This window comes from Dermatophagoides pteronyssinus, unplaced genomic scaffold (assembly GCF_027571235.1).
Source record: "Dermatophagoides pteronyssinus isolate colony J.1.1.1.1 unplaced genomic scaffold, Derpt_VIB-CSIC_2022.12 sq0008, whole genome shotgun sequence".
Lineage (NCBI taxonomy): Eukaryota > Metazoa > Arthropoda > Arachnida > Sarcoptiformes > Pyroglyphidae > Dermatophagoides > Dermatophagoides pteronyssinus.
The window spans coordinates 1-264,978 of record NW_027461532.1 but is presented as its reverse complement, the minus strand read 5'-3'; the positions used below and the strand labels follow the sequence as shown (position 1 = coordinate 264,978).

Sequence of the window (264,978 nt, the reverse complement as noted above, 5' to 3'; positions counted from 1 at the left end):
ATTTGGGAATTTGTTTCGCCGTATCCAGAAAATTATTGCCAAAAAAAAACAATATTTTTTTTTGCTGTTTTTGTTTTGATAACGAAAAACAGCAAAAACAATAATTTTACAGTGCAAAAGTGAAAATGAATGTCGGAATTTTTCAAAATTGATTTTCAATTTTAAAATTTCGTTTTTTTCGAAAGAAAATTCTGATCTTTTGAACAAGAAGAAGGGAAGGTAAGGGGGAAGTTGCCGGGAATTTATTTTCTGAAAAATTTTTTTCGAAACGAATTTTTTTCCTTTTTCTGGAAAGATCTTATATTACACTCTTTTCTCATATATTTTTGCTCGTCGAGACATTGATGATGACAATATAGGCAATCTATCATTTTCTTTTCTCTTTTTTCGCAATGACATTGCATAATGTATTAATTATTACGAAAAGCAAGAGAGAAAAGAGAAATTATTATTCAGAATTTAATTGAAAAACATCTTCTTTTCTTCTTCGTCTTTCTTGAAGACAATTATCAACCATTGTGCCGATGATGAAATGGAATATTCTTTATTTTTTTCCTCTGAAAAAAAATTCCTAGAATGTCATCAAGAATTTTTACTTGTTTCTAAGAATGATAATTGATTCATTCAAATGATGATTGATTATTTGATTGTAATTAAATCTTTTGATTCAGTAATGTTGATATATCCTTGTTTGTGTTGAAATAGCTGCGTAAAAAAACATCTTTATCCGCGAATCTTCTGGGTTTTTTATTTACTTTTCATTATTTTTTCGCTGTTGTCGTCGTTGTCGTCATCATGTTCGGATTCAAACAGAATTTTGAATTTTGAAACAACGATAATGATGATGCAATGATGAAAAATAATGTTCACCATCCTTATCATCAACATGGTTTAATGGTGGTGTTTTTAATGATAATGGTTTATATGATATTATTTATATGGAATATGGATCCAGGCTATGGATTCGATCATCGATTTGTTTCATTAAAATATTTAAAACAAAATTCTTTTCCCTATTTTTTTTCATATGAAAATAATCAATTAATTTTCTTCTTTTGTCTCATTTAGAACCAGAATTACCATCATCATCATATCATTTGTTTGAATTTTTTACCAAAAAAAAAATCAGTGTTGTTGGTGTTTAACACATCATCATTGAATTTGTGAATTTTGTTTTTATTTTCTCTCTCTATGTGTATGTGAGTTATACATGTGTTTTGTGTTTGTATTAGCCACGCTAATCAACCTAAAGAATTTCCGAAATTAATTTCACCGTTTGTTCATCATCAACATCCGTAAAGCCGACAAGGAAACATCTTAAAAAATGTAAATTTCGAGAATTTAAAAAAAGGCTTAAAAAATCTTCCCGGGAAAAAACCGAACAAAAATCACACCCACAAAAACGAACGAACAAACAAAACAAACGCAAAATGTTGGATACAATTAAAGTGCTCTTCATATTGACTGGTGCCAGTACTTATCTGGGTATGTTTCATTTTTTTTTTTGTGTCACTATTTCTACCCAAACTGAAATGAATTTATTCTTTTCTTTTTTAATTTGATTGATTGATTGATTGGATAATTTACGAGGCAAACAATATTTGAAGATTTTTTTTTCAAATTCTTTCATATGACATGGCACTTTGTGTGTGTATGTGTTTGCATTTTTGCTTATTCTTTATTCTTTGAAATTCTTTAATTCTTTTTTTTATTATTGACATTTCAAAATTCTTTAAGCTTATTTTTCAAAGAAAGAATTATTATTTGATTATGATGCGAACTAAATAAAAGAATCTGATTCTATTCTTTGATGATCTTTTCGCTCAAAAGCGCACACACATGGAGAAATTTTCCGGAAAGAATTTCTAGCCAAAAAAAATTGGTTGTCATCATTAGCATCATCATTATGAAAATTGAATTTTTTTGTTTGGAATTCCATAAACCAAATAATCAAACCAAAAGAAATGTTCAATTTGAATGAAAAACAATTTTGAAATTTCAATTTTTTTGAATGAAAAAAATCCTGAAATGAAGGAATTCTGTGGAAAATATGTTGTCGTCGTTTTTAGTTTCTCAATTTTGCTCCCTATTCTTTGTTCGAAGAAACATTTGGAACGTTTTATTCTGGAATGATTCTGGAACAACAATATTGTCTGTTTTTGTTTTTTTTCGTAAAATTTTTTGTTGTTGTTGTCATTGAATTCAAGAAATGATTTCTTTATTTAGTTACAAAAATATGTTTTCGAGTGTGTGTTTGCCAGTGTGTGCATTGTACTGTGATAATGATGATGCAGATGATGATTGAAAATTAACATCACTTTTGAAAAATTCTTGAATTCTGTTTTAAAGAATTTCAGAATTCTCTTCTTCCTTTGTTAATCATCATTAACAACTTTCTTTTCTTTTCTCTTTCTGGCAGTTGAAAAATTCATTCATAAAAAGTTTTTTGTTTTTTTTAATTTTTAATTTTGATGCCGGTCTTTTGAATCTTGAAAATTGTCAAAAATTTTGACAACCATAAAAATTGAATGAATGAATGAATGAAAACGAGACAATTGTGAAATCAAGAAGTTTATATTTTCTGTTTTTGTTTTGTTTTTCTTCAAAATTGAAAGAAATTGAAAGTGAGAATCTTTGCTGACACTTAGAATCCATTGAAAAAAAACAGGAAACAAATTGGCCGAAGAGCGAGAAACTTTTTTTGTCTTGCTTTGTTTTGTTGTTTTCGGGAAAAGTTTCGGAAACATTTATCATTTAAAAAAAAAGAAAGAAATGAAATACATCATTTTGAGAAATGTTTCAAAACTTGAAAAAGTCAAACTTTTCTTTCATTTTTTTTCGTTTGTTCAAAAAAAGGAAAGCAATGCAATTGGTCATTTTTGAAAGAAAGAATAAAAAATTTTCTGGGGAAATTTCCAAGAAAGTTTTTCTCGATGAATCCTTAAAAAATCAAAAAAACCCCTTTTCTTGATTCATACAAATAATACGAACATTACGAAAGTTCGAGGGGTGGTGATGGGTGGATTTTCGGTTGCTACTTGATGATGATAAAATGAGAAAAGTGGCAATTATTATTATATTTTTTCTCGTAAAGTTTCTCAAGAAAAAAAAGAAAAATACATTATTATTATACATTGAATATGGATAATGATGATGATGATGATAAAATAAAAAGTTTTTTTTTGTTGAAAGGATTCTATATATACAGTAGTTTGCATCTTATCATCAATTCTTGTATTCCCTGAATGAAAATATTGGACAGTAATTCTTTACGGCTATTTCTACTGCTGCTGTTGCTGCTGCTCACTTTTTAATTCATGATGATAATGATGATGATGAAAATCTAGAACCAAAGAATAACTTTTTTTTAAAAAGTTTTCAAGAATTTTATGACTACTAACTCTGAATGGAATAACACACACACAAATCATCCGTTTTTTTGAGGGGGGAATTCTTTTCGAGATTCATAAAGGATTCTGGATATTCTGTATATTCTGGATTCTGAATATTTTTGGCAAACACCAATTATTTTTTTCTGTTTCTTTTTTTATTCTGTGCGTTGTTTTGTGTAGTCTGGAGATAATTTTTTGTTTCAGTTGAAAAATGTTGTTGTTTTTTTTCTTGCATTTTTTTCTGAAAAGAAATTTTTCAGTAAAAAAAAAAGTTTTTTTTTGTTTTTGTTTTTTTCTGTCTGTATTTGACATGAATTTTTCCGGAAAATTTTCCGGCAATTTTTTTTTGCTTGAAATATTTACATCCATGACGATGATATCGATATTTTCTTTTGAATTTTTTTTCATCAATTTGTTGTTGTTGTTGTTCTATTTTCATCCAATCTATACGAAAATATCTTTTTTGTTTGTTTGTTTGTTTACTGTGTGTAAATAGTCAATCTAGATTCTAGAATCCATAGATTTTTTTGTTATTATTGTTGATGTTGTGAATATGGCAAAACAGAAAAAAGAGAAAAAAATCGATACAATATTCATTCTGATTTAATGTATTTTATTTATTTATTTTGTTTTTTTTTTTGGAAACCCGAATCGAAATGAAACAAATAAAATAAACCTGTCCATTATTTTCTTGTTTTGTTTTGCTGGAACAATTTTCCGGAACAACAATAACATTACGTAAATTTTTCTTGAATTGGAAATTCTTCTCTCTCTCTCTCTCCACTTGTTTTTTTTGCATCCATTATCCAACCGATAAAGGTCCGAGTGGCTTATTTTATTCATTCATTTTTATATGAAAAACATGTTTTTTGTTTTTTGTTTTCCATCATCATCATGATGGTAATAATAATGAATTATTGATTTTGGATCAATTTTGCATCCAGTATGGATTTTTTCTTCTTCTTCAAGCATCCCTTTTCCTTCTCCGCATCCATTTCGTTATTTCTCAAGAATAATGATTATCATTATTGATTATTTATCGACAAAAAATGGAAAAATTCAATAATTTTAAAAGCAAAAAAATTAAATTTGAAATTTTAAAATTTGAAATTTTTTCCCCCGTTATATATAACATTAATAATAGATTAAAAATGTTTCGGAAAAATTTCTTTTCCAGAAATTTTAATTTTTATTGCTTTCTTTTCTTTTCTTTTCAAAGTGAATATTGACAAATTGAAAATAAAACTAATGAAATTTAATATTGGTTATCCCCCAATTTTCTTAATAGGATTTTGCATTCATTTCTTGGAGACAAAATTCCTTGGAAATTTTCTTATTTTACCTGGAAAGTTTCTTTTTTTTTTTTTTTTTTTTTGATCAAGAAAAATCAAACAATTTTTCTTGATTTGTATCGTTTTTCTTGATTTACTCGACTTTGTTTTCTTATAAGATCATCATCATTTTCGATTTGTCGTTGTTGTTGTTGACCACAAATTTATCTTTATTTATCGATCTGTAAGCGGGGGTGGAGAAACAACTGTATTTCTCCCCTCCCACCAGCCAAACAAAAAAAACAGTTTTGAATATCAAAAGCAGAAAAAAATACCTATGAAATTTGTCTCACACACAAAGAAATATTCTACAGTAATATTATCATCATGTAATTTATCATCATCATCATCATTTTTCGAAGCCATTTTGAGTAGAAATAGTCCAGTTATTCGGTAATTTGAAAATAGTTTTTTTTGGCTACCAGAAACACCAGATGATGATGATGATGATGATAGTCATCATTATTATCATTTTACCTGGATAAATATCTTTTTTTTTCTCGAAATGTTTTGCTGTTGTTGTTGTTTGGTTATTTATTTCGTGCGACAACAACAATTTATGGAACAACAACAACCAAACAACAACAACAACAACATTGTTGATGATGATTATGATGGTTATTTTTTGGATCGGTTTTCATAATAATAACCGTACTGCCGTTAACAACAAAAATCGGTTATGTTATCTCTCTCTCTATGTTTGGTAATGTAGTAAGTTCATTTTGATGATGATGATCATCTGAATTAAAGATGAATTTTTCTTTCACTACTACTATTATCCCCATGTGAAATAGAATAAGTGAGATTTATGTTCGTACAGAATCTACCATATAAAATAAAAGATAAACTAACCAATCAATCGACTAGTGGGTGTATTTTGGTGAGGTGGGTCGTAACTTAACGATTATATTATCTTAATATTACTGAAGAAAATGAAAAATGAAAATCATTAATGATTATTGTCCAGTGTAAAAAGGTGTCCATTTCCAAATTAATAATCATGATCATGATCATTAGGTTTTTGTATGACCCAAAAAAGAATATTCTTTTCTGGTCATTTTTATTAATAAAAAAAACAAAACAAAAACTTTTTATCGCAGTTTATCGACATAATCGTTGTTACAGAATTTGACATTTCTAAACAAAATAATAACTGTTTCTTCTTCTTTTCTCTTCGAAATTCTTTCTTTTTTTTGGATAGTTATTTTTCATTTTACTTCTTTGTAGACCACACACACAACAACAACAACATCATTTCTTTTGATTATTGCTTATGATTCTTTATGAAAGACAAACGTTAAAGAATCGAGTATGAGAATTTAATCAGGTCTATATTTTTTTCGTTCTGTTACTTCTTTTGAATGAAAATTATTATCATTATTATTATTATTATTTAATAACATAATCTAGATTCTTCTCATAGATTCTTTTGGATTGTAAATTCTTCTTTCTCATCGACAATGAATCGTTTTTCTCTAGCTTGATTCTTTCTCTCTCTTATTTTATAAATCCATTTTGAACAACAAAAAAAGCAATTCTAAATCTCACTTTTTTTCTCACTTGCTTAATATGATGTTGGTGGGTGATTCATAATGATCATCATGATTATTATTATTATTATTATTATTATTAGCATATAATTAACTCATGATAGTTTTTCTTTTAGTTTTTAGTTGCTAGTTACTATAGTGACGATAAGTATTAGTTAGTAATAATGAACGAAATAAATAACGAATATTTATTTCGTTAAATTCTACTACTATTTCGATTGCGATTACAGAATTTTGTTTTTTCATAAATTTTATCCCGAAAAAAAAGTATGTCTGACACACACACACACAAACGTTGTAATTTAAGCATTTAGTTATGATGATGATAATGATGATGATTATAGTAATTCAAAGTTATTTGAAGAAATAAATTGTCTCTCTCTCTCTCTCTCTCTCTCTACTTTCAAATTCTGTGTTTGTGTGGGGGGAGGAATGGCGAATATATGGGGAGGGAGGATGTATTGGGTTTTTTTCTGGTTGTTGTTGTTTTTTTAATAGGCTAAGCACGAACCAAAAAACAAAAAACAACCAAAAAAAATTCTGGTTGTTCAATTTAGTTGTTGTTGTTTTTTTTATGTCTTTATCAATGTTTTTTTATTCAATTGTTGTTTGCAATTTTTTTTAATACATAATATCATTTTGATCTAGATTTTTTTTTATTCAGTAGTCGAAATAGTCGCCGAGAAGAAAAAAAGAAAAGAAAAAAGAAATAAATATGGTTGTAAATAAATCTGAATTTGTTTTGTTTTTTTAATGTGTGATATTGAAAGATTGTAATTATTCGGATATAGTCAGCAGTAGTGGGTGGAAATAGTCATCCAAAGGACCAGAATCTTCTCTCTTTCTGCTGACCAGAATTAATTGAACAGAATTTTTGTTTCTCTTCCGTTTGATATTAATGATGATTACTTTCATCGTATAAATTTTTTTGCTTGTTTTTTTTTTGATCTGGAGAAAAAGTTTTTCAACAACCAAAAATGATATTTATCTATATTGAGATAATGATGATTTTTGTTTTCATTCCGGGTAATGTTTACTGGGAACACTTTTCTATGTTTTCAAGTTTTTTTTCGGTTTTGATTTTGATTTTATTTGTTGTTAAATGATGCTAATAATAATAATAATAATGTTTTTAGGATGAAACTGAAAAAGTTTTTCTGTTTGGACGGTGTGTCGTTCATTTCATTTCAACAGCAAAAAAAACTTGACTTAATTCTTTCATTAAATAGATAGCAACTATTACTAAATCGTTAAATGATGATGATGATGATTGTCAATTACTTAATCAGTTTTTTGTTTTTGTTTTGAGATTTTCAAATGATAATTATCATCATTATTTTGCAATCACTTTTTTTGGCGATGATTTGGACATTACATTTTAGTATAATTTAATCCAATTCTGCGATTTTGATTGCGAAAAAAGGAATTTAATTTTTCTTTCTTTAGAATAAATAACCAGCGATAGTAACAAAATTAAGAAACTCAACGATAACAGCAACAGCAATGAATGTCCACTTTTGTTATGTAATATAATTCAGAATCATTTTAACAACAACAAAATTATTCAAATTATTTTGTTCAATTCTCATTCATATTTTTTCATAGGAATCATCATCATCATTATTATGGATTATTATTATTATTATTATTATTAACTGAAAAAGAATATTCTCTCTCTCTCTCTCTCTCTCTCTCTCTCTCTCTCTCTCTCTCTCTCTCTCTCTCTCTCTCTCTCTCTCTCTCTCTCTCTCATTCTGAAAAGTTCTGGAAATTTTCGTTTTTTTATGGAAATTTTTTTTTTTGAAAACAAAATATTTAAATTTCTTTCTGCTTGCTTTGTTTTGGTTTTGCGAATTGAATTCAGAAAAAAGAAAAATTAATTTACATACAAATATGCATATGGTTAAGGAAAGCAAGCAAGAAAAAAATGAATTTTTCTTAACCCTTTTTTGTATTAATTTGTATTTTGTTTTTGTTTTTTTTTGGATTTAATTTGAATCTAAATGAAAATTGTACGGACTAGTCATTACGGACAATTCGTGCTTGTGTGTGTGCGTGGATATGACAACTAAACTGTGGTGCGGAAGACGGAGGGGAGAGAAACCGATTATCAAAGAAGTGGGGAAAGATTAATTTTCTATAGATTTTCTGGAAAGTTTTTTTGTTTTGTTTTTTCCGAAACATTGTCGTTTTTTTCTCCCAAACACCCGATTCGGTATCTTTTGATTGTCGAAACAAAATTTTTCAACCAAAAAAAGATGTGAATTTGTATAATGTTTTTGCTGATGTTGCTGCTTGCTGTAAATAACCAAATAAAAATAGCGACGAGACGAGAAACTTTCCCAGAAATACAGAATATATAATCGAAAACAAAATGATAACATTTATCTTTTTTTTTTAGATTTTCGATTTTTTTTCTATTCTTTGTAAAATATTTATCGACGAAAAAAGAAACGAACATTATCGTTGTTGTTGTTGTTGTTGATTTTGGAACTATCATCATCAACAACAACAACAACAACAACATCATCATTGAATAAAAGCATCATTTTGTTGTTGTTGTTGTTTATCATTGGCAATTTCATGATGATGATGATAATGGTAACAGCATGCTCTATTCATGATTTCCTAATGATTAGTGTTTCTATCATCATCATCATCATTGAATTCTTTGCAGGAAAAATAAAATTCTTTTCGATTCTGTTAATGTCTGTGATGTGGAAGAGAATCGAGAATTTCATGAATTCTGTATACACCATATTCCTTTTGGCATCCCCAAATAACTATTTGCTGGTGATTTGTTGTTTGTCTATGGCGGTGGTGGTGGTGGTGGAAGGTTTTTGAATGATTTTTTCTCTCTTCCCACATTTTTCATTTAACACCAAACTAGCACTAAACTAAATCATCATCATCATCATTTCCTATATTCAGTATTTTTTTGCTGAAAATCTAACCGAAATAATATTCATAATGTGCGAATAAAAAAAAGTGAGATAAAAAAAACGAAGAAAATTTTCAAAAAAAAATAATGTGTGTTCCAGGAGATGCGGTTTTGGTTTTTTATTCTCGAGGATAGGGGTAGAGAGAGAGAGAGAGAGAGAGAGAGAGAGAGAGAGAGAGAGAGAGAGAGAGAGAGAGAGAGAGAGAGAGACATTGAACGATTCAATTCAAATTTACAATTTTCGAAAAATTTCAATCGCGTGATAAACAACGATGATGAAGATGTTTTTTTAAAGGTTGACATGAATTGAATGAATATCTTCATTATGTAAAGTAAGAAAAAAACTTTTTCTTCAATTTCCGAAAAATATTTTCTTTTTTTCGGGAAAAAAACGAATATTTTTCCCATAAATGTTTCTTTGCAATGAAAAGAAAGGATGGGAAAAAAAGATGAGAAAAGATTTTCCTTTAAACTTTCTTTCGTTGATTTCGAAAAAACTTTCTCTAAAATTTTCATAATTTTTTTTTCTTGTAAAACAACAACAACAACAAGAATATTCTGTTATTTCCTTTTCTGTTATTTCCTAGTTTTTATTAACCTTATCCGAAGAATTTCTTTTTCTTCTTCTTCAGACAGCCAGATAGAATGAATGAATCAAATCAAATCATCATATAGATTCTGTTCAATTCTGTTTGATTCCGGATTTTTTTCCAATTGAATTTTCAATAGAATTCCGATAGAATCTTTTATTCAATTTGTTCTACAATCCTATACGATTCTCTTTACAAACAAAAACAAACAGAAAATACTTCATTAACGTATCACGAGGAAAGAATATTCTTCACTCTATCTGCGTGATTCTTGTTTTGTTTTGTTGCTCAAAACTTCCTTTCTTTTTTTCGATTCAATTATCATCATCATCATGGTAGATTTCGTGATTTTATTTCATTTTGATTTGAACTTTCTTCTCTCCGATCACTCAAGTGATGATGATGACCAATATCGACAAAGAATTTCAACAAACAAACAAACATAAAGGCCAAACAATTTGAAAAAAATTCCATTTCCCACGAGATTCCTCAGAAAAAAAAGAATCAAATTTCAATGTCAGCCAGTCAGTCAATCGTTTGGTTTCAATTTCAATTTGGCGGCAATTACCCAGCGCAATGTGAACATTGTGAAAATTTTGTTTTCAAAACTGGATTTATTTTTCCTTAATCTTTTTTCCCTCTTTCTTTTGTTTTGTCTTGTTTTTTGTATTTACGGAAGCAAATCAGACTAAACTTATAGTTAATTCTTCTCTCATTTCTTCTATTTGTTTCGATTACAAATCTACCGAAATGTAATTTTGTTTTTTTTTTTTGTTTTCAGATAATTCCATAAGATTTTTTATTTATTTCTTTCGCCCCGTCTATCAGTAATATCGTTTTATTTTGCCGGTTCTTAAATGTTTTTTATCCCTAAAAACAAAAAAAAAAGATAATAATAAAAAACAACAGCAGAAGCAGAAAAAAAACATACGAAAAACGAATGGAAAACATTCAAAGAAATACGAATGGGAAACATCCAAATGAAAATACAGAAACACACAGAATACAGAATAATAATAAAATAAAGGAGAATTACGTAAATCCATTTACAAAATGGTTATTAGTTTCATATTTTTTTTCTAGTTTTGTTTTAATTCTTTTCGTTTTGAGTCCAATTTTGATCCAAAAGAATCGACAAAACATGATGTTTTTTCCGGGATGTTTGAATGATAATAATAATAATAATAATAATGATTCCAATCCATTTATATTGATTTTTTTTCTTGTTTTCTGAATCCATATATTTATTATGATTATGATTTTCCGCTTGTTTTCTTTCTGGAAAGATTTTTTCTTCTTCTTCAGCAAAGTTTCCAACTTGATTCAAATCTTTATCATTAATTTCTGGTTCAAGTTTCATTATCATTAATTTGACTAATTGGAATGAAAGAAAAAGGAAAAATTATTCATTTGCAAGAAAGATTTCCTGTAATTTGACATTTCATCTTTTCTTGGAAAGTTTCCTTCTTTTACTCAATCCAGTTCTAAAAAAAGTTCCTGATGTGATGGATTTATTTCCTTCATCATCATCAAATGAATCTGGGAATTTTTTTTCTTTCACTTGCCTGCAAAAAAAAACTAATTAGAATCTTAAATACTCATCGTCACTGTCAATTCACACGACGACAACGACAAGGAAGAAAAGTTTCCGAAACGAAAAAAAATGGATAAGAAACTCGACAAAAATCAAAAATCAAAATGAAAAACGATGTTAGTCGGCTGCTGTTGTTTGATGATGAAATGAATTGTTGTTGACAATCTTCAAGATTTTTTTTTTTTCGTTGTTGTTGATCCTTTTTTTTATGGAGTTTATTCATATCATATTAAGATGTTGGTTGAGTGAAAAATAAAGTATGTGTCTCTGTGTGTGTGTCAATTAATCTTTTTATTCACAATTTTCTTTTTTGTTTCTTGAAAAATTTCCCTTATGTCATTGCAGGGTTAATCCTTTCGTTATTTTATTTTTTTTTTTTTGAGTGATAAATGAAAAGTACGAAAAAAGAAATTGAGAAAATAAGTAATCTGATCTTTATCATTATCATCACCAATTTTTTTTTTTTTTTTTTGTTTATTGTGAAATATGATTCATAGTTCAGTGAGGTTAGGTTGATGACAATGACTATGACTATGACTATGATTCATAGTTGAGTGAGGTTAGGTTGATGACAACGACTATGGCTATGACTGTGATTCATAGTTCAGTGAGGTTAGGTTGATAACAATGACTATGGCTATGACTGTGATTCATAGTTCAGTGAGGTTAGGTTGATGACAATGACTATGGCTATGGCTGTGATTCAATGTTCAGTGAGGTTAGGTTGATGACTAAAAGACAAATTTTGATAATGAAAATTTTTTTTCCATTATTAGTATTAACAAAATTTCCAACAATAAATACTGATAGATTTATTTATTCTATTTATATTTCAAACAATCTTGGCCAATAAAAATGATGACAAAAATTCAATTGTAGTTACACAAATAAAAAAAACAAAATCAAGTCATTTGGAAAACACAAAATAAAACATGAAAAAACCCAAAATAACTTTCCATAATGATCATCATCATCATCAGTTAGATTCGAAAACCAGAAATGAAAATCTCGATCAATTGAAATGTTGATGATGATGATGATAATGATGGTCGATTGTGGTGGCAGTAGTAGTCATCATCATTATTATCATCATTTCTATTTCTATTTTAGTTTGTTTGCTTGCTTGCTTCTATGATTGTGATTTTAATTACATTTATTGATTAATCAATAAAATTGACAAATTTTACTATTTCATTATTATTCTCTTGGTAAAGAATCCGAAAAAACCCAAACCAAACTAAAGCAGTCAGCCATAAGATTCTGTTGATGATGATGCCGAATAAAAGAATTTATTCTGTGGTGTTTTCTGGTACTGATGAGAAATCTTCCCGGAAAAACAACAACAATTTGAATTTTTTGAAAATTTTAAATAAAATTCCTACTATATCCACTTTGTTTGTTTCAATTCATTACATTTTTTTGATTATGACTTTCTCTCTCTCTCTTCTTTTTGCATAATAATGTCATATTGACCAAAATCATCTTCTTCTTGTTCGGTTGGTCAGGGTTTTGTTGTTTGTCATCATTATCATCAGTCATTTGATGAAATTGACCATATGGAAATTCCATTTATTCATTCCATACTTGTCAACAGTCATCATCATTATTTGCCCAAACTTGATTTGCTTCGTGAATATTTGATTTTTGCATTTGTTTTCCGGTCGTCTTGTTTTATTTTTTCTTTTCAGTATCGCTGAATATGCTTTACAAGAAGATTTTTATTTTATTTTCAGGAATTAAATTCTAGAATCAAGAATTTTACCACAGAATATTTTGTTGTTGTTATTCGTTAAAAAAAACAAAACAGCCAGATTTATGTCATGCATAATGTGGGTGCATAATGTGGGTGGTTTATCAGTGTGTTTTTAAGTACTTTTTTTCTTCTTTTTGTTGTAAAAACAATTCTTATTTTGTCTTTGCCGTTTTTGTTTTGTTTTGTTTTTGTTTCTGGAATCAACAAAACCAATTTCGATGTTCTGTGTTTGTTGTTTGTCGATAAAAATAGTTGTACAAAACAACAACAACAACAAAAACATTTCTAGAGAAAAAAAATTTGTTGTTGTTTTTTTTGGAAAATAATGATAAAGAATTTAAGAATATTCTTGCCAACTTTCTTTCTCGATTCATTTCGATTCACTGTTATTTGACTAATCAACTAATTAATTGCCAAAATATCACAACAACAACAACAACAAAAAGTCTATATCGATCTTCATTGATGAAAAATAAATTTTTTTGAAAAACCCAAAAGTTCATTTATTAAATTAGATTATGGAATTGTAATGATGAAAACCGGTTTTTGTTGTTGTTGTTTTCAACCCCTTTTGTTGTTTCGAGTGATTATTGATCGATCGTGATTTTTTCCAGATTCTGACTGATGATGATGATAATTTTATTTCTGGCAAATTTCTTTAAGATTTTGATTTTCCGTGTGACTAATCACATTGATTAAGCACACATCATATTCATGGCTATTCATCGATGTTTTCGAAAAAATATTCTTTCGAATCTGATTCAATTATCATCCAATGATTCTCTGTATTCAAGGGAATTTTTCTATTCAAAATGTTTCCGAAAATTTTCCAATATAATAATGTCAGAAAAAAGGCCAAAAAAAAAAGAAAAAATTAACGGTTCACATCCCAGATGGGTGAAAATAGTAATGAAAAAAATCGAAATAAATTTTAATTAATGATGATCATCATCATAGTAAAAAACAAAAACAAAATGGAAAAAAGTAATGAAAAAAAAGACTGAAAATTAACTAAACATTTTTATTATTATTATCATTTTCGTCTGGATTTTCTTGCTTTTTCTTGCTTCAATAATCCTATAGGATCAAAGTGAAAATGAAAATCTTAATTTGAAAAATAAAATTTCAACAGAAGAATTATGTTCAGAAGAAGAAATTAAATTATATAATCATTTTCGTTATTTAACAAAGAAAAAAATTTCTTAAATAAAATTTTAACTAACTGAACTAAATTAGCACTGGAAATCTGAAAACAAAACATTCTCTAAAATGTCATATCCAAACTATGTTAATGTTTCACGTTCATAGAATCGATTCATGTTTCATAGAATATTCTTTTGTTTGTTTGTTTGTTAGTTTGATATTATTCAACCCAAAATTTTGATCAATAACGAATAGAATTTCATTGAAACATTGAGAAAAACAGGATAAACAACAACAACAAAAAAAAGGATAAACATAACGAACGAGAGAAAATGAAACAAAATAACCGAATTTCATTTTGAAAATTCCACAGAATATTCTAATGATGATGATGATGATGATGATAAATAAAATCATAATATAATGATGGTAATATCGTTATATGAATATATCATTATGTTGTGAATAATTTATCATTATAATAATTTTATCTCCCCTGTTTGTTTGTTGTTGTTGTTCGTTTGTTGTTGTTGTTGTTCATATATCATCAACAACAACAACAACAACAAAATGATGCAGAATAGGAGGAAAATATTTTCATATACAAAAAAAAACCTAAATCCATTTTTTATCTCTTTTTGTTTACTTGATGTTTTTGTTGTTGTTGTTTCATTGAAAAATAATAAACCCTAGTTTATCTCTCTTTTTATCATTATTAGACACAAAATGATCATTCTAATCCGATGATCATTTTTTGGTTATTTCATTTCATTTCATTTTGTTGTTGTTGTTTATCATTTTTTAGAAATCAGTTTTTTTATAAAACAAAAACAGCAACAAAAACGATGATGATAAATCGATTGATATTTTTCTTTTTGTTTGTTGATCCATTCATAATGATGATGTTTATTTTGTTTTTGTTTTGCTTTCTCTATTCTGTACAAAACTGAATAAAATTATAGAATATTCATTGTTTGATTCGAAGTTAAATTTCAATAATAATAAAAGAGTTATCTTGATTTTTTTTCGGAAAATGATTAATTATTTTTCTCGTATTTTTTTCCCGGAAAATTTCCCAAAAACCACAAATATAGTGACCAAAAATGGAACAACAAATCTTACCGAAAACATTAACAGCAGCAATGAAAGCCAAATAAATGATTTAAATCTACAAAAAATATTAAATTTTTCATCGCAAAATCATCAAGATGATAATAAATTGAATAGGATAAATTCAATTATCGATCATCATCATAATCATCATTATCATCAATCGATTGATAAAAAAAGAACTATTAAATTATATCGATCATCATTATCGACGATGAATCAACAACAACAACAACAACAATCATCATTATCATCAAAACTGAATTCAAATGTGATATTACCTAATAATCAAACAACAACAACAATGAGAAATTTTTCAGAAACCAAAGGTATTTATCCTGATTCATTTGTTGTTATTTTCAAAGAATTATTTTCGGGAAAAAAATATTCCCATTATCATTTGGTTTCCCGGAAAATTTCCTCCCCCCACTATTTAAATATCATTTGTAAAATAGATTAGATGAATAGAAAAAAAATCCATTAGAGGTGTAAAAAAATTCCTGTTATTTTGTATAAAAAAATATCATTATTTCCCGGAAAATTTCCATCAAATAATATATGATTTTGTTTGGTTTTCAGGTAAAAAATCTACCTTAATATAATCATTTTTCTATGTTTTTTTAATGGTCATTTTTCATTCTACTAATGTATGTGTTGAAATAGTCGATAACATTGTATCCAATTGTTTTTTTTTTGTTTATCTTCCGGAAATGTAAAAAAATGTTCCCGGAAAATGGTCATAAGAATTTTCTGTTTATTTCATTGAATGTCGTTCGTTTATTATTTGTTTTCATTTTGTTGATTAATTCATTTTGATTAAGTTTTATGATGATGGTGTATTATGAAATTAAATAAAAAAAACAAAACAGAAAACTTACTTTCAAAGAATTTTTTCTTTCTTTTTTTTTTATTGCGCCAAATTCTTGTTCAGTTTTTTTTTCATTACTCTTTTATTCTTTTGATGTGCGTGAATGGGTGTAAATAGAACAAGTTTTTTTTAATTATAACGACGTTGTTGTTGCTGTCGAAATAGTTCTCATGAATTGAGATGAATCTGATAAAATCCGAAAGTTTCTTTTTTAATCCTTTTGTTTCATCACCACCACCCCCACCATGTTACATAATCTATAGATTAGTTTTATTTGCACGTATTTTCGACAACAAACAACAACAGCAAAAACAACAACTAGCAAAACTGCAACAAAATTGATTCAATGCAATTATCAATGAAATTCTTCAATAATAATAATGATGTAAATGGAATCGAAAAAATAATGTCATTTTTCTAGTTCTGGTCTCAATCGTGATAAACAACGATGATGATAAATTCTTTTTCTTAACGTTTTTTTGAAAAATTTAAGAAAGAAGAAAAAAACTAAAGAAAAACTATGATTAACACACTTTCGATTTTTTTCATACTTTTTTTTGTTCATTTTTTATTATTATTATCTTCAAATCAAATGGAAAATATATTAGTGATCCAAAAATGAAGAAGAATTATTACTATTTTCTTCGAATGCGATTCTTTTCCTTTGTTCCACGATAATAATAACGCTACAAACCATTATTATTATTATTATAACCGAAAGACCATCCAAAATAATAAAACCGAACGAATCATAAAATCGAAATAAAAAACAAAACAAACGAACGAAAAAAAAAACTTTCCATTATTGTCCAGTTTCCGTTTTGTTGTTGTTACAGTTATTACATTGTATTTTTCTCTAAGTAAGTGGATTGATGATGGAATCGATGGTGGATAAATAAATAAATAAACTAATAGATCGATGGATGATCGATGTTTATTTTTGGATATTTTTCTTTTTTTTCAAATCAAGATGGATTTTCTTCATTTTTGTTTTCGTTTGTTGTGAAAAAAATAAATGACATTTTTTGTTTTGTTTCAACCAGCAAATACTTTATTGCAGTAATGCAGTAGCATTCATTGATCATCCTTGAACATCATCAGAGAATTTTTTTTTCTTGTTGATCCTGTAAAACTAGATTAGAATCTCTTTAACTTTAATGACAACAACAACAACAAACCGTAAAGATGGAAATGAATGAATGAAAACTTTTTTTTCAACAACAACAATCCATTTTTGTTTGCTGTTTTTGGACGTTACATAACAATGATGATGATGATTCTTACTTACTTACTTAATATTATTGACTTATTGACAATTTTAAGATTCTCTCTCTCTCTCTTCAGAATCGGAATCAAATTCTTTCGTTCGATTGAACACACTCAAACACACACACACACACCGATTGACTATTTTGGACTTGAATGAAATTAAACAGAAGAATCTTGACTAGAAAAAAAGTGATAGAATCGATACTTCAAAATCTTTCTGGGAAACTTTTTTTCTCAGTTTTCCAATGACAATTTGATTTTCAAATGTTGATTTTGAATTCCATTTTGATTGATTGATTGGGAATTTTGTTTCAGAATCAAAGTTTTTAGTTTTGTTTCCGAGAATGAAACCAAAAAAATATTCATTCTCTTTTCGTATTTGAAATTCATAAATCAAAAACTGAAACTGAAACAAAAAAAAAACGATTAAATAATGATTATAATGGTTTTTGTTTCTTTGGTTTTTAATGGAAAACAAAATCCCAAATAATAATGATAATGATGATACCAGAGTGTAGAATACTGGCAGCAAATCCTATGAATCGCCTTGAAGGAAAATGATAATGATAATGATTCTTATGATGATCGTTCGTTTTCTTCGTTTCACTTTTCTATATGGATATTTTTCGCTTATTGTCCGGCTACTTTGTTGATTCTTTTCTTTGTTTGATCTGGTTTTGATTCATTAACATTGCCTGAAAGAAACTGATTTATTTCGTAATTGAATTGAATTGATTAATTGATGATGTTTAAAAGCTAAAATATCAATATTTAATTATTTATCATTTGGTTTTGGTGATGGCACAGAAAAGTATTCCTTTTTTTCAAAACCAAAAACCAAGCAAACAAAAATTATGATTTTCAATAATTTATTTTTTTGGTTTTTCTTACCCGGTTATTCGCTTTTCTCCATACACAAACACATTAAATAATCTCACATTCAACCATTTCTAAATGAATTAATGGATAAAATGAATAAAAATTTTCATTCCCATATCAATATATTTCGAATAGGAATTACATTGATTACGAAACGATACTTTTACTCAATAAAAAGCAGAAAAAAACAACAAAATAAATGATTTATGGATGATGGTTTTTTCTTCTAATTGAAAATCTATTATTATCCAATTCAATTCAATATCATTTCTCGACCGTTCAAACCGAACCAAACGCCCATCATTGAAAGAAGAAGAAAGAAAGAAACAGAATTGCCAATTGAAAAGAAATCGATACATTCGGTTATTGTTTTCACCGGCTTTTCTTATATATTTCGTTGTTTGCAAAGATGATATTTATCATTTCAAATGTCTCAAGTTTTTTTCTGGTTTTTTTCTTGTTTTTTTCTCACTGATTCTTTTTTCCATCCTTCTGATTTTGTCATTTGTCATATTTTTTTATTGTTTCTTCTTGAATGAATGAATGGATGAATGAATGGACTTATGGCCGATATTCTCTTTATTCTTTTTTGTTTTTGCACTTACTTACTTACACAGAATAAATTCATTGAAAATGGAAAAAAAGAATCTTTGTTGTTGTTGTTATTGTTGTTCATCTCTTTTCCCCTTTTCTCCGCCCATTTTTTTACGCGATTCTGGATTCCGGATTCACATCCCTATGTTTTTTTCATCAATAACAATTGAATGAGTGCAAACATTTGATATTTTTACCTCTGTACAGAATATTCTTTATTCAGTCACTTTTTCCTCCCCTCCCCAAAGAAATGAATGAATTCAATTCAGTGTTTTCTTTTGAACAATATGATTCTGTTTTTGTTTGATTTGAAATCACCGTCGATTCCATCACACACACACACTGTAATGTAAACACACACAAACCATTGATGCACGTGTCAAACATTCAGAAAATTGAATCAAAAAGAATTCGATTCTTTTCTTTGCAATTCTTTGGTGCAAACAGAAAGAAAGAAAAACACCATTTCAAAAAATTTATGCTTGAATAAATTTTTCCAGAAAAAAATTGAATGAAATGAATCTTATATAACCAACAACAATGGACAAATATCGATGATGCAATCAAAAAGATGATGATGATGATTGTGGTTTGTAATTTTACCACTTTCAACACTTTTTTTTCTTCTTTTTCTTCCGTATCTTATGTTTTCTACTTCTGGGTTCAAGGTAGTATTTCGTTTTGTGTGTGTGTGTGTATTGAATTTCAATCAATATTCATTTCATTGTGTTTTTCCACAATGTTTTTCACTTTTTTCTATAATGATCAAATTCGATAATGAATGAGCAAACATCTGATCCTGATCTTCTTGATTTTTTCATCATTGCTATTCTCGATTTCAATTCCTGGGAAATTTCTTTTTTTCTTCTTTTTTTTTGTTTCGTTTCTTGGTTTTTCGTTTTTATTTTGTCTGCAAATGAAAAAGAGAAAGAAAAATATCAAAAACGTTTCATCGTGAAAAAGAAAGAAATTCCACAATTCTTTTCTTTTTGGGTATTTTTTTTGCAAACAATGAATTGAATCAACCAACCAACAACAGAAGAATCCACAACAACAACAACAAAAACAAAAATCGATTCCAGCAGAATTCTGGAAAAGAAATTCTATAGTGACAATTGAATTGAATTGAATTTTATGGATCCCGATCCAGATCATCATCATTAGTGAAAGAAGCAAAATGTTCATCATCATCAACCGCATCATCATTATTATTATTTCAAAGAATATTAGTGGGACGATGGATGGAGGAAGGGGGGAAAATGTATTCTATTTCTACCAAAATTTCCTCCCCCCAGAATCTAATTATATAATTAATTTCAATTCTGTCAAAACAAACCACTGCACACACGTGCGAGCAAAGAAAAATTGGGTGCGAAAAAAATCAATATCCTATACTTTTTCGACTGATGTTTTTCACATCTCTAAGCATCCATGAATCGATTGTTTGTGGTTAGGATTTTCGTAAAATTAATAATTTTTTTCTTTTCTTCAAAAAGAACCCATAATGAATTGGAATCATAAGCATTATTCCAATAACAGGATTCAGGATTCAGAAAATTTTCGTTTCTTGCGTTTCTTTTTCGTTCCTCATTTGATTTTCAAGTTTGATTTTGTTTTCTTTCTTCGATATGTCACCATATTGTTTGTTTGTTGTTGTTGTTAAACACAACACACATTCGGTAATCAACAAAAAATGTTTTTGTTTTTTGTTCGGGTAATACAATATGTTGCTGTTGTTTTTCTTAACAAACTTCAAATTAATCGATTACATAATTCCTGTGTGTGTGTGTAGCATTTATATTTACAATATTTACAAACATGTTTTATAACAAAGACCGCGTAAACATCCTTCGATAATGTTGATGATATTTTCTCTTTGTTAATAAGGCAATGAATAATGAAATAAGGTCAGAAAAGATGTTTTTTATTATTCATATTGGTGTTTGTGTGTGTATGTTTTTCCTGAAAAACTTCTAAGCATCTTTTCTCTCTCTCTCTCTCTCCCTGAATTGATTTTTTTTTTTGATTCTTCACTTGGTTCACACAAATGTTGTTTCGGGTTTTTTCTTTCTTTGCTTGTTTAGATTCCGAATAAGATCAATTTGATTCTTGTTTTTTTTCTCTTGTCGTACGACGATTATTAATAATCGATAAATTTGGCAATTTTTTTTTTCGTTCGTTTTTCGATTCTGTACGAATAATGTTGTTATTATAATAATAATGGTATACCATCACAGAAATTTTACAAGGAAAACAAGATGCTAGAGAAAATTTCCCTATAATTTGTATATGGAACACAAAAGCAAAACGATCCAAAATTTTGTTGGAAATTAGCCATCATCATCATCATGTTGTACAAACGAGAAAAATTCTGGGAAAATTTTCCGAAATTTTTTCAAGCCAAATTCAATGAATGAAAATTTAAATTTAAAATTTTAATTAAATTTTTTTCCGTATACAAATATAAATGCAAGTTAACGAATTTGTTTCCTCAATTCAATTCCCTCATTGATAATTATGATGTTTTTTTTTATTATTCAAAAAATGACCATTGTTGTTTGACCATTTCTACCTTGAGATTTCAATTTTAAAGTGAACATGTTTATCATTTTTGGTTTGTTGTTGTTGTTGTAATAATCATAACAAACGCTATTTATTTGGTGATTTAACCCTTCGGCTATTTATTCTGGGAAATTTTTGCATTGAAAAAAACTGAAATAATTAAATAAATTCTCGTCGAATACGATTAACCCTCCCCCACCACAAAAAAAAAATCAAGATAAAACGTGTAATGAATAATATTCGGTTTGGTTTTTCTCTTGATTCATTTTAAAATTCTAGAAAAATATTTTTTTCTAATTTTATTAGGAATTTTCCTTGTTGTTGTCGTTGTTGTTATTGTCAAACAACATAATCATGAAATTTTCAACAACAACAACAGAGAAAATTCCCGAAAACAAAAATTATAATCAAATTTTTTCAAGTATGAAAACATTCCGCAAACACCAAAATCATCAAAATTACCGAAAATTCAAAGATATTTCTTCCAATTTTGTTTGATTAAAAAATTGTGTAAATATTTTCATTTTTTTTCAATAATCATCATTATTATGGCGTGGGTGGATTCTGTTTGAAATTATTATCATCTTCATTTTCGATCTATCCTCACACACACACCAAATTCCGGCTCGAATATAATTCCGGTTCATTCAATCATTCCATTTATTCATTCATTTCATTTCATTCATATTCTGTTTGTAAACGAAATCGAAATAATAATATGAAACATATGAGTAAAACGATGATGATGATATTTACTTAATTTAATAATATTAGTAGCAGAAAGAAAAATGTAATAAATTCTATTTAATCACAATCATCATGATAGAATCATCATCAACAACAATGGGCCAAAACAAACAGAATATTTTTTTTGTTTTGTTTTCAATCATTTTTTTTGCCTATCCACATCCCATCGACATCCACATTCTATGATATACCGTTGCATATTATGCAAGAGTTTAGGTGAAAATTCATTTTTCTACTTTCTCTCTCATATTGTCGTTTATAAATGGTAGAATGGAAATTAATATTTGGGAATAGTTTCGGGAATTTTCGTTTTTGTTTCGTTTGGAGATATGATTTATTTCATTTTATTTCTATATTTAGATTCTACAGTTTACAATTCTGTGATTCTGTGTGTGTGTGTGTGACCAAATTGTATGAATCATATCAACGATGATGATGAAATGATGCTAATAAATAATAATGTCACTTTTCTATTTACGGAATTCATCATCATTGTGATTTGCGGCAATCGCCACCGATTTATGCATGAATCGGTCGAAATAGAAAGAAACCGACCAAACCGAAACATACCGAGAATATTATTCATTATTGTTAATTAATTAATGTTTTTCAAATATTCATTTTGGTTTTTTTTTTTGATTTTTGGTTTTTCATCACCATCATAATTAGTTTACATTCAGAATCCAGAATTTAAAACACAAAAAACAAATTCCATGGACAATGTTTAATTCAGAATTCGGTCATTACAATCAGAATAAACAGAATTTTTGTGTTTTGTCTCGCATCTCTTGAAATACCTTTTTTGTTTTGCAAAATCCGTTCAACAAAACAGAATCAACGATTAATGATGATGTTAACAAATGGTTAAACACACACACACCGCACTGCAAATGAATGAATGAAAATTTGGTTTTTTTTTCTTTTGAAAAAATAAATTCATTTTCAAGATAAAATCATAAATTATCATTTATCATTTTTTTTTGTTTCAGAAAAAATTTTTCATTTTGTTTCAATTTTGGTTTGTTGGAAAAACTTTTCAGAAAATTTCTCATTTTTTTTACTGGAAAACTTTCCAAGAAGAAAAAAATTCGGAAACATTTCTGTGTCTGATTTTTTCTTCTTTTTTTAGGTCATCATCAAAATCAAATGAAATATGGTTAGTCGTAAGAGAAAAAAAACCGGAATCTCATGATGATGATGATGAATGATGACCAGAAAAAAAAGATTCCGATGTTTTAGTTCTTAGCAAAAAAAAAAAACAAAACAAAACAAAACACCCACTTGCATATAACTAAATATATGGATGATGTAATGAAATTAATTAGTAATTAATCATTTTCTGGTTTTGTTTTTGTTTTTGGTAATGATAGTAGTAGTTGTAGTAAATGACATGTCATCATCAGTACCAAACAACAACAAGGAAAATTTCCAAGAAATATTTCCAGAACGAAAAATGGATCATCATCATCATCATTCAGTTTAGGTTTCGTGTTTGGTAAAAATGCTGATGATCATGATATTCAATCATATCATTCGGAAAAAAATACAGGATACATTTGGTTGGTTGGTTGGCTAGTTGATCATTCAGGAAATAATCGATTGTCGTGACTTGTATTTGATCGTTTGTTGCTTGTTGTAAACGTGAATGAATTTTTATTCAGAAATTCTATTACAAAAATAAACCTGTAACTTTTTTTGTTGAAGAAAAAAATTAATTAATCAGCTTTAAATGGTAAAAAAAGGTGAAAATGCTAATTAGAAAAAGAGAAAATTTTCCTGAAAATCATAATCCTTGGGAATATTCCTTCTTTTTTTTGCTTGAATTTCAATTAGTAACAATTTCTATTTTATTTTAAATTCTGTAAATAATTTTTTTTCTTGTAAAAAACAATTTTTCCAGAATAAATCTCCGAAAAAATGACCAAGAAATCCAATGATAAATTGTAAAAAAACTTTACCAAAAGTTTCCGTGAAAGTTTATTGAAACAGAACACACAGAAAAATGAAACGTAAAATAGTTCGATTTTTTGCCAAAAAACCATAACATTTTTGGGTTTTAACGTCATCCACAAAATGTTATGGTTTTTTTCCTCAATATTTTATGGAAAACTGAAATCGTGAAATATTAGGATTTTTTTCCAGAATATTTCATGATTTTTGGCCAATCTTATACTCAGCCCAAACATTTCATGGATTTTTTGTTTTGCCCAAACATTTCATGGATTTTTTGTTTTGTCCCAATATTTCATGATTTTTTTTGCTAGCCTCAATATTTCATGGATTTTTTTGTTAGCCTCAATATTTCATGAAAAATTTCTGGACTTAGAAAATTTTTTTTCATTTTTTGGATTAATCAAAATTTCATAATAAAATATGTACAATTTGACACTCGGCCAAACATATCGCGTTTGCAATGAATTTGCGAAGTTGGATCTACAAAAAAATGATTGATTTGAAACCACGTTTCAATGAGAATGGAATCCTATCCTATCCTATCTTCCGGACAGAATAATCATACAGACAAAATGGATGTTTCCTAAGCAAATTTTTTTCAATAGGGCTAAAGAAGAAGGTATTGGATTGGATCTTCCTTCATTTGTCTAAGATGAGTTCCTAATATCTAATTTGGTTAAAAAAATATGAAGGGGTCAGATGTGGCAATTTGATCATGAAGCCAAAACTAGTGGCTGTTGTCCACGCTGGCTTCGTAAACAACTTATAACCTAAAATTGCTTTTGAATATCAGATTGGATTCATGATCGATTCATGAAAAGATTTGGTAAATCGATGTTTGTTCGATTGAGCCATAACAATTGAACTTGAAATTTGAAACAATTCGCTAACATTCGAAACATTGTTAATAATTCAATTAAACAATTGAAATAATTCGAATCCAGCATTTTTGTTTTTAAACGAAGTTTTTGTTTTTCGTTTGCCATTTGACTATTTTTCGAATCAGAAAATATTATTTTGTGTAACGGCTCAAAACATGGAAAAAACAATAGAAAGCGTTGTGGCTGGATAAGGAAATCTCCAACGGTCGAACGAGAAATCGGAAGCGATATGGAACTCAAGCAAGCATCAGTGGTGAACTGAGGGCAACCAAGGAAGATTCATCCATTCATGATAAATTATTAGAAATCACATAGCCATGATTTGAGCGATAATCTGGAAAATAAAGCAAACAAATCGGAGAATTTCAATCTATCCTTGGCCAATAATCTTAATTTTTTATCATTTAATTCACTGATTAACTTGTTTACTTTTTGTTTATGAATTTAAAAAATGATCTTTATGCCACCTTAGTCGGCTAAATTTATCTTTCTTTTCTCTTTTATTTCGCATTTTTTTTGTAAATAAAAATATTTTTAACCAGAATATTTCATGATTTTTTTGCCCAAAAATATTCAGTCTTTTTCCAGAATATTTCATGGATTTTTCCAAGAAATATTAGGTCTTTTCCAGAATATTTCATGATTTTTTGGCCACAAATATTTGAGTTTTTTGCCTCAATATTTCATGGATTTTGCCCAGAAATACAAAAAAAGAAAGAAAAACCATAACATTTTGTGGATGACGTTAAAACCCAAAAATGTTATGAATTTTGCCGTATATTTTACGACTTTATTTTTCTGTGTGAAGAAAAAAAATCCAATGAATAATAATTATATTATGTAATCTAATAGCCAACATTACCTTGATTGATAATATTGAATTTCTAAATTTTTCTTTTCTTCGTTTTATCACAAATTTTAACCGGAAAAAAGACTGATAAACTTTTTTTTTTGTTGTTGAAATCTTTCCGGAAAGATTCCAACAAAAAAAACTTTTGCGGTATATTTTCATCAACTCTTTTCTTTTTCCTACAACAGTGTAGGTGTAATCATTCTCTTTGTTTTGTAAATTATCACCATTATAATCAACGGTTACATAATTAATCATTTTTACAGAAAAAAAAGAAAAAGAAAAGAATGCAAACAACAACAAAAAAACATTATCATTGAATCTTGCTTGCTCTCTCTTGGTTAATAACATCTGAAATGATAATAAAAAAAAAACAAAAAACTTTACTTTTGTTTTCGGAAAGTTTTTTGTTTTTGTTTCAAACAATGTTTTATGTTACTGGATGATGTTTTATGAAGACAGAGAGAGAAATTCTTGCTTTGGTTTTGATAATTAAAATGGCTTTTCATTTTCAGCCATTTTTTTCCTGGTTTTGTTTTGAATTCTTATCGTTGATTTTGTTAAGAATGATCTTTTATTATTGTTGTTTTATCACCACCATTATCATTAACATCATCATTAATTGATGACAGAACATTTTAGTTGGAAATTTTCCACAAAAAAAAGAACTAAAAGAATTTTTTTCGCAAATGTTTACGGAAATTTTTTCTAAATTTTTTTTCTATTTTCTTTAGAGCCTTCCATTTCATGGCTATCTTCATCATCCAAATTATCAACCATTTCGACAGCAATAGCCCCGAAACATATTTCAAATGAAAATATTTTCAATAATAATCAAAGTGATTTTTATCAGATGCCTTTCAATGATCAACAACAACAAGAGAAAATCAAATCATCATCAACATCAACAACAACATTGAATAAATTATGGTATGTGTACAAAAAATAATCAATTTGAATAAATTGTCAATCAATTTCTTATATTTCTATATTTACTTTCCAAAAAAAAAAACTTCCGGGAAAAAAATCATTCTGGGAAAACTTTCTGGGAAAAACATTCGAAATTAAATATATACTTTCTGTCTGTCTGTCTGTCTGTCAAAAGGAATGATGACAGGATACAATCCAATTGGAACAACCATCAAAACATTATCATTGATAATGATGATTATAATGATGTTGAACAACAACAAATATCAAATTATTCATCAAAAATAAATTATCATTTCAATAGTAATAATAATAATAATGATGACAGTAACCGTGGTAATAACAATTATAGTGATAATGAGATGAAGAATTCAAATAAAAATAATAATAAAATCAAATTTGTTCAATCAAAATCATTACCATTAACATCATCGGAATCGATGATAATTTCGAATGATGATAAAATGACAGCATCAGCAACAATATCCGATATCAACCAATATCAAAATGATCAAATTTTTTCAAATAATAATAATCATCATTTGATTATGAAAAGAAAATTTCGAAGAAAATTTCCATCAAAATTGGTATGTGTGTTTTTAAAATTTTTTCCGGGAAAATTTCTCATTTTTTCTCCTCTCCTGCTATCAATTTAGCTTCAATCATCGACTGTGATTAAATCAAAAATCAACGATCAATCATCATCATTAAAATCAATGAAAAATAATAAAACTGTAATTAACGATAACGATGATGAAGATTCGGATGATGAAAGTGATGAATATTCATCATCATCATCATCGATACAACCAGAGCAACAACAACAGCAAATTAAACAACAGCCAATCTATGAAGTAATAATCAATGAAGAGGAAAAAGATTTACCAAAAAAATTATTTCAGGTTTGTTTCATTTTTTTAGTTCTTTCAAAATATTGCCGGGAAATTTCCCAGAAACAAAACAAAAAAATTCCCTTCATCATTCGATTAATTGATTCAAATTTTTCATTTCAAAAGAAATGAAATGAATTTTTTATAAGAAAATCTTTCCAATAAAATATCCATTACTCTTTCGCTTCTCATTTCTCGTTTTTGCTTCTGGTTGTCAAGAACCCAGAATTGGAATTCAATTTTTTGTTTCCTTTGACAATTCTGTGTGTGTGTGTCGATTCAATTCATTTTCCCCCTTCCTAAAAACAAATTTTCAATTTGTTTTGATCGACACAGAACGAAAAAAAGAAAATCATGTCCCGAATAAAATCATAATAAGGGTGGTGGTGGTGGTGGTGGGTGTTTTTTTCCATCGTCTTTGGTTTTCTTGAAGAAAAAAACCCAAGCACTATTTCTGAAACCGAGTGGAAAGAAATATTTCCGAAATTCTGTCGCCCGTATGTCTGTGTGTGTGTGTGGTGACAACATGACAAATGAATTTTTTCGTTTTTTTCTGTTACTTTTTTCCATTTCTTTTTTTCACATCATCATCATCATCATCATCATCAACTAGCTTAGTTGAAATAGAAAAATTGTTTTGGATCTCGGTTGATAAACGATGGCAAATCATCGCCATCCACACATCACACACGCACACACCTCCCCCTTGATGTATGACCACCACCACCACTATGGAATTATTATCATCATCATCATCATCATGGTCGATTCGAGAAATGTTTCCGAAAATACTACACAAAGAGAATGGAATATAATTCAAAGAATAAAAAAGAATCTAAAGAAAGAAAATGAATGAATTCAAGCGGCAAACAAACGAAAAACAGTTTTCAAGTGTCAATAATTTTTTTCAGCAACAACAACAGCTTTTCGGCAGCATCTTTTCTTTTCTTTGGTTGTCATCATTTGATTGTCGTGTTTTGATGATGATGATGATGATGATAACGATTATCATCAAAGAAAATAGAAAAGAATCTTTGATGATCATCATCATCAAAGACCAAAGACGAAATGAAACAAACAAATGGAAAACATTTTAACAATTTATCAATCTTTTTTGTTGTTGTTTAACATCATTTTCAAAACAAAATGAAATGAATCGAATCGAAATGTTTGTTTGTTTGTTTGAAAATGAGTTTTTTTCAGTCAGTTTGGTCAGTCAGTTAGTAAATCATTCTGCAGAATGATCAATTCAATTCAAAAATGTTTGAAATTAAATTAAACAATTTTCATTTCGGTCGAGTCGACAAAATGGTCATCATTTTTGATGATGACCATAAAGTGATCGGCCAATGAATCAAGAGAGAGAGAGAGAGAGAAATGCCCATCATTATGATTCTCTATTCAGTTTTGAATAATGTTTTTTGTTTGTTTGTTGTAAAAAGAATTTCCATTTTATTTATTTAATCAACTCGACTTGTTGTATGCAGAATATGACAAATGTCAAACATTTACAACAACAAAAAAATTTAAAATGTTGATTTTGTCTATTTGAATTTTCTATTTTTCGTTTGATTGTTTTTCAGTTTTTCTGCTGGCTGGAAATTATTTAATTTTGGTTTGATTTTTTTTTTTGGCACTGGCATATTTTTGTGTAAATAATCATCATCATTGACTGGGCTAACGGCTATGAATTTTTTTCCAGTTTTGAATCGGAAAAAAATTCTTTATCGGGAAATTTCCCTGAGAACAAAGAAGAATAAAAAAAACATGTAAATATTATTTGAATAGGAATTTAAATAAATAAAAAAAAAGCAAACGGCAGCATAATTTTTTGAAAAAAAACATTTATCGATGTTGTACGGTTTATTCACATTATTGATTACCACGAAAGAATCAAGAGAATCGACATTTGTTGTGAGAAGGGAAAGATTTCTTTCCCCAAAAAGTTTCTTAAAAGAATCACACACACGCACAGTTACAGCCTGCGGCCAAAAGAATCTCGATGGAAAAAAATGAAAATCAAAACAAATGAGGTGCCTGAATTTTGTTTTGTTTTGTTTAGTTTGGAATTTTTTTTGTTCAAAAATTCCGTTTTCACTTTGTTCAAAGAAAAGAATTTCCTGAATTTAAACCAAAAATCAAAAGAATCCGTCACCGCAAAAGCCAATTCTTTTAAAGAATCAACCGTTTATCTTTGAAACGAAAATAAAACACACAGAATATTCTGCTGCCAAAACAAAACAAATAAACCATTCAAGCATAAATATTCTGAACAACAAGCAAAAAATACTTTTAAAATGATGAAATTTTGCATTGAATCCAGAAATAAAAAACACTGACATTTTCGGTTCAAAACTTTGAACTTTTTGTTTTGTTTGGTGGCAAATAAAAATGATAATGATGATGATTATGGAAAGAGAGAAAAAAGGTCATCATCATACATCACATTGGTATTGTGTTAACCAGAAGTTTTTCGAAAGTTTTTGTAAAGTTTTTTTTGTTCTGCTTGTGTCATATAAATGAGAGGATAATTCTTGTGAATTTTTTCTTTTTTAAAAAAATGAATGAATTATGTAGTTATTCTGGTGGTTGGTTGGAATTTTTCATTTCGGTAACAAAAGTTTCTAGATTCGTTTTTTGTCTTGAAATCCAGAAAAAAATGAGAAAAGATTTTTCATTTTTTGGTTCTTGGAAAATTTCTCTCTCTCGAAAAATGAATGATGGTGGTGGTTGGTTTTTCTTTGGAAATTTTTTCAAAACCAAAAAAAAATTTAAAGTTTCCGTTTCTTTGCTGGTAAAGTTTCTAGTCTCTATATTTTCTTTTTTGCCCGGAAGGAAGTGTTTTCTTGTTGTTGTTGTTAGTTTCCCGCGAACTACTTCATGGCTACAATGTATCCAAAATAAGTGATTAATTTCATTTTTGTTTCAATTTTTTTTTGTTTTGTTTCAAATCCAAGGTTAAAGCATTGATGATCAATGATTCAAATGGTACAATATCAACATCGACGATTAATCAAAGAAAATCTGGTCAAAATATCGATGGTGGTGGTGGTGGTGGTGGTGGATTAATGTTCATTCTAAGTGGTAAGTCGATTAATCGATTGTATCGTCCTTTACTATTTGTTCATTTTTTTTGTTTTGTTTTTCATTTTCACAAAAGGCAATGGTGTTGATTATGAACATCCGGAAAAAAGTAAATTTGCAATCAATACATTTACTGGTGAATTGTTTTTAATTTCACCATTAAATCGTGATCCACCTGATGGTCGTGAACAATATCGTTTACAAATACAAGCTGAAGATGAACATTCGGAAAAAATTAATGGTTCAGTAACAATTTTGATACGTGTACGTGATATTAATGATAATCAACCATATTTTGAACAAAATGAATATCGGGCACAAGTAAAAGAGAATCTTGCCGCCGGTATTGATATAATACGTTTGACGGCTATTGATTTAGATCCGGATTCAATCCTACGTTATTCAATCGAAGTTAATCGTGTTAATTCAGATGGTGATCTAATTTTTGATATTGATGAATTAAGTGGTCTAATATCGACAGCTGTTTGTTGTTTAGATCGTGAATCAATTGCACAATATACAATTAAAATATGTGCAACTGATCGTTCCATTAATGGTGGTGATCATCATCAACAACAACAATCACCATCGATACAATCGATTATACAGCAACAACAATCGATGATAAATCAATCATCATGTACAAATGTTAAAATCAATATAACCGATGATAATGATGAACCACCACAATTTTTACGTAATCATTTTTATCTATCATTTATGGGTGATGATAATGATGATGATCAAAAAATTGATGGCAACATCGATGATCATAATCACCATCACCATCATCATCATCATCATCATCATTATCATCAGAATCAACAAAAACATTTGAATGGTATTAATCAATTATATGCTCAACGTATATTGCTCAATACGACGATTATTGATAGAGATTTACCTGAAACGAATCGTTTTGTTTGTCGTTTAGATCTGAATTTTTTAAAATTTTCAATTCAAGTGCCATTATCATCATCATCATCATTATCGTTATCAGCAATAACCAAACAACAGCAGAATAATTCATCCAATCAAACAACATTAACAAATATTGAAACATTATTCTGGATGTTTATTAAAAATGAAACCGATAATATAAATAATATCGATAGTATCGATAAATTATCGTTGAATCGTTCATCGAATCATAATAATAATTATCATCATTATAATCATCATCATCATTATACAAATATGAATAAATATTTTCAATGTTTTATATCACGTTTAGGTTCGATGCGTATACAATTATCGGAAACATTTTCACCAAAATATTTTCGTCAAACCATACAACAAGAATTTGATTATTATCGTCAATCATTATGGAATCGTTTTTATCAACAATATGGTGGCAGTGGTTTTTCATCAAAAAATTTATTACATTTAAAAGATTTAATCGGTTTCCCGGATTATGTTGATTTATTATTGAAAATATCGGTTAGTGATTTAGGTTATTTTGAAATTCCCTTATCATCATCATCATCATCATCATCGATACAATCGATACCATCATCATCATCATCATTACAACAGCGTCAACAACAGCTACATTTTAATGATATTACCGGTTTATTAGATACACATGTTATACATGCTGAACTTTTAATTAAATTATCATTAAAAACATCGAATGATTCGGATGATAATAATGATAATGGTAATGTTGATGATAATATTGATAATAATGGCAATAATGATGGTGATAATCAAATTATCAATAAACAACGTATATCACCTTATAATGATAATGATGATGATGATTCGATTCTTAAACATCGTTCTACAACAACAACAAATAATAATAATAATAATAATGATCGAATAATCGATAGTATCGATAGTAACATAGATAATGATAAAAATGATGGACGAATGAATAAATTTTTTCAAACATTTTATTATTCAATACGTTTTGGTGAACGACAAAATTGGTTGAAAACATTATCATTAATATTTGGTCTGATTTTATTGATTATAACGATATTGTTTTTGATTTCAAAACCAAAATTTATAATCCGTTTGATAAACAGAAGAAGAACAAGACTGAGAAGATCAAAACGTCATAAATTTTTAAATAATAATCATCATCAAGATGATAATGGTAATAATGGTAATTTAGGTAATGATAGTATGATGCCAATTCTATTGACAACATCTACTACAAAACTTCGAACAATAATGGATAATAATGATAATCAGATTAATAATTTGAATGATGATGATGATAATCATCATACACCATCACCATTAATAAAATCACCAATCGATTGTCAATCAATTTATGATTATCATCATCATTATAATAATCAACAACATGATCATCTACAACAACAACAACAACAATTATCGAATCTACAACAACAACATTTATATTATAGTCATCAAATTAATAATAATAATAATAATAATAATGATCATGAAACAATGTCAACAACATTATCAACAACATCAACATTGAATGGTGTTAATGGTTATGGTGGTCTACAGAATAATATACAGATTTTTTCCGATCATCATCAATTGCCAAAATCAATATCACCATTTAGTTTGACGAATTATCATCCACAACAACAACAACAACAAGGTGATTATGGTGAATTAATGTTAACATTACCACATTCACAAGATTCATCATCAACAACCGGAACAACATCGACAACAGCCGGTACAAATCATAATCATCAATCATATGCATTATATGATTTAGCTCAAATCGCTAATACAGCACAATCATCATCATCATCATTACCGCAAACGCAATCAGCGACAACCGGAATAATTTCAGATGAAGAATTAATCGAAATGAAATCATTAATGATTACGGCAAATGAATTACATAATCCGCATCAACAATATTATTCTGGACATACATCATTGATGAATAATAATGATCAGAATTTACCAACAATAACTGGTTCCGGTACAAATCTTTTACTTATTCAACAACAACAAACATCGATGAAATAATTGTGTGTGGGAGAAAAAGAATCTTTCCAGAAATAAAATTTCGAAAAATTTCTCGAAATAAAAAAAAAGTCGAACGTGTTCAACATGATCATCGAATGGATGAAATTCAATGAAAAAAAATTATTCTAAATCAGATAACCATTATATCGTTTACGTTTACGCATCAATCTCGTTTGAGAGTGTTTGTGTCGAACATCCATTAGATCATCTTTGTTTTGTTTGTTCTTTTTTCTCAATATCCATGCATACGGAACAATGAACACGATTCTTTCGATTCTTGAATTCTCCATTCAATCGAATCAACAACAACAACAAAAAGGAACGAGTGTCGAGAAAAAAACAACATTAACATTATTTTTGTTGTTGAAAAAGATAAAAAAAAGTGCTTCCACTCCCCAGCCATCACGCCCCCAACCCACCACCCACCACACAAACACTTTTTTGGAAAATAACAAACAAACAAAAAACAAAAAATAACAAAAAATTAAAATACTTCTTTCAATGTTGAGTAATAAATTATCACGATGGGGAAACAAAAAAAAAATTCCGAAATTTTTTTAAAAATATTTTTCACATCCCTTTCCCCTCGCCTCCTAGCTCCTCCCACCATCACACCCACATACGTGCACACACCTCCATTGTTTGTACAATAACAATGTATATAATAAATGTTATGTAAAAACATTCGAAAATTGTAATAATAAAAATGAATCTTTTTTTTGGAAAATCCATAAATAAAAAAGAATTTTTATCAGAATCTCTGGATCAACAACAAGAATTTTTTTCGATTCTGGAAAAAACAAAATCACAGAATCTTCAAAAAGGTTCGATTCTTACGTTACGATTATGATCAGATTCCAAATACAGTTGGATTTTAGAAAATTTATATCAGCTTTTTAAAAGAAAATATCAATTTTCACCATTGTCATTGCTGCCTGCCTGGTTGGTTGGTTGAATGAGATTGTATTCAAATCAAACATTCAACTTGGTTGAAAACTTACTCGACTTGAAAACTTACTTATCGACTTGAAATGATCAGCAAAATATTTTTGAATAAAATTTTTAAAATGTTTGGCGTGTGTCGATTGTCGACAAGAATTGAACATTTTCTAGTTTTCATTTCATTGTTGTTATCGGTCATGTTCGGTTGTTGTTGTTGTTACTGACAAGTTTTTTTTATATTCGGAAAAGATTCTTTTTTTCGGTTCAATTCAATTCAAAACATTGTCAGTCGTTGGCATATAATGGAAGATTGGATTTTCAATTTATCAACAACAGAAAACTGGAAAATCTTGAAAATAAGGGAAAAAATCACAGCAATCCTAAAAGGAAAAGATGGATGCAAACGGTGGATTCCATTAGACATCAGAATTCAACTATTTTAACCTTGTTCGGCTTGTGTATGCTTCTATTTCGACTATTGTGTATAAATGTTGAATATTTAGATTTTGTTTTGCGATTAGAAAGTGAAATATATCGATTTCTTTTTCTTGTCGACGATCATCATCATTGATGTTGTTGTTGTTGTTGTTTTTGTCTGTTTAACATTTTAAGATATGATGATGATGATGGTTGGTTGAATTGTTCAATGTACCATAAGTGGCTATTTCAACTGTTACTGATACTATATATACTCAAAAACAAAAAGCAACAAAAACAAAAGAAGTTTCTTCTTAATAAGCTAACCGGAATGAATGTTTTTCTCTTTGGAAGAAGGGATGAAATCAATTTCATTTTGATTCAATCGATTTGTTGTTGTACAATTCAATAATTTTGGGTCATTCAAAGCAAAAAAGCAAAAAACAAAAACAAAGAATCAACAACAAAAACAATAAACAGAATATTCCACTTTATTCACTTCAATCAACCATCCGTATGCATCATATATATGATTTTCAAAAAAGTATTCCATTCAGTTTTTTGTTTGTTTGTTTTTGTGATAAGAATTTGTTGTTGTTGTTGTTGAATTTCCGTTTCGATTATTATTATTATTATTATTATTTTAACTTGAATTTGTAATGGATTTAAAATATATTTTGAAGAAAAAAATATTATTATTATTATTGTTGTTGTAGATTTGATTGAACAACAACAACAACAAAAACGTCGACAACAACAACAAGAATCTTCTTAGTTTTTTGTTTCCATATGTGTGGGCGTAATTTTCATGTTTTGTTTTGTTTTTTCTGCGAGTTTGATATTGATCTTCGATTTCATCATCATAATCATTCGATACGATACTGATCCTGATCAGATCGATCAATCACATCCAAAAAAAAAAAACAACTAAACTAACCAAGCAATCAGGAAAAAATAGATCAATTTTCTTTCCTTGATTCTGTTCTTTTTGTTTCACTTTTTTTCACATTTTTGATGCCATGTTGTGTTGTTGGTGGTGGTTTTCATCTTTGATGATGATGATACAGATGCAATTGATGATGAATCGATATCTATCGCTCATTATTATCATGTCATTCGTTTTTTTGTTGTTGTTGTTGTTTCATCTGGATCTGGATTTCTTTTTTTTTTTGGAAAAAACGATAAAAAACTTGGTTAACAAGAAAATCAGCAAGTGAAAAAAACTTCATCGATCTTTGTTTTCGATCAATCAAAACAGTAGAAATAAGTAAGGTCATCCGGTCAATGAAGAAAAAGTTTCCCGGAAATTAAATTTAACTAGGAAAAATAAACTTTTTTTTTCTTTCTTGCAACAAATCAAATTCAAATTCAAAAAAAAAGATATAGAATTTTGTTTGTTTGTTTACTTTTAACACACTTACCGAATTTCGTTGTTGTCATTTTGAATGATTTCAAACAAACAAACAGCCGAAATAAAAAAACACTTAAAAAATTGTTGTTGTTCAGTTAATCAAATTGTAATTCTTTTTCTTTCGCTATTCAAACATGTCAACTTTTGTTGGAGAAAATTTTCAAGTTACGCGTAATTGACTGATCGGTCAATATAGAAACGGGAGAACTGGAAATCCAATGATGACAACCGAAAATCGAATAAAAATAGGGACAATAAAATGAAATAAAAAATAAACTTTGTTTGATTAACTTATCTCTCTCTCTCTCTCTCTCTCTCTCTCTTGCCATCCAAATCCATCCTTATCATATGATTAGCTTCTTCTTTTTCTTCGTTTTTCGTTTTTGAAAAAGGCAATAAAAAATGAAATAAAGTTTGAAAAATGATAAAAAAAATGGAACAAGATTTGAGAATCTTTTTTCCCAAAAAACTTTTCGAAATATGAGATTTTTTTTTCTTGTTTTGTTGAACAAAACGAATTTGTTGACCTTTTTTTTCGGTAGTTCTCAGGTTTACAATTATTTTTTCTCCCCAAAAAAAAAAGAAATTCTGATTTTCAAAATCGTTCTATTCAGAATCGATTCAGAATAATAATTCAAATCAATTTATGTTTCCGGGAAACTTTTCTTTTGTTTTGAAAAGTATTCTCCATAAAAACGATAATGATAATGATGATGAATAACAATCAAAGCAATTCGAAAAAAAACTTTGTAATTCATTGCACCCTTCTCACCAGATCGAAAGAGTTGAACGAATAAACAACACATACACATTCATTCAGAACTTGAAAAACTTATTTTCAAAAAAAAAAGCAGGAAAGAAAAATTTTTAATAATTTGTTTGTTGCACGCGTATCCATTATTATTATCATCAAATGCCATTATCATTATGACGATAAAACACACGAATCTCCTTTTGGTGCACACACGGATATCACAGCACACACTTTTTTTTATATTTCTAGAAAACAAAAATTTTATTTAGAATCAGTTTTGTTTGTTGAGAAATCTCATTTGGGTTATGTATGTAATGTAATAAACATCTTTTCTGTGCAAAAGAGTTGTTAGAGAGAGGGAGAGAGAGAGAGATAGATAGTGGGGAAAGAATCCCATAAAATTCTTTTGTTTCACAACCAACCATACAACAACAACAATAAATTTTGTTTATATGGTGTGTGTGTGTGTGCTGCATCACCATCAGTTTTTGTTTTTTCTGGATCGATATTTTTGGCACTTTTTCTTCACTCTCTGAAACTCTGTCTCTCTCTCTCTATCTTCAGCTAGCCAGCCATTTTTCTATCTATCAACAAAAGATAGACAATCAAAAAATCAATTTTTTTCTTTCGCTGAATGGATGGATGGATGGTTGGATGAAAATAGACAAAAAAGAAATTGAAAGAGAAATTTCCCGGGAAATGTAGAAATAGTAATGATGGTGATTCAATTTCCTTTGAAGATAAAGCCAATTACATTACATAATCATGGCCATCATCATTAAGATAAAAAAATTTTTGTTATGTAATGTAATGATACCGGTAATTTCCATTGAAATTCTTGTATCCAATGAATCAGTCAGGAATCTTTCTTTCATCATCAAAATCAATTAGTTTTTTTCTGTTACGTTAAAAAAAACGGTAATTCAATGCGATGAGTACCCGGAATTTTTTCGTTTGTTTGCGTTTCGACCAAAACAAACAAAAAAGTTCAACTAAAACTCCATGGTGTTTGGCCTAGTGTGTGATTTGATATTGTTTGTTGTTGATAAAGTCAATGATGATGATGATGATTATAATGTTGAAGAAAATTTTCTTCAAGAAAATGGGCGTTTTATTTGATATATTTTCTTTCGGAAAAATTTCTTTAAAACAATCACATACAATTCGGAAAAAGACAAACCATACAATTATTGTGATTTTGGATTTTATCCGAAAACAAACATCAAGTTTTGCTCTTTATTTCAACGAACTTTTTTCTGGTATAATCATTGCTTGTGAATCGGAAACATTTCTCGACTACGAAAAAAAAATTTCTCGGAAACTTTCCACCTACCCCTAAAAAATAGTGTGAGAAAAAAAACCAGAAAAAAAACTTTTTGGTATCGATTGAAACTCACATTATTATTGAGGATCACAAGTAAAAAAAAAGCGAATCAAAAAATGAAACGAAATAAATATTGAAAAAATCAATGTATGAACATTCTCGACACATTTGCGATGTTTGATATTAATATTATAAACATCGATGGTGGTGAGAGAGTGATGAGAATCCATAACCGTAATATAACCGAATACATATTGTGTGGATTTGGAAATTTTCTATTTCTACTGATGCTGACATTTGAATGAAAATTTGCCAATTGTATTAACGGATCTCCGCTTGTAATTCATTCTTGATTCTTTTTCGTTTTTCGTTTTTAAAAAAAAGTGAATTGAATTTCATTTTTTTTTTTTTTTTTTTTTTTAGATATTCTTTGTTTGGTTGAATATCGTTGTCGTTTTGGGTTGGTGAATGGCCGAATCTTATGAATTTCATTTTGCATCATTTTCACTGAAATTGAAAAACGAAAAAAAAACGAACCAACGGGAGTTCATTTAGAAAATTGGATTTCTTCTTTTGATCCAAAAGTCAGAATTCATTGGAAACCTTTTATTCTTCTCTTTATTTATCTAATAAAAATAGAATCCAAAAAAGAATCAAACTTTCATTTGATTAAATTCAATTTTTTTTTCTATTCAACTTTTTAAAACGAAACCAAACCGATAAAGTCAACAACAACAACAACAATGACAATGAATGAATTTAAAATGAAGCTTATGAAAATTGAAAACATAAACATTCTCGATTCTGTTTTGTTCTGTTGTCCAAAGAATATTCTGGGACATTCATTGGTCAAGACAACTAAATTAAAAGCCATATGATGATGATAATGGACACGATGGAATTTTTTTGGAAAAAAATTGATTTTTTTTTCTTGAAATTTTTTTTTCAGAACCAACTGGATCGAAATAGCGTGTGAAAAGCAACGAAAATTTTGCCTTTTTCTCATTTGATCCTGGAATTTTTCCAAAAAAATTCTGATAAATTTTTTTGTTTTTTAAAACAAAAAAATCGAAACCAATGAATTCCAGTCAGGAACAAAAAAACTGAAAACAAAAATTCCAGACCAATAATCAAGGAAATACCGTTAAAGAAAAGAAAAATAATCGTTTTTTTTGTCCAGTTTCAGTTTCAGCAAAACTGAAAAACGGGTTTTTGTTGGTCAAATGAAAAATCAATCGTCAAATTGCCGACCAAAACATTTATTGGGTTAGAATAGCCAAACATTCGTAAACAATTTTTTTTTCGTAATGTTTTTTTTGCTGTTCCTGGTTTTCCAGTGAAAAAACAAAATCGACCAACGAAAAACGATTAAATCACAAAACGAAAAAGCAATAAAAATTTATTTCAATTTAATTTCTAATCGATCGATCGATTTTTTTGTTAAAATTCTTCTTTAAATCTACTATTGCTACCACTATCGATTATATCGATTGTCGCATCATCATCATCATCATCATCATCATCAGCATAATCATTTGATAAACGAAAACTTTGTAAAATATTAAAACGTAATTGTAATTGTTGACGTTTTTGATCATCAATTTTATTATCATCATTCCATAATATTGATGTTAAACGTTTATGTTGTTGTTCGTAAACATTTAAAGTTTTGAATTTTTGTCCATATTTCATCCATTTTAAATATTCCATTGTTTGTTTTCGTTTATCTTGGTCACTTAATCCGTTCAATATGGATTCCATTTGTACGATAATTTTGTTTTGTTGTTCATTCAAATATGACGTATCATTCGAATCGAATGTTTGAATAAATTCTCTAGCAAATTGATCCAAATATTCCGTACAATTTGATAATGGTAATTGAATTTGAGTGAATTTTTTCAAAAATAAACGTAATCTTGTTGAATCTATTAGGATTTTTTGTTGTTGTCGTCGTTGTATAGGATAACGAATTGGTTTGATTGATTTAAAGTGTTCGATATTTTCCCTCTTCTTCCAATCCGAATTTGGATTTTGATTGATGAATAACCGGATTGCTGGAAATTGATCTTTCCCGATGGAATATCTTTCAGCTAATTCAAAACATTGTTTATCATCAAAATCTTTTATCTCAAGATTTACGAATAAAATATCTTGACCATCTTGATTCGCTTGAAGCATTCGCATTGTATCCAATGCTAATTGATTGAAAACATTTTGATTCGGTCCATATGAATAAAGATGATCAAATTTTGTTAAAACATAACGGAAACGTGATGCAATCTAGTGTTGTAAAATCAAAACAAAACAGAAAATCAGAAACAAAAAAGTGGAAATCAATCAAATCAAATACCGAATCGAATGTATATTGATCCAATTCAACAACACCTAAATAATGTTGACATGAATATTGATCCATCATCAGGATTATCATCATCATGACCATCATCATAATTGATTGTGGTAACATCATCAATGAATCGAATGAAGCGATGACAAACAAGGACGACGACCCGAACTGAATGGAATTCAAAATGAAAATGACCATCATCATCATCATTGAATGAATGAATGAATCAGGGTAAAGAATCAAATAGCCATTTGCGTTTATATAGCCGAATAATAAATAGATAATTGGCTATTTTTATCCAGGTTTGTTTGTTTTAGTTAATTAGATTAGGATAAACCGATAAACAAACAATGAAGGTGAATGAATTTTTTGTTGATCAAAAATTAAAAAGGTAGAAGCTAATTAGGTACCTGGATCTATTTAAGTTTTTTGTTTGTTTGTTTGTTTTGGTTTGGTTTTATCTATCTAACTATTTAACTGATAGGATTCTTGGTTTAAGTTCAAACAAACAATAAATGTACGCATTTAAATTTTTTTTTCAAAAATTTAAAAAAAATTGAACCAAATGTAAACGTTGTACAAACGGACAAAAACATTGTGCGATAATGATGATGATCTTGAAATTGAATCCTTTAAATTTTTTTTTTTTTCAAGAGAAAATTGTCGTTGCCTATGGTGATTCTCACTTGATTTATTTATATTTTCAAGTGTGTCTTTTTTCTCTATTGCTGAGAGAATAGAATGATGTAACAATGAAATTGCGATTGACAAAGGAAAAAAAACCATCTGGTGAATCAGTGATATATGGAAATGTTATTTTCATTGTAAATTTGATCAAACAATTGATTGATTGATTTGGTTAATAGTTTGATTTGATTGATTTTTTGGGGGGTTTGACCAAATCACACGACCCCCTTTGTCGATTATGTCTAATCAAAACTGATTAAAAACTGATGATCATCATTTTTATTCTTTTCAATAATACTTGAGTGATTACATGAGAAAAAAATTAAATTTTCATTGATTTAATTACTGATTAATTGATTAATTATCATATAAATATGGTTCAATTTTTTAAAAAACAAAGATTTTATTACAAGTTTTCATTGCTAATTTTAAAATTTTTTGTAAAAGATTTTTTCCATTTGATTTTTTCGGGAAAGAATTATGAAATTTTTCCCATTATTATTATCCATCATTGTCGCTTCATCAGCATTTGCTGTGGTTGCTAGCAATAATGATGATGGAAATGATTTAATGACAACAATCGATTATCGTGAATATATTCATTGTCCAGAAAATCCAGATTCTTCACGTTATATACGTAATCCATATGATTGTAGAAGTTTTTATCGTTGTTATAAAGAAGGTTTTGTACGATTAGCTATCTGGAATTGTCCAGATGGTCAATATTTTGATGATGATTTGGTTGTACATACCTGTATACGTATTGATGATTATTTGGCTAAATATGGTCAATGTAAAACTATACCATTGCCAACGATTAAACCACCCACTGAAAAACCAACAACACGCCCAAGTACAAAGCAAACTACCCGTCCAACAACACGCTCAACTACTGAGAAAACTTCCCGTCCAACAACACGCCCAACTACCGAGAAAACTACCCGTCCAACAACACGCCCAACTACCGAGAAAACTACCCGTCCAACAACACGCTCAACTACCGAGAAACCGACTCGTCCATCAACACGCCCAACTACCGAGAAAACTACCCGTCCAACAACACGCCCAACTACCGAGAAAACTACCCGTCCAACAACACGCCCAACTACCGAGAAAACTACCCGTCCAACAACACGCTCAACTACTGAGAAACCGACCCGCCCATCAACACGCTCAACTACTGAGAAACCGACCCGCCCATCAACACGCCCAACTACCGAGAAACCGACCCGTCCATCAACACGCTCAACTACTGAGAAACCGACCCGCCCATCAACACGCCCAACTACCGAGAAACCGACCCGTCCATCAACACGCCCAACAATGCGTCCAACTACAAAACGACCACATCATAATGACTATGATATATGGCGCAAAATTTTCGATGATATAATTCATAACATTTTCAATCATCATCATAATTATGACCATGATAATCATGACCACCACCAAGATGACCATCATCACAAAGATCATGATAAAGATCACGATAAACATCATGATGATCATCATCACAAAGATGACAAACATCATCATCATCATGAAGAATTTCCATTGGAACTTATTAGTGATGAAGAAAAAGAATCTTTATTGCGATATCCATTTGAAAATGTTTTGCGTATGATTATCGAACATAGACAAATCGAATCCACCATCGATGAAAAACAAATTGATTATCGTAAATTAATTCAATGCCCAACAAATCCTGATGGTCAACGTCATCGTAATCCATTCGATTGTAATCGATTTTATCTTTGTTATAAACAAAATGATCAAACACAATTAGCATTATATAATTGCCCTGATGGTGCATATTTTGATGATACAGTAACCGTACAGACTTGTATTTTACGTAGTGATTTTGAAAAGAAATATGGCCATTGTAAAACACGTCCATTACCACATGACGATGATAATGATGATGATAAGAATTTGGTCAGAATTTTTGAAAAAATTCTCAAAAAAATTGAAGATTTTCTTGAACGTAAACATCGTGAATATGAAGATTATGAAAAACAACATCGAAATCATCATTGAAAATTATCATTATTTTTAATAGCGCATGCGTATTAATGCTTTTTGAAGTAAAAAAATAATAAAATTCAAAAAAAAAAAATTGTTGTTTCTTCTTTTGGAGATGATGGGATTCGAACCCATGACCTTCTGCAAAATCGGATTCATTTTCCATTGGCCAGAGAAAATTCAATAAATGAATAATTCTGGTTGTAACCATATGGAACATTATCTGAAATTGCGAAGCAGACTTTCTACCACTGAAATACATCCCCAAGCAAACAAACAAAATATTTTCCTTAAGAATTCTGGTATTTTAGGTTCACCAAATTTTACCTTGTTGAACCAAATACGCCCATAGATTATTAACGAATGCTGTAGTTTTTTATTTAAAATAACACTTCATTGTCATTGAAGTATAGTGTGGCTCCCTGATCACTACATGGTCGATGATAATCGATTTTTTTAACCCTTAATTATTCTACATTCTTCATTTATTTATTTATTGAATTTATTCATTAAAATAATTACAAAAAAAAATGAAATGAAATGGATGACAAAGAATTGGAAACGAAAATACAATTAAATTATCAATTAAATTAATTAGTCGAAATCAATCAATTAATCGATCGATCGATCATAGAGGGGAAGGATGGACTAATACATTCATTGAACTAATTTTTATTTTTTGAGACTGATTTAAAAGCAGGAAAACAAAGGGTTAAAATCAATCCATAAATCCTGGGCGGGAAGATTGCAATTTTTCTCGAAATTGCACGTGTTTTGATTGATTGGATTTTTTATTTAAATTCAAATAAGGCAGATTTTTCACAAAAGTTTTTTTTTGTGGAGAATTTTCATTGTTTTTCAGTTCAATAAATTCCGTTAATAGATGGCACTGATTGTTTATTGCAAGTTTTTTTGAATTTCGTTCATCGATCGATGAATGATGTAATGTGTAATGTATGATGTGTTTGATGATGGTCGAATCAATCGATTCGAATTGATTGATTTTCAGTAATGGTGATTGATTGATGATTTATCGATGGATGATTCTGATTACGATGATGAAAGATGTGTATGCTTACGATGTTTTTGATGGATTAATGATGATGATGATGGCCAAACAAGAATCATACGAATAAAAATTCTTCAGGTAATATTGCTATGACAGGTTCATTGCCAAATAATAACACTTCATTCCCATCATAGGATCAAGAATCATCATCATTATTATCATCATTCGTAATGGTGATATTATTCAATTGATTATCTGTATCATTGGTTATTGTTTCGGATTTATTTAATGAATTTTTATCAATTACAGGTGGTGGCGTTGTTGTTGTTGGTGATGATAATTCTACTAATTCCGAATCTAAAACAAATTTAGTAAAATCTGATATATCATGATTTTGATATGTTTTTAAAAAATCCATTTCTAATAATTGTTCATAATTTGGCCTTTCTTGATGTTCTTTTTTTAAACATTCACCAATTAGATAATGAAATTCTTGTGAATATTTTCCTTCAGGTAATTTTGGTGGATCATCTTCATAAACAGATTTTATCTGTTTAAATAAATCATTTGTTGGATATGGAAATTTTCCCGTTGCTATTTCCAATAATGTTAATCCTTTGAAAATGAAAAACAAAAATTAATCAAAAATCAATCAAAATTTGACAGAAAAACAAACCTAAACTCCATACATCCGAACGTATATTATAACCTTTTTGATTGGGAACCAAACGTTCAGGTGCCATATATGCTTTACAACCGGCTTCAAATGTTTTAGCAACAGAATCAACCAGATAACCTGATATACCAAAATCACATAATTTTATCTGTCCAGAACGGTTGATGAGAATGTTTGATGGTTTAACATCACGATGTATAATTTTCATATCATATAAAAAATTTAATGCCGATACAACTGAATATGCAATACGTCCTAATACTGGTTCGGGTATTGCTAAATTATTCGGGGAATTTTCCGGTAATAATTTATATGCTAATTTATAGAATTTATCTAATGATGCATCCAATATTTCCATGAATAAACAAAGATTATTTTCCCAATAAATTGCACCATAAAATTCGCTAAAAAAATTATTAAAAAATTAGAGAAAATTTCCCGGAAATCATTACTACTTACACTATATGTGGACAGCCCTGTGATTTAACCAATATATCCATATCACGAAATAAACGATCTTGATCGGATACTTTTGATGCACATATCCGCTATTATTGCAAAAAAATTGATGAGAAAGTTTCCAGAAACAAATCAAAACAAAACCAACCTTAACAGCCAATTGTATACCTGATGGTTCATGTTCGATTAATTCAACAAAACCATATGCACCATGACCTAATTGTTTAACTGGTTTAGTATTTTCTGGATCAATTTCAATTGTAGTACCATTGATACGAATTTTTGTTGAACGATTTAGATTTGGTGGTGGTAATCCTTGTTGTACTAATGGTGGATCATCTGAAGGTAGAATTAGATTCATATTGGCTATTTTGATCCAAAACAAAGAGGGAAAAAACAGAATTAATCCGGAAACTTTACGGGAAAACATTTGTCAAAAAAAACTTACGAAATTTTCGATTAACTTTCGGCATTTTTTATTATTATTATTTGGTGATGGTGGCTGCTTAAATGATTATCTGCTCAGGTAAATAATTATCAGGTGTAGATGTTGTTATTGTTGTTGTTTGATGGATGTTTTTAATCGTTTTTCTGATTATTTATTATCGACACAAATAAATCGGTCATAAAATTATTAATTTTTGAACGTTTCGATAAAACCCGATGAAAAATCAAAACAAAATTATTAAAAAAAATGGATAAACAAAACAAAACAAAAAGTTCATTACACTGAGCACCGTATTTTCAAAAAACATAGATAAAACAAACTTCTCTCTTGCATTTATTTTGTGTGGTTATTGTCATAGAGAGAGAAAGATTAGCGAAAAAACATATTGGGAAATATTAACAAGGAAAAAAATGTTAAATGAAACTGAAATAAACAAGAAAAACCTGTGTTTTTTTTTAAAAATGCTTGAAATCTGAATGAGAAAATCAAAATATCGATTGTATTTTCATTTTTCTTTCTTCTTTGAATTTAAATCAATTCGTTCATCACCATTAATGATGAACATTAGAATTTCAAGAATTTTCTTTTTGTTTGTAAATAATACAGACTATGAAATTCCATTCAACCTATGAAGCTTATGATCATCAATTTTTTTTCTAAATAAATAAAAAATGAAAATAAAAATAACGATTCTATAAATAGAATTTTTTTTTATTTAGCATCATCATCGTTGTCGTTGTCGAAGTAAAGAATATATAGAGCACATGTATGAAAAACAACAACCGTAATCATAACCAGCAAAAAGAATCACCTGGCATTTGTAATTCAATAAAAAGAATCAATCAACAGAGAAAGAATTATCAAATTAATTTCAGTTGCTCGTTATTTGATAGCCGAATGCAATAATAAATATTTTCATTCGGAGAAACAAAACAAAAGAATCGAGAGAACCACTAAAGAATATTTGGAACTTTTCCTTTTTCGGAAAAGAATTCAAAATACACATAGAATATTCAATTGTGAAGGGGATATAGCGGTGAAATTTTGTCACTTGTCATATACCGTACCATAATAAACAATGATAATGATGATAGATAAATATTATTATTATGTGGCATTTTCTTCTTAATTCAATGCAGAATTCACCAGTAAAAAAAAACAGAATCGGCTATATTGAGAAAAATAACCAGTGAAAAATGAAGAAAAGAAAAGAATAACCGAACCGATCACCAACAGAAAAAAAACACCGATATATGGAATAGGTAGTAGTGGTAGTAGTGGTAACCAAGAACAGATAAATCTCTTTTTTTAGGTTAAATTCAATGTATGGACATCATCATCATATTTTGACATCAAATATTAACCATATACCATTTCGTTGAAATCAAGAAGATTCTTTTGATCATTGGTTGAAACAAAATTTCAAAAAAAATCATCAAAAAAAACAACAACACGAGATATCACTAAAATATCACTTGAATGTTTCGGTTTCTTTATCTTTGATATAGTCAAAATTTCTTCTTGCTGCCGATGATGATCGAATCGATGATGAACAAATTGATGATGATCAAACCCGAAACAAACTGGAGAAAAAACAAAAACAAAACCAAAACCAAAATACACACACGGAGAGAGAAGATCTTAAATCTGTTCTGGTTTTCTTCTTCTTCTTTCGTTCTTTATTATTATTTTCATTTAATTTTATCCTTGTTTTTTTGTCGATGTTGTTTGTTTGTTTGATGATAATAATCGTCAGTGTCGTAGTGGTAAATGATGATTTTTCTTAACCAAGGATACAGCTGCATATATGAATGTGGTGTGTGTGTGTGTATGTTTTCGATGTCCTCGAGATGAATATATAGTGTGTGTCTGTGTATATGGGGAAGGATTCTCACTCGATTGTATGGCGCCATCGTTTTTCTGACTAGTTTCTGGTTTGTCGTCATCAACAACAACAACAACAACAACCATGGTTATCATCATTAGAGTTGACAGTTTTTCTTTTTTTTCTGGAATTACTGTTTTGACTGATGATAAATCAAGAGAGAGAGAGGGGAAAAAATTTTCGATTTGATAGTTAGATTGGTCGTTGATAGATGGCGACACATGGTCTATATTTGAAAATTGAATTTTGAAAAAATTTACAAAATTCGATTCAATCTAATCAATCAATCAAACAAACATTGATTATATTTAAATCCAAATTTAGACGCAAAAAATTCTTTTGTGGATTGAAAAAATGTCAACAAAATTAGTCGATAATCAAAACAAACAACAACAACAACCAAATGATCAACAGCAATCATCACAAAAATCATTAAAATCATCAACAAAATCAATATCATCAGCATCGACATTAACATCATCATCAAGAACATCCAATATAGCCGTTATGACAAGTGGTGGTGATTGTCAAGGGATGAATAGTGTTCTATATGGTTTATTATGTCGTCATCTTGATCAGATAACTAAATCGATGAATAATAATAATAAAAAATTAGATAAAAATAACGGTAACAATAACCTAGAATTATATTTTATTTATAATGGATTTCAAGGCCTAATTGATGGAACCAGTAAAACAATTGTAAAAGCAAATCGTAAAATATTACAACAATTTATTTATCAAGCTGGTACGATTATCAATTCATCAAGATGTCGTGAATTTTATCAACAAGATGGCCGTCAAAAAGCGGCTTTTAATCTATTGCGTTTCAATATTGAAAATTTGATTGTTATTGGTGGTGATGGTAGTTTAACAGGTGCAAATTATCTACGTCGTGAATGGTCACAATTCGTTAGAGAATTTATTGTTCAAAATCAAAATAATGAACATATTGATACGGCAAAAATATCATTGAATAGTCAATTAAATTTGATCGGAATTATTGGATCGATTGATAATGATTTCTTAGGGTCGGAGATGACCATTGGAACTGATTCAGCATTAGGACGTGTTATTGAAGCGGTTGATTTGTTGAAAACAACAGCAAAAAGTCATAGTCGTGCTATGGTTGTTGAAGTTATGGGACGGAATTGTGGTTATCTGGCTATATCAGCAGCATTATGTTGTTGTGCATCATATGTTTTCATTCCGGAATATCCACATCGTTCAACTGAAGAATGGCAACGAAAATTATCAACACGTATTACATATGAACGTAATAATGGACAATATTATCATATAGTAATCATATCAGAAGGTGCATGTGATAATCAAGGACAACCAATACGTTCAATACAGGTAAAAGATTACCTTAATAAACAATGTGATATTGAAACAAGATTAATAATTCTTGGTCATTTACAACGTGGTGGTTTTACTTCGGCATTTGATCATTTAATGTCAATGGCAACTGGTTTTAAAGCTTATGATATGATTATTGAGGAAAAAGATAATGTTAATGGTGAACTAACCAAAACAGCTATGATATTAACATTAGAAAATGGTCAACTTAATCAACGACCATTACCTGGTTGTATTGAAGAAATGGTTCGCTTGAATCGTACAGTACGTGAACATAATTGGCCAAAAGTTATGGAATTTCGTGGCCCGAATTTTATAAATACATGGGAAAATTATCGTAATCTTATGTCACCACCATCATCATCATCATTGAAAATATCGATCAATTCAAAACCACCACCAACGACTGCACCGGAAACTTCCTGGGCAATCATAATTTGTTCCAAAAATTTCCCATTACCATCAGGTATAAATGGTATAATATTTGCATTAGTACGTTATGGTTATGCACAAGATATTCAAGTTTTTGGTTATAAAAATGGTTTGGAAGGACTTTTACAAAATAATGTTTATCAATTTAAATGGATGGATGTTTCCGGAATAGTTTCATTGAGTGGTACACAAATTTTAGGTTCACAAATTCGATCACCTTCATATCAATCGATAAAAATTAATGATAAAAATATTGAAAAAATTATTGAAAATTTACAAAAAAATCGAATAAAATCCCTATGTTTTATTGGTGATCATCAAGCATATCAACATGTTCGAACATTGAATAATTATCGAAAACGTTTCGGCTATCTTCAAGATTTGAAATTTGGTTATATTCCAGTTTCATCGGTTGATTTTAACGATGATCCAAATCAGAATCAGAATTGCAATGATAATGAAATTGTTTGGTCAAAATTGGGTCGGGATTCAATGATGAACAAAGTGATACGGCTAATATCTGATCTTATCTATTCAACTGAAGGAACATTTAATCAATTATTTCTGCTGAGAATTAATTTAGATATGATATCATCCGCTACATTTGTATCACCGGAATTATTTGCAATCGCTACAGGTGCTATAACTGTTCATCATCCACATCCATCATTGACAAATGAAAAATCAAAAACATTGATTAAAAATCAAAAATCAGATACCAATAAATCAGATGATCAATCAATACGATCCAAAGCAATCGAAATAAGAGATTCAATATTGAATACAAATGAAAATAAATTTGTTATCATGTAAGTACCTCATTGGTTAATGAAGGGTTAGATTTTTTTTTAAACAACCTTTCGTTTTTTCAACACAGACATTATCCGTTATGGTCGAAAATTCAATCAATTTATCAAACAATCATACAACCATTTCAAGATCGTATTCGATTAAATTCAATCGATATGCATTTGATACAAACACCAACACAACCATCACCATTTGATAGAAAATTAGGTGTTAAATTAGGTATGGAATGTGCAAGATATTTTACCAATAATAATCATGATGATACGACGAAGACGACAACAACGAATAATATATCAACATCATTAGCATTAATGATTAGTACACCATTTTTGAATGATGCCAAAGTGCTAAAATAAAATTACAAAACAAAAATTAATAAAAAAAATTAACGAGAAAAAATTATATTTTAATTTTTAAATTCAATTTTTTTTTGTATTTTGCGCAAAAATTAATTATTTTAGTCATTTATAAATCAAATATAATTATCCAGATTTACCTGCCATCCTAATGTTTCATTAACGATTTGTTGATCTAACCATTGAAATAATGGTTGAAAATATTCAATTAATGGTGCGGCTGACATTCGTTCCGAACCGGTCATCAATTTCATTGCTTCTGGCCAACGTACCGAAGATCCTAATCGTAACATTTTGGCTAAATGTTCACCAGCCTGATGATTACCATCAATATCACATTGATATAATGGCCGACCAGGTTGTGCAATATTACAAAGTGTTTGATGAAATTGAAATTGTATAATAAACGAAACAAAATACCGGATATATTCAACACCAGCTGGTATATGATATTTTGCAGCCGGATCAAAATCTGATTCATTACGTCGAACTGGTGGTGAAATACCTTGATATTGCAAACGATACCACCACCAATGTTTGTTCATTTCGTTCAATGAAACTTTACCGCTAAACAGATCCCAACGATAAGCATCCATTAGATAACCAAATGGCAGGAATGCTAATTTATCTAATGCCATTTTTAATTGATAATTCAAAAGGATTTCTTGATCAACCGTTTCATTCGGTGATAAAAGATTAATTTTTTTCAAATGTTCTGGTGTTGATACTGATAATGCCAATAAATCGCCAACAGCTTCATGAAAACCAGGATTTGCACCTTCACGAAATGCAACTGGTTGATCTTTATATTGCAAATAATATTGTATATGACCCATTTCATGATGAACAGTAATCAAATCTTTCATTGTTACCGATGTACACATTTTTACACGAAAATCCTGGCGGTTATAAAAATCCCATGCAGTTGCATGACATGCAACTTTACGATCCAATGGTTTTGTAAACATTGAATATTTCCAAAAAGTTTCAGGCATTGGTATTAGACTTAAATCTTTGAAAAATTTTTCCGCCAAATGAAACATATTCATTGCTGTATAATTTTGTTCACGCATTTCTTCCGTAACATCTAATGATTTACGTCCAGGATATGGTACAACCAAATCATAAATATTTCCCCATGTTTGTGACCACATATTTCCCAATAAATGTGCTGGAATTGTACCATCATTTGGCCAATTTATCGTTGTTGTTTCATTTTGACGATCTTCAACATAGAATCGTCGTAAACGCATTCGAACATATGAATGAATTTTTTGATAATATGGTTTTAATTCTTCCCATAGCTGAGCAACTTGTTGTTTAAAATCTTCAGTTTCCCATGGAAATAACCAAAGATCATCTAATGTTTTGAAACCATTTGCAATTGCAGCTTTATTGCCAAGATGGATATATTCAATATAACGTTGACGATTTGGACTACCAGCTTGATTACGCCATTCAATCCATACATGTTTTAATTTTTCTGGATCACGTGATTTGGCCATAATTTGATATAAATCTGGATCTAAATCCAGTCCACATTTTCCATCTAAACATATTGATGCCTGATCATATGTGCGTGTTAATTCGGTTGATATTTTTGTAAATTTTTCCGAATCCTGTTCTTCTAATGCTGGTATACCAAGTACGGATATTTTTTCAAATAATCGTCGTAAAATTGGATCCGAAAATTGTTGATAATCATAACGTTTTGATTTTTTCCATATTTCTTTTTGTTGACGATTTAATTTTTTTGTTACTTCAAGCTGGTAAAAGAAAAAGATGGGAAAATTACCAGAAAATTTGGATTTAGATTAGATTACCAAGGAAATTTCTCTAACAAGAAACTTACCAAATGTGCTTGATTTTCAGCAGTTAAATTTGTATGAAAATTAAAACTTGCTTCAACAATTTCATAATTTAATTGTTCCATTAGTTTATCAAATTCAAGCATAAATTCACGGCCTTTATTTTCATCCCGGATTAACCCCCCTTCATCATTATCATTTTCATTAAGTTTTTCGGTTGTAGAATTTTCTTGTTTCGTCGTCGTTGTCGGTGTTGATTGTTCATCAGTTGCGTTTGACACCGATGATGGAACAGCAGTAGTGGTGGTGGAATTCGAAGTGGTCAAAGTCGAAGCGGTGGTCGATGATATCGGTATTTCATCTTCACCATTTACAAATTGATTGATTGAACAGAAAAAAATCAATAATAACGACAGCAGCAGCAGCAATTTGGATCGATAATAATTGATTGATGACATTATTGATGATGTCAACCAAAGTTATTTTCACTGAATTTTCTTTTTTTTCGGTTGGATTAAAGCAAACAAACAAACAAACATACACCAGCCAAAATGAATTTGTTTGTAATGGTGGAGCCTGTTTTAAAACGAAAATTGAAAAAATTAAAAACGAAAACGAAATTAGAATTTTTCAGCAACAACAGTTCTAGCAGCAGCAACAACAACAACAACAAAAATCAATTCATTTCATTTTTGATCGATTTGATTTTTATCGCCAAGTTACATTTCATTTCAATCTTCAATCTTTCAGTGGTGGTTGTTGTGGAGAAAGTAGCTAAAGTAGATATCTTCAGCTGATAAAAAAAAACATTATGTGAAAGCGAAAAAAAAATTCCTGTTTCTGCATTAAAAACGCGATTAAAATGGAAAGGAATTTTGATTTTTTCGTTAACCTTCAAGATTTGTGAAAAAAATGTGTGATTATTCAACTTGAATTTCTGCTGTAATACACAAGAAAATCACCTTTTTTCTAATCTTATCTCATTTACCAAACCAAGGGAGAAGATATATTACTTTTTCAAATGACCACCGACAAAATGTAACAAAAAAAAAATTCAATGACCTTTATTGGATTTCAATTTCAAAAAAACCAAAATCAATAGATTCAGGTAGTTTGTCAAGGTTGTTAAAATAAAGGTCTTTTTGCTAATCGTTCTTGTTCTGTTGCTTTTCATCGATGATCATCATCAATATAAGGCCAGTGACCACCAGCCAAATAAATGTATGTATTTAACACTTGCCTGAATGATAATCGTAGTGATGGTCAATTACCTTGATTTTGGTGTTGAAATAACGTTTTTTTCATTTCATTTAATTTCATTCTATCAATGACCAATGAACTCTTTATTTACACATCACATACACACACTTATGATGTTGAAATAGAAACTTTGATTGTTGTCAAAAAGTTAATTTGATTTGAATCGTGTGAAAAAGTGATTGAATGAATGAATGGATCACGAAGTTATGTTTTTTCAATCAACTTTTAAATTATAAAAGTGTTTCGCTTTGACCTTTTTTGAATGATTTTTCAGAAAAAAATCGTCTGTTTTTTTTCTAAGAAATTTTCTCGGAAACCGGATGAATCTGGTTTCTTCGGGGAAAATTTTCCAAAATGATTCGGCCAAAAAACTGATGATGATGATAATCCTTGATTGATTGATTGGTTGCAGATTTTCAATCATTTAACAGGGACATTTGAAATTATTTTAAGTTTTTCAATCAACCAAAAATAATCGATTCGAACTTGAAACATTTGTGCGAAAAAAATGAGAAATTTTCCATCAATCTCGAAAAAAAAATCGATTGAATTTGAATTCCAATTGACCATGATGATGATGATGATGGATTTTATTCAAATTGTTATTGTTGTTTTTCAACAAAAAAAAAACAAAAACAACAACAAATTTTATACCAAAAACAAAAGTAAAGCTGATTAAATATTGTTGGGAAAGGGGAAATGTTTCCGAAAACACAACCAAAAAAAAAGAGAGAAGAAACAAATTGAAAATCCAATTGAATCATAAACCTAATTATAAAAAAACATCACAAGCATCATCAAACAAACAGCCAATTTCCAATTCAAAAAAATTAATTAATTAATAACTAACTTGAAAAAAACAGCCAAAAAACAAAACAAAAATAGCCAAAAAAAAAATTTTTGAACAAGAATCTTGCTTTTTAAGTGCGTGGGCGTATATGTTTGTGTGAGTGGGAGTATTCAAGTGTGTGTGTGTGTGGGCGTATTTAAGTGCGTGTTATGTTTGAATGATAATTAGCTGAATATATGGGAAAAAAACATTGATGGAAAATTCATTAATGATGATGATCATCATCATTAATAACATATATTTGTCATTAAGATTTGTTTTTTTTTCAGTTCGTTCGTCTATTTTTGGTCTTTTTTTTTGAATCATTCGAAATTAATTAATTAATTTCGTTTTCGTTTTTTGGGCAATTGAAAACATATCCACCTGGGTACATATACCGGATGTTACATTTAAATCACACACACACAGCATAATGATGATGATGATGCTAAAAATAGCACCGAACAAAAAAAAGTTTCCAGTAAAAATTATATGTAAATTTTTTGGAAATATTATTTCTGAAAAACTTTTTTTCATTCTTTAATTGATTTTCTTTGAATTTTTGGTTTGTTTTCTGTCAATGTCAATACTATTCATCTCTCTAATCCTTATTTAAGATGGATTAATTAAGTCAGTTTCGTTAATTTCGAGGTCATTTTCTTTTTTGACAGCAAAATAAACTTAGCATCACAGGTTAATTTGAAATTATCTGATTCTGATGATGATGATTAGATCATCATCCATTGTTGATTATATAATCGTATTTGCTGTCGTTGTAGTTGTTGAATGAAAAATGTCATCAAGAGAGAAAATTTATTTTTACCCAAAAAAACCAAAAACATTTTGGAAGAGAAAAAACATTCCAAATTTAAACCAAACAAAAAAAAAAATCCAAATAAAGTTTGTTCAACTGGACGCCAAACATCAACAAGAAACCAACGCAGAAAATCGTTATTTTTTTCACTTGTGAATGGACCATATTTCATGGCCATTTGTTGTTGTTGTTGAGGAAAAAAAAGAGAAATAACAACAAAATATCATCTGTGTCATAGTGTTTTCCATTTGAATGTTTTTTTTGTTTTTTTTTCTGCTTGTTCCAATGTTAAATGAACAACAACAACAAAAATAGAAAAATTTTTTCGTAAAAAATAAGGGTTTCGCCATTTCGACATTCATTTTTGTTGTTATTGCTGTTCGATGGCTGTTATTTTTTTAAAGTTGATTCATTTTGATGATTCTGGATCAACAATTACAGTGTTTGTCCAGTGTGTGTCTTGTTTGCATTGATTGATCGATGATCGATGATTTTGTTGATTTTTCTGTGTTATTTCATCGAGGACACATCAAAAACAACAAGTTGGTGGTGGTGGTGGAAAAACTCGAATATCGAATTGACGATGACCACTTGATGATGATTATGAAAAAGAATTTGTTTAGCTGTTGTGTTTAATGTGAATAACCCGTTCAAAACTGATTGAATCTGTTTGATGGTTTAATAAACTTTTGATGTTCATCATCAATCCAGACAACAACAACAACAACAACAACAAGTTCATCGATCAAACAATGAATTTTCGTTGAACTTTTTGCTTTGTTTGACGAAATTTTGTTGTTTTTTTTCTTTTCTTCACTTTCTTTGATTTGTCTCGACAGATTCAAGTGTGATGATGATGTAAGTAAGGTGAGGTAAGGTGTGTGATCATTATCTTAAGGTGTGCAATCAGGGAATTTTTCAAAAATTTCATAGTGGTGAAATAATTGATGATGATGACTTTCTGACAAAAGAATCTTGATTCTTGATTCAAACAGTGATGCGTAACAACCTTCGCCACTACTGCGCATGATTGATTCGAATCGAAAAAAATTCATATTTTTTTACAATATTTTTTCTTCAAAGATCTTCTTCATCTGTGTTTTTTTGATCAACATTTCACAACAAAACAAACATTTTTCGACGAAAAAAAGGTGAAAAAAGAGACGACGAAATTATCATTTCTATTGTAGGTGTGTGGTGTTTGTCAATTTTTCTCACATTGCAATCATATGATAATCACACAATCATCATATTGATGATATTCATCATCAACCAACCAACCAACTACAAGATTGACAAAAAAAAAACATTTCTTTTCATGGTGGTGACAATTGAATTTCCCCTTTTTTTTGAGATCTCATCATTCATTCATTCATTCATTCATCGAATGAGGAAATCAAACGAAGAAAAAAGAAAAAAGAAAATTCCAAATTGGAAAAAATAATAATGAGAAAAATTCAATTATCATCATAGCGAAGAAGGAAATAAACATTTCATCATCATCGATTACAAAGAACGAATATTGCATAAAAAAACAATCGATTAATCAAATCAGATATCGATTGTTTATTCGATTGTTTGTCTGTGTTTGTGTGTGTGTGTGATAAAAATCGTTTTTCTTCTTCCATCATCGTCTAAAGATATTATCTAATCTTGTTAATCTAATCTTGTCAACCGGTAAATTAATTTTGTTTTTTGATTGAAAAGTGAAGATTTTGTTTTGTTTTTCACTTTTACTCTTTTTTTTTTCATTTGAATGGAAAATTAATTACCTTTTTGTTTATTTATGGATCCACAAGATTTCGTTTATATCTCTCTTCGTTATCTTCTTCTTTTGTTGGATAATCATCATCAGATTAAGATAAAAATCTTATTTTTGTTTTCTTCGAAATACTAATTTTAGGTGCCAAACTTATCATCATCATCGCCATATTGTTGAGTGAGAAGATTTGCAAAAACAACAAAAACAAACAAACAAAAAAACGTTCCAAAATCGGAACAAACAAACAACCGACAAAGATTAAACAAAAACAAATCTTGTTTGATTTACAGCCAAAACATGATTTCATAACCAAACAACAAAAATCAAAGATCAATCGATCGATCAGGTAAACATATTTCAAAACATTCGATTCGAACAATAGAATCAATGGTTTCTTCCCTCTTCGAACGATTTTTTCTGCCTTCCTCCCTCCTCGAATGTTTTTTGTTTTCTTCCGTCCTCCCTCCTCTTCATTCTTTATTCCTCCCCCTTTATTTTTGTCTGGGTAAATATAATTAAAACATATTTATGGTACTTATAAATTCTTTGTTTGTTTTGTTTTCCATACAGATTTGAAACCAAAACAAATCAAAAATCAAGAAAAATGTCACCAATAACATCAGAACAATCGATAATTTTTGATTGAAAAAAAAAACGAAAAAATTCGTTGTTTCAAGTTCCATTCGGCAAAACGTTCGAATTTTTCGTTTTTGTTTTGTGTAAAATTCAACAAGTTTTACCAATCAATCAATCAACCAAATTTGGTTGATTTTCTGTCAACACGATGATCAAATTATCATCGTTGTCATCATCATCGATGATAATTTTAACCATCAATTTAATAATAATGATGAGGATGGTTTCAACACAACAACATCCTAATCTTCATCGAAATCGTCAAAATCATCATTATCGACAAGAATGGGATGTTAAAGAATGGTGGAATGAAAATATTTTGGAAGATTTATCCATTTATAATAAATCAAATCCAAAATCATTATCATTATCATCGATTGGAAAATTTGTACAATTAACTAATCAACAAAAATCATTGATAAAATTACCCGAATATCGTATGAATCATCAAAAATCCAATTTTGTTCAACTTCGTCGTCGTAATGATAATTTGGATTTGGATCAAGCTGAAAGTAATGAAGAAGATAATGTTGCCATTATGTCACCGACAACAATGTCACGTGAGTAAAATTTGATTTGATTTGATTTGACATTTGACTTTTTGTGTTTTAAATTGAAAATAGCATTCAAACAACAACAACAACAAAATTCGAAAAGAAATAGATTTTCCGAACAATCAAAACAAAAATTTCTAAGAAATTTTCAAAAATTAAATTCACGAAGAAAATCCAAATATCGTCCAAATACGAAAGCAAAAATGATTCGATGGCAAAATTCAAATCGTTTTCATTTTAAAACAAAATCATTAGTATCCGATCAACCAATACGGCGGCCACCGAAAAATCAATCGCATCGGCCATCATCATCGAAGAATCGTCAATCACATAGGCCATCACCATCGAAAAATAATCGAAGATTTTTATCCGAAACTTTTGTGCCAACCGCATCAAAAATATCGATAAAATCATTATTTTATGATTATTTTAATCAAATACGAACAAATCTTTATGATAAACAAGTATTTAATAATCTTAAAAATATTTTATATTTAAAATTTTTAGAATTTGGATTAGAAACAGCTATGCAACAATTTTATAGTCAGGTAAGTTGATTGATTCGATTGATTGAAAATTTGACATTTTTTTACGTTTTTCACTTAGAAACGTTCGGATAATGGTCATAATCTGATCGGTATCTACCCAGGTATTTATCGTAATACAACCGAACAACATTTGGATAGTATCCTGGTAATTGGTGCACATTATGATACTGTTGCACGATCACCTGGTGTTGAAGATAATGGTTCTGGTTGTGTTGTTGTTATGGAATTAGCTCGTCTGCTTCAACAACATCGTTGTCGTTTAAATACAACCATAATATTTGTTTTATTCGATATGGAAGAAGATGGTTTAGTTGGATCGAAATTTTTTGTTAAAAAATATCTGTTACCAATTACACAACAAGGAGAAAATCCATTACCAATTAAAGGTGCAATTATTGTTGATATGTTATTAGAATATGATACAACTAGTGGATCACAATTAGATACAGGTGTCGGGGTATGTGTTAATCGATTGATCAATCAATCAAGTTAATTTGATTTCTTTCTCTCAAAAAAAAAAAATTAGGATGCATTACCAAAATGGATAGAACGCATGCAACAAAATGAATTCCGCGCTGATTTTGCTGCCGTTTGGTCAAGAGAAAATATTGATTCAAAATTATTTCAAACATTACAATCAAATTGGTTAAATGAAGATAAATATAAATTAATTGAAATGGATATACCATTACCGAAACTTGGTCATGAATTAACTGAAGGATTCAAATCACATGTTCTATTACCATATCAAACATTTTTACGTTCCGATCATTCATCATTTTGGTATCCAAATTCAATTGATAATCAAACTATCAATGCAATTTTGTTAACCGATTTGGGACCATGGCGACGAAAAGTTTCACATAAATATCATAGCTCAATGGATAATAGTAAATTATTAAGTCGTGCTAATTTATTATTTTTAAAAAATGGTATCGATTCCGTTATGAAAACAATATTAGATATCGGTAATGGTGTTTGTGAAGAAAATCCTTGATATTATAATCAATCGAATATGAATATTGGGCCAAAAACGAAATGAATTATCGCAACAAATGTGATTTTTTAACCATTGATTGATTCATAGGGATTTTTTTTTGTTTGTAAATAATTTTTCATCATCATCATCAATGATCATCATTAATAACCAACTTTTGTTTCTCTACTTAAACATGCCACCACCAAACACACACGCAAAAATCTAATTTGATTTGATCGATTATCGCTTTCAAATCAGAAACACCTTATTCAATAATATAAAAACCAAAGGAAAAAGGGTTAAATAATTTTCATTTCCAATTTTCTGCAAAATTTGTAAAATCAAACACCTCCCTAATTTCTAAAATGATGTTAGATTTTTTTTTATTGTGATTTTCTTGTTTCGGTGCCAATCTCTGTGTATTGTATACAATGTGTAATATTGATTGAAAAAAAATTGAAAGTTTTCAACAATGGAAAAAAATTGACAAATTTTTTGAAGAAAAAAAAACTTTGAAAATATTACAATAATAATGGTGATCAGATTGATGGCCGGTCACTATCGGTCATCAATATCAATCAATCATTGCATTGATAATCGTTGTCTGTGTCTGTGTCTGTGGTTCACAATTGAGTTATTGTGAAAAAAGGATTTTTTCATTTTCATATTTTGACCATTGATGATGATGTGACTTTTTGTTTTGTTTATTTTTGTTCGATCGATCAATCGATAATCGATTGTTTTGAATTTTTTTCCATCATATTTCATCATTGAAATCATTCAGTAATGATAATAATTTCCGAAATGAATCGAGTATAGACAAAAATTTTCGATAATGATGATGATGATGACAATCGATTGTTATCGATTACATAATCGATATTGTAATTCGAACGATTAATTTTGTCCTTTTTTTCTTGACAAAATTATTTTTGGTTTTCGTTTGAAATTGAAAATAAAAATTTTCAAGATAAAATCTTTTTGAAAACAAAAAAAAAAAAAAAAATAAGGAAAATCAACGTTCAATTAATTTAGATTTGATTTGGAACTTTTTATCGAAATGTCGTCTGGAAAATTAAATTGAAATTTTGAAATTTCAAAATTTTAAAATTTTTTGAAAAAAATTAAGGAAGGAAAACAGGAGTGCAAAAATTTCGTCTGTTTTTGTTGTTGTTGTCAATGACCAAATACGTCATTTTTGAATGAGAACAACAAATGATGATGATGATGATGATGGAACATTCAGGAAGTACGACCAATTTTTTCATTGAAATTTCATGGCATCATCCAAAACACACACACATTTAAATTATATCAGAATGATAAAACGGCGACGAAGACGACGACGATAAAGATAACGTTGAAATTTTCAATTTAAAATCTTAAATTGAATTGAAAATTTTGGCAAAAATTCAAACCATAACAACGGGATATTTATCTATGATCGTCATCTATGGATGATGAGAAAAGATTACATATCCCGATTCGTATATCCCATCACAGCTCTATCATCCATCAATCATTTTATCTATTTATTTTCGTTTTTTTTTCGTTTGATCAATTTGCCCATTTTGATTTGTACAGCTTTTGTTCTGTTTTGATGATGGATGAATATTATTTATTTCTCACACCTGGTTTCCAACAAGAGATGTTTAAAGGGGATTCTCAACAGAAAAGCCCATAAAAGGCTTGTATCCATTTTGTTTTTTGTTTTTTCGTGTGTGAAAGAAAGAAATCGTTGAGGTTAATTTTGTTTTGTTCCGTAACATGGGGAAAAAAACACTTATGAGATTAATGACTTTATTATTCACATTCACTATTCATATATGGCGTAATATCAGTTTAATCAGTTTTTTCTGCTTTTCATAAAATTCGTAATCAAATCTGTATTTTTTTTGCCAAATCTAAACGGATCTGGGACATTATTCAAAAAACGAAAACATTTCGAGCATCATTTCGGACAAAAATCATTCATTTTTTTCGCATAGCCCATTTTTTCAATGTTTTTCAAAGATTTTTCTTCGTCTTCTCCTCGATCAGTTTAAGTTCAAATTGGTGATAAAGGAGGAAAAATGAAATGTTTGAAAATCACATTTTTTTTCGTCCAAAATTGAATGGAACATTTTAAAATGAATTTAAAAATCTTTTTTCATTGCTAACACCAAAATTTTTTTCAATCAAAAAAATGAACTTGGATTCAACTCAAAATCTAAATGTTGAAAAATGATGCTAATGATGATGATAATGACAATGATAATGGATAAACAACAACAACAACAACAACCACAAACAATTACGAACGAAAACGAACAATCAATGAATGTGTGATCAGGTCAAAAACTTTTTCGGGAACATTTTTTCAAATAATCATTGTGATGATGATAATCGAAAATGGTGTGAATTGTTTTTTATTTTCTGGAAAATTTCTTTTGCACCAAACAACAACAATAACAAAAAAAATTGATTATTAAATTCAACCATTAACCTTTTTTTTCAGTGTCAAATTTGTCATTTATTCTTTTCTGAAAAACAAAAAATTTGATACGAAAAAAAGATCAATTTTAGCGGCCACCATCACCATTATCATTTTGGGATGGGACAATCCATAAACGACGTATGATTATCATTGTAATAATGGCCATTATTATTATGTAACACAAGGGAAAAAGTGGGAAAGAAATTTTATTTCTTTTCTTTTTCTGTTCAGTTCAAAAAAAATCGCACCATGAAAAATTTTCATTTGCGATTCAATGTGTGTGGGTGTGAAAAAATAATTTTTCCGTGTTCCAAAGTTCCAACAACAACAGCAAATATTTAAATGACCCGAACTTGCTAATGATCAAATTGTGTGTGTGATTGACACATGTTGCTTTTGTTTTGGATCGTTGAGACATCGATCATCATGAGAAAATGTGATGGTGATGGTGGGCGATAATCGATGATTTTTTTTCCTGAAAAATTTTTTCCAAATTAAACTTTCATATATTAGATCAGTCAATAAATAAATGTTTCTGGGGAAATTTCTCAATCAGTCGGTCCGTCCGTCCGTTTGTTTGTTTGTTTATTTGTTTGAAATGTAGGCCGAATTTTTTAAATTTACATTTCCGTATTGTTTGTGAGTTAGAGAGAGATAAACAATTGAACATTTTGAAAATCAAATCAAATAATTAGATTAAGATTTTAGATTAATCAAAAAACAAATCGATTGATTAATCGATTATTGATTGATTTTTCTTTCTCTCTATCTCTTTTCACTGATATCATTTTGTTTGTATATTTTGTTAATTAAATTTCCCACGTCCAATTCCTATCCATATCTTGTTATCATTAATGATGCCATTGACATTCCAGAAAAAGCTAAACTAATTTACATTTCTTGCTTCCATCCATGTGAACCAAAAAAATCAACAACAAAAAAGTTCAAATTTAAATTAATCTTAATTTTCTGGATCGATTATCAATCAATCAAATCAAATCATGAAGCAAACAGGTTTTGTTTGCTTGTTTATTTGATTGACTGATTGTTTAAATATAAAATTTTCTTGTATACCTGTTGAATGAAAAATGTCCGTTTCCAACGAATGATGCGGAAATTTTGTTTTTTCATCATCGTTGTTAACCCTTTTTTTTGTATTGGATACTGGAAAAAAATATCGATTGTTCACCATCGATGTCTAAGTATCGATTGTTCATTGTGTGTGTGTGTTCAAATTTTCGAAATAAATGTCATTCATTCGATTCAATGATGATGATTATTATTATTATTATTATTAAGATGATTATGATGGTCAATGGCCCTTGTAAATATATTTACATTTACATTTTTCAAATTTTTAATATAATATGATTATGTAAGTCTTGTGTCTTGTCTATTAATCGTTTTTTTTCTTGTTCACTGATTAAGAGTGCATATAGTCGTCGGATTAATCACATTCAATGAACAATTGAACATCGAATGGAAAACAATCGAAAACAACAACAAAATCCATTAAAAAATGATTACAACAACAACAACGACGACAAGGAAAAAAAAGAAATCTATTTGAATCCAGAATTCAAAAAACAAACATTTGATGATTGACCAATATTGTAATTGGTTTTTTTTTCAATTCAATGTTGGTCAAGAGAGATGATGATTGTTGTTGAAATAAAATCCTATATTTAATCCGGTTATCATTTTTTTTTCATTCGATTTGATTTTTGTTATTAGGAAATATCGATTATATCGCGATTGTTGATTACATTTCATTTTTATTTTCTACACAGCATATTTACATAATTTTCATTGATGATTATCATTGGAACAAGCCAACAAGCAAACAATCAAACGGATGATGATGATTGTCACCAATTGGAAAATGGGCAACATTATTATTATATTCAATCGAGGACATTCAATATATAAGTTCATTTTGGTCTATTTTTTCAAAAACATTACGAAACAATTTTTCTTTCGACAAATTACATGGTCCACCGTTGTTGTTGATGATCAACATTGAAAAAAATGTTCTCATCATTAGTTTTTTTAAGCAGAAAGAAAAATCAAATTCGAATCGAATCAATTTTTTGTTGTTGTCGTTGTTGTCAAATTGTTTTTTCTTTTGTTCGGATTGTTACGCAACAAATGAATGACTGAAAAAGACATTGCAAAACATGGCTTATTTTAGACATGTATCTTAGACATTCAACTCTTTTTTGTTTCAATCAATCAATCAAATCTAATCTTGAAACATCTTCAAAACAACAACCATGTAATGGTTTTGGAATTCAATCGATTGATTTGATTCGATCACAAACAAAAATGGAATGATAAAGGATTAACAAACAAACAAACAAAAAAAACATTGTAAATCTCGTTGGTCAAGTGGTGATTATTATTTTCAAAAAAATGAAAATTCATTAATCATCATCATTCAAATTGCATAATAATAAAAGAAAATCTGTCGACTATTTCGATTCAAATGGTCATTTTTTTGTATTTTCTTCGGAAAACAAAACTTCTTTTCTTATCTTATCTAATCTAATTCATCATCATCGTTCAAAAAGCAACGATCATAAAAATTTTCCCCTTTTTTTCTACCTTTCCCTTATTCCATCCAATTTCATTTCCCCGATTTTTTCATGTTAAACAAAATTCATCCAGAAAAAATCCCTCTGCATGTTGGGCGTATCGGAAGCAATTTTTTCCATTTTTCCAAAAACGAATTTAAATCAATGAATAGATCTAGAGATAAAACTGTTTTCTTCGTTCATCTTTTATTTTATCATCACCATCATCATTATGACCAGTCAGGATATCTAAAATCATTATTTCAACGAAAACGAAAAAAAAATTCCTGCCAAGCCAAAGATCCAAACAATTTCATTAATTCTAAATAATCTTTTTATGTGTGTGTGTCTAATGATAATCATATGATCTAGATGTGAAAATAAAGGAGTATTTCGTGCTATGGATGGATATTTTTAGCACATAACATATGGAAATTGCAATATTTTCTTTTACCAATCCAAATGTGGATGATTAAAGCAGATGAAAAAGAAGGGAAAAATTGTTTCCATTTTCGATTTGATTCACGTTCAACATTTTTTTTATATTCATCCGATTAGATTTGAAAAAAGAGATAACAAAAGATTTTGTTGAAATCAAAATAAAGTGAAAAAAGAAACTTGGAAACAACTGGTGTTTGTGTGAACCAGTTTTTGCTTTTTTTGTTTTTGTTTGTTTGAATCAACCTGTTGCTTGTTGCTATGGTAAGAAATTTTCGTTGGAACATCACGACAATGATGATCTACGCACACCTGATCTGATGATCTAAATGTTTTCTGTTCGGGTGGAGAACAAAAAATCAAATCAAATGGAAAAATTTTCCCGTTACACCCGTGTGTGATCATCACCCACACACACAATGATTTACTTTTCCTTGTTACAAAAATACAAGATAAGAAAAATGATTACCGAACTGGAACTTTTTTTTCACCTTATATGATCAAATCGATCGATCGATGGATTGATTGATTGATTAATCAAATTAAATTACATAGGTTACTATAATTAGTTTTTGTTTGTTGATTGTTTGTTATTTTTTTCACTTTCAAATTAATTCAATCGATTTAGAATCTCGAAGAAAAAAAAATCTGGACTAAAATTTTCAAAATTTCAATGTAATCAATGTTTTTTCTCTCATAATAAATCAGGTTCTCACATCCAAAAATCATCATCATTACATAATCGCTTTCTTTTTTTTTGAAAACTTTCTCTTTCCTGTTTTCGGTAACTTTTTTCTTTTTGTTTTTGACTCTTTGCATTTTTTCCCTTTCCCCTTTTCATTTGATTCTCTCTCTCTCCCTCATCCAAAATCATCATCATCAAAAAAAGACATCACCACACACCACACACTATATAAATCGGACAATCAATGAATCAAAATTTCGGATCATCAGTGTTGTGTGAATTTTGTGTGTGTGTTTTTTTATTTTTTGTTTTGTTTGGTGTGTTTCATTCATTCATTTTTTGCGAAATCGTCCAAAAAAACACACACTCACATTGATTTCATTTTATTTTGTTCATTGTAAATTTTTTATAATCTTGTGGCCATTTTGTATTCAGTGGTCAACCGATCAAATCTATTCACCTCATCATCGATTATTATCGAAAGAATAATTGTGATTCTCATCTCGTCTGTGTGATCAACAAATTTTTTTTCATCTCTTTTTTCAAATCAATAATAAATCATGCGTTTTGCAGTGGCCTGCCTTTGTTTGGTAGCTGCCGCACACACTAGTCTCGCTTCCGGTGGTGGTGGCGGCGGTGGCTATGGTGGTGGTGGCTCAAGCGGTGGTGGTGGTGGCTATGGAGGTATTTCACATCTTCTAAATGATTTTTCTACAAAAATAAGTTTAATATCGTCTATTTGAATAGGTGGTGGTATGAGTGGTGGTGGCGGTGGATATGGCGGTGGTGGCTCCGGTGGTGGAGGATATGGTGGAGGTGGCTCCAGCGGCGGCGGTGGTGGTTATGGAGGTATTTCGCATCTTTCTTTGATTTTTCTTCAATATTTTCTGAAAATCTCATCTGTTTAAATAGGAGGTGGAATGGGTGGCGGCGGCGGTGGATATGGCGGTGGTAGCTCTGGTGGAGGTGGATATGGCGGTGGTGGATCTAGTGGCGGCGGAGGTGGTTATGGAGGTAATTTTTCACATTTTCCATAATCCTTCGAAGTTTCCTGAAATGTTTCTCATTTAAACAGGAGGTGGAATGAGTGGTGGTGGCGGTGGATATGGAGGAGGTGGTTCAAGCGGTGGAGGTGGTGGATATGGGGGCTCCAGCGGCGGTGGTGGTGGTTATGGAGGTATATTTCACGTTTTTTCAATGATATTTATAAGAAATTTTCTAAAATAATGCTAATTTTTAAAATAGGCGGAGGAATGAGTGGTGGCGGCGGTGGATACGGCGGAGGTGGTTCAGGCGGTGGCGGTGGAGGCTATGGTGGTGGTAGCTCTGGCGGCGGCGGTGGTGGATATGGTGGAGGTATTTTTCAGCGTTTAAAACGATTTTTCTTTGAAATTTTCTAAAATAATGCTTATTTTTAAAATAGGAGGAATGAGCGGTGGAGGAGGTGGATACGGCGGTGGTGGTTCTAGTGGTGGAGGCTATGGTGGTGGTGGCTCTGGCGGCGGCGGTGGTGGATATGGTGGAGGTATATTTCACGTTTTTCCGTGATATTTCTTTAAAATTTTCTAAAATAATGCCTATTTTAAAAATAGGAGGTGGAATGGGTGGCGGCGGCGGTGGATATGGCGGTGGTAGCTCTGGTGGAGGTGGATATGGTGGTGGTGGATCTAGTGGCGGCGGAGGTGGTTATGGAGGTAATTTTTCATATTTTCAGTGATTTTCCTTCGAAGTTTTCTGAAATGTTTTTCATTCAAACAGGTGGTGGAATGGGTGGTGGTGGCGGTGGATACGGCGGAGGTGGTTCAAGCGGTGGTGGTGGAGGATATGGTGGCTCCAGCGGCGGTGGTGGTGGCTATGGAGGTAATTCAAATCTTTCAAAGACATTTCTTTCGAAAATTTTCTAAAATATCATCTGTTTAAATAGGTGGTGGAATGGGTGGTGGTGGCGGTGGATATGGCGGTGGTGGTGGCGGTGGATATGGCGGTGGTGGTGGCGGTGGATATGGTGGTGGTGGTGGCGGTAAAATGGGCGGCGGTGGAGGTATGATGATGATGAAAGATCAATAAAATGTTGATTATAAAATGCATGATAATTATAGAAATTGAGATTAGATTACAATCAGTTACTTACTAAATATATTTAACTCAGGAATATCTAATCCATTAATTAATCAAAACTAACTAACAAAAACATTACTAACACCCTCACCAACGTTTTTTCGTTTTGATTTTGGTTAGACAAAATACAATATTCATCATCAACAACAATTCTAGATAATCTACAATATTATTCAGGTATTATCAATAACAAACTAATTATCATTTCTAATCAATCAACCAACCAACCAACTACTTGTTAGAAAGAGAAACATTCTTCAGATCACATGTTTTTATTATTTACTAATCCATTTGATTTGATTTTCGCATTTTCCATTTGAAATTCAATAATGTGCTTATCTTTTCTTTAGGTTATGGCGGTGGTGGCTCCGGCGGTGGCGGTTATGGAGGCGGCGGCGGTGGCCGCGGAGGTGGTGGTGGTGGCTATGGAGGTGGCGGTGGCGGAAAAGGCAAAGGAGGCGGTGGTGGAGGTAAATAATTGAAAATAATTTCCTTGGAAACATAGTAAAAACTAAAAATCATCATTTTCAATCGAAAATTAGGTTATGGCGGTGGAGGAAAAGGTGGCGGTGGAATGTCCGGTGGATATTAATCACAAAAAAAAACCTTTGTTACCTTAAATAATCAAACCAAAACAGCCAAACTCCAATAAACACCAAAATCCGAACATCTTTCTTGTATCTTAATCACAAACACAAGAAGAAATTGTAATCGTTAATCACAAAAAGTCATCATCATTATCATCGATTGCCATCATCATCACCATCATCAAGTGATCAAATTAAGATTAAAAAAAAAAAAATGATCAAATTCATTTCGAATGTCACCAGCTACGTTGATCAATCAACCACCATCAGTAATGATCGATTTAAATACAGAATCTCATCACCATCCATCCATCAATGATGATGATGATCATCAACCTCAAAAACCATCATCATCATCATCATCATCATTTTTTGTTCACCACATAAATTTACCACACACACACGCATCAGATAATTATTGTTATTGGTTGAGTTTTTACCGAAAGCTTGAAGCTTATTGGTAAAATCAATCAATCAAATACCACAAAATATTTATTCAGATTATAAAATAAAAATAAAAAATCAGATAACACCATCATCATCATTATCACCATCATTATCATTATAATAATCATCACCATTATAAATTAAGAAGAAAGCAAAAATATTTATTATAAATTATAACTATAAATTAATTTAATTATAATCATCACCACCATTACCATCAAATGATTTAAATAATAATAATAATAATTCCATCACAATCAAAAAAAATTACGAAAATTTTTCACCACAAAAAATCATCTATCTAAACAAACAGAATGTCATTTTTTGTTTAACAAAATTTTATTTCAATGAAAAACAAGAGAAAAATAAATGAAATTTTCATTTTAAAAAAATGAATAACGTTTGATAAATGTTTTAGTGCGATCGTTGAGCGTTCCAATCTGCAGATATAACGATGTAGTATTTTTATAGCAATTTGAATGCAGATATAACGATGTAGTATTTTTATAGCAGTTTGAATACAGCATTTCAATAGGCAAATACACATCTCCTTCGCAATATTTGCTTGAAATATCATCCATATATGAAATTGATTGGTAATTGAATCAAGTTTTCGTCAGTGAGTATACTTTGATCAATATTTTTCTAACTGTATTCAGGCTTGAAAAATTGAATGTTTTCCATTCTTATTTTTTTTTCAATTGAAAAGTAGTGATTATGTTTGATTTGTATTTCTCATTGTTGATCAGATTGGCGAAAGAACAAAAAAATTGGTACCAATTCGATCCGATTTTGAAATAACCACTTCAATAGATTCTCCTTCATTTTGTAAACAATCAGATCACAGAATCATATAGTGGAATTCTATAACCATTAATTGCTTTGATGAACTTAATCTGTTTCTTTTCATCATTAAATTAGACAGATCTCTGTTGTTCCTGTTCTCTTGTTAATATATTTTTTCTTGGTGCTTTCGCTCCCATCTGAAGGTCTGATGATAAAAAGCTGGCAATGAATACCATACGTACGCCATCAGATCCAGTTGCAACGATGTTTCCTTTGTTCAAATATTTTGTTCCAGAATAAAGATTAGGAATAACGACAGAATTCGATTAGTAACTGTTGATAACAAAAACGAAATCATCTCTTTCGAATCTCATTTTCTGCCACCAAGTAACAAATGATTATTATACGGATAGTCGAATAAGCAAAACGTTCTTACAAAACACAATCAAAATGAATAAACAATTCGAAATGGTGACTTTATATAACCCCTGAATTCTACGTCATCACATTACACACGAGTGGTTACGGTTACATTAACTGCGTTTGTTATTCGAAATGAAATTCGAAAAACGAACGAGCATGTTTTCGAACAACATCTACATTGTTTACAATTCGGTTTTGTGTTAAAAAAATAGAATTTTCGAACTTGAAAAAGAAAAAAAAATCGATCATTATCTTTTTCTTGTTAGTCGCTGTGATATAAAAAGCATTGTATCTTCTGTGTTCTATAGCTCATAATCTTTTTACTATCACTCAACATGAGATGGGAATTTTGGAAAAATTAATTTCTATTGTGACATAAATACATTAACAAATGTACATTACAATTACCTATGGAAAAGCGACTAAGTGATGAAGTTATCGCCAAGCAAACGTTGTACATTAAAAAATCTTTCTAATAGCCGTAACCCATAGACAGCTCAACTAATATCTGATGGTATTGATCACCGACTATCTAGCATCATTTAGTGTGTTTGTCATCCAATCTACTCACTTCGTTTTACAATTTCTTTCTGGTTAATCTTCGATTACAATCCAATCCAATTTGAATTACCGACTATCTAGTGCAAAATAGAAACGAAGAGTTAAAAAGAACTTGTATTCTGAAAATCATTTCTATAACAACTTTTACAACTTTAATTCAAACTCCCGTGAATTACTTCGCAGAACATTCAAAAAAATATTTAAAAAATACCCTTGGAACTTCCAGTCCATCTGATAAGCTGACTCCATCTTGAATGAATGCAAATATTGCTGGACCCCAATTAGAAGAATTCCCTTTCGATTTTCCGATTATCTCAAAATTACATCAGAACGAATGCATACTCAAAGTGATTTCTAATATGTAGTGCAAGAGGCGATTCGAAGATTTCAAACAAATTTCGAAAATGTAGATAACAAAAGAAATTCATTCCAATCATCGTCATTTGAAAAACTGTTTTTTTTTCAAAAAAAATTTGCATAATTTCCTATTGTTGTGAATCATTTTGCCACAAATATGATTTTAATAAAAAAATTTTCGAAGAGTTTATTTCGACAAAAACAAACTAAAAAAGGATAATCATCCGCTGAACAAATCCAAATACCTGATCAATATTGGCAATTGAATTCATGGCAATTCAAAATCTATTTCCAAATTAAATCAGTTCCGAGTCAAAAACCAAGTCACTGATTTTTTTCTTAGATCCATTTGTGAAAGAAATGATTCGACAAAAATGTTTGAAAAATATAAACATCTATCTTCATTTATTAAATTAAACGCTTCGAACATTTATTGTACCATTTCCTATAATCTGTTATGAAATTTTTATAAATTTTTCGTACTTTTTATTTTTATTTAAATTATTTTTTTCCCAGTTTTTTTCCAATGTTGGCGCCATACTTTATTATTATTTTCATGTAATTTTTATCATTTTTTCATTGTTATATCCATAATAAAAAAATATTTAACACTTAATTTGATTGGATTTATATCAATTCAATATGATTATCCTGATTGTTGCTATTTGTTTTCTGCTTTTTGGTTGTTAAATAAAATAAAAAAGTTTTTATTTGGAAAAAAAAGTCAAGTTTTTAACAAGAAAAACTGAAAAAATTAGTGATAACGCACAAACACACATGATCAATGGGTTACCAAGTTACCAGGAAAAGAAAACCTTTTCTGGTATATAAAGACAACCAAAAAAGTATTGATTTTTTGGGTTAAAAATTTATTTGCTACAACGACACCCCACAAACATCATCTTATCGTTGTGATTTTTATTTCTCATTTTACCTGGCGCCTTCTTATAACGCCCATCAATTTTTCTCAACTGAACCATTGACGAGAATGGAAACGATGATGAAGAAAGTTTCACCGCTATTCACCTAATTTCACCAGATTTTTCCAGTATGAAGATTACGTGTTAATTATTTATCTGAAGAGTTTGTTTGATATTGAACCTTTTTACGGAACCTAATTAGAAAAGTTCCACTCCCGTACGAATTTCAATAATGAATAAGAGTTGTTATTTTAGAGTTAGTTTTTTTTAAGAGAGTTAAATAGTGTTAATACGGCCATTATGTAACATACGCATTATATGCGTAATATGCATCATAACTATATGCACAACTAATGGCCAATTATTATTTACCTTAATTATTTTCCAACCAATCTCCTGATATAATTTATTTAGTAAATTTATAATTACTAAATTATTTAAGGTTCCATTCATTCGATTAATGTAAAGAGTTTTTTATTGTGACTCATTTTATTGTGTGTGTAACAAACGCACGAAGATTTAATTTCGTTATGATATTTGAGTATAATAAACATCATAACTATAATCATTGATGATCACACTATATATTGATTAGTTACTTTTACCTGATTATTACCTGGTTTCAGTGTACAAACGTGTTAAGAGTTTTTAAAACGCAACAAGATTATTATTTATATGGATATGGCCCTTGTGTAACATACGTACGAAGATATAACCATCATTTCAGGATCGCAAAGCAAAGTAAAGCTCTGTCTTTCCAACCCAAACCAACGTGGAAACGGAAAAACCAAAAAAAGAAGAAAAAATAGCATGCGCAAGCGCAAACTTTTGTAAAATCATTTTCCTTTTGTAAACATTGTATAATAAATAAAAATTGCTTTTTAATACAACAAAAAAAAAGATAATAACAATAAGTGTTTTTCAAATAAATTTCAATTCTTGATAACTTGGTAATGGTGGTAACGATGATGATGATAATGTTTTAATCTCTACTTTAGCATTATCAACAATTTTTTCGTTAGATTTTTGTTGATTCAATTGTTGATCATTATCATCATCAACAAGCACCACTTCTGAATAGGATGGTGGTGGTTGTTGTTGTTGTCGATGTAAATTATCATCCACATCATCAATAATCAATGATGGATGATTATTTGTTGCTGTGGATTGATTAAATCTTGTCATCGAAAATGGTCGATATGATGAAAATGATGCTAATCGTTGTTGTTGTTGTGGTGGTGGTGTAAATAAATTAAATATAGTTGCTGATGATGGTGAACAATATAATGTCGAGGTTGTTGTTGTCGATGGATTAATATCTGATGATAATGATGATAATGGTGATGATGATAATGGATATAAACTTAATCGTTGACTATTTCGACTATAATAATGACGGTGATATGGATTTAGATAATGATGATCATTATTATTATGATTATCTGTTGATGGATATTGTTGATGAATACCTGGATTACGTTGAAATAATTTCGATGATTGTAACCAAACATTACGACGAATTAACATTGCAAAACTAATCAATATTATTAACATTAATATTATCATCGATAATATTAATATTAATTGTAAATTTCCTGAAAATTTTTTAAATAAAATTAATTAAAATTGATTAGAAAAAGCATTTGATTTATAATTATACCATTCATCAAATGTACAGCTTGAGAATTTTGATGAGTTTCATTTAGATTTTGATGATTTCGATCGAAAAAAGACATTTTTTTCAATTTTTTTCAAATTAGTTTCCAATTGCTAAATGATGCTTTAATATACTAAATGAAAAATTGATGCGGATACCTTATGATGTTTGTTAATCGTTCATTTTGTTTTTGTTACTTTTAAAATAGGATTTACTAAGATTAACAAACAACAACAAACAAATATTTTTATTGTTGTTTTTGTCCAAACAGAAACAAAAAAATGTCTTTAATAATCGGATAATAGTATGGCCAATGTACGATAATGATATCAACAACATTTTTCATTAATTAATTTGTAATTTGTAATTTAAAAAAACAACAGTTATTTTCTTTTAAATTACAAATTATCATTCGGTCGGCACAAACATCAATCAAATGATCGGATTTGACTTCAATAAAAAAACAAAATACCATCATCCTGACATTGCAATCAAACCAATCAACCTGCAACAACAAAAAACACCTGTCGAAATCATTGGATTTTACGGATATATAAAAAAAATTACATTTCATTTTTGAAATATTTTTGACGTGTTGTATCTATGTAAAATGCCGGATTTTTTTCAAAATTTCACCTGTAAAAATGTTTGATATGAAAATAAAAATAGGTAACATTTTTTTATTTATTGAAATCTTTGATATTTAAAATGATGATTTTTATCGTTATTCAAAATTGTTGTTGATTGTTGTTGTTGTTGTTGGTGTTTTTGTTTCATTATTTTAGCTAAATTTTCAATATTTTTATAATAAGTTAAATGTTTTTCCCTAGCGATTTTTTCATTAAATCTATGAATGTTTGCCGTAGGAAAATATTGATTTGGCCGATGATTGATTGATTGAAATGATGTTGAACGTTGTAAACGACGAAAATTTGAGAAAAAACAATAAATAAATACAACCGGTACAATTAAAATGGTCATTAAAAATATTCGATGAACACCGGTATCGAATCGATAACGATATAATCGATACCAATAAATTGTACATCTACCGAATTCATCTTGATCATAATTACAATGACATTCGCCCATTTGACATTGACGATCAATTAGATCATCCCAACGATAACATTGTTCATCATATTTACATTCAAATCGTTCACAACTACCATTACTACTACGATGATAATTTAATGGACATTCACATAATGATTCGATTCGGGAACATTTACTACCCGAATCTATTCGTTGACAATCTTGATCTGTTTGACATTTATAACGACATGCTCCGGTTTGATCTTCTTGTTGATCATCAGGACATTGACAATCATATTTGATTGGATTGCTTGGCAAAATATTCAACCATGATGATGATGATGATGATAATGAACGACATTCACGTCCAACTGATTGACATACGCTGGGATCATTAAAACAATTTTTATATTCACATTGACCATTGATGGGATTCCATCTATATAGAGGAAATTGGATGATTTTTTTTTCGTTTTATTTAAAAGAAAACTTACTTATATGATGGTTGACAATGACATCGACCTTCAAAACAAAATTGTTTCATTCGGGTACAATTTCGATTCGTATCACATGATTTCCATTGTGGATTATTGGTTACATTGTTTACGTTGGTAAAATTATCATCCAAAACATCGATTGTTTTACCATAATCAAATTGAATGATTAAAATGAATAATAAAATGACCAAAAATGAATGAAAAAAGTTTTCAAACATTTTTTTTTTTCGGTTTCCGGGAATTTTCCTCCGAAAAAAATGAATTTGATTTTTTTTCCAAATTTCGAAACAAAAAAAGAAAATTTTGTTTGCAAAAAAAATCTCTCAGAGAAAAAAGGAGCAAACAAAAAAAGAAAAAAATCAAAGTCAAACTGAAACAACACAATAAAAATAATTACAACCAAAATGTGTAACAACAACAACAACACAACACAACAGGTACTTTGATAAGATTGTCAAGGCAACCGGAACAACCTTGTTGAAAACACAAAGATTTATTTTTTTGAATACAGGATATCTCTGTCTGTCTGTGTGTGTAAAATAAGGCGAATATTTTTATTTCATTTATACGATGTAGATGTGTGTGTGTGTGTGTGTGTTATCTTTTCAAAAATCATTCATTGATTTTTGTTGTTATAAATAGAAACACAGGTATGTTGTGCGTGTGTTACGTAAGGATATTATAGATAGATTCTTTTGGGGACAAGAAATGGACTTTGATTCATTCGATGATGAGATGATGAGGATTTGAAAATTAAATAAAACAAAACAAACAATGAAAAGAAAAAAAACAGCAGAAATGGCAAAAATGAAATTCTCAAAAATCCATAGTTTAAGTAGTCGATGGTGATGTTACATTTGTAGATGATAATGTCATCAACGGTTCAGTGCCATTATCGTTATTATCATCATAGTTATGGTGAACATCAGCCGTAACCGAACATTTCCATTCGAATAATTTTGAATGATGTTGTCGAATCCATTGTAGATTCCATTCATTCGTTACATTATTGATGATGATTATTTCATCATCATTATCAAATGAATATTGATTATAAGGTTCTGGACATGGTACAACAAATATCAATACAATTAATGATATACATGATAATAATAATAATAATAATAGTATTAATGCTAAATAGAATGCAATCGAATGATAATTACAACATTCGAAACGATAATAATCGATATTTTGTCGATGTCGACGATTATTTTGATTATTATTGGATAATTTCATTTTTGTTAATGATTTTTCTTTCAGAATTATCGTTGCTTGTTATGGTCGATGTTTACGTTTTGATCATGGACAACCTAAATGTGGAATAAATAAAATGATATTTTTAGAAAAATTTCCGAACAAAGAATGATTATGCAGAATTGAATTTGCTAAAAATATCCGCAATCAAAATGATAATGAGATATGATGATCATCATCCTCGAATGATGATAATTTATAAATACATTGTATTTCCTTGATTCTATTCGATTTCGATATGGAGAAAAACTGTGGCAAAAAATATGACACATACCCGTGATTGATTCGTGAGTTTTTCGATTCGAAATTTTACATTTCAAAATCGAATCAAAATTTTGATTCGTAAATAAGTAAATAAGGCCACATAAATATGGAAAAACGAAGAATATTCATCTATTGATTCGGATGAAGAAAATCATCACATTTTTTGACATTGATTTAGATGTCCAGATGATTGACAAAAATAATAAACATTTGCCAATAAAAAAGATGCTGTTTTTTCTCTAATTGATTGGAATTTTTGCTCAAAGATGGCGTTACATGATCAACAACATCAACAATTTCAAAATCAGCTGTAAATCAACAAGAAGAGGTGTTTTCTGTCTTTTCTTGGTCATTTTAATCAATTTTGTTTGAAATTGAATTTTTCGAGAATCAAAGAAAATGGCATCGATCCTAGATCAATATGGTGGTGGCAAGCAAACCGGTGGTATTATTAATCTGCGATCCGATCAAATGGAACCAATTTTTATGAAAAATAAAATTGATTTTCGTCCAAATTATCCGATAACCAATATGGTTGTATCGAATAATCAACTTTTATTGTCGATGGAAAATTTTCATTTACTCAAGATTGATCTGATGAATCCCAACAAACCAATCGAATTGGATTTAAATCCATATCTAGTATCGATTAAATCACCAAATCGTCCAGTAATTCTGGGTATATTTATCGATCCAACTGGTCAACATTGTTTAATAACTGTTGGACAACGTTTAAAACATGATTTACCATTCAATGATAATCCAATAATACCGTTTGAAAATTTTTATTATTATCGTAAATTATCACAATTGAATAAAATGAAAGGTCATATTATAACTGCAGTTGGATGGATTGATCAACAACAACCAACTGGACAATGTGGAAATTTATTAATCGGTACGAATGAAGGAAAACTGTATGAAACACATCTACAATCAGATGATCGTTTTCTTCAATCACGTGAATTATCATTTTGGAAATTTATCTGTGATTTATCACCACAATCATCAACAACAAATCATCAAAATCCCGATTCATTATCATTATCATCAGCATCTAATTCATATGATCCAAACAAATCAACAACCGCAGCAGCAAACATTTCTTCTTCTAATCATCAAATTCCGACAACAACAATCAAGCATGAACCAATCTGTTCAATACGAATATTTCGATTGAAAAATTCTTTTGATTTAGAATATTGTATATTGATTGCAACCCGCAATTTTATCTATCAATATATTGGACGACTAACTTCATCTATACAGGTTGCCGGTGGTAGTGGAAATAGTGGTGGAGGTGGTCAAACTTCTAATATCGATTTCGTTGCTGTTAATAATAATCCGGCTGGCCAATCGACAATAATCGATGGACAACCATATCTTTATCAGATAATACAATCAACAACAATAAACAATCAAAAAACATTTAAGGAAATGCCTGGTTATATTCCGGTAACTAAATTAGATTTATATCAGCCATCATTATCATCATCATCTATATCGACAAATCAAGATCAATCGAATAGAAATAGTAATTATCCATTATCGTTTGGTTGGTTAACTGAACCGGGTATATTTTATGGTGAAATACCGGAAAATCTTGCTTATAATAATAATGAACGAAAAATTTTCGATAATGCACAAGTAATTTTATATTCAGATTTAAATCCATCAATGTCATCGTCGAAAACATCAAAAGACAGATCATCTGCAGCAACAAATCGTCATCGATCAATACCAAAATCATTAATATTAACTCGATTTCATTTAATGTTGTTATATTCACAAAAACTGCAAGTTTATTGTTTATTAAATCGTGAATTAATATGGGAAGATCGTTTTATTGGTGGTGAAATTGTTGAAGATTTAATTAAAGATCCACAACGTAATACAATATGGTTATATACAAAAAATTCTGTTTATCGTTATCGTATTGATCGTGAAGATCGTAATATTTGGGAAATTTACCTTCAACGAAAAGATTTTGATTTAGCTAAACGTTATGCACGAAATGATCTGATAAAAATGGATCGAATTGTTTGTGAAGAAGCATTGTATAATTTTGCTAATAAAAAGTAAGTAAAAAATTTGATTCTTGATTCTTGGTTTTTGATTTTTCTCCCATTGAAATTTTCACAGTTATAAAAAAAGTGCACAACTTTTTACCGAAACACAGGCAATTTCATTCGAAGAAATTACATTGAAATTTATTGAATTACGTAATAATAATGGTAATAGTAATGATCAACAACAAGATGCATTGAAAGAATTTTTATTGAATAAATTGAAAAAATTATCCGTGGAAAAACAACAAACACAGATAATCATTTTATTATTATGGTTATTTGAATTGATGCTTAATCAATTGGCCAGATTGAAATCATCGTTATCATCCATAATCATTGGTGATGATGATGGTGATGATAAGTTGAAAAATAAACAGCATCAACAACAACAGGAAATTGAAAATGGATTAAAACAATTAATTTCCAATCCAAATTATCGAAAATCATTACAAAATAATCGAAAAATTTTCTACAATATTATTTTGAATCATGATAATCAACAAATTTATGAATATTTTGCTGAAAAAATTGGTGATTTTGATTGTTTACTTGAACATTATTATCGTCAAAATGATTATCAACAAATGCTTGGTTTAATGAGACGTGAAGAATGTTTGGAATTTTATTATAAATATTCACCTATTTTGATACAAAATCTGCCGAAAGAATTGATTGATTGTCTAATACCGTTGGCATCGGAATTAGATATGACCAGATTGATACCATCGTTGGTACATTTTGATCATTTTACTGATGATAATAATGATTCTCGAAGTGACAATCAAGAAGAACGTCGTGAACATCAATGTAAAGAAATTTTACGTTTTTTGGAATTTTGTGTTTACGATCTGAACATTCGTGATGAAATTGTACATAATTATTTTCTAACATTAATGATACAATATAAACCGGATAAATTACTTTTATATTTGAATAATATTCAACAACAACAACAACAAACTGGTGGTACTGCTGGCGATCTGTTTGGATCGAATGCTACTGATAATCAATCGTCGACAACATGGAAATTTCCATTTGATCCAAGTTATGCTGTTAGAATTTGTCTACAACAGCAACAAAATCCGAATCAAAAGAATAATTTGGTACCACCAAGTGCATTAGTACAGCTATTATCAACAATGGGTGCATATGAAGAAGCAATTGAACAAGCATTACATGTTAATGATGTACAGCTAGCAAAACAAATGGCAAATCAAGTACAACAACAATCGATTATTAATGATCATCATTCCAATTATCATCATCATTCGAATCAAGATCTAGCAAAACGTTTATGGTTAAAAATTGCTAAACATGTTATTAAAAATATCTATTCGGATGACCATCATGGTGGTCAAGATGATCAACAAGATGGACAGACGAAAAATTTCGACATAACAATGGCAACAAGCATACTTTCGGAATGTTCATTATTAAAAATTGAAGATATTCTACCATATTTCCCGGAATATCTTACCATTGATCATTTTAAATCAGCCATATGTCAATCATTAGAAAATTATAATGAAAATATTGAATCATTACGTGATGATATGAAATTAGCAACCGAATCAGCGGAACAAATTCGTGATGAAATTGCTCGTTTACGTAATCGTTTTCAAATAATAAATTCATCCGATTCATGTTCAATATGTTTGTTTCCTGCGATAAATGAACATTTTTTTTCCTTTCCATCATGTGGACATTTATTTCATTATAAATGTTTGCTTAAAGAAATTGTTGAATATCTGGATCCTGATAATCGTATTCGTTTGGAGGCAATTTTATCCGAAATAAAATCCATTCAAAATCAATTGCAAACACTGATGTCACCTGGTTCGCTCAAGCCAAATCAAAGTTCATCAACGTTTGAACAACAGCAACAATCAACGACAACAGAATCATCATCCATAACATTAACAAATCGTTTGGAAAAATTGAATGAAAATTTAGAAGATTTAATCGGTAATGAATGTTTGCTTTGTGGTAATTTGATGATTGAAACAATCGATAAATCATTTATCGATAATGATCGTGATCGTGATCAGATTCGTGGTTGGAATTGAAAATCAATTTTTTTCCAATCAATTTTTTTACCGAAAAATATTTTTTCAATAAAAAAATTCAAATCAAAGTTTCATCTTGGTTATTTTATCCCAGTGAAAGTAATTTACAAGAAAAAAATGTTTTTTTTAATGATCAAAATTTCGATCATCATCATTGTTGTTGAAATAGTCGACCGTTATGGTCGATCATCATTCACCATCATGCATGCATGATGATCATCGTCATTGGATTTGTGAATTTTTCAATCTTGACAGAATATGAAAATTGAATGAATGAATGGAAAATGGAAAAAGGTTAAGGTCATCATCAACAACATAATATCGTCCGTTGTTTGTTTGTTTGTTTGTTGACTAAAAATGAATAAATAAAGTAAATATGATTGATGATTTGATGACCTTTATTTTTTTTTGTTAAATTAGAAATTTATGATTTTTTTTTCAGAATGATGATGATGATTGAATCACTGATCACTGACTTGACTGATGATTTTTATTATGAAATTAGATTTTGTCATCATCATCATTGTTGTTGTTGTTGAATGATAATTACAACAACAACAACAAATAGTGTCATCATCATCAATCAATCAAAATGATGATGATGATGTGTCAAAAAAAAACAAAATTAACCCTTTTTGTTTGTTTTTTTGCAAACAAAAAAATCAAAAATCTAAATTTGGTGGCAGTTGAAATGAATAAAATTAGGTGAAGAAACAAGCCTTTGGATTGTCCTTGGCCTTCTTTTCTTCAGTTCTTTTTTAATCAATCGATCGATCGATCGTGTTCTATATCGAAACCATGTTATACCGGGTACCGTGATTGTATTCGTAAAGGGCAAAAGAATAAAACTTTTCAGCTTTTGCTTCCAAGATTTATCCAGGAAGTTTTTGCATGAAAATCACTTGCAATGTGATGACCATTTTGTTTTCGATTTCTTGGATTTTTTTTTTTAAATTTGAAGAATTTTCTGTTTTCCAAATCGAAATTGATTTTCATCTGACCTTGACGTATGACATTTGATGATGATGATGATGTTCGATGTTTGTTCAAAAATCAAATCATGATTGATTGATTTGATTTGAATATCGATCAAAACAACAAAATAGCAAAAAAAAAAGAAAAAAATCGATTATCGATCGATCGATCGGATTGATTGATTGAATTATGTAATCAAAAAAAAAATCCCATCTTCTGAGCATGTTCAAATCGAATCGTTTTTTTTGCGAAAACATTCGAAAAATGATGATGATGATATTTTGATGAAACATTTCTTTTGTTTGTTTCGGCATTTAATTTTCTTTATCCTGTCATCATTGTTACCATTGTTATCATCCAATTAATTCAATTGGTGGTTATAAATTAGATTAATTTTTTTCACATGTTTTCGCCAAACACGAACTTGATTAGCATTTTGTTTGTTTAAGGTTTTTGATCATTCTCTCATCCTTATCCACCTTAATCATCTTCAAACATCCATTATCTTCATTATCATTATCATTATATGATGATTAATGTCCGAATCTTTTTTCTTTTTTCCTTTTCCATCCGACAAAGCAAAACGAAAAGGAAAATCTCACCGACTGACATAGAAATTGAATTTTTTCTTTTTCAAACAAAAAAAAAAGGAAAAGGATTTTGTTGATAATGGAAAGTGATACAGAAAAAAAATATATCCAATTTCCATTTGAATGGAATTCAAAACAACAAAATCTTTGTTTTTTTTTTCGTTTTTGTTACTTTTTCGTGAGATGGACAAACAAAACGATAATGATAATCATTATCACTTTTTACATTTCGTCAAATACAAAAAAATCATTCATTGTGTCCAGTTTAGTTTGGTTTTTGTTCATCTTCAATGATGATGATGATGATGGGAAAAATGTTTTTTTTCATATCGCATCACCAAATGACGATTATGAATGATAATTTCTTGTTTCCTTTGTGGTCATTTATTTCTGTTGATTAGTTTGGTGATTATGATTATGATAATGATCCATGTTTTCTCGTTCGATGTTATCATCATCATCGTGAACATTATCGGAATTCTGATCCTGAAAGGAAACTTTGTAAAAAAACAAACAAACAAATCTATGTTCGCGCACGAACGAAAATGCAAATGAAAAAATCATCAAGTGCGCGAATGGAAAAATTAAAAAAACAAAGTTTTTGCTGCTTTTCGTTGTCAGTATTCACCACCATACATCACCATCACCATATTTAAATGAATAATTTTCCATATTACCATAACAATGATAATGATAATGAACTTCGAAATGAGCAAACAAAAAAACAAAACAAGATCAGCAGACGGCGATGAATTTGAAATTTGGAAATTGAAAAAAAATTGTTTCAATCAATTGGTGATCAACTGACTGACAGACACACACAGAGAGAGCAATCATCATCATTTTCAACGAAAAAAAAATTACCATAAAAAGGATTCGGAACAACAACAACAACAACAAACTATCGATGATCGATTATCGATGATGAGATTTGACCTTGTCCATATTTCGGATATTTATATGATACACAAATATGTTCAGGGCGAACAGCAAAAAAACAAATTGATATTCCCTGATACAAAAGAAGAAGAAGACGAAAAAAACCCAATAATAATGATAATGATGATGATCAGAATGACATTGATATCCATTTTTTTTGTTGTTGTTGTTCTGTCTGTTGTTTTTGTTGATTGACATTTGTCGAAAAACGAAACAAATTTTTAAGCGAATGATGATGATGATGATAATTACATGTTGATGATGATGGTCGATCATTATCAAAACTGGGTGAAAATCTTTCACCTTATTTGAAAAAAATGAAAAATCAATTTTGTTTCAAGTTCGACGACAATCACAATATTTCGAATGATTCGAATCGATTTTTTCGTTCATCCAATTCGAATTCGAATCATTTTCGTTCGAATATTCGACCTTTCGTTCGAATTTTTTTTTCCAATCATCATCGTTGTTGTTTTTTTTGTTTATTTTGATTTTTTTGCATCAAAAAACGAACGAGCAAAAATCCATGACAATGAAAATTGACATTTTGGGCTGTTGATGATTATCAAGGAAGAAATTATTATGCAAAAAACAACAAAAACAGCAATGATCATGATCATGGCCATCATCAGCACCAATCGCCATTGACAATCACCATTATCATCAACATGGCCAACGTAAAACAGCTGGATGGACACAAACGCTGTCGGATGATGAAAACATCATCATCAACATCGAATCAGAATGAAACAAAAAAAAAGTTCAATAAAATAAACAACGAAGACGAAATCAAATTTTTTTTCTTTTTGATTGAAATTTCGATTTTTCGAAAATCATCATTATCGATTGATCGATTTTGTTTATTGATTTATTACTTTCAATCAAATCGAAATTATCAAATATTTTTTTTTAACAAAAAATTACAATTTTATTATTTATCAATGATATGAATTTTTATTTTAAAATTTAAACAACAAAAAATGTGTCAATTACAATAATACAATGTTCAATTTACATGGCAGTTATATTTATAATACTATATTTTGTCTTCATCGACATCTTGAGTACCTTGGATTTTTGCTGCTTTTCGTAGAATATTTGGGTAATCAAACATCATCCACACGTAGACATCGGTGAAAATACTAAAAATTCTTGATGAGCAGTATGATTCTTCTATGAACTCAGCTCAACCGTGAGGTCATCGCCTTTGATTAACATTCGAGAAAAAGTCGCACAAAAAACCATCTATGATGTTAATAACTTTGCTTGTTAGTAATATGCCACTGTCCATGTGTATTGAGCTAAGCCTTTGATTCCGCCCGATTGGTCGTTCCATAAATAAATAAAAAGCTTCATTATTATGACAATTGCATCTGCAGTATTTTTCACAACATCGATTTGATTCATCGAAAGAAATCTTGTAAAAAAAACAAATTCGAAAAGCAATTATCTGATTTTCCGAACTTTGAAACTTTTTCAATTAGTATTGCATGATATTGATAAAAAAAGAATCAACATCTTCACTATGTAAACATCAAAATTCCAATGATTTTATTTTCGAACATTTTTTCAACTATAGAATTTAGAAAAAAAAATGTTCGAAAATTCGAACACATTTTTTTATCTATTTCAACACAATCATCTTCAACTTGTCTATTTACAATTATCTTATTCGATAACAATGCGCATTTAGAAGCTTTTTACTTTTTCCGTTTTTTTCAATGAATTTTTATTTTATTTTAGAAAATTTTTTGAAAAAATACAAGATTTAAAAAAATTACAAGTGATAATATCTGGTCTTGTTTTTCAGGGCAGGTATCATACCACATGGTAACATTGATTTGCGTTTTAAGAGATACCATGGCGCCAATAGGTATCGTTGTGTTGACAGCGTATGTATCGGTCAAAAGTTTTCGAAATGACGCAATTCTTTACAAACTTTCAAATTCTTACAAATTCTTGAATATTGTTGATTGTAAAGAAATCTTCCCATTGATAACACCAAGATTTATGATGTATGAATTTTATGCTGACGACTTCGTGTGTATGAACAATAACTGCCATCCAAAGACCATCACCTTGTTACGTAATATCAAAATCACATCTTCACTTGGTGAACACCAAAATGAAAATGATTTTATTTTCTTCTCGATTTCTTCGAACACACATTTTTTTCCGATTTAGAAAACAAAATGTGTTCGAAAATTCGAACATTTTTATCCATTTCATAACACAACCATCCACGCACCCTCATTATTTATTTCTTCCGCTATCTCAATTCGAATGTAATACGCTTGCGCAAATCGAATCAAAAAAATTTCCCGCATTCGATCCTCTCTCTCTATCGATACAATCATCGATACAATCGATAAAGTAAACAATCGATATTATCATCATCATCATTATCTCAAGATTAATCCTAAAGAAAAAAGAAGAAGAAAAAAATCCCCAAAAAATTTGAATCGAATGATGATCGATCACAAAATCAATCAATCACAATTGAAAATGTTTTTTTCAATTGAATTTTCAATTCAAAAAAAAAATGTAAATCTTAAATCAATGACTTAATCAACAACGAAATTGAAATTTCTTTTCATTCATTCAATTCAATTTCAGAATCAATCGATGAATGCAATGAATGAAAATTATTATTTTTTTGAATAACTTTCACTCATCATCATCATCGAAATAATCTTTTGTTGATTTGACCAAAAAAAAATCGTCCGGATCACTGAACAGCATGTTGTTGAAGATTTTGATCCATTCATGATGATGATGATTATCTTCAATGAAAAAATGTTTCACAAATTGAAAAATATCCACTAAACAACAACAACATTTGGAGAAAATGGCCAAGGTCATGATTATTTTGTTCAATTTTTTTTGTCAAAAAAATGATTTTCATTTTCAAGTTCAAGTTTTTCAATCGAATCAAAACCAATATGGTGATGATATACCACACCAAATAATGCGAAAAGATTAATCGGATTTTCATTCTACTTTCGATTCAATTTTTCGATGATGATCATCATCCAAGATAATGATTTGAATTTGAATATGAATTCATATTTAGATTTAGATTCGTCCATTCATTTTTTTTCAATCGAAAGACATTTCATTGAAAAGGGAAAAAACTGATTTTTTTCTGTTTTTCCAAGAATTTGTTTTCATTACGGATTTCATTGATCGTCCAAAGTTTATTTTTCTGATGATTTTCGGTAGATGAAATGAAGATTTTTTCCAACGATAAATCACAGAAAAAATGTTACTCAACAGCATCTTATCTCGGATTTTTCTTTCTCAAATTGAGCAATTTTCATGTGAAATATTGATCCAAAAACAAAACAAACGAATAACGAAAAACGAAATTGTCATTATCAATAAGAAGATATTTTCGATTAATTTGAATTTATTTAAATTTTCTTTTTTTCTTTTTTGAAATTTTATTATTATCATTTCGCATTCGATTAGATAAACACACTTTCTTTTTTTTTTTGAAAAGATCATCATCATCATCATTATCAAAATCGAATGTTTTGATTAGAAAACGAAAACGAAAAACAATTTTCACATTTCGAAACAATCAAAGTCGAAATGGCCAACTTTGTTTATTGTTGTTGTTGTTGATGGTGATGATGATGACCATTTTTTGATTTGTTTTTCGTCGAATTGAATTAAAATTTTTTGATGTTTTTTTTTCACTTTTGAATAAATTTTCCAATTTTCACTTTTGTTTATTTTATTTTAATTTTTTTTTTATTTGTTTGATGAAACAAATAAAAAAAAAACACGAAAGGTGTAAGAAAAGAAAAGAATTGATTGGCTCGTTCGAATAAATTCGAATTGAGCATCATCAATTCGAAAATGATCAATTCGAAATTCATTCATAAATGAAATGACGACATTGTTTGTCGATCGATGTTGTTTGTTAACATTATTTTTTTTTATGACCTAATGTCAAGATTTTGCTTTCATCGTTTTTGCTTCTTTAAACACGCACACACAGAGAGGAAAAAAATGATGCTAATTTGCACTGTTGATGATGACCTGGATAGTGAAAATCGATTGTTGTCTTTTTCCAATCAAATATTCTGTAAATATCGATTGATTTTTTCTTCGATTATGTCATCATTATCATTCGAATCATTCGAAATTGAACGTCCTATATGAACAGGATGATATATTTGCATAAACAACTACCGGTTAGAACGAAAATTCTGATACAAAAATCCTTTTTCGAATAAACAAAAAAAACAAACAGCGAAAATCCAAAAATCTTTTTATTTCCGTTTTTTGTGTTTGTTTACCGAAATATTTCGTTAAAACTTATATCGATGTTCAACTATCGATTATATCGGAAAGAAGAACACCCAGCTAGAGCTAATGTCGGGCAAAATGTTTGAAAAATCAAATCCCGATCAAACATGGTCAATAACGACCGGGCAAGAAAAAAGTGCGAAAAAAATAAAATTTGCACATCCGAAAGCCATTTTTCGTAGTGAAAAAAGAAACAAACATTCTTTTATTAAATCCGGAACAAATTTTTTCGTTTTGTTTGTCCGGACAAAAATTGAATGAATGCAAAAATCAAACAAAAAACGATAATTTACACGATGATGATGATGATCATCATCAAGATGAACCTGAAAACAAAACATTTTTCTTTGATTTGATTTATGAAAATGAATTGCCCATTCACAAAAATTTACGAAGATACGTATGTTGTGAATTATTTTTTTTTGAAAAAAATGTAAAGAAAAGAAATTCTTCTTTTTTTTTGCTATGAAATTCAATGATGAATGTGATTGTTTTGTGTAACAACAAAGTGTTCCTAGAAACATTAATTTATCCACACCAAAAAACGAATGATGATTTTTTGGATCCCAAATGGACAATGCTGAATGATAATAATGGTTATTCAATTCCCAAATGTCCGTGTTCATCATATGATGGTGATGGTCAATGCAGCATCCCGTATTTTGTTGTTTTCGGCTGATGGACAAACAACAACAATGATGATGTCCGATGATGATCTTTGATCTGTTATCCCTTTTCGTCGTGTTTCGTTTCTCTTCTCTATTTCTCTCTCTCTCTCTCTCAATCTCTCTCTTTGATTTTTCTCTCGCACTTTCACTTCTTCTTCTCGATCATGATTTGAATTTTCGTTTGGAACAACAACAATGGAACAATTCCCGAAACAAATATGGAGAAACCCTTGTTTTTTTCGTATTTGCTGTTTTTTTTTGTTATAAAAATTTACAAGATTCTAGGTTATAATTTTCTTTTCGCTTTTTTCTCCTTCTCTGGAAGGAATGGATTTGGATAAATCATCATTGTTGTTGTTGTTGTTGTTGTTTTTCCTTTTTTGTTGTTGTTCCAGAAGTTAGAACTTTAAACCTCGACTAGTATATAAGTATGATACAAATGTTTCATTTTCAACAACAATCCGAAACGAACGTATTTCGTGTTGTGTGTGTGTGCATTTTTCTTTTTTTGAACAAAACAAAAAAACGATATTGAAATTCAAGTGTTTGTTTTCTGATTGTTTGATGTTTGTTTTTTGATTTGGTTCATATTATTAATATTTGTGATATTCAGTGTATATTGATTGATCAAAATCATCATCATCAGTGTAATCATCTGTGATTTACCGAACGAATCATCATTCATTCATCATTATCATCAATAATCATCCAGAATGGCACGATTCTTCACTCGAATGTCGACCATTTCGACAACAACCATATTAATATTTTTATCAATCAATGTTGGACAAAGTTTACAACAAGGTGGTACAAAAAATCGTCCCACTTCATCATCATCATCAAGTGGTGGTTCTAGCCGTGGTGGTGGTGGCGGTAGTGGATTAGCTTCACCTGTTGCAATGATGAATGGTGGTGGCAGTGGTGGTTTTGGTACAAGAACCGGATATAGTGGTGGATCACTTAGTGGTCCAATGGGTAGCTGGTCACCAATGACATCATCATCAACGTCAGGATCACGTGGTGGCGCTAGTAGTGGTGGATTTAAATCTACCGGTGGTGGTGGAGGTGGAGCGCCCAGCACTGGCGGAAGTGGTTCCAGTTTTGGCGGTTCTTCAAGCTATGGTGCATCCGGCGGTGGTAGCCGAGGTGGTAGTAGCATGTCCGGTGGTGGTGGCAGCAGTTTTGGCGGTGGATCAAGCTTTGGTGGAAGCCGTGGTGGTTCCACTGGTGGATCTACTGGCGGTACTGCAACTGGAAGCTATGGTGGATCAACTGGCGGCAGCCTTGGCTCTGGATCCGGTTTCAGTTCTGGGGGCTCTGGCTCGTTCGGTGGATCTATGGGAACTACTTCAATGGGTTCATATGGTGGATCATCATCAGGTGGAACGGGTGGAACTGGCTCATTCGGTGGATCCAGTGGAACCTTTTCGATGGGTTCATTTGGCGGATCTATGGGAGGTGGTTTTGGAACAGGCGGTGGTGGCTCAACAGGTGGATCCTCATTTGGTGGTGGTTCATCCTTTGGCGGAAGTGATTCTGGAGCAGCTGAAGGTGCTTCTGCGGGTGGAGCTATTGGAGGCAGTAGCGGCGGAGGTGGTGGTGGTGGCTTTAGTGATGGTGATAGTCAATTCAAAATGGGTGGTTCAGGTGGTGAACGTATACCTGCAGCTGTTATCACTAAACATACCGTGGATTTTAAACAAGTTGATATACCATTCGAAGATATTGAACCACAAATCATCGAAGTTGAAGGTGGTGCCTTACCATTAGAAATTCATTTCAAATCAAGTTCCTCGAGAATTCGTGTACATCAAACACATGAATCAGCTGGTGCCGGTGAAGTTGAACAAACATCATCGGAAGAAGAACCACATCGTCTTATTCATGAAGTTAAAAAACCAATTATTCAGGTTTGTAATCGAAAATCGATCACTAATTTGAATCAAAATTAATGATTTTCTTTCGTTTTTTGTTTTCATTGAAAATAACAGGAAGTCAGAGAAATCATCACACCATATCGACGTGTTATTCAAGAAATTCAACCAGTTATGGAAGAAATTCATACTATTGTTGCCAAAGGTGAACCAAGACGATCATTCGATCGAAATCAATCAAAATCACGCGGTGGTGGCGGCAGTAGCAGCGGTGGTGGTGGTGGTGGAAGTTCCGCTGGCTCGGGTCTTCAATCACCAAGTAGAAATGGTGCTGCTGCTATGGGCGGTGGTGCTTCATCTGGTGGTGGTAGTTATGGTGGAGGCTCAAGTCCTTCAACTGGTGGTTTTGGTGCTCCTTCATCCGGTATGGGATCATCGGGTGGTTTTAGTGGCGGTAGCAGTGGAAGCTTTGGTGGCAGCGGAAGTTATGGCGGACCTTCAAGAGGTAGTGGTCCAAGTTCAGGTCCTTCAACTGGTGGCTTTGGTGCACCTTCTTCATCCGGTATGGGATCAACTGGCGGTGGCTTTGGTGGAAGCTTTATGGGCAGTATGGGTGGAAATTATGGCGGCAATAGTGGATCAACAGGTGGCAATCGTGGATTCGGCGGTACCTCATTCGGTGGTGGATCTTCCGGTGGTGGTGGTGGTGGTGGCAGTAGTGGTAGCGGCAGTAGCGGTTTTAATGGCTTCTCACAAACATTCGAATCCGGTACATCGCAAACATTCGAAACTGGAACCGAACAAAAAGCATATTAAATTCAAAAAATGTTTTTTTTCCACCCCATCAAATCATCATCATCATCCACATCATCCGCATCATTATCATTAGCATCTTGTTAACAATCATCATCATCATTACTTTTTTTTATGAATTTTTTTTCGGGGGAGGATGAGGAAGGTAATAGTATTCTATATTTGCCAATTTTCTTATTCAGTTTACATTCTCTCCCCTCCTTCTCTGCTTATTATTTTCATTTCGCATCAATCAATCATTCAGAATAATGACACATTCAGTTCGTTTACATAGATTTCGAATTACAAAACAAAAAAACAAAGATTCCTTATTCATTATGTAACTTATTCTATTTATCCACAATAACATAAAAAAGTAAAACACTGACTGGCTGGCTGGCTGAGACGAAACACTTTTTTCAATTTCAATGCGCATGCTCGAAAAATGGATGGCTTGCATTTTGAATTTATAAGGGTCTTTTGATTTTTACATAAAAAAATGGCTGGCTTGCATTGGACTTGGCCTTCGTCTACTGGAGTAGACGAAGCAAATGGCCAATGGCTTGCAATGCTAGTTTATCATAATTGTCATTCATTTTTTCTCATTGTTTTTATTATTATGATGTTTTTTTTCGTTGTTGTTGTTGTTATTATATTTTTTTTTTTGTTGTTGTCGTCCATCACCCGTTATAAACAAAGATTTGTAAAGAAATTTTTCTCCTTTCCTTTCCTTTTTTATTGATTGTGCTATAATAGGACAAAACAAAACAATAAATAACATTATCCTCTATATTGGGGAAATATTTCAGAAAAGAAAAATTAATAACAATCGATACTTTATCAATATCGATATCATCATCATTTTCATTTTTTTCGGAAAGCATCTTTCCTATTCCAAAATGATTATTATGGTTGTTTGTAATGAAAACATTTTCCATTGTCATTCATCATTCATTCAAACCACAACAGTTATCATAAACAACAAAAACATTATCATGATCAAATGTCTATCATCATCATCATACGTGATTTTGTTGTTTTCGGGAATATAAATCTTCATTTTTGGTTACCTGAACACACACACACACATAACACGTGCTTGTCATATTTTTATTCGCATCAATTTCCATTTCATCTGATCATCTATTCACCATCAACGACAAAACAATCATATAGTAAGATAATAAATAAAGAAAAATGAAAGCGAAGATGAAAATTTATATAAATGAATCAGGAAGTCAAACTATTCAATGAGGGAAAAATTTTTTTCCATAAAAAACTATTGTTGTTTGGTGGTTTGGAAAAACTATGAAACTTTGAAAAAATCAATCAATAACCAAATCAATTTTAGGATGATAATGATGTAATTTATAAACACGATACAATGTTTCATTCATTAATTAATTTCATAATTTCATTACGTCATTATTAATTAACTTATTGATTGTGTTTCCCACAATCATCATCATCATTGTTTGTTTGTAACATCCACCTACACAGATGAATGAAGAAATAAATTGTTTGATCATCTGTCATCTTCTAGTGTGTTACTATAAATAAACTGAATTTTGCATTACACTGTGATTAGGGGAAAACAATCAATTTGTCACCAAAAAGAAATGACAGAAAAAATTTCTCAACCAATTCAAATCTTCTGCAGGACAATAATTTTCTCACACACAGGATAGATATTGCCAAATTGACCATATTGGTTTGTAAAATCAGAAGCCTTCATTATTGGTAAACAAATATTATATTGCATCTATATCGACACCTGTCTGTCATACATTTTGGTCAAAATGGCCATTGACACCAAAAAAAAGCTGAAATAAACATTACCTCATTGAATTGAAAAATGAAATTTCCAAATATCTTTGGAGAGTCTTCTCATCATCGATATCGATCACTTAGTCTGCAATCGATCAATTTGATTATTGACCAATTTGTTTGTTTGACCAAAATCTTCACCAATTATTGTTGTTTGTCTTTTTACATAATTTTTTGTCTGAATGGGAACTTATTAAATATTATTCTTTCCCAAAAAAATCGTCGAAAAATATTGTGAAAGAGTTCGATGTTGTTGGAATATATAAAAAGATTCGAAAAATTACAAATTTTCAATATTGATCATCTGTTTCCAGAAACAACAACAAAAATATCATCAAATTTTCAAAAACCCGATCGATTACATTTTGTTTTGTTGCTGTTTTTGTCCCTATCGATATATCGATTGTTCATATCTGTAATTCGTTCATCACAATTCAACCAAAAATGTTCAAATCATTCATTTTAACGATTTTCGTCGTGTTATCATCCATTGTATCATTATCGATTGCAGCAACAAAATCTGATGGAATCAAAACAACTGCGTCAAAATTATCGCAACAGCAACAACGATTATCATCATCACCGTCAACATCACCAACAACTATTGCTGATAATAATAATAATAATTTTCGTGATTCATTACGATTTAAAATGAAATTAGTCAATGATGCTATGCTTTATGGTGGTAGTAATTATGGTGGTTTGTCGACAACAACAGGTATATCAACAACTGCATCACCACGATTAACGCCTGATCTTTTGGATGAAGCACTTTCCATTTCAAGTGCTGAACTTGGTTCTAGTAAAGAGATTAATGTTGAAGATACAATGCGATCAATTCTTGATGCTGATATTGGACCGCAACCACCATTAGAACCGGGTCATCGTCGTTTTCAATCACAACGAACCAATGGTATTAAAAATCGTAATAATGCAGCCATTGCGGATGATCAACGACGATTTAAAGCTGCTGTCCGTACTAAACATACATTTGAATATCGACCGGTAAAAATTGAACAATTACAAGAACAATCTGAACCGAAAATTATTGAAGTCGAAGCCCGATCATTACCATTAGAAATTCATTTTAAATCAGCATCATCCCGAATAAAAATGGTACAAGAACATCAAAAAGGTGAACTGCAACAAGAACAACGTACACAATCGGTGGAAGAACCACAACGTATGTTTCATTTGGTTCGTAAACCAATCATCCAAGAAGTACGAGAAATTATTTCTCCATATAGACGTATTGTACAGGAAATTCAACCAGTTCTGGAAGAAATTCATACAGTTATTGCACATAGTGGTCAACAACATCGTCATGAAGATGAACAACAATTACTGGGTACGGATGTTACATTAAATTCACGACCAACAAGTGTCGAAATAGAAGATGATGATGCAATGGTAGTGGATGATAAATTTCAACGACAAACATTAAAACCATCAACGACAGCAGCATCAGCAGCTATTTCTACTTCTTTGTCTAAAAATACTGCACCGGTAGTGACTACTGCACGACCAAAAATTGTCGAATCATCATCATCATCATCGAATATAATGAGAAATCTGGAAAGTTTTGTTCGGGCACAACAACAACAACGACAACAACAATCTCAATCCACATTACCAAAAAGACTGATGCAAGCACCAATTTCATATGATTCATCATCATATGATACATCTGAATTTGAACGAATCAATAAAAATGATTTGGACAATCAACAGATAACACCAGCAAGACAACAACAAATATTTCAACAACAACAGATTCAACGTCGTCATGCACCATTATTATCATCATTTCGTCATGCTGTAGCTGCATCGAATCAAAATTATCATTCCATAAGACCACAACAACAACAACAACAATGGCAACCAAATCATGATAATAATTGGAACACAAATTGGAACAACAACAATAATCATCAAAATAATAATAATAATTACAATCCAAATTGGAATGGTAATTGGAATAATCATCATTATAACAACAATAATCGATATTAATCGATAGTGTGTGATGAACGAATTCATTTTTTAACCGGACGATGAAACTTTTGCTCAATCGCGATAAAATATACCCTGAGATAAATGAGGAGAAAAAAATCGATTTGATTCACTTTTTTCCTTCTTTCTTTTTTGCTGAATAATCACCTGGTTTACCTGGTGTTTGATTTGTTTTTTGTTTTTTTTTGTTATTTATGAAATTTTGTTTTTTTTTTCAAATTATTTTTTCTTGTTTTTCTTGCATCATTTCAATTGAATAAAATAAAGAAAATTCTGATTGAAAAATTTTTTGTTTTCTGTATGGCACTTGTTAGGTCACATCTGAAGCATCTGAATTTTGAAGATTTTTTTTCAAAATTCACTTTCGTTTTCCAAATTCAAAATTATTTGTTGAAAAAAATCAACACAGACAGTTTCTAATCAAATAAAATTGAATATGAATAATGGCACTTGTTGAGTGATATTTATACAACAAAACAAAAAAAAATTGAAAATTTTTGAATTCCACTTGAATTTTTTTTTTCCTTTTGAAACTTCTTGAAAAATGCAAACCTAAATTTTCCCATTGATCTAATTTCGATTCAAACAAAAATCGAAATTGAATTTCCTTGAACTGAATTTTGTTTTGAGTGGCCAAAGATTTGCATTCGATTACCTACCTACGCACAACCCGGCAAAGATGCACTTCAAATAAGAAAAAAAACTGGACCTACTGGTCATTTTTTCTGAATATCAATAAACCAATGGAAAAAATTGATTAAAAATGAGAGAAATTGGTCAGCAAAAAACGATTGGATGAGATTTTTTCCAAAAGGTATAAAAATTCGATCAAATTTCGATCAAATCAAAAAAATAATCAATCAACAACGACGATAAATCCGATTATCTTTGGTCAGATAATTTTTTTAAAAAAAAGTTTTTTCTCTGGTTCGATCAAATCGATAATTGACTGATAATGGTAATTACTCAAAAAACAATCGATAATCGATTATTATAATTTCTTCTCTTAATAGGATTTAATTATTCGATTATTATTGATAATAACAATGATTATATCATCTGATTTTGGTGGTGTTTATGGCGGTGGTGGTCGCCATCAACATCTTAATCATTTCTCATCCACTTCGACTGGAAATCCGATAACAATAACACCAACAACAACAGCGACACCTGCATTATCATCTACAACAGAATCATTACCATCATCATTATCATCACGACAACAACAGAATCTAAATTCATTCATCAAAAATTTCAATCCATTCAATTATTCGAATAGTGGTAGCAAAATGAAATTATTATCAATGAATTTGATTCGACCATCGATTCAATCGATACCACAACAATCGATATTGCAACAACAAAAATTAGAACAAGAAACTGATAATAATCATCCTTCGATTGTACAACAATTCGATACCATTGATGACATTGATAATTGTTTGGCTGGTTCATTATCATCATCAATATCGACAACACCTACACCACCTGAACAACAATTAGAACAATTTATTCAATCATTAAAACCACAAAATATGGATGCTATTGTCGATGATAATAATGGTCAGCATGATCATCAAGATGGTAAAAATGCTGATATAATGAATACTGGTGATGATGATTTGCAACAACAACACCAACAAGATTTTGATCTTATCGATCCGATTAAACATGAAAAATTGATTGATAATGATCATTTCATTGAACAACAACAACAACAAAATCTATCCACCGAATCTACAAAGACAGACAACAACAAAAATGGTCATCGTCGTGGTCAACAACCAAAACGTTTTAAAGCTGCTGTACTTACCCGTTATTCAATGGAATATCGTCCAATCGATTCGAATCTATTGACAGAACATGAATTAGAAGGTATCGATGATAGCGGCGATGAACGAATTATCGATATTATACCACAAAGTCGCCCATTACAATTACATTTTAAATCACCTTCAAATCGTATTAGAGTTATACAATCATCGATTGAAGATCATGAAAAACAAACCGAAAAACAAGAAATAGAACGAACCGAAGAAGAACCTCGGCTTTATTATCAACAAATTCGTAAACCAATTCTGCAACAAGTTCATGAAATAATAATGCCATATCGTAAAGTTATACAGGAAATTAAACCGGTTGTTGAACAAATTCATACGGTTGTATCGTCGAAACGTCGATCATCACAATCACCATCATCATCGGGAAAATTTCATAAATCCAATCCGATTATCGATCAATCATCAATGAATAAATTTAATCGTTCACCAATTGCACGTTTTAAACAGATTCAGCAACAGCAACAACAACAACCGGAACGATTATCATCATCATCGACAATCAATGATGATTCATCATTATCATCCACTCTTAGTCCATTATTGATTGGTGTTGAACAAGTGGTCGATCCAAATATTGATCAACAACAACAACAACATAATCAACTAATGATGCAAGAATTGCTGAAAATTTTACCAACAAATCATCATCATCATCAAGGATCTACATCACCATTATCTCATTCATCATTGATCGATGGCCAATCGTTTAATCATCATCAAGGTGGTCATTATGGATCACGACAATCATCATCGATGAATAAAATCGGTGGCATTAAATCTGTTTGAATTTAATTTCATGTTTGTTTTTTCTCTCTCTCACATAATCATCAATTTATGAATTTTTTGTTGTTGTTGTTACTGTTTTTTTTTTTCTTTTTTTTAATGAAAATTAAAAATTTTAAAAAATTTTAATTTAATTTTGAAATTTTGCAACAAACAAACAAACAAACATTTCCTGCTCATTCACAAATTTGATGACCGTTCATCAATGACGTGTTGCTGTTGTTGTTGTTGATGATGCGGATGATTAGGATGATGTAGATTCGATTGTTGTTGTTGTTGTTGTTCATCTTCTTCTTGACCATGATGTACGGGTGATGATTTTTCTGATAACAATGGTTGTTGTTTTGAATGTTGATGATGACCACCATGATGGTCATTATTTGCTGTTGGAACAATGGTTTTAATAATCTGTTTTAATGGAAGTATTTCCTGTAAAATTGTTTTAGTCGGTATGATTATTTCATGTATATCTTGATGAATGGGTTTTTTTATCACTTGTTTTAATCGTATTGGTTGTTCGTAAATTTCTTGTTGTTCATATTGATGATGATGATGATAATGTTTTGGTTGCGTTATCAATTGTTCCAAATGTATTGAACTTGATTGTGATAAGAATTTTAATTTTAATTCATTATCATTTGATTTGATTACAATATTTGTTGTTGGCGATGGTGAATGATGATCATCATGAATTGGTTGTAATTTTAAATGTTTTTCCGTCATTACAGCTAACGAGATTTGTTCATTTTTTTGATTACAATCTGGATGATTTGTTGACGATAAAGGTGGAAATAGTTGATCTGTTGCATTAATATGATGAAAAATTGATTGAAAAATGATAAAAATCCATATCCAATTCATGTTTGAAATGTAATCAACGTGGATCGACGACAAAACTAAATGAAAAAAAAACCCGAAACCCAAAAACCGAAACGTATTTTTATTCAGAAAAATGATCTAAGCAAAAAATTCAATCATCATCACTATATGATCGAGATAAATCTAGATCATCATCGTTATTTGTGAATTAATTAATCAGGAACAAAAAAACAAACAAACAAAACATTTTTCATGTCGAACATTTTTTTTTGTTCCGTCATTTATGTAAGGAACATTTTGTTTGTATTTCCCATTATTTCAAGATAACAACACAATGGTACGATATTTGTGTTTAATGGCATCAAGATAAGGTCGTTTTTTTGTTTGTTTTGTTATGATAATCAATCGAACGAACGATCGATTAATTGAATATTGTGTTTGTGTGTGTTTGGTTCAACACACAGGTGATAATGTCTTTATCTTTAAAAAACAACGATGGCCAATGCCATTCAAATTAATAAACAAAAAAACAATTATCCCGGATGATTATTTTCTTTGAAAGTTCATTTTGTTTTGGCTGCAAAAAAGAAATTTTCAAATTGAATTGAATGGAAGAACAAAAGCAGAAAACTTCTTTGAAATCATCAATTATCACTTGATCCATCCATTATCATAATGAGATAATGAGATCGCTGATTTTGTTTTTGTTTCATTGGGTGCGGATCTCTCAATTCATTCATCAATATGGCAATTGTCTTCAAATCAAATGATGACGATGATGGAACATTATTTTTTTTTGTTTCTGAATCAATTTACATTACAAAAGTGCACGCACGTGTTTGCGATGCACGCGCGCGTGCGGTCAATCATCAAATCACACACACACACAAACAAAAAATTGACCCGAAAATAATGAAAAAACCGAATTTCATTAAAATTGTTATCTTCGTTTGTTTCTATCGAATGAATTCGATTGATGATTTGAATTTGATGATTTATTTTCTTGTTTTATTTTTCCCCATATATCAATCGATCGATTGATTGATTGATTGATTCACTTTTTCAATTCATCGTTTTGATCATCATTTTTGTTTCCGAAAAAAATCAATTCGATTCACAATTTTGTTTTCGATTCGAATATTCGATTGATTGAGTCTTTCAGTGAGGAGGGAGGAGGGGGAAGAAAAATTTCTTCCACTCCCTCCTCCCGCAGAAAAAGATGTATCTTTCCAAATTGTTCAATGATGATTATTATGATTAAGATGATGATGATGGTAATAAATAAAAATGAAACGGAAGCGATAACAAGCGAAAAACAACTTTGATAAAGTTTTTTTTTTCCGTAAAACGAATATTTTTTCTGTCAAAAAAACAAACGAAATGAATGGGAAAAAATGCCACCATCATTCTTGTCGAAATAGAAATGATTGATTGATGTAAATCTTCCACATCATCATCATCATGATCAATCAATCAATCAGAAAAAAAAATTTTCTAAAAATATTAATTTTTTGTTTCTCGAAAAAAACAACAAAAATTCATTTCACAATCGATAGGATCGATAGTTTGTTTGTTTGTTTTTCATTTTCATTTTCGAATGAACTTCCCGAATCGATTTTTCGATTGTTCGATTGATGATGATTTTTTTTGCTGCTGCTGCCCTTATCTCATTACGTTTTTTTGTTGATTGTTTTCCAATCATCATTTCAAGTGTGATTCGACAGAAATATTTTCGTCGAGGAGAAGAAATGACGACAAAAAAATTTATCGATGACGAATCGATTTTCTGCTGAATATAGATCAACAGGTTGACACCCAGAGTGGTGGTGATAATGATTTTTGTGTGGTAAATTCAATAAAAAAAAATTTCAAATTTTAATTTTTTTGTTCTTAGTAAAACAAAATCGAATCAAGGAATTTCTTGCAGCAAATCAGACATCTCGATTCGTATTGCTTCAACCCAATGTTTCTTTAATTTTTAATAATTCTTGTCGAATCAATTCATCGGATTTATTTGAACATTGTTGTCGTAAACCTTGTTCAATAATAGATTTTGCATCGGAAATTTTTCTTTCTTTTATCAATAAATATGCTAATGTAATATAATTATCAATAAAATCGGGTGCCAATTCAATTGAACGACGTAATTTCTGTTCACCATCCAAAAGATTTAATTTTGGTAATGCAATTGTTGTTGTTGATAAACGTTGTTGAAAACTTTTCAGTTCATCTTCGGCCAACATTGACAATGCTAATTGAAAACGACCTTGCATAAATAAAACCAAATAATCATTATTAATTTGTTGATTATTTGGCTGTTGTTGTTGTTGTTGTAGACATTTGTTTAAATATTTAAGAAAATTAGTTGTATGTAAAATTTTTTGTTCAACATCATTCATTTCGAATAATGCTAAACGGCCATGTGCCATTGCTGACCATTTCAATGCATAAAATATATTATCGTTTGCAGCAGTTTTAGTTTTTGATGTATTTTTTTCAAACAATTCCAATGATTTTTCCGCATAACGCATTGATTCGAGTGATTTTAATTTAATTTCTTCATCATTTTGTAGATTTAAACTTTTATAATAAATTAATGATGATAAACGCCATGCCAGTTCAGGATCTTGATTATTTTTTGCTTGCCATTCATTTAATAATTCTTTTTCCAATTGATTATAATCACAATTTTTTTTCTTAATTTCATTATCAAATTTTTGATAAATGGTTGTCATTTTTTCTTTTTTTAAGCTTTTTGTTGTTTGATTCACTGGTTTTAAAGTTTCGGGTCGTCAATCAGTCACAATATAAACAATAGAAAAGTCAAAAATCAAATTTCAAATTTTTTATTTTTGGCCAATATTAATTCTGTCCATTGATCCCGTTTGATTATATTTATATTTCTATGCGAATATTGTTGGAGAAAAACTTTTTTTCGAATGAAAATTTAATTTAATCTTTGGACGGAAACGAAAAAATCGAATCGAATTCAAGGCTAATGGTTTTTTTAAAGTTTTTTTCAAGCACTTTTTTTGGTTGTTATCGTTCATTTTTTTTTTTTTTTTTTTTTTTTTTGATGGGGAGAACAAGGAGAAGTTAATTTTGTACATTGGGGAATGGGGTGGGAAAATACGAAACCAAACCAAACCAAAATGTCAGGTAATGTTGATGATGTTTCGACAGAAAAAAAAGTTTGGCATGATTTGATTGATTGATAACGAATCAAAAACTTTAATGAATTTTTTTTTGATCAAATTCGATTGATAATTTTTCTGGTTTCGAAATATTTGATAATTTCCACTGTCTAAATGTGATTATCATGTTGCTAATGCGGTTACCATGTGACAACGACGAAGACGACAACGATGATGACAATTCAATGAATCGCCTGATTGGTCACATTTGTGAGCGAACGATAGAGAGAAATCATCATTCGCCAATTTTATCGATACAAATCAATCAATCCAAATCAATTAAGATATAATATGATTTGATAATATAAACATTGATTTTTTTTTCTATTTCCCATACATAATTTTGATTGATTGATTGGTTATTTGATTACTCATCAAATCAAATGAATGAAAGCAATGAATAGAGGGGAATTTTTTTTTCATTGGAAGCTTTTCATTGAAAATTGCGATTGATTCGATTCAATTCGATGATGACGATGTAAATTTGTATTGAATTTCTCTTTTCAATTTTCAATTTCTTTCTTTTCTATTTTTTTTAATTGATTCTTTATAAATTTTTAAATTAAGCAACAAAAACAAACGATAGATATTCATATATGAATGAATGAAAATGACAAGTGTTTAAAAATGTTGTGTAAAAATTGATCGATAGTGCAACAAATAATATAATTAACGTCTAATATAGTAAAAAATAATATTTAAAAGGACCTTTATATTGAAAGGTCGAAATAGCCAAAGTGTGAATGAGTGTTACGTAATTGATAATTTTAAAAAATGACGTCGTTACTAATAATCCAACCATAAATGATATGATGATGAAATGAATATGAATATGAATGATTTATATGGTGATAAATTAGGTTAGGTTAACCAAAGATGTTTGTTTTACCAGCTAACCAAACCAGGTATATATTTATCAATTAATGATTGATAATATGGAATTAATTTTGGTATATCAGGAATTTCAGGTGTTTTTGAATATAGATCAAATTTGTTAAATTCACGAATCCATGGTAGCATATGTAAATCATGTTTTGAACAAAGATGATAATAATCACCACCAGTATGCCATGGATAAAATGAATGAAAACGTATTATATAAAATGCTTGTTCAGGTAATGAACAATCCGGATGATTTTTCAATATTTGATACATATATTCATCATGTCCCCATGACATAACAACTTGTTTTAGTCCACAATTCGGTTCATAAATACCGTATTCAGTATTATAATCAGGATTTGATGTATCCGGATTATCTTGGAAAGTTTGATCAGCATAAACAACCGAACTGGCAATACGACAACCTAATGGAAATGTATCACCAACAACTGACCATTGTGGTTCACCATATACGGCCATCAGTTTACCCAAATCATGTATCAATCCGGTTAGGTGAAACCAATCTAAATCTGGATGAGCTTCACGTATACGTTCGGCTGTTTGAAATGCATGTATTATATTCGGTAGATCAACATCCGGATCAGATTCATCAACCAAACAATTTAATTTTTCCAATGCATCCATTATGGTCATTTTTAATTTATCAAAACGTGTCCAATAATTAAGACGTTCTCGGGCAAATTCTAATGTTTGATTTGTATGCATTAAACGATATGTTTCGAAAACACGTTTCTGAATATAATCATCCTATATATTAGGTAAATTTTTAAAAAAAAAGAAATTAATTAATTAATCAATGAAATTAATTGAGGATAACCGTACCTGATTAGTAGTATAGATGCGATATTCTTCAGCTGTTTTATGTTCTGGACGAAAATGTTCGGATGGATCCAGATAATAAATTGATTCAGTTCCTAATGAATCATTGGAAATTTTACGTAAATTTGATGATGATGATGATTCTTTACGTTGAACATGATGTGTTGTTGATGCTTCTTGTGCTATGGCTAAATCCATTTTTTTTTGTTTCCAAAGATTTTTTTTGAGAAAAGTTTGTCGAATTGATGTTTAGTGGCAGTAGAAAAATAAATCAAGTCGAAGAAAATTCAAAGTTGATTGAAAAAGTAAAGTATCGTTTTGCTTTCAATAAGTGATTTGCTTTCAATAAGTGATTTGATTTCGTTTTTCGATCCGCCATCGATTTATATATGAATTGGACCAAATCAAACCAGACGAATCAAAATGATACAAATTCATATCACATTTGTACAGTGAAAAAAAATTCGTCATATCAAAAAGTGTGTGTGCGATATTAGTGAAATCACACACATAGTGAAAAGCACATCATTTTTTGAACAAAAAATGATAAGATTTGAATGAAAAGCTAAAGTGAAAATGTTGCAATATGATGCTAGTTTATGTCCCCCTTTTTGTACCATATGATAACCAGATATGATATGACCAGAATGGTGAAATAACACATAATTCATATGATCATCATTGATTAGTATTATCTATCTTTGATTTGATTGAATTTTTGTACGTACGAATAAAAATTCAATTGAACTTTGATTTTTTTCCGGGCTTCAGAATTAAAAACAAAAAAATACATTTCTGTTCATGTTCAAAAGAATATTTTTTCTTTATTTAGTCTGAATTGACAGAAATTTTCAAGGAAAATTTTTTTAAAAAAGGATTTTGTTTCGCCATTATTTTTTTGCAAATTGATACAAACAAAATAGATCAATACAATACAATCAGTCACAAGATTTGAATTTGTTTATATTTCAAAAATCATCATCATTTTGATAAAAATTCATCATTCAATGCTTAATCGAATCATTCGAATCAATCGATTTGTCATTGGGAAATGTCCATGTGTATCACACACAAAAATACTGATAATCTTTGTAATCTTTGATCTGAATCTATCCAAGCAATTGATCATTTGATTTTTTCATTTAGATTTCCTCATTTTCCTATATTCCAAAAAAAAAACTTTTTAATGAGAATTCAAAATGGAGAATTTTTTCTTTTTGTTTTCAATCATTGCTGGGCACACTTGTTGCACAGATCCTGAAATCATCAATGGTGGATAATTCGAATGAATGTACGTACGAAAAATTGTTTGTTTTTAGGATTTACTTTTTTTTGTTACTCTGTGTGCCTCTGATAAATGACGACAATCAATCAATCAATCAATTGATTTGATTTGATTAAAATTAATAAGAAACAAAAGTGATGATGAATCAATGTTACATAAAGATAATAAAAGCATTTTTCTATGTTTCACAAACATCTTTAAATCGGACAAAACAAAAAAATAAATAAATCGATAATGTATCGAGCACACGAACTTTGATCAAATTCTTTGCGGCTAAACATTGAAACATTTTTTCTTGGATTCGATGTACATTTTTTTGTTTGTTTGTTTTGATTTTGATTTTTCAAGCTTTCTAAAAAAAAATTTTCAAAAATCATCATTATCGTCAAGAGACCCAGTTAGAACCGGTGATTTTTAATAATAATAATTTTCGATAACAAAAATAATAATTCATTGCAAACATTAAACAACATGAACATAAGACATTTTTTTTATTTGATTTTGAATAAATCAAATAAAATCGATAAATAATCGATAATCAATCAAAATGGCCAATATCGTTTCGTTTCTGTGTGGATCAGGCGATTGGAATAAAATATGTTGTGTGTTAATGTTTGGTTTTCTTTCTTTTTGTGATTATCATCGAATGAATACAGAAATTGTTTCGCTTCTTTTTTCTTCGTTGTCGCCAAATAAAAATAATCAAAACAAAAAAAAACTTAGAAATTTGAAAATTTTCCATTCAAACAAATATTTTTGATTGATTTCTCTTTCGTTTTGGTTTTCATTTTGTCAAATTCGAATCGATGGATGAACGAAAGCGGAAAAAAAATCCAATCGATGTAATCGATAGTATCGTTCATCACCGACCGCGATATATCAAAATGTTTTGATTATTATTGTGAAATTATCGCCTGATCAAATTTGAATCAATTTTTTTTTCCTCTTGATGATTATTATCCATTTTTTATATATGACTGATGTGTGAAAATAGCTTTTTAAAACAAACAAAAATCAGTAATTATAAAATGTCATCAATTTCAAAAAGAAACATATCATACTTCATCAATGAGATTAAATGCTGACAATGTTATTTCAAACAAAAAATGTCAACGATGATAATCATCAAAAGATGGCGCAACTATTGTGTGATCAATATTATGATGATGTGTTATTTGTGCATGACAAAAACCCGGTATCATCATCAACATTCGACAAGTTTCAATTGAATTTGATTCAAATTTGATTCGTTATCCATTTTCATCATCAATTATGTCATCATCTGAAACAATGGAAAAAGAATTTTCCCGTACACTTGTTCTATTTGATATTGATGGAACATTAACCCAATCTCGTATGTCAATTACAATGGAAATGGAACAATTTCTCGAAAAACTTAAACAAAAAGTTGTAGTCGGTTTAGTTGGTGGTTCTGATATTGCTAAAATCGCCGAACAAATGACATCGATTGATTGTGGTGAATCATTTACACCGGGAAATTCCGAAGCACAAATTTCCAAATTAATTAAAAAATATGATTATATTTTTGCTGAAAATGGTTTAATTGCATATCACCATGGTGAATCAATCGGTAAACAAAATATTCTTGATGAATTAGGTGAAGAACGTTTACAAAGATTTATTAATTATGCACTTGGTTATTTATCTCAACTAACAATACCGGTAAAGCGTGGAAATTTTATTGAATTTCGTAATGGCCTTATAAATGTATCACCAATTGGTCGAAGTTGTTCACGTCAAGAACGTAATGATTTCTATCAATATGATCAACAACAGCAAATTCGATCGAAAATGATTGATGCATTTCGCAAACAATTTGATGGTACCGATATCGATATGGATTATGTAATTGGTGGACAAATATCGATTGATTGTTTTCCAAAAGGTTGGGATAAAAGATATTGTCTACGTTATATACCGGTGGATTGTTATGATAAAATTTATTTTTTTGGTGATCGTTGTCAACCAAATGGTAATGATTATGCATTATGGTCGCATGAACGTACGATTGGTTATTCGGTTCAAGGTCCGGATGAAACCAGACAATTGATTGAAAAATTATTTTTTTCGGAAAAAAATTGATATTTTTATTTTTAAAAATTTAATTAAATTCTTTATTTTTTTTCTCAATTAACAAATTTGATTCATTCGTTTGTGTGTAGGTGTGTTTGAGGTGAGGTTAGATGTGGTATGGTGGTCGAAGTGCAAATGAAACGATATCAAAGTATAAAAATTTTGTTTAAGTAATTTCAGAAGATATTTTTTAGGTTAAAAAGATAACAAATGAAAGGCAACAATGTATTTTTAAAATGATAATTATGATGATGGTTAAAATTGGAATTATATCCACTTATCTTCCCCTGTTCACCGAGATTGTGATAATGATGATAATAATGAAGATGATTATTATGACACTTGCTGTTGATCACTATAGTAAAAATAAATGATAAGATTATAGAGATGATGATGAGCATATTTGATGTGAAGATTTTTTTGGTATGATATATTGTTTTAAGATTCTTCAAGATTCAAGAATGAAATTCATTCATTCATTCGTAATGGACGGATGTATACCATGTACACGGAAACGATATAAACAAGTATAATCAGGATGACCATGATTAGATTTAACATTCAATTCAATCATATCGAATGTATGTTTGGCTGCTTCAGTATTCTGTACGATGAATCGTTGCAATGGACGAATAGAATTTTCTCCATCATCACCATTATCATCAGGAATTTGATAATAATATTCACCCAATTGTATTGGATCTAAATCCATTTCATGTCGCAGACCATAAACAATAAGATGATTTGGTGCCGATTTTATATGACCATCACGTGATAATTTCGATGGTATATGTTCATAACTAAAAGCTGTTGGCATTATACGTGCGGAAAGATGTATACCTAAACGTCCTTCCGAACCGGCAAAACACCAACATTCTCCAGGTACAACACCTGATTGTATAACAACACGTGGACTATTGATTGAACGCCAAATTGTCATTCCAAATAGTTTATATGTTCCCCATGATAATTCATATGATTCGGAACATCGTGTTTTCATAATCCAGCCACCTTTTCAAATTAGAATTTAAAATAAAATAAAATAAATTTTTTCAAAATTCAAAATCTTTAAATTAATAACTCACCGGAAGATTCCAAAGCAAAATCAGCTTCACCGGTTTTATCTGCATCATATTTTGCCAATGCTTTTTCAATCAATCGTTCTACATCGGCTGTAGTGGTTATTGGTGTTAAATTCGAATGCTGCTGCTGCTGCTGTCGTTGTTTCAACTGATTTTGATGATTGGCAATTAATTCCGAACGAATCTGATCAATAACAGAAGAAAGATTCATATCCATACGATTACGATATTCATCGAATAATCGAATAGTATTCACACGAATATTTTCCATTTGTGATTTCAATTCTTCATCATAATGTTGCTGCATCTTGGACAGTTTCGTATCGAAATTTTTTGCCAAATGATTTTCAATTTCATGACGAATTTGATCCCAAGAAATATTCGAACGACTGCAACAAGTTGTTAATTGTGATTCCAATTCATGAATACGACGATTGACAAGTTGTGGATCAATTGCTGTTGGCACGGAAGCAGAATCCAATTGACGTTGTTGTTGATTCATTTCTTTCAATGATAAAAGTTCTTTTCGTAAGGCAGAAATTTCGGCATCAAAAATACGACGATCAAAAAGATAGGATTCACCAGCCGGCGGTGAATACGATGACGATGATGATGGAGATGATGAAAACAATGACCATTTTGGTAATGAATTTAAAGATAAAAAACTTGGCCATATTAAAAATGATGAAAAATGATCAAAAAATGATAAGGATGATGAGGGCGATGAACGTAAATCAATAGCATTCGTAGTCCATTGTAACATATTATAATAGGATGATCCAGATCCCAACAAATAACTTATCAATAATGGTAATAAAAATAAAATTAAAAATAGGCCAAGTGAAAATCGAAGACAAAAACTTGGTGACCAAAATCCTAATTTAGATGAATCTTGCATCACTCTACCATTATCACCATCATCAATATTTTGATAATAATTTTGATTAGAAAATTGTCGACGAAACCATCGACTACTACTGCTGTTTTGTGGGAAAAATCTTGAATTATAAGCGTTTGTTGTTGTTGGTGGTGATGGTAATGATGATGATGATATATAAGTTTCATTTAAATCATGATTATTTGATATTGATGATAATGGTGGTTGAACATTATCGTTAACCACTGAATTAACAAATGGTATATGACGAACAGTTGTAATAAAAAATCTATGTATTCGTCGAATAATTGTTAATTCTTCATCTTCATCTTCATTATCATCTTCAAATCCATTATCATCTTCCGAATATTGACCAAGATAATGATCATTGATTCGTGTATTTGTTGATGATCTTTTCAATAAACGTTGTTTTGGTAATGATTTCATTTTACCATTATTTTCTTCAATTGGTTTCGAACGTAATGTCATTGTATGACGAACAGTTTGATTTAAATCTTCGCTACCACCATCACCACCATCTTTATCAACATTAGCTTCATTATTTATAAGTCGACCATCATCTTCATCATCAGAAAATTCAATATTAGATGATCCTTTTACTGTTGTTATTGTTTTATTAATAATCGATTGTTGTTGTTGCGATGATAATGATGATGATCCCGAATCAAATTGTATAGGTTTCAATGGTGTTGAATGTAATGGTTGATCATTAAGATTTTGATGTTGATGATATTCAATAATACGTGGCCTAACAAAATGTGTTTCATTACCAACATTTTGCTTTATCATTTTTAAAAAGAAAAATAAAAGAATTTCGATTCAAATTAAACAAAATCTATCCAAATGAAAACTCACCTGATAAGTAGTAGATGATGATATAATCCTACGTGTTGTCAATGATGATTGTGTATTAGTTGTTGGTTGAATTGTTGAAATTGGTATATTATCCACAAACCGTCGTTTAATCATATCTGATTGTAATAATTCAGGTATTTTATTCGGTGATGATCGATGTTGTTGATGATTATTATGTCTAATTGATTGTCTTGACATGTTTGGCACTGTCCAATTATACCAATAACGTTGTGAAACTAATGGTGAATAACTATAACTATGTGCATATGTATAATCAGTTTTATTTTGATCTCTGTTTGTGTTGAGTGAAAAAGAAAATTCAATTAAATTTTTTCTTAATTCCAAAACAAAACATACTTTAAATCAGTTTCTAATTGCAGATAATGTTTATAACGTTGATGAATTTCTTCATCAATTGAACGTCGTCGTTTGGATTTTTTGTTTTTTAATAATGAAAATTTTTGATCATCAAAACAATCGATTGATGATGGTGATGATCGATTCTGATTCGATTCATCAATTTTATCAATCGATATAGATTGTTGTTGCTGATCACTTTTATCATCCAAAATTAAATGATGACCATGACGAACAATTATTTGTTGTTGATTATCCGGATGAGTTTTTGTTGCTGCTGCTGCTATTGACGACGACAATGCTGCTGCATCAGTTATTGCTGCATCTGGTTGTTGCAATTGAAGTTGAAATGGCGACAAATTTTGTTTTTGCTTTCGATGTTGTTGTTGCTTTAAGATATTTTTATTTTGATTTTTGTTACTGATAATCTGGTTATTGTCAATTAATTTAATTGTTTTTTTAGAAGATTTTCGGCTGCTGCTGATGTTTTGGCTATGAAAAATATTCGAACGTTTAGATTTTTTCGAACTAAATTCTTCTCGTTGTTGTTGTTCGATCAACTTAGAATCGAATTTAATTTTTTTGAATTGTTTTTTTGGTGTTGATGATCGATTATTATTATCGATAAAATCATCATTATCAGTATCAAATTCGGATAAATGTATTGTTGATATTGATGTTGATGCTAATGAATCATCACCGGTATCTGTATCATCATCATCCGTAATGGCTATTCTTTTCGATTTTTTACGTCTATCATGGTCGAAAAAAAATGTTCAGAATTAAATTAAATTGAAAATGATTTCTGATGGAAATCAAAGAGGAGGGGTGAGGGGAAAAGAATTTTATTTTTTTACAAAAATTTTCTTACAATCTTTTCAGACGATTTTGATTACTATCAACAACAACACTTTTATCCAAGAAAATCAATTCAATTTGTTGTTTATCAGTTTGATGTTTAACTTTGTTTTCTTCATTAATAAAAATTGATTCCATCTGGAATTATTTTTTGTTGATTGGAGTTACCTTAAATAGGTATTATTTTAATACGAAATTCATTTTGAATATACATTTTTTTCATTGAAAAATGGTAAGCGAATGATAATCAATTGAAATTGATTGAAAATTGATTAAATTCAATCAAAATTCATTAAAAATTTTGGACAAAAAAAATGACTTTCACACACACACTCCTCAATATCAATTTCGAATGTAAAACAAAACAAAAAGAATAATAAATTCTTCAATCCTATACTCTATGAACGGCTAGCTGTGGTTGTTTCGGAATATTATCATCAACAAATACCACTACTACAAAGTGGAACACGTTGCTGTGAGCGAAAAGCGAGAACAAAAAAAAACTATTTCCTTTCGTTCTTTTTCAGGCTCACGCTTCTTTCAACGTGTTCTGTGTTTTTCCAAGTCTTTTTTTGAATTTTTTTTGAAATTTTTTGAAATTTTAACAACCAAAACAATGCCCGAAACGTATGTTAATTGTTCGATTTGATTTGATTAATTGATTGATTTTTGTTTTGTTTGATTGTTTGCATCTTTGCAGAAAAGATCCAACTTATTCGGTTCAAGTATTTGGCCGTAAAAAAACAGCAACAGCCGTTGCTTATTGTAAAACTGGTCGTGGTTTGATTCATGTTAATGGCCGTCCATTAGATATGATTCAACCACAAATGTTGAAATATAAACTTTTGGAACCGATTCTTTTGTTAGGACAAGATAAGTAAGTTGTTTATACCTGGTTGTTTACGGGTGTAATACCTGATTACAATTATAAACGAAACTAATTTCGGCTATCAGATTTGCACAGGTTGATATTCGTGTTCGTGTACGTGGTGGTGGTCATATTGCACAAATCTACGCTATCCGTCAAGCCATTTCACGTGCATTAGTTGCCTATTATCAAAAATATGTTGATGAATCATCAAAAAAAGAAATCAAAGATATTCTTATTCAACATGATCGATCATTATTGGTAAGCGATCCACGTCGTATGGAACCGAAGAAATTTGGTGGTCCTGGTGCACGTGCACGTTATCAAAAATCTTATCGTTAATCTCAACATTCACAAAAAATTTTTCAAACAAAAAAACAACAACAATATTCATTAAAGTTTGTCAATGATTTTTCCCAATGATAAACGAATGAATAAAAAACGATAAAAATGCAACTTACTTTTGATTTTTTCTATGTTGTCGATGATGATCAGATAAAAGTATTCCAGCCTTACAACAATTATTTGAACAACATTTACTTCGTAGATAGTATCCAGATGATTGATCATTCGATGATAATTGTTCAATATTTAATGTCGATGTTGATGATGATGATGATTGCTCAATACCTTCATCTATGAAATCATCAACATCGATAACATTGGTTGGTAATGTTTCGGGAATTTTAAATTCGAAATTTTTATCATCAAAAATATTTTCGGTAATTTTCATAATATTATTATTATTATCCAATTTGGTTATCCAAGAAGCCTTTTTTGTTGTTGTTGTTGTTTTCGTTCCATTATCGTGGATAATATTCATTTTTTTTGCATCTGTCTTACGTTTAGCTTACGTTTGCTATCCAGCTTGTTGCGAAAAATTTTTCAAGGATAATGATTTCTGTGTTTAGTTACTTTGTAACTTAGTTTTTTCGGCTGTAAAACATACCACCAAACAACGTAGTGATGGATCAGATGTTTTTTCTGTTTGTTTGTTTGCTAAACAAAAAGGATACAGGCAAAAGAAAGCAAAAAGTACAGAGGATTTATGTTTTTTTCAACCGAAAATGAAAAGAATTTTAATATTTTTGTTTGATTGTAAACATCGACATAGAGAGAGAGAAAGGAAAAGAAAAATTTGGCGAATGCGCGATGATCATTATCATTATCGTCTAATTTTTTTTACAATGTTTATATGAAAATTTCATTGATATTAATGTTGTCGTCTACCAAACATCAAGGACAAAAATATAAATGATTTTTTTATTATTATTGTTTCTATCAATCATGACATGACATGGATGTTTTCGTAGTCATCTCGTTTTCACTTTTGATTTGAATCAAAAACGATCAATTCGTTTTCAATTGGTAATTGATAAACGTTAGGGTTACCTTTTTTTTCATTTAAATTTTTTTTAATTACAAAAGAAGGAATTAACAGCGACATCTGGTGCTAAGAATTGGAAATAAATCCATTTTCATTTCATTTTGTCGTTGTTTATTGAACTGATAAAAAATTATGTTGCTGCTGCTATAGCAATCATCGATGATTAGCTTTATCGATGATGATTACGATGATTTAGAAAGCGATTAAGAAAAACAAAATGCAGAAGACGAATCTTAGAAAAATGAAATCAATTTTCGATCCAGGATTGTTTTGCCAATTGTCTCATCACTCTTACTTTCTGTCTATCGAAATTCTATATACACCTCAAAAGTTTCAATAATAATAGTGTCTATATAGTCGAATGTTTCGTTTTCAATCAATTATTCGATTCGATTCCATGCATGTGCCATGACTGGTTGTTTCGAATGTTTAAAAATTCGAATTCTGGAATCTGTATTCAAAAAGAAAAACATTTTGAAAATCTAAAATAATTTCCTCAATCTCAATCAATTTTCTTTTGATAAATTCCCCCAACGTTTTCTTTCGAGATTTAAATTCAGCAAAAAAAATATATTCATCATAGCAGACCAAATCTACGGATGCTATATAAATAGCTATATAGCGGACAATCATCATCGTTTTTTTTTGTTAAGAAAAATTTTAAATTCTTAATTTGAATTTCTTTCATTCGGTATGTATTCGATTTTCTGTTATTTTTTTTTTTTGTTGTAATTGATTGATCGATTATGATTGATTTTCTTTTTAAAAATCAATTTCTTTCTCTCAATTTTCTTTAATTCATTCAATATTGTCATCATTAAACAATTTTTCACTTTTGCATGACCATTTTTTCAAGTTATTTTAAATGATTTTTGTTTGTTTGTCTTGGTTGTTTGCGAAACAAACCCAAAAATACCTATATGTCTACAATACACATATAGAGATAATGAACATCTCTCTTTTGCTAAAATCTATTAAATCAAACACCGAAGAATATAGCGCGCGCATCCTCTCCATCATCATCATTATCATCATTATGATTATTATTGAAAAATTCTTCAGGAATTATCCCAAACAGATTCTATTGCTTCTGCCTATTCTGTGTCTGTCTTTCTGTGTTTAGTTTGAAATTGAATTCTGGAACAATTCTGGAACCCACCTCCCCCCTCAAAAATAATATATGGCGTTTGACGATGGATGTATGAATGAGAGAGGAGGGTTCACAAACCAAAAACAACTCTTTTTTTCCCGTGTTTTTTTTTCTTAGCTGTGTTTTTTCCACCCCCATCATCACCCCTCCTCATTCTTTCCCCCACCGTCATCATTACTGAGCATCATTTTTTTCAGTGTTTTTTATCACTAAAAAAAACATTCAACCGTCCAATTTTTGATTCGATCATAAACTTTTTTAATTTAATTTTAATTTTCTCCAGAAAAATATATTTGATTTGCAAACAAATTCCTTCAAAATGCCATCAGTCAGTCAATGTGTTTTGTTGTTGTGTTTATTGATGAAATGAATGATGATAGTGTGCAGAACACAATGTTTTGTTTGTAATTCTTGTTTTCTCTCAAATTTTTTCCCATTGCTTCACTCTTTTTTGTTTGAAATAAGGTTGGCTGGTGTGTGTTTTGTGAATATTTTTTTTTTTTTTGAATTTTTGATTTCATCCAAAAAAATAATAATTTTCTGTTCTGTTTTTTTAACTTTCCCCGAACTGCAGATGATTTTCTTTGATCACAAAGTTATTCAATATTGAAAAAAATGCCAAAAAATAATAAAATATCAAATAAACAACAACAGCAAACACCTGCATTTGAAAATGCAGCCCTTGCATTTGTTTATAAATCTTTGAGTAAGTAATTTTGATTTTTCCCTGAATTTTCAAATGAATTTTTTAAAAATTTTAAATTTCTAGTTAATCGTGATCCAAATAAACGTAAAATTAAACCAGTTGAAAGTATTCTATCGATGGATGCCGATCTTGATGATGATAGTGAAAGTGATGATAGTGATTATAATCCACCTGATAATGTTGATGTTAATGATGATTTAGATTTGGATATTGAAATCGATTCTGATGGTGATGTTGATCAATCACAACAACAAGAAAAAATGAATTCAACAAATAAAAAGACAACCAAGAAAAAGAATCAGAATGATAAGAAATTTGATAAAACAAAGTTACAACAAAATAATGAAGAATCGTCATCATCGAATGAAACTGATTCTGATGATGATGAAGATGATGAAGAATCTTCTTCAGATGAAGAAGTTGTTTCAAAGTCGAAATCAAAAACTAACAAATTGCTCAATCAATCATCATTACAAAAATCTAGTCAAAGTGATCATCATCAAAATTCTCAATCAATATCAAATGATAACGAAGAAATATTGAAAAATTATCGTAAAATATTAATCTGTTCTGTTTGTTTAGGTGAACAATCACATAGTGATGATGAATTAGTTGAATGTGATGCATGTGGTATTACTGTACATGAATTATGTTATGGTATACAATCAGATGATACTGAATCGATTCATTCCAATGCATCATCAGCATCAACTGAACCATGGTTTTGTGATCCATGTAAAGCTGGTATAAGGCAACCATTTTGTGAATTATGTCCAACTGAATCCGGTATTTTTAAACTTACCGATAATGGAAGGTATGGTGTTATTTTTTTCCAATGAAATTTACTAATTTTTATTTGTTACTTACACTAGATGGGTTCATATGGTTTGTGCATTATATACACAAGGTGTTACATTTGTTGATCCCGAAAAATTACGTGGACCAAATTTATCACAAATTCAATTTAATCAATGGGGTTCAAAGATCTGTATGCTTTGTGATGATGAAAATTTTGCCCAAACTGGTGTTTGTATACGTTGTGATGCTGGATTTTGTAAAACAAATTTTCATGCAACATGTGCACAACGTCAAGGTCTATTAACTGAACTTCGTCATCAAGAAACGGAAGAATTATTAGATCCATTTATTGCTTATTGTCGTTTACATTCCGACCGGCAATCAGCTAAAAAGAAAAGAAAAAATTATCTAACATTATTAGCAAGGTATCGAATTCTATCCAAACAACAACAATCAAATGGTACATCATCACCAATCAAACGAATTGAAGATTCAATTACAAATCATCGAACATTGAATAAGCTAACGATTCAACGTGAAAAATTTCAACGAAATTTTCAATCAATCGGAAATTCAAATAATAATGGTATGTAATTATGAATGATGCTGGTGATGATGAAATTTCATTATTTTTTTTCCTATTTTTCCATAGTTTTAACTAAACGAACACCTCGTTTATTGGATGCATCGCCATCAGCAATGCGTCGTTTAATGAATCGTTGTGAATTAGCTGGTTATTCCAATGGCCGTGATGCATTTTTAATTCAAGAAGAAATGAATGATATACGTCGTAAATGGTATATACCGCCTGCATTTTCAATCGAATTTGTTAGCTATTATCTTGGTAAGTGTTTTATTCGCCATTGATTCAAACAGAAAATTTATTTTTTTTCTATTTTAAAGATCGTAATCGAAGAATTTGTCAAATGCAACAACAATCACATGAATTGATTGAAGAAAATAAACGTTTAAATGAAATTGAATCAAAATCATTTGCTAAATATAATAAGGTAACATTAATATTTGATGTTGATATTTTTTATACTAATTTTTGATTTTTATAGTTATTAAAAAAACATGAACAACTTAAATCATCAAATGAATTATTACGACAAAAAATTTATAAATATTTAAAAGCATTAAGCTGGTTTCAACAACAACAACAACAATCATCATCAAAAATAACAAATTTTATTAACGAAAATGATGAAATAAGACGAATCAAATTGATGAAAATTGGTGAACGAATAATGTCATTACCTGAAATGATGATTAATAATTCGAATGATCAACAACAACAACAATATTCGACAAATGGAACGACAACAACAACCTCAGTGACCAATAAATCTAATAATCAAAATGATTTATTACCAACAACAAAATCGTCAATCGATGAATTTCAATTGAAAAAATGTTCAACATGTAAAAAATCTAAAGAACCACATATGATGGCATTATGTGATTCATGTAATCTCTATTATCATTTGCATTGTTTGGATCCACCATTACGTCGGATGCCGAAAAAAACACGTTTTGGTGGTTGGCAATGTTCAAATTGTACAGAAAATGAAGAACAAACTAATGATGATGAGATGGTGATTGATTTGGATAATGATAATGATGAACAATCGAATAATAAATGTAATGGAACATTATCGAATGATGATTCAAATACGGATCCTTTACAACAATCATCAACAATCAAAACACGTAGACGTTTACGTGAAAATCCAAAAATGGTTACAAAATATGCTGATTATGATGAATCATCGAATCCAACATTATCATCATCATCGGCGACGAATCGTCGACGACAACAACAGAATAAAAATCGCTCAAAATTATCACCGCCTTCACAATCTGCATCATCTGCATCGACACCGCCGCCATCATCATCATCAACATTAGCTGTAGAAAATTCTTTATCATCTTCAAATCTAGCCAATATTCGTCGTGGACGTCAAAAATTAACAAAAACCGCCGCCACCTCTACAAAATCTACTTCAGAATCATTACCATCATCAATTATAACAACAACAATCATTCCTTCTGTTGCAGCAACGACAATAACGCCAAACAATGCCAAATGTTCGTCAAGTCATCAGCAACAACATTCGAATTCATCTTCATCGACAAAATCATTATTATCATCGACATCAGCAGCAGCTATTCCATCATCAATAACCCCAACAACAACAGCAACTGTTGTTACGGTTAGCCGAAAACGTAAACTAACTGACGGAACATCATCATCATCTATTTTATTAAATAACAACAACAACAATAATAATATCGTCGATAATCAATCACTATCGATTATTGAGAATGGTGGAGAAAATAGTGATGATTTATCACCAATCAATAAATCACAGGTGAAACGTTTAGCACATCATCATCATCATTGTTTATCAAAATGTTTTGTTTGTAAACAAGAAATACCATCATCTATGAAACAAAATGTTCGGTGTGTTTGTTTGTTTGTGTATTCAAATTTTTTGTTTCTGGTTAATCCATTCATTTTTTATCATTTTTCGTTTGTTTGTTAGATGCGATAATTGTAGTAATCATTATCATTTTGGTTGTTTACAGCCACCTTGTACAAAAAATCCAAAACGTCGTGGTTATACATGGTGTTGTTTTGTTTGTGAAAAGGTAAAAATATATTAAGCTAATTATCTTTTTTGATTAATAACTCTATACATTTTCATTTTCATTGCTCAGAAGAATGAACAAAAACGATCAGAATCACATTCAACGAATGTTAACAATGTTCAAACATCATCTGAAACATCTTTATTGCTCAATAATGATCCAAAAGAATCAATATCGATCGATAATGAATCAGAAATCAATGATAATAATCGTTTAGGTTGTAATGATACTGTTGTTGAAACTATAGAAAATGATAATAATAATGATCAAACGGAAAAAGAATCAAAATCCAATTTGAATAAGAAAGTTAAAGAAAAGTGCAATAAAAATGTATCCACCATCAATCAGAAAATCCAATCGGAAAATTTCAAACAACAAGTGACTGTAAAAAAAGAAATTATCGACATAAACGATACAACAGCGGCAGATCGATCATCATCATCATCGGATGAACAATCAGCATTAACAATTGATGATAATCCTCGAAGAAATTCTTCAAATGAAACATTGGCTGTTAACAACAACAACATAACTACAACAACACCCGATGATATTAATACCGTATTGAATGATATAATAATGTTGGAAGAAGAAGCACAAAATCATCAACAACAGAAAGGGCTAGAACAACCAAAAATTAAACAAGAAATAACCGAAACAGTTAAAAATGAAATAGAAGATGATGATGATAATAATAAACAAGAAGAAAAAGAAGATGAAGATTTAGATCTTGATTAATGATTAATGTTCATTTTGCATGTTTCATTTTTATTTCATTACCGATAACAGTCCATTTTTGTTTTCCTCATAATCATATCTGGCTATATTTTTTTTTGTCGGGCAAAATTTGCCTTTACACTTACCAGATTTGGCCAATCCATTTTTTTCAATAAAAAAAATCTCACCTTTTATTCTTTCAATCATCATAATTTCCCTTCTTCTCTCTGTTAACAAAATTTCTTCAATTTTTTGAATAAAAATTTTAAAAATGATCATTTTTTGTTTTAGTTTAAAAAAAATTCCGAAAAATAGATGGCAGCACTGGTTTCGTATTTAAACAAATAAAAAATATTCTAAAATTCTGATTATGTAATCAAATAAATTTTGTTTGTTGTCAGGATATTGAAATAAGCGAGAAAAAAATTCCAAACAAAAATTGAAAATACATAATTTCATAAAAATATGATACAAATAATAATAATATTACTGGCATTAGTTCTTAATCCAACACAACAGCAAACATCACGAGAATTTTTATGGGATTTATCAACATCATCATCGAGAACAACAAATAAACAACATGAATCAATGAATAAAGATCCTGATGATATTGGCTGGTCAATAATGATTGGTATATTTATATTGATTGGCGTTTTGATACCGATGTCATTATTAATTTTTGGTTTTATATCATACAATAATAATAAACGAATATTTGGCAAAATTAAATCAATAACATTAATGCCCGATTCATCCGATACAATCAAATCATTTAGTTATTTACCAACATTATCATCATCATCATCATCATTATCATCATCAAAAATGGCAAAACAGATGAATAAAATAACAAAAATGAAGATGACAACCACGATAAGAAAAACAAAAAAGAATCGATCAATAAAATTAATAAATTATCCATTTCAACAGGAAAATTATCGAAAATCATTGAAATCATTAAAACTTAGATCGAAAAATAAATCATCAAAATCACCTAAAAAGTCACCTTTAAAATCACCAAAATCACCGGTAAAATCACCAATAATGATGAAAATGATATCAAAAAAAAGAAAACCATCATCATTATCATTGAAAAAACAGGAATTATTATCATCACCAGAAATGAAACGAATAATAATTTTATAACCAAAATAATAATAAATAATAAAAATTACAAAATCAAGTCTGTCACATCAATCAATTAAATTATTAGAACACACAGCAATAAACACCCACACGCGCACTGACAGGTACGATGTTGTAATAATTTATCAAAATAGGAAAATATTGCAACAAAAGATGATGTTTGGTGATAAAAAACATTTGTTGTTCATTTTTTGCTGTTGTTTCGATTGATTTATTGATTATGGAATTGAATTTGATCGAATTGATTGGCTAGACAAAGATTTGCACCAGAGAAAAATTCGGATTCGAAATTTTTCTGAATCTAAAAATAACTTTTTTGATTTTTACAATTCTCATCTCTCTATCTAGCCGATCAAACATTCATAGAGCGAAAGAGATCAATGACCAAAATTTTTTTTGTTTTGATGAAAAACAAAAATTCTTTACAAATTCAATTTATCAAATCAGAAAAGAGAGGGTATATGGGTGATGGGGGTATGAATTTTTTTTTCTCTGTTTCGGCATTCGATCGATATATCGATGTAATAATCGTGAAGGCGGAGGAGGAGGAGGATGAAACAAAAAACAGAAGACGATTATGAATGGAAAGCAACAAGCAACACCCACCCACCTCGACACAAAAACATTCGAACCATATGGCTGTTGTTGCTGTTGCTGTTGTGTGTTCACACAAAAAAAAGTAGGCTCTTCAAAATTGGAGAATACCCTCCAAATCTGGGAGCATGCAAAAATTTTCAATTTTGGAGAGCATTCTCCAAAATTGAAAACCAACAATCGCATGCAGCGAATAATCGATTGTTGCAGGTTCTCCCCCTTTTATTGCAATGGCCCCCATATTAATTTAATTACACATAAATTTAAATTTAATTATAATTTTATTGATAATTAAAAAATTTGAATCATAAAAATCATTAATATTTAACATCCCACGTTGATCCATTCTTGTCCAGTTCCAAATCGATCCAAAATTGAATATTCGATGTCCAGCGATCCGATTCATGTTTCAAAACTCAATGTCCATATTTGATCCATGAATTTGAATATTTGAATCCCATCATTCTCAGCGGTGATCTTGAATTTAAAAGAATATTAGTTGATAGTTTCGATCATTGGATTCAACAACTTACCATCATTAACTGCAAGTATCCATTCCAGTTTGAAAATATTCGAATGATATCATAATTTTCGATCGTTTTTTGGTTCTAAAGTCTCATCAGGCATCGAATTCAATAGGAAATAGCTCAGACCATGTTTCCTAATTCTAATCTAACCTAGCCTAGCCTATTGTTTAACATTGTCAAACTATTCTTGAATCAGATGCCGATGAACAATGGAATCGCCAAATCGATCGGGAACATGATAATCATTCGAATATTGTTTCGACATTCATTAGCAAAATTTTGAACTAAAGTGGAAGAATTATGGATTAGATTGTAAAGTTACTTTGAAGTTACCTTATTTGAAGTCCATCGATCCAATCAGTAGTTTTATTTTGGACCATGTATTTTTCTTACCAATTATCCAGTCTTTTGCCATGTCGAATGATATGCTAAGACGAAGAAAAATTGTCATTTTCATGTTACTCAAAATGGTAATATTACCTTTATTAATTTACTGGAAATGTTAATTAGCACCATAATGAAACTGAAAAAATAAACTGGAAAAGATGTGATTAAATGAAAATTTATTTAAAATGAAATATCATTTGATAATTACAAACTTGAATAAATGACATCGAGAAACTGATCATTTTTCGTCAATTGCATCACAACTCGTCCAAACAATTTTCATCAATTTGGTAGCCAATTTTTAATCTGGAAGCAAATAAAAGCATAAACAAAGATAATCTTTAATCAATACGAGTGGTTGTTCCAAAAATTTGGACCAAAATTAATGATTAAAATGGAAAAAATAACTTATAAAATCAACCTGAAAAAAACGTTCGAAAAAACAACCGTCACCAAGAAAAGTTCGAAATAGAATGACGAGGACAAACGATTTTGACGACCGTTGAATAGAACTTTTGAAACTTGCATTCTGATTGGACGAAAGAAAAATATATAGAAAATAGTTAGCATTTGAATATGCGCAAAAGATCTTTTGTCGAACTTTAGAATTTTTTGAAAAAAAAGAATGCATTATTATTTTCCATAGACTTAACATTGACAAAAATTAATTTAATTATCATTTTTTCCAACTTGTGAATTGATTTTAGAGATGATGAATCCTTTTGAATCGATGGACCACATAATAAAAATATTTTCAATTCCAAAAAGAACCAAGAGTGAATTAGGAGATATGTTTGACAACTTGTTACATATCAAAGATTCCATTCCAATTATCGATTATAACCAAAAAAATTTACATTTTTATCATTAGCATCAATTCTAATTAATTTTCGTGATAAAATCTCATCGGAATCACTGTCGGATACATTTTTTTAGCAGAATTACCGAATTCCATCATTCGATTGTTTTCACTTTTCAATTTTGAATAGTGTTAACCAACGTTGAAGAATGTTATTCAAAATTGGAGAGTATTGATTGGAGAGCACTCTCCAATTTTGAGCAATGCTTACCAACGTTGAACAGTGCTCTCCACAATGCTCTCCAAATTTGGCTAACACTCTTCAAAGTTGGTAAACACTGCGCAAAATTGAAGGAAAAAACCTTCAATTTTGGAGAGTATTCTCCTTACTTTTTTTTTGTGTGTTATGCAAGTTTTGCTGATTTATGAAGTTTGTTTTTTTCAATTAATTTTTTTTTTTTTGATTTCAATTTTTATCATCAATATCGACTGCCAAAAAACAAAAATAAACTAATCGATCTATTGATTAATTGAAATAATCATCATCAAATCAATTTCTTTCGTTTCTCTTTCTCTTCAGTTTTTTTCCAAAATCAAAATTTTGATGATTGACAAAAAAGGAAAGACAAGAAAAAATGAAATGAAACAACAATTATATGGTGTGTTCTGTGCTTTGTGCTGTTGTGTGATTATCAAAACCTTGAACATTTTTTTGAAAAAATGAAAATAATAATTTTAATGATAATGGTTGGTTGTCTGTCATAAGAGGGCATGATAATGTTGATGATTTGATTGAACAAAGATGGTAATATGGGGGCCAAATGAAAATTTCTTCCTCAAAAAACACGAAAATCATTAAATTTTTATGTTATTTCCATTTATGATGTTTTTCTAGATTCGTATTTTTCCCATATCGGCTCGAATGATGATGATTTAGTTTGTTTTGATTGTTACATCATCATCATCATCATTGGCATGAATCAACAGAAAAACAAAACAAAATTCCGACTAAAGTGACAAGACGCAACAACAAAAAACATTGAATTTTTACAAAGAATAGCAAAAAAAAAACGAAAATGATGAATTCAACAGCAGCTTTAGATCAATTATTTCATGGTTTTGGAAGACAAATTACATTTGTACCTTGTATCGATTGGAATGGACCGCATCATATATTTTTACAATTGGCAAATTTTTTCCTCTTTATTGGTTTATTTTTTGGTTCAGCCAAAATTTATTCGATAATATTTTTACGTTCAATGATATTGGTTGGAAATCTACTGACAATATTATGGACATGGTTAGTTTCATGTTCAACTGATCTGTTATTATGGAATTTGATATTTGCCTTCTTGAATTTTATTCATATTATTATTTTATTTTTTAAACTTCATCCATTTATCAGGTAAATATTTCTCATTATTATTATTTCCTGATTTTAAATAAGAAATTTTTATTCGAAAACAGATTTCCACATGAAGTTGAAATGTCATATAGAAATCTATTTCGACCACTTGGTGTATCACGTTATGATTTTCAACGTCTTTATTCATTAACACGTGGTATTCAAACATTGAAACCAAAAGATATTTATTCGGTTGAAAATGAAACATTATTAGATCGATTGTCATTATTATTAACCGGTCGTATTTCCGTAATACATAATGGTTATACATGTTCGATTATTGATTCATATCAATTTTTGGAATCACCTGAATGGTTTGGTATGAATCAAACTGATCGTTATCAAGTATCATTCGTCGCATTGGAAGAATCACAATTATTAGTTTGGAATCGTGATAAACTCAAACTATCAATCAGTTCGGATCGTTATCTGCAAACAATTCTCGATCATATTCTTGGAAAAGATATTGTTAAAAAATTAATGCTATCATTAGATATTGATCTAGTTGGTCAGTTTAATGATCGATTTTCAAATAATAATCATCATCAACAATCGGAAAAAACAAAACTTATGCAACCATCTCCATCAGGTTTTTCACATTCGCATCCACATCTTCGTAATAGTAATCATCAAATTTTACCATTAAATAATATGAAAAGTATGTAGATTTTTTAATGAATTTTTTTAAAATTGAATTTTCGTTGTAGATTCATCACAATGTTTTTGGAATCTATCGACATTGTCACCAACGAATGTTGTTGTTTGTAATAACGAATCTTCCGCTACTGCAAATGAATCAATTTTATCACAATTAGCTGCTAATCATCCAAATAACAATTATCATCATCCACAGGAGACAACTTTATAAACTAAGGAAAAAATTTTTGATTTTATTTCAACAATTTCTATGATAATCACAGATAATATTTAAAAATTGATTCAAACGTTTCGATATGCTGAAATGGAGTAAATCTTGGCAGGCAAATATAATCAACAGGATTAATATTTGGATTTTTTCCATTTTTTTACCTTGTTGGAAAAAATGGAAAAATTAACATCATTCAACGAAAATTCAAAACTTACCTTCATCATAGGCAATAAGTAATTGTCGAATAATCAAATAGAATATAAATATTGCCATAATAATAAACATCAATGAATGAAAACATTGAAAAAATTTTAATTTTTCCATTGGCATTAAATAACATTGTATATAATATTCATTGGAAATTTGAAATAAATTTTTCCATGTAAATATTATTGATATTAATATGAAAAAATTTATCATAAATATTGACCAATAAAATAATGGATTCATATTTAAATGATAATTATCATTATTGAAATCGACAAACAATAAAATATCAATCAATGTTATCATTATCGATATAGTGATCAATATTGATGAACTAATTGCTAATAGGATTAATAATCTGATTAATATTTTCAAACATTTTTCTCTGGACATTTTTTTTGAGCTCCAATTCGAAACAAAAACTTTTCGATAAATTTCTTCTTTTGATTGACTTTCTTTTTTTTAATTAAATTAATTTTATTCAAAATATTCTTCAAAAATCAATTGTTTTTTTTTGAAAAAAACAATTGATTACGTACTTTGTGAATTGAATCTCCCCCCACCAAAAAAAAAAATCGAATTCTTCGAATGAATGAATTTTTTGTTTTTCTAATAACATCGTCTGATGCGTGTGTGTGTGTTGTGTGTTTGGTGTTTATTCTCTCTCTTTTTCCAATTTTTTTTTGTTTGTTTTCCAATTCGAGTTTTTTTCCAATCAATTGATCTGACATCGATCGACAAGTTGTTGTTATGGTTGGCGTTTTTTTTATTTGTTTTTTGATTTTCAAATTCATTCAACTTGATCACCAAAAATATTGACATTCATTCATTCATTTTAATTTGTGTTAATTTCATCGAGAAAAATAATTGATTTAAAACTTTGAAATTTAAAAATTTCGAATTAGAAATCAATTTTGTTGTTGTTGTTGACATAATCAAAATCATTAACCTTTGTAAATAATGATAATAATAATGATAATGAATCAAAATCAAAATTACCATAACAACAGCAACTTGGTAACCCGATAATAATCTAATAAATTTTATCAAATTATTTGATTACGTGTTCATCAAATAATCAATCAACACCAGAAATATAAAATTGAACAGAAATTTATATGCAATGTGATTAACAATAATAAACGAAGAAGACAACAACACTAGCAACAACGATATGGTTTTAAAAATTTAATCATTTCATTTCAATTCCGAACAGCGACACTTCAATTTCGAAAAAAACATTCGAATTCGATTCGAATTATGGCCATAGGCCTTATCCAATCATCAACAACATCAACATCGTTATTACAATCATCATCATCACAACAACAATCAAAAACAACAACAATAATCATGATCAATCCAAGGAATAGTGTTTTAAGGATACGTGAAAAATATTTATTATTGGCTATTATCATTATATTTATGATTATTAGTTTAATTGGTATGGCCTATTTACCTGAGCTTAAAATAACAAGTAAACAAGTTTATTTACAATATTTAAAATCGGCCGATAATTCATTAGGGCCACAATTATTGGGTATAATACCACCACCATCATCGAATGATAATGATATTTATGGTGGTATTATTAATGATGGTCATCAGCAATCACAACAAACAGCAATGTTACCACCACCACCAAGAGGACGTTTTGAAGATGAAAAACGTTTACGTAAAAAAATTGAACAACATTTCAATCTTAGTCAACAAGATGCTGTGATACCTAAACCAAATATACAACAAGCATTGCCATCAAAAATAATCAATTCAAATTCCATGAATGATGATAATGATCAGAATTTTTCTGATCATTATGTTAGAGATCATAATCAAAATGTACATCGATATGACCCAATACGACGACAATCAAATTGGACGATCATACATCTACCGAATGGTGAAGATTCGGATCAAGAAATTCGAAGACGACGTGAAAAAGTTAAACAAATGATGATTATTGCATGGGATAGTTATAAAAAATATGCATGGGGTGAAAATGAGCTGAAACCATTGAGTAAAAAAGGACATGCACCCGGTGTATTTGGTAAAACAAAATTAGGTAAGTGGTAATATGCATTTTTGTGTAATGTTTGTTGGTTCAATCAATTGATCTTTCAGGTGCAACAATTGTGGATGGTATGGATACATTGTATATAATGGGCTTGATGGATCGTTTTGAAGATGGACGTAAATGGATTGCTGAAAATCTAGATTTTACAACCATACGATCAGAATTATCTGTATTCGAAACAATTATACGTTATGTTGGTGGTTTATTAACATGTTATGCATTTACAAAAGATGATATGTTTTTGGAAAAAGCTGTGAACATAACTGATCGTATGTTACCGGCATTTGATACACCTACCGGTTTACCACATGCATTAATTAAACCGGCAATTGGTACTAGTCGTAATTATGTTTGGGCATCACAAAGTAATTCGATTTTATCCGAAGTTGGAACATTATCATTAGAATTCAATTATCTAACCGCTTTAACTGGTAATCATATTTATTATGATAAAGTTGATCGTATACAAACAATTTTGGATTCATTGCCAAAACCAAATGGTCTTTATCCGAATTATATTAATCCAAAAACTGGAAAATTTGGTCAAAGTAAGTAATTTTACAAAGAAAATTGATTTCTGAAATAATTTTTATTTTCATCTCAAACGCGTATAGAACATGTTTCAATCGGTGCATTGGGTGATAGTTTTTATGAATATCTTTTGAAATTATGGTTAATGATGGATAAAAAAGATACAACATCATTACGAATGTATAATGAAGCAGTGGATGCAATACAGAAAAAATTGGTACAAAAATCATCCACCGGTCTTGTTTATGTTGCTGATTTACGTTATGAACGTTTAGAACACAAAATGGGACATTTAGCTTGTTTTGCTGCCGGAATGTTTGCATTAGGAGCAAAAGAAAATGCACATGATGAAAAACGTGCTAAACAATTTCTAAAATTAGGTGCCGATATCGCTGAAACATGTCATGAATCTTATATAAGAACTAAAACAAATATTGGACCTGAAGTTTTTTGGTTTACCGGACAACTTGATGCTCAAATCGGAAAGTATGTTATTTTTGATTTGTTTTTACTTTTTCGAATTGATTTTGAAATTTTTTTCCTTGTGATTCGTAGAAAAAATGAACGTTATTATATACTTAGACCTGAAGTGATTGAAGGTTGGTTTTATTTATGGCGTTTAACTAAAGATCCAAAATATCGACAATGGGCATGGGATGCTGTTGTTGCAATCGATAAATATTGCTCAACACCGGAAAATACTGGTTATTCGGGTATATCGGATGTTGATGATCCAAAAACACGACAAGATGATGTTCAACAAAGTTTTTTCCTCGCCGAAACATTAAAATATCTTTATCTAATATTTTCCGATGATAATCTAATATCATTTGATCAATGGGTATTTAATTCGGAAGGACATCCATTGCCGATAAAAAATCATAATCCAGCTTATCCTCGTTAAACGAAATGATAATTCCACGCTTACCATTGGTGCCTATAAAATAATAATGACAAAGCAAGCAAAAAGCAAATGACCAAAACATCAACAAGAATGTTTCAATTTTTTAATTGTTACTTTTATGGATCGTTGTTATATGTTTTTCTGTTTATTTTTAATTTGGAAATATCGCAACAAAACAACAACAACAATATATACTCTTTATTTTGGATCACTCTATATTGTTCGGGGGTAAATATCATATATATAAAATTTAGCCATGAATTTTTTTCAAATGAAAAATTTGTTCACAAACACACAACCCTCCTCATACATACGGTTTATGTACATAGTGATATATTATCGTTATCTTAATTTTTTTCTCTTAATTCATGAAAAAGTTAACAATTTATTTAAATAAATAAAAAATTATTATACAAAATTCAATTTGACTTGTAGATATCGATATCAAATTATTGATATTGATTATTTTTTCCAGTTAATTTTATTGGGAAATATTCTTGAAGTATTCTTTCAAAACTGTCATGTTTAATATGGATACAAATGAATAAATTGTTAATAATGCCAAAGGGTTGAATTATGCTTAAAAATTGCTCTTTCTCTGATTTCTCTCATTAAGGGGGGGTTACGGCCTTGTTCCTATTCTTTTCGAAGAAAAAGATAAGGTTCCTCCCTTTTATAATCGAAAATTTTTAATTAAAGGTTGCACATTTGAATTTATTTGAAAAAAAATCAATTTGATGGTACTGCCATCTGTGGATTCAGAGAATCCAAGAATTTCAAGCGTAAACATGGGCACATGTGATTTGTTTCGTTTGATTGTTAATTGTTTTTCATATTTTTGAATTTTTTTAAATTTGAAAAAAATACGCAAATACACATTGCAGACACACATTTACAGTGAAGGAGAGAAAGAAAGAGATAGCGGAATACACAAAACCTATGAAATGACCTCAAAATATTAGAACAAAACATAAAAATATCCTTCGACCATCACATACTCATCAATCGCGATTTGATCGATCGATCCAATCAAAGCAACAAAAATTTTTGTTTTGTTTTTACTATGGTTATTGGATTGGAAATTTCGACATCAACAGTAACAACGACAACAATTTGAGAAAAACAAAACAATCTCAATAATGATAATAATGTTGATATAGACATATCAGAGATGTATCCAGATATATCTCTATGAAGTGTGTTTGTGATGTGATGTGTTATTTTGTTTTTCTTATTTAATGGATGCTGATTTGGAAACAAAAATCTTTAGATTAAATTACATCAATATTGATTGGATAATTACATATCGATGTAATTTTGGCATGATAATGTTGATTGATAATAATCGTTGCTGTTAAAACAATTGGTGTTTTTTCTCTTCTTCTTTTTGGGTGATATTAAACCACATTTTTTTGGTTTTATTTGCAAGATGGTTCTCGATGCTTTCGATATCGATCTGATTAATCAATCAAATGAAACATTATATTTTTATCGACAATTTTCAAATTGTTACAAGGTAATTGTTAATTATAATGATTATTAAATGAAATAATTCGTATAATCATCATGATCAAATCCAAATTGAATCCTAGTGTCCTTTGATATTGAAAGCAACCATACATTCGGGTAAACAAATTACCATCCAATTACGTAGCTATTTTGATCAACTATATGCTATTGGACGTGATACAAATGATACATTTTGGCTGCCTGCAAAACAACAAAATGATTCTTGTAATGTTTGTTCAACGGATCCATTGGATTGTCAATCGTTACAAACGATAGATGCTCGTGATAAATCCCATTATCAATTGATGTAAGATGCATTTTCAAATTAATTGCCATTAATCATGATTGATTTATTAAATTAGAATTGATGGCCAACAAAATTGTCATCTTGAAATGTTAGAATCAGGTGAAAATCAATGGCTAGCTGTATCGATTGTTATAATAATTTATCTAATCATTATGATTGGTTTAATATTTGGTCATCGATCATTCATGAAATTATGCAGAAACTATTTCACTAATCGTGGTCATCATTCCTCACCATCTTCATCGTTGGCACGTCATCAAACAGATTCACCAACATTTCCATCAATACAATCGGAATTATCATCACCATCATTACCAAACACATCGATACGACATTCAAATCGTTTTCATTCAATCGATACATTCAGAGGGTAAGACATTCTTTTCTGTTTTTGAAAATCTAATTTTCCAAAAAAAAATTCATCAAAGTATCGCAATAACGTTGATGATATTTGTGAATTATGGTGCTGGACAATATAAATCACTTGAACATGTTGCATGGGATGGTCTACATTTAGCCGATATTGTATTTCCATTTTTTATATTTGCTATGGGAATGTCAATTGCTGTTAGTTTTAAAAATATTCAAAAAATCAATGATAATCGTTATAAAATAATCAAACGTATTGCAAAACGTTCCATTAAATTATTCCTGTTAGGAATCATTGTCAATTCTATTGGTGCCGGTAATTATTGTAATTTAATTTTCATATTGAATTTCTAAAATTAAAATTTTCAATTTTTTCATCAAAAATAGCCGATATTGGAACAATACGAATACCAGGAGTATTACAACGATTTGCATTATCCTATGGAATTGTTGCCATCGTACAATTGTTTACTGTTAATTTGATCAGCAGTACAATAATGCCAAGATGTTTAAATTGTATAAAATTATGGCCCCAATATGCTTTGGCATTGGTTATGATAATCATATATAGTTATTTATCATTTGGTTGGAGATTTGATCCAAATTGTCCGATAGGTTATGTTGGTCCTGGTGGATTATCGAATAATCAATCATATCCATATTGTATTGGTGGTGCTGCACATCGTCTGGATCAATTATTATTCACTGCTAATCATTGTTATCGTGATAATTTTGCTGGTCCTATTTATAATCAAGGTTATTTTCCCAATTTATGGCATGATCCAGAAGGTTTATTAGGTTCAACTAATTCAATAGTATTGACTATTATTGGTTTACAAGTTGGTCATACTGTATTACATAATGTTCAACCATGGGCACGTTTTCGTCGTTTTATCAATATGATTGTTTTGCTTAGTAAGTTTGATGATAGTTAAATATATTTTTTAAATGCTGTATATTTTTTCTCTGGAAATATTAGCTATAACAACAATAGTAACCGTATATGGATTCAAAATACCAATCAATAAAAATTTATGGTCAATCAGTTTTGTTACATTGAATGGTTGTTTAGCTACAATGATATTTGCTTTATTACATTATTTAATCGATTTAAAACGTATATGGCCAATGGGACAACCATTCAATTATCCGGGACAAAATTCAATAGCATTATATCTTGGACATGAAATTGCGAGCAATATGTTTCCATTTAAATTATTCAAGTCATATTCATCACATTGGGGTTATTTATCCGAAAATCTATTGGCTGTTACAATTTGGATATGGATTTCCTATTGGTTGGCTATAAATGATATTTTCATTAAAGTTTGATCTTTAGACAATCCAACTTAATTGTTTACCTTATATTATTATCGAGCTTCTTTTATGATTTTATTCTTTTTTTGTTATGTTGATTTTACAAATGTTATTGATTTTTGATAAATGAAATATACAAATGATTTTTTTCAAAAAAAAGTTATGATTGAGATTCTTGAATCGATTCTTTTTGTTGTTTTGGTTCATCATCAGGCTGTTCCAAAAATTCATCCCATTGACGAATTCGTTTTTGAATTTCTTCATCAGTTTCTTCAATTTTATAACGAGTTTTACCATCCCAATGTTTGGCATCTAATTTACGACCGGCGAAAAATCTTCCATTCATCAATTCAACACATTTATCAGCATCATCGAATTCATTGAATGTGACTGTTGCTACTCCTTCAGGATTGCGATCATAGATATCAACTTTTCGAACTGGACCACATTTTTCTTCACATTCTTCACGAATATCAGTTTTATATTCCAATATTAAACGCGGATCATTTTCAAATGTTTTCACGTCGAACATATTTTTAATAATGATTGTTTTTTCTGATTTTGGTCGTTCACCAGGTAGTTTATCCGGTCGCCAATCAAACAATTTTTCCATTCGTTTTCGTTGTTTTTCACGATCTTTTTTATTCAATTTTTTCTTTTTCGGTTTCAACAGTGGATTATATTCACCTTTTAATGAGAATTTTGCTCGTTCAACTTTAATCGGTTGCTGATCAGTATCACGTAAATGATAACCATCCAATATTTTTAATGCTAAATCAACTGATTCGACTTTTATATAACAACAACGGCCATCACCTTTTGGTTTTCCATTCGAATCGGTATATAATTTTATTTTCAATTGACCCCTATAATCGATAAGAAAAAATAATTTTTTAGAAAAAAACAACAAATATTTTGAAACAAACAACAAACCTATCATCTTTCATGATAAGACCACATTTTTTCATCAATCCAGTAAATTCATCCATAGTAATATCCAATGGTAGATTTGAAACATATACATTTGTATTATGCTCATCATCAATTTCGAACCATTTTGGTGGCTCAGGTGGTTCATCTCGTGGCCGTTTTTTCGTTGATAATTCGGATGTTGTTTGCTGTTGTTCGGATGATGATTTCAATTGATTATCATCAGATTGCATCGGTTTCTGGTCTTCAGCATTTGTCGACTTTTGTTCTGCATCATTATCTTTGATCGATTCAGATTCTTTTGTTTGTTGATCATCTTCAAAATGGCCATATGATGCTTGATATTTTGCAATAAAATCATCATTTATTCGAGGAAACCATGCTTTTTTTACCGGATCCCATTCATATTCCATACCATCAGATGGATCACGAAAAATATTGGAATTTGATTCATTACCACAAGATTGTTGTTGTTTTTTTCGTTCTAATTCTTCTTGTTCTAATTGATAGGCAAAATCATTATCATCATCATCACCAATCGCCGCCATTATCAATCAAATAATTTGATTTTGAAATTAACGAAAAAAATTTCTGTTTTCTGTTTATAATGATGACAACGGCATGAGCTGCTGTTTCAAATGCAGCAGCGCCACACATAAACAATCAATTCAATCAAAAAATTTTATCATGCTTTTTACACATGCCCGTTTTGTGTAAAAAATAACGTTTTGATAATCAATATTTGTTATCGGCTTGAAAATGCATTGACTTTTTTGGTTTTTTTTTGTTGATAATCATTTCGAATATCTTCTATTTTTAGATGTTCATTTTCATTATTTCTTCGATGTGTTGATGAACAACAAAAATCTTTTCTAAATAGTAATTTCTCCGAAAAAAACGATGCCATTATTCGAAAAATTAGTCATTCTTTATGGTACAGAAACCGGTAATTCACAAGATTTATCCAAAATTATTGCCTGGCAATTATCCCGATTACAGAACAATGGCCCGGATTATAATTCACCGATAATGATTCAGGTTATGTCATGTGATGATTATCCGATTCAAAATTTAGCTGATGAACAATTCATATTAATAATCTGTTCAACGAGTGGTCTTGGTGATGCACCATTAAATATGAAATTGTTTTGGCGTTTTTTAATGCGTAAAGATCTACCATCTAATTCACTTGAACATCTTCAATTTGCTGTGATTGGTTTAGGTGATTCATCATATGCTCGTTATAATTTTGTTGCAAAAAAATTATTCAAACGATTTAAATTATTGGGTGCGAAAAATCTTCTGGATCTAGTCCTTGGTGATGAACAACATGAATTTGGTCCATTCTATACAATTGATCCATGGTTACAACAATTTTATCAATTGATTATACCTGAAGTAAACATATCAAAATTATTGGATGATGAAGGATTAATTGAACCAAGTATTGATGTAGTAGAATTACTGGATGTGGGTGTTGAAGGTGATGAAGATTATCATCGATTGAATGACTCAAATTTGATGAAATCATCACCGGATAAATATGATCAATTAAATCCATTTGAAGCTCGTGTAGTCAATAATAAACGAATCACTGCACAGGATCATTTTCAAGATGTTCGTCTTATTGAATTAGAATTAGATTCAACTATTGATTATCATCTCACCGATGTTTGTGTTGTTTATCCAAAAAATCTACCCGAACAAGTTGATATATTTTTGAATTTATTCAATTCGGATGATGATGATAATGGTCGCCAACGATTAGAATCTGATCGTATGATTCGATTAAAATTAAATCCAAAACAATATTGGATACCACAATCATCATATTATCATCATTTACTTCGCCGTCGAAATCCATGTTCTATTCGGGAAATAATACAACGTTATATGGATATAAATTCTATACCAAAGCGGTCATTTTTTGATCTGTTTTATCGATTTAGTCGTGATCAATTGGAACGTGAAAAATTGAAACGTTTTGCATCTGGTACCGATCTAGATGAACTATATGATTATGTTAATCGTCCAAAACGTACGATTTTAGAAGTGATGGCTGATTTTCCAAATACAACGCCATTTGTACCCTTGAAATATTTATTCGACTTGATACCGGCAATGGCATGGCGTTCATATTCAATTGCAAGTTCACCTATTTTGAAACCAAATTCATTGGAAATTCTTTATGCTGTTGTTGAATATCGCACAAGATTAAAAAAGCCAAGATTAGGACAATGTACAACATGGATGGCTAAACAGGAACCAAACCAGATATCTACATTGGATATTTTTCTTCGAAAAAGTACATTTAAATTACCTGATCAAAAAGATCAACCACTGATAATGATTGCAGCCGGTACAGGTGTTGCTCCTTTTCGGGCATTTATTCATGATCGTGTCGAAAAAAATATCGGTGGAAATTATCTCTTTTTTGGCTGTCGTTTTTCGGATAAAGATTATTATTTGCGTGATGAATGGCAGCCAATGACCGATAGAAAATTATTGGAAGTTTTCGCTGCATTTTCACGTGAAAATCCTGATAAAAAAATCTATGTACAACATATTGTTTGGGAACAACGAGATTTAGTTTATCGATTATTTATGGAGCAAAATGGTATCATATTAATTGCTGGTAAATCAAAGCAATATCCTGAATTAGTACGTGAAACGTTGACAAATATATTTCGAGAAAAACTGACTGAACAAAATCATGTTAATGGTGATGATTATTTTGAAAATTTAATCACAAAATTTGAATCACAAAAAAGAATTCAATTCGAATGTTGGTGATTCGAAAAAAAACCGAATCGATAGATGTCGCTCGATGAAATTATTTCAGCTCAACATGCTCATTTTAGGTGCCTTAAGAAATTTTTTTTAACACATGCGATTTATGTTCGAAATTTTTTGATTTAAAAAAATGATAATATTGACCATGTGATATTTATCTAATTGATTTATTTTTGTTTGTTGTTATTATTGTCTTTATAAACTTTATTATAAAAAATAAAATGCGACATTATTTTCAATTATTACGTCATCAACTTTGGTTGAAAAATTTCATTAAATCATCATACCGGCAACAATTAATTTTACCAAAATCATTCAATTCTTCACAACAACAACAACAAATCAATCGAATCGTATTGGCATCTGGTTTTATCGTTACAGCTGTCACTTTATATGGATTGAATGAATGGAAACAACAAATTCGTCAAGCTGAATGTCGTTCGAATCGGAATGATAAGGATCATCATCAACAACAAAAACGTTTGCGACCAAATAGTCAAGAAGAATTGGCATTATTCGATGCAATTCGACAAAATGATGGCAAAAAAATTGATAAATTATTAAAAGAAAATCCTGATTTGTATGTAAATACACGCCATACATTTGGTTGGACACCATTACATTTAGCTGCTATACTTGGCCGATCACAGATTGTTGAACAGCTATTGAAAGCTGGTGCCGACCCGGATTCGATTGATGAATTTTCGAATGCTGGACAAATTGCCCATGAACATCGTCTTCGATATTATGATGTACTAAGGATGCGTGAACAAGAATTTAGTGATATTTTAGCTCAAAATGTATCATTTTTAGGTACAACTGCTTTACATTATGCTTGTCTTGCAAGTTCAATCGAAACGGTTAAAATCCTGATGCGTTATAAAGCCAATCCAAATTTAGAAAATGAATTCGGACATAAACCAATTGATTATTTGGATGATCAAGACCCACAAATAGAATCATTCATAATGATAATGCAACAATATATGAATGAATATAGTGATTATATTGAAAAACTTCGAATTGAAGAACGAAGAAAATTTCCATTGGAACAACGATTAAAAGAAGTTTTAGTTGGACAAGAAGGTGCTATTGCAACTGTTGCTGCGACAATCCGACGTAAAGAAAATGGTTGGGTTGATGCAGAACATCCATTGGTTTTTTTATTTCTTGGTTCATCAGGTTTGGGAAAAACTGAACTGGCCAAACAAATTGCTCGATATTTACATGGTGGTAGTGATCAAAAGAAATCTCAATCGTCGAAAGGATTTATACGTATCGATATGAGTGAATATCAAGAAAAACATGAAGTATCGAAATTTATTGGATCACCGCCTGGTTATATTGGTTATGATGAAGGTGGACAATTAACAAAAGCATTAACGGAATGTCCAAATGCAGTTGTTTTGTTTGATGAAGTTGAAAAAGCACATCCTGATGTTTTAACAATAATGTTACAGTTATTCGATGAAGGACGATTAACCGATGGTAAAGGAAATACAATCGATTGTCGTCAGGCTATTTTCATAATGACATCCAATTTGGCAAGTGATGAAATTGCTGAATATGGTTATCAATTACGTCGTGAGACGGAAGAACTGATGAAGGCACAATCATCCGGGAAAATTATCAATGAAACGGAAATGAAAAATTTGGATAAAGTTGAAGTTAGTCGTTATTTTAAAGATCATGTTATCCGTCCCATACTTAAACGACATTTTCGTCGTGATGAATTTTTAGGTCGTATCAATGAAATGGTAGGTCAAATGGAATTCAGGTTTAAATCTGAATTGTTGCCTTAATGAATTGCTTTGTTTTGCTTGTATGTTTCACATCCAGGTGTATTTCCTTCCATTTTCACGTTCCGAATTACATAAATTAGTGCTGATGGAATTGGAATTATGGAAAAAACGAGCGGAAGAACGACATAAAATACATTTAACATGGGATAGTAATGTTATTGGTGTTTTATCTAATGGATATGATCGTTATTATGGTGCAAGATCAATCAAATATGAAATTGAACGTCGTGTTGTAAATAAATTAGCAAATGCACATGAAAATGGCTTATTACGACCAGGTTCAAAGATTCATATTGTTGTTTCGGATGATGATGATGATGATTATAAATTGGGTAAAGTTGAACAAAATAAATCCGATCAAAGTCCAACAACCGCAACGCAAGAACGTGTCAATAATGGTGATGATGAAAATAAAGATGATAAAAAAATCAATAGGAAAAAAATTGAATCAAAATTGAAATTATTGATTGAAAATCCATCGTCGTCGTCGTCGTCGTCAGCGGCAACAAAATCAAAGTCTAGATTTTTTTGAAAAAACAGCAAGCGTTATCAATCAAGTGATTTTTTTTCATTCGGGTTTTTTTTCTTGTTTTCCCGAATGATTTCATCATTCATGATCATCAATAATTCCGTCTGAAGAAGAAGGCACGCGTTTTGTCATCTAAAATCAAGTTTCATTTCGTTTTTCGATCAATGAAAAAAAACGAAAATTTTCCATTCAGAAATTTTTGTTTTAAAAAAATATCTTGTTGTTGTTTGATGTGAACAAAGTTCACGAAAAATTATTATTATTATTATTAGTTAGATTAATCTATTTATATTTATAAATCAATAAATTAAAATTGGAAAACTTGAAATTGAATTTTGCTTTTTTTTTGAATTTAATTTCGCGTAAGCAGCTTTTTTTCTTGAAATTTTGATAATGGAAAAAATCTTCAATCCAATAGCTTAATTCGCATAATTTGCATAAATTAGCAAAATTTTTAGAGATATTATTTTCAATGTGAATATAGAGAGGGTAAATAGACAATATGACGAAGGGAGGAAAAATTTGGATGTTAACATTGGAAATATGATGAGAAATAATAATAAATTTTTTTGAATGACAAATTCAATCAATCGTCAGTTATCGATTATCATTTACGATAATAATCGATGATTTGTATGGTCGCATGTATATAATTGCTTTGTTCGTGTGTAGAGGTTCAATTAGATATCACTATATTACTACTACTGCTATCGACATCCTGTAGATATTATTATATCATCAAATCCAATCAATCGATCATCATTATTTTCAATGATGATATGGCTTTGCAAATTGTCGATTGACGTCTAAGATGATTTGGGATTTTTCAATTTTCTTTTCCTATATAAACTCAATGTGAAAAACATTTAGTGTTTGGTTTTTTATTTAATTTCGACAAAAAAATTTTCTTGAATGAAACGACCAACACTTGTTGCATCAATCAATCATTCAAATAAAGAACGAGACTGTCTGTGCGTGTGTAAAGCGGAAAAGCTGCAATTTTTCCTGACTGCCAACTTTTTCAATCTCCAGTATTCTTTTCATTGATTTTAGTTTGATTTAGCAGCAAAAAAACGCCTACTATTATTACATCACCTGATTTATTTTGACTTACTTTAAAAAATTAAATTTTAGCAAAAACAAAAACAAAATGGAAATGGCTATTGAAAAATTACAAATGACACTGCCCAATAATGATGATAATGATTATGATGAAATAGAACATGATCATTTGCTCGATTTTCATCATCGCCATCATCAAACATTATCGTCATCAACCACAAGAATAATGACACCAACATCAACTAAACGTAAAACGGAAAATGTATTAAAATTTTCAACAGTTTCATTATTAATCATATTCTATACATATCGATGGTCATCACAAAACCAACAACAACGTTCATCATCAATCGATTCTTTTGCTAGACAACCATCATCTGATCGTAAGTAAAATGAAATTGATCCATTGATTGATTATTGATCTTCTTTTTCTCTCACACTCTCTTAACACAGCTAACATTGTCGAATTGAATAATTATCGTTTATGTTGTGCATTATTAATCACAACGGTAATAATATTATTAATTTTTGAAAAATTATTCGGTATTCATATTGGTGTTATCAGAACGGATTCGAATCGTCGATTATTGTCAGCAAATTCAAGTGGATTATGTTCGAATCGAAATGTCGATAGTGATGGTGGTAATAATCGATATCCAATTCGAATGTCACTCATATGGTTCGTATTACCATGGCGTTCATTATCACGATTATGGGGGTGGTTGAATCAGATTCCATTACCCGAGTTTATGCGCCGACCAATTTTTTTACTTTACGCGCGAATTTTTGGCTGTAATCTTTTGGAAATCGAGAATAAAAATCTTACAGAATTTGAAAATTTAAGTCAATTTTTTCGTCGTTCATTACTTCCTGAAATGCGTCCAATTTCGTATCAAGCTGATTTGGTAAGTTATTGAGTTGATGAACGAATGTGAGGATGAACTAACCCATAAATCTAAACAGGTCAGCCCAGCTGATGGCACTGTTGTACAATTCGCAATGGTACCGACCAATGGTGGTTACATTGGCAATGTTAAAGGAATTCGTTATTCAATTGAATCATTTCTTGGTCCAAATTCGAATTATTATCCCGAGTTCAATCGGGATTGGTCATTGCGTCAATCCGCAACAAGTAGCGGCAAACGTTTATTTGCTTTAGCAATATATTTGGCGCCAGGGGATTATCATCGTTTTCATTCACCCGCAGATTGGATTATCGAACGACGACGACATTTTTCGGGTAATCTTCTTAGTGTTCGACCATCATTTGTTGCCCAAATTTCCAATCTATTTTCAATTAATGAACGTGCCGTTTATTTTGGCCGTTGGAAGCATGGAATGTTCACAATGGCTGCTGTCGGTGCTACAAATGTTGGTTCGATAAATGTTATTCCAGATCCGGTGAGTTTAACTTGATCAATTTGCTTGCCTGATCTCATTAATCATTTGGTTAACCTATGGGGAATAGGAATTACGAACAAATCGTTTTCGAATGGAAACAACAACAACCATTGATTGTAATGAAAAATTATTTCAAAAATCAATACGACAACAAAAAGGACAACTTTTTGGTGAATTCAATCTTGGTTCAACAATTGTGTTGATATTTGAAGCACCAGAATCTTATTTTGATAAACATTCATTGGATTTTCATTCATTGATTAACCGAAAAATTCATTATGGTCAATCAATTTAGGCAGTTTTTTTAGATTTTAAAATAGAAATTATTATTATTTATTTAAATGAATTTTTGTAAATAAATTTTTTGGGTTTTTTTGAAATAAATTATTTTCCATTTGACCGGGTGATCAGAAGATTTTGCCCAACAAACACATGATTCGAATGAAGACGATTTAAAGTCTAAAAGGGAAAATTTTTTTGAAAAGAAATTTTTCCGGAAATAAAAAACGATTATGATACCTTTATCTGTGTAGGTGTTGTTTGAAATTGAGCAGCAATACTTGATAGTGTTTCATTCGAATGTTTAACTAAATAATTGATAAAATTCTTGTTTTGATGATGATGATCATTTCCATTGATCGCTGTTGATGATAATGAACCATTCGATATGATTTTCATTTCATGAAGCATTTTCTTATCATCTTGATTCGATAATTTTCTATTGATTCGATTAAACATTGAATATTGTTCGATACTATCGATATTACCATCGGGTATCATTGATTTATCATTATTTGCCATCATCATCAAAGTTTTTGTTGTCGTTGTTGATGATAATTTTGTTGATGATGATTTTGATGGTAATGGTGGCGGTTCCCGAGAATGATTATCAATTATTTGATTGTCATCATCATCATTGTCATTGTTTTTATCAATCCTTAATGGATTGTCACCATTATCAACAACAACACTTTCCTTATTGTTTTGTTGATTGCAATGATTTTGATTGCTATAAATGGTATGATTTTGATTATTATGAAACAATTTAAATTGTAACAAAAGTTTATTTAATCTAGATTTTTGTACTCGTTTTTCTCGTTGTTGTTGTTCTGCAATTGTTGACGATTCCTCCAATCGAATGAATGATCGATTATCAAACAATACAATCTGATCATCATCATCATCGTTCGATGTTGATTTGTAAGAAATGAAAAATTTAGGCAAAAATTTCTTCTCAATTCGAGACATTTGCAACAACAAAAATCAACTAGTTTTTGCCGGTTAATTTAATCAATCAACAAAATGATGACCTAATCAAAAACAACGACGAACGAAGACAACGAGATGACGATGATGGTTAAGACAATTTTCTTAAATCAAAAAACAAACCGAAAATGAAGAACAAAGAAAAAACGTTTTTTTGTTTCCAAATAGGATGATGATGACGATGCAAATCAAAAATCATTTTCACTTTTACACTTACTTCTCACATATCATTCTAATCATCATCATCATCGAATTTCTTCAATGTCATCGAATCCAAACGAACGAAACTGGAAAAATAATCTCAGATTCCCGATATCGAGAAAAAAATTGAATGAAATTAGAGCAAAAATGAAAAGCTACTTTCGATTGTTTTTTGGTTTGTAATGAAAATTTTATACATCAAAAAATTGACTTGTACATCGATTAGTGGTTAGATTCAAAAAAATGGATGATGAATACAATGTGTTAAGGAAAAAAGAAAAAACTATTTACATTTTTTGAAACATAAAAAACGAAAACGGAACAAAAAAATCCAAAATAATGATAAGATCGACTAAAAATGTAACATGTAAATCAAACATGTGTGGCAATGCTTGTTTTTGAAATGCAATTATCCAATTCTTTGGCCAAAGATGGCGTTGGTGTTGGCATCGGTGTTGATCGTAATCGGTTAGTTGCCGCTGTAACGGTGATTGGCGATTGAGAATATGGTGGATACATATCTGTCGATGTGGATGATGATACGGCGTTATGATTATCAAATCGTTGTTGTTGACAGAATTGTTGTTGTTGTGCTAGATATGGTGAATATGAATTACGATTGGAAGGCATGGATTGTAAATGACGGGTTAATGTTGAATAATTTGATGTCGATGATAATAATGGTGGTGGCATCGAAACAATTTGATGATGATCATCCGATTCGGCTGCATCGTTATTCTATATAAATATTAATAGAAAAATAAACAAACAAATCATTCAATCAATCAAATCAAATAACATTATAATTCATAATGTAAATCAATAAAATATTGATTTATTGATTTCCATTCGAAATAACTAAACTAAACGCTCACTCTAAAGATCGTTTAGTTTGATGATGAATTACATTACATAAACGTTATGTAATAAAATAAATAAACATTACCAAGTGAAAAGGTAAAATGTTTGGTTTGTATAGGAAACCAAACCAAAAAACATAATTGAGTCATTAATTTTCCTTGCAATTTATCAATCAAATCAAACATATAACAACGTTGTGGTGGAAATAGAAAACATGGAAGAAAAAATTGGTCAATCCTATCTTCTTGTAAGCCAAAGTTATTATTAGTTTTTTGGCCATTCAGAAGTTGTTTCGATTTGGGCAAACAAAAAAAAATGTAGCAAAACAGCAACATCAACACAATATCGACATTCAACAAACGAGTTAATCATCTTTCTATGTTTGCTATATGAGGATAACCTAATCTTTCGCTAATCTTGTATGGTGGTTGGATTGATGATGATTGTTGGTTACCATTTTAGCATTATTAACATTCAACAATTATATCATTTTTATCGAAATTTGAAGAATGATCCTTGTCGATAAGATGTTTGTTTGTTTGTTTTCATCGTTTCTGGCCTAAAATTGGCATCAATCTTTCCCACCATCATCATTTGTTTTGTTCTGTTCTGTCACTGGACCGACAGTAGTCCATTTTTCATCCATCATCATCATTGTATTGTATTATGGTGGATGAGAAAAAACCAATTCAATTTTCCAGATTGAAAATATTTGATCAACTTTACAGAATTGATACAGATTATTACGAATAAAGGGAAATGATATCCACATATATTGTGATTAATTATTGAAAATTATTAACTTTTTGTTGGCTATTTCGACAAATACATGATACATGTAACAGGTTAGAGTCAATGTAACATAGTTATCCGCACATCAGGTACATCAGGTGTAATGAGATTGTTGACAAGCAAGACATTAACTATTCATTCATGTAATTATCATTATTGGACAACTGCAAAAACAAAAACAATCATTTCGCATCATTAAACGATCATTTTTGATTGTTTCAATTTCAAATGGAATGTTCGAACTTTGTGTGTGCGACCTATCTGAACTGATCGTATTAATGGATCGGTTTCTTTTAAACTTTTATTTGAATTGAGATCATTTTCACAAAGACACACAGATTATGCAATGTCTTTCGATATATATCGATCTAATCATCACAAACAACAACATAGACGCAAGATACTAATTGATCAATCATCATTATGGTGGTCGTGTGATTTATCTCCATCACAATCAATAACGTTTGCCTGGAATGTGATGGTCACACACAAACATCACAGTGACTAATGGACATTCAGGTCTACTAAAAACAAAAAACGAATGAGAAAATATTCATTATCATTTTGCCTGCTCGGTTGACGTTTTTTATTTTTTATTTGATCGCTACACTTTTATTGATTGCAGATTTTTACCTTGCAGACAAATTAATTCATGTTCACCATTGAATGAATGAATGGACTATCGTTATCTATTATCGACTAATCTCTAGCCTGTCTCTAATGTCAATGATGATGATGAAAAAAACGTAGCCGAAAATGGCTAAATGATGAGATTCGAAATGTCACAAGAAATTGAAATGTCACATTTTTGCTCATTGATTGATCATATCATATCATCCATTGGGAAAATGGAAAATATTCTTGTTGTGTGGCCCTTGATGATGATGACCATTAATTGATGAATACAAATTGATACTGTCACTTTTGATTTGTCAAAAAATGATTCACTTTCCATTTGATCAAAGTCAATTAAGAAAAACAAACAAAACTTACGGATGATGCTGCTGTGTTATCGAACATTGAGTTGGCAAAAAAGGATGGTGGCGGCGATGTTGGCCGATGCTGTTGAAAATGATGATGATAATGTGGAAGATGAGAAACATCATTCGAACTAAACATTGTTTGTTGATGCGGAGAATATCGCCGCTGATGCAAACTATTAATCGTTCGACTTATAATGCCATTTGGTCCAGGCGATAAACTGCTAGCATCATGATGATTTTGTGAATCTAAATGAAACGGAAATGTTGATGATGTCGATGAACGTTTTGATGATCCTTCGGTTATTGTCGATCCAGATCGAGTTATCACTGTACCAGTTTCATTGATTGTTCCATTTTTATCTGGGAAATAATTGGCTAATGATATTTATGAAAGGACCATCAAATTTAAATACCGCACACTGTTTACTTACCGGAAGACGAATTTGTTCGGGCTGTTGTTGTTGAATTTGTTGAATAAATATTATGATGATGTGGATTTTCCGAATCCAAATTAACCATATAATGTTCTTTGCTTACATCTTTTCCTACGTCATTCATCGATTCAGTTTCCGATTGATTATGTTGTGGTTGCTTTTGGTGTTGTTGTTGTTGTTTCATAAGATTTCGATGTTTAATCGATAACAACAACAATATTGTTATCAATACCACAAACATCAATATGGCTATAGCAATAGCAACAACAATAACATAGGTGGAGAAACTTGCTACAAATCCAAGAATAAGGGAAAGAAAAAAAAATCATAAGGGAAATTAAGGGAAATGATGGTTTCGCTTACTTTTTGCTTCCAATGAAACCAGATACCAATCTGAACCATAACTATTGACAACAACGCAATTATAATAGCCAAAATCATTCTAATTTAGATTGGAAAAACAATTTGAGCAAAGAAATCAATGAATGTTGTTCATGTGGGAAAATTTTCATGAGAAAATCTAAAATGGATGATAATCTTTTCTTTACCTCAAAAGTTTGTCGAATATCAAATGATAATCGACGATAAACAGGTTGTTCCTGTATGATTTCTTCACGGATATCAATATTCGTAGGAATATTACCGGGTGATTTTGCAACAAAAATCTGTCCATTATGTATCCATGTAACGGCCAATGGTTCAGGTATCGATTCAATCAAACATTCTAAATGTCCAGGTTCACCTAATACAGCATAGAAACGATTATTCTGCAACAACGGCAACGATGATTGGTGTTGTTGTTGTTGTCGATTGTGACCAACATTATTATCATTGAATGGATATAGCAGACTATGATAGGATGATGGCAATGTTTTCGATGATAATGACGATGCTTTACGGATCTTTGGTGGACCTATGATTGATCAATGAAAGAGAAAAAACGATTAGATTTCGATCGAACGATAATAATCATCTTTAGATGATGATGATATCTTTGTTATGAGATTTCAATTTGGATATATGGATATTATTATTAAGGTGAATCACTATCACTATCCATGATAATTATCATCATCATCTCAACTCAATCACTATCATGATGATGATACCCCGAAACAACAACAACAAAAACAAAGCAATTAGCATTGATTTTCATTGATTCACTTGATGTTTTTTCTTTTCTCAGAAGCAAAATACACACGAGAAAAACTTGATCTGCCCGTTGGCAATGATGCTACCTGTGTCTCTGTCTCTGTCTGTGAATTGATCACGAACCTATGTTGCCTTCGCGCGTAATAATTAACGTTTTTTTTCTGCTGCTGCTTTCCATCGATTTTGATTATGGTTTGGTTGTATTTCGGTAGCTTATTATATAGGCGATTTCGATTTTGATTCGAAAGCAAAACGATTATTGTGAAAATAGTCAAACTAACTAACAATATGAAAATAGTAAGTTCAGTGGCTATTTTCACTCTCAAGATAATCGAATCTTAATGATCGGAACGTGAATCGAAAAAAATCGTGCAAGATTTTCTTCGATTTCGTTTACCATAATGACACTTTTGGCTTTAATTTTAAATCTTGAGTTGGGTGTTTCTTTGGGCAGTTTGGTTCGGCTAATAACTACAATGTTACCATATGGAAAAATTCATCCAAGAAAAAAGGGTCGTGCTGAAAGAACAAAAAAAGCATCATCCGTCATTCGCAAGCAACAAGCCAATAATTTACACCCTTGGTGTTGGCTGCACGAAATCATTATCATCACATAACTAAACCAAAAACCAAACCAACCAAAAGAAACATCATCATTTTGAGTAAAGTGAAAGCATCTTAACATTTTGGCTATTTTTCTGATGGCCATCAAAATCGACCACTGAATTGAATGTTACTTTTCTACAGTAGCTGTTTTCATCCTATTTTGGTTACATTGTATGTATGGTGGTAACCAACCTAAACTAACTAAACGAGAATCGCGCATCCTTGAACAGAAAATTCATTGCATTTGATTTTTATTTGATTGTCATTCCTATTTCTATTCATCTGAATGATGTTTTTTGATTTAAAATTCAAATTTTTTTAAACATAAAAAAGAGAAACGACAACACGAAGGTCGTGAGATTCTTTTATATTCCTTTTTCTTTTATTCTCTTTCAATTCCTAATCGAAAATGCACATTATATTATCAAATGATTAAATGAGCGAAAGAGATGTTTAGCCGAAAAAAATGAAAATTCCTGAATAGACATTTGATGCTACTAGATAATAATTATAGTTTTTTGCATCATTTTTGATTGTTGTCATTCAACCGTTTGGATACAGGTGTGTTACGTGGTTAATGATTATAATAATCATTATGACCATCATTCACACTGTTTTTTTTCCCAATTGACAATTTTAACCAAAAAACTAAACTATTCAGTTCCTGGTTTGCAATTCAAAAAAAAAGAATGGGTTGTGCTCAAACTTACCATTAAATCGAAGATAAATTATAGCAGAAATTTCAGAAAATCCTTTCACTGAAACACGACATAAATATTCACCGATATTTTCTTCACGAATATTACGCAATGTTAATTTTGATCCCGTGCTTATTACTGAACTTGTACCAACTTTAATCCAGGTAATTTCCGGCGAAGGATTCCCATCAGCTGGACACGATAATCGAACTGTATCACTTGGATCGCAACCATAAACATACTGCATTGCTTGGGGAAATGATGGACCATAAGCAATATTTAATTTGACGGATGATTTCCCCGAACCAATTGAATTAGTAACTTTACATTGAATTTCTGCACCATTAAACGATTTATCCACTTGATCGATAATTAATTCATTTGAATAGTCACCAATAATCGGTTCATTATTACGTAACCATTCATATTGCATTGATGTTTCACTACCGCCTGGATTACCATCTGCTTGACAACGAATGCGAATACGATCACCACTACGTCCATGTAGATTTGTGGCGCCGAAAACCGATAATGACTGTAGCGATGGCGGTGATGCGTTACCATCAACTGCAGCAGACGCAATTCGTGTTATGTCCAATTTAACTTCAGGTGCATATTTAACTTCCAACATGATGGATGCCATTGAAGAATTGTCATTGTTATTATTGGCAGCAATAGTTGGATGTATCAAACGACAATATAAACGCTTTTGATGATCATTTTTGGTTGGTTCGAATGTCCATTTTAGCATTGTATTAAATCGTTTGCCATCATTCATTGGCGTTATTTTGGTTTCGATGCCTTTTTTGACAGGGCGATTTTTCGAATTAATCCATACCAGCTATATTCAATGATAAGGACGATGACCAAAAAGAAGCAAAATTTAAATTATATTTTGCATTTGAACATTTTTTGTGATTTGTGGTCATTATCAGGATTGACAACAGGAAAAAATCATCATTATCATTCGAACACAAAAGACACACGCAAGTCGGAATTACAACTATCACATCTGCACGATCATTGATTGATTCTTCCAATGATCAATTGTTTTCTCTATCTCTTTCATGATTTTTGTATTGAAATTTGTTTTCGGTGGAAAACAAATCAATCAGTTCTTATAGCAGCTACCGTGTGTTTTTATGAGAGAGAGGGTATCGATCAATCAATCGATTGATAATGATGATAATGATCAAGACATCGATCATAGGGTAGTTTGGCCATTTTTGATTTAAATTTTAAATTGAATTAAACAAGCCTCACTGTGTGTGTGAATCACTCACTCAGGTCGATAGATCTAATAAAACAAAAGGCAGAGAGATGCCTATATACACCTTGTTTGACCACCAGCAATCAATTTGATTTGATTGTTATCAAATCTAACCAAACTAAAAATGATAATTTCGAGAAATTCCAATGTTGGACGATAATAATGATGATCATCATGGTGATGGCCACCAACCAACCAACCATCAACCATCATGATCATCATAAACATCGTCTAGTTTTTCTCCATTACTGATCAATCTGGTTTTTCGCCGTCAATTTTCTAGTTTTGTTTTCTCGAAAAATTTTCTAATTGAAAATTTGAATAACTTTTTTGTTTATCTGATCATCGTGGCTAATCACTTTTCATTTTTTTCTCCTGCTGCTGCTGTCCTAATCAATAAATGTTTTGGCTCAGTTTTTGAAAAGATGTTCAAAGATTGAATGATTTTTAATTGGAAAGTTTTCAAAACAAAAACAAACCTCAGCAGCCGGACGACCACCATTCGATTCACATGTTAATTCAATTTTGTTTCCCACTGTTGTTGATAATATTGGCACATCTTCTCGATGCTGAAGATTATTTTGTTGTTGTTGCTGAAGATGATGATGGTATGGTGATGGTATTTGTATTTGTCGATTGAAATGATTATCCATAACAATAACAGGATTATCTGGTCGTACACGTACTGTCAGCTGGGCATATTGTGAACGAATACCTGGTATATTAGTTGGTTTGTCCGATGCACCAACTTGACATTGAAATCTTGCATCATCTTCTAATGTTACTGATGATATCTTTAATGAATAATCACCTATGTGATGTGAATCAAAGAAATTATCACAAATGAACAAATTAGATCAGACCATAAACAATGATAAGATAACAATCAAAAATGTTTTCTTGAATTTTTCTTTGAATTTCGACTTGACCTGGCCAGGCAGAAAAGGAGCTGCTGCAATTTAAATTCCTCATCATTGAGCAATTAAATCGGATTACTTTTTTTGACAAAAGAATAGGATTTAATTAATGAATGTTAAGCATTCGGTATATCGATTGTCAAAAAGAGATGAACGAATGAATTTTTTTTGTTGAAAATTAAATGATCAAAAAAAAGTTTGCCGATTTCGTTTTTGTTTGTCCACCTTTATCAATATTGATTTACCTTAATCCACTAATCCAATCAACACGATTCAATCGATAATCAATCGATCGATCGACATTTTATTACAATCACATCCGCAACTTGTTGAAGTTAGTTTTCATTTCACCACCATTCAAACAAAACTAGATCACATCATTAAAGTGGATTTTTTTGATTTTTCTAAGATGTTTTTTCCCTTTGCAATCATCATCATCATTAAATGAAAAAAACTCTTGATTTTGACAAAAATCAAATTTAATTAAGCAAAATTGACTGCACACCTGACGTGTGTTTTGCACCTGTTGCTCATTGATTACATCATTGATGTGGCAGGTCGAAATTGAAATTGAAAATTTGTTTGAAAACTTACCAGTAACATCATTATGCATCATTGAATAGGTAGGAAATCCTTCCAATCGTGGATCAGCGCCCAAACCAAAATCATCTCGCGTCCCTAAAAAAAGTTGAAAAAATCATTAATTTTTTATCAAAAGTGAAAAAGGAATTTGTTTTTCAATCAAATCCGAACAGAAAAAATTATTATCCAATAAAGTGCTGGAGGATATTTCGAGCCGAGCAGAAAAACAAATGTCACCAAATATCTTAAGGTGACACCTTGATGGTGGTGGCCATATCACACATATCAAATTTATTTCTATTTTCGCATCAATAAAGCCGCCTAAAAAATGCTAAGATAAAGATGGTGATAATTTTCAAGGATGAATCCAAAAGAAATCAAAAAGCAATTTACATTTTTTTCAAAATTTCATTTTTCATTTTTCAACCAAAACCAAATCAACATTGAACTGAATTTGAAGGAGAAAATGTTTTGCTTTCGTTCTTCCATCAAATGTTGAAACAGTGGCTATTTACCTGTGGGACTGCTAGCTCAGCATGATGATAATCATCATCAGTAATTACAGGTAATATAAATTAATGCAAAAAATGTGACTTTTCTTGATTCAATTCGTGAGACCTCGTGTTGAGAAAGAGAAAGAAATTTTCTCAAACCTGGATGCCCATTCAAACTTAATCTTCGAAATCTATGTCTAAGAATAATAAAAATCTTTTTTTTGTTGGCTATTTACACCATAAATCAAATAAAGGTTGTTTTTCAATCAAAGGTTAAAATAGCTATTTTCTTATTTGAATTCTACAAATCGCTGTCGTGTGCTGTGTGTTTATCGTATTTCGGTTGCTAAAAAATCACCAACTGAGGCAATGTAATCACCAAAATAATTTTAATCCTTAGTTTAAAGCTCAACTTAAGAATGATTTGTTGTCGTCGATTCTTATGACATTATCATTAATCATGATCTTTAATGATGGTGTCTTTCATCTCTTCATAGTATCGATTACTTACATTGAACAGTACCCACTTTATTGGCAATACGACATGGTAATATTATTGATTCACCAATATCGACGGTTACGTTTTCCGGTTCAATAAGAAATCTTTGTAATTTTATTGTTGATGATGATTGTTGACATTGTGATAATTCTACCGTCATCAACATTATCACCATGATGATGGTAGCCATGATTGAAGAATCTATTGGCATCAATGGGCGTTTTAATCGTTTTCGATTCGATGACCACAAAGCACTGCTGCTAGGCATTATCATGGTGGTAGTACAATTTGAATTGATTGAGACCATAATTTGTTGATTTAGTTGATTATGATGTTTATGAATGACCACACAATCAATGAAATCGAATGATCGAGACTAGATCAAAGTAATGATGATGATTAGAGACACGGAAACGGAATAATAATATGATGATAATAACACTATGATCGATCGATGATTGATTGATTGATCGATGATCGATATTTGTTCAAATATTTGGTTTTTGTTGTTGCGGTTGTTGTAACGGAGATAATCGATTATATCGTTATTATTTACTGGTGATTAGCGTAGGCGATTATTTTTGCAGAAGAGATGAAAACATCCGAAGAATAAACGATTGGTTAATTTCAGCCTAATGTGGGCCATTCATAATGTTGATAACTGTAATCACTGGCCAATCATCATTATTGATTACTTATTTCGGGAATCTTTTTGTGAAATCTGGATATTTTACCATAACATAAAAAAAGGGAAAGTTAGAGAGAGAAATTATTTTAGAAAAAACGAAACAAAAACAAAAAAATCACACATTTGGTAAAGACATTCAAATGATGTGATGATTGATTGATTTGATTAATTTGCCACATTTGAAATGGTGACAAAAACCAAATGTTTGATTTTTTTTTTGTCAAAACAAACACCCAAAAACATAATAAAATATACAGGGTGATTTGTTTCTTGATTATTGATCAGAAAGGGGATAAATAAATAAACTTATCGTGCGTGCGAAAATTGTAATCGCAAATCTTTTTTGCGAATTAATTATCATAATGTGGCAGATAACTGATCAACATCATCATCACTGTCATTCCATCAAATAGTTAACCATTGATTGATCAAAATCTTTTGGGATTCAAATTCATATGAATGTCAGTCATACTGTCAATCACTGGCAACAAGATGATGACAACATTTCCTCTATTTAAGGGTTTGATCTGACCATTTTCAAGTTTTCAGTTTGATGATAATCGTGTGTGTTCTCTGTCTGTGGAAAATGATGTTTGTTTGATTTGATTTGATGCAAAGATCCCTCTCTTTTCTGTCGATCAGTTTCGAAAATCTAGATTTTTTGGCTAATTAAAAAAATTAAAACGGGATCAATTTGTGACCTGGAAAGATTTTTCTATTTTTCCCAAAAACATTTCCCAAACATCGGATGTTTATGTGTGTGAGAAAAAAAGGAAAATATTTTGTTTGTTTCGACTCTCAATGACGACCATGTTTGAATCGACCGATCAATGTTTGCTAAATGAATGGCGAGAATATTTTATGCAGAAACAAACATCAAACTGAAAAACTACGGTGCTTTATAGGACGATGATGATGTTTGACATGAAAAATTTGTTTGGGAGAAATAAAATTTTTTCTTCATCAAAAATCAAATAAAGTTCCAGGTTTGTCACAAAATTCAGATGGGGTGACAAATTTCGTAGTTTTTCATCAAAACAGACAGTCAACCTCCGCAAACCAAACCAAAAAAAAGAAAGATTTTATTGGATTTCTAAGAAGAAAAAACAACAAAAATCTATTTCACACCTATATCATTGATGATGACCATCATCCATTTTATCATCACCATTATTATCATCATAGGTCAAAGACATTTGACTGACTGAATGAAATGACAAAGTGGTCATTTTACAGAATTTTGGCCAAAATGTTGTTGGTGTATTGATTGGCCATTATCATCGTTGTGATACGACAAACTTGGAGAATTTACATTTGATTTTTGGCCGCCCGTTCATTTCAATGTGATTGAATTTGAATGGAAAAATGTTGAAAACCATTTAGATAACATTATCGTTTTGGCCAAAATCATCATTTCGAACCCAAAGAAATAATTAAATGAAAATCATCCACATCCAACACACAACACTAGAGATTTTCCTTGTCCGTTATCATTTCGATTGATCGAATCATCATCAATGTTAATGTTAATGGCTGCTACTTGTTGTTTGAACAAAAAAAAAGTTTTGATAAAATTAAAAATTTTTTTTAAATTTATTCAAATTTCTTATCATTTTTAAAAATAAAATTGTCCATTTTTGGATCCACAAATCAATGATATCATTCACATGATAGTGATGACATTTGACACATCATCATCATCATTTGATGTGTCAATCAAATGACATTTTTCATAATGACTACTGTATAAATGTACATCCACTCAAATCAATCCAATCAAATCAATTAATCAATCAATTAAGCCACCAAAAACATGAAAAACATGCAAATTCAATTGATTTCTTATATTCAATTTGACAATCATCATCCAAATCAGCGAATGGAATTTGTCAAAACTTGTCAAACAATCAACGAATGTAACCAGAAAAAATGGCCATAAAATTTTGAATATGAAAAAATAAAATTTTCGTTGGAAAACATTATATTAAGAGGTCAGGTTGGTCGAACTGAACCGAAAAAGGGTCAACCTTAGGATGATAAAAATTTCCGTATACAGGTAACGTAATTTGTAAAAAATAAAATTTAGAAAAAAACTCGGAAACAAAAGAATTGACGATGATGATGAGGAAGGAAAATCGGAAACTAAATTGGCCATTATTATTTGATGATATCAACCGATTTTGTTGACCGAACAACGATGGTACCCGATCTCGATTCCATTACATAATAATAATAACCGGGGCAACCAATTCGAATCATAATAACCGGAATGGATGTTTTTGTTTTTGTTCATTCGATAAACAAAAAGAAATAAAAACTAAATTTGCACGAGAAAATAACCCTCAACTCAATCATGATGATGATAAGTGACCCTTCGTTCACGAAATGAACGAATCAATCAAGCAAATCTGATTGTGATCGATCGATCGGTTAGTTTGGTTGGTTGGTTGAAAGATAAGAATTGGTTACAAATTGATGGTGTTTTGTAGCGAAATTTGTAACAAAAATAAAATTAAAATTTGTTTACTTTTTTTTCTTAAAAGCGCCCACACTATACTGATGATGATCACGACAACAACTAGGAAACCAAAAGAAAAGAATTCCGTATGTGTATCACCACAATAGAGATGATGATGATAATAATCGATTTACAGTAATCAACTTCCGATATCAAAAAGCAAACAAAACGATTGATTGATCGATCGATTGGGCTGATGCCCGGCCAATCAATCAAATGTAAATGTAATCATACAATGAATTGATAGCATCATTACATCATAACCACCACTATTTCCACAATAAACCATAACAAAACAAACAAACAACAACAGAAAAACATTAAGATGTTTAGATCATGATGATCATCATGTCATGCTTACCCTTTTCTCTCTCTTTCGCTGATAAACTCTTTTTCTTTTGATTTTTTTAATGGCCATAAAAATTGAAAAATATAACGAAAAAAGGATGTGAGAAAAAATGAAAAAAATCATCGATTAAAAGTTCTGTGTAAAATCATTCAATTCGATGATGATGGTGAATGGGTGCTTCGATTTTGAAATTAATTTTTCTGAGTTTCTCAGATTTGATAAGTCAGAATACTTTTTTCCGAAAAATTCTTTTGTTCGGGCGACAATATCGCTCATATTGAACACCAAAACAAAACACCGAGAACGAATGATATTTCCCATGATAATCATGATCAAACGATGTTGGTGTGTGGTGTGTGGCCGCCGGATGGATTTTGGCAAAAAAAATTCCGATTGCAATCAACCAAACCAAATCAAATCAATCTTGGTGGTCGACCGTTTTTTGTTTCGCTTTGAATTTGTTTCTCACCGACAAAAACTTTTTCATTCAGATTTTTCGATTGAATTTTAGAGAGCTAAAAATAAAAAGAATCGATATAATCGATATTCTCTCTTGAAGTTCAATGATCGAATCAAATTAATTCTGAATTAAGAATTTTCACACCATCATTACCATCATTATTATCAACAAATGACAATTGCTGATGATCAAAGAGCAAATTCGTGATAAAGTGATAAATTAACCACAAAAAAACAATGGTTGCTCGGTACGAATCGTGCGAAAAAACTATTTTAACAAGTGTGACACTTGTTGTTGGAAATCAATGTTCACACTTGTTGATCACCATCACCAGTGGTCATTATTAAATGTCAAACAATCCCAACTGTTTGATGGTGGTGACCAAAAAATTAGCGCCCGGATAATCAATCAAGCTTGTTGCTGGTTGACTGGCTGTTTAATAACCGAAAAAGACTTGATCTTTTGCCTGGTGGTTGGCGGCCAGTAGCTGGTGTTTGACCATATCGAATCGATTTTGCATCCAGAAAAAAATGTCATGTCTTTTGTGAATCGATTTTTTTCGTTCCTTCTCTTTAAACAATAATCATTTGGATTTTCGAATGTGCAAATTATCGATTTAAAAAAATCAAAGTCAAAAATTCTTTGATGATAATGATTATGCAACTTACATTTTTTTTGTTATATGGATTATATAATAATGATTATAGCTTGCTGGATGGATGTGTTTTTTATATTTCAAAAATGTTCATAGATAGATAAATAAGGTGACCGAATCGACCAGGTGACAGGTGAAATCACATCTTGTTGTTGATGGTCAGAGAATTATTGGTCTGTTTTATTCGTGGTTGAATCGTTAATTGATAGTTTGGTTAATAATTTACAAATTGTAATCGATAAAACTTATGATCATCATCGTTGATGGTGGTTATAAATTATCACTTGTGACACATACACAAATCAAATGGAAAAAACAAAAATCCAGTTCAATTTCGGATTTTGATGATGAGGATGAGGATTATTTGTTGCAATATTCTCAATTACCACAATATTTCTGATTCTGTTGATGATAATCAATGTCGACATTCAAACAAACAAAAACATTATCGATGAACGTACAACATGAATGATTCCGAACTTACTGAATATACTTGACCTGCAAATGGAACACGATTAACTGTCAATCATTCACTATTCACTATAAAGTATGATGATGATTATGGACAAACAAACATTTCGATTATCATTATTTCAAGTTTTCAAATTATCAAGTTTTCTTTTCGATTACGACGAAACAAACGAACTGTTCACTGAGAATGGCAGATTCCGACTGAATGAATTAGTTGTGCACGGTGTGCGCATACCATGATTCAATCGAAACATCATCATCATCATCAAGCAAGCAACAGTGTGTTTGGAGAATGTTTACATCAAACCACCACCATTGCCATTGGGATTTCAATGGAGAGAAAGAGAGAAAAAAAACTTGTAAATGCTGAATGCTGTGTGATAGTGGTGGTTCAGAAAAAAAACGACCAAGTTTTTTTTTCTGTTTCGTTTCCAAGTTGAAGCCAAGTTTTGTCTGCGAAATGCAATGGAAAGAGAGCTTGAGGCAGTCACGAGCTTAACTTTTTTTCTCTCCCCCTCCCCACACTTTTTTCTAAAAATTGAAAAATCTAGGCAAAAAAATTTTTGAAACTTCATGGGACCTTCTAAGGACCTTTGTTTTTGTAAAGTTTTGTTTGTTTGTTTTGTCATTTTAGAATGCCTGAGAAAATCATCCTCATTTATAATGATTTTATAATCATCATCTTAGCCAGAAAAAAATAAGAATCTTAAAAAAATTTTTGAACCAAAAAAAGTAAAAGGAATTTTTTTTGTTAGAAGAATGATCCTGCGGTGTTTGCGAAACAAAAAATTTTTTTCCAATTGAACAATTCGATGTATCGATGTTTTCGTTCATCACACTTTTTGATGATACCAGTGCAAAGGGCGTTTATATTATGTCATCATCAGTAATGGTTAAAAAATGAAATTCTTTTTGTGATTTGTTTTCACTATTGATTGACCTTCATCGATTGATTGACAACAAGCACCTGTTTGTGCTCAACACATTTGATTATATTGATTTCATTTTTGATGGAATTTATTGCACGCACACAGCCGATCATCAAATATTTTATTGTCATCAATAACCCGATAATTATGATGATCACTATGATCGTTTGGCTAATGGTTTAATGATGCACCATGGTGATGGACGACATTCGATAAATGTTGTTTTTTGTTTGCTGAAAAGAATTTGTCGACAACGACCACCGATCGAGATATGATGATTATCATAAAGAGATCATCATCATAATGAATTGCAGGTTATTTTTTCTGAAAAAACCATCTCTTTTAATCGATGTTTTTCTTGAAATGCTTAATTTCTGTCACTCTTTATCATCATCATTTGCATATTTAGAATGAATAAAGGGTGAAAATGATGGCCATATGATGAAAATGGCCATCATCATCATTAACACCTTCATTAATGATGATGATTGTTGTATCTTTTTGCAATCTAAAAATGGATCATTATCATTTGGTGGTGAATGGATTCATTATTATTCATCACCTGCACGACCATCATCATCAATGATCTTGATCTAATGATTCGGTAACGAAAAACCTGTCCCTAACCATACTTTTTGTGGAAAATATTTTTCTTCGTCAAGTTGTGGACATAATCAACCCAAAACCAAAATGAAAAATTCAAAAGAAACCAAAACCAAAACAAAGAGTGAAAAAACCGCTTCACTTAAATTTATTTTCATTTTTTCTGAACATATTGAAAACATCATTTACTTTGAATGGTGGTGACGAAGACGTTAATGTTGATGATTGGCAGTGTGTTTATTATGGTTGGTTGTTGAAAAAAAATTTAAACATTTTTTGCTCTTAATGAATCGAACCGAGAAAAGAGAAGATTCATTATTCGTATCAATGGAAAATAACTGCAACTTTTTAATGATAATGATCAAGAGAGAGGGAGAGAGAGTGTGTTCTGTTGCTTTTCATCATGATCATAATTGATTCCATCATTTAGTGAATGTCTATGTTTGTTGTTGTTTGATGAATTCACGATGTTAATGTTGTTGACGACACCGTTTTAAATAAATCGATTTTTTTTCTTTCAAAAAATCAAAAATTCTATTTTTACCCAAGCGACTTGGTTTGTTGAGAAAAAATCAGAATCAATTTTTTGTCTTGTTTTCCAAAGCTATTTTCGGACATGTCAAAAATGTTGTTGTTTTTTCAGCAACAACAATCATTTGTAAAAGTGTAAAGTGGAATGAACCTTGTAATTATTTTTGATAGAATCAAGATCGATTCCATTCCCCGTGTGTTTACATTCCGGGACTCTATTTTCACACAAAACCGACCAATAATACACACAACGACCCTATTGTGTTGGAACCAGAATCTCAAATTCGTCAAAAACAAAACAAAATTCAACACTCTGTGCTGTTTTTGTTGAATGTAAACAAAATGTCATGAATGTTGAATGAATGATTTTTCTTTGAAAATTAAATTGAGAAATCAACAATGACGACCATAATCAAAATCGATACATTTGTTGATTACAATACTGGTGTCTGGTTTCTTTTTTGCTGTTTTGGTTTGCTGGATCCAGGCAATAATATCGAATTATATCGATATACAAACCGCGAAAAACAACTTGCGTAGCAATATTGATCTTCGGTTTTTTTTTGGTTTTGTTTTGATTATTTGTTCAATCAAATCGAATCACTATGTAAACTATTTTCTGCTATGAATATTGCCACCAGACAGGGTCATCATCATCAATGATCATTTACAAACTGTCAAACTGTTTTGGTTTGTTACAACAACAAAAAATACAAAATTCTGGATATTCAATGTTTATGTTTTTTTCATTGGAAATGAAGAGTTTTTTGTGGGTTCGATATGGACAATGTAAATATTTAGACATTCGAATTCGAATGTTTTTCACATTCGAATGTTTGATCCATATAGGACATATATCCATTTGACCAACATTAATTACCACCAACAATTCTGGGTAAATTTTAAACAAACGAAAAACTTTCGATTGATTTCGAAAAAAGATACAAATCTAGGCTTCAACATTTTCTAATGAAAACATTTTTCGTTTGTTTGTTTATTCAATGAATTCTTTCATTGTTTTTCAAGCTAAATTCATCAATTCATTGTGTTCCAGTTTTTTTTTGCTTTCAATCTTTCAAACAAAAAAGGTTTTTATTTATGTTTCGATGATATTAGTGTGTTCTTGATTGTTTTTGGTTTAAAAAAATTTTGACATTTTGAAATTCCTATTTTTTTCGAACCCAAAGAAATTGAAAATTTTCGAATAATGATCGATGTGATGATACGTCCTTAATGAACAACGTATACACAGTGTTTGTTTATTTTTATTTTTTTGATTTCACGCGTTCGAAAACAAACTTCGAAATAGTGATATTTTCAATTTTTCACCATGGATCCTGCTAATTTATTTGACACCCATCCATCATCATCACCATCATCATTGTCTTCGCCATCGTTATTCGCTAATATAAAACCGAATCAAATAAAATCACCATTTTTGAATCAATCATCATTACCCGATCAATTAGCTGCCGAATATATTGTTCCTGATTTCGGTGGTGTTGGTGGCACATCGTCAACGATTCATAATCGTGGTCGTTTTGAATTAGCATTCTCACAAATTGGTGGTGCTGTCATGTTGGGTTCTGGTTTTGGTGGTGCAATGGGAACATATCGAGGTTTGAAAGAAATTGCCCAGCTAAAAGAATCATCATCCAAGGAATTTCTCCGCATAAAACGGACTAAATTATTAAATTACATAACCAGAAATGGTGCTCGTATGGCCAATACATTCGGTTCGATTGCCCTGACATATTCGGCTATCGGTGTTGCCGCTACTAGTTTGAATCAACATCAAAAAAATGATGATATTAATACTGCCATATCAGCTATTACAACCGGTGCATTATATGGTGGATTAATAAGCAATGTCCCAAATCAATCGCTGCCAAATGCCGACAAATGGATGTGGAAATTACGAACAAAACGTGCTGGTATTGGTTCATTAATTGGATTTATAGCTGCCGCCACCTATATCTTGTTATTTAATTCGGATAAATATTATTAAATTTTGTTAATTTTTTTTTGTTAATTTCAAAATAAAATTGTTACATTTTTTCTCGCTTTAAATGTTTGTTGTTGTTTAATTTGGTTGATTGAATTGAACGATAAAAATGGAACCAGAAAAAGTGGAAAAATTTTTCCAAATAACCTATCTGTATAAACGACGATATCCAATACGACGAACAAATCATAATGAAGAATATCGTGAACGGAAAATTTATAATTTTTGGCGTGAATTAGATGAAAAATTCTTATGGTTATGGTTGATTATACAACGAATTTATTATTCATTTTTGCGGCCATCATCCCGATCGATGGAAATAACATTCGGTAAGCGTTCTGTTTGCGTATAAATTCATTAGGTAATCGTTGCGTATGTTTAGATCGTATAATATCATTGTTTGCATTCTGCCCACCGCATGATACATATGTTTTTGATTTTGATCATCATTTATCGTCCATCGCAACCACTGCGGCAAATGAACCGAATCAACTGGATATTCAGAATTTGAAAGGAGAAATTCTATTAAGTCATTTCATTGCTAATCCTATGAATCATAAACTTCAAGAAATTTATCAAAGAAAATTCATTCGTATAGCAAAATATCTAGAATGTTTTTATGCATTTAATCGTTATGGTAATCGTGTGGCTTGTATTTTTATCCATCAAAGTCGAAAACGTTTACGTTCCGTACGTGGTACTATTGTTTATAGTCACACAAATGCTGAAGATATTGGCACAATTTTAAGTCATTTATGGAAAATGAAACGCAAATTACCTAGGTATAATATTTTTTCCTATGATTATTCCGGTTATGGTATGAGTAGTGGCCAACCTTCTGAACGTAATATTTATGCTGATATTGAAGCTGCAATCAATGAATTAATGCGTCGTAAATCATTGAATCCAGACGATTTGATTTTATTTGGTGAAAGTATCGGTTCAGTTCCTACAACTTATATGGCTGCTACACGTATGGTTGCTAGTGGTGTTATCCTTCAATCGGCATTCATGTCCGGTATTCGGATTTATTTTCCATATAATCTCACCGGCAGCGGTGGTAATGATCACAATAGTCGAACCTTGCCATTCGATCCATTTGCTAATATTGATCGATGTTCGCTGATTGAAAGTCCAACATTTGTTATACATGGCAGTGAAGATATGTTAGTCGATATCTGCCATGCTATTGCTATTTATGAACGGCTAAAAAATCCTGTCGAACCATTTTGGGCAAACGGAGCATCACATATGAATATTCATAAACATCCGGATTATTATAACCGTTTGAATCATTTTTTACATTCAATTTCACGATAACCACAAAAATCCCTAATAAAATAACTTTATTCCCCTTTCAATTTGATCATTTTAATCGGAAATTAACAAACAAACAAAAATTAATAAAAAACCAAACAATGTCGATGCGAATCGCTGCCATTCCATATGGTTGTTTTGTTTTTTGCTTTGCGTTGCTTTTTTTTAAAATTTGATTGCTGGCTGTGCGTTCTCACTTGGATAATGTTATAAAACATCCATAATCGAAAAGAATTTTCTTTTTGGGTGAAAAATGTCTAAAATTAACTTTTCATTTTAGTTCAAACATCAGTTCAGTTCGAGTGGAGTAAGAACAATAAACATAGACAACAAGAAGAAGAATATACAGTGTACATGTACGTGAATGTAAGAATATTCTTCATATTTGAATTGTTGTTTTTTTTCACCAACAACATTCGTTCTTAGTTTAGGTCACACAGTCACACATTACACAGTACAGTACAATACAGTGCAACAAGGAATTCAACGACAAAATACGAAGAAGAAGAAATTCCAGCGACCGAAAAACCAAATGAACTAAAAATCCATATGGTAATAATAATAATGATGCCGGTAATGTAAAAGTTTACCGATGGAATGAATTTTTCTGATTCTGATCATCAATTTGATTTGATTTACAAGAAAAAAACTGAAATCAAACAGAAAACAAAATTAAATCAACAAACAAATCATCCAACGAATCGATCGATCAATCGATTCGGTAAAAAGAGTGACTGACATCATTTTATTGACAAAAAATTTATTCATTGGTAATGTTTATGGTGATTTGAGTGTAGTGTGGTGTTTTTGTTGTTGTTGGCATCCAATAAACTTTCTTTTGCATAAAAAATGTTTTTCACCCAAAATATCATCTGTCATCATTGCTAGTGAAATAGACAATTTTTCATTGAAAGTGTTTTGATCAAATTCCAAAATTTCAAAATGGCCGACGAAGGTTCCGAACAAGATGATATTTCATTCTTACGAACGGTATTTGTTCATTTGATTTGTTGGTGGTCACATTTTGATGATAATAATAATGACAATTCATTTTATAGGATGATATGGTATGTTTACAACATGGTGCCACAAATAACCGTGTTTGTTTGGCTGCTGAAGGTTTTGGTAATCGTCATTGTTATTTGGAAAATATTGCCGATAAAAACCAACCACCTGAAATATCATCATGTGTTTTTGTCATCGAACAAGCATTGTCAGTTCGTGCATTACAAGAAATGGTTACCGCAGAACAAGCAGAAAATCAAAACAATGATAATGAAGGCAGCGGAAGCGGCAGCAGCAGTGGTAAATCTAATGCTGCAGGTGGCCATCGAACTCTGCTTTATGGTCATGCAGTCCTTTTGCGTCATGGTCATTCAAATATGTATCTGGCATGTTTATCAACAAGTTCATCCAAAGATAAATTATCATTCGATGTTGGCTTGCGAGAAAATTCTCAAGGTGAAGCATGTTGGTGGACAATTCATCCTGCATCGAAACAACGATCCGAAGGTGAAAAAGTTCGTGTTGGTGATGATTTGATTTTGGTTTCCGTTGCAACTGAACGTTATCTGCATACCGCATTGGAAGCTGGAAGTTATGTTGTAAACGCTTCGTTTCATCAAACACATTGGTCTATTGCACCATTCGGAACCGGTACATCACGTGCTAAAAATGTTGGATTTGTCTTCGGCGGTGAAGTCCTACGTTTTTTCCATGGTGGTGATGAATGTCTGACTGTGCCGACAAATTGGTCATCCGATTCTGCTGGTGGTGGTGGCGAACAAAATACCGTTGTTTATGAAGGTGGCGCTGTATTTAACCAGGCACGAAGTTTATGGCGTTTAGATTTAGCCCGTACGAAATGGTCTGGTGGATTTATCAACTGGGGTCATCCATTGCGTATACATCATATTACAACCGGTCGTTATTTGGGTATTAATGATGCCAATGATATTTGTTTACTGTCACGAGAAGAAGCAACCATAGAACGGGCAGCATTCTGTCTAAAACCAAATAAAGAAAAAAATAAAGATGATAAACGTGATTTAGATGAAAAAGATGAAGAAATCATAGGGTTACCATTGATAAAATTTGGTGATACTACCGTATATGTACAACATTGCGAAACTGGCCTATGGTTATCATATAAAACATATGAAACAAAAAAACGAGGTGTTGGTAAAGTCGAGGAAAAGCAGGCAATCATGTCCGAAGAAGGTAAAATGGATGATGGACTGGAATTCTCTCGGTCGCAAGAAGAAGAAGGAAAAACTGCACGGGTCATTCGCAAATGTGAACAACAATTTAACCGGTTTGTTTGGATTCTGAATTCATTACATTCATCACGGACAACACAACGTGGACATCGTCTTTCACGTTCACCATCACCATCGCCTGCGGGAACTGTTCCTTCTACCACTATGGCGCCCGCCGCAGCGTCAAACGCACCCGCAACATCACCATTGTTCACCGATCAAGATCAACAAGGAATGATTATGTGTTTGGAAGATCTGATAAATTATTTTGCACAACCAGATGCCGAATGTGATCATGAAGAACGACAAAATCGCCTGAAAGCACTGCGTAATCGTCAAGATCTTTTCCAAGAGGAAGGAATTCTCAATCTGATCCTGGAAGCAGTTGATAAAATGAATATTATAACAACGCAAGGTTTACTAACCGCTCTGCTTGGTGATGAAAGTAATTCGAATTGGGATACCATTACAAATTATCTTTATCAATTGCTGGCTGCAATCATAAAAGGTAATCACACTAATTGTGCTCATTTTGCGCAATCACATCGTTTAGATTGGCTGTTTGCATCACTTTCATCACAACAAGCAAGTGAAGGAACCGGAATGCTCGATGTTTTACACTGCGTCCTAATTGATTCACCCGAAGCATTGAATATGATGCAAGAAAATCATATCAAAGTTATTATATCGTTATTGGAAAAACATGGTCGTGATCCTAAAGTTCTGGATGTTCTTTGTTCACTATGTGTTGGCAATGGTGTTGCCGTTCGATCATCACAGAATAATATTTGCGATAATTTATTGCCAAGTAAAAATCTTCTTTTACAAACCAAACTGATTGATCGTGTGGCCTCAATGCGACCAAATTTCTATGTTGGCAAGGTGGAAAATTCAGCAATGTATCGTAAATGGTATTTCGAAGTTATAATCGATCATATTGAAATGGTTACACATTTGGAACCACATTTTCGTTGTGGTTGGGCAAACACCCAGGGTTATGTTCCATATCCAAGTGGTGGTTGTAAGTGGGGTGGTAATGGTGTTGGTGATGATCTTTATTCATATGGATTCGATGGCCAATATATTTGGACTTGTGGCCGAGCAAATTTGGTCAGGAATATTCCCACGGGAAATGTTCCCGGAGGAACGATGACTGAGCAATTTCCCGTGCAGAAAAATACAGTTATCGGTTGTATTTTAGACCTGAATATCCCGTTGATAACGTTTACTGTGAATGGGATTCCGATTCGCGGTTGTTTCAAAAATTTCAACACTGATGGCATGTTTTATCCGGTCATAAGTTTCGGTGCGAAATATTCGTGCCGGTTTTTATTCGGTGGTGATCATGGCCGATTGCGATTCGGGCCACCACAAGGACATTCACCAATCATACAGACATTATTGCCTGCACAAGAATTGAACATAGAACCTTGCTTTCAATTTGGAGATTTGGTTAAAGGAATTATTTATGGGCCAAACGTTGAACTATACGATGATGCAGCATTTGTCCCTAGACCAGTGGAAACGAATGAAATAAGTTTGCCTTCATATATTGAATCAGTTCGGGATAAATTGGCGGAAAATACTCATGAAGTATGGTCAATGAATAAAATTGAACAAGGTTGGATTTATTCCGAACAACGTGATGATATTGCTCGCACACATCCATGTTTGACATCATTCGAACGATTGCCATTGAATGAAAAGAAATACGACACAACTTTAGCTTTACAAACATTGAAAACAATCCTAGCAATTGGTTACCGTATTACAGTGGATAAAACACCAGCACGTATTAAATCCATACGTTTGCCTAATGATCCATATTTGCAATCGAATGGTTATAAGCCAGCACCAATGGATCTATCACAAATTGAATTGAATGCAAAAATGATCGAATTGGTTGATCTGTTGGCGGAAAATACACATAACGTATGGGCAAGAGAAAGAATTGCACAAGGTTGGACTTATGGCCGACTAGAAGATCATCTAATGCGTCGTAGTCCGCATTTAGTTCCTTACCGGTTGGTTGATGATGTAATCAAAAAAGCGAATCGTGATACAGCAACTGAAACAGTAAAAACATTACTGGCATATGGTTATAATCTAGAACCGCCAAGTGGTGATTCTGCAGCCGAATCAGTAGCAAATATTTTTGGTCGAAAAGATTCGTCAACGAAAAATCGTCAATATGATTTTCGTTCATATCGAGCAGAGAAAACTTATTCCGTTCATAATGGAAAATGGTATTATGAAGTAGAAATTCTTACCGAAGGTCCAATACGATTGGGTTGGGCACGAACATCATTTTCGCCAAATTTCGAACTTGGTAATGATGATTGTTCATTTGGTTATGATTGTTTGCGTGCCAAAAAATGTTATGCAAATAGTAATGAAACATTTGGAAAACCAGTACAAGTTGGTGATGTTGTTGGTTGTATGCTCGATCTGAATGATCGAATCATATCATTCAGTTTGAATGGGGAACTGTTGTTGGATTCATTAGGCAGTGAAGCTGCATTCAGTTCAGAATTATCATCGACTATTTCCACTGCTGATGGTGGTGGTGGTTTTGTTCCGGCATTTACTCTTGGTGTTCACCAGAAGATTCGTCTGATTTGTGGCCAAGATGTAAATCAACTGAAATTTTTCACTCAATGTGGACTGCAAGAAGGTTATCAACCATTTTGTGTTAATATGAATCGTTCGATGACTTTTTGGTACAATAAAGATGAACCAATATTTGGTGATCTGGATGATAATTCTAATATTGAAGTTATACGAATACCATCAGGTTCAGATTCATCACCTGCATTGAAATTATCACATAAATTATTCGAAACACAAGAAAAAGCAAGTTGGGAATTTTTACGATTATCATTACCTGTCCAGATTAATGATTTTCTTATCGATGATTTGGAAAAATCTTCCAGATGGGATGAAATCCGACGCCGAATTCAACGTAATCGTAGTGCAGAATTTATGCATCCTGCTCGTTTGGAACAACATATGTTGAAATCTGGTTTCTCAATTTCCGATGTTAAAGAGTTGAATCGTGCATATTCGGATACTACAGCTGCTGCGGCTGCTGGCGGAAGCGGAGGTGTCGGTGTTGGAGGAAATGAATCGGATGAAAATGCGATTAATACACCGCAACCACAGCAATCACAAATGTCATGGATGAAACGCAAACAAAGTGCATTGGTTAAAACAAAATCATTTGAAAATGAACTGAAAGTACCAACCGTACATGAAGCACAGGTTATGATGGCAACAATGACAACAAACGCATCGGCTAGATCAAAACGATCAACAAGTGTTGAAGCACTGAATCGTGCTGCGAATAAATCGCAACAACATTCGACGGAAATTGTTGATCCGAAAATTCGTAGTAAATCACCGTTTCGATTTTTACGTTATGGCAATAGGAAACCGGAAGATAAGCAAGAACAAGAACGTCGTCAACAACAACAACAACAACATCAACAACAAAGACGACAAGCTGGACGTGCACAAGAAATCGGTACCGGATTGCTACAAGCAGGCATACCACAAATCGATGTTAGTAATGCATCATTTCGTGGTCTGCAACCACCATTTCCAACAAGCACGATTGGTCGTCGTCGATCTACAATTGCAGCTCCTGCAGGTGCAACTGGAGCTATTTCGGCTCGACGTGGTTCACGAGTTAAAATGGAAACCGAAACATTACCCGATGAAACGAATGATTTGTTGGACAATACAGTTTTGGATTTGATTGATGAATATTTTTACGGTGTCCGTGTATTTCCTGGCCAGGATCCAAATCATGTTTGGATCGGATGGGTCACACCAAATTTCAAGCATTTCGAAACAAAAACATTCGATTCTTCTGGCATTCGTAAAGTAACATTACAGGTTTGGTCTGAAACTGGTCAGCTTTCCGATTATTTTGATCGACAAAATTGCTATATGTTGAATGCCGGCAAAATGTATGCAGAAGTTCATGAAGATGAACAACAACAAGGATCAACTTCACGATCGAATCAAGGAATGTTTATTGGTTGTCATGTTGATACGGCTACTGGTTGCTTAACATTCACAGCTGATGGCCGATCATTACGACATAAATTTCGCATCGAACCGGGTATTAAACTGTTTCCGGCCATTATTTTCGAAGCAACATCAAAAGAATGTCTTCAATTCGAATTGGGTCGTACACCAACAACGTTACCGTTATCATCGGCTATATTGAAAACTAGCCGTAAACATTTGGCACCACAATGTCCACCACGACTTCGTGTACAATATCTTCAATCTTATCAATGGTCACGAGTACCGAATCAATCGCTTCGACCCCATTCATTAAAATTATCCGACATACGTGGTTGGTCAATGTTATGTGAAGATCCTGTATCGCAATTAGTTATTCACGTTCCGGAAGAAGATCGTTGCATTGATATTTTAGAACTGATCGAAAATGAACGATTTCTACAATTTCATTCACATACACTTGCATTATATGGTGCGCTTTGTTTTCAAGGTAATAATCGTGCTGCACATATTATATGCGATCATGTTGATGCCAAGCAACTCATGTTTGCAATCAAATCCGAATATATGTCCGGTCCATTGCGTACTGGTTTTGCTGACCTTTTGATTGATTTACATTTTGAAATCCATGCAAATGCAAGAAATCTTACCCAAAATGAATTCATTCTGCCGGTTAGTGATAATCTTCGACGTTTATACGCAATTGGTGATGATCGTATGATACATTCATTGTCATCATTGAAATCTGTATCGATACGGCCAAAAATGTCAATGAATGAACCGAATCAGAAAAATTATTCAATTCGTGATATGGCCAGTCCGTTTTTCCCCGTAGACGTTCTGAAACAATTTGTAATGGAAGCATTGGATGATGCAGTACGCAAAGGAAATCGACCGAATCGAGATCCAATTGGTGGTTCGAATGAAAATCTCTTCGTTCCGCTAATCAAATTGGCGGATAAACTCCTGCTGATTGGTTGCATTGATGATCAAGATTTAGAACGAATTTTGATCCTAATCGATCCGGAAACATTCGATCCTGATTATGATTTTGAAAGTATTCCACGAATGAAAGGTCTGATCCAAATGAGTTTGGATGAAGGTGTCCAACTACAAATGACATTGATTCTTCATCATCTGATGGATCTACAATTACGTCATCGTGTTGAAGCAATTATTGCATTTAGCTCGACATATGTCAAAGATTTACAAGCAGATCAACTCAGGCGTTATATTGAAATCAAACAAGAAGATATGCCAGCCGCTGTTGCTGCGAAAAAAACCCGTGAATTTCGTTGTCAACCACAAGAACAAATGCGAACAATTCTTGCGTTTAATCATCCGGATAATGAAGAAAACCAGGATTTATGTCCAACACGTGATGAATTGAAAGAAATTCTGACAATTTTTCATGAAAAAATTATCCATAAAATCAATGTTATCCGTCATTGTCAGGATGATGCGGAGACGGAAAATGATTCTGATTCTGGTATCGATGATTCTATGATGGGCCATCATTCATCACGATCCTGGTCAAATAAATTATTCAATTTAGTTGATAATGTTAAATCATCATTCGGCAAAAAACGTGAAAGTAGTGGAGGCCAAAAATCAAAAGAACCACCCGAAGATATCCTTGTTCGGAAAATTGTTACGACAATCATTCATTGGGCTGAAGATACTGAATTGGAGAATAATGAATTGATTAGACAAATGTTTTACTTACTACTTCGTTGTTATAATGGTGTGGGAACGCTAATGGAAGCTCTAAGCAATACTTATGTTATGAGTGATCAATCTAAAGCTGATGTTGAAGATTTATTGCGTCACTTGAATGTTGTTCGTGCATTACTGCCCGTACAAATGGGTCCGGAAGAAGAAGAAGTTATGCGACAATCATTGTGGACTATGGTTAATAACAAGATTTTCTTTCAACATCCAGACTTGATTCGCATATTACGTGTTCATGAAAATGTTATGGATGTTATGATGAATACGCTGAAAAAACAACAAAAATCCGATGATTCACAATCATCGTTATCGGCTGCAGCTATTGCTGCATCAAATCGCTCGGATTCAATATCCGAAATGGTTGTTGCTTGTTGTCGTTTTCTTTGCTTTTTTTGCCGGTCCGGGAGGAAAAATCAGAAAGCCATGTTTGATCATCTGGATTTTCTGTTGGAACATTCAAATATTTTACTTTCACGACCATCACTTCGCGGAACTACACCGTTAGATGTAGCTTATTCATCGTTGATGGAAAATCCTGAACTTGCATTGGCATTGCGTGAAAATTATTTGGAAAAAATTGCAATTTACCTGTCCCGTTGCGGTCTGCAATCAAATCAAGAATTAATTGATAAAGGTTACCCGGATGTGGGATGGGATCCAGTTGAAGGTGAACGTTACCTGGATTTTCTGCGTTTCTGTGTCTGGGTTAATGGAGAATCAGTAGAAGAGAATGCAAATCTTGTCATACGGCTATTGATTCGAAGACCTGAATGTCTTGGGCCAGCATTACGTGGTGAAGGACAAGGTTTGCTAGCTGCCATTAAAGAAGCAATAATAATGTCCGAAAGAATTGCCAAAGAGCGTCAACAACAACGACAAGGGCAACAATCACAAATGAAAGAAATGGAACAACAGGACCAGGATGATGAACAGGATGAAGATTATATCGATATGGGATCAGCTATATTGAATTTTTATTGTACACTGGTCGATGTTCTTGGTCGTTGTGCACCAGAAGCGGCAACAATCGCCCAGGGCAAAAATGAATGTCTTCGTACACGTGCCATTCTACGTTCATTGGTGCCGATTGAAGATTTGGAAGGTGTTTTGTCGTTGAGATTTACGTTGACTGCAAACAGCAACAATGCAGAGGGAAAATCTGATATGCCAAATAGTTTGCTACCATCACATAAACAATCGATTGTTTTGTTCCTTGAACGTGTATACGGTATCGATAGTCAAGAATCATTTTTCCGATTATTAGAAGAAGCTTTTTTGCCGGATCTTCGCGCTGCAACAATGTTTGAAACTGGCAGTGATTCTGCTAGCGGTAATGATAGTGAAATGTCATTAGCATTGAATCGTTATCTTGGTAATGCTGTACTACCATTGCTAATCAAATACCATTATTATTTTGCCGATGCGGATAATTGGTCTAATTTATTGGATGCTTCACTCCACACTGTATATCGTTTGGCAAAAGTAAAAATCCTAACCAAGGGACAACGAGAAATCGTATCAGATTTCTTGGTCGCATTAACCAAAGAAATGATGCCTGCAATGTTGTTACGATTGTTGCGAAAATTATCAATCGATGTTTCAACAATATCTGAATCAACGACAGTCGCTTATCGTCTGCTAACATTACATTTTGAACGTTGCGGCCGTTATTATGGTTCCGGTAGTGGTCAAGCACCGTATGGTTCAGCATCGGAAGAAGAACGCCGCCTGACTATGGTTTTGTTTTCAAACATTTTCGACTCATTAGCTAAAATGGATTATGATCCAGATCTGTTTGGTCAAGCATTACCATGTTTGACAGCTATTGCAAGTGCATTACCACCTGATTATTCAATGCCAGCCAATTCATTGGAGGATTTAAATTTTCATAAACAAATTGGTGCACGGGAATTTCCATATATACCTGAACCGGTTGATATATCCCGGATAAATTTATCAGCAGATTTGATGAATTTAGTGCAAAAATTTTCTGAACATTACCATGATGCATGGGCACAACGCAAATTTGATCATGGTTGGCAATATGGTGAACAATGGTCATATAAAAAATCACATCCACGTTTGAAACCATATCCAATGCTGAATGAACGTGAAAAACAATTATATTGTGAACCGATACGAGATGCATTGAAAACATTGTTAGCATTAGGCTATATTATTGATCGATCAGATTCCGGTGGTAGTGGAACGTTGACCAGCAAATCGCAACCAACGACCATGTCACATCAAGCAACATCCATACAGGATTATAATCCACAACCAGTTGATATGACTAATCTAACGTTGAATCGTGAAATGCAAACAATGGCCGAGCGTTTGGCGGAAAATGCTCATGATATTTGGGCAAAAAACGTCCGCGAACAAAGTCGAATGATGGCTGCCGGTGGTCAAAATGTTGGCCAAAATGTTAATATAATTCATCCACAAATGGTACCATATGATTTGTTAACCGATCGAGAGAAGAAAAAAAATCGTGAACGTTCGCAAGAATTGCTGAAATTTCTCCAATTCGAAGGTTATAAAGTTCATAAAAATATTGAACGCAATCGATTGAATTCAATGACGCCTGGTTCGCCAGCAGCGGCACCGGAATCACCCGGTACAACAGCATCGACAACGCAACAACCGAATCAAGAATGTCGTTTTGCATCATCTTTGCTGGAAAAATTACTACAATACATGGATACGGCATCGATTAATCTTCGTTTGTTGAAACCATCCACTAATTTCAGCCGTCGTTCATCATTTAAACAATCTTCGGGTGATGTTAAATTTTTCAGTAAAGTTGTGCTGCCATTAACGGAAAAATATTTCTCCGCACAAAGAATATTCTTCCTGAATTCAATAGCATCGGTTAATGTTCAAACAGCTGCAACAGTTGCTGCAACAACTGCTACAGCAGGTGTTGCAACTGTTCGTGAAAAAGAATTGGTTGCAAGTTTATTCTGTAAACTTGCATCGTTTGTTCGATCAAAACTTTCCGTAATTGGTTCGGATGTTAAAACCTGTGTTCGATGTTTGCAGGTTTTAGTCGGTGCTATCGATGCCCGTACTATCGTACGATATTCACCGGATTTTGTCAAAACATCAATGCAAACATTCTTCAATCATGCTGCTGATGATCTGGCTAATTGTTTGGTAAATTTACAACAAGCCAAATTCCCATATATTCGTGGTACAGCAATGAAAACCTCATCATCATTGAATTCAATCCAATTAATGTTATTACCCGTTCTAACATCGTTATTTGATCATTTGGCTGCAAATGAATTCGGATCCGATCTATTAGTGAATGATATTCAAGTTGCATGTTATAAAATGCTAAATTCTCTCTATGTTTTGGGCACAAGACATCAACAGCTGAATCTTGGTCGACAATTCATTAAATATGAATTGAATCGTCATCGAACTGCAATTGGTAATTGTTTGGCTGCATTTGCATCAACATTTCCGGTTGCATTTCTGGAACCGCATCTGAATAAACATAACCGTTACTGTATTCATGGTAAATCGGAAGAACATTCGCTAGAAGCATTGGAAGTTTTATCCGAATTGGGTGCATCCATGCCAACATTGGATGAATTGATTGGGCAGATTGAAAAATTTGTGCAAAATGGACGTTATCAACAAGAACCACATATAGTCGATGTTATCATACCGATTGTTTGTGCATATCTGCCATTCTGGTGGTCACAAGGTCCGGATAATGTTAATGTTTCCGGTGATAATTACATAACGATGGTAACCACTGAACATTTGAATGGAATTTTCAAAACAATTTTAAATTTGATTGGAAATAATATCGGCGTCCGCCAGGCAAATTGGATGACAACCATAGCAAGTCATGCTGGCCAAATAATCATTAATTCATCGGATACATTATTAGTGGATCCAATCATGCCATTAACGGAAAAAATTCTTCAACGTGCTGAACAAGCCTATCATAATGAAGATATGATGCGTGGTGGTGGTTTTCTGCTCAAATCGACAACCACCGAAGATACAGCCGATGCTGAATCCCAAATTCAGGAAGAATTTGCCATATTGGTTCGTGATTTATATGCATTTTATCCATTGTTGATCAAATATGTTGATATCCAACGACAACATTGGCTCAAACAAAATAATCGCAATGCAGAACGTTTGTTTTACTGTGGTTCAACAGTGTTCAATATTTGGCTAAAATCACAATTTTTCCGACGAGAAGAACAGAATTTTATTGCTTCAAATGACATTGATAATATGGCATTGATTATGCCATCTTCGGGTCGTGGTGGCCGACTAGTTTCGAATGTTAAAGTGGATAGTGGTCAATCGGGATCATCATCATCACGAAAAGTGAAAAAGAAACGTGATGGTAAACGTGATAAAGATAAGGAATTGGCAGCAAGTTTGATTGTTGCATGTTTGAAACGTTTGCTACCGGTTGGATTGAATTTATTTGCCGGTCGTGAACAAGAACTAGTTCAACATACAAAGGAAAAATTTCTGAAGAAATCGCCCGAAAGTGATATATTTGAATATGTTAAAACACAATTAACATTACCGGATAAAATTGATCCAAGTGATGATATGTCATGGCAGCATTATTTGTACAGTAAACTGGGATCCAAAACACAAACCACTCCATCTACCGGCAGTGGTGATCTGATTCCGTTGAACAAAGCAGCAGCCACAAAAGAATTGCAAATAACCGGTGACCAATTGGTTGATCGAATTATTGAAATGGCTAAAGTTTTGTATGGTCTTCATATGGTAAGTTTTTGATTTTGGAAATGGCATTTTGTGAATGTTTGTTTTGCTTGGCTTTGAATATGACGAATTTTGTTAAATCCTAATTCCCTATTTGTTTGTTTGATTGTTGTGATTTGATTGTTTGTTATGGTGGTTCATTCAGATTGATCATCCATCCAGTAAAGAAAAAGGTGTATGGCGTAGTTGTGTTTCAAGTCAAAGAAAACGAGCTGTTATTGCATGTTTTCGCATGACATCATTGCATTCTTTACCAAGGTAATGTTTTTAATTTCTTTCAAAAAAAATCCTATTCCCATGTGTATGTGTTTGTTGTGTGTGTGTCTGTGTGAATGTATCGATAAAGCATGTTGGTCATTTGATGGAAATTTAAAATTTTTTTCTTCATATTTATTTCCGAATCGAAAAACGACAAGATAAAACCGGCACAGAAAATCGATGGAAATCGATATCGTTATCGATTAAGTGTTGCTAAACGACGTGCAATACAAAATTCAGTGCTAATGAATCAATTGTTGGCTAAAATGCCCAGGTTTGCTACAAACAAAAACCCATTTTGACACACCGACATTGATTTTTACCTGGAAATTTCTCTTGTTTCTGATATAAACCTTTTAAAATTTATTTTTTTCATTGACATAACACAGGCATCGTGCAATAAATATATTTTTGAAAACATATTCCGATCAATGGTTAGAAGTGGAAAATGTTGGTCATGAACAGCTAATCGAAGATACAACCGAATCGTTTGAAGAATTGGAACAAAAAATTTCCGGCGAAGAAGGATCCACTTCGGAAAAACATGATCCGATTGCTCAATTAACAACGGCATTTTCACGTTCGGCCACTACTGAACATGGTGGTGCAATGAAAGAGGATCGACTTTATATGGATTATGCGTTTATTTTTGCACAAAGTTGTGGTGGGTCAGAAGAAAACGATGATGACGATGAAGAAGGTGGTGATGATAATGGTGGTGAAGAAGATGGTAGTTCTATTCATGAACAAGAAATGGAAAAACAAAAATTATTATTTCAACAACAACGATTGGAAAAACGTGGTGTTGCCGAAATGGTCTTGCTTTATATTAGTGCATGTCGTGGACTGCCAAGTCCGATGGCATTGAAAACATTGAAATTGGGTATTTCCATACTGAAAGGTGGCAATGTTGATATTCAAATGCGAATGTTGAAACATTTGAAAGAGAAAAAGGATGTTGGTTTTTTCATATCGATTGCGGGCCTAATGAATTCTTGCTCCGTACTGGATTTGGATGCATTCGAACGAACACAGAAAGCAGAAGGTTTAGGTGTTGGTTCGGAAGGAACGACTGGGGAAAAAAATATGCATGATGCAGAATTCACCTGTGCTTTATTCCGTTTCATACAGTTATTATGTGAAGGTCATAATCTGGAATTTCAAAATTACCTTAGAACACAAGCCGGTAATACAACAACGGTTAATGTTGTTATTGCCACTGTTGATTATCTGCTTCGGCTACAAGAATCGATTATGGATTTTTATTGGCATTATTCCAGTAAAGAAGTTATCGATCAATCTGGTATTGAAAATTTTGGCAAAGCAATCAATGTTGCCAAACAAGTGTTCAGTACGTTGACCGAATCAATTCAAGGCCCGTGCACAATGAATCAACAAGCGCTGGCCCATTCTCGTTTATGGGATGCTGTTGTTGGATTCATGTTTTTGTTTGCACATATGCAAAAAAAACTTTCACAAAATTCATCGCAACTGGAGTTACTGTTGATGCTGTTAGATCTGCAAACCGAAATGGTCATTCTGATGTTATCAATGTTGGAAGGTAATGTTATGAACGGTACGATTGGTAAACAAATGGTCGACACACTGGTTGAATCGGCTGCAAATGTTGAAATGATTTTGAAATTTTTCGATATTTTCTTGAAACTTAAAGATTTTACATCGTCTTCATCGTTTCAGGTGAGTGAATTTGATTGATTATTGACTGATTAATTGATTTTGTTTTATGACAGGACTATGACAAACGAAATACCGGTTGGATTCATGCCAAAGATTTCCGTAAAGCATTACAACAGCAAAAAATTTATAGTGATGAAGATATTGCATTTCTAATGTCATGTTGTGAACCAAATCATGATGGTTATCTGGATTATCGTGAATTTACCGAACGTTTTCATAACCCGGCTAAGGATATTGGTTTCAATTTGGCTGTATTGTTGACCAATTTATCCGAGCATATGACTAATGATCCACGATTACAGCGATTTCTAGAAACAGCAAGTTCATTACTGAGTTATTTTGAAAATTATCTTGGCCGTATTGAAATTATGGGCAGTTCAAAACGTATCGAGAGAGTTTATTTTGAAATTGCTGAAGAAACCATCCGACAGTGGGAAAAACCACAGATTAAAGAATCGAAACGTGCATTTTTCTATTCAATCGTTACCGAAGGTGGTGATAAAGAAAAATTGGAAGCTTTCATTAATTTTTGTGAGGATGCTATATTTGAAATGCAACATGCTTCCAGTATTTCCATGGAAGAAGATGATGAACCGAAAAAAGCAGGTTGGTGATTCAGCTAGCTGATTGTTTGATTTGATTTTGATTTGTTTTTTTTGTCATCATGGAACAGAGGAATATCCACATCCAGGCAGTGAGGAAAAACGAACATCATTTTTCGATCCAATAAAGAATGTTTTTGCAATCGTTTGGTTAAAAATCTGTGGACTGTTTAGTTATTTGAAGCCAAGTTTTCTACGAAAACAATGGCAATCATTGTTGGAAAAAACCTGGTTTGAATTAATATATGGATCGGTGAAATTATTGTTGAAAGGAACCTACCTAAGTTTGTGGTCAATATATTTTGTCAATAAAATTGTATTGAAGATAATTCTTGAATTAATGCTGGGTAAATATGGTCTGGTTGAAGAAGAAGAAGAACCGATCGAAAAACCACCGACCATTCATTATCATCAAGCTTCGATGGTCGTTGAACCACGTATGGCATTGATGAGTGCCAATGATCATCTTATTAGCAGCAATACCATGACGGATGAACATCGACAAACATCCAACCTAGATAATCAACAAGCAATAGACGAAGGAATCGTCGAAGATTTAAGTAAGTTTTGCATTAATTTTGCTCGAAAAATTTGATGAAAATTGCCTTTTTTCGAATGTTTCTTAGAAGACGAACCACGAAACGAATCAAGTGTTCATCAGGAAACATCAATGACGGATGATCATCATGCTACCACTATTATGACAGAAGGTTCCATACCCGATTCAGATCGGTTAATTGATCATTCAGTTGAATTACCCACCACATCAACATCATCTTCGAATAAAGCATCTTCATCATCATCGTCGACCGGTGCATCCGATTCAGGAACATCTGGTTCGGACAGATCGAAAAATGTTTTCAATTTTGGTCATCTAACATCCAGATTTGTTTACGGCTTGGCTCGAAATCTTTATACAATCAAAAAGATTGCCCTGGCCATGGCTTTCGTTATAAATTTGATGTTATTATTCTATAAAGTTAGCAGTTATATTCCTGATGATGATGCCATTGCTTCGGCCATAAGCGGTGAACAAGATATCATCGGATCCGGTGAACAACAAAGCGGTGAAAGTGGTGGCAGTGGAAGTGGCGAAGAAGATGATGTAATAGAATTCATAAAAATTGAAGAAAGCTGGTATTATCTGGAACCGCTGTTGAAAGGATTGGCAATGTTACATTCATTGTTATCGTTTTTTATGCTAATCGCATATTATAATCTCAAAGTTCCATTAATCATATTTAAACGAGAAAAAGAAATCGCCAGAAATTTGGAATTTGAAGGATTGTATATTACCGAACAAGCTGAAGATAATTATCGTGCTTATTGGGATAAATTGGTCATATCGACTGGTTCATTCCCGGTAAACTATTGGGATAAATTTGTTAAAAAACGTGTACTGGCTAAATATGCTGAACAATATGATTATGATGCTCTGAGTAAATTGTTGGGAATATCGAAAAATTCGAATGTGGATGAATCCGGACAAAATGCGGGTAGCGGTTCAGGGTGGATATCCTTCATAACCCATTGTGATTGGCAATATCAAATCTGGAAAGTCGGTGTTACATTTATGGACAATGTAAGTTTCATTCACTCGGTTCAATTTTTCGATTGATTATCGTTGTTTTCACTCAGGTATTCCTGTACAATCTTGGCTATTTTATTCTTTCGTTGATGGGAAATTTTAGTTACTTTTTTTTCGCCGCTCATTTGCTCGATATAGCCGTTGTAATTCCAACATTGAAAACCATTTTGCAATCGGTCACACACAATGGCAAACAATTAGTGTTGACTGTAATGTTGTTGATCATTGTTGTCTACATTTATACGGTTATTGCATTCAATTTTTTCCGTAAATTCTATGTGCAAGAAGAAGACGATCAGGTGGATAGAAAATGCCATAATATGCTCACTTGTTTTGTATTTCACCTGTATAAAGGTGTTCGTGCTGGTGGTGGCATCGGTGATGAAATTGAACCACCTGATGGTGATGAATATGAAGTTTATCGTATTATATTTGATATTACATTCTTCTTTTTTGTTATCGTTATTTTATTGGCCATTCTACAGGGTAAGTTCTCTTTGAATATTGACTGATTGAATATTTACTTACTTACTTACTTCTAGGTCTTATCATCGATGCATTTGGTGAGTTACGTGACCAACTGCAATCAGTTTCCGATGATATGGAATCCAATTGTTTTATCTGTGGTATCGGGAAAGATTATTTTGATTCAGTACCACATGGTTTCGATACGCATGTTGCTAAAGAACATAACCTGGCGAATTATATGTTCTTTTTGATGCATTTGATTAATAAACCGGATACTGATTATACAGGCCAGGAAACTTATGTTTGGGAATTATATCAAAAACGCACATGGGATTTTTTCCCTGTTGGTGAATGTTTCCGAAAACAAGAAGAGGAACTGAGTGCTGCTGGTGGTAATAAAGATAAAGATTAAATCTTTGTTTATGTTTATCTTTCAATGTTTTATGATTGCTTTTTTTGATTTTCGAAATAAAAATAAAATAATTCGAACCATTTTTGAACAAAATTGAATCCAGAACACTAGATGGCGATCGCATTCGATTGATTGATTGTTATGAAAAAAGTGTTCAAAATGATTTATTTTCGCGAAACAACAACATTTGCAGCCAAATTATCCTGATTAATCTCCGTGGAAAAGGTTGACAAAAGAATTCTTTCATCTGTAAAACCAAATTTACTCAGTTTCCATGATAATAACATTGAATATAGTGTTGTGTGGATGGATCTCCCTTTGATAAGTTTTTCCATTAAAATTATTCCAGTAAATTTAATGTCTGTTTGGGATGATGATGCCGAAAGGATCTGAACGACTGAATCGTGAAGCGTATCACCAAGTTTCGAGAAAAATGGTGATGACAATTACAAGGTAAGAAAAAAGGTATATGGAGCGAATTAAAATCAATTATTTTTGCTCTATGTAAGGGATAAGCAGCTGGTTCAACATGGTTGGTATATGTTTTGAAACAAATTCCTGGAACACACTGCTATATTCCTACGCACTGATTTCGGTTGTTGGTTGTGATGCTACTGCTATATTGGCTCAGTAACCCAGTAATGTAACAGATATTTTCTTGCATTAGGAGAAAACATTTTCGGGTCGTCGTCGTCCGACTGAACTCTGATATAAAATTCAAAACAGCAACAGAGAGCAAAGATATTGAATGAAAACACAAGTGTGGAAGTGGAATGCCATTGGAATTCGGATCAATTCTGCCTCTGCTCTTCGCATTTCGTTACAAAAAAAACTTTGTTTCCTCATCATCCACGATTATGATGATTTTCTTTGACAGTTTTGTTTCTTGTCGCATTTCATTGATAAAAATGCTGCTGCTGTCATCATTATTGAGCCATGAAGGCCATTATCATCATCATCAAGCCATGAATGATTGAAATTGAATTTGTGTTGTTGGTTGCAGCAGCAGTCAAACATGCATCCATCAATCAATCAATCATGTTATGTTCTGTGATGTGTTTATTTAGCCATTTTTCACGATCAATTTAACTGAAATCATTTCATTCATTTTTCCATATTTTCAATGTTTTCCGGTCTTTTTTCTATTCGATTTAATCGATTAACATGTGTGTGTCCAACCTAATGCATTCCGGATTCAATCATGACGCCACGATAATGATCTTTTCGCCAGACTGACTCACTAAACTATCAACTTTTTAACCGGAAATTCATAACGATTTTCTCATGGGTCCGTGCTTGCGTGTCATGTTGATCATAACACCATTGATACAATTTTGGTTGGCCAAAATGAATTGATTTTATTTCATTCTAGCTTGGAAGCTAAAAATAAGCGGAAACAATGATAAGCGAAACAGAATGTCTTTCACCCCCTCCCCCATTTTTCTAAGTGGTTGAATCGAGCCAAACCAAAAAAATGTTGATTCAACCGACCAGAACAAAACCATGGTTGATTGATCATGGACAAGCTAGACGCACATATATCAATTGAACACGATGATAACACCATTCTCTTCATATCTGGCTTCAAGTGATTCGTAACTACATGTAGCCCGAAAAAAACTAGTTCTTGGTTACCCCCCGAAATGACCCTAACATTGAATAGTGCCACCACAACTACCACCATCATGATAACCAACAAGTGTTATTGGTCTTTGCAATCATATTCGACGACCCTCTCGATTTATTCGATTCGTTCGATTCTTCATTGTCGTTTGTGTTTGGTCAAACAATGATTTTGATTTGATTTTTCATTGCAAAACAAAACAAAAAACATTGATTTTTGTTTTCATTGTTAATATTGTGCTCAGTTGATTCCAGTGTGTGTGCCTCATCATCATTCATCGTTTGTATGCCTAAAATATTCTTCTTTTCGTCTTTATTCAAAATCAGAATTTGCATCATTACCTGATTGGAAAAATAAAAGGTACCGTTTGCTCAATGATTATTTTAATGATTTTTACCTATTTAACTCAGTCTAATCATAAAACTAAAAAGAATTTTATTCACTTGGTATTCAAAGAATCAAATGTGTTTTGTGTTTGGTTAGTTTATTTATAAGTTTCTTGAAAACATTCTCCAGATTCCATCAGAAAGAAACGAGGTTGGCTGGCTGACTGGCCACTAATCTGTGTTACATTGAGAGAACCATTTGATCAAATTATGCCTTCTCGATTGATTGCAGAACTGGTTGGTTGGTTTTAATGACAATGAACTTTTCTTGCCATCAATCAACCAAGCAAGCAAGTTTTTTAGGTATACCTTTATTTCTCGTCCATAATGAAACTGTATGGCATGGCGTATAAGTCGCACCAAACGTATATGCCGCATCGAGATAGTTCGCACAAAAAAAATCAAATTTTGAACAAATTGGTGTTTTTAGAGATAAAGAGGAAAAATTGTCAACTTTGAATATATCTGTGATTCATAGTTCACTTAGGTTAGGTTGATGACTATGACTAGGCATGTGATTCATGGTTGAGTGAGGTTAGGTTGATGACAATGACTATGACTGTGATTCATGGTTGAGTGAGGTTAGGTTGATGACAATGACTATGACTGTGATTCATAGTTCACTTAGGTTGGGTTAATGACAATGACTATGACTATGATTCATAGTTCAGTGAGGTTAGGTTGATGACAATGACTATGACTGTGATTCATGGTTGAGTGAGGTTAGGTTGATGACAATGACTATGACTGTGATTCATAGTTGAGTGAGGTTAGGTTGATGACAATGACTATGACTATGATTCATAGTTCACTTAGGTTGGGTTAATGACAATGACTATCACTATGATTCATAGTTCACTTAGGTTAGGTTGATGACAATGACTATGATTCATAGTTCACTTAGGTTAGGTTGATGACAATGACTATGACTGTGATTCATAGTTGAGTGAGGTTAGGTTGATGACAATGACAATGACTATGATTCATAGTTCACTTAGGTTAGGTTGATGACTATGACTAGGCATGTGATTCATGGTTGAGTGAGGTTAGGTTGATGACAATGACTATGACTGTGATTCATGGTTGAGTGAGGTTAGGTTGATGACAATGACTATGACTGTGATTCATAGTTCACTTAGGTTGGGTTAATGACAATGACTATGACTATGATTCATAGTTCACTTAGGTTAGGTTGATGACAATGACAATGACTATGATTCATAGTTCACTTAGGTTAGGTTGATGACAATGACTATCACTATGATTCATAGTTCACTTAGGTTAGGTTGATGACAATGACTATGATTCATAGTTCACTTAGGTTAGGTTGATGACAATGACTATGATTCATAGTTCACTTAGGTTAGGTTGATGACAATGACTATGATTCATAGTTCACTTAGGTTAGGTTGATGACAATGACTATGATTCATAGTTCACTTAGGTTAGGTTGATGACAATGACTATGATTCATAGTTCATTTAGGTTAGGTTGATGACAAAATTAGCATAGTATCGATATTCATGAAATAATGTTATCAATTACATTGACATTTATCTTTAAAAAATTTTCTCAATCCACAAAAGATGGTGACACTTGTACTATTCGTCAATTCGAAAAACAAAAATCGATAGGCCTCACTTTTATTTTACCAAAAAAGCAACTAAAAATTGTTTGGCATGTTGAAAACATTGACAAAAATCCAAAAAAGAAACATCTTCATTCATTTCGATCGATAGATCGATCCATTCGTCATTGCTGATATGGTCATCATCATCATTTTCATACAATGATAATAGGTTAGGTTACACCGAATATCGATTTGGCTTTCCATCAAAATGATAAGGATGATGATAGACTAACAAAAATGTTTTTTATGATGTTTTTAGCTTCGTTTCTCGAGAAAATCTGAATTGAATTTTTTTTCAGGAAAAAATGTAGAGATTTTCGTTGATTAAATTACATGGTTTAGTTAGTTGCCATAGCTTTATTTTTACTCGAAAAGGCTTTTTTCCCGAATTTCCATCATTCGTCAACTGGATTCTGAGTTATAATTCACCAAAACAACATTGCATATGATAGAGATTTGGATCCATTTGGGAATATTATTTTTATATTCTGTCGTCGAATCGATGAATAAATCATTATCATCATCATCATCATTACACTGCAATGATGTGCATCCAGCCGATCAATGTTGTATTTCCCCAACCAAATCAAATCAAACCTAACCAAACCACCTTGGCCAATTGAAAATGAAAATTCATTTGAATGTCGTCGTTGTAGTCTTGGTCGTTCAAAATTCATTCACAATTTAAATATGCTTGCCTGGTGTATCATGTTTTCATGAATGAAAATTTCTTTGAAAGTTTTGTTTTGTTTGATATTCCCAAAACGATGCAAGAAAAGAATGAATTTTTTTCTTGGTTGCTTCACTTACTGTAAATGTTGGGAAAAATTCCATGTTTGCATTTGCATTTTCAATTCATTTTTTTCCACTTATTCTCAATTCTCGATTTCGATTCAATTTTTTGTCTGAATTGTGTTGGTCGTTGTTTTGCTTTGTTTTGGATTATTGTTGTGGATGATGACGACATTTAGGCAGACTTTTCTCTCTCTCTCTCTCTCTCCATCGATTTGATTGAATAAATAGATTACTTGTGTGTGTGTGTGCGGGGGAAATCCAATTCGATTGGGATTTAGAAGAATGTTTGGGGCCCAATTCATCAATTCATAAGATTCAATGATGATGATGGAGCCGAGTTTCTCCATTGGTTCGAGGAGCAAACCGAAACATTTTGTTTTGTTTTTTCCACTCAATTCAGTCAGTTAAATAATCCTCAAATGATGATGAATGATGTTTTTTCTTTGGATATTTTTTCTAATTCCACCGCCATCATCATTACATAATTTTCAGCCGCTTTTAAAACAAAAATATGAAACCAAAAACCTAAATTAATGTTGAGAAAAAGGAAATTTTTTTGCCTACTTGAATAATGAATGTTGAATTTCCGGATGTTGTTGAAATTAGAATGGAATGTGTTGTGTGGACAACAACAACAAGATTTGTTTGTTTGGTTTGTAACAAGATTTCCTTTTTGTTTGATTTAATTCAATTATCATCATTGATGATGTTGTTTGTTTAATTTTTATTATTAATTGATGATGTGTGATGTTGTGATTGAATTATGGATAATGATAATTAAATAAAATGTTCAACATCAACATTCTTCACTGCAGTTGATGGCCGTTCATATCATTTAATTTTCAATTTGATGCATTCACTAAACACAATAAGTGATAATGATGAGATAATCAATTGGAATGTTACTCAAAAAACATACTGGAAAAGTATTTTATATTCAAATCGATCGATTTTCCATTTATTCATTTCCATAATCAAGGATTCTTTCATTGAAACTAATGTTGTATAATTGTGCTATAATCATGATAATGTAATGAGGAAATTATTATTCAATGACCAATCTGAAACATCGCAATTCAGGAATCCTTCACAAATAAAGTTCACAAACCTTGAATCATGGACAAGGATTGTGAATCAAGCGAAGCAGCCAAACAGGATATCTGTTTTTGTGTTTTTCCAATGGAACGTCCTTGGTTTTGGAAAATGTTTTCTTTCTTTGTCAATGTCGCCATGCTTTTTATGTTTGTCTCTTTTCTTTTCTTTTTTCCGTATGTCGATTTGTAACCTTGAATCAGGATCAATGTCACCATGTTGTTGTTGATTTCATCGGAACAAGGAACACAATTTTTTTCAAAATAAATTTTTTCATTGCTCCAAGGCGTTAGGGCGTCAATGATGATGATGCTGATATAAAATAATTAGATTTCGACATTGTCGAGAATTGCTCGAACAGATGAAAAAGAGAAGAGAATGTTGTTGCTTGTGGCTTGCTTGTTTTTACGGTTTGGTTTGGTTGAATGGTGAGCAAAATTGTTCTGTTGACTGAGTTGATTCACACCTGAATTAGATTAGTCAGTTTTTTTGTTTGTTTCGAGAACGATGGATCATAGACATGTTGTAGTTTGCAAAAATTGTTCGTTTCGTAATGATTTTCATGCAAATTATGTGCCATCATCATTTTCACCACCAAATGATGATCATCATGGTGGATGTTTCAATGGTTGCGGTTGGCTAAAACGTTGGTTATTTAACAACATTCATCCATTTCAGGTTTGTTGCCCAAGCGAGAGAAATGTTCTCGGGATAAATTTTCCCAAGAGAATTTTTATGATGGAAAAATGAATCCAGGCATTCATTTTCTTATCCATTATTTTTCTGTTTCTTAACTGATGTGATGCAATCCAATAAAATGAAAACCAGTCACTCGTCATTTGACAATTCAAATATTGACATCCTGAATGCAAACAAGATTTGGCCATTATCGTCTGGTTGCATTTTCCCCTTTCCCCACTTTTCTTTATAAATAATTCTGTTGACTAAACATCTGTTGTTATCAAGAAAAATGTTTTTTGGATTTCTTCTGAATTTCATTCTCCCCAAAGATGATGGAGAATTTCGGTAGCCAATTGAGAATTGAATCAATTTTCTTTCTCTGTGTTTTCTGCAATTCAAGGCTTTCATCATATTATTATTATGGTTAGTGGTTAGTTAGTTCCGTTAGTTTCGTTTAGTTAGTTAACAACCGAAACTAACTAAATGAAATGCTTATTATTATTATTATTATAACGATAATAATGATGGCCATCACATCATCATAATGATGAGCATCCTCTCTCTGTGTGTGTGTTATATTCCAGAATTGAGAATGCGAAAAAACCAATTGAAACAAACCGAACCAATTATGAAATTCTTATGAGAAAAACATAATCCTGTTCTTGGTTGATGCACATGCGTCAAGCATATATTTTTTGCTGACAATATTTTTTTCACATTTTCATTTTCAATTTCATTTCATTCTTCGTCGTCGAACCTCCAATAACGGCGCCAGAATCCAGAATTGATTCATTCTCTGCACACATCAGTTTTGTCTCTATATGTGGGTGGATGGTTGTACATTGTTGTTTGTGTTTGAAATACGTCTACCGCTGTCTACGTAAGAATGTTCTGTTTTCGATTCGGTTCCAGTTCCAGAAACTCCTGATAACATTTTCTTATCCAGAAATTTTGTTTGTTTGGTTCAGACTTGAACGAACGACAAAACGAAATGATTCGCATCATCCTCATCCATGAATGAATGACTTTCACTTGTTTCTTGTTATTTGTGTTTGTTATTTGTTTGTTTGTTTGTCGATTTAGTTTATAATATTTAGTTTGTTATTTTGTTTGTTATGGGATTATCTAACAATGTTGTTGTTGTTGTTGAACAAGAATCAGCAATAAAACAAAGTTTACCTGTTTCTGTTTGCTTGCCAGCCTCTTTACTTTCAATTTTCTCTCCGTCTTCACTCTCGGGGATTTATCTTGAAAGTTTTTTTAATTAAAATTTTCTTGTTGTTTGTTGTTCAACTTTGAGTGCGTTATATTCATTGTCAATCATTTGATTTGGTTTTTTCGAGTGTTTTCTTCACCAATGTCTTCAACTTCAAACACCACCACTTGTAGCAACAATGTTGTGGATGATAATTGTCGACCATCATCATCATCTATGACAAACATGATGACCACCGCCAACACCAACAATAATGATCAACAACAACAAAAATGTTTAAATCGGCATTCATTTTCGATTCATATTGAAGATGAAAAAGCTAATCGTACAGCCACAATATTGAATAATGCCGATATTAACTATAGTGATAATGATGGACAACCACAACCGAACGTATGGCTTTATTCCTTATTTTTTCGCTTATTTTCTCCCCAAGCAGAAATTCCGCTTAGTAACCAGATAAAGAAATAACAGTTGTTACATTTGAATTTTGTCTGTGTTCTGATCGGTCGGTTAGTTGGCGTCATCTGGCTAATTAGGATGTTTCAGAAAAGTTTTTGTTGTTTTCGGAACAACAAAAACTTTTCTGTTGTTTGAAAAACCATGATGAACGTGATGATTACCCGATGATAATGATGATCATGTTATCCGTAATTGATGATTCCCTACCAAACAAAACGAACAACATAGTCATGCTAATTACTAAATTAATTGGCCTTGTGTTGTTTTTGGCTGCCCGAAAAAAACAACATCTATCAACATTGTTCGGACATGGCTGCCAATATAATAATAACGTCTAGGTGTGGGAGTGTAGGTGTCATGTTTTTTTCATTGGAATTTTGTTTCTCCATTGATAATCAATCATAATCATGATTAATCCGCAATATTCGAATAGAAAAACATTATTATTTTACAATCAAAATGAAAATTAATGTTTTTGTTGTTGAATATTGCATCCATGTGTTTTATGTTTGATCGTTTTGGCAATGTATGTTTGTTTGTTTTATGATAGTGAAATTCAATAGCCCAATTATGTTGAATGGGGAGACTATGAGGATATTATGAGGATGATCATGGAGAATGTAAACATCTTTTTTGTTTGACATTTAACAATGTAATGAGAGCCAAGAAAGAATAGTAAATTCTGTAAAAGATTGTTTATATTTTTTCGATTTGGATTGAATGTTTACAAATATATCAATCCGATATCGATAAGTGATCGGATCAAATAAATAAGTTAAGTGAGTGGTTGGATTGAAGAGATATATTCTATATGATGGTTGCAGAAACATTCTTTCGTGTGAGAAAAAGACAATCATTGATTCTCTGGGTTCGTATTGGATCGATTACAAAGTAGCAAACATGACAATCATATAGCCATTATTGAACCATGTGGTTTTTTCTTATATTTCAATAAATGATTGCAATTAATAAACGATAATTATCATTATCATTACAATTATCATCATCATGACAGTCATAAGATTCAATCAATCGTAGTGATAATGATTGCCCACTACACACACTAATGATTATATGATTTGTAAAGATAACTTATTGTCATTTTATGTTCGTTTTGGTTTTGTTTGAAATAAAAGTTTTATTATTGAATTGGTTTGTCTTGTCACCATTTTATCTAATTTTATGATGATGCAGTAAAAATCATTTCTCTTCTCAACTCTCTCCCAGTAATAAATAAAGAGATTAGATAAATAAAACAACCCGGGTAACCAAACCAAAAAGCAACATTATCAGGCCATCATTGCTTTACTTTAGTGGTGATAATAATATCTTACCTGGTTTCCAAAATTATGATATCATTTTCATTTTGATCTGTCAATCAAAACACAATCAATCTTGTCAATCTTATCCAAGTGTTTCAAGTTGTTTTTCTCAAAGTCATTGCATACCTTTGCTATTTTCTTAATTCCCAATCAACAAAACTGATGTGATTTGTTTCTGAATTTTTTTGTTTGTTTTTTAATTCGGTGAAATCCAGGCATCATCATCATTATTGAACGATTTTGGTTTGAGTGGTGCAACGCCATCATTATCATCACCTTTATCGTTATCATCAGCGACATTGCCATTGATGAATTACAGCCAACAAAACAAAATGGCAACCGGAACGCAAGAAATCTACATCAATATGCAATCTGGCTTGATAAAAGATTCCATCAAATTAGATCCAACCGAATTGACATTAAAAACATTGAAAGAATATGCATGTAATTTTATTGATCGAAAGGTAAGTTTTGTTATGGTATTGTTATGGTTTGCTTAACCTAACCCAATTGAAAGATATGCAAATAGAATCATGTAAAAGTGAATTTGGTTTGTTTGTCCATGCAAATGATTGTCCATTATGATAATTCATCATGATTACATTATGATTACATAACAGATTCTTTCTATATTCATTTTGTTTGAATATAAAACTTGATTGGCAATACAGTCATTGTCATGGTGTTTCTATTGTTCGAGCAGCAGCAGATCCCAAACAAATTTTGGAAAATGGGCGCCCAAAACTTTGCTACTCTGTCATCATGATGATGATGATAATGAGAATATTCTGAATATGGATGATGATGATGAATTGTGACAACTTTCATTCATTCAACGACCTCAATAACAACAAACAATTCTCTATAATAAAAATTGAATGCAAAATGAATAAATGATGAAAATTTCGACAACAACAACAACAACTAAATAAAGTGAAGTGAAAAAGTTGTTTGCCAACATTCAATACATTTTTTTCTCTTATTATTAGCAAAAATGTTTTTGTGTCGCCCCCAAATTCTCTTGCATGTTTTGTTTGTTTGATCTATCAGGCAAAGTTTGTTGGTGAGGTTTGGTGATGGTGGTGGTTGTTGGTTATGACAACCCGACCAGAACCATTTTCTAGAATCCCTTAAGGTCATTTTAAGCCATTTTTCATTCTTCCAAAAAAAATAATATGGATAATTCCATGAAACTTTGTTTTTTAGCTTATGCTGGACACTTGATTACGTGACTTATATTATATTCAACTCAAGTATTGCTTTAAAACATCATTATCGTCATCATCATTAAGAATCTTATGATGATTTTCATGAATGAATGAGTATATGGCGCCCAATATAGTCTTTTTCTGTGTGCATCCAACTTGAATCGTTACATTGAACAAAAGGAAAATAAAGTGCGTGTGTGCGTGCGTGTTACCCATTCGCCATTTCAATCTTAAATCAAAATCTAATCACCGAAAGAGAAATGGAGAAAAATCTTGACATTTCTTTCGATCTGCGGATGATAAACGAACTTGAAATTCGGCCAAACTAAATTGAATAACCGATTTTTCGTTTTCAAGCCGATTAAACAAAGTTGTAGAAGAAAAGGGTTGGAAAAAAGACAAAAGAATGTTTCGAAAATTTCAGTTGAATAACATTTTAGTCTAGTTAGTTTGAACTGGCATTTACACAGATAATAATAATTACCATAGTCACCATAATTTGCATAGAATTCCATTCGCAGAATTGAATATCATTAATGAATAGATTTTGATGTTACGCCATCCCTATCAATTATTATTTTCTGGGCGTTCCAGGGAATATTCTATAGTAACATTTGTTTGATGGAAAGTTTCTGTGATATGCATCTATCTTGATTTGATCTTTTGAGTTGTATAATAATGATGATGATGATTATATAATAATGAATTTTTCTTCCGTTTTGTTAATTGTGAATGAAGTTTCCCGATCATGGATTAAATCGTCTTACTGAACGTTTACTGTTATTTCGACATGATTATAATTCGAAAAATCTTTTAGTACCAATCAATGTTGTATCGGAAATTACTGAAGGTTCATTGATTGAAATTGTTGTTTCAGGTAAGCTTTTTTTCGCTAACCAACTTATTGAATGTAGATTGAGGCATTACGTAATAATCGTTATACCAATCACTGTAGCTAATCCACCATCCGATACGGTCCAAATACGACGCCATTCACTATCGATACATTCATATAAATCACCAACATTTTGTGATTTTTGTGGTGAAATGTTGCTTGGTCTATTTCATCAAGGTCTCAAATGTGAAGGCTGTGGTCTTAATTATCATAAGCGTTGTGCGTACAAACTGCCAAATAATTGTTCATATGGCCGACGACGTCGTTCATCAACATATTTACCACAACCACAATCGCAAACGCCACAACAACATAGTCCAAATTCGGCAACACCTACCACACCGATATGTCCATCATCACCATCGCTGGGTTATGTATCGCAATTATCATCCATAATGACCATTGCTGACAACCAATCCATCAATGATATTGAACGAACTGCATCCGGATCCGGATCATCATTGTTTGCCAACGATGTCAAGGTTTGTTCGTTTGTTTGTTTGTTATCTGATGCTAACATGACCTAGTCAATCGAATCCAATCAATCAATCGAGATGTTTGTTCTCACAGTGATAACAAACAAAATCCATATTGGCCAATATTGCTTTTTTTCTGTTGTTCAAAAAATTTTCTGAGTGAAAAGCAGTTAGCTAGGAATTCAATAAATCTTCTCATTGTGATTCTGAGTTAGATGATTATTAGATTATTGGATAAACATACACTGATCAACCGAATAATTATTTAGCATCATAATGGTCGAATCGATTGAACGAGTGTAAAGTGAGTGAGTGAGGCATTTTACTATAAATTAACTGCAATAATTATCCATTATGATGATTATTGTTGTTTTGGAAATTGCGCCAATATTAGCCAAATTATCTTTCTCTTTCTCTCAAACAACTTCAAGGTAAATCACTTTTTTCACTTCAGTAAAAGCAAAGGTTTTTTGTTTTGTTTTCTCTCTCCGTTGCTTTTCTCTTTCTTGGAAAGATTTTTCGTTGTGTTTGGGTTTTTACATACATGCTGCCTCACTATACTGCTGATGCTGTGTTCCAAGATTTTTTTCAATGATAATCATTGCCACAAGCAACACGCAACCATCACACACACCAACAGTGTATGACAGAGTGGACATTTGTTTCAATTTGGAGAAAAAAAGACAAATTCAATTTGTGCAACATTCTTTGTTTATTGTTTTGATTGATTATTGATCATGATGTGACCCCATTGATTGATTGACTTTCTCCTGCTGCTAATCTTCGTGGTCAATTTTGGTTTGTTGGGCCGAACAAATGCTGATGATGAGAAACGAACCATCTGACTGACCAAACAATAAATATTCTGATTTGGTTTGTTTGGCTGTCTGTATGTTTTTCTCAATAGTATTTTTCCGAATCAAATAGTGTTCATATAACAACAAAAAATGTTTATCAAAATTGGTCAGGCAAGTTGTCATTCGAGTGATGTTGTCATTCATCTTTTTTTTTGTTATATCCGGACTTGAACCGACCACTTTCTGTCTAATCCGTTATGTTAGATGATGAATGAATGTTTGCTTTATTGCGAAAATTTTGTTAACGGTGTATGAGAGAAACTCGGTGTGTTGACTCAATTCTGGTTTGTTCAATCTGTGAATTGAGCATCGAGAATATTCCGGAAATTTGAATTGCATGAGTCATTCATTATTGAAAATAAATGATCATGATTATGATTGTGAATAATTTTTTTTCATTTCAAAACAGTTTTTATCGGCATCAACATCGCCAATACGTGAACGTTGTCGACAATTATCAAATTCTACTATTTGTTCCAATCAATCAACATCAACCACCGGCATGATTACTACCGGTTCTGCTTTATCATCAAGTCTTGATAGTGGTTCCGGCGGTGGTGGTGGTGGATTGAATGGAACCATTAGTGTTTCGGGAAGACCTGTATGGGTAGATAGAAAATTGGCTGATCGTATCCGTGTACCGCATACATTTGTTGTACATACATATGCAATACCTACTGTTTGTCAGTATTGTCGAAAATTATTAAAAGGAATCTATCGACAAGGCTATCAATGTAAAGATTGTAAATTTAATACACATAAAAAATGTATGGAAAAAGTGGCGGCAGATTGTGCAGGTGAAGCACCAAAAGAATGGGATGATCAAGAACCATCATCAACCGCCACCATGAACAATAATAATAGCCAAAGTAATCATCAAATGGATGATCTTCTATTGGATTCCAATCAATTGGATTCAGATTCGGAAGATCAACAACATTCGACGAAAACAATCGATATATCCAACAATCGCTCGTCCAACAAACCGAACAAATATGATTCGAATGATGATTCAATAAATGTCCATCAGCATAACCATGACAATAAACAACGTAATAACAATGATGATAATGACGATGACGACGATAATAATCATTGCCAACAACAACAGACCAATAGTGGTAGTGATGATGATAATCAAAAAATCAATCGAATTGTCAGGTATGTTTCATTTCTCTCTTTTTTTCACTATTGGTCACTCATTCTCTCTCTCTCTGTTTTGTTCAATCGACACATTTTCATTTATCGATTTATTGAATTTATCGAATCAATTTGAAACACACACTATAAACACAAATTCTTCATCAATTGAATTGAAGCAAATTATATTTGTCAGAACAACATCCAAAAAGAAAAAAGCCTAGCCAAATCGATCGAATTCATTATTATCGTTTACTTAAATCATTAATGTTGAATTTATCTTGAATTTCTTCCAAGAATTCCAATCTTTATCCATTTTTTTCGATGTTTCTCTTTCTCTGTTGTTGATGATAATTATCGTTCAAAGTAATGTTTTTTTTGTTCTAATCAATTTGATGTTGACGATCAGGCCAGGTTGTCACACACAAACACACACTGACAAGACACGCACACAGATTCCAAGAATAAGGCAATGATTAATTTAATTGGTTTACTTTACTTTGTCCTATAGCGAAACAAGCAGCAGTAATATACCATTAATGCGCATTGTACAAAGTGTTAAACATATTAAACGACGTTCATCAAAAGTATTGAAAGAAGGATGGCTGATTCATTTTACCGATAAAGATCGTACGGTATGTGTTTGTTTGTTTGTTTGCTGTATATGTCTTAATTAATTAACCCTTTGATTGATTGAAAATTTTTCTTTTCAAACAGAAACGCAGCCATTATTGGCGTTTAGATACAAAAGGAATTACTATGTTCCAGAATGCAACAAAACCAAATTATTATAAAACAATTCCATTACAAGATATTCTGCATATCGATTCCGGTAAAAATGATTCCTCTACAACATTGGACTATAAATTCGAGCTTAAAACACAAAATGTTACCTATTATGTTTGCGAACCCGAGTCGACCGAAAATGAACGATCGCAATCATCAAGATCATGGGAATTAGCCATACGACAAGGTTTAATGCCTGTATTGTCGCCGCCAAGCGAAACTGGTGGTTCGCGAATTGTGGCCGATGATAGTTCAAAGCAACAACAATCAAGGCATTCGAATCAAACCGTTGCCGTAGCCAGCAGTGATAATGATGATAATGATAATAATTGTGATATATCACAACAATATCAGATTATTATTGATGAAATGTTAGGCGCTGGCCAATTCGGTACCGTTTATGGTGGTGTTCATCGTACTAGTCGACGAGAAGTAGCAATCAAAGTTATTGATAAACGTCGTTTCCCCACCAAACAGGAGGCCCAACTGAAAAATGAAGTTTCAATTTTGCAAACAATTTCACATCCCGGTGTTGTACATCTGGAAAAAATGTTTGAAAACTCTGAACGAATATTCGTTATAATGGAAAAGTTGAATGGTGATATGTTGGAAATGATTCTCGGTGGTGAAAATGGTCGCCTAAATGAGCGTGTCACCAAATTTCTTATCTATCAGGTATTATTCTTTGATTATTTAATTCTACAATGTATTAATCCAACACTTTTTCCATATAGATTCTGGTAGCATTACGTTATCTTCATGCCCAAAATATTTGTCACTGTGATCTTAAACCGGAAAATGTTCTACTTTCGTCCAACAGCAGTTTTCCACAGGTAAGTGATGTTTTTGTTTGTTACAGATGTCAAAATGAATGACAAATTCAATTCGAATCGATAAGGTTAAATTATGCGATTTTGGATTTGCTCGTATTATTGGCGAGAAATCATTTCGTCGTAGTGTAGTCGGTACACCGGCCTATTTAGCACCCGAAGTACTTCGAAACAAAGGCTATAATCGTTCATTGGGTAAGTCGTGGCTGATAATAATTTGTCATTCACTCATCATTCGTTCTTTGATTTTTCCACAGACATGTGGTCAGTCGGTGTCATTATCTACGTAAGTCTTTCCGGCACATTTCCGTTCAATGAAGAAGAAGATATTCAAGATCAGATAACTAATGCTGCTTTCATGTAGTACGTATCGCTTTTTTCTGATTCACAAATCCTCATCATGCTAATTGAATTGTCTTGTTTTTTGTTTTTTATTGTTTGTTTGATAATCCGGCGATCGATCCATTGTGTGTAGCCCTCCAGATATATGGCGTGATATATCACCAAAAGCGATTGATCTTATAGCCAATTTATTACAAGTAAAAAGTCGTAAACGTTATACGGTTGATAAATCATTGGCGCATCAATGGCTAGATGTAAGTATTAATCATTGTCTCATTTTCACATTTACAGTTTTGTTCGATAGGATTATTACGTTTGGTGTGACCTTCGGCGATTAGAAAGTCAAACATCGAAACGATGGTTGACGCATGAATCGGATGAAGAGAGATGGGAACAATATCGTATCAAACATAAATTAGCTGAAAATGATTTCGGTCCAATTATAACCGCACCGAAATATAATGATCACGATCATGATGATGATGTCGATACACCGAACGAAGAGGAAAATCGTGATAAATTCATAACAATCAACAATACTGATTCCTTTCGACGTTGTACCAATTACAACAATAACAACAATGACAATCTTCATCATCCACAGCACAACAACAAATCAAACAATAATGGACATAATGGACATGGTCAATTCAATCATCATCACAATAATGCCATCATTATCAACAACAACAATAACAATGAATCCACAGCCAATTTGCAACAGATTTTCAACAACAAAAATCATAAAAGTCATACCACAAGCCGTTTGTAATTCGATTTGATTTGGTTTGATTTGATTTGGTTTGATTGCTCTTACCCCATATATATAGAGATTTTGTAATCAATTTATTATTATTGAGTCAATTTTTTGTGCCTGAAAATTACTAAATATTCAATTCAATCAATGTGTGTAATTTATTTAATTTAAAGAAAAAACAATCAAAAAAAGCATGAAACAAAGTTGTCAAAGAAGAGGCTCGACACAGATTGAAAATTGTAATGTGCAATATGATGATGATGATTGATGATTAGACATTGATTGACGACGATTATGCTTGGAAGGCTCCAGATAGAAATATTGATTCACCGATGGCTGTTGTAGATAATCCCTCAATGGACATTTGAATATCATCATCGTTTGATTTGACTGCAAATCATTATCATCAGCCATCATTAACGACAAACAGCCTGATTCGGTCAGATCATAATTACCGAAAAAAACAAACGACTCATCGAATGTGGGTAAATTAACCGGGTTATAGTCATCGTTATTACTGGTTTGAAATGGTTGCGATTTTGTTCGGCAATAGATTTGCGGTGTTCGGATTTTCGTTTGCCAAGATGATTTTGGTTTCTGAATTCGATGATGATGGTCATGATGATGTTTGACTTGGAAACATGCCCAAACCAAACCACCGTTTGTCGTACTGCTGCTGCTACTGGTTGTTGTTGTTGTTGCCGCTGTTTTCAGATATTCAATTTGACCAAAATGTATGGCAATACGATAGAGCATTTTGGACGACCATGGATGTTTGTTGTTGAGTGGATTGGTGATGGTGAACCACCATGTCATCATTGTGGTTAGTTCACGATGATCATCCTTGTTTGTTGGTGGTTGATCGAAAAACAAAAGTGAATGTTTTCGTTGGTTAGCTGGTGAAAAATCCATTTGTTTAGACAAGTTTCGTCGTAATTGATCCGAAATAATATCATCGGTCTGCGTGGTTGATGATGATTGCCAAACTGCAATGAATTGAATCGTTTCAACCCGACATAATGACGAAATGATTGTTTGACAGGTTGACAATCGATAGTAAGCGATAATTCGAAGCAAAAATGTTGGCTATCTAAATGAATGAATTTACGATGTAAATCTGTCATCATCATTGATATAGTTCTTGTTTGTTTGTGACAATGATCATGGCAAAACATTTCAGCTAAATCCAGATCGACAAAACCAATAATCATTTCATTCGAATTGTTCTCTTTTGTTGCCAGGGTTGTTAGAATTTTCTGCAACAATAACATTGATGATCGTTGTTGCGATCGTGGTCGTTGACGATTTGAATGAATCAAAGTCAAACGACAAATTCGTCGCCGATTATCAAAGCGAACGATATTCATCGATTGAGGATGATCATAATGGATTGCTGATCGTATACGGATTTCTTGCTGATGAAAATCTATATCGAAATGTTTTCGATTTGCGCATTCGCATTGAATCGTTTCTATTTGATCGGTCATTATGGTCGATGGATTCTCTCGCGGATCATGACCATCATCCTCACTGGATGATGATGATAAAAATGTCGGACGCAAATAAAATTCATCCGCAACATTATCGTCGTTGGATGATCTATTTGAATTCATGGCAACAAATGGATTCCAAGAAATTTTTACCCGATCCACTCGCAATCGAAATATTAATCGCAAACAATTGGCAAGAAAGGCATCATCATTATTTTGTTGGTTGTTTGGCATGATTGCGATCTTATCGATTATTTCATTTCAAATGCCAGTTTCGAACAAAACAAAACAAAAAACAGAGAAAAATGTCCAATACATTTTTTTGCGCGCGCACCATCCTTGCTTCGAATGATCTTGACTTGGATTGTTTTCTGTGTCGCTGCACTCAAATTGCGATCAAACTAACATACGTCACCCGAAAATGAAACAACTTGATGATGAAATAAATCATTGACGCATTTTGTATTAAAAATTTTTGAAAATTTTTAATCATTTTCAAATCATCCTCCCAAACTACAATGAAAAAAAATTCAAAAATTTCAAAATTTAAAAAATCAGAAACCCAATAAAGATCCCACGGGTTTCAGCACCATTCATCATTCATTCATGTCTGCATTGCTACCAACGCCACCACCACCACCACTGTTGGATTTGCTATATGGTAACTGTTGTTGTGTTTGTTGTTGATCCATAGTTGTTGAATTGCGTCTGGTGCTTGCGGCTGCTGCTGATGATTTAGAACTATCAGATTTATTTTCGAAGAAGAAACAATAGCAACACCATGTGACACAAACCAATACCAATAACGCTGATATTACCCATATGATAATGTAAATGGCGACCAATGATACAACATCTGTAATTATATTTCACTTCATCATTATCCTAACAGAGACACACACAGAGACTTACAGTTGTCGATGAAATCCTTAACTAATTGCAACTCAACTGGACATGAATCCAAAGTTTTGCAATCCTTTAGAAAACCAGTTTTAGCATCCAAAATGCCATCGATCCGGTATGTATGATTGACCGTAAATACAAACAATGATTCATGACGGAAAAATCCAGTTATGATATCTTGATTGAGGAATGGCTCTGTTATGGTGGCATTCACATGTTCGTTTTCCGACACAATTCCATATGACTTGGTTGCATTCACTTTATGCCATACAAATTGGTATGTATGGTTCGCAGTGTAGACGAAATTTTTCTTTGAGACATCGTATCCCATCAACATGACATGCATTTTTGCAGCATGTGTGGTGATGAGGCCATATAAATATGGGCGATCAGTCGACATGAATACTGTTTCAGCATTGGCCGATTGAATCGTTATGTTCATATCGACAATAGGAACATTAGCCGCTTCAGCTTCTTTTTCCTTAGGGAATTGGGTACGATTTACCTCCGTAAATATACTCACTTGAAATGTGGGTGGTTTTTCGGGAGTCCAATACATGAGCCAATAATGACCATCATCACCAGTGGCCATTGTTATCACCCGAGCTAAATTGCCTTGTTTGTCCGGATTGTCTTGATTTGTCTTTTGCGATTCAATCAATTTGGACAATTTGGGATAAGAATTGTTTAACATTTCAAAATCCAGAATGATGAAAGTTTCACGTTCAGCTAGATGTGTGTCAAACTCATGATCACTCATTTGAGCTGTGAACATAAGTCCATCATAAGCGATGACCACGAACGACGAATTACCAGTCTTATTCTCTGCTGCGATCGGCTTTGCGCGAACCATATTAATGTTGCCCAATGGAAGCTCAGTGTCGCTGAATGTTAATAATGATTGATGCGAACATTGAACCACCATTGCCATCATCATTGTCGTCATTATAATCATCATGATGGCCATTGCAAAATTACCACTAATAGAACGTTTTGCCATAATAATACCGATTTTTAATTCACAATTTTTTAAGTAGGATCATAACTAGCTTCAAGCTGGGCTTTTTATAAACCCAGCAAAACAATCGAATCGATTAATGCGAACAACAAATCGAATTTTGTTATTGAATTTTGCAACAATGGTTGTTTTTTATACATGTTGAAAATTTTTAATCATTTTCAAATCATCCTCCCAAACTACAATGAAAAAAAATTCAAAAATTTCAAAATTTAAAAAATCAGAAACCCAATGAAGATCCGACGGGTTTCAGCACCATTCATCATTCATTCATGTCTGCATTGCTACCAACGCCACCACCACCACTTTTGGATTTGGTATATGATAACTGTTGTTGCGTTTGCTGTTGTTGCGTTTGCTGTTGATCCATAACTGTTGAATTGCGTCTGGTGCTTGCGGTTGCTGATGATTTAGAACTATCAGCTTTATTTTCGAAGAAGAAACAATAGCAACACCATGCTACACAAGCCAATACCATTAACGCTAATATTACCCATATGGTAACGAAAATGACGAACAATACCACTCTAATATCTGTAATTATATTTCACTTCATCATTATCCTAACAGAGACACACACAGAGAGAGAGAGAGACTTACCGTTGTTGATGAATTCCTTAACTGATTGCAATTCAACTGGACATGAATCCAAAGTTTTGCAATCCTTTAGATGACCAGTTTTATGATCCAAAATGCCATCGATCCGGTATGTATGATTGACCGTAAATACAAACAATGATTCATGACGGAAAAATCCAGTTATGATATCTTGATTGAGGAATGGCTCTGTTATGGTGGCATTCACATGTTCGTTTTCCGACACAATTCCATATGACTTGGTTGCATTCACTTTATGCCATACAAATTGGTATGTATGGTTTGTCGTGTAGGCGAAATTTTTAATTTTCACATCGTATTCCATCAACATGACATGCATTTTTGCAGGATGTGGGCTAGTGGTGATGAGGCCATATAAATATGGGCGATCAGTCGACATGAATACTGTTTCAGCATTGGCCGATGGAATTGTTATGTTCATATCGACAATAGGAACATTAGCCGCTTCAGCTTCTTTTGCCTTAGGGAATTTGGTACGATTTACCTTCGTAAATATACTCACTTGAAATGTGGGCGGTTTTTCGGGAGTCCAATACATGAGCCAATAATGACCATCATCACCAGTGGCCATTGTTATCACCCGAGCTAAATTGCCTTGTTTGTCCGGATTGTCTTGATTTGTCTTTTGTGATTCAATCAATTTGGACAATTTGGGATAAGAATCTGCCAACTTTTCATAATTAACCATTTTGAAAGTTTCACGTTTAGCTAGATGTGTGTCAAACTCATGATCACTCATTTGCGCTGTGAACATAAGTCTATCATAAGTGATGACCACGAACGACGAATTACCAGTCTTATTCGCTGCTGCGATCGGCTTTGCGCGAACCATATTAATGTTGCCCAATGGAAGCATAGTGTTGCTGAATGTTAATATTAAATGATGCGAACATTGAACCACCATTGCCATCATCATTGTCGTCATTATAATCATCATGATGGCCATTGCAAAATTACCACTAATAGAACGTTTTGCCATAATAATACCGATTTTTAATTCACAATTTTTTAAGTAGGATCATAACTAGCTTCAAGCTTGGCTTTTTATAAACCCAGCAAAACAATCGAATCGAATCGATCAATGCGAACAACAAATCGAATTTTGTTATTGAATTTTGCAACAATGGTTGTTTCATTTTCGAAAAGAAATCGAAAGAATTTTATTAATGAAAATGGATTAAAAACTGTATACTTTGAATTGTTTACAAATAAATAAACTAAACATGCATTGATGATGATATCGAGTATTATCAGATTAATCAGGCCAAATATAAACGATGGAAATCATTGGCCGAAAATGATTGATTACATTTGGGACATTTACGCTGCCGTGTCTCGTATCGAGTTTTGAGGCAATCATAACAGAATACGTGAAAACATTTATTCAATACAGCATCCTTGCGTTTTGTTTTACACGATGGACAGGTTAGTTCTTCACGTAATTCTCGAATTTCCTCCTGTTTAAGTGAAAAATCCAGTTCAAATCAAATATGATTAGCCAACAACAACAACATCAACATACCTGAAGTACTTCATCAGCGGTGGCTGCTAATTCAAATTTTTTAGCCCTTTCATATTTACGTTTATACATGATGACCTCTTCATGTAAACGTTTAGTTCTATATGTTTCCTGTTGCCATGCTGAAGTTTTATCGGCAACAATCGATTGTGCATCTTTGATCTGTGCAACATATTTATCCAGATGAAGTTTAAGATCAGCAGCTGATTGTGAGCTTTCTAAAGCTTTTCGTTTCAGAAAATCCATCGCCTGTTGACGTACGGTCAGTTCCTTTTCAGCAGTGGACAAGCTATTCTGTAGGATTCTTTCACGTTCTTCAAGTTTTCGTACAACTTGATTTTGTGCTTCGATTTGTTGCTAGATGCGGAAAAGAACAAACAATCAATAATCATATGGCTTATGGAATAATCAATTCAAACAATACCTGTAATGTAAAAATCTGTTCGGTGAGATGTTCTTTTTCCTCTTTAAGCATTTTATGTATCTGATTAGATTTAATACGATCGGACATAAGTTTGAAATTGGCATCATCTTTTTCTCGAAGTTGCTGTATGAGACGACAATTTTGTTCTTGCATATCTTCGAATGCTTGGCCAGTAACTTCCATTTCGTTCAGTAATGCCTGTTCCTGTTGTTTGTGTGCGGCAACATTTTTCTGCAATTCACGAATGATATCTTCATATTTGGCCATCTTTTTATGTTCTTCATCAGTGGTGACGATAGCAGATTTTGATTGCAAACCACCACCACTGCCAGAAAATCTGCGTTCTTTTTCACTGCGTTTTGATGAAGATGACAAGGATGAGGAACCTGAATCTTCCTGAATTAGTTTTTTATTCTGTTGACGCAGTTCTTCCAATTCGATACGTAGTTTCTTTTCCGAAGCCATAAGCTGTGCTTTTTCCCTTTGAAATTGAAACCTGGGTAAGACAAATTATTTTAGATATAGACAAAACCTACCTTTTTTCTTTATCCACCGATTTAAACATATCGAGTAAAATTTTCAATTCTCGTTGTGCTTCCCATGATTTTTTCAACTGTGCTCTCATATCACGAATTGTATCGGCTTCAGATTTTCGATTTGTCAACGATGAAGACGATGATGGCGGTGGTGGTAGATTTCTTTGCTGTTGGGAATGAGTGGTTGCCACCACTTGATGACTGCTACCTGATGATGACGACGAAGAATGTGGCTGCTGTTGTTGAACATGATGATCCGATTCATTATCCGTATTGGTCGACGCAAATTCCAAACAATCCAATTCGGGAGATTCTTTTTTCACTACCGATGTTGATGAAATTGTCGACGACGATGGTGGTGTATGATTGGCGTTGGTGGATGATTCAGATTTAATAATACAACGTTTGCTTAGATCTTCTGATGAAGAAGATTCGGCTGCCATTGCCATAGTAGATGATAATGGTTCTGATTTGATATCAGTTGATGATGATGAAGAATCAAGTTCAGTTTTTGGCTGCTGCTGTTGGCCAGTTGTGGTCGTTGATTGGCAACAATCCACTGTACACGTAGTCGACCACGAAGCGGAACCGGCATTATCGGCAGATCGATTCGGTGTTGCAGTAGTGGCAGATGATGACGATGTTGTCGATGATGGAAGCAGTATACCGCCACAACATACTTTTAAATTATTCTGTTCGATAATCTGCCGAAGTCGACCAATTTCGACATTCGATTCTTTTAATCGTTTTTTGATTCGAGCATTTTCCCCTTTCAACTGCTGTGTATGATTCTGTAATGATGTGATGAGATGACGCATTTCTCTATTAATTGGCCCGGTTTGTTCATTAGCAGCCAATGTTTGTTCAAATTCTAAGCGCAACATTTCATATTCTTTACGTAATTGATTCAGCGAATCATCCAATTGCATACATTCATTGCGTAGACGTTTTTGCATGGTGAGTTCTTCAGCTTCCATTTGTTCGATTTGACGCATATGGACATTTTTTGCTGCCGATAATTGCTGGCGACATTCTTCCAATTGTGTTTTCAATGTCATCGATTCGTTGAATAGAACGGAAAAATGCGATTGTAGCGATTTAAATTCGGCTGAATCTTTTATCACCGAATCCGGTAAACATTGCAAATCGATTTTATATTTTTCTACCAATTTCAATGTATCCTTATGTTCATTATTCAATTGTTCGAGTTCAACCAGCCGTGATTGTGCTATTTCACGTTGTTCTTCTAATTCACGTTTCAGATCTTCGATTTTGGTCGATGACATTGTTGAACAATGAATGGCAGCGGTGTCCTGTTTATTTGAATCATTGCTAACTATGGCGGCTGTTGATCCTGAACTACCGGGTGCCGTTGATTGACTATTCTGCATATCACGAAGTTTTTCTCGTGCTTCATACAAATGATCTTCCAACCGTTGTTCTCGAGTTCGTGATTTATTCAATTCGAATTCCAATTCATCGATACGATTTTTCAATTCATCCAACTGCATATCTTTTGAATCCAAACGATCTTTTGCTTGTTGATACTTTAAACTAATCGTGCGATTTTTTTCATGCAACGATGTTACCATTAGGTTAAGATTTTTATTCTCCAATGTTAATTCTTCATTCAATTGTCGTACTTGTTCATCAAGGTTCATTTTGGCCCCATGTTTATGTCGATTTGCTTTAGCTTTACTCAATTTGCAATCATCATCGTCGTCAATATCATCATCGTCATCACGATCGGGTGATTTGATTGTATCCGGTTCGTCATGAGCATCGTCATCGGCAAGCAATGAACTTCGATTCAATGCTGCCATAACCTTTTCATTACGTTGAACAATACGATCGAATGCTTGTAATACTTTGGATACGGCACGGGTGGACAGCAACACTCTTTGTTGCATTTGTTCATCCAATTCTTCTTTGTCCAGATTAGCCAATTGTCGAACGAAACTAGTTGTTTCGGCATTTTCATTACGATGACGATGACCACCACCCCTGCCACCAGTATCATCATCATTGGAATCATCTTCATCACCATCCTCATTGGAATCATCATCATCATCAATGTTATCATCGTTTGGTTTGGTTGATGGATTAGCATTCGAATCATTCGATGCATTCGTATCGAAACGTTGCAATAGCAGACGCATATCTTCATTCAATTGATTCCAATATCGATTTATCACATAAAGTTTTGTATCATCATTTAGTTGTTTTTTCTCCATCTGTTCCAATCGGGCACGAAGCTCTGCTTCGATACGTTGTCGATGTTTAATTCTTTCGGTCAGACGACGATTTTGCACACGAAGCAACTAAAACAAGATTGAAACAATCAATCAAACGAAAAAAGATCCAAACAAACTTACCCCAATATCCAAATCATCTTGTGATGATGCAACAAATTTCACATCAAAATCAATATCCATTTTCGAACGTTTTTTGGCCGGTGTTTGATTACCATTACCACCACCACCGGCATTGTTTTGATCGGCCGAATGACAAGAACGTTTCGAACCGATTGTGGCCATTGTTTAGTTTAGCTTACAAATTGATTTGATCAGTGATCAGTTATGCAACATTGGTCAACAATCGTTATGATGAGCGGGTTTGGATTTCCAAAGACAATGGATGCCCAATGGTCGAGGAGCTCAACGCAAACAAAAAAAATCATCCATTATGCATTAATGATCCATTCATAAACGAGGTTTCACGATTTTTTTTTTTGTTGTTCGAATCATATGCATGCCGTTTTTGTCAATCCAGCGTTTTCATTCTTAAGCTGTCATTTTGAGTTGAGGTTGTTCTGAAATATATCATCAGTGTTAGTTTCGTGGCCATGGCTTCAACAATGGCTGATCCAGAATTGACCCGAGCATTTCAAGAGCTACAAATTCAAGTGCTAAACACCCGGGAAAAGGTTCGTCATATTGAAGCTGAAATACAAGCATGCGAACGACAAGCGTTGATTTATGAATTAACTAAAAAAACCGTAGCCGATCTAAAATCCGATCATCAATGTTTCATCGGTCTGGGACGAGCTTTTGCACGCCAAGAACCGTCCCAAGTTCTTGCCCAGCTAGATAGTCGTATCGGAAAAAATCAGGAAAAGATTCGTACGATAAAACAGGCAAAAGATTATCAAGAAGCTAAAGTGAAAGAAACTGAAAATAATATTCGTGAAATGATTCAACAGAAAAAGAATGCCGACAAAAAATGAATGATGGTGGTCAAACACTGCTACTGGTTTGTCAAATTCTATTTTTGTTTTTAAAATTTGTATTTTTCTCTCAACACTAATCTGATTGGAATAAAATCACAATTTTTATCATCATTTTAATAAGATTCGATTCAATGCAAAAAAAAAAAATCAGAATTGATTCGATTTTTCAGTTTTTCGAAAACTTTGTCGAGGTATACCTCACCAGATTTATCCTACACTCAGAAAAATGAAGGGTGGAGAAGAAGCATAGAAAATAGTTATGATGAATCACGGACATAATTTGTACAGTCGAAGTAGCGTTTTTGGAAGCATAGAAATTAGGTACCGAACTGGTTAAATCATCTGTTTTTCAATCACGTGATTGTGACGACGGGCGATTCATCGATTGTTTCGATATTTTTTTGAATTGATCCAGTACCTCGATTGTTTTGGAATTTCACTTAAATTTTATTTAAATTTTATAATTTGAATAAAATAAATTAAAAATATAAATTAAAAATTAAAATCACAAGTTCCAAATTGATAAAACGATCCAATTATGCGCCATGTGATGGAAAAGAGCCGGAGAATTTGCAGCCATTGATGCCAATTAACCAATTTACATCCATTTTGATCATCTTCACTCGATTACCAATGTTCACTTCCATGATAATTGGATGATTTGACAATTTTGATGAATGGACGATAATATTGTCGACAAAGAGAATAAATACGAATTTTGTTGATTGAAACTTGATTGATTGTCATTTGTTCGGGATGATCCATCGATGATCTTCAATGCGGATAATAATTATCATGAGATCAAGATATGAAAATACAAAAAAAAAGAATTAGAATCATTGTTGTTGAAAATATTAAGAAGTAATTTACCGTTTATTCAATTGTCATTGATTGGAAATGATCCATCGATGATCGTCAATGTTGAGTTATCATCAGGTCGGGATATGAAAATGCAAACAAGAATTAGAATCAATGTTATCAAGAATATTTAGGATTCCTTTATCGTTTAATTGAAAATTATCCATGGATGATCGTCAATGTTGAGTTATCATCTAGTCGAGATATGAAAATGCAAAAAAGAATTAGAATCAATGTTGTTGAAAATATTAAGAAGTAATTTACCGTTTATTCAATTGTCATTGATTGGAAATGATCCATCGATGATCGTCAATGTTGAGTTATCATCAGGTCGGGATATGAAAATGCAAACAAGAATTAGAATCAATGTTATGAAGAATATTAAGAATTCATTTACCGTTCAATTGGGAATGATCCATGGATGATCGTCAATGTTCAGTTATCATCAAGTCGAGATATGAAAATGCAAACAAGAATTAGAATCAATGTTGTTGAAAATATTAAGAAGTAATTTACCTTTTATTGAAGATTGATATGAATATTAATCATCGTTGAATGAAACATTTGTTGACAATGATTCTTTTATTTAATTTGAATAGAGTGATAGTATTCATCGTCTTTTTCGTTTGTGACGATTGACGAGTCAATGATTGAACTTGATCATCAGTCGATAATTTTGATTCATTGATCAAACATTTCAAGAGAAAGATAAATATTTAGATGAGTCGAAAAGCAAAAATTAAAAGCAATCAAATGCATCATCGAGTTCATAAGTCAAAAGTGGCCAAGTCAAAGCGAAAGTCAAGAATCAAACATGTCAAAAATGGCCTAGTCGAAATTCTCAAGTCAAGAAAACAGTCAATGAATAAGTCAATTTGAAAGTCAAACAAAATTCGATTCGACTCTTCATAAATAGTTTATCGCATCTTGGAAAGTTAAATCTTTGAATCAAAACGATCAAAAAATGATCAAGTTCAAAACATGCTTTTAAATTTCTTAATGAAAGTTTCATATCTTCAAAGTTCTTGATGTGAATCTAAAAAAAGAGAATCAATTATAAAAAAAATTCAAGAATTTACATAACTGACCTATTGTTTTCATCAATTAGACTTGATTATAAGGAATCATAATTCGTTGGGAAAGAATTTCGATGAAATGAAAATCCTTGATCGGATCGCAAACATTATTGATTTCAAACCAAATGAGTTAAGAATGGTATGAAATTAACATCAAGTTTCTGGAACTCAATTATAAAATGTCAGATTGAAACTTTCAAAGAAATATCATACATACATATGCACTGAAAGCAATGAGGATATCAAAAAATTGCATTTATGAAGATTGATTGATTGGGCCATTATGATAACTTGTTAAATTTTTTCAATCGATAACTTGAAGTCAAGTTTTCTTAATTCTCTTCATGCCATTTGCCATCAAATCTGAAAATCCAAATGTTTGCCAATCAAGTCACAACCTAGCAAAATTGTGAGAACGATTATTTTTTACAAATTTCTTTCAATAAAAAGCGGACTTATCCAATTTAGAAATTCTTGTCCAATGATTGAATATCTATTAGTTTTAATTGAAGGTGATCATATCCAAGATTATAGACGAGTGCCAACTTATGGAAATAGTTTAAAATATGAAAAGGAAACGAATCATACTCCGAATTTAGTTCAGTTCGTAAATCTATTTTAAAAATAAAGTCTGAATTTTCAATAATCCCCAAAATAAAAGGATACTTAATTACAAATGGTTTGGTCAGTTCAACTTTGTCATCGATAATCAATATTCATATGGTGATGCAAGTATTTGACATTAATTTTTCAAAATAATCTTTGTTTTGATGAACTCTCCCAAAATCGACAAAATTTTTACAAATTATCATCTATTATTTGGCCAGTATTTTGAATTGAGTTGAAAAAGATTTCGCCAATACCAATTAATCCAAACAATTTGTTTGAAGAAATTAATCAGATAAAATCTTTAGAAAAGAAAAATTTAACTGAAATTCACATAAATTTTGTTGTTACTTAACTTGAAATCATGAATGTGATCAAAATTTTTGAATCTTTCAATTGCCACAAACGAAAATAAATGAAGATAAATGTCGCCATGAATTACCATTTTATTATAAAAGTTTGGTTGAACATCCAGAAATATATTAATTCTGTTATTGAAACGTCAAAATTCTTGATTTATTTCTTTATTTTTGATTTTAAGATAACTTATTTCAATATTTTCACTCGAAAATCGAAAATCAATGAGCACCGTTTACATTCGCACTTAATCGAACTCAAAGTAACAACGGTCCTTCGAATCCGCCAATTTTTTTAACCCTTCATATAGTCTGTTACATTTTTCAAATGCTGCGATCCAAATGGATACATTTTTAAATTTATTCATTTTTTAAAATAAAGTAATGAAATAATCTTGATAAAACAAATTTTAATCATTAAAATTTGGAAAAGAAATTACATAAGATAATAAACAAAATAATAAAAATATCAAACAGAAACGATGTTAAGACCAGAACGGACATTAGAAAAATCCATTTTCAAATTACGTGATAAAATCGTTAAATTATCGGCTTAATTCGTCAAAGTTGATGATTTTCATTCCTCTTGATAATCCATCCATCGGTTAATATCTATCTTGATATGAAACAAAATATGGGAAATGATTAGCTTCAATTTTATCAAGAAAATTAATAATTACCGAAACGATTTAAGAATCACCAGTAGAATTTTAAAAAATCATGCGTTCATTCTTGTATTCAGGCTGTTAAATGAGCAAGTCTGGCCGAAAACATTGAACCTTTGGATCACCTTTCATTGGTTAATTCGTTGTTTCATCAGATGAATCCAAAGGTCCAACGCATTGACCAGACGACTTCAACAACACAGCCTGGCCAAAGTTTGGACCAAGTTAGGAAAAAAGAGTTAAGAGAATATGTTTTTTTGGTTTTTTTTGGTTTTTTAATTTTTTTTTTGTTTTTTTTTGGTTTTTTATTTTTTTTTTTGTTTTTTTTTGGTTTTTTAATTTTTTTTTGTTTTTTTTTAAATTTTTTTATAATGAAAATTTCAAAAAAATTGAAAATATACTTACGAATAACCCAAGAACATGAAAATAGAGATGTACCCCAAAGTTGAAGACAGAACCCGAATAGAGAAATATACTTACGATATACTTACGAATAACCCAAGAACATGAAAATAGAGATGTACCCCAAAGTTGAAAGAACCCGAATAGAGAAATATACTTACGATATACTTACGAATAACCCAAGAACCTGAAAATAGAGATGTACCCAAAAGCTGAAGAAAGAACCCGAAGAAATAGAGAAATATACTTACAATATACTTACGAATATCCAAAGAACCTGAAAATAGAGATAGATTCAAAAGCTGAAGAAAGAACCAGAAGAAAGAACCAGAAGAAAGATAGAACCCAACAAAACCGAAAACGATGAAGTCAGAAGATGGAAAACAACAAAACCGAAAACGATGGAGCCAGAAGATAGAACCCAACAAAACCGAAAACGATGGAGCCAGAAGATAGAACCCAACAAAACCGAAAACGATGAAGCCAGAAGATAGAACCCAACAAAACCGAAAACGATGGAGCCAGAAGATAGAACTCAACAAAACCGAAAACGATGAAGCCAGAAGATGGAACACAACAAAACCGAAAACGATGGAGCCAGAAGATAGAACCCAACAAAACCGAAAACGATGGAGCCAGAAGATAGAACCCAACAAAACCGAAAACGATGGAGCCAGAAGATAGAACTCAACAAAACCGAAAACGATGAAGCCAGAAGATGGAACACAACAAAACCGAAAACGATGAAGCCAGAAGATAGAACCCAACAAAACCGAAAACGATGGAGCCAGAAGATAGAACCCAACAAAACCGAAAACGATGAAGTCAGAAGATGGAAAACAACAAAACCGAAAACGATGGAGCCAGAAGATAGAACCCAACAAAACCGAAAACGATGAAGCCAGAAGAAAGATAGAAACCAACAAAACCGAAAACGATGAAGCCAGAAGAAAGATAGAAACCAACAAAACCGAAAACCAGGTGGAGAAAAGATGGATCAACAACCGAAAACCAAAGTCAAAACTATTTCATCATCGAATAGTTGACGAAATAGAGTCCCTGGTACTTGAATAAGTAAGAATTCAAGTGAGATAAACCTGATAAAGGTTGTTCGCAAGAATCCGAACTTAAATTTACCTTGTGGACATTTATTTCGCTGTTACGGTCAGTAACAGTCCACAATCTCCCCCTAACAAAAGTTTCCGAATTTCGAACGACAAATTGGCGAGCTTCGATAAAAGAATTATCGTCGGTCAATAAAATTCGTAGAATTCTACGGCCCAATGGAAACGGAAAATCAAGCGACGACAAAGTACCTTCAACAGGAACACTTTGATCGCGATTCCACAAAAATGGCTGTGCCATTTGATTTCGCTTAGAAAGCGAACAAGGCACATTCAAAAAATTTTTCGAAGTGCATAATAATTTTTTGAGATAAGAATGAAAGCGCTCATACTTATCTGTGCTAAAACGCGATAGCGTGCCATAGAATTCAGTCAATTCAGGATAATGACTGATGAAATGGACTTTAGGGGTATTCAGTCTCATTTCATGGCACAAACGAATAAATTCCCTAACTGCTGACCTTAATTCGCTAATGCATGGCGCGGAAGGCGAGAAAACAAAGAATATTACTTTCCTAAGATGAAAGTAAATAGCGTAATCCGATGGATTTTCCGTCATTTCAGGAAATAGTTCCACTAGGCGGACCGCTAACTCAATTCTTTGCCAACCCTTACCTCGAATTTTAATTAACCTATCTTGAAAATTAATACCTATTTTGCCATTTACCCAAATTTTAAATGAACTAAACCTACTCCTAACCCTATCTAACCCTAATTTGGCCTTGAGAATCTCAAAAGATTTACCAATAACTAAAGGAACAACGCCCTCAGCTAGATCATGAAAAATATCAGCTGGAGCAATCTGATAAACATTTATACCTAATTTGTCGAAAGCTGGTCGACAAGTAATTCCAAAAGGACTAATGTATTGCTTGTTGGAAAGGACCAAGTTCAACTCCTTTTGATACGATCCATAAGATCTATGGATCGTATCAAAAGGAATTTTATTATCATCAAGCGAGGACAATTGCGAACGTTGTATCCCACAATGCCGGCAGGCGAAGGCAGGTCCAAACGATCGACGAAGTCCTAGCAATTCTGCGACAGATAGATTATCGCCGAGAATGTGGGATAAACAAACTGGTACCTGTATGCTTTGACCATTCAAATCATACATGATACCTTCCCTAATCAATTTCAGAAGGTCACCCGATAAGGGACTCATGATGTCCAAAAGTGATTGACTTGAAGTTTTCAAGTCGTTTGGACACCAAATCATCAGAAGATGAACATCCCTTTTCTTGGAAGTGAACTTCCTGTTATTGATATCAAGATAAAGTACATACACTTTGTACTTTCTTGATGATTCCCTAAGCGGATTACATATCCCGAATTCATCGCCATAAATCATCAAACGGAGTTTACCATGAAACCCATTGTTTCGAACGTAAGGACTTACGTTATCGGTATTCTCTTGTCTGATGATATGAACTAAATCATCATTCAGGACATATTTAGTTAGAATTTCCCTAATCGGAATATAATAATAAGACTTACCATTATCCAAATAGAAAGCCTTAGGCTGGATATACCTGGCATCCATCATAGCAAACTTTTCTTGAAGAAAAGAAGAATCCGCCATCCGTGTTAAATAATACCGAAGATCAGGATTACTTAACGTTGAAGCATAAGTTGGAATCGAATTATGTAATCCAGGAATAGTAGCGTTAAACAAGACTCGACTCTCAATGAACTTCTGGCACCAAGAATCGAATATCGCGTAATCCGAATCTGACAACTTATTCCTTACCGTGTTCAAAAAGTCGCAGTCGACGCGGTCACTGCTTATAAAATGAACATCATCTCCAGGTTCTTCTTCTGGTTCTACTTCAGGTTCGAATTCAGAATCAAATTCAGGTTCATGTTCGGGATCAAATTCAGGTTCTCCTTCATCGATAATGAGGACATCAGAATCTTCATCTTCTTCATCATCGATGGGATCAAAAAGCATTAAAGATTCGGGTTCTTTAACTTGGGGCTCGACAGAATGAAGCGAAGGCTCTTCTTCATTCAAAATTTCCATGTCAAAGGCTGAAGTAGATGGTTCAACATCCACCGCCGGATGGTCTTGGTCTTGGTCTCGATTTTCATCAACATAAAGTTCAGAATGAACTGATTTCACATGTAGATACATGGACGAATAACTTGAAAAAATTTGTTCACAACATATTACCGTCTTAATTTCTCCCCTTTTCATTGCCGATAAAGATTTAATCACCGGATGATGTTTGTCGAATTGTCGCCTATGTTTCAACTAGAAAAAGACATTAGTGATAAAATACGATTAAAAGTTAAAGTTTACCTTTGGTAAATTCGAAAGAAGACAATTCCCCCGATTGTAATAAGATTCCAACGAGTCTTTATCTTCGGATGAAATATCACTTGAATTTAACAATTTTTCCACTTTGGCTTGTATGGCCCTAAATTGTAAATCGTCGATGTTGTACGATCCATAAGATTCGACAAAGGTTTCCACTTTCCCAATTAAATCCTGGTAGGGAGCAATAAAAAAATTAGGAGCAATAATCTCACCAAATGTCCATCCATAGAGTTTTTCCACCAGACGTCGAAGCTTTGCACTGGATGCTTGTTTTGACATTGTTGAGAAATATATCTGAAAAGAAAAATATAATTGATTAAAATATTGATTATTAATAAAAGTTAGGTGCAAAATGAAAGTCAAGTGGATTCGATTTTGGGAATAATCAATTTTTTCGATGTAAATTATTGAAAAAAAATGTGATTCCGTTCAAGCGCTGAATCCGTTTGGCAACAAATTTCAACGGTTTTCATTAACGCGTTAATAAATCACGAGTACATCAAAACAATCGTTTGATACTTTTAAAGTGTAAATCGCACAATCGAATGCATACAACATCATCATCAGCAGTGGTAGAGGCATCCGAAAATTTTTTGCATGTGCCGCTACTTCGGAAAATGGGGGAAAAAAAGGGGGTCATTTTTCTCAGTGTAATAAACTTTAGAGTCGTACTGTGTTAAAAGGCGTGGCTATTTTTCAATGCATGTGACTTTAAATTGATTGTCACGTGATCATTTCGCATCTAAAACCAAAATGTTTGAATTGAGTGTGCGTGCTTTGGTTGAGTGTTCGATTTCTCCTTCACACATAAACATCGCTGATAGATCGTTTTCTGCATTAAAATTTGTTTAAAGTTTTTTTCAATTTCGGTAAGTGTTATATTGAATTATTTGCCAAACAAAATCAATATTTAAAATGATTATTGATTAATTAGTTAATTCTTCAATCAAAAAATGGGTGGAAAAAAATTCGGCAATCTTGCATTCATTCGTAATGTAATCTACATTCGTTTATCACCATACGAACAAAAGGCATTTCCAAATTATCTTCAAACAACATGGAATGGTTTCCGTCGGGATTTCAACAACATTTTCCCGTATGCTGCCCCACCACTTCTGGCAAGCTATATGCTTTACACATGGGGTAATCAGGAAAATGAACGAGCAAGTCGTAAAAATCCTGCCGATTATGTCAACGATGAATAAATATGAATTTGAGAGTCATGTATAGTCAGTTATCATCATCAAATAGAGATTGTAAGATGAACGAAGGGTAATAAAAATAATAAAATTTATTTACAAAAATTCAATTACGACTAGTGGTCAATGCGTGTAAACGATCATCAATGCGATCGGTGAATAGATCGCTACATTCCACGAAATCGTTTCGTTGCATCAACTGTAATGATTGTTTACAAAAACATAAAAATCTTTCCAATTCTGAATCGGATACAGTTTTTGTAATGTTCAAATTGTTTGCGAACGGATTGATTATATAACAGGCACTCATTTTTGTCGATAACATTGATGATTTGGCCAAATCTGTTTGACCGGTTCGCAAATCAATGGCTCGGGTCCAGAAATCATAATCGATTACGAATTGAAAAAATCTCTGTAAAAGCTGTCGAATTTGGCGATCAACATTATCATGTTGTTGTTTGGCTTGAATGTCATCATGTTTTTGTTGCCATTCATTGATAGTCATGATTAAATGTTCACTTTGCAGAAAAGCTATGGCCAAAATGGTTAGCTGAAAACTGGAAAACCAATCACCAGGATAAGAATGAACAATTCCTGTTGGAAAATTTGATTAAGATTAGATTGATTAATCATCGATACATTACCATGATGTTTGGCCCATGATTTAAGCAACAAAATTAGACCACGAATCGATGGACAACTTTGTGAACAATAATACAGATACCTGGCCATTTGAACACCACTATTCGATTCAGTATCGACTGAAATATCAATGTTTATCGATGGCATCAAACGTGAACGACATTTGATAATCGGTACAAATGCACGAAATATACGTTGTATTTGAGGAAAATCCTTGTTCGCCTTTTTGTTGTTCATTTCCATTGTTGATGAAATCGAACGTAGAATTCTGATCGAACGATTTGTACGAACTTTTTGTTGAGATTGAGTTTGCATTTTGTTGACTAAACATAAGTCTAAATCTGAATCATCGGTACCAAAACCAGATACATCCGAACCGAATGGTATCAATTCCAATTGATTATTATCTTTCGATGATTTCCACGATTGTTCCAATTGATGACAAATCTGAAAACGAATCCGATATTGGTCGTCGGACAACAGATTTTGACCTTGCATTATTTTCGAAATTAAATGTTCGATGCGTTTAGAGTCGAATGATGATCCAGGTTTGTGTCGCTGATGTTTTTGAGCCGATGATTTGATAAGATAATCATCAAAATAACCAATCAAATGTTCGGAATCGGCTGTCATTATGCGATAATGATTAATCAAACCATTCGATAGAATATCTGGTTTGATGAATAGTTTGAGTTTGCCGGCGCTCAATTTGGGCCAGATTTGTTGGCGTCCGTTTCTTACCGTGCAGATATTGTTACGAACGGTTGTATCGTACCGGGATTGTAGATCTGAGATATCATAATCAGCAATAACTCATCAATAAATCAATCCAAATCAAACTTACATCGACAAGCATCAGCATAGTGTTGTTGATCACAGAATTGTATGAGCAAAAATCGTTTTGAATATGATCCACCATTGATCGTACCATTCGAATTCAAACGCCATCTCAATATTGATTGAGCTTTCGAATCAAACAATTCATCATTCAATGTGCAATCATCTTTAAACCATAATTGTCGTAAATTGGTCGTACCATCTTCCAATACTAACGAACGACGTGCCCGACATTTACCCTCGATGATCATCTCATTAAAAGTACCGAATTTCCGGCCGCCATTGGTTTTCAACCATGGTGATTGTCGTGTCCCGTGTCGCAACAATGACCACCAAACAATCATCGAGCTCGACATGGTCATCATCTGCAGGTCATGAACCACACATGTTATCTGTTTGTGTGTAAATATTCAGGCAGAATAGATGGCAGCACTCGCTCCAGCAACAATAATAATAATGAAATTGATCACGTGATTCGTTCGTCTGTTGTCGTTGGCATTATCAAATCTGAGTTTTTGATTCGATTCGATCGATGTGATTCGGACCAAACAATAGATTTGATTTTAATTTTTACTGATTTTAATTGAATAATCATGGAATCGTCTTACCATGTTTGTCGAAAACTTCGATTGTAAGTTTGATTGGTTTGTTTGGAAGCATTTTAACGTTTTGGTTTGTTTTTCACCGCCAGCTATGAAACTCCTGAATATTTTTATCTAATACCAGTTGATCGTTCCAGTGGATCGGATGTCCAAGCGTTGAGCATCAATCGATTGACAAATGAAATCAACGTTTTCTATGGTAAGTTTTGTCTGGTTGTTTGCTTCAGTTTCTAAGCTTAGCTTTTTGCTAAAATGATCTTACCCTTTTTTGCCTGATGACCATTAACCCAAGATACGGAAGCAATTGAACGATCAATTTTTGCCGATATTTGTTATGGGATTTTCGGAATTATACGATTGATTTCGGGTAACCATCTTATACTGATAACCGAAGCTAGTCGTGTTGGTGAAATTTATTCATCCGGCGGTGATTCTATTGTTTATCGAATGAAAAATGTTCGTATCATTCCCTACAGTAACAATCATGAAGCTAGTTTATCAACAAAAACAACGTCGATGGTGTTGAATGATCAACAGAAAGCATACAACGATCGCTACTTGATAATGCTGCAATCAATATTGCGAATGCCTGGATATTACTTTTCCTATTCGTATGATCTTTCATCAACATTACAGCGAACCAGTCGACAATCGGCGCCGAAAAACCAACGGCCGTTGCCGCTTATTGAAGCGGCCAATATGGAATTTGTATGGAATCGTGCATTACTCAGCCAATTAACGAGTGAAACAAAATTTCATTATTTTTGTTTGCCAATCATATGTGGATTTGTTGCCATCCATCCACAGCTTTTGATCAAACAACGTTCATTTCGATGGGTTTTGATTAGTCGTCGAAGTACAAATCGATGTGGTACACGATGGTTTGCACGTGGAATCAATCCGGATGGTTATGTTGCCAATTATATTGAGACTGAACAACTTCTCCTCACTGATCGCAATGATCGTTTTGCATTCGTACAGATTCGTGGATCGATTCCATTGTTTTGGTCACAATTACCGAATCTTCGTTATAAACCAACGTTTGTCGTACCAAAAGCACCCCACATAGAAAGCTATGGTCACCATGTTCGTCGTCTGGCACGCGAACATGGTCGTCTTTGTTTTGTCAATCTGATCGGCAACAAAGGATCGGAAGGTCGCCTAGGTAAAGCATTCACCGATGTTGTGAACGATGGTAATTTCAATCGTGGTAATGATATTCCCTTTGTTAATTTTGAATGGTTCGATTTTCATGGCGAATGTCGCCGGAATGGATGGCAGGCATTGAACAAATTGATGGATCAAATTCGTTCGTTTATCGATGAATATGGTTATTATTGGTGGTGCAGTTCGAACAACAGCATTCAAAAAATACAACAAGGCGTCATTCGAACCAATTGTATTGATTCATTGGATCGAACTAATGTTGTGCAAAGTTTGATTGGCAAGTATGTTCTTCGAAAACAAATGATCCAAGCGGGTATCCTTTCCGAATTCGAAATGATTGAAAGCTATCCCGATCTGAATTCGCTTTTTTCCAATATGTGGGCTGATCACGCTGATGTTTGTTCTATCCAATATGCGGGAACTGGTGCATTAAAATCAGATTTTACTCGAACAGGAAAGCGTCGTCTAACCGGTGTGATAGCCGATGGTATAAATTCCTTAATACGTTATTATAAAAATAATTTCGAAGATGGTTTTCGTCAAGATTCTATCGATTTGATTTTGGGCGCTTATCAAGTCGATGAACGTGAAGGTAAACAAGTGAAGTGTCCACTACAGGAACGAAATTTGGTCAAAATATTTTTCCTACCCATTTTCTTTCTGCTATCGCTGGGAATGTTTGCGTGGATTATAATACTTTATGGTAATGGTTTAAACATCGAACAGGCATTGTATTCGCTATTTTGGTTGGCAATGTCGGCCATTTGTTTGATAATAATGTACTATTTGGGTAATGAATTTGCCGATTATCCAACATTGGTTAAAAGGCGACCATGATGATCAACATGCAATCAACTGAACACAAATCAGTCTGTCAATCATTGAATTACTCTGTGTTTATTTATATAAAAATTGATAATTTCAAAGTTTTACTTTGTTGCCAATCATCATTTGGTTAGACGAATTCAATGTCGGTGAATGTCCTTGCAATGGGAATATCTTTGCAGATTTCCAATGCTTGATCGACAGCTGGACCATGTGTCAACACTAGAATCACATTCAAGCCGGCCTGTTTGGCTACTTTACCCTGTTCGGCTGATTTGGTCAAAAATACAACATCGGCTGGACTTTGTTTAATTTTGGCTGCAACCTTAGTGAATGTGTCCTGATTGAGTAGACTACCGATGGATGTGTCATAGTGATCATCGATGACCATGTTCAAATCGCCATGTGATGTTTTCGACATGAATTTGCGACTTGCTTCTGCCCAACCGTTGGATAAGATGTACAGTTTGATTCCTTTAGTATTTTTCCATCGTTGTACAGTGATGGCTACGTCCGAATAGACTGGCGTTGTCAGTTTATTTCGTTCATAGCCATCGAACCAAACTTGAAAGCGAAAGAAAGCCAATGCCTTGATTTCCCGTTCAGTATCGATCAAGTATTGAACATATTTGGCTACTTGTTCGATTTGTTCTTTTTTCTTATTTCGCGAAGCACTTGTGCTGGCACTTTTCATTGAATTCATCGATGTGTTTGAATTGGATCCATTGAGCTGTATTTTCGGTGCTTTTGAATCTTTTTCCGCTGCTTCGGCCAATTTTTTCACCGCATCTTTACATTCCTGTTTGGCCCAATTATTTTCCAAATAGACCCGATATGCAACTTTGAAATAAGGTATCAATAATTTTTCCACAAATGATTCCCGTGCTACAGTGCCCGCGATATCAAACAAAACGGCATTTGGTTTTTTAATTTTTACTTGAACCATATTTTCTCTTTTCTATTTTGTTTTGTTGATGCTTTTGCCTGCTCACCAAAAAGAAATGATTTCCAGAAGTGATTGGGCTCCATTCCTTTTCATATAAAAATGGATTAATTCAATTATCCAATTATATCAATCAATCTAATTAACATGGTTGGCGCCACGAGAAAACTTTTCCGGCAACAAGCAATCGGACGAAAAACTTTCCAGCAAATATTGTTTACCACACGTGTGTGTGTGTTGTGGTTACATTTTTGTGTTATTCTGCTTAACTTGCCAGGACCATGGCCCGAATTCAGGTAGGATAAATGTTGATTGATTGGAATGAATAAATTATGTTGTTTAATTTATTGGCGAATAAAAGGTTGCAATAAGTACACCAATGTGTTGTTCAATGGACAATGGTGGTGATGATTGTATTGCGGTTTGGGATGTCAGTACTGGCAATATGTTGAGCACATATCGATCGAATGGCCAGAAATCTGCATCCAGTATGATTCCAAGGCATTGTATCGATCGAATTGGTTATCAATATGTGCTGAATGGTTATCAGAATTCTCCATTACTGAATGTTTGGTCATTGGATGGCAAAGATCGTTTACATTTGAAACTGATACTGCCAGGTAATGTTGGAGCATTATGTGTCACACCGGATGGTCATTATTGTTTGACGGCTATCGATACACGTTTGTATATCTGGCAACTTGCATCCGGATATTTATTGGCCCAACTTGATGGTCATTATCAATCGATTGGTGTGATCAAAGTTACTGGTGACCAGTCCTATTTTATCACCGGTGGCGATGATGGCGTCATTCTGATCTGGAATTTCGCCAAAGTTATTGTGCCTGATTCGCGGCCAACATTTTCGGTTATCGATGGTCATTCTGATCGTTTGAAGCCCGAGCAAACAATCACCAATTCATCGACTGCCATCATTGATATTCACGTCGGATCCGTAGGTCGTTTTGTTGTTTGTTCTGAACAATCATGTCAAGTGAAAATGTATCAATTGCCTACCGGCATTCATTTGGCTTCCATATCGTTTCCACAATCAATTGTATCAGTTGTAATGGATCGCATGGAGCGTGCTTTATTTGTTGGATCCATTACCGGTCAAGTTTATGAGGTATTATTCTCACAAATTTGGCAACCAAAACAAAAATCAGATTGTGGTGTACAACATTTTGACTTATCAACCATGATTAATGAGGAAGAAAGTTCGAATCAACGAAACAAACAAGTGATGATTGGTCATACAGGAGCTGTTAATGCAATGGCCATAACTGTTGATGGACAGGCATTATTAACTGGATCGCAAGATCGAACAATTCGTCTATGGCATATCGATAGTCATCAATGTATGCGTACTGTTCAATGTAAAGGACCTATTTCCAATCTGATGGTCGTACCTAGTATGGCTGGTTTATTTCTGTTTGATTCGTTGCAATCATGTAATTATTCCCTCAATAGCACTTTGGATTCAGGAAATCAAATGAGTGATCCATCGCTTTCCAACAATGTTTCGCCATCATCGAGAAAAAGTAGAAAACAACGTAACAAATCAATGCATTCACCACTATTCAACAGCATCTATTCAAGACCGCAATCGATTGAACAGACTTTACGAACATTACCTAATCCCCCGAAACCAATATCACAGGTTTTTCAACGTGATCTATTTCGATTACGATTCAATCCAATTAGCCTGACCCGTTCGCGGGCCAGTCATTCACAACAACAACAACAAATAGAACCAACTGACGATTCCGGTCTGTTGAATGCATTCGAACATGGTGGCTGTTTATGGATACGAAACGATCAAACCTCGGCCCATGATTTCTGGCCTCGATGCTGGTCAAACTTTATGAAACCAGACTTGGCAGCGGATTATTTCAATCAGGTTGGTAGAATGGAAAAAGAATGAATATTTATTTAATGATTATTATTTGTAGCAAATGTTATTCGAAAAACATCATAATAGTGATCATCGAAGAAAAATGGCGACAAATGGTGCTCGATCCATGGTGCCCGACACTGGACCACTGATGATGATGACGAATGATGATGATGATGATGAGGATGAGGCAAAGCAGTCGACGATTTCCCAGTTGCGACAAGCCAATCATCAACTATATCAGTTGGCCATTGAAGCGATATTCGATGATGATAAGTCCATGGCATCGATTGCTGCCCAATCGAATGAAAACGTCGGTATCACCACCACCAACGATAATGGCCCGGTTGAATGCATTGAGCTGGACGAATAACAGAGAAAAGTTATCGATTTGGAAATGAACAAAATGGAGGATTTTTCACTCGATGAATTTGACGGTTTTGCTGTTTGGTGGCGGATTGTCGACGATATCGATGTTTGTTTTGTGCATCGAGTTGCTTGCTGATGTTCGATGATGGTTTGCTTGGTGGATTGGTTGTTCGCTTGGCATGATTTTGAGTTGATTCCATCTGTATGTGTGTGATGTGCATGAAACAAGAATTTTATAGAGTGATATGAGTGAATTATGTAATAAAATTATCAAATGCATTTATAATTCAAATACGGGGCTGCTATCACTGTATATCAAAATCGCTGTATAAATGATGATAGGGTGAATCGTGGTTTGGGTATATTGGCAGCAGTACTATGGTCGTCATCGGTCGGCTTGTTTTCGGTTTGGGTTTGGTGGGTATTGTTGTTGATGAATAGTGCCCAATAGTGACGAAATCTATCGACTAAATATTGGCGGGAAAAGATGGCAGCACCATGTTCAGTATCGGTTTGCAAAGATGATCGTTTTCGATATCTAAATTATTGAAACGAAGTTTTGTTTGGTCATAATTGAGGCACGATTATGATGGATGGATGGGGAAGTTGGTGAATGTCAGATTCAATGTTACCAAATAATAAAAAACATTTCGATTATCTAATGGAATCTCATAAAACTAACTAATCAAATAATTGGCCGAAATCGCCAGAGAATAATTGAATATATTGGTAACATTTTTTTTGAATGTCATTCCAATGAAATGAAATTTTCTAATTGCGTGTCTCTCTCTCTCTCCGGTATTTTGATTGGAATTGAAATGAAAATATGAGAATGGCCATTATTCGAACAATATTGGATTCAGGTAGGGCGTCCCTTTCAGTTAGTTTGATTACCAAAGCCACCATTGTCTTGGCAGACCATCACGGCGAATTAACCTTGACTTTTGGAATCTAATAATATTTGGTTGTTATCGACAGCAATAGAGAGAATGGCATGAGTGAGATGTATGGTTTGGGATGGCAATTTGATTGTTATTATTGGCTATATTTAGCAGTTTGGAATAGCACTATTCTGAATCTAATCAACTATTTGTTATGAGCATTTTTTGATTGGGTTAGTTTTGGATATGGGGTAAAGCAATGGCTTTTTTGGTGATGAATGAATAGATAACTTACGAATAATATGCCAGTGCGGCAACCATAACAAACATTAATGAACCTAGGGCTATTAATGCACCGATCAGACCGACTTGGACGCGTGAAAGTGGCTGCGGTGAACGATGATGAGCGACAGTTGTTGTTGCTGCGGGTGGCTGCGGCGGTAGAAGATCATTCGGTTGATTTGATCGCAACGAAGATGATTGATGTCCTCCTCCTCCTTCGATATGGTTAATGGATGGTTCCTCATCGAACTTAGATGCAGTTGTCAACGGAACAGCAGTGGTCGGAATAACGGTAGTGGTCATGTCACCGTCGAATTTCGAGTTCAATTCATCGGATGGCAAATGATATTGTGGCGGTTTGTTGACAGTTTCGTCATCCTCATCCTGGTCGTGATTTACTTTCAATTCGGTTTGTTTGGCCGGAGAATTCTTTCCATAAGGTTTTGGTCGATAATTTAGCTTGGATGGCGATGCTTTTTTATATTCAATATCTGGTTCGTCGTCTTGGTCATCTGGTTCGGTCAATGAATTGCCTGCCATCATATCAGCCATGAATGCGGAGGACGCATCCGAAACGCATTCAGCAATCCCAACACATTCATCGGTCATCAATGGCTGATTGCAATAGAAATAATTATTGGGATCTGGTCGATAATATCGTATCATGGGTGGGGGCATATCGGTTGTGGTGGAACTTGATGATTGCATTGCATCTAGCATCATGCCCTGATCACGTAGATGAGATTGCCGTTCGAACAGGCGGCACATACGACTGACTCGACCATCGCAATGAATAATGCCATCACCGAAACATTGAAATTGTGATCGACGAACCATACTCATGGTCGGACATATTGTCTCCATACGGAAATGACATTGACGGGGAACGGGTGATGATAGTGGTGGTGGCCCGGCCATCATCAATCCTGGATGACCTGACATTGGCTGTAGCGGTTGGGGTGGTGGTGGCATAAACGGTATGATTGGAGCAGGTCTGGCATGATGATGGTGATATGGGGGCGATGAAGACATCATGGGATGAAACATTGGAATTTGATCGGCCATCAAATCCGGGTGAACATCAGGATGATGATGATGATAATGCGGCGAAAATTGTTCCATCATTGGCTCTAGTGTCATCATCGAAGGAATTTCAGTAGGGCTACTTGTGCTAGTGGAAGTGGTGCTAGTGGTGGTGGTGGTGGTTGGTCGTCGACGTTTGAAATAGCCATCATCACGAGAATCATCATATTGAGGAGGAAGTGTTATGGGAACTGTTTCATAAACATCTTCACGTTTTAAAGTAGTGGTCGGCATTTGAGTGGTGGTGGTGGTTGTGGTCGGAATAAGCGTCTGATCGCCACTGTTATCATCGATTTCCACCTCCTCTCCTATTTCGACTGCATCGGTTTCTTCTTCCGCTTCTTCTTCGGGCACCGTTGTTGTGGAATCATCGTCGGCTGATGATTGGTGATGATGGTCCTGTTTTTTCTTTCTGCTTAGTTCCTTGGTTGTTGTTGTGATGTAGGAGGCAGTAGTGGTGGTAGTGGGAGTTTGTGTAGTCGACGTAGTCGATGTTGTGGATGTTGTGGATGGTTGTTTGGCAGCCGCCGAATGATGATCATAGAGCAAAAGTTGTTCATCCCCATTTTTCACTTTAACCTTGATCAGTGTTTTCTTTTTCTTCTTTTTCTGGCCAAACTGATGATTGGAACGGCCTTGACGCATATCCTCTGTGTTTGGATTGATTGTGGTCGTCGATGTGATGGCAGAAGATGGAAAAGTTTTCACCAAAGTGGTCAATCGAGGCACAACGGTTGTGTGCGAATTAAGATTGCCGCCGCCGCCGAGACGAATGTATTTTTTTCGAATATTACGGATATTGGTCACCGATGATGGGGAATGTGGCGGGGAAATAGTGCTGGTAGTGGTCAGATTAAGTCGACGATTGCGATTGATCAAAATCTGTGTGAAATTGATGAATCTAACCGGGCGAATATTCGAATCGCCGGATGATGATCGTTTCGATGATGTTGGTGGTGCTACGAATAGCGATCGAATTGGCTGCCTCAATAACGATGCACGATCTGGATCATCACTATCGTCGTGTATCATTTCGATATCGTCGGAAACTGTGGACAAATCTTCCAACGATATGACCATTGTGTTGTCCGCTGTATTGTTGTTGTCATTGGCAATGGCTAATTTAGATAATGGTGATGTTATGTGACAAACATGTCATTACAGTGTTTGCAGAGTGCGATATGTGACAAATCACTTACCGTGTTGAATAGTGATGTTCGTGGAAATGATGATCATAATGGTCAACCATATTGATGATAATGATATGGATCGATGATTAGAAATGACCGATAATCGATGCCGTGATCGAAATGTCGCTAATGTTGATTTCATCATTTGAATTGGCCGCCATTTGTTGTTGTTGAGATTATCATCCATTGTTGTTGATAATGGTCATCAGAAGACAATCGATCGGATGATGATGATGAAAAACCTTGCCGAATGAAAACAGAATATTAATGGAAAAAAGGTTGAATGAACCCGAGGTTAAAAAAATGTATTGTGTTGTTGTTGATGAAGTATGTGTTTGAACGAAAATAATGACTGTTTTTGATTTTGGTTGTGATAATTACAGTGGAAAAACAAAACTGATGAACAAACACACGACCGTCCTGTGTCCAGTCAGCTAACGAATGGCGAACGAAATGTTTTTGTTGGCCGAATCGATTGTAAAAAGTATGGAGAATTAATTACCATAATGGTGCAAATAGCGAAAGTGGCGGTAATGGTGGGGCAATCAACAAACCAGGAACCAAGAATCCTAATTAGTAGGCTAATCACACACACACACATAGGCGCCATAGCCGGTAGCCGTAGTGTTAATCACACTGTTTTGCCGTGTATTGTGTGTTGGTTGTAGACGGACCAAAGCAAACACAACATGCAAAATTGATTCTTCAATCCGGGTCATGATGATAAAGCGCTATTATGATTGAGCAAGATCATCATCTTCTTTACATAAGCCTGGAATTTGCATCAATGTTGTTGTTGTGTGTGATCATATGACATTAATCAATCAATCAATGCGAATCAATGTCACAGTTTGGTCGATTGATTGCATTTTGGGTCCATTTGGTGCAAGGATGAATGTGCACTGATTTGAGAAAACGATATGGCTGCTGATGAGGTTATTATACGATGACTGACTGACAAACAGTGCTATGCATTATTTATTAATTAATATAAGATAAGGGCATTGTATACGGTAGTCGATCGGTTGAACGGCAGTAATATTGCTAACAATGTAATCAATTGACAATATAGGTCATGTTATGTAATGAAATTCATGTTTTTGCCCAAATTCTCTAATCACGATGACTATCTACATTGGTTTGTCATATTAGCTATTAGCATGTTTTCTGTGGAAAATTAGTGTTATTAGTTTGTTACCCTACTTACCTTTGATGACAATGGAGAGAGACTATGCACACGAAAACATATGTATGATGAGATGATTACTAACAAACAAACACTGTTCCAGGATTTTGCCGAAATGGCTGAAGATCCTCATTGAATTAAATTGGCCATTCGCTGTGTGGGAGTTTATGCTGTCATTTCTCTCAAAATTTTCAATGCAAATGACGAGTTACACTTCCTAAAAGAGACATAATTCACTGCAGTCGAAAGGAGAGAAGCGCCTTTTATTTGCCCGATTTGTTTGTCATTGTTTGGGAGCAGGGTCCCAAATTAGTGAATGAATAGTGTCTCTAGCGAATTCTGTCATTGTATGATAGCCATGAATTGGAATGAGTCACCAGTGCGTGTGTGATGGCCATAAGTTGATTGGCGACCATCATTACCATAAATGTCAATCACACGTCCATTTGGATGGAGCCATCCATATCTAGCCATATCTAGCCATATGCCAAACAAACAAACAGTGTGTAATGTTAGACAGGTGTGTGATGTTCACATCATGTGCATATTCGATTCATTCATCCATCATTTCGGGTATGATTGACCGATTGGGAGCGAGAGAAAAAGAGGTGGCACACTAGCAATCCGTCACCTGTGTCACATTTGTTTGACTGGTGAAGCCTGAATGGAATGCTTCCTTGATCGAAGTCTCTACCGAAACCCTTATCGAATAATGAAAAATTCATTGATGCGAAAACCACCAACCAAACTAACGAAAACCAACTCTGTCATTTTCCATTCGAACAACCATCATATCAGATGAGATCAATGCCACAAAAACCATGTATTATTTATCATCAGTATGGTGGTTCATTTTATGGACATTGCTTGCTTTGGATGGCCCTGCTGTAGATTGCCAATCAATCATGTCGTACGGAATGCGAAGATTGGCCACTTCGTTGAATCAATTTGGTTTGGATTTGGCTCGTTCCATGCATGACAATACTAACAACAGCAGCAGCAGCAACCAAAACTCATCGTATTCGTTTTGCCCATTCTGCGTGGGCACTTCGTTGGCCATATTGATGGCTGGCCTTGAAGAAAACGCGGCACACACCGTACAACAACAGCAACAAACGGATGAAATGTTCCGAGCATCCGTTGATCAACAACCAAACCGACTTCAACTCTACGAATCATTACGATATGGTTTATATTTGAATTCGATGCAACCACAAGAAATTCATCTGGCATTTTTGGATCTCATGCGTCATCTACAGGTCAATCTGCCCGGTGGTTTTCGAATTCAGCCAACTCAGAATTGGGAACTAGGAGATCATCAGTTTGATCCGGGTGTCATGGCCAATGATAATGATGATGATGTTATGTTCACTGTAAACCAAGTGTACGTTCAACGTCACATTCCTATGGATTATCGATTTCACCGTTTGGTACAGCGATATTATCAAACACCGATACGAAGTTTGGATTTTGTTTATGCTGCCGAAGAATCATGGCATCATATCAATGCGAAAGTTAAACATGAAACACAAGGCAGAATCGATCGAATACTTGATGATTCGAATCTAGAGACCTCTGGTGGTAATGGTCATCATCCATTATCCTCCACACGTTTGTTGTTCCTTTCCGGGTTACATTTTCGAGCTCGATTGGATTTTCGACATTTGGTCAATCCTTTTACCACTCATCATAATGGTGGTCAACGTCGTCGTCGTCGTGGAGCACTGCAACGATTATGGCCATTGCGATCGCCGTTTTTGCCTACAGCGGCTGCTACTCATCCACATCATCATCCGATTTTATTGCCCGGTCTGGTTCATTCGAATCATCATCGACCGCCACCGCTGAATCGACCGCCACCGTTCGGATTGCTTTTCAAACCATGGCTGGTCAACAACAACCAAACATTCACTCCATATCAGACACCATCTATTACGACGACGACTACGACTGCAACAACAACAACAATGTCCACAACAACGTCTAGCACAGCATCGCCTGTCATTGATTCTCGATTATCCTCGACTACCTCGGCAACACCGATAATCGTTTCGAAACCAAATTCCAATCATTTTGAGCATGCAGCATTCAATCCATTCGAACCATATCGACCGTTATTGACACCGAACGACAACAACGATCATCGAATCGCTCACAAGCAAAGAATCCGCCTCCGATATCAACATAATGATTATCTCAACAGTACCGTTATTGAATTACCATTTGTTGGTGGCACAGTGTCGATGCTGATTCTGCTGCCAGACAGTGTCCAGCAGATGTCGCTAATGTTAGCACGATTGAATGGCCAATTGATTATCGATCTATTGCAAACACTGGAAACAAAACGATTGGACATCAGTTTACCACTGTTCACCAATCATAGTCATTCTATTGATCCTGACTGCTTTGATAAACTGCTCACCTCGATCGGTTTTGGCGAACTATTTGCGACAACGACCGCCGATCATTCACCGATTACTAATTCAATGGAACAGAATGCATTCGCCGCATTAGTGCCGCAGATGCGCATCTATCATAAATGTATGATCGACATGGATGTCATCGATGATCATCATGAACTCAACAATTGGATTGGCAGAAGTTCGAGAAGCACACTGCAGGAATATCAAATACAATCATCAGTGTTGCATTTTGTCGACGACCATAATGGTGGCGCTAATGATGATGAACGCAAACAAAAAACGCAACCACCACATCAAGACATGAAACATGTGAGTTTGGAGGAGAAAACTTTTCTCTACCTTATCATAGACAATATTTCTGGCCTGATATTGGTGGTGGGCAAACATGAGGCAACTGTATCAGCAAAGAATATGCAATAATCATTGGCTTGATTGCTTTATTAAATCGTGATGATGATGGTCAAAAATGGAAATAATAATAAAATAGAATGATATTTTTTAGTTTTAGTGATAATCTATCAATGACAATTAATGCTTATTAGGGATGATGTTGCGGATCGACTGGCTCCAGATTGCTCGACAAAATTGACACAACACGATCTTCTTGCGGCAAAAACACTGAACACATCGAACCGGATATACTTCGAATGAAACCATGTTGGCCAATAAGATCTTCGTCCTGATGAATAGATTTGATGCGCACTTCCATATCAGTGGACAACCAATCCGATGCATAACCACCGCTTGGATCGGCTCCAATACCCACACCCGGTGTTTGTGGATTGAGATGAGGAGAATTGACATCCGGCGTCATCGGTGAATAGCCAAACGGAACCGATGGTGATGGTCCAACACTGTGCGGATTATGGTAGGAAGCACTTCCCGTCGAAGCTGGACTTGGTGCCAGATAACCTGGTGAAGGTGCTATGCCATGCAGATAGCCACTGCTTCCACCTGGTGATGGTGATGTGGTAGGATACGGTGAATAGGGCGTTGAATCGGATCCGCAATACATGCCCGGAGTGGCCGGTGTATAGGCTTGAGGCGTTTCAGGATTATTGTAGCTCGGTGTATTTGGCGCAAGGAATGTACCGGGCGACGGAGATGTGTCCAGATAGTCTTCGAATTCGGGTCGTGGTGTGGCGCCCGAGTCCCATGCAGGTGTTCGCGATCCATCGTGCAGCGGTGTTCGACTTGGATCGTGTAACGGCGTTCTTGAGCCGGAATGCATTGGTGTTTGAGAACCATACGATGGTGTACGATTGCCCGAGTACGGATTGGGTGTGCTGGCCGCTGAATCCATTCCGGTGGCAGAACGACCACCGGCTGCTGCATTTGGCAAGATACGTCCATCGGCCGTGACCAAGGCAATACGAGTTTTATCCACAGTGATTGTCTGGCAACTGGTATGCAGTTCGACACGAGCTGTTGCTCCAATCGCATCTTTCACGATACCAATATAGCCTTTATAATGACCTTGTGTGATTTTGATTGTTTTGCCAATCAGATTCAAATCGTTACGATCACGGCCAGAGCGTTGAAAACCTTGTCGCGGTGGCATAGGTGAACCACCACCACCACCACCACCACCAGTGCCCGCTCCACCACCACTAGCGGCATTACCGCCTGATGGATGTGCAGGTGATTGCATAACTCTGGGCGACATATAACCAGCTGACAAACCGGCTGCAGTTGCAGTTTGCGATTTGGAAGCTCCTTGCAACAGCAAATGTCTGGTTTTGCATGCAAATATACCACCATTTTCCAATACCATACGAGAATAGAGAAATGCAATACCACGATATAGATGTTTGATTTCGCCTTGTCGACCAGTGTACGGGCCATCATGCACACGAACCTGATCTTTCACTTGAATTTGGTTCGAATCTGAATCCAATGATACGGCCCGTTTCGAATCTCGTTTACGTAGGATGGCCTGCGGTTTCACCTGAACAACTCGGTCATGCATGTTCAGCACCTGTTCATCACCGGAAAAATCAATCAAAGGAAATCTAGGTAAAGTGAAAAATCAAACTTACATGAAAATTCTCTCGCTCCAGTCGAACAATGACACCGACCGTCTGGGCATCCAGATGTACCAGATCACCCCATTGATATTGGCCCATAGAATCGACACCGGTTGCCATATCGGAACATAGCTGAAGATCTTTGTGCAGCACTCGAAGTTCGTGCATAGTCAAATCGGAAAACAATACAATCTGGTCATCTTCCACACGAATGATCAGGCCGGTATCACCTTCATAACGACCGGCAATCACTTTGACATGATCACCCGGCTTAAAGTATTTACGCAATTCATGCGGTTGAAATGGAAGCGGTGCATCAAGATCTTCATGATTGGCCAACATTTTGATGAGATTACCCTCGATGGTCAATATTTTACCGGTCAGGCCTTTCAATTCACCGCTGATCACTTCGATATTGTCGCCCGGTGAAAAGGAATGACCACGATCTTCGGCCAATGTGGATTCGGTCAACTGAATTTCCATACCTTCCGGATGTTCTTCGAATCGTTCCAATTCTGCGAGCGTAGGCTTAACACCTTCCACTTGGATAGCATTCATGTTGAATGCCTTGTATAGGAAGCCACGACGATAGCGATTCGATTCGAAAATGATGAAATCTCCATCATTCGTTACTTCACCGCCAATCGATCGAATAGCATCCATATCGAACAATTTGGCAGCCGGTTTTTTGAATCGTTTCTTTTTGTCGGCATCATTTTGGGAATCGTTGCCACCGGGCGCACGAAGTGCACCTCGAAGTCGAGTGTAATCGATACGCGGTATCAATTTGAGATGAACCTGGTTCTGAGCAACATCAACATAATCCACTTGGGCTAGATCATCTTTGTACAGGCCACGTTTGAGACGAACCCATTGGCCAACCTTAAGATTGGAAGTATCTTTGGTCACTTTAAGTACTTCGGTCATTTCTGAAATCGGAACCATAGTCTGTTTGTAAAGACCCAGACGTAGATTGCCCACATTCTGAATGGCTTGTTTGACATGTGTTTGTTTGAATGCTTCGATATAGATGTAGCCTTTGATGCCTTCTGGTGCCACTACCGATTTGATTTGCAGCGGGTCATCCGAATTTTGATGGGCAATGAATTTACGCATCAGTTGCAGCACGGTTTGCTTTTCCTCTCCAATACGACATTTGACCATCCAAAGATTCGGATCTTTGACGCCGGGCATCAATGCCTGTTGTGAAATATTGTTTGAAAGCTCAGCATCATTGTCGTAGCCATGTGCTGCCGACGTTGGTTCGGCATATTTCATTCGATAATAATTTTCGAGTTGATCTTCTTCGCTGGTCAGAATCATTTGCAGTCGGCGATGTTGATTGCGATCCGATTGGTCGCTGTTGTCCATTTTGTTGTCGATAATGTCCTGTTGTGCACCTTCTTCCCACTCTTCATCGTCTTCGATTTCACTGTCAACTTCGGCCTCTTCCAGGATGAATCCACCATGGCGTGGTTTTTTTCGTTTCTTTTTGCGAGAATTCTTTTTCGAACGTTTATTACTGCCATGTCGAGCCGGCTCATCCGAATCTTCATCTTCTTCATCCTCGTCTTCGTCGTCATCGTCTTCATCATCATCATTGTTGAGATCTTCGCCTTCTGGTTCTTCTTCATCAACTTCTTCTTCCTCTTCGTCATCATCATGACGACGGTTCTGGGTGATATGATTGATAACGATGAGTTGGATGTAGTTGGAAAATAAACTGAATCGCTTACCTTGTCGAATGAATCGTCAGAATCGGACATTTTAGCGGTAATGCTGATGAAATGTGGTTCAATTAATTCGGCGAAAATGGTGTGCAGCGGTTGAGTGAGACAAAAACCAAACAAAAAGCCCACTCAACATTTCGATACGACCTATATGAAGGGCATCATTTCGTTTGATTCATTCGTTCGATTGAAACATGTCGAATATTATCATCATCAAATTACAAATCAAATTAAAGGATTCATCCAACAATCATAAAACAAACTTTTGAAAAAATGAATGATTTTTATTCAGTTAGATTCAGACAATGATTGTAGAATTTGGGATAAAATTGTATTTGCTTTTGGCAGACAGTTTTGTTGGGTGATGAAACAATCTGATCGACACACGGGACAAACTGGTTTGCTGTTTGTTGGGGAATGTTGTTGAGTTTGAAGATATTGTTCAAGACAAACACCACAAAAATTGTGACCACATTCGGTGGTAATCATCATTTGATTATCACCAGTGTCCATACAACATGCACAGCGAAATGTTTGTCGAACAATGGTAAGGAATTGCTCCCGGTTTGCATATTGTTGAGCCAATATGTTTGCCCAGGCTTGTCGATTAGCGCTGTCGTTATCAATCAATTTGATCAATGATTTCGGTATATCATACTTTTCTGTGATTGGTTGATCGGCCTCAGATTGAATTTGATTCGACAAAATTGTTCGCGATTGCTTGGCCCGTATCCCGGCATCTATAGTCCAGAATCGTTTCTGTGCAATCGAGCGACACCATCCCGGTGGATACTGTAATTGTAGACCAAGTTTTTTCATCCGATAGCGACCAGCATCGGTCCAAGGAGCTGGTTGAGCGTCGTCACGACGAAGCAAAAATCGCCAGATTCGATGTCCATTGGTGGCTGCTTCACACCAATAACTAACTACTTTATAAAGGCCGTCATAACGAACACCGATTTTTGGCAAAAACCGTGAACGACGACCATGTTTTGCCGGGCGACGGCCATTTCCACTTCGTAACACTCGAATCGGTGGGCCTTGTTTCCATAGATTTCGATCAGGACCATTAGCACTGGCGCCATATTGTTCATTCACTGGAACCGGACAATTTCTTGCCAATGCCAATGCGTCACGTTCCAATCGACGATTATCATCAGCCGCAGCAGAAGAATGTCTAATGTTTCGACTGTTGTTGGCAGTATAGTAGATTTCATCGCCTAGATCAACATCTTGCGGATTGATTGCTGCAAACACCAACGAATAAACGCCCAACGATTGACTGCCATGAATACCGGCCACTAATGGTGCATGAACACCAGCCTCGGATGCTTGTACACGAAATCGCCACCATGATCCGACTGGCACGCCCGCAATAGCGCCAAATGTCTGCGATTCGACCCGATTTCGATGTTTGGAACGGGCAGCACAAGCCATTCCATAACCCCATCCTGTTGTTTGATTGTTTTGTTGACGTTGTTGCAAATGTGATTGTTGTTGTTGGAGCAAATCTTCACTGGTTTCATTGCGACATTCATCACAATACCAGTCATCATCGTTATCAGGAATTCGATCTAATGGCTTCGCCAAACACCACATATGTGTTGGACGTTCACATTCATCGCACACCAATTGTTTATCTGGATCAGTTTTCATTCGACAAATGTGACAACCACATTTTGAACATTGCTGGATGGCTGCATCATCAGCACATTGATCACAATCTGGTTCGATATAACCTACAGCAGTGACGGGATTGATAGTGTTATCCAAAGAACATTCAATTGTTACTTACGATCGATCGCCGAACCATTACGGACTATCGAATCTAATTGCGAACATCGTTCTGCGATCGGAACGTTAGATTCAAGATGATAGATGTGGCCATGACGATATCGGATCTGTTGGCGAATGATGGGCATTTCCGATCCATGTGTGACAAGCGCTAACCAGATACGCATACAAAACGCTTGACGGCTATGTTTGATCATTTCGACCGCAGCCGCATACCATTGATGATCATGTTGGATGTATGCCATCACTGTTTGTCCTGGTTGTAATTTGTCTTTTTCGATCATCCGGTATGGTTGTGGTCGAATCTGACTTAATCGACGAATTTGATCACAACCGAGAGATTGTTTTCGAAATGTTACACAATAGTTTACTGTTTGGTCGGTGGTGGATTTTGTCATGCGAACGATTCGAGCTGGAAACCAGGATCCAGTTTCCGGTTCGAATGCATCGACATGATCGCCCACCTTGTAATAGTCATCTTGGTCGATTGGTTGATGATGATGGTCGATGTTGCTGTTGTCATTGGATAGTGATTGAACAGTGGTGGAGGAAGTAGTTGATGGGGATGTTAGCATGACATGAATGACGTCATCTTGGGAAAGGTCATAAGTTTGAATGGAATATTGATCCTCGAGTTGTTGTCCATTGAAGAACAGTCGAATTGAGTCATTATGGCGGGATTTATCTGGCCATAGTTGTTGTAATCGCTCGCGAATCAATTGCCGCAGCAATCGAATCGGATGATGACGAGATGGATACCACCATAGATCGAATTTCGAATCATCACCACCACTGACTAGTTGACATTGAAATCTTATGCCCGGCATGGTGATGTATTGGTTTGGATATCGATCGATCCAATGAATGAATCAAAGTGACTGGGATGCATATTTGTCACATTCAAAATCAATTGCAAATCATCATCAGCAACCAAAGGGTTGAACAAAATACTAAAAGTAATCAACCAAACCAAAATGTGGACCGCCTCGATCAAAGCAAGAACTGCTGCTTGGTGAGAAGGGTTGAAAGTTTGGCACGCGAATCGAACCAACACATCTGTTGCATCTTTGATGGTTTTTTTCGACAATTTTTTTTTGCAATTTTTTTCAACCCGATAAGGGTTTTTTATGCAGCAAAAAAAATTGTATAGGTGATATACGCGTGTCCCGGCCAGATGGTTTGATTTCTTTTTTTTTGATTTTTTATTGTCATTCGAAACCGTTATCAAATTACTGACACACCATTCAAGTTCGTTTGTTTAAAATTTATTTATTATGAAATCAGAAATTGAAAAAAAATTTGAAAATGAATAGAAAATGAAAAAAATTTGAGGATTTCAAAAAACGAAGTTAGATTCGATTGGCGAGAGAGAGCGCGGTTGAAAAGAAAAATCCGATTCGAAGGAAGATGATGAAAAAACAGAGAGAGATGTATGTATGTGTTGTTCATAAATAACGTTACAAAAAATGGATGATTTGGATCGATGATAGAGAATCGCTGAGAAAAAAATCGATTTGGAAAAAATGAATAAATAGAGACATGGGTTAGGTGAGATTAAATAAATAATGTGACGCAGACGAAAGGATTATAGTCTAATGATGCAAACAAAAATTGGCTATCGCTGTTTCGGGTTGATATGCTGGTGTGTGGACGCTTCTAGTTGCCGAATTTCGGTCCAACATAAGTAGGCGATGGTAATGCTGCTGCTGCTGCCGACGACAAAGACGATGATGACAAGGATGAGGATGATGATGATGATGGCACCATTTTGAGCGGAGATGAGATTCGGGATTGGAAAACATTCGATTGGTAGTAACTGGCACCTTCATCACGTGATCCACCATCATTGTAACCATCACGGCCATCAGTGTCATCATGAACATTGGACATCCACGATGAGTAGGCACCGTTGGGCTGTTGAGATGGAACATTATTATTTTGGTTCGATTGCTGACTGCCTCCCTGCGACCAAATAGCATTGTTAGGACCGACAAATGGACGATCCAGGTTGTTGACAGGAACTTGACCCGAATGCAATGGCCGTTGTTCGTTTGATTGTTGCAATGGTGACGACCATTGATTAGCACCACTGTTCGAACCGCCGATAGTGTAGGTGCTGGCTATCGATGGTATCGATTCAGACATGGATGGTCCATATTGTTGGGATTGTTGTGGCTGTTGATGATGGCCGTGTGTTGGTCGATACGGTACTTGATCCATTTGCTGTGGATAATGCGAAGAGGCCATATGCGGATTGTGTGCTTGATGATGGTGGGCATTCGGGTGAGGATGGTGATGAGAGGGGTGGTGATGGTGATAAGTGGTCGAACCATATCCATAGTTTCGACCGTACATCGAACCAGAACCCGGCCCGGCGGATGGACGTTCGATTGGCGATGACCAGGGATTGGCACCAGCAGACATGAATGAGGATGACGATGGCATTGCTACAAACGATGGACGATAGTTGGAGGCCGAGCCATACATCATGTTGGTAGATTTGGGTCCAGTACCATAAAGATAACTGGTTGGATTGTTACCATTACCATAGATGGAACTAAATTCATGCATTTCACTCGGACCAGGACCAACAGAATTGGAGCCAGCAAAACCATAAGGTGCTGGTCGGTATGAATATGAATAGGATGAGCCTGATGTCATCATGGGGGAATTGTTATTGTTTTCATTTCTGTTGAAAATGGCCAAAATTAACCAAACAAATCAGCTTGGGATCAAAGTTGGTGAGGATAAACAAACCTATAGAATATAGCATTCATTATGCTACGTAGACGACTTGTCAACGATGAACGACGACCACCAATCGGCGTTTGCGATGATATTGGCCGCAACATGGACATGAGTGATGATGGGTTAGTCATAATCATTGATGACCAACTTGTTGGCAACGTCATCCATGATGATGATGAAGGTTGGTTGGACGATGACAGCAATGAAGAGAGCAGTGCATTGGCCGATTGTTGTTGACTGGACGATAGTGGCGATGATGCGGAAGCCGCGGCTGATGGTGCTGATGAGCCACTTTGGGCCGCTAATGCTGCCTGAATCAATGCCTGATAAGGTACCATCATATTGGTAGCAGATGATGCCGATGGTTTTGTATTGGACGTGGGCAATGATGATAAAAATGATGATAGGTCATTCGTATAGTACGACGATGAGGATGACGATTGCGGTGAGGATGAATCGGCCACCGATGATGGGTCAGATCTGGCCACTTGATTTCTGGCCGAATTCGAACCATTTTGAGCAACGACGTTCGATGACAAAGATTCGCAACTCACATGCGCAGTCAGCAGCAGTAGAACTGATAAAATGAAAAAATTCTTCTGAAACAAAACGGAATTAGAAAAAAGGACCATCATGGCTGAAGATGGACGAAATACATCCATACATTTGGTCATCATCATCACGTCTTTGGTCAGTTGGTTGTGTGGATGGAGTTTTGGTTGGATGTGATTGATTGACGATGATGATGAGCGAGCGTTGTTGTCTCACAAGTGACCATCACACCAGCAAATGATGATGACCAAATGGCATAGATATCGGTGGCGGTGGCTAGTTGTACCCGTTACCCGTTTGTTTGCTTGCTGCAAAACCGGTCATTGGTTTTTAGCCTCTGGCTAACTAGCTAACTGAATAGCGAACTGAATAACTAACTGAATAACTAACCGACCGACCGACCGATATAATTAATTCACCCTGCCTGGTCAGTCAGTTGGCGAGCAAGAGAGATGGCTTTACTGGCTTGGCTAACTAACTAACTAACCGGATATGTTAGCATCATCAATGTGAATGTTAATGTTGGTATTTAGGTCAATGATGGAAAACATCTTGTGTTGTTGGTTGGCCATCTTTGCATTCGATTTTGACTGAGGACTGTCGAATATCGAATGCAAAGATGTTTTGGGTGAGGAGAAAAAGAAAATGTTTTGCTGAAAAAATAGTAAATATCCAACTTACCATGTTGATAGTTTGTTGATTTGATCGGTCGATCGTAGTGATTGGTGGACTGTGGATTGAAATTTGTTTGTTGTTTGTCAAATGCAATGACTTGGAGATAAGCTTTGAAGATATTAGTTGGCTTGACATTGACACTGGTCAATATGAACCTATCAAGACTCTCACTAAATGACACTAAACGGACAACGACTACGACCACGATTCGACGATGTCTGCTTCATCAAACGATCTGCTCGAGAATGTTGTTCAGATGTTTCCTCGCATGACATTCAAGCCCACGATACCCGATTTCGCCTTTTCTGCTAGGCGTCATACAACCAAACAGCAACTCGTTCTCTCTCTCTCTCTCTCTCTCTCTCTCTCTCTCTCTCTCTCTCTCTTGGCGAAAGATTAGCCAAGTGCTGTGCCTGATGCTGATGTAGGTCAAAACCAAGGGCATCTTAGATAGATGGGATAGATAACCGGCAAGCAAACGAGAGATAAACTGGTAAGTCGACTTGAACAACCAAAAAAAAGAAGGGAAAAACTTGTTTCACTTGTTTTGACGATGTTGCCTGCCTGCCATCATCATTATCAAACGACCAAGATGATGATGATGTTATCGTTGGTGCTCATTATGGAAATCATCTCTGTCGAAAAAAGGCTACCGGAAGAGGTTAATCTGACCTTGATCGCATCATTAAGGAATGTTTGGTTCAAGTGGTGATCCGGTGATTGATTGATTCAAGTGGTGATTGATAAGCCGATTATTATGACTGGTCAAGTATGGAACCAGGAGAAAATCTGGATGAGAGCATGAGAAATGTCCTTGTGTGGAGCGTTAATTGACCTTTGTAGTGTACTAGTTGATTGTCTTGTTGTGTGTTGTGAGTAACATATTTTCCATCAATTTTCATGACAAATGGTTTTGGCCAGAAAGGTGTTAATTAGCAGAGCCTATTGTTGCGAGAAAAGCAGCTGCGCCATTCATTTCAATCAACACTTGTGGTGTATTGTTGTAATTGTTGTTCGAATTTGGCTAGATTGGATTGTTGTTAGTTAGTAGTTAGTCAAGTTCGAGAATTGGAGAGAAGAAGCAAAACCATATTTAAGGCAAGATGATTAGAGTAAGCCAATTGGGAGATGGCTTTTCTGTGCTGGTTAGCGGTGATTAATTGCTGTATTGGCAGTGCATGGATGGAAATGGATGAATGGGCCAACTGGGAAATAGCAATGCGAGAAGCACGATCCACCGTTCAATGTGGCATTCAGTATGAATATCTATCGAAAACAATAGGAATGTCGGTGGTGAAAAGTCGTCTATATCAATTCATAGTGGAGGAGAATAAAGTGAATGTTATCATCTATGAATTGCAAGCAACCAGCTCACACTTTGATCGAATGAATATATCGAATGGGGGCACTTTTGCACTAGAACAAATCGATTCTGATCTCGATGCTGTCATCACCGAGCTTTTAAAGATTATTTCAACAAGCGAATTTCATTTACATTTTGCCATTTGCTATTCGGCAATTCAGGAAAGAAATCTGTACGATGTTTTGATTGTTGATCAAAAAGATGATAAATATTATTCAATTACGGATTTCCCGTCCGGTGAAGCCGATTTGGCTAGCGGTAATTGGGAAAGTGGAATTCACCTGGCTATTATAAGTGGTACGGAAACTATTTATGTTGTCAGTTCACTCATTGGCACAGGACGATTTCAAATCACTGAATTGAAAAGTTCAGATTCGAAAATTAAGCGTTATCTTTGCGTTATCGCTACCACCGGCAATGATTTTGTCGAGTCGTTTGAACTGTACTGTACCAGCAAGCCTTGCCCTACACCGATGGCAACCGAACATGTTTTGACAAACGTTGACTTTGGTTATACAACACAATCCATTACGGTACCCATTTATCTCTATCTGATTTCACGCAGTAGCCGCACAGTATGGATGGTAAGCGAGGATATTCTTTTCGATAACACCGAACGGCATTACCCACTAAAGAAATTTACATTCCAACAATACTTTCGTTGTGCCAAGAATCGTTGGCACGTAGTACCTGTGTTGAATTTAACCGACCAGAATCAAGCAGCCGTCGCTTGGTCAATGGTAGCGCCAATATACCTAGTCATATTAACCACATTGACCATCATTATGTACTGTTTGATACGCTTTTCTCGACCTCCACAATATCGACGACAAAGAATTCTGCTGCCATCATTATCATCTTCCATCAATCCAGCCTCGGAAAGCAAATCCCAATCGCAAGAGGACAACGACGACGACCAAAACAACAAACAGTCAATGTATCCAATGAATACCAATCGACCATTTAACCAAACCTAACTTTGATCGAAAATTTTGATGAAATAAAATTGTTATTCCAATATGATTGCCATCTGTCGACGATCAAACAAAGTTGCAAGGATGGCATCTCACCCGGTTATATAACGGTAAATATACTGTTATAGCGAGTACACTGGCACTGTCACTGTTTACTTGCCAGTTTGAGCATCGCTTTTTGACGCATCAATGAACCAAACCCAGGCCAGTGAGCGAATCACTATTGAGATGTTGTTTTGATTAGTTTGGTTCAATTCTTCTGTGATGTGGTTCTAGTCAAACAGTTGCTGAATTGAATGGCAAACTATTTACGACGAGAAATACGAGGTATTTCGGGTTTGGCTTCGGTAGTCGATTCATCTTCTTCGTCCTCATCATCTGCATCGGTAGCTTGTTCGGGTATCAAATCTCCGTCATCAAGCAAACCGGACCCATGTGGTCAACAACCACCGGCATCGGCGACAAAAGCAATAAATCGCCTAAGTCGAGTGGTCATACATCCGCAACTGCATCAACAACATATGAAAAATCTATGGAAACATTATCGTAAGTGAGATTGATGGACAGTTGTGTTGGTATAATGCCTTTTTCTAGTGTACGAATTGCAGCAACGATCACCGACACCGAAACGTGTGGTTTGCCCCTTCACAATACGATCACGGCCTTCTTATTATGGCCGCGAATTTCATGGAATCATGTCCCGTGATGAGGCGGAACAAATTTTGCTGGATGAAGCCAAACAAACGGCATCTGGCCAACACCAACATGATGGTCGCTATTTGATACGAGAATCTGCCCGACAAAAGTCACAAATGACATTGTCGTTGCGTTTCAATGGTCAGACGAAAAATTTTCGACTTTTTTACGACCATCAAAGTGGTCAGCATTACGTCAACGAACTGAAACGTTTCGATACGGTTCACGATCTGGTCGCCGATGGTTTGATCACCCTGTACGTGGAATTACATGCAGCCGATTATATAGCCAATTTGGCTAGCGAGTGTCGCTACGAAGAATCGCCGTATATGACGCTGCACAAAGATCGACTTGTAATGCGACCGCCGTTACCACCGCCGCAGTCTTCGGCTTGCTCTTCAAACGCTCAACAACAACGACGATCAACGTGCATAGAGTCATCTTCTTCGTCGAATGTCCAGATAAAACCTATTCCAGCGGAAGAATTGTGCCTGCAAAAAGACGATGATGATTGCTGTGATACGCTGCAACGTAAATTTGATGTGCGCCTCTATGAAAAATCGCACAATTTTCGAACCCATACTTTCATTGGGCATCCTTGGTGTGATTTTTGCGGCAATTTCATCTGGGGACTAATTGGACAAGGTGTTCGATGTGAAGGTTTGTATCGCTTTTAACATTCTAAACATTGGACGTTAACACAAAACAAACAAACATAGATTGCGGATTTGGAGCCCATCGCAAATGTTCTGAACGGGTTCCGAACGATTGCTGTCCAGATTTGCGTCACATACGTCGAATGTTCGGCATTGATTTGACAACATTTTGTAAGGCTAGTCAATCGGCACGACCATTCGTGGTAGAGCTATGCGTTGCCGAAATCGAACGTCGTGGTGGACTTCGAGTGGAAGGTCTTTACCGGGCTTGCGGTTCGTCCGACGAGATAGATTTGTGGAAAAATCGATTCGAAACCGATTGGGAACACACTCCCTTGGCTCAAATCGAGGATATTCATGTTGTGACCGGTCTATTGAAGCTTTATTTGCGTTTGCTGCCAATTCCATTGATAACATTCGAATCATATCAGCATTTCATTGAGGCTGCAAGTATGTTCATCTGACCATCTTTATCGATAGTGATTGATTGTTTTTTTGCGCCTGTAGAGAAAAGCTGCCAAGAACAAGCCGTTCAAGGATTGCGCCAAGCAGCGCAACAATTACCACCGGCTCATTATCAGACGTTGAAATTCCTTCTGGCCCATTTGAACAAGTAAGTATTGGGTACTGTAGATGCTATTCTGATACATTTATCGTTCATGTTCGATTAGAGTGTGTGCATACGAAGATTACAATCTGATGTCGGCCAAAAACCTGGGACTAATATTCGGCCAAACATTGATCTATACACCAAACATTCCAATGATGTTTCAAATGATGAATTGTTGGGAATATGAATCGAAAACCATCGAATTGATGATACTGTTTTATGAGAAAATCTTTATTAAATAAAATAACATTCAACCAATCATCATGTCTCTTTTTCTATTTATTTATCAGTTTGGGATGTGGTGTCCCATTTCACTTGCATTGCAAATTGACCCAAGATTTTTCGTTGTGAAATAATTGTTAGTCATGGCCGAATTCTAATTTGTGAACAAACTTAATTGCATTCAATTCAATTGAACTTTTCACTAATTGAAAACAAAACAAACGTAAATATTTATAATGAACGATCGAAATGAATTTTCAAAGTGTGTTTACTTGCCGGTGCCTTTTTTGAGAGCAGTCTGTTGGAAAACGTCATTACCATATGATATTGGATTATATCTTCAATTTGATATTGATGACTATATCGGATATCAAACGGATAATGAAATGACAGCGACTGCAACACAGAAAGATGTAAGTATTATTTATTATGATTATATTCCATATGCTTATTTTAAAACATTTATAACAAAGCAAATCTGTGAAAGTCTCAAGAATACAAATGGCACCGAATGCAACATGGTAGCGATTGGGACAACATCGAAGCGATTATTATTGATAACGATGAATCACTATGTATATGATGTTCCAATCAATTCCTTGGATGGGCCCATGATAAATTACACCTTCCAACCAAATAAATATCCCCTTCCTCATAATAATAAAAACTATTAATAACAACTAACCTAATAAATCTTCAATCAATAATTAAATTCATTTAAATAAAAAATATGTTAACAAACAATCATATTGTGTTTCAAAATATAATATTACAATAGCAATTTTCCTTTGCAACAGCCACTATATCAAACAATAATGCAAACAATTAATGATTATGATTCTGTTGACTAATATTATTACGATTAACTAATTGTTCAATTGGTTCGAGAAAAATTTCAATTAGAGAATAATTCTTGAAAACAATTAATGCTATTATTTGGAAAATTTTCTGAAAAATTAATTCTTTACCTTATTGTTGACTTTATTCTCTGAACAAATCATAATTGATAACAATGTCTAATGGGAAATGGATTTATGTCATTCTTATGATTTTGATGAGTATATCGCACACCCGGGCGGATAATCAAACGACAGGGGATATATTTCCTACATCTACACAATATCAACCGACAAAAGATGTAAGTAGTGAACTGTTTTTTAACAGGAAAAATGAATGAATTTTATTTGCTAATCATAAAACATTAAAAAACAAGGAAATCTGTTATAACGTTATGTATGGATATATAGATTCACAAGGATATTCACATTCGAATGCAGTGGCAATGGGAAGAACAAAAAAAGGGTTATTACTGATAACGAAAGATTTGTATGTATATGATGCTCCAGTTGATTCTTTTGATTCTACCAGAAATACGACACATTTTAAATATATGCCAACACCAATGAAGGATAAATATCCGGTTCTTTATGATAATTCAATTTTTAAAAAAATCAAAAATAATATGATTGCATGGATTATGCATGATAGTGACGGTGATTGGATTTGTATGACTGCTAGTGACGGTAAACAGGGAATCAACTATAATATCGATAAATCAGAAATACATGAAGGATTTGTTTTAAGTGAAAGACCAGAAGCATTGATTGAAACCAATGAACCATGCAAATGCTATTCTTTACAACGAAGAGAAGCTAAGGAAAATGGTAAAAGTCTTACGGGTCTTTGGCTTACTGCTTACAAATGCAAAAATGGTGATCGCATAATCAACTCAGGTGGAATAGAGAAAGTGACAGATTTTAGATTGCTTTGTTATGATGAAAATATCGATTATATTTTGATGATACAAGGGAAAAAGTGTGACAGTATGATGACAGTAGAATGGACAGTAGGGACCGGTTTAGTGATTGATGGAAAATTTGTTTTAATCGGGGATGATATCACCAATATATTTAGTGAGAATGTTTTTACACAAAAAGGAAAAAAAATTTACATAACACAGCTTGATAATGATCATTTCTTCAAATGTGATGGTATTATTCCGCCCAATAAACTAATTTCCAAATCATGTGAGTATCGGTTTGATCGGAACATTTTTTGTTGTTGGAATCAATTAATTTGTCGTTTGCTTTGAAGATTTTTATTGGACAATTGCCGCAATAGTGTTATTAGTGATAATAATAAGCAGTGTATATGTTGCACATCGATCATTGGCAAACAGAAAAAAGACACGTTCTTGTTTGGAGAGATCAAGTAAAATCAGTTTATCCAAATCGTCCATAAAAGTAGCCACTAAGCGAAGTCTCAAAAGTAAAAGCAAAAGTAAGACTTCCAGAATTAAAAGTTCCAGCCCAAAAAATACCAGCAAATCTGGACGGGTTGGTAGTAGGACATCACTATCCGGAAGATCAACAAAAGCAACCTCTCCCGGTAGTAGGACATCACTATCCGGAAGATCAACAAAAGCAACCTCTCCCGGTAGTCGAACATCACTATCCGGTAGATTGAGAAAAGCAACCTCTCCCGGTAGTCGAACATCACTATCCGGTAGATTGAGAAAAGCAACCTCTCCCGGTAGTCGAACATCACTATCCGGTAGATTGAGAAAAGCAACCTCTCCCGGTAGTCGAACATCTCTATCCGGTAGATTGAGAAAAGCAACATCTCCCGGCAGTCGAACATCACTAAAAGGTAGATCAAGAAAGGCAACCTCTCCTGGTAACAAAACATCTCTATCCGGTATATTAAGAAAAGCAACTTCTCCTGGCAGTCGAGCATCACTAAAAGGTCGATCCGCAAGACCAACCTCTCCTATGAGTAAAATGAGCCTGAATCGATTGAAACGTTCAAAATCACGATTAAACAGTATCAGTCGTGGTGGATCAACATCCAAGCTAGCCAGTTTAATTAAACATATTTCATAATCACTTTTATTCGGATTATTGATGATAAATTTCACCATTATGAACCTATTTACCTTACCCAAATTAAAAACGTATTAGAATTGGAAACTTGATTAGATTGCTAGTCGAACAATGTCTAATATGATTGTTAGGAAAATGTAAAACTAAACATTACTAACAAGCAAAGGATTGTTGTGGAAATTCGAATTAGTTATTACAATGTTTAATATGATTGTAGGAAAATGCAGAACGACAACATTGTTAACTGTAGAAAAGCAAAAAACAACTTTAAAATTGTTCATTGAAGATCTGTATATTGATCTCATAATCGAATTATTAAATTACAATGTATTACACAAAAACACGTTTGTTATTCGAATTCATTCGATTCGATTATTCGACCTTGTTTCATGGCAGTTAACAAACAAACGACTATTTTGTTGAAATTCCAATTAATGAACAAATTAAACTGTTCGAATTGGCAACAAATCATCAGAAACAGTTAATAATAGACGCTAGGATCAGAGTTTTGCATAACGAATTTCATTTATTTTTCTATTATTGCTTTGATTTTACTAAAGAAATCTGCTACAAATGTTAATATCAAATATGAGATTCATTTATGTTTTCTATTTGATATTGTTGATTACAACGGAAATCCAAACGGATAATGAAATGATAATAACAGCAACCCAAAAAGATGTAAGTATTATTAATAAATATTATGAATTCATTTGATATGTTATTAATTAAACTTTTCAATTTGACAAAAACAAGATAATCTGTGAAAATCTAAAGCAATATAAAAATGGTAGCAAATTCAACATACTAGCAATTGGAACAACATCGAAGCGATTTTTATTAATAACAAAGGATTCCTTTGTGTATGACGCTCCAATCCATTCCTTGGATCGGGCCCATGATCAATTATATTTACGAACAAAGCCAACACTAATCAAAGATAAATATCCAATTCTGTTCAAGAATCCAGTGCTTACTAATATTCGAGCAAGAAATAAAATTTCTAATGCATTTTTAGTGAATGATGGAAAAAATGATTGGATTTTTTTTAACAAACGGCAAGGAAAAACAATGTTGAAAGTTCATTATAATATCGACACTTCGGAAATGTTTACTGAATCGGTTCAATCTAATGACAAAAACGAAGTGATTGTTTCAAGCAACAAGCCACGCCATTATTATTCAATAGTTAATGTGAATAATAATTTATATATAAATATCGGTCAATATGATAGTGATTTCAAGAACATGTCAATCATACCCTCCGAAGGAGATAAGTATTTGATATGTTTACGAACAAACACGACAATTTGGATGGAAAAAGGGATCAAATGTCGTTCGGCTATTCCGGTTCAATGGCCAATATTGAAAGGATTTGTTACTAATAACAAATTCTATTTATTCGGTCATTCATGCATCTACATTTTCGATGAAGATGCTTACAATAATCAAGGAAAAGAATATCCATTGCAAAAAAATAAGTTATGATTCTTATTTTATATGCAAAGATGATAAAATTAAAACTGAAAAAAATCGAGAGCAAAGAAAACAAATGGACAGTAAGTTTGCTATCAAGTTTGTGATTGAAAATTGAATTTAATTGATATTTATCATCTTCACAGTTATTCAATATGTATACCTTGTAATAATGATCGTGCTCTTTATCTTATCACTAAGTACAACATACGTAATATTGAACAAATGGATTCAAGACGATAAAGAGGCGAAAAGGCTAATAATAAAAAAATCAAACAAACAAACTGGCTCAAAACGTATCATAAGCAAGCAATCATATATCGATCCATCCGTTTTAAAGCAAGCTAGTATCTTTCCATCGACTATGAAGCACGCTAGTAGTAGCATTCCATCGGCTAAAAGTAGTATCATTGAACCGGTTAAAAAGCAAGTTAGTATTAGTATGAGTTCAGCAGTTATGAAAAAAACATTGAAAAAATCGGAATTGTCGAAAAATTGGACAAAGAAAATGAAAATGTCGAAAATGAAAATGGTATAAATGGTTTTTTGGAAAATAATAGAATAAATGATATTTTTTAAATAAATCAATAAATTTCTGAAATATTATTAGCTGTGTTGAATTTGATATAGGCAATATTGCTCAATTCTAACAATTGAAATGCTGAACAAATTGGATTAGATTCAACAATCAATGAATTGACAACGAGTAAGAAAATTTTGTGCTGAAACCTGTGAATTGTTAGTTATTGAAAATTCGAATTTATCAACCAAATTGATTGGCAAATTAAATTTCTCGAACTTGACTTTGGTTGGAAATTCGATGGTGTAGTGATGTTAGAGGCCAACCTAGCTTTCGAACAATTAAATTATAATTGTAAGTTCGGTAATCGAACTGCATAACAGTATTTAAGTTCAAAGAAATGTTTTATTAAAATGCCTTTTGTTTGGAGATTGAAAGGATTTGTGAGTGATAACAAATTCTATTTATTTGGCCATTCATACATCTACATTTTCGATGAAGATGTTTACAATAATCAAGGAAAAGAATATCCAGTGCATAAAATAAGTTACGATTCTTATTTTATATGCCAAGATAAAAAAATTCAAACAGAAAAAAAATCGAGAGCAAAGAAAAGACATAAAGAGTAAGTTTGCTATCAAGTTTGTGATTGAAAATTGAATTTAATAGTGACAATTATTGTTACTTTACATAAATTTAGTTCTAGTTCACGATTGGACTTGAACCTAGTTTGATTATTTATAAAAAGTTTAATTGTTATTGTTCTATTATTTGGTGATATATTCTCAATTTATAACATTTCGTTATATGTGCTGCCAAGAACAAAATGAATGTAAGTTATATGATAAGTTTTGTAATTGATAATTTACTTAATTTAAATTTATCATCTCCACAGTGAACATGCCAATAATTCTTGGTCGTAATGGATTTAGTTTGATGTTGAATTTCGAATGTCCAGTATTCGATTGCAAGCTAAATTCATTTGATATTTTTTTATTTTTAAACTGACAATTTGTTAAAATTTTAATAAACATATTATGTTTCATCAATTTTTTAACAAAAGGCTTTCGAAAATTCTTTTAATCATCCTGTCGTTTATGAACAGCGTCAAAAAGCTCAAACAACTTGCTTGCTTCTCAATTGAAAAGCGCATGTTGAAAAGGAAAGTTGTCAATTGTAAACTTGACTTTGTGATGTGAGCACGTTGTCAGAGTGATGATGAAATGAAACTTGTTGTTTTTGTTGAATATAGAATTCTTTTTTGTGTAATTATTCTGTTGCAAATTAGACTGATTAATTGTGTTACGAATATTTAAATGCTTATTAATTAGAAGTTTTTTGATAAGTTTTTCAATGAAAGTTTTCTTGTGAATTTTCCTTTTGATGTTTATCATTTCATCATCGACTCAGTTTCTATTTGTTTTGAGTAAAATTTTCTAAAAAATGAAAAAGCATTCCCCGAAAAATAAAGACGGTGAAATTATCTTGTTACAAATTCCCCTGGTTAATTGTTATTAGAATAATTGTTTGTTGATGATTGGAATTTCGAAATGAGTTTTCTAAAAAGTTTTTTCTAAATTTTCTCTTTTGTGTTCAGCACGCGCATTTCATCATCGACTCATTTTTTTCGAACATAATTTTTGAAAAGTGCTTAATCATTCCCCAAAAAAATGAACACTGCGCATATTGTTTACATTTCATCACTCGCTTTTTGTTTGTGGTTTTCAACAATCAACATGGAATTATCCGAATATTTTTTGGCTTTGGATCAAACAAATGGTTCTTTGTCGTATTCCAAATGATATTGTGCTGATTGTTTTGTTGACTATGAAATATCATAACGTAGTAAACAAAGTGAATAACATTATAAGCCCGGCAGTGCTCGCGCCTCGATTTCTCCAATGAATTCGAAATGCGTTTGGGGTAAAATATTGCCTACATGACCACTGCCGGGTGTTTGCTATGGAATTGATATATATCACTATCAACAATGAACGAATCAGCAGAAGAATATCAATTGGAACGACAAAAGAATGCGAATATGGAATCAATGGTGCACAAGTGAACAGAATAAAACAATTCTTCAACTGGAATCACGAACCTTTAACTGAGCAAAGCAGACGCAGATAAGTAATTGTTAATTGTTATTTCTCTTTTTCGTGACTTTTCATAACTATGCATACGAAATCTCCGCATCTTATTAGGGGAGGGAAGGTTCGTGAGCTGCTTTCGCTCAGGGGGTTAGGGAGTTAGGTTAGGTTAGGGAGTTAGGTTAGGTTAGGGAGTTAGGTTAGGTTAGGGAGTTAGGTTAGGTTAGGGAGTTAGGTTAGGTTAGGGAGTTAGGTTAGGTTAGGGAGTTAGGTTAGGTTAGGGAGTTAGGTTAGGTTAGGTTAGGTTAGGTTAGGTTAGGTTAGGTTAGGTTAGGTTAGGTTAGGTTAGGTTAGGTTAGGTTAGGTTAGGTTAGGTTAGGTTAGGTTAGGTTAGGTTAGGTTAGGTTAGGTTAGGTTAGGTTAGGTTAGGTTAGTTAGGTTAGGTTAGGGAGTTAGGTTAGGTTTTTTTTTTTTTTTTTTTTTTTCAGCCTCATATAGGGAGTGAAGACATGGCTCACATATGCAAGTCAAGTGGATGGATTGAATGTCAAGAAATGGGTGAAGAATGAGTGTCGAACAATCAAATGTCAAGAGAAGGCAATAGCCAACAAATGCAAATGATATGTATGAAATGGGTGAAATGAGAAGCGAGGAAAAGGTAAGTAAAAAGCAAAAAATAGGAAAGATTTGGGAAAGGAAATTGGGAAGAAAGTTAGATTGATAGTCATGAAATGGGTAAGAATAGAGATTCAAAGATGGGAAAATGTACAAAGCGATTGATGAAATTGGTAATCATTAGACACTGTGTGTTTATGATGGTGAAGTAGAGAGGCAAGAAATGAATGAATTGAATGTCTGATATGAAGATGAAATGAAGATCGAAAGTGGGAAATGAAAGACAAGAAATGGATGGATTGAATGTCATAATATGGGTGAAATGAGAGTCAATCAATATAGATTGGATTGCAAGTCAAGAAATGGATGAATGGAGTGATTGTTTGTGCAAACACGGTTAACGCTCGTTGCTCAGAATCAACGACTAATTGTACGAATGACAAAGATATTCAATAACAGGACATATCATGAAAGTGGATAACAGTGGCAAATAATGAAGAATACAGAACAGGAGACCAGTACCCAAGACTTGCTCTGGAATGGAAGAATTGATTGATTGTCATATCAATGGGGAATTGATAGTCAAGAAATGGTGGATAGAGTGTCATTGAAAAATGATTGTGAATAGAGCAAGTGGTTTTTTTTTTTTTTTTTTTTTTCAGCCTCATATAGGGAGTGAAGACATGGCTCACATATGCAAGTCAAGTGGATGGATTGAATGTCAAGAAATGGGTGAAGAATGAGTGTCGAACAATCAAATGTCAAGAGAAGGCAATAGCCAACAAATGCAAATGATATGTATGAAATGGGTGAAATGAGAAGCGAGGAAAAGGTAAGTAAAAAGCAAAAAATAGGAAAGATTTGGGAAAGGAAATTGGGAAGAAAGTTAGATTGATAGTCATGAAATGGGTAAGAATAGAGATTCAAAGATGGGAAAATGTACAAAGCGATTGATGAAATTGGTAATCATTAGACACTGTGTGTTTATGATGGTGAAGTAGAGAGGCAAGAAATGAATGAATTGAATGTCTGATATGAAGATGAAATGAAGATCGAAAGTGGGAAATGAAAGACAAGAAATGGATGGATTGAATGTCATAATATGGGTGAAATGAGAGTCAATCAATATAGATTGGATTGCAAGTCAAGAAATGGATGAATGGAGTGATTGTTTGTGCAAACACGGTTAACGCTCGTTGCTCAGAATCAACGACTAATTGTACGAATGACAAAGATATTCAATAACAGGACATATCATGAAAGTGGATAACAGTGGCAAATAATGAAGAATACAGAACAGGAGACCAGTACCCAAGACTTGCTCTGGAATGGAAGAATTGATTGATTGTCATATCAATGGGGAATTGATAGTCAAGAAATGGTGGATAGAGTGTCATTGAAAAATGATTGTGAATAGAGCAAGTGCTTTTCGACTACTGGAAGCTGTTGATTGCATCATTATGAGAACACTATTAACCAGGATTCATGATAGTAGTTACTGAAGTATCGACGTCAAAGACCACAGTGATAGATGAGATAGATAATTAACAACAACAAGTAAGCACAAACAAACACAATGCAAAACACAAACAGTAAGGGATTCTTGGATTATCTTGTCATTGGGCCCAACCGAGCTAAACGAATCAAAATGATTGTAATGGTGTGATTGTGAATGGTGGTGATTGATTTGGAAGATTGTGTGTGTGTGTTTTTAAGGAGCATAACCAAAATTTTATTTGATATTATTAAAAGAATATAAGAAAATTATAAAAAAGGGTTTATGAAATACAAATGCGTGTTTGTGTTTATGAAGAATTTGGTGATTAATTTTGTTTGTGGTGTGTGTGTTTTTAAAGGAGCGTAACTCCAAAATTTTATTTAATATTATAAAGAAAATAGAAGAAATTACAAATAGTAGAAAAATTATTTATAAATGTGTGTTAGTGTTTTATGTTGAATCTGATATGTTGTTTTGTGTGTTGTATTTTAGAAGTTGTGTGTTCGTGTTCGTATATGTTTGTATTTCGCAAAATTCTGTAAAGTGTTGTATTGATGAGTTTGTTTATAATTGTTTTCTTTAATTGCTTCTAATTTTTCTCGTGTGTGTAAGGGTAGTGTTTTTGATCGGGATTGTTTTGTAAGCGGTGTTGGTGATGATATTAGTGAGATTGATGATACAACTTTCTATGTTTTATTAGTTTCAAGTTGTTGAAAATTTTGCGAAACCGGTGGCATTAGGGGAGAGTAGTGTAATGTCCATGTAGCTGCTACGTCCGTAATTGTGTTGATAGTGGTGGGGTTAGGTGTAGTGAGGACTGTAAGATCGAATTGATATATTAGTTCAAGGATTTGGAGCTTTGGGGTGTCGGCGCTACTGTTCCACAGAGTGTGGCTGCTGTTAGAGTCTCCACAGATGAAGATGGGTGTCGTTGTGTTGAGAGACAGGGGTCCGTGAACAGTGATTAGGGTGTGGAGGAGAGGTTGGGTGGAGGGGTTATTGTTTGTTACGTTGGGAATGGAAAGTTTGTTAAAGAATTCTTTAGGCTATCATAACATGTTCTATCCCATGTTTAATTTTGTTGCATAGAGGCAAGGTCGGTGAGTGCTGGGTTAGCGGAGATTTTTCGGCACAGTGGCAGCAGTTGAAATGAGAACAGTTTTGATGTGTGTTATGAATTCAGATTGTTGATTGTTTATGCGTGTGGTCGAGAATGAAATTCCACAGTTTTTACATTTCTTACACCTTATTGGGACAATCCTTTGTTCGATGTTGGAAACTAAGACAATTGCTGCAGTGGCTAGAAGAATGTTGTTCTGCAATACATGCAGACCAGCCAATAAACAAAGTTCGTTGAAACAAAGGTCGTAACATGGGAGACGCACAAATGGCGTCAAGTAATGCCGTTTTTTGATTGTGAAAAGAAGTTTGATGTGGTTTTTGGATCTTGCATGTCATTTTGCATGATGAGCTGGGTTATTATATCGGATTCGTTGGTGGAATAATCAATATTTTTAAGCTTAATTGTTGGGCATTTAGGTGTTGGTTCATAGGCTTCCATGGCTGTGTTAAGATCAGGATTTTCACTTACACTTTAGAATTTGTTTACTGTTTCGTTGGAGAACTTAAGCAACATTGGTTTTGTTAATTGAAATTTGGTTGCATTTAATGTCGCATGCTGGGTTAGAATTGCATATAGCTTCCTTTGTTTGTGGTGGGTTGAGCAGGTTATTTTTTGGTTTGACAAGAACAGTCTTGTAGTTTATTTTTGGTGGGTTTTGAGCAACAACATTGTACGGTGTGGGTTTTTCGTTAGCAGGAGTTGATTCAAGTTTATCCAAGATTTTTGGAGTTTTCATTGTTGTCGGTTTGAGTGTCATTGATTAAAAGACGGTAATTGTCGATTTGAGTTTAGGTTGATCTGTCAAGCAGATATAAATCAAGTAGTTTTTGGGATTGGACAGCTAATTCTTTTGCAGGACCTGTGACTTCAGGATGGACACGTTGATGAGAATTAAGGGCTTTATGCATATTTGTAATAGCTGACTTTATGTCATTTAGACAATTGTCTGCCATTTCACTGATTGTAAGAAGTTAGAGCAAGTGGCAAGTTCGAATGAGTAAAATAACACACGTCTTGACTCTATCGAGGCCAAATGGCGAGTGTGTGTGTGTGTGTTTTTTTTAAAGGAGCGTAACTCCAAAATTTTATTTAATATTATAAGAGAAAATATAGAAGAAATTACGAATAGTAGAAAAATTATTTATAAATGTGTGTTAGTGTTTAGGTTGAATCTGATATGTTGTTTTGTGTGTTGTATTTTAGAAGTTGTGTGTTCGTGTTCGTATATGTTTGTATTTCTTTGCAAAATTCTGTAAAGTGTTGTATTGATGAGTTTGTTTATAATTGTTTTCTTTAATTGCTTTCTAATTTTTTCTCGTGTGTGTAAGGGTAGTGTTTTTGATCGGGATTGTTTTGTAAGCGGTGTTGGTGATGATATTAGTGAGATTGATGATACAACTTTCTATGTTTTATTAAGTTTCTAAGTTGTTGAAAATTTTGCGCGAAACCGGTGGCATTAGGGGAGAGTAGTGTAATGTCCATGTAGCTGCTACGTCCGTAATTGTGTTGATAGGTGGGTGGGGTTAGGTGTAGTGAGGACTGTAAGATCGAATTGATATATTAGTTCAAGGATTTGGAGCCTTTGGGGGTGTCGGCGCTACTGTTCCACAGAGTGTGGCTGCTGTTAGAGTCTCCACAGATGAAGATGGGTGTCGTTGTGTTGAGAGACAGGGGTCCGTGAACAGTGATTAGGGTGTGGAGGGAGAGGGGGATTGGGTGGAGGGGTTATTGTTTGTTACGTTGGGAATGGAAAGTTTGTTAAAGAATTTAACTTTTGTAGAGCTATCATAACATGTTCTATCCCATGTTTGTTTAATTTTGTTGCAGTATAGAGGGCAAAGGTCGGTGAGTGCTGGGTGTTCAGCGGGGAGATTTTTTCGGCACAGTGGCAGCAGTTGAAATGAGAACAGTTTTTGATGTGTGTTATGAATTCAGATTGTTGATTGTTTATGCGTGTGGTCGAGAATGAAATTCCACAGTTTTTACATTTCTTACTACTCTTATTGGGACAATCCTTTGTTCGATGTTGGAAACTAAGACAATTGCTGCAGTGGCCTAGAAGAAATGTTTGTTCTGCAATACATGCAGACCAGCCAATAAACAAAGTTCGTTGAAACAAAAGGTCGTAAACATGGGGAGAGACGCACAAAATGGCGTCGAAGTAATGCCGTTTTTTGATTGTGAAAAGAAGTTTGATGTGGTTTTTGAGATCTTGCATGTCATTTTGCATGATGAGCTGGTTTATTATATCGGATTCGTTGGTGGAATAATCAATATTTTTAAGCTTAATTGTTGGGCATTTAGGTGTTGGTTCATAGGCTTCCATGGCTGTGTTAAGATCAGGATTTTCACTTACACTTTTGAGGAATTTGTTTTTACTGTTTTCGTTGGAGAACTTAAAAGCAACATTGGTTTTGTTAATTGAAATTTGGTTGCATTTAATGTCGCATGCTGGGATAGAATTGCATATAGCTTCCTTTGTTTGTGGTGGGTTGAGCAGGTTATTTTTTGGTTTGACAAGAACAGTCTTGTAGTTTATTTTTGGTGGGTTTTGAGCAACAACATTGTACGGTGTGGGTTTTTCGTTAGCAGGAGTTGATTCAAGTTTATCCAAGATTTTTTGGAGTTTTTCATTGTTGTCGGTTTGAGTGTCATTGATTAAAAGACGGTAATTGTCGATTTGAGATTTAAGTTGATCTGTCATAGACAGATATAAATCAAGTAGTTTTTGGGATTGGACAGCTAATTCTTTTGCAGGACCTGTGACTTCAGGATGGACACGTTGATGAGAATTAAGGGCTTTATGCATATTTGTAATAGCTGACTTTATGTCATTTAGACAATTGTCTGCCATTTTCACTGATTGTACAGAAGTGAGAGCAAAGTGGCAAGTTTTCGAATGAGAGTAAAAATAACACACGTCTTGACTCTATCGAGGCCAAATGGCGAGTGTGTGTGTGTGTGTGTGTTTTTTTTTTTTTTTTTTTTTTTTTTTTTTTTAAAAAAGGAGCGTAACTCCAAAATTTTATTTAATATTATAAAGAGAAAATATAGAAGAAATTATGAATTGAATGAGGTAGAAAATTGTTTACAAATGTGTGTTAGTGTTTATGTTGAATCTGATATGTTGTTTTGTGTGTTGTATTTTAAGTGTCTGTTGTGTAATCGTAATAGTGTGTGTATTTCATTGCAAAGGTCTGTAAAAGTGTTGTTTTTGATAAGCTTATTTACAATTGATGTTGTGTCCTGTGTTGCTATTATTGTGTATTTATGTCTTATGTCTGAGAAAAGTGGACAATCTTTGATTATGTGTAGGTATGTTTGTGGTGTATTACAAGTGGGACAATCAGGTGAGGAACCGATTTTCCAGATCCGGAAGAGGTATTCTCTTGTGGGACCGTGTCCGGTGAGTAGTGATGTTGTTGCTTGTGTTTGTGTGAATTTAAGATTGTTTTCGTGGATGTGTTTTACTAAAGGTTTTGTACATTGATCATATAAATGTTTCATGTGTGTATTAATCGTGTTCTGTGCTTGTTGTTGGATTAATTGTCTAAAAATATTGGTTCTTGATAGGTTTTGTATGTTATTGTATGTGTCTGTCTTCACTATAATTACATCTTTGATTAGAGGTGTGTTTGTTAATAAGTGTATTGTGTTTATTGGTGTGGATTTATATGCATTTAGTGTGTTCCTGAGGAGTGCGTTATCAAATGTACTGAGTGTTCGAAATGTGTTTTGATTAATTCTGTTGCTCCATATTTCAGAAGCATATAGTAGGGAGGGGATTACGAGACATTTATATAATATGTGTCTGCGTGTTTGTGTGAGTCCGTATTTGTGTGAGATGTGAATTTTAAGAATATTGAAATATTTAAACAGTTGTGAAATTTTGTTGTGTACATGCTTGTCGAATTTTAGATTTGATGTGAAAGTAACGCCAAGAATTTTGGATTGTGTGACGATGTTGATGTTGATCATGTGTTCGATGAAAGGAGGAGAACGGGCAATGGGGAGGACGTTGGATTTTTGATAATTGATTGGTATGCAGTTGTCATTAGACCAGTTGCTGACGGTGTTGGTGATTCCATTGATTTGTAGAGCCAGGTTGAGGACAGAACTACCGGATGCTATGATGGTTAGGTCATCTGCATAGGCTGTGCAGGTATACGTTTCTGAAAGTTTTTTGAGAAGACTGTTCATGATTATGTTCCAGAGGGTAGGAGAGAGGACTCCCCCTTGTGGGCAGCCACGTCCCAGTGGATTGTGAATGATGTTGTGATGATCGGTGATTATGTGGATGTTTCTGTTGTTAAGATAGTGCGAGACGATAGATTTTAGATAAAAGGGACAATTTAGATTATTCATTTCGTTGAGAATTTTGCAGTGTGGTGCATTATCAAAAGCTCCTTTGAAATCGATGGAGATGATTGCTTTGTGCTTATGGTTTAAATTGTCGATATCGGTGATAATTTTGTTGAGAGCGGAGATTGACGATTTGTTGTTTCTGAATCCGTGTTGAGAATGATGAATGAGGTTGTTGGACTCAAGATGACGAACTAGAAAGATGTGTACGATTTTCTCATATAGTTTGGATAAGTGGGAGGTGAGGGAAATGGGTCTGTAGGAGGAGGGGGAGAAATGATCTGTTTTGTTGGGTTTTAAGATGATGCGTGTGTATGACGTGCGCCAGGTCGCTGGAAAATAACCGTACGAGAGACATTTTAACATTAACTGATGTAGTGCTGAGATCATTTGTGAAGGAAGGTGTTTGATCATGTTGTTGGTGATGTGATCAGGTCCTGGGGCTTTTTTTGGATTTAACTGATTTATGAGTAGTGTGAATTGGAATAGGGGAAAGGATAAAGGAGTGTTACTAGGGGGGAGAATAGGGGTGCAGAGTGTAGGATCAGAAGGGAAAAGGGAATTGGCGAGGGAAACGATCTCTTCTGGGGAACGATCGCTGGATAGAATAGGGGTGGTGTGTATTTTGTCTTTCAGCTTGTTCCTGATAAATTTGTATGTATTATTCCATACATTGGGGGATCTGTCCTCATTTTGAATGAAATTTTTCCAATCAGTCTCAGATTGTTGGGCTATAAGGGAGGTGAGCTTTTTTTTCAGATCGCAGTATTTTGTTCGGTAAATATTCTTTAGAATGGGATTAGTAGTTTTGTGTAGTTTGTTTTTGAAGCGTTTGGTGTCTTTGTGAAGGATACTGATTTCGTGTGTACGGTAAATATTTCGCGTGTGTGTGTAAGGGTAGTGTTTTTTGATCGGGATTGTTTTGTAGGCGGTGTTGGTTATGATATTAGTGAGATTAATGACACAACTTTCTATGTTTTCATGTGTGGTTGCATTGTTGATGTCATTAATTAGAGAGGTGATTTCATTGTTGTCAAAATTTTCAGAAAAAACATTCCAGAGGAAGTTGTTTTCATTAAATTTCCAGGTGGAAGGTTGAGTAGAAAATATGGGTTTGGGGACATTGATTGAGAATGTTTGGGGTGTGTGGTCTGAATAGGTAGGGTGAGGAAGTTGCTGAAAATTCTGCGCGAAGCGGGTAGCGTTGGGGGAGAGAAGTGTAATGTCTATGTAACTGCTACGTCCGTCATTGTGTTGGTAAGTGGGGTTAGGTGTAGTGAGGACAGTGAGATCAAAATGATAGATCAGTTCAAAGATTTGGGAGCCTCTGGGAGAGTCGGCGCTACTTTTCCATAGAGTGTGGCTGCTGTTAGAGTCTCCACTGATGAAAATGGGTGTGTCGTTGTGTTGGGAGAGGATGTTTTCGATGTGTTGAAGATGACCGTCAATTCTGCAATTGGGGGGAGATATACTGAGAGAATTAGAAATTCTTGTTGATTTGAGGTGACTTTAATCGCACAGATGTCGCCGGATTGTATTAGAATTTGTTCAAATTTTATTGCAGTATTAAAAATTGCAATGATTGCTCGTGGACGGTCTAGTGTGGGGGGCGAACGACGTTAGCAGTGTGTAGGGAAGGGAAGAGATGGTTAACATAGGAGGGTTCTTGTAAGAGAGCAATGTCAAGGTTTGATTTTTGTACGAGATCAACAAGCTCTTTGGCAGCATTTGTACTGCGGTTAAGGTTCAGTTGTATTATTTTTACAGGGTCCATGAACGAAGGTTAGGGTGAGGAAGAGGAAGGCTGTGTATTAGGGGAGGGAGGGGTATTGTTAAGATTGTTGCTTGTTGATGTATCGGCAAGAGGGGGTTTATCAAAAAATTGAACTTTAGTGGAGTTGTCAAAGCATGTTCTATCCCACGTATTTTTGATTCTTTTACAGTAAAGAGGACAATGATCAGTTAATGCAGGATGATCTGCTGGCAAATTTTTCTCTGCGCAGTGGCAGCAATTGAAATATGAACAGTTTTTGATATGTATTGAAAATTCGGATTGTTGATTGTTTATACGCGAGGCCGAAAATGAAATGCCGCAATTTTTACATTTTTTATTACTCTGACTGGGACAGTCCTTTGTTCGGTGTTGAAAACTGAGGCATTTGCTACAGTGACCGAGAAGAAATATTTGTTCTGCATTGCACGCAGACCAACCAATAAACAAAGTACGTTGAAACAATAGTTCAAAAACATGAGGAGAAACACACAGTATCGCGTCAAAGTAGTGTCGTTTCTTGATTGTGAATAGAAGTTTGACGTGACTTCTGAGATCTTGCAGGTCATTTTGAGTGATAAGCTGGTTAATTATATCTGATTCGTTGGTCGAATAGTCGATATTTTTGAGTTTGATTGTTGGACATTTCGGTGTTGGTTCATATGCATCGATAGCTGTATTAAGATCAGTATTCTCACTCACACGTTTCAAAAATTTGTTTTTACTGTTCTCGTTGGAGAACTTGAAAGCAACGTTGGTTTTGTTTATTGAAATTTGATTACACATGATGTCACTTGCTGGAATGGAGTTGCATATAGCTTCTTTTGCTTGAGGTGGACTAAGCAAGTTATTTTTGGGTTTGACAAGGACAGTTTTATAGCATGTTTTTGGTGGATTCTGAGCAACAACATTGTACGGTGTGGACATGTTTACAGGAATTGATTCAAGTTTATCCAGGACTTTTTGAAGTTTCTCGTTGTTGTCAGTTTGAGTATCATTAAGCAAGGATCGGTAATTGTCAATTTGAGATTTCAAACTTTCGGTCACAGCCAAATATTTATCCAGTAGTTTTTGAGATTGAACAGCTAATTCTTTAGCAGGACCTGTGACTTCAGGATGAACACGCTGATGAGCATTTAGCGCTTTATTCATGTTTGTAATAGCTGACTCTACATTCTTAAGGAAGTTGTCCGCCATTTTACCGAGAAGATTGAACACAAAATAAAACACAAAAGCACAAAATATAGAGAGCAAGGCAACGAAAATTTTGAGGTGAGAGCAAAATAACACACGTCTTGACACTATCGTGGCTAAACAGCGAATGTGTGTGTGTGTGTGTGTGGAAGAGGTATTGGTAATGGATGGATGGATGATGGTAGAGTGTGGTAGATTGTGGATTGATATATTGTATGTATGATGATGATGATGATTGATAGAGGAGTAGCATTTGTTAGAGTAGCATTTGTGGTGACAATGGTTAGATAAATGGAATGGCAACAAATGGGATAACTAATGGAATGTCAACAAATGGAATGTCAACAAATGGAATGTCAACAAATGGAATGTCAAATGGAACAATTCTTGGTTCATACGGGTTAGGTTAGTTTTGGGTTAACAATTGGGGTAACCAATAGACACTTGTTAGGTTAGTTTTGGGACATTTGTGGACACTTGTTAGGGTAGTAATAAACACTTGTTAGGTTAGTTTTGGGTTAACAATTGGGGTAACCAATAGACACTTGTTAGGGTAGACATTTGTGGTAACCAATTGTGGTTTGTTGATTGTGGATACGTGTTAGGGTAGCCAATTGTGGTTTGTTACAATAGATGGCACTGATTGTCAGTGAGAGAATTTTCAAAAAAATTTAGAAATTGAGGCCTGCCTATGCCTATGTAACCTGAGCCTGCCGCGTTTTTTGGAATTAGTATTAGAATGTGTTGTAGGGTATTTGGATGGAATTTTTGGTTTGGTTTAAGGTAAGTGAGTATGGAATTAGTTGTTGGTTTGGTTTTTTGGTGGATTAGAGATGGTTTTGGTTTGAGGTGTTTGGTGGTTTGTCAATGGGAAAATGAATGGGAAAAATAGTCGATGATTTTTGAAAATGAATGGAGAGTTTTTTCAATTTTTCTATGGAGATTTTTGAAAATGATATTTGCAATGGGTTTTTGAAAATGAATGGAGAGTTTTTTCAATGTGTGTGTTTTGGTGGAGATGGTTTTGAATGTGTGTGTTTTTCAATTTTTGGTGGAGATGGTTTTGATGATTGGAAGAGGTATGAATGTGGATTGTTGATGGTGGTGGTGGTGGTGGTGATTGGAATGGATATGATGGGACTGGATATGATGGGACTGGATTGGTATGGATTGGAAGAATTGGTTGATGGTGGATGATGGGATTGGGTGAATGATTTTTGGATGATGGTGGATGAAGGGATTGGATGATGGGATTGGATGATGGGAACAACAACAACAATAAAGACTAAAAAAAACTTGAAACAATTGAATTAAATCAAATACGAAAACTATGATTGGTGGTGGTGGTGGTGGATGATGGTGGATGATTGGAAGAATTGGTTAGGTTTTGGATGATGGTGGATGATTGGGAGAATTGGTTGATGGTGGATGATTGGAAGAATTGGTTGATGGTGGATTCATTCAATTTGTGATTGTTGAAGAATGTGTTTAGCATTTTGAATGGAATGTGTGTGTTTTGCAATGTGTTTTCAATGGGAATGGAATTTTTGAATGTGTGTGTTTTGCTGAATGGAATGTGTGTGTTTTGCAATGGGAATGGCATTGTCAATGTGTTTTGAATGATTGTGATTTTTGCTGAATGGAGATGGTTCATTCAATTTGTGATTGTTGAATGTGTTTTGCAATGGGATTTGTTGAATGTGTTTTGCAATGGGATTTGTTGAATGTGTGTGTTTTGCAATGGATGGATGGATGGATGGATGGATGGATGGATGAAGAAGAACAAACAACCATGGAACAAGTGATGATAACTTGGAACACTAGTCATATGCTTGTAAATAAACACTCTATCACCACTGTCATATGATGATTGTTGATGGTGGTGGTGATTGTCGATGATGAAGATTTTTTATGGTGGTGGTGATTGTCGATGATGATTTTTTAAGGTGGTGGTGATTGTCGATGATGATTTTTTAAGGTGGTGGTGATTGTCGATGATGATTTTTTAAGGTGGTAGCGCAATAGAATGAGGTTAGGTTACGGAATCCGTGAGGTTAGGTTACGGAATACGTGAGGTTAGGTTACGGAATACGTGAGGTTAGGTTACGGAATACGTGAGGTTAGGTTACGGAATACGTGAGGTTAGGTTACGGAATACGTGAGGTTAGGTTACGGAATACGTGAGGTTAGGTTACGGAATACGTGAGGTTAGGTTACGGTTAGGTTAGGTTAGGTTAGGTTAGGTTAGGTTGGTTAGGTTAGGTTAGGTTAGGTTAGGTTAGGTTAGGTTAGGTTAGGTTAGGTTAGGTTAGGTTAGGTTAGGTTTTTTTTTTTTTTTTTTTTTTTTTCGGTTTAAAAGAACGGAATTTTATTGACTTTACTATTATTTTATCCTTGGCAGTGGCCAAGGTTGGCATATCAAATTACAATGTTTTATCAATTGGTGTATTATCATGTAAGACAAAATATATAAGAGAATGAAAAAAAGAGAAAAGAAAAAAGAAGTAAAAGAGTAAAAGAAAAAGTCTATTTAGTATAATTTGTTTTGCAAAATTTATTAATTGTATCTTGTTTTTTATTGTTATCATGATAGACTACGAGCGGCTGTGTACGATGGAGATTGGGCAACAATTGGCAGGATCAATCATCATATGGTTCTTTCGGCAGGATGGACAGCATAATTATCAATGGAAGCACAGGAAATACAGATAGCATGGATCAGGAATACATTGGGAGGATTATCTGGTTATAGGCTGGAGGACAGGAATCGGGATGTATAGCTATAGATTACGATATACCTTACCAATAGCTCTCTGGAGCATTCTCTGGTATATTGGACAATGATGATCTAGTGCTCCGTGTGGCTCTGTCTGTTGTTGTTTTACCATATTGCAGTTGCAGCATGTCGGCGGTTTTGCTTTGTTTGGGCATTTTTCAAATTCATGACTACCTGCGCAATGTGAGCATGTGGATACTTTAGATGGACACTTAGTTGAGATATGATTAAAGCCCATGCATTTATAACATTTATAACCAATTCGCGCGCGCGGCGTCGTTGAGTAAAGACGTACTCTGCTACACTTTTTCGCACAAAAATTTTTAATTGTGTTAATTGTGAACTAATTTTGATGAATTTTGACCCACACGTTCAGATAACGATTATCAACAAGTGATCCAAATTTGAAGTGATTCGGACCAACCGTCTGGTTGTTCTGGGTGAATTTCTAAAAACCACGTGTTTTTCATCAACGTGCTCAACATTTCTGTGAGAAAATATCGTTTGAAGGTGTTCCCTCGACAATATTGGCTCACAAACTTGATCATCTCATCACCACAGTGCCAAGAGTCACTCTGCTAATTAGTGTGATCTTTTCAGGTTTCTTTCATCTAATTATCATCATTAAAAAGCAAATTAAAGGACTAACTTCCGTTGAAAAAAGTTTCAAAACAATCGACACGTGCTCAATCGAGTAAGTGTATTATCAACCACTGCTAGGACGCTATGCCTCCGCCGCCTCCTAAGGGAGATAACCGTAAGGTTATCAGCAAAACTATCAGTTCCAGTCAATCAACTAAGTTAGCAAAATCTGCAGATTCGACATCGATTGCCTCTACGTCGTCAAGCATCTCATCACTCAGCGCCTCTCAACCACCACCACAACAGCGTAAACAATCCGACGGTGCACCTGTAATTCCGCTCAAGTTTATGAATAAGCCAACCGATCCAGAAACAATCAACACAGTAATAGAAGCAGTTCGAGCCCTAAAAGGAAATATAACAAAAGAAACTAGAGCAGACGTAGAATATGCATTAACAGTACTACAATCAGAGAACATGCAACTAAAACGTAAAATCAATAAAATACGTAACAAGAGAGAAGATACAGAAAACGAAGACGAAGAAGAATCAGATGAAGATGATTCCGATGATGATGACATAGAAAGCATCGAAGTCTCTCAACTAAAGCAAGAAGTCA

At 32.7% G+C, this 264,978-nt stretch overlaps 57 protein-coding genes, 4 long non-coding RNA genes, 1 other non-coding gene and 1 pseudogene across 93 annotated transcripts; 33 read left to right on the top strand and 30 right to left on the bottom strand.

Moving 5' to 3' along the window:
• The first annotated feature begins 1,142 nt into the window (after positions 1-1,142).
• Positions 1,143-34,616, top strand: LOC113798275 (uncharacterized). The gene is made up of 7 exons (XM_075820902.1): positions 1,143-1,485; positions 15,389-15,733; positions 26,742-26,937; positions 27,113-27,524; positions 27,594-27,839; positions 30,785-30,911; positions 30,988-34,616. The coding sequence occupies exons 1-7, from the start codon at positions 1,431-1,433 to the stop codon at positions 33,879-33,881; spliced, it is 4,275 nt and encodes a 1,424-aa protein (XP_075677017.1). The 5' UTR covers positions 1,143-1,430; the 3' UTR covers positions 33,882-34,616.
• A 5,481-nt stretch (positions 34,617-40,097) lies between these two features.
• LOC113798273 (endoplasmic reticulum resident protein 29-like) lies at positions 40,098-41,472 on the bottom strand. The gene is made up of 2 exons (XM_075821038.1): positions 41,080-41,472; positions 40,098-41,009 (listed from the first exon to the last, which is right to left on the bottom strand). Exons 1-2 carry the CDS (start codon positions 41,284-41,286, stop codon positions 40,170-40,172), a joined length of 1,047 nt encoding a protein of 348 aa, XP_075677153.1. The 5' UTR covers positions 41,287-41,472; the 3' UTR covers positions 40,098-40,169.
• A 674-nt stretch (positions 41,473-42,146) lies between these two features.
• LOC113798279 (uncharacterized) lies at positions 42,147-43,852 on the top strand. The gene has a single exon (XM_075821035.1). It carries the CDS (start codon positions 42,244-42,246, stop codon positions 43,798-43,800), a length of 1,557 nt encoding a protein of 518 aa, XP_075677150.1. The 5' UTR covers positions 42,147-42,243; the 3' UTR covers positions 43,801-43,852.
• Positions 43,853-43,895: 43 nt separating this feature from the next.
• TRNAA-CGC (transfer RNA alanine (anticodon CGC)) lies at positions 43,896-44,051 on the bottom strand. The gene is made up of 2 exons: positions 44,016-44,051; positions 43,896-43,931 (listed from the first exon to the last, which is right to left on the bottom strand). It is a non-coding gene; the product is annotated as a tRNA-Ala (tRNA).
• A 201-nt stretch (positions 44,052-44,252) lies between these two features.
• On the bottom strand, positions 44,253-47,878 carry LOC113798303 (dual specificity mitogen-activated protein kinase kinase 6-like). Of its 2 annotated transcripts, none has more exons than XM_075821037.1 (6): positions 47,749-47,878; positions 46,378-46,520; positions 46,078-46,295; positions 45,930-46,018; positions 45,471-45,874; positions 44,253-45,409 (listed from the first exon to the last, which is right to left on the bottom strand). In XM_075821037.1, the coding sequence occupies exons 2-6, from the start codon at positions 46,400-46,402 to the stop codon at positions 44,991-44,993; spliced, it is 1,155 nt and encodes a 384-aa protein (XP_075677152.1). In that variant the 5' UTR covers positions 46,403-46,520; positions 47,749-47,878; the 3' UTR covers positions 44,253-44,990. The 2 variants fall into 2 exon arrangements, with proteins under 2 accessions (XP_075677152.1, XP_075677151.1); XM_075821036.1 differs by lacking the exon at positions 47,749-47,878 and adding an exon at positions 47,445-47,742.
• Positions 47,879-48,324: 446 nt separating this feature from the next.
• Positions 48,325-51,259, top strand: LOC113798301 (ATP-dependent 6-phosphofructokinase, muscle type-like). The gene is made up of 2 exons (XM_027348818.2): positions 48,325-50,865; positions 50,934-51,259. Exons 1-2 carry the CDS (start codon positions 48,617-48,619, stop codon positions 51,220-51,222), a joined length of 2,538 nt encoding a protein of 845 aa, XP_027204619.2. The 5' UTR covers positions 48,325-48,616; the 3' UTR covers positions 51,223-51,259.
• LOC113798300 (angiotensin-converting enzyme-like) lies at positions 51,252-54,399 on the bottom strand. The gene is made up of 3 exons (XM_075821031.1): positions 54,271-54,399; positions 53,075-53,606; positions 51,252-52,988 (listed from the first exon to the last, which is right to left on the bottom strand). Exons 2-3 carry the CDS (start codon positions 53,486-53,488, stop codon positions 51,339-51,341), a joined length of 2,064 nt encoding a protein of 687 aa, XP_075677146.1. The 5' UTR covers positions 53,489-53,606; positions 54,271-54,399; the 3' UTR covers positions 51,252-51,338.
• Positions 54,400-57,428: 3,029 nt separating this feature from the next.
• On the top strand, positions 57,429-61,009 carry LOC113798254 (uncharacterized). 3 transcript variants are annotated; one of them, XM_075821034.1, is made up of 6 exons: positions 57,429-57,610; positions 57,837-58,041; positions 58,266-58,891; positions 58,955-59,433; positions 59,492-59,890; positions 59,960-61,009. In XM_075821034.1, the coding sequence occupies exons 3-6, from the start codon at positions 58,480-58,482 to the stop codon at positions 60,428-60,430; spliced, it is 1,761 nt and encodes a 586-aa protein (XP_075677149.1). In that variant the 5' UTR covers positions 57,429-57,610; positions 57,837-58,041; positions 58,266-58,479; the 3' UTR covers positions 60,431-61,009. The 3 variants fall into 3 exon arrangements, with proteins under 3 accessions (XP_075677149.1, XP_075677147.1, XP_075677148.1); XM_075821032.1 differs by having other exon boundaries at positions 57,733-58,041; XM_075821033.1 differs by having other exon boundaries at positions 57,733-58,200.
• A 5,685-nt stretch (positions 61,010-66,694) lies between these two features.
• LOC113798251 (uncharacterized) lies at positions 66,695-69,791 on the top strand. 4 transcript variants are annotated; one of them, XM_075820891.1, is made up of 13 exons: positions 66,695-67,268; positions 67,332-67,370; positions 67,401-67,433; positions 67,497-67,598; positions 67,660-67,761; positions 67,830-67,940; positions 68,008-68,109; positions 68,177-68,278; positions 68,343-68,444; positions 68,509-68,625; positions 68,823-68,879; positions 69,053-69,172; positions 69,245-69,791. In XM_075820891.1, the coding sequence occupies exons 1-13, from the start codon at positions 67,145-67,147 to the stop codon at positions 69,292-69,294; spliced, it is 1,161 nt and encodes a 386-aa protein (XP_075677006.1). In that variant the 5' UTR covers positions 66,695-67,144; the 3' UTR covers positions 69,295-69,791. The 4 variants fall into 4 exon arrangements, with proteins under 4 accessions (XP_075677006.1, XP_075677005.1, XP_075677007.1 ...); XM_075820890.1 differs by having other exon boundaries at positions 66,699-67,268; positions 67,332-67,433; XM_075820892.1 differs by lacking the exon at positions 68,823-68,879 and having other exon boundaries at positions 66,701-67,268; positions 67,332-67,433.
• Positions 69,792-73,326: 3,535 nt separating this feature from the next.
• On the bottom strand, positions 73,327-74,978 carry LOC113798270 (uncharacterized). The gene is made up of 2 exons (XM_027348783.2): positions 74,444-74,978; positions 73,327-74,378 (listed from the first exon to the last, which is right to left on the bottom strand). Exons 1-2 carry the CDS (start codon positions 74,517-74,519, stop codon positions 73,705-73,707), a joined length of 750 nt encoding a protein of 249 aa, XP_027204584.2. The 5' UTR covers positions 74,520-74,978; the 3' UTR covers positions 73,327-73,704.
• Positions 74,979-75,087: 109 nt separating this feature from the next.
• LOC113798269 (uncharacterized) lies at positions 75,088-76,305 on the bottom strand. The gene is made up of 2 exons (XM_027348782.2): positions 75,970-76,305; positions 75,088-75,914 (listed from the first exon to the last, which is right to left on the bottom strand). Exons 1-2 carry the CDS (start codon positions 76,188-76,190, stop codon positions 75,125-75,127), a joined length of 1,011 nt encoding a protein of 336 aa, XP_027204583.2. The 5' UTR covers positions 76,191-76,305; the 3' UTR covers positions 75,088-75,124.
• A 105-nt stretch (positions 76,306-76,410) lies between these two features.
• LOC113798261 (uncharacterized) lies at positions 76,411-77,692 on the bottom strand. Its single transcript, XM_027348773.2, has 2 exons — positions 77,504-77,692; positions 76,411-77,285 (listed from the first exon to the last, which is right to left on the bottom strand). Exon 2 carries the CDS (start codon positions 77,209-77,211, stop codon positions 76,804-76,806), a length of 408 nt encoding a protein of 135 aa, XP_027204574.2. The 5' UTR covers positions 77,212-77,285; positions 77,504-77,692; the 3' UTR covers positions 76,411-76,803.
• Positions 77,693-77,783: 91 nt separating this feature from the next.
• Positions 77,784-81,696, top strand: dor (vacuolar protein sorting-associated protein 18 dor). The gene is made up of 2 exons (XM_027348772.2): positions 77,784-79,571; positions 79,636-81,696. The coding sequence occupies exons 1-2, from the start codon at positions 77,893-77,895 to the stop codon at positions 81,626-81,628; spliced, it is 3,672 nt and encodes a 1,223-aa protein (XP_027204573.2). The 5' UTR covers positions 77,784-77,892; the 3' UTR covers positions 81,629-81,696.
• A 7,898-nt stretch (positions 81,697-89,594) lies between these two features.
• Positions 89,595-92,122, top strand: LOC113798257 (uncharacterized). Its single transcript, XM_027348768.2, has 2 exons — positions 89,595-91,027; positions 91,109-92,122. The coding sequence occupies exons 1-2, from the start codon at positions 89,831-89,833 to the stop codon at positions 91,805-91,807; spliced, it is 1,896 nt and encodes a 631-aa protein (XP_027204569.2). The 5' UTR covers positions 89,595-89,830; the 3' UTR covers positions 91,808-92,122.
• A 1,798-nt stretch (positions 92,123-93,920) lies between these two features.
• Positions 93,921-95,784, top strand: LOC113798258 (uncharacterized). Its single transcript, XM_027348770.2, has one exon. It carries the CDS (start codon positions 94,055-94,057, stop codon positions 95,621-95,623), a length of 1,569 nt encoding a protein of 522 aa, XP_027204571.2. The 5' UTR covers positions 93,921-94,054; the 3' UTR covers positions 95,624-95,784.
• A 696-nt stretch (positions 95,785-96,480) lies between these two features.
• On the top strand, positions 96,481-98,376 carry LOC113798259 (uncharacterized). The gene is made up of 2 exons (XM_027348771.2): positions 96,481-96,581; positions 96,637-98,376. Exons 1-2 carry the CDS (start codon positions 96,579-96,581, stop codon positions 98,248-98,250), a joined length of 1,617 nt encoding a protein of 538 aa, XP_027204572.2. The 5' UTR covers positions 96,481-96,578; the 3' UTR covers positions 98,251-98,376.
• Positions 98,377-100,917: 2,541 nt separating this feature from the next.
• On the bottom strand, positions 100,918-101,951 carry LOC113798255 (uncharacterized). The gene has a single exon (XM_027348765.2). It carries the CDS (start codon positions 101,799-101,801, stop codon positions 101,022-101,024), a length of 780 nt encoding a protein of 259 aa, XP_027204566.2. The 5' UTR covers positions 101,802-101,951; the 3' UTR covers positions 100,918-101,021.
• Positions 101,952-102,890: 939 nt separating this feature from the next.
• Miox (Myo-inositol oxygenase) lies at positions 102,891-104,283 on the bottom strand. Its single transcript, XM_027348761.2, has 2 exons — positions 103,986-104,283; positions 102,891-103,910 (listed from the first exon to the last, which is right to left on the bottom strand). Exons 1-2 carry the CDS (start codon positions 104,178-104,180, stop codon positions 103,146-103,148), a joined length of 960 nt encoding a protein of 319 aa, XP_027204562.2. The 5' UTR covers positions 104,181-104,283; the 3' UTR covers positions 102,891-103,145.
• Positions 104,284-106,362: 2,079 nt separating this feature from the next.
• On the top strand, positions 106,363-107,418 carry Pmm2 (phosphomannomutase). Its single transcript, XM_027348755.2, has one exon. The coding sequence runs from the start codon at positions 106,540-106,542 to the stop codon at positions 107,368-107,370; it is 831 nt and encodes a 276-aa protein (XP_027204556.2). The 5' UTR covers positions 106,363-106,539; the 3' UTR covers positions 107,371-107,418.
• A 171-nt stretch (positions 107,419-107,589) lies between these two features.
• Positions 107,590-113,366, bottom strand: LOC113798244 (uncharacterized). Of its 2 annotated transcripts, none has more exons than XM_027348751.2 (5): positions 112,741-113,366; positions 110,554-111,306; positions 110,197-110,488; positions 108,447-110,121; positions 107,590-108,372 (listed from the first exon to the last, which is right to left on the bottom strand). In XM_027348751.2, exons 1-5 carry the CDS (start codon positions 113,100-113,102, stop codon positions 107,834-107,836), a joined length of 3,621 nt encoding a protein of 1,206 aa, XP_027204552.2. In that variant the 5' UTR covers positions 113,103-113,366; the 3' UTR covers positions 107,590-107,833. The 2 variants fall into 2 exon arrangements, with proteins under 2 accessions (XP_027204552.2, XP_027204553.2); XM_027348752.2 differs by lacking the exon at positions 112,741-113,366 and adding an exon at positions 111,425-111,751.
• On the top strand, positions 111,877-112,735 carry RpS16 (ribosomal protein S16). Its single transcript, XM_027348756.2, has 3 exons — positions 111,877-112,038; positions 112,112-112,288; positions 112,366-112,735. The coding sequence occupies exons 1-3, from the start codon at positions 112,028-112,030 to the stop codon at positions 112,619-112,621; spliced, it is 444 nt and encodes a 147-aa protein (XP_027204557.1). The 5' UTR covers positions 111,877-112,027; the 3' UTR covers positions 112,622-112,735.
• A 558-nt stretch (positions 113,367-113,924) lies between the features above and the next one.
• LOC113798268 (uncharacterized) lies at positions 113,925-119,967 on the top strand. 4 transcript variants are annotated; one of them, XM_075820956.1, is made up of 9 exons: positions 113,925-114,357; positions 115,391-115,522; positions 115,586-116,336; positions 116,395-116,906; positions 116,973-117,164; positions 117,224-117,330; positions 117,385-118,787; positions 118,870-118,975; positions 119,048-119,967. In XM_075820956.1, exons 2-9 carry the CDS (start codon positions 115,432-115,434, stop codon positions 119,711-119,713), a joined length of 3,828 nt encoding a protein of 1,275 aa, XP_075677071.1. In that variant the 5' UTR covers positions 113,925-114,357; positions 115,391-115,431; the 3' UTR covers positions 119,714-119,967. The 4 variants fall into 4 exon arrangements, with proteins under 4 accessions (XP_075677071.1, XP_075677068.1, XP_075677069.1 ...); XM_075820953.1 differs by having other exon boundaries at positions 113,931-114,357; positions 119,045-119,967; XM_075820954.1 differs by lacking the exon at positions 113,925-114,357 and adding an exon at positions 114,701-115,281 and having other exon boundaries at positions 119,045-119,967.
• Positions 119,968-120,005: 38 nt separating this feature from the next.
• Positions 120,006-120,930, top strand: LOC142645215 (uncharacterized). The gene has a single exon (XM_075820961.1). The coding sequence runs from the start codon at positions 120,158-120,160 to the stop codon at positions 120,839-120,841; it is 684 nt and encodes a 227-aa protein (XP_075677076.1). The 5' UTR covers positions 120,006-120,157; the 3' UTR covers positions 120,842-120,930.
• Positions 120,931-121,697: 767 nt separating this feature from the next.
• On the bottom strand, positions 121,698-123,017 carry LOC142645217 (uncharacterized). 4 transcript variants are annotated; one of them, XR_012846368.1, is made up of 7 exons: positions 123,003-123,017; positions 122,771-122,878; positions 122,558-122,655; positions 122,443-122,498; positions 122,296-122,390; positions 121,969-122,246; positions 121,698-121,912 (listed from the first exon to the last, which is right to left on the bottom strand). It is a non-coding gene; the product is annotated as an uncharacterized LOC142645217 (long non-coding RNA). The 4 variants fall into 4 exon arrangements; XR_012846369.1 differs by lacking the exon at positions 123,003-123,017 and adding an exon at positions 122,951-122,965; XR_012846370.1 differs by lacking the exon at positions 123,003-123,017 and having other exon boundaries at positions 122,562-122,655; positions 122,771-122,894.
• A 531-nt stretch (positions 123,018-123,548) lies between these two features.
• On the top strand, positions 123,549-125,878 carry LOC113798276 (popeye domain-containing protein 1-like). Its single transcript, XM_075820959.1, has 4 exons — positions 123,549-123,953; positions 124,044-124,553; positions 124,616-125,211; positions 125,261-125,878. Exons 2-4 carry the CDS (start codon positions 124,225-124,227, stop codon positions 125,419-125,421), a joined length of 1,086 nt encoding a protein of 361 aa, XP_075677074.1. The 5' UTR covers positions 123,549-123,953; positions 124,044-124,224; the 3' UTR covers positions 125,422-125,878.
• LOC142645216 (uncharacterized) lies at positions 124,970-126,021 on the bottom strand. The gene is made up of 2 exons (XM_075820962.1): positions 125,637-126,021; positions 124,970-125,582 (listed from the first exon to the last, which is right to left on the bottom strand). The coding sequence occupies exons 1-2, from the start codon at positions 126,019-126,021 to the stop codon at positions 125,449-125,451; spliced, it is 519 nt and encodes a 172-aa protein (XP_075677077.1). The 3' UTR covers positions 124,970-125,448.
• Positions 126,022-126,447: 426 nt separating this feature from the next.
• On the top strand, positions 126,448-129,560 carry LOC142645214 (mannosyl-oligosaccharide 1,2-alpha-mannosidase IA-like). Its single transcript, XM_075820958.1, has 4 exons — positions 126,448-127,690; positions 127,750-128,250; positions 128,317-128,719; positions 128,789-129,560. Exons 1-4 carry the CDS (start codon positions 126,889-126,891, stop codon positions 129,135-129,137), a joined length of 2,055 nt encoding a protein of 684 aa, XP_075677073.1. The 5' UTR covers positions 126,448-126,888; the 3' UTR covers positions 129,138-129,560.
• Positions 129,561-130,518: 958 nt separating this feature from the next.
• Positions 130,519-132,819, top strand: Hgsnat (Heparan-alpha-glucosaminide N-acetyltransferase). 2 transcript variants are annotated; one of them, XM_027348815.2, is made up of 6 exons: positions 130,519-130,653; positions 130,730-130,953; positions 131,009-131,323; positions 131,382-131,638; positions 131,710-132,237; positions 132,302-132,819. In XM_027348815.2, exons 1-6 carry the CDS (start codon positions 130,567-130,569, stop codon positions 132,652-132,654), a joined length of 1,764 nt encoding a protein of 587 aa, XP_027204616.2. In that variant the 5' UTR covers positions 130,519-130,566; the 3' UTR covers positions 132,655-132,819. The 2 variants fall into 2 exon arrangements, with proteins under 2 accessions (XP_027204616.2, XP_027204615.2); XM_027348814.2 differs by having other exon boundaries at positions 131,382-131,647.
• Positions 130,980-134,268, bottom strand: barc (RRM1_TatSF1_like and RRM2_TatSF1_like domain-containing protein barc). 2 transcript variants are annotated; one of them, XR_012846366.1, is made up of 3 exons: positions 133,573-134,268; positions 132,684-133,505; positions 130,980-132,625 (listed from the first exon to the last, which is right to left on the bottom strand). XR_012846366.1 is itself a non-coding variant. In XM_027348816.2 (2 exons), exons 1-2 carry the CDS (start codon positions 134,115-134,117, stop codon positions 132,800-132,802), a joined length of 1,251 nt encoding a protein of 416 aa, XP_027204617.2. In that variant the 5' UTR covers positions 134,118-134,268; the 3' UTR covers positions 132,672-132,799. The 2 variants fall into 2 exon arrangements, 1 of the variants encoding a protein (XP_027204617.2); XM_027348816.2 differs by lacking the exon at positions 130,980-132,625 and having other exon boundaries at positions 132,672-133,505.
• A 63-nt stretch (positions 134,269-134,331) lies between these two features.
• LOC113798267 (uncharacterized) lies at positions 134,332-138,940 on the top strand. The gene is made up of 3 exons (XM_075820963.1): positions 134,332-136,354; positions 136,669-138,119; positions 138,202-138,940. Exons 1-3 carry the CDS (start codon positions 134,470-134,472, stop codon positions 138,694-138,696), a joined length of 3,831 nt encoding a protein of 1,276 aa, XP_075677078.1. The 5' UTR covers positions 134,332-134,469; the 3' UTR covers positions 138,697-138,940.
• Positions 138,941-139,546: 606 nt separating this feature from the next.
• Positions 139,547-141,540, top strand: LOC113798280 (phosphatidylserine decarboxylase proenzyme, mitochondrial-like). Its single transcript, XM_027348794.2, has 4 exons — positions 139,547-140,138; positions 140,209-140,660; positions 140,719-141,156; positions 141,224-141,540. The coding sequence occupies exons 1-4, from the start codon at positions 139,844-139,846 to the stop codon at positions 141,449-141,451; spliced, it is 1,413 nt and encodes a 470-aa protein (XP_027204595.2). The 5' UTR covers positions 139,547-139,843; the 3' UTR covers positions 141,452-141,540.
• LOC142645254 (uncharacterized) lies at positions 141,466-142,404 on the bottom strand. The gene is made up of 2 exons (XM_075821109.1): positions 141,676-142,404; positions 141,466-141,615 (listed from the first exon to the last, which is right to left on the bottom strand). Exons 1-2 carry the CDS (start codon positions 142,402-142,404, stop codon positions 141,541-141,543), a joined length of 804 nt encoding a protein of 267 aa, XP_075677224.1. The 3' UTR covers positions 141,466-141,540.
• A 444-nt stretch (positions 142,405-142,848) lies between these two features.
• LOC113798263 (irregular chiasm C-roughest protein-like) lies at positions 142,849-157,265 on the bottom strand. Of its 2 annotated transcripts, none has more exons than XM_075821108.1 (10): positions 156,595-157,265; positions 151,924-152,632; positions 150,931-151,014; positions 149,899-150,230; positions 148,162-148,990; positions 146,242-146,606; positions 146,057-146,135; positions 145,691-145,984; positions 145,270-145,619; positions 142,849-143,361 (listed from the first exon to the last, which is right to left on the bottom strand). In XM_075821108.1, the coding sequence occupies exons 2-10, from the start codon at positions 152,216-152,218 to the stop codon at positions 142,996-142,998; spliced, it is 2,994 nt and encodes a 997-aa protein (XP_075677223.1). In that variant the 5' UTR covers positions 152,219-152,632; positions 156,595-157,265; the 3' UTR covers positions 142,849-142,995. The 2 variants fall into 2 exon arrangements, with proteins under 2 accessions (XP_075677223.1, XP_075677222.1); XM_075821107.1 differs by having other exon boundaries at positions 145,270-145,634; positions 156,595-157,264.
• Positions 157,266-157,914: 649 nt separating this feature from the next.
• LOC142645255 (uncharacterized) lies at positions 157,915-158,456 on the top strand. Its single transcript, XR_012846406.1, has 2 exons — positions 157,915-158,295; positions 158,391-158,456. It is a non-coding gene; the product is annotated as an uncharacterized LOC142645255 (long non-coding RNA).
• Positions 158,457-160,354: 1,898 nt separating this feature from the next.
• Positions 160,355-161,185, top strand: LOC113798278 (mitochondrial import inner membrane translocase subunit Tim23-like). The gene has a single exon (XM_027348791.2). It carries the CDS (start codon positions 160,446-160,448, stop codon positions 161,121-161,123), a length of 678 nt encoding a protein of 225 aa, XP_027204592.2. The 5' UTR covers positions 160,355-160,445; the 3' UTR covers positions 161,124-161,185.
• On the top strand, positions 161,181-162,551 carry LOC113798277 (alpha/beta hydrolase domain-containing protein 17B-like). The gene is made up of 2 exons (XM_027348790.2): positions 161,181-161,449; positions 161,503-162,551. The coding sequence occupies exons 1-2, from the start codon at positions 161,230-161,232 to the stop codon at positions 162,438-162,440; spliced, it is 1,158 nt and encodes a 385-aa protein (XP_027204591.2). The 5' UTR covers positions 161,181-161,229; the 3' UTR covers positions 162,441-162,551.
• Positions 162,552-162,855: 304 nt separating this feature from the next.
• On the top strand, positions 162,856-180,355 carry RyR (Ryanodine receptor). Its single transcript, XM_075821042.1, has 9 exons — positions 162,856-163,427; positions 163,496-175,234; positions 175,377-175,489; positions 175,879-177,187; positions 177,241-177,793; positions 177,861-178,349; positions 178,416-179,371; positions 179,428-179,863; positions 179,920-180,355. Exons 1-9 carry the CDS (start codon positions 163,380-163,382, stop codon positions 180,255-180,257), a joined length of 15,981 nt encoding a protein of 5,326 aa, XP_075677157.1. The 5' UTR covers positions 162,856-163,379; the 3' UTR covers positions 180,258-180,355.
• Positions 180,356-180,521: 166 nt separating this feature from the next.
• Positions 180,522-196,900, top strand: PKD (serine/threonine-protein kinase D3). Of its 6 annotated transcripts, XM_075821044.1 has the most exons (13): positions 180,676-180,710; positions 180,777-180,789; positions 189,681-189,929; positions 191,412-191,550; positions 191,629-192,050; positions 193,311-194,062; positions 194,553-194,676; positions 194,759-195,502; positions 195,562-195,660; positions 195,726-195,852; positions 195,915-196,020; positions 196,133-196,253; positions 196,304-196,900. In XM_075821044.1, exons 1-13 carry the CDS (start codon positions 180,691-180,693, stop codon positions 196,769-196,771), a joined length of 3,384 nt encoding a protein of 1,127 aa, XP_075677159.1. In that variant the 5' UTR covers positions 180,676-180,690; the 3' UTR covers positions 196,772-196,900. The 6 variants fall into 6 exon arrangements, with proteins under 6 accessions (XP_075677161.1, XP_075677159.1, XP_075677160.1 ...); XM_075821046.1 differs by lacking the exon at positions 180,777-180,789 and having other exon boundaries at positions 180,522-180,710; XM_075821045.1 differs by lacking the exons at positions 180,676-180,710; positions 180,777-180,789 and adding an exon at positions 182,016-182,241.
• LOC113798291 (uncharacterized) lies at positions 196,896-198,614 on the bottom strand. The gene is given in 2 exon segments (XM_027348807.2): positions 196,896-197,710; positions 197,713-198,614. Coding segments are annotated over 2 exon segments (1,515 nt in total). The 5' UTR covers positions 198,481-198,614; the 3' UTR covers positions 196,896-196,963.
• Positions 198,615-198,704: 90 nt separating this feature from the next.
• Positions 198,705-200,190, bottom strand: LOC142645245 (uncharacterized). The gene is made up of 2 exons (XM_075821055.1): positions 199,159-200,190; positions 198,705-199,102 (listed from the first exon to the last, which is right to left on the bottom strand). The coding sequence occupies exons 1-2, from the start codon at positions 200,147-200,149 to the stop codon at positions 198,843-198,845; spliced, it is 1,251 nt and encodes a 416-aa protein (XP_075677170.1). The 5' UTR covers positions 200,150-200,190; the 3' UTR covers positions 198,705-198,842.
• Positions 200,191-200,292: 102 nt separating this feature from the next.
• LOC113798293 (uncharacterized) lies at positions 200,293-201,808 on the bottom strand. Its single transcript, XM_027348808.2, has 2 exons — positions 200,768-201,808; positions 200,293-200,701 (listed from the first exon to the last, which is right to left on the bottom strand). Exons 1-2 carry the CDS (start codon positions 201,762-201,764, stop codon positions 200,430-200,432), a joined length of 1,269 nt encoding a protein of 422 aa, XP_027204609.2. The 5' UTR covers positions 201,765-201,808; the 3' UTR covers positions 200,293-200,429.
• A 104-nt stretch (positions 201,809-201,912) lies between these two features.
• On the bottom strand, positions 201,913-205,941 carry Bre1 (E3 ubiquitin-protein ligase Bre1). Its single transcript, XM_027348795.2, has 5 exons — positions 205,640-205,941; positions 203,265-205,585; positions 202,729-203,209; positions 202,308-202,661; positions 201,913-202,242 (listed from the first exon to the last, which is right to left on the bottom strand). Exons 1-5 carry the CDS (start codon positions 205,799-205,801, stop codon positions 202,045-202,047), a joined length of 3,516 nt encoding a protein of 1,171 aa, XP_027204596.2. The 5' UTR covers positions 205,802-205,941; the 3' UTR covers positions 201,913-202,044.
• Positions 205,942-205,976: 35 nt separating this feature from the next.
• Positions 205,977-206,604, top strand: Pfdn1 (prefoldin subunit 1). The gene has a single exon (XM_027348810.2). It carries the CDS (start codon positions 206,110-206,112, stop codon positions 206,488-206,490), a length of 381 nt encoding a protein of 126 aa, XP_027204611.1. The 5' UTR covers positions 205,977-206,109; the 3' UTR covers positions 206,491-206,604.
• A 312-nt stretch (positions 206,605-206,916) lies between these two features.
• LOC142645246 (uncharacterized) lies at positions 206,917-209,388 on the bottom strand. 5 transcript variants are annotated; one of them, XR_012846394.1, is made up of 6 exons: positions 209,102-209,388; positions 208,645-209,040; positions 208,440-208,594; positions 207,749-208,387; positions 207,364-207,490; positions 206,917-207,265 (listed from the first exon to the last, which is right to left on the bottom strand). It is a non-coding gene; the product is annotated as an uncharacterized LOC142645246 (long non-coding RNA). The 5 variants fall into 5 exon arrangements; XR_012846393.1 differs by having other exon boundaries at positions 208,440-208,588; XR_012846395.1 differs by having other exon boundaries at positions 207,868-208,387; positions 208,440-208,588; positions 209,102-209,382.
• A 455-nt stretch (positions 209,389-209,843) lies between these two features.
• Positions 209,844-214,557, bottom strand: LOC113791568 (uncharacterized). 3 transcript variants are annotated; one of them, XM_075821050.1, is made up of 4 exons: positions 214,420-214,557; positions 213,883-214,194; positions 210,070-213,834; positions 209,844-210,001 (listed from the first exon to the last, which is right to left on the bottom strand). In XM_075821050.1, the coding sequence occupies exons 1-3, from the start codon at positions 214,480-214,482 to the stop codon at positions 211,480-211,482; spliced, it is 2,730 nt and encodes a 909-aa protein (XP_075677165.1). In that variant the 5' UTR covers positions 214,483-214,557; the 3' UTR covers positions 209,844-210,001; positions 210,070-211,479. The 3 variants fall into 3 exon arrangements, with proteins under 3 accessions (XP_075677165.1, XP_075677164.1, XP_075677163.1); XM_075821049.1 differs by lacking the exon at positions 214,420-214,557 and having other exon boundaries at positions 210,070-210,643; positions 210,708-213,834; XM_075821048.1 differs by lacking the exon at positions 214,420-214,557 and having other exon boundaries at positions 209,858-210,005.
• A 296-nt stretch (positions 214,558-214,853) lies between these two features.
• UQCR-Q (Ubiquinol-cytochrome c reductase ubiquinone-binding protein) lies at positions 214,854-215,209 on the top strand. Its single transcript, XM_027348812.2, has one exon. The coding sequence runs from the start codon at positions 214,854-214,856 to the stop codon at positions 215,103-215,105; it is 252 nt and encodes an 83-aa protein (XP_027204613.1). The 3' UTR covers positions 215,106-215,209.
• On the bottom strand, positions 215,174-217,004 carry LOC113798290 (poly(A) RNA polymerase, mitochondrial-like). The gene is made up of 3 exons (XM_027348806.2): positions 216,586-217,004; positions 215,744-216,529; positions 215,174-215,693 (listed from the first exon to the last, which is right to left on the bottom strand). Exons 1-3 carry the CDS (start codon positions 216,941-216,943, stop codon positions 215,206-215,208), a joined length of 1,632 nt encoding a protein of 543 aa, XP_027204607.2. The 5' UTR covers positions 216,944-217,004; the 3' UTR covers positions 215,174-215,205.
• A 43-nt stretch (positions 217,005-217,047) lies between these two features.
• LOC113798289 (phosphatidylinositol-3-phosphatase SAC1-like) lies at positions 217,048-219,279 on the top strand. The gene is made up of 3 exons (XM_027348805.2): positions 217,048-217,209; positions 217,270-217,379; positions 217,473-219,279. The coding sequence occupies exons 1-3, from the start codon at positions 217,172-217,174 to the stop codon at positions 219,182-219,184; spliced, it is 1,860 nt and encodes a 619-aa protein (XP_027204606.2). The 5' UTR covers positions 217,048-217,171; the 3' UTR covers positions 219,185-219,279.
• LOC113798294 (enolase-phosphatase E1-like) lies at positions 219,222-220,189 on the bottom strand. The gene has a single exon (XM_027348809.2). The coding sequence runs from the start codon at positions 220,116-220,118 to the stop codon at positions 219,303-219,305; it is 816 nt and encodes a 271-aa protein (XP_027204610.1). The 5' UTR covers positions 220,119-220,189; the 3' UTR covers positions 219,222-219,302.
• Positions 220,190-220,242: 53 nt separating this feature from the next.
• On the top strand, positions 220,243-222,670 carry LOC113798288 (WD repeat-containing protein 18). The gene is made up of 3 exons (XM_075821054.1): positions 220,243-220,411; positions 220,477-222,015; positions 222,068-222,670. Exons 1-3 carry the CDS (start codon positions 220,397-220,399, stop codon positions 222,380-222,382), a joined length of 1,869 nt encoding a protein of 622 aa, XP_075677169.1. The 5' UTR covers positions 220,243-220,396; the 3' UTR covers positions 222,383-222,670.
• On the bottom strand, positions 222,023-227,248 carry LOC113798285 (uncharacterized). 4 transcript variants are annotated; one of them, XM_027348798.2, is made up of 4 exons: positions 227,013-227,248; positions 225,824-226,056; positions 223,555-225,742; positions 222,023-222,916 (listed from the first exon to the last, which is right to left on the bottom strand). In XM_027348798.2, exons 2-4 carry the CDS (start codon positions 225,999-226,001, stop codon positions 222,694-222,696), a joined length of 2,589 nt encoding a protein of 862 aa, XP_027204599.2. In that variant the 5' UTR covers positions 226,002-226,056; positions 227,013-227,248; the 3' UTR covers positions 222,023-222,693. The 4 variants fall into 4 exon arrangements, with proteins under 4 accessions (XP_027204599.2, XP_075677166.1, XP_027204601.2 ...); XM_075821051.1 differs by having other exon boundaries at positions 227,022-227,248; XM_027348800.2 differs by lacking the exon at positions 227,013-227,248 and adding an exon at positions 226,196-226,263.
• A 274-nt stretch (positions 227,249-227,522) lies between these two features.
• Positions 227,523-229,937, top strand: LOC113798287 (uncharacterized). Its single transcript, XM_027348803.2, has one exon. It carries the CDS (start codon positions 227,822-227,824, stop codon positions 229,841-229,843), a length of 2,022 nt encoding a protein of 673 aa, XP_027204604.2. The 5' UTR covers positions 227,523-227,821; the 3' UTR covers positions 229,844-229,937.
• Spt5 (Transcription elongation factor subunit Spt5) lies at positions 229,847-233,334 on the bottom strand. The gene is made up of 3 exons (XM_027348796.2): positions 233,187-233,334; positions 231,463-233,124; positions 229,847-231,401 (listed from the first exon to the last, which is right to left on the bottom strand). The coding sequence occupies exons 1-3, from the start codon at positions 233,214-233,216 to the stop codon at positions 229,962-229,964; spliced, it is 3,132 nt and encodes a 1,043-aa protein (XP_027204597.2). The 5' UTR covers positions 233,217-233,334; the 3' UTR covers positions 229,847-229,961.
• A 109-nt stretch (positions 233,335-233,443) lies between these two features.
• On the bottom strand, positions 233,444-236,030 carry LOC113798266 (E3 ubiquitin-protein ligase UHRF1-like). The gene is made up of 2 exons (XM_075821053.1): positions 234,976-236,030; positions 233,444-234,919 (listed from the first exon to the last, which is right to left on the bottom strand). The coding sequence occupies exons 1-2, from the start codon at positions 235,799-235,801 to the stop codon at positions 233,469-233,471; spliced, it is 2,277 nt and encodes a 758-aa protein (XP_075677168.1). The 5' UTR covers positions 235,802-236,030; the 3' UTR covers positions 233,444-233,468.
• A 193-nt stretch (positions 236,031-236,223) lies between these two features.
• On the bottom strand, positions 236,224-239,310 carry LOC113798247 (uncharacterized). Of its 2 annotated transcripts, none has more exons than XM_075821116.1 (3): positions 238,956-239,310; positions 237,732-238,318; positions 236,224-237,663 (listed from the first exon to the last, which is right to left on the bottom strand). In XM_075821116.1, the coding sequence occupies exons 1-3, from the start codon at positions 239,082-239,084 to the stop codon at positions 236,631-236,633; spliced, it is 1,749 nt and encodes a 582-aa protein (XP_075677231.1). In that variant the 5' UTR covers positions 239,085-239,310; the 3' UTR covers positions 236,224-236,630. The 2 variants fall into 2 exon arrangements, with proteins under 2 accessions (XP_075677231.1, XP_075677230.1); XM_075821115.1 differs by having other exon boundaries at positions 237,732-238,321; positions 238,956-239,309.
• A 743-nt stretch (positions 239,311-240,053) lies between these two features.
• LOC113798249 (uncharacterized) lies at positions 240,054-241,335 on the top strand. Its single transcript, XM_027348760.2, has one exon. The coding sequence runs from the start codon at positions 240,078-240,080 to the stop codon at positions 241,287-241,289; it is 1,212 nt and encodes a 403-aa protein (XP_027204561.2). The 5' UTR covers positions 240,054-240,077; the 3' UTR covers positions 241,290-241,335.
• Positions 241,336-241,448: 113 nt separating this feature from the next.
• Positions 241,449-243,509, top strand: LOC113798248 (N-chimaerin-like). The gene is made up of 5 exons (XM_027348759.2): positions 241,449-241,832; positions 241,881-242,642; positions 242,702-243,088; positions 243,146-243,251; positions 243,310-243,509. Exons 1-5 carry the CDS (start codon positions 241,583-241,585, stop codon positions 243,488-243,490), a joined length of 1,686 nt encoding a protein of 561 aa, XP_027204560.2. The 5' UTR covers positions 241,449-241,582; the 3' UTR covers positions 243,491-243,509.
• Positions 243,510-244,397: 888 nt separating this feature from the next.
• LOC113798264 (uncharacterized) lies at positions 244,398-246,400 on the top strand. Its single transcript, XM_075821117.1, has 3 exons — positions 244,398-244,608; positions 244,684-245,497; positions 245,565-246,400. The coding sequence occupies exons 1-3, from the start codon at positions 244,483-244,485 to the stop codon at positions 246,350-246,352; spliced, it is 1,728 nt and encodes a 575-aa protein (XP_075677232.1). The 5' UTR covers positions 244,398-244,482; the 3' UTR covers positions 246,353-246,400.
• Positions 246,401-246,768: 368 nt separating this feature from the next.
• Positions 246,769-248,429, top strand: LOC113798256 (uncharacterized). The gene is made up of 3 exons (XM_075821113.1): positions 246,769-247,033; positions 247,109-247,911; positions 247,975-248,429. The coding sequence occupies exons 1-2, from the start codon at positions 246,926-246,928 to the stop codon at positions 247,838-247,840; spliced, it is 840 nt and encodes a 279-aa protein (XP_075677228.1). The 5' UTR covers positions 246,769-246,925; the 3' UTR covers positions 247,841-247,911; positions 247,975-248,429.
• Positions 248,430-248,838: 409 nt separating this feature from the next.
• On the top strand, positions 248,839-249,358 carry LOC142645189 (uncharacterized). The gene is made up of 3 exons (XR_012846350.1): positions 248,839-248,973; positions 249,049-249,180; positions 249,244-249,358. It is a non-coding gene; the product is annotated as an uncharacterized LOC142645189 (long non-coding RNA).
• A 4,234-nt stretch (positions 249,359-253,592) lies between these two features.
• Positions 253,593-254,456, bottom strand: LOC142645183 (uncharacterized; annotated as a pseudogene).
• A 491-nt stretch (positions 254,457-254,947) lies between these two features.
• Positions 254,948-256,644, bottom strand: LOC142645191 (uncharacterized). Its single transcript, XM_075820894.1, is given in 2 exon segments — positions 254,948-255,556; positions 255,559-256,644. Coding segments are annotated over 2 exon segments (1,164 nt in total). The 5' UTR covers positions 256,529-256,644; the 3' UTR covers positions 254,948-255,362.
• A 2,893-nt stretch (positions 256,645-259,537) lies between these two features.
• On the bottom strand, positions 259,538-261,894 carry LOC113795687 (uncharacterized). Its single transcript, XM_075820812.1, has one exon. It carries the CDS (start codon positions 261,002-261,004, stop codon positions 259,820-259,822), a length of 1,185 nt encoding a protein of 394 aa, XP_075676927.1. The 5' UTR covers positions 261,005-261,894; the 3' UTR covers positions 259,538-259,819.
• Positions 261,895-264,978: the final 3,084 nt, after the last annotated feature.

What these genes read in the sequence shown, in the direction of transcription:
- Pmm2 (XM_027348755.2), top strand. Translation starts at nt 106,540, where the DNA reads ATGTCATCATCTGAAACAATGGAAAAAGAATTTTCCCGTACACTTGTT.
- LOC113798263 (XM_075821107.1), bottom strand. Translation starts at nt 152,218, where the DNA reads ATGGTCTCAATCAATTCAAATTGTACTACCACCATGATAATGCCTAGC. An exon ending in AATTTATCTTCGATTTAATG is followed by an intron (nt 146,607 to 148,161) that starts GTAAGTTTGAGC and finishes GATCAATCATAG; the next exon opens with GTCCACCAAAGATCCGTAAA. An exon ending in GGTTTCATTGGAAGCAAAAA is followed by an intron (nt 145,985 to 146,056) that starts GTAAGCGAAACC and finishes TTGGATTTGTAG; the next exon opens with CAAGTTTCTCCACCTATGTT.
- Miox (XM_027348761.2), bottom strand. Translation starts at nt 104,180, where the DNA reads ATGGATTTAGCCATAGCACAAGAAGCATCAACAACACATCATGTTCAA. An exon ending in GCATCTATACTACTAATCAG is followed by an intron (nt 103,911 to 103,985) that starts GTACGGTTATCC and finishes CCTAATATATAG; the next exon opens with GATGATTATATTCAGAAACG.
- UQCR-Q (XM_027348812.2), top strand. Translation starts at nt 214,854, where the DNA reads ATGGGTGGAAAAAAATTCGGCAATCTTGCATTCATTCGTAATGTAATC.
- LOC113798287 (XM_027348803.2), top strand. Translation starts at nt 227,822, where the DNA reads ATGTATTATTTATCATCAGTATGGTGGTTCATTTTATGGACATTGCTT.
- LOC113798258 (XM_027348770.2), top strand. Translation starts at nt 94,055, where the DNA reads ATGTTCAAATCATTCATTTTAACGATTTTCGTCGTGTTATCATCCATT.
- LOC142645214 (XM_075820958.1), top strand. Translation starts at nt 126,889, where the DNA reads ATGGCCATAGGCCTTATCCAATCATCAACAACATCAACATCGTTATTA. An exon ending in ATTTGGTAAAACAAAATTAG is followed by an intron (nt 127,691 to 127,749) that starts GTAAGTGGTAAT and finishes TTGATCTTTCAG; the next exon opens with GTGCAACAATTGTGGATGGT. An exon ending in AACTGGAAAATTTGGTCAAA is followed by an intron (nt 128,251 to 128,316) that starts GTAAGTAATTTT and finishes AAACGCGTATAG; the next exon opens with AACATGTTTCAATCGGTGCA.
- Spt5 (XM_027348796.2), bottom strand. Translation starts at nt 233,216, where the DNA reads ATGTCCGATTCTGACGATTCATTCGACAAG. An exon ending in CTGACGATTCATTCGACAAG is followed by an intron (nt 233,125 to 233,186) that starts GTAAGCGATTCA and finishes CATATCACCCAG; the next exon opens with AACCGTCGTCATGATGATGA. An exon ending in TGGAGCGAGAGAATTTTCAT is followed by an intron (nt 231,402 to 231,462) that starts GTAAGTTTGATT and finishes GGTGATGAACAG; the next exon opens with GTGCTGAACATGCATGACCG.
- LOC113791568 (XM_075821050.1), bottom strand. Translation starts at nt 214,482, where the DNA reads ATGCCTCTACCACTGCTGATGATGATGTTGTATGCATTCGATTGTGCG. An exon ending in GTGCGATTTACACTTTAAAA is followed by an intron (nt 214,195 to 214,419) that starts GTATCAAACGAT and finishes TTTTCTTTTCAG; the next exon opens with ATATATTTCTCAACAATGTC. An exon ending in TTCTTTCGAATTTACCAAAG is followed by an intron (nt 213,835 to 213,882) that starts GTAAACTTTAAC and finishes GTCTTTTTCTAG; the next exon opens with TTGAAACATAGGCGACAATT.
- LOC113798266 (XM_075821053.1), bottom strand. Translation starts at nt 235,801, where the DNA reads ATGCCGGGCATAAGATTTCAATGTCAACTAGTCAGTGGTGGTGATGAT. An exon ending in TAATGGTTCGGCGATCGATC is followed by an intron (nt 234,920 to 234,975) that starts GTAAGTAACAAT and finishes TCACTGCTGTAG; the next exon opens with GTTATATCGAACCAGATTGT.
- LOC113798249 (XM_027348760.2), top strand. Translation starts at nt 240,078, where the DNA reads ATGGCTTTTCTGTGCTGGTTAGCGGTGATTAATTGCTGTATTGGCAGT.
- LOC113798294 (XM_027348809.2), bottom strand. Translation starts at nt 220,118, where the DNA reads ATGGTTCAAGTAAAAATTAAAAAACCAAATGCCGTTTTGTTTGATATC.
- Bre1 (XM_027348795.2), bottom strand. Translation starts at nt 205,801, where the DNA reads ATGGCCACAATCGGTTCGAAACGTTCTTGTCATTCGGCCGATCAAAAC. An exon ending in AAGATGATTTGGATATTGGG is followed by an intron (nt 205,586 to 205,639) that starts GTAAGTTTGTTT and finishes ATCTTGTTTTAG; the next exon opens with TTGCTTCGTGTGCAAAATCG. An exon ending in CCGCTGATGAAGTACTTCAG is followed by an intron (nt 202,243 to 202,307) that starts GTATGTTGATGT and finishes TCACTTAAACAG; the next exon opens with GAGGAAATTCGAGAATTACG.
- LOC142645254 (XM_075821109.1), bottom strand. Translation starts at nt 142,404, where the DNA reads ATGTCTCGAATTGAGAAGAAATTTTTGCCTAAATTTTTCATTTCTTAC. An exon ending in CAACACCTACACAGATAAAG is followed by an intron (nt 141,616 to 141,675) that starts GTATCATAATCG and finishes TTTCCCTTTTAG; the next exon opens with ACTTTAAATCGTCTTCATTC.
- LOC113798254 (XM_075821034.1), top strand. Translation starts at nt 58,480, where the DNA reads ATGATCAAATTATCATCGTTGTCATCATCATCGATGATAATTTTAACC. An exon ending in TGCAACAATTTTATAGTCAG is followed by an intron (nt 59,434 to 59,491) that starts GTAAGTTGATTG and finishes TTTTTCACTTAG; the next exon opens with AAACGTTCGGATAATGGTCA. An exon ending in AATTAGATACAGGTGTCGGG is followed by an intron (nt 59,891 to 59,959) that starts GTATGTGTTAAT and finishes AAAAAAAATTAG; the next exon opens with GATGCATTACCAAAATGGAT.
- dor (XM_027348772.2), top strand. Translation starts at nt 77,893, where the DNA reads ATGGCATCGATCCTAGATCAATATGGTGGTGGCAAGCAAACCGGTGGT. An exon ending in TATAATTTTGCTAATAAAAA is followed by an intron (nt 79,572 to 79,635) that starts GTAAGTAAAAAA and finishes AAATTTTCACAG; the next exon opens with TTATAAAAAAAGTGCACAAC.
- LOC113798255 (XM_027348765.2), bottom strand. Translation starts at nt 101,801, where the DNA reads ATGACAACCATTTATCAAAAATTTGATAATGAAATTAAGAAAAAAAAT.
- LOC113798247 (XM_075821115.1), bottom strand. Translation starts at nt 239,084, where the DNA reads ATGTCAAGCCAACTAATATCTTCAAAGCTTATCTCCAAGTCATTGCAT. An exon ending in ATCAACAAACTATCAACATG is followed by an intron (nt 238,322 to 238,955) that starts GTAAGTTGGATA and finishes GTTTTGTTTCAG; the next exon opens with AAGAATTTTTTCATTTTATC. An exon ending in ATGAATGCTATATTCTATAG is followed by an intron (nt 237,664 to 237,731) that starts GTTTGTTTATCC and finishes CATTTTCAACAG; the next exon opens with AAATGAAAACAATAACAATT.
- LOC142645216 (XM_075820962.1), bottom strand. Translation starts at nt 126,021, where the DNA reads ATGTCCAGAGAAAAATGTTTGAAAATATTAATCAGATTATTAATCCTA. An exon ending in ACTTATTGCCTATGATGAAG is followed by an intron (nt 125,583 to 125,636) that starts GTAAGTTTTGAA and finishes TTTTCCAACAAG; the next exon opens with GTAAAAAAATGGAAAAAATC.
- LOC113798269 (XM_027348782.2), bottom strand. Translation starts at nt 76,190, where the DNA reads ATGTTTGAAAACTTTTTTCATTCATTTTTGGTCATTTTATTATTCATT. An exon ending in CATTGTCAACCATCATATAA is followed by an intron (nt 75,915 to 75,969) that starts GTAAGTTTTCTT and finishes TCCTCTATATAG; the next exon opens with ATGGAATCCCATCAATGGTC.
- PKD (XM_027348797.2), top strand. Translation starts at nt 187,823, where the DNA reads ATGTCTTCAACTTCAAACACCACCACTTGTAGCAACAATGTTGTGGAT. An exon ending in ACTAATGCTGCTTTCATGTA is followed by an intron (nt 196,021 to 196,132) that starts GTACGTATCGCT and finishes CATTGTGTGTAG; the next exon opens with CCCTCCAGATATATGGCGTG. An exon ending in TGGCGCATCAATGGCTAGAT is followed by an intron (nt 196,254 to 196,303) that starts GTAAGTATTAAT and finishes TTTGTTCGATAG; the next exon opens with GATTATTACGTTTGGTGTGA.
- LOC113798285 (XM_027348798.2), bottom strand. Translation starts at nt 226,001, where the DNA reads ATGGATGATAATCTCAACAACAACAAATGGCGGCCAATTCAAATGATG. An exon ending in GAACATCACTATTCAACACG is followed by an intron (nt 225,743 to 225,823) that starts GTAAGTGATTTG and finishes TATCTAAATTAG; the next exon opens with CCATTGCCAATGACAACAAC. An exon ending in GCCGCACTGGCATATTATTC is followed by an intron (nt 222,917 to 223,554) that starts GTAAGTTATCTA and finishes TCAATAATTTAG; the next exon opens with ATATCGAAAACGATCATCTT.
- LOC113798244 (XM_027348751.2), bottom strand. Translation starts at nt 113,102, where the DNA reads ATGAATATTATCCACGATAATGGAACGAAAACAACAACAACAACAAAA. An exon ending in CAACATAGAAAAAATCAAAA is followed by an intron (nt 111,307 to 112,740) that starts GTAAGTTGCATT and finishes CGACCATGATAG; the next exon opens with ACGTAAAAAATCGAAAAGAA. An exon ending in CAATTAGAAACTGATTTAAA is followed by an intron (nt 110,489 to 110,553) that starts GTATGTTTTGTT and finishes CAACACAAACAG; the next exon opens with AGATCAAAATAAAACTGATT.
- Hgsnat (XM_027348814.2), top strand. Translation starts at nt 130,567, where the DNA reads ATGGTTCTCGATGCTTTCGATATCGATCTGATTAATCAATCAAATGAA. An exon ending in TCAATCGATACATTCAGAGG is followed by an intron (nt 131,324 to 131,381) that starts GTAAGACATTCT and finishes AATTCATCAAAG; the next exon opens with TATCGCAATAACGTTGATGA. An exon ending in TATTGGTGCCGGTAATTATT is followed by an intron (nt 131,648 to 131,709) that starts GTAATTTAATTT and finishes CATCAAAAATAG; the next exon opens with CCGATATTGGAACAATACGA.
- LOC113798303 (XM_075821037.1), bottom strand. Translation starts at nt 46,402, where the DNA reads ATGCCGAAAGTTAATCGAAAATTTC. An exon ending in GAAAGTTAATCGAAAATTTC is followed by an intron (nt 46,296 to 46,377) that starts GTAAGTTTTTTT and finishes GGATCAAAATAG; the next exon opens with CCAATATGAATCTAATTCTA. An exon ending in GTATACAATTGGCTGTTAAG is followed by an intron (nt 46,019 to 46,077) that starts GTTGGTTTTGTT and finishes TTGCAATAATAG; the next exon opens with CGGATATGTGCATCAAAAGT.
- LOC113798251 (XM_075820890.1), top strand. Translation starts at nt 67,145, where the DNA reads ATGCGTTTTGCAGTGGCCTGCCTTTGTTTGGTAGCTGCCGCACACACT. An exon ending in CGGTGGTGGATATGGTGGAG is followed by an intron (nt 67,941 to 68,007) that starts GTATTTTTCAGC and finishes TTTTTAAAATAG; the next exon opens with GAGGAATGAGCGGTGGAGGA. An exon ending in TAATCTACAATATTATTCAG is followed by an intron (nt 68,880 to 69,052) that starts GTATTATCAATA and finishes TCTTTTCTTTAG; the next exon opens with GTTATGGCGGTGGTGGCTCC.
- LOC113798288 (XM_075821054.1), top strand. An exon ending in CAGCGGATTATTTCAATCAG is followed by an intron (nt 222,016 to 222,067) that starts GTTGGTAGAATG and finishes TATTATTTGTAG; the next exon opens with CAAATGTTATTCGAAAAACA.
- LOC113798279 (XM_075821035.1), top strand. Translation starts at nt 42,244, where the DNA reads ATGAAATTTTTCCCATTATTATTATCCATCATTGTCGCTTCATCAGCA.
- LOC113798301 (XM_027348818.2), top strand. Translation starts at nt 48,617, where the DNA reads ATGTCAACAAAATTAGTCGATAATCAAAACAAACAACAACAACAACCA. An exon ending in GAAAATAAATTTGTTATCAT is followed by an intron (nt 50,866 to 50,933) that starts GTAAGTACCTCA and finishes TTTTCAACACAG; the next exon opens with ACATTATCCGTTATGGTCGA.
- LOC113798293 (XM_027348808.2), bottom strand. Translation starts at nt 201,764, where the DNA reads ATGGCAAAACGTTCTATTAGTGGTAATTTTGCAATGGCCATCATGATG. An exon ending in TAAGGAATTCATCAACAACG is followed by an intron (nt 200,702 to 200,767) that starts GTAAGTCTCTCT and finishes ATATAATTACAG; the next exon opens with ATATTAGAGTGGTATTGTTC.
- LOC113798276 (XM_075820959.1), top strand. Translation starts at nt 124,225, where the DNA reads ATGATGAATTCAACAGCAGCTTTAGATCAATTATTTCATGGTTTTGGA. An exon ending in AAACTTCATCCATTTATCAG is followed by an intron (nt 124,554 to 124,615) that starts GTAAATATTTCT and finishes ATTCGAAAACAG; the next exon opens with ATTTCCACATGAAGTTGAAA. An exon ending in ACCATTAAATAATATGAAAA is followed by an intron (nt 125,212 to 125,260) that starts GTATGTAGATTT and finishes TTTTCGTTGTAG; the next exon opens with ATTCATCACAATGTTTTTGG.
- LOC113798280 (XM_027348794.2), top strand. Translation starts at nt 139,844, where the DNA reads ATGGAAATGGCTATTGAAAAATTACAAATGACACTGCCCAATAATGAT. An exon ending in TAGACAACCATCATCTGATC is followed by an intron (nt 140,139 to 140,208) that starts GTAAGTAAAATG and finishes CTCTTAACACAG; the next exon opens with CTAACATTGTCGAATTGAAT. An exon ending in TTTCGTATCAAGCTGATTTG is followed by an intron (nt 140,661 to 140,718) that starts GTAAGTTATTGA and finishes AAATCTAAACAG; the next exon opens with GTCAGCCCAGCTGATGGCAC.
- Pfdn1 (XM_027348810.2), top strand. Translation starts at nt 206,110, where the DNA reads ATGGCTTCAACAATGGCTGATCCAGAATTGACCCGAGCATTTCAAGAG.
- LOC113798248 (XM_027348759.2), top strand. Translation starts at nt 241,583, where the DNA reads ATGGCAAACTATTTACGACGAGAAATACGAGGTATTTCGGGTTTGGCT. An exon ending in AAATCTATGGAAACATTATC is followed by an intron (nt 241,833 to 241,880) that starts GTAAGTGAGATT and finishes GCCTTTTTCTAG; the next exon opens with TGTACGAATTGCAGCAACGA. An exon ending in GCATTTCATTGAGGCTGCAA is followed by an intron (nt 243,089 to 243,145) that starts GTATGTTCATCT and finishes TTGCGCCTGTAG; the next exon opens with AGAAAAGCTGCCAAGAACAA.
- LOC113798268 (XM_075820953.1), top strand. Translation starts at nt 115,432, where the DNA reads ATGCCAAAAAATAATAAAATATCAAATAAACAACAACAGCAAACACCT. An exon ending in ATTTGTTAGCTATTATCTTG is followed by an intron (nt 117,165 to 117,223) that starts GTAAGTGTTTTA and finishes TCTATTTTAAAG; the next exon opens with ATCGTAATCGAAGAATTTGT. An exon ending in TCTATGAAACAAAATGTTCG is followed by an intron (nt 118,788 to 118,869) that starts GTGTGTTTGTTT and finishes TTTGTTTGTTAG; the next exon opens with ATGCGATAATTGTAGTAATC.
- LOC113798278 (XM_027348791.2), top strand. Translation starts at nt 160,446, where the DNA reads ATGGATCCTGCTAATTTATTTGACACCCATCCATCATCATCACCATCA.
- LOC113798256 (XM_075821113.1), top strand. Translation starts at nt 246,926, where the DNA reads ATGTTAATATCAAATATGAGATTCATTTATGTTTTCTATTTGATATTG. An exon ending in TAACAGCAACCCAAAAAGAT is followed by an intron (nt 247,034 to 247,108) that starts GTAAGTATTATT and finishes GACAAAAACAAG; the next exon opens with ATAATCTGTGAAAATCTAAA.
- LOC113798270 (XM_027348783.2), bottom strand. Translation starts at nt 74,519, where the DNA reads ATGTCTTTTTTCGATCGAAATCATCAAAATCTAAATGAAACTCATCAA. An exon ending in AGCTGTACATTTGATGAATG is followed by an intron (nt 74,379 to 74,443) that starts GTATAATTATAA and finishes AAAAATTTTCAG; the next exon opens with GAAATTTACAATTAATATTA.
- LOC113798273 (XM_075821038.1), bottom strand. Translation starts at nt 41,286, where the DNA reads ATGATGATGATGATGGTCATTTTCATTTTGAATTCCATTCAGTTCGGG. An exon ending in ATCAATATACATTCGATTCG is followed by an intron (nt 41,010 to 41,079) that starts GTATTTGATTTG and finishes TTACAACACTAG; the next exon opens with ATTGCATCACGTTTCCGTTA.
- LOC113798267 (XM_075820963.1), top strand. Translation starts at nt 134,470, where the DNA reads ATGCCATTATTCGAAAAATTAGTCATTCTTTATGGTACAGAAACCGGT. An exon ending in AAAAAGAATTCAATTCGAAT is followed by an intron (nt 136,355 to 136,668) that starts GTTGGTGATTCG and finishes AATTAATTTTAC; the next exon opens with CAAAATCATTCAATTCTTCA. An exon ending in TAGGTCGTATCAATGAAATG is followed by an intron (nt 138,120 to 138,201) that starts GTAGGTCAAATG and finishes TTTCACATCCAG; the next exon opens with GTGTATTTCCTTCCATTTTC.
- LOC113798261 (XM_027348773.2), bottom strand. Translation starts at nt 77,211, where the DNA reads ATGAAATTATCCAATAATAATCAAAATAATCGTCGACATCGACAAAAT.
- LOC113798257 (XM_027348768.2), top strand. Translation starts at nt 89,831, where the DNA reads ATGGCACGATTCTTCACTCGAATGTCGACCATTTCGACAACAACCATA. An exon ending in TTAAAAAACCAATTATTCAG is followed by an intron (nt 91,028 to 91,108) that starts GTTTGTAATCGA and finishes TGAAAATAACAG; the next exon opens with GAAGTCAGAGAAATCATCAC.
- LOC142645215 (XM_075820961.1), top strand. Translation starts at nt 120,158, where the DNA reads ATGATACAAATAATAATAATATTACTGGCATTAGTTCTTAATCCAACA.
- LOC113798300 (XM_075821031.1), bottom strand. Translation starts at nt 53,488, where the DNA reads ATGTCATCAATCAATTATTATCGATCCAAATTGCTGCTGCTGCTGTCG. An exon ending in CTGAAAATCAAGCACATTTG is followed by an intron (nt 52,989 to 53,074) that starts GTAAGTTTCTTG and finishes TTCTTTTACCAG; the next exon opens with CTTGAAGTAACAAAAAAATT.
- LOC113798275 (XM_075820902.1), top strand. Translation starts at nt 1,431, where the DNA reads ATGTTGGATACAATTAAAGTGCTCTTCATATTGACTGGTGCCAGTACT. An exon ending in TGGTGCCAGTACTTATCTGG is followed by an intron (nt 1,486 to 15,388) that starts GTATGTTTCATT and finishes CCACAAATATAG; the next exon opens with TGACCAAAAATGGAACAACA. An exon ending in GAAAATTTCCATCAAAATTG is followed by an intron (nt 27,525 to 27,593) that starts GTATGTGTGTTT and finishes CTATCAATTTAG; the next exon opens with CTTCAATCATCGACTGTGAT.
- barc (XM_027348816.2), bottom strand. Translation starts at nt 134,117, where the DNA reads ATGGCGGCGATTGGTGATGATGATGATAATGATTTTGCCTATCAATTA. An exon ending in CTTATCATGAAAGATGATAG is followed by an intron (nt 133,506 to 133,572) that starts GTTTGTTGTTTG and finishes TATCGATTATAG; the next exon opens with GGGTCAATTGAAAATAAAAT.
- RyR (XM_075821042.1), top strand. Translation starts at nt 163,380, where the DNA reads ATGGCCGACGAAGGTTCCGAACAAGATGATATTTCATTCTTACGAACG. An exon ending in TTTTGTATGGTCTTCATATG is followed by an intron (nt 175,235 to 175,376) that starts GTAAGTTTTTGA and finishes TGGTTCATTCAG; the next exon opens with ATTGATCATCCATCCAGTAA. An exon ending in TGATGAACCGAAAAAAGCAG is followed by an intron (nt 177,794 to 177,860) that starts GTTGGTGATTCA and finishes ATCATGGAACAG; the next exon opens with AGGAATATCCACATCCAGGC.
- LOC113798277 (XM_027348790.2), top strand. Translation starts at nt 161,230, where the DNA reads ATGGAACCAGAAAAAGTGGAAAAATTTTTCCAAATAACCTATCTGTAT. An exon ending in ATCGATGGAAATAACATTCG is followed by an intron (nt 161,450 to 161,502) that starts GTAAGCGTTCTG and finishes GCGTATGTTTAG; the next exon opens with ATCGTATAATATCATTGTTT.
- LOC113798289 (XM_027348805.2), top strand. Translation starts at nt 217,172, where the DNA reads ATGGAATCGTCTTACCATGTTTGTCGAAAACTTCGATT. An exon ending in GTTTGTCGAAAACTTCGATT is followed by an intron (nt 217,210 to 217,269) that starts GTAAGTTTGATT and finishes TTTCACCGCCAG; the next exon opens with CTATGAAACTCCTGAATATT. An exon ending in TGAAATCAACGTTTTCTATG is followed by an intron (nt 217,380 to 217,472) that starts GTAAGTTTTGTC and finishes CATTAACCCAAG; the next exon opens with ATACGGAAGCAATTGAACGA.
- LOC113795687 (XM_075820812.1), bottom strand. Translation starts at nt 261,004, where the DNA reads ATGGCGGACAACTTCCTTAAGAATGTAGAGTCAGCTATTACAAACATG.
- LOC142645245 (XM_075821055.1), bottom strand. Translation starts at nt 200,149, where the DNA reads ATGGCAAAACGTTCTATTAGTGGTAATTTTGCAATGGCCATCATGATG. An exon ending in TAAGGATTTCATCGACAACT is followed by an intron (nt 199,103 to 199,158) that starts GTAAGTCTCTGT and finishes ATATAATTACAG; the next exon opens with ATGTTGTATCATTGGTCGCC.
- LOC113798290 (XM_027348806.2), bottom strand. Translation starts at nt 216,943, where the DNA reads ATGATGACCATGTCGAGCTCGATGATTGTTTGGTGGTCATTGTTGCGA. An exon ending in CTATGCTGATGCTTGTCGAT is followed by an intron (nt 216,530 to 216,585) that starts GTAAGTTTGATT and finishes ATGATATCTCAG; the next exon opens with ATCTACAATCCCGGTACGAT. An exon ending in ATCATGGGCCAAACATCATG is followed by an intron (nt 215,694 to 215,743) that starts GTAATGTATCGA and finishes ATTTTCCAACAG; the next exon opens with GAATTGTTCATTCTTATCCT.
- RpS16 (XM_027348756.2), top strand. An exon ending in CTTTTGTTAGGACAAGATAA is followed by an intron (nt 112,289 to 112,365) that starts GTAAGTTGTTTA and finishes TTCGGCTATCAG; the next exon opens with ATTTGCACAGGTTGATATTC.
- LOC113798264 (XM_075821117.1), top strand. Translation starts at nt 244,483, where the DNA reads ATGTCTAATGGGAAATGGATTTATGTCATTCTTATGATTTTGATGAGT. An exon ending in AATATCAACCGACAAAAGAT is followed by an intron (nt 244,609 to 244,683) that starts GTAAGTAGTGAA and finishes TTAAAAAACAAG; the next exon opens with GAAATCTGTTATAACGTTAT. An exon ending in TAAACTAATTTCCAAATCAT is followed by an intron (nt 245,498 to 245,564) that starts GTGAGTATCGGT and finishes TTTGCTTTGAAG; the next exon opens with ATTTTTATTGGACAATTGCC.